The 252,632-nt window shown below is 42.1% G+C and overlaps 5 protein-coding genes and 1 pseudogene across 6 annotated transcripts; 3 read left to right on the top strand and 3 right to left on the bottom strand.

Annotated features, from left to right (window-relative positions):
• Positions 1 to 55,660: 55,660 nt before the first annotated feature.
• On the top strand, positions 55,661 to 56,929 carry foxq1b (forkhead box Q1b). The gene has a single exon (XM_041039783.1). The coding sequence runs from the start codon at positions 55,832 to 55,834 to the stop codon at positions 56,717 to 56,719; it is 888 nt and encodes a 295-aa protein (XP_040895717.1). The 5' UTR covers positions 55,661 to 55,831; the 3' UTR covers positions 56,720 to 56,929.
• Positions 56,930 to 61,797: 4,868 nt separating this feature from the next.
• foxf2b (forkhead box F2b) lies at positions 61,798 to 65,809 on the top strand. Its single transcript, XM_041039781.1, has 2 exons — positions 61,798 to 63,233; positions 65,084 to 65,809. Exons 1-2 carry the CDS (start codon positions 62,258 to 62,260, stop codon positions 65,254 to 65,256), a joined length of 1,149 nt encoding a protein of 382 aa, XP_040895715.1. The 5' UTR covers positions 61,798 to 62,257; the 3' UTR covers positions 65,257 to 65,809.
• An 8,444-nt stretch (positions 65,810 to 74,253) lies between these two features.
• Positions 74,254 to 76,527, top strand: foxc1b (forkhead box C1b). Its single transcript, XM_041039780.1, has one exon. It carries the CDS (start codon positions 74,563 to 74,565, stop codon positions 75,976 to 75,978), a length of 1,416 nt encoding a protein of 471 aa, XP_040895714.1. The 5' UTR covers positions 74,254 to 74,562; the 3' UTR covers positions 75,979 to 76,527.
• Positions 76,528 to 82,239: 5,712 nt separating this feature from the next.
• gmds (GDP-mannose 4,6-dehydratase) lies at positions 82,240 to 230,254 on the bottom strand. Its single transcript, XM_041039782.1, has 11 exons — positions 230,021 to 230,254; positions 221,217 to 221,261; positions 219,755 to 219,842; positions 218,795 to 218,904; positions 182,568 to 182,760; positions 181,311 to 181,415; positions 171,644 to 171,771; positions 116,579 to 116,697; positions 115,838 to 115,934; positions 84,191 to 84,259; positions 82,240 to 82,766 (listed from the first exon to the last, which is right to left on the bottom strand). Exons 1-11 carry the CDS (start codon positions 230,117 to 230,119, stop codon positions 82,704 to 82,706), a joined length of 1,116 nt encoding a protein of 371 aa, XP_040895716.1. The 5' UTR covers positions 230,120 to 230,254; the 3' UTR covers positions 82,240 to 82,703.
• Positions 126,335 to 126,453, bottom strand: LOC121183975 (annotated as a pseudogene).
• A 3,901-nt stretch (positions 230,255 to 234,155) lies between the features above and the next one.
• mylk4b (myosin light chain kinase family, member 4b) lies at positions 234,156 to 252,343 on the bottom strand. Of its 2 annotated transcripts, none has more exons than XM_041041233.1 (13): positions 251,961 to 252,343; positions 240,368 to 240,449; positions 239,762 to 240,170; positions 239,364 to 239,590; positions 238,562 to 238,667; positions 237,942 to 238,035; positions 237,110 to 237,219; positions 236,853 to 236,994; positions 236,606 to 236,676; positions 236,363 to 236,491; positions 236,056 to 236,287; positions 235,583 to 235,631; positions 234,156 to 235,451 (listed from the first exon to the last, which is right to left on the bottom strand). In XM_041041233.1, the coding sequence occupies exons 1-13, from the start codon at positions 252,093 to 252,095 to the stop codon at positions 235,441 to 235,443; spliced, it is 1,797 nt and encodes a 598-aa protein (XP_040897167.1). In that variant the 5' UTR covers positions 252,096 to 252,343; the 3' UTR covers positions 234,156 to 235,440. The 2 variants fall into 2 exon arrangements, with proteins under 2 accessions (XP_040897167.1, XP_040897166.1); XM_041041232.1 differs by lacking the exon at positions 251,961 to 252,343 and adding an exon at positions 241,906 to 242,556.
• Between the last annotated feature and the right edge of the window lie 289 nt (positions 252,344 to 252,632).

Below are 252,632 nucleotides of genomic sequence, written 5' to 3'. Positions count from 1 at the left end.
ATTAGACAGGGTAATCTGATAATTGAGGGATCAAACTGTGACTTGGGAGTTTGCACAGATGCTGATGCAACACAGGGGCTGTTTGTCTATATAAACATCAACTTAAAGCAATGACGCTGGAAGATTTTGATCTCAGTCTCTTTGGTCCATGCTCTGCCAATGAATGAGGACATCAGTGGCATATCGCACCAACTAGTGAATCTACAAATCAGTAAGCAATTTGGTGCATTAGTGTCACGTTTTGACATGATATCGTGAAATATATGAGAACAAACTATTTACTTATTTATATAGATTTATGGGAAATTTATTTCATGTCAGTTCTGACATTTTACAATATAGAACAGCAAGAACCACATATGCAGGGTTTTTTAGTTAAATATTTCGACATTTTGAAACACACAAATTTGCTTTCTTACCAAGATTTAGATGAGAAGATTAATAGCACTCTCATATTTGTCCTTTGAATATTAATTTGGTGCCTGGAGCTGGTTAGCTGAGCTTTAAGACTGGAAACAGGGAAACAGCTTGGTTTTGTCCAGAGGCAACAAAATCAATCTACCAGCATTTCTGAAACTCACTAATTGCATTATATCTTGTTGCTTAATCTGTATAAATACTGACAAATAAAAAGGACAAGTGGTGGTTTTACAAGGGATCATGTCCTGCACAATGTTTCTGGCTTGGCGCAATTCTAGCTGTTACAGTTTCCAGTCTGTACGCCAAGCTAAGACAACTAGTTTCTGAATGTAGCCTTATATTTACCGGGCAGACATGAGAGTGGTGTTGATCTTCTCATCTAACTCTTGTCAAGAAAGCAAAAAAGCACATTTCCCAAATTGTTGATCCCCCTCTTTAAACTATTATACCCTTTGCTGACAGTATTTTCATTTAGCAAGGATCATGTGATTGCAAGTTGTGTTTTTAAATAGAACAGGCTCTCTGAGCAGGTGTCCCAGGTGTGCTCCTGAGGGGACGCTGCTGGTGCCTTGATCCTTGCTGTGACCCCCCAGCCCTCTGTAATCCACATCCCGTAATGGCACATGCTGCGCTGGCACCATTGCTCATCCCTGAACCCTATTGTTCATTGTTTGTCTTCTTCAGTTTTTTCCCATGGGCCCCTGGCCAGTGAGAGGAAAAGGTCACTGTAAATATTGCACTGAAATCCTCCCTCCCTCCCATAGAGCTCCTGAAGATGGAACAGGCGACCAGTGGGTGAGCACTTCCTTCCTGTGCAGGGCATTTCAACTGTAAGACATCAAACAAGTATGAATCCCTCAATGTCAAAGATCTCTGCAGTGAGATCCTATGTTCAGTGTTGACATTACAATAACCTGGGCAGGTCTCAGCTCTTTGTGAAGCACATCAAATAGCATAATAACTACAGTGCATATGTGGCTCCACGAGCCATCAAAATACTGCCATTCATCAAATAACCTGGACTATGCACGCAACTACATCCATCTCACAGCTGCTGTTTAGTCAGTTTCTGTAACTATGAAATAAGCAATCATTTGTTTTTAATGACTCGGCATGAATGCAGTCCCTGTCTGTACTTTACATCTCATAAAAGACACAAAATATGGATTCCAAGGGAAATTAAGTGAGGCTTAGGAACCCCTGACCCATGTGTGGCTAATCACTAGCCTGTAGCGCTGCTGTTAATACAAGGCAAGGAGATTTTAAATAAACCTCTGATATTTGGGTTTGTTTTGCTTCTGAGTGGCGCTCCGTCTCCCGCTGCTCCCCTTTCCCGGAGGAGTCCAGTTCCCTGGGCTCACATTTTGGGCTCCGGAAATCCAGGCCTGTGCCAGGCTTAGCTTGGAAAAGCATCCAGATGAACACAATGGAAGCAGGAGAGTTAAGGGGAACAGAGAGCCTTTCAGCCTGAGTGCTGACACATTGCTCGACACAGTGGCTGGATAACATACTGTAACTAATAGATGAAAGGAGAGATGGCTGTGGGGGTACAGGAATGATTTTACAACAAGGTGGCAAAAAATACATCTATGATAATATCTGTTACTTAGATATTTTGTTACTTAGCTGCAGTGGTATCTGGCCATACAGGTAGTTTTGGTTTTCATCAGGCTCAGGTTTCATGATATCTATATGTAAGATTTTTGCTGACACCCTAATACACCTGAGGTGAATGGAATTTCATTTCTGTTCACAGCATTGACAAACGAGACTGACACATTTCAACATGAACTTCTTTTTTTGAGCTCTGGATAAACCAGAGAACATACTGTCAACAGATTTCACAGGGACGTCTCTTCAGTTGCAAAACATCACAGATGTGCTCCATATTCTCACTGGGACTTTGAGGGCTTTGATGACTTGTGGAGATATTTGCAGTATATCTTTAAAGATGAATTGCCTGTCTTTACAGCTGCTCTAATCAATGTTTCTTAAATTAACAATGGATCCAAGTACTCTGAAAGGTGCTCCATGGAGCCTTTTAACTTCTTTCAGCTCATTGTTGGTTTTGTGGCCTGCAACTTTACTGTTTTGATTGAGTTGTACTGCTCTCATAGGTATTGTTTTAATTGCTCCATGTCTACTCACTGTGTAAATAAGTCACTAATTTTTCACTTTCGCTAAATCATAATCAATCAGCTTCAGCTATAAAATACATTAAAATAAAGGGATTTGTATTTCTCCACCTGATTAAATTAGGAAATTGTGTTGCAGGCTTTGGAACAACTATTAGACCATAGTGTTTGGAGACTGAATTTAGAGAAAATATAATTTAGCTGTAAAATGACTTCATAACATGAAGAAAATATATCAGTAAAATTATAAGTACGTTTGTGACTGTTAGTCAGACATTTCTTAAGGGGTGTGTTTATTTTTACAGAGCTATTGTGGACTGTAGAGTAACAGGGATGTTGTTTTTGGAAAGATATGTTGCTGTTTTTTTTTTTAATTTTTAAATGTTCTGAGCACCACAAAAATAATTCCACTCACCAGAGGTCTCAGAGATGGATACGTTAAAAGGAGGATAAATAAAGCAAAGACCTTCTGCCAGCCTAAGGGCCACTAGAAGTAATTTGAATGAAACGACCCTTTAAGTAAGGAGCCATAGGAAAGATGGGAGAATTGCTGCAGTTAAGAGTAAGAATTTGACGAAAACAAGTGGGTGTGAGAGGGTATAAAGGAGCATTTTCCCAAATATGTCCAGGCTTTAACCACCCAGGTTAACATAACATGTTCTTTGCCTTCTCATAACACCATTCCTTCGCCCGCCCCCCACCCCCCAGGCTAGACAACAGGCTACTGTGTCTCAGGAGGCACAGTCAAGATTGGCCCTGAGCACTGTGGAGAAACTCTCTGGGAAAAGTCTAAAAAGTAAAATGAAAAAACCAAGAGGGTGCTGAGGAGGAAAAGTAGAGCCAGAATGATTTCCTCAGACACATGTTATATGTTCATCCCTCCTTGAATGAGTAACATCACTTTGAGAGGAAACAGCTTTCATCCACAGGGGCCGGCTGAAGCCATCGATGCGTGCTGCAGTGTGAGCTCTGTCTTTGATGAGATGTGACAGGTTGGAGTGTGCTCATAACTGTTTGTGTTTATAAACAGGTGGACTTGGTTACAGCTGGTGGTTATTTGTGCGCTGGATGGGCCTGAGCCAATTGCAATCAGGAGGACAGCATAATAAAATCATACACTCACCCGGCTGATGTTATACACTTAGTCTCTGTTTTCTGTTGTCAGTGGTCAGATGTTTTGAGTTTTTTTGATTGGTATGATGCTGCCATATTTTTATTAGTAAGATTATATCCCTCTCTGAGACATTCCTACTGTAGCTACATCACTTAATTCAATTTAACTGTAAAGTAATGGCTGATTATACAAAAACAAACAAACTAACCTTTTTTTGCAAAGAGGAGGCAGTTTATTTTATTTTATTTTATTTTATGTTGTACTACTCAACTGATGACCTGATTGCTTCAAGCATCCAGGTTTCATTTTTATAAAATGAAATGATGAAAGAGTAAGAAAAACATGCATAAAGGATTTTACTAAATATTATAAAGCCGTGAGAAGTCAGTACAGAAGTAATTCCATGCGGTAATTGGAACCATTTAAAATATCCATTTTAAAGATATTAGTGTATTAAAGGAGTTGCTGAGGGTTACAAATACCACATGACACAGACTGAAAATAAAATTAAAATCTTACTTTGCACTGTGTGAAAGGAAGAGAGGGTTTTAACTTGTGTGAACCCTCGAATACTGCACAGGGGTGTTCTATCCCATGGATTCGCCTGTAAGGATTCAACACACTCAGGGAAAACTCAATTGGCCTTAGTGAATATTAACTGGACTTAATGTCCAGCATATTGGCTCTCAAAACTATGATTTCATAATATGTCTTCATTTCCTTTGTTAAATCAATGACAGTAAGGATTCAGGCCTTGGCTGGAAGCCTCACTGTGTCCTCAGGATTTTCTCTCCATTTCCAAGTCCAAGTATTTCCAGAAAAATAAAAATGTGGCTACAGACCAGAAGGGGGCGCCCAAGAATGTCATTTATGGACTTGGTCTCTTCAGGGTGGACTCATTTGCGGAGGAGGAGAGTAAAAGATGTAGAGGGAATGAGAGGTGAATGGAGGGAAACTTTTGTTCAAAAGTTGAAAGGTGGGGAAATATTAATGAGATATCAGTGACTGCCGGGTCAATGTACAGGAGTCACATCCCTGAATTCTAGTTCTACATTAGACTACTAAATTATAAATGTTCATCACAGAGTGGACAAAATAACAGCAACAGGTTACAACATGATGTAACAGTCCCCAAAACTACCAATAAGTATTTTTAAATAATAATCAGGACTCCGCAATGTGTGAAATATGTAAAATTTTACTGTCAATACCAGTGCATGATTTTGGCACTATACCAAAAAAAAACTACTTCTGATGAAACCCTACATTGAAACAAACAAACAACTTGATTAATGTTTAATGCTTTAATGCTTTAAAGGAAGAAGCTGTCTAAAACCTTGCTAAATGAAATAGTCTAAGTTGGCAAAATTGGGATTCAAATCAGAAACTATTCAATGCAAGAATAAGTACACAAAATTGTGACCAGAATGACACTGCCAGCTTTCAGCCATTAGAACAATACTAATAACTAATTTTATTTATAAAGCACTTTTAAAAGCTTGGAGCACAAACTGCTTTCCTGTAGAAGGGAAAATAAAATCCAATAACAAGATGTAGGGTACTGTAAGAAGAAAAACAAAAAAGTACATATAAAACAGGTAAAACAACAACAACAATAATAACCTAGACACATATGAATAAAATCAGTTAATAAGATCCCTGAAATTAGACCAAATGGTTGAGCAATTATAAAAAGTCTACAAAAGATCTTTAAGACAGATTAAATTTTAAGCTTTAAGAAAAACTGCAGCTTGCTGTAATATGTTTTTTTGTCCATCCTCACCAGTAATAGATTACAATGAGATCTATCATGAGTAATATCATGTAGGAGATACAGCATTTCATTTGAGATGGTCACTAAAGCTGGTTGGCAACATTAGATTAAGTCTGATTGTGTTTTGATTTGGGTTTCAGGGTCCGTCACCTTTAAATGACCAAAAAAATGGGATTTCTGACTAAAATTTAGGAGAATTAATATATACACTCAAGAATATGTGTACACAAATACTCTCCCTGTATACATTACAGTGTGTGTGTGTGTGTGTGTGTGTGTGTGTGTGTGTGTGTGTGTGTGTGTGTGTGTGTGTGTGTGTGTGTGTGTGTGTGTGTGGGCGGGGGGGTTGAAGCAGAGAAGCTGTTTGTAGTGAAAACAGTAAGAAAGAAGACACAGAGAGGAAGCTAAACACAGGCTGCTCTTTGAAGTGCAGAGCAGGGTAATGCTATTGTGAACAGGTTACTTAACCAACACAAACATGAGTTATATATTAGTACAGCTCATCTGATAATCATATCTGATAATGTGAAATATGGTATAGTGTTGCATGAATAGTGCAGTTTAAAGGTAATATGTCGTGGTGGTAAAGTGAAGGCTATAAATTGCACTATTAATGACTTGGAGGCGGTGAGAGATTTCCTGTGTTAAGTGGATGAGGTAGTGTGGCATACAGGAAGGGAAATAGCGTAGTGTGTAGTTCAGTGGGGGGGTTGTAAGAAGAACTATAGGATTGTGTATGTTGGAGAGGTGCGGAGTGTGCAGCAGTGCAAATTGAGGTCAGTTTCAACAGAGTAGCCTTTTAGCTTTGATCCCTCAGCTGAACTGGATGAAAGACATCCTGCTTCCCTTGCCAAGGAGGAGGAGGGGTGGGGGGGCGTCAGTTTTCTACCTGACAAATATGACTTGATACAGCACAAACTGTTTCCTCTTTAACACAGATAATCTCTTATTTTCATCTGTCTCGCCTCTCCTCTGGTGGTGTCCTCGCCCACGCTGTTCTCTAAACCATTCTCCCCTTTTTCCTGCTAATATACAGTAAATCCTGATGAGCTTTATCAATGCTTTGTCTCTCTATCTGCTCTTCCCTGACTCCCTCTATCCTGTTGTCTTCCGTAACAGTGCATTCAAAATCTGAACTTTGATCCTCCCACGACCTGTCAGACACTGGACCCGAAGCCTGGAGCAATCCGCTGTTTGCCCGTGTGTGTGTGTGGCCTCGTGTATGTTTTCACATGTGCGAACTGCATGCAAAAGCATCCGAGTTCATGTCAATCACTGTGCGTGTGATCAAAAAATAATTAATGGGATTATGTTGTTTAGACTTGACTCACCGTGTCTCACCATGTCACTAACATGTCTTCATACTGTGTCACAGTGTGGGGCGCATGGGATTTCTGGTTGATTAGAGGAAAAATCAAGTTTACTTTAACTCCAGTGTCATTTTTGTAGTTTCGACAGGTTAACTCCAGGTTAGTTAAATTTATTTGGAAAAGAAAACAAGGCAAAAAGATAAAATTATTACCAAACTCTTCATTTTACACATCCATCATGGTTTATGACTCTCTGGTTCAGATTTCACCTGCCTTATCTACCGTAGCGTGTAACAAGATTGCTGGGTTATCTCAGATATTAAAGGTGCTTTGTGGAGTTTTCTAGTAAGCAAACAAAAGTTATATTTACTATAAGTGTTACTCACTAAAACGCATTGGGATCATTCTTTAACAAAAGTGTTCTGAAAGTATTTGTTTCCTCCAAAACATCTGCCAAGCTAGTATTTAAAATCATGCATAAGCAATGCATCCATGTTTGCTGGTTTGCTGTCATCACTGCTTTGCTTGTTGGTTCATTACCTTCCCAAAGTGTTCAGTTCAGATCAGTAGAATAATGTAAAATCAACTGCAGCCTGTAAATTGTCCCTCCTACTTCCGTGCATGTGCGTCATCATGCACCTGCACAATACAAACAAAACTGGGACCCACTCATAAAAACATTGCTCCAAAGCACTACTACTGATGAAAAACTGCACAGGGTGCCTTTAAATTGGTGAATAAAGTGTTTTGTAATAATTGTGAATAAAAACGGAACAAAACCTAAGAAAAGAAGAGCCAGGTTGTGATAAACTATCCAGCTCTCACTTTATTGTGTCATTTCTGAGTTTGTCATTTCTCATCTTGCGCTCTTTCTTTGTCCTCTCTTCTCTGCTCTGAGGTGAAATACTTCAAAGTGTTTCTTCATACTGGAAAGAACAGACACACATGGAACATAAATGACAAGATGGAACAATAAGCTCAAATACAATAGAACTCAGCAACAAAGAGGATTAATAGAGGGCCACTTTCCTGTGTTTGACACTGGACCACTGGTCCCACAAATGTCCTCTATGTTCTTCATTTATTTATTCTTGTCAGAGAGGGTTTTATAAATGTGGAAACAAGGAAAGCAGTCATGTGGTAAGAGAACTGAAGTCAATTAATCAAAGGCAGAATAAGTGTAAGGCCTACAATAACATTTTAGGACAGTATGGGAGGTATGCGTGCTAGCTAGGAGGTCTATTATAGAAGTGGGAGGATGCAAATGACGTCTGTGAAATAAAGTGGAACTACAAACAAATCTTCACAGATGATCTGCCCTGATGTGACAATATGTGAATAACTGAACTGATCTGGCACCCATTCAGTCTGAATCCTTTCACACTGTGTGTGGGAACACTGAGCATCTTCGCATCAGTAAACAGTGCGTCATTAACAGAGCATTTCAGAAGAGGCTGCACTCTTATGCTAACTTTGTAAATACCATAACAGATGTTAGATTTTCAGGTTATTCAACAATACAGATCTGCAAAGTAATGATGACTCATGCACAGGAAACATGCACACAAGGAATCTGAAATCATCTTCATCACAATGCCTGATTAACTTTGGCATAAACAATCCGTTAATGTCAAATAAGATCAAATGTGATTTTTTTATTTGGCTAGTTTCAGGTTGATGTCCCGCACCCAAATGCTAATAAGCCCTGAGGAGCAACACAACATCAACTGACGAATGGCCGTATTTCATTCAGCCATCTTGCCTGTTAGAATGGGGATGGAATCACCAGCTAAATTGCATAATGAGACAAGCCCCAACAGCTGGGGATCTCTCTGGCTCTCTAAACTAATGTGCCCTGACAACTTCTCCGCAGCCAGGAAAACACCTTATTCAATGAACTGAGAAACAGGCTCTTCTATTTAATGGATTAGTTCCCAGTTGAGTCTGAAATGGCCAGGCAGCAAACAGATCGTGCACACAAGCTGCTGCTTAGTGTAGTAACTAGGGTCAAGGTCTTTAATTCAAGTAAAAGAAGAAAATACAAATTCAAAAATACTCCCTCACACATTTGCAAATACACAACTATTCTTGGAACTATTCTCATAATAGACTATTCTCAAAATGTCCTTTGTCACCAAAACTAAAAGGGCTCAATATGCAGAAATGCCGAAACTCTTTATTTTAAACTATACTCATTATTCAGTTCAGCTTTTTCCTCTCTTTTATTAAGTCATTGTATCTCTGTTTCACTTTGTCGTTTTAAAGTAAACCTTGTGCCTCTGTTTAGAAATTAGCAAAGTATTATTGTTATTATCTTATAGCTGCCAAATGAGTGTGGTGGTGCTAAAAGAACATAATAAAATGCTATAAAACAAACATCAATTATGATTGGCTGAGCTGTGTTTGAAGCTGTTGTAAAATAGCTGACTCTACACACACCTGAGACTGCATTACAATACACGGTCCTACTGTGCCAAACAAGCTGTTTTAAAAGATCGATTTTTTTCTTTCTTTTTGTGAATTTTGTGCCTCTGTCACACTACTTCAACAACTGCACAATTAATGGTGAAATCCAGTTCAATGTTAATAATCTCTTTGGTCTGTCCACTGCATTCGTGTGTTGTCGGACATCCGTTCTGCTAAATGTTGCTGAAGACGTACATTGCTTGGCAGAGGAATTATTATTTGTTATCAATAAATTATTGCATTTTTTTTTGTTGCTGAGTGTTTATTTTATGAAATCTTGCCAGGTATGTGTAGTAACTGTTTGATTAAAGCAATGAGTCACGCAAGGTCGTGGTTTTCAATGCTTTTAGAATAGCTAGGGGCGCTGTTAGGCACGATTTTCGCTATTTCCCTCTGAAATGTGATGAAATGGAAGTAAAACATGGCAAAAAGTGAAGTAAAATACAAACACCTCAGAATTATACTAAAATACAGTAGTTTTATAAATGTAAGTCTGAGAATCTGTGTCTACTGGAAAATGTACGGTAGGAAACTCCAAAATCAATCTCCCACTCTACATTTAATTACCCTCAGCACCCACACAACCCATCACCAAACCCTTTTTGCGCAGCAGGAAATGGAATATGTGACATTTGCATTGGTTAATACGTTTCATAAGCGCAACAATCTGAGTATCATTACAGATTAATGATTTCCTCAGTGCACATCCATCATGGCCCCGCAGCCAGTAGACAATGCTCCCGCTCTATATACTGTACACACACACACACATCAACACACACACACACAATGACAGGCAGAGGCAAAACATAAGTACACACACAAAGACTCACACACATTATCCAATAAGTTATGTTAGCGTGTTGAAACAGAGAACTGGCGTAGGTGTAACTGTATGTGTTTGGTTTGCACACACAAACACACACACACACACACAGTGATGAGGAGCCAGAGCAGTGTTGTGATCTCTCAACACCCTGAGGTTGCCCATCGCGTGTGATTGCTGTGCAGAAAGCGAGTGCACAGGGAGGTTTCTTGGATGTTTAACATGTCATCCAACCTGTTTCTGCTCATAATGAGGTGACAGTTGGATTGTTATCAGGGAGCCAAACAAAGGCAGGATCGAGACTGGCTGACACCTCAGTGGTCTGCTCATTGACCTGGGTTCAGCCCACCTTGAGGCACATCGTCAAACCCAAACTGTCTGCAAAATGATCAGAGTACAAGAGATTTTTATGTTCAGGCTGAAGCCGTAAAACAAAGACAGACATTACAATGCAGTAAATGTCTCAGTGTTGTTGATGGGCATGAGCCAATGTCCCCATTTCATCATATGATAATGTTATCTCTAAATTTATTTAGGCACACAAAATTACAGTGATATTATGACTGAAAGGAGTCAACCAACTAAAATCAGCATTAAAATAATGACAAAGAAAATGAAAAAGTTTGTTTTAAAACATTTTCAATAGACGAATAGTTTCACATTTAGATATTTATTCTTCAGGAATAAAATAAGGATCCAGCTGTTGATACATACATACAGCCATTGCTGTATGAGCTACAGTCTTAACATTGCAAATAGGGGTGTATTGTATGAAATAACAAGATGATGTGGACCTCCTCTGTTTGGCACAAACCTCCAAGAAACAACACCGGTCTGTGGGGTTTTTCTGGAGTAGCAGCCACCATCAGACATGGCTCAGTGGCAATCCTTACAAAAGAATCTGCTATAAAATAATGAATACTTATTTCCCCGACTCCATGAATTTGTGTGTCATAATTTGAGCCATTACTTTCCAATAAACATTGGAAAGTAAAGTATCTGTAAATTATTTTAGCGCTGTTCAACTGTGTGAGGAGCCAGCAGTAAGTCATCCAGCTCAGCCATAGAGGGACACTGATGCTCAAGCTCTATGAGCCAAAGAGGCCTGAAAAACTTTTTTTTTTTGGCATTTGATGCAGATGAGCCACTTTCATTGGAATGACTTACGTGCGACCTTGGAAAACTGTGATCAGTTCTCTAAATACACGCATAGCTATGGTTTATTTTTGCTCACACCAACCATGCCGGACAAGAAAAAGCTCTGATTTTCTCTGTAATGACCCCATGAGCGTTTTATCACCTGCTCAGGTACATCAGCATACACTGGGTCATTAGTTTGCACCAGCTAGACCAGGCAAAGCTGTGGTTGCTTATTTGAACAGAGGCTCTCAGAATAATGACAATTATTAATAATAATATTTAAAACCAGTACTCAAGGTCTCCTTCTGTAACGAAACACCAGTTAAAATACCAGTCTGTGCTTGCTCTGCCACTCTGCTGTCCACAGCAGCAGCAGCAGCACTGTGGGTTTGCAGACTGCAGTTTCACCAGAGAGGCTGTGTGGTCCTGCAGTCTCCTGCTATTAGTTTGTTTACAGAAGTTGAAGCTGTGAGCTGCTGAGTGCCCGGGGCCAGCATTCCAATACAGTGGCTCATACGAGCATGCACAGACACACTCTGCAATGCTGTTGTCTCTCAATACAATACATGTATGCAAACCTACACCACAAAGCAGCATGTCCAAACTCCCAATATGAGCGCTTCTTTTTCGGTTTCTATTCTACGTGAACCCGTCCCTCCTCTTCGGGCACACGGTTCCTGTTGGAATGGCTGTTTTCTCTTGTTTAATTATCCACATTTCAGAAATCCTTTGTCACTCACTTTGAATATGATCCACACAATCATCTCTTCATGTCACCAAACATAAACACATAACAGGCATGGATGAAAAGTAGTAGTCTGTTGCACATTGAAAGAAGCCGTTAAACGTGTATTTGAATGTACAGGTGAGATGGTTTGCACTGATAATGGGCGTGTGACATTAAAAGTGGGCTTGTGTGTATCGTATACAAATGAGTAGTTGTCTGCTCGCTGCGACCAACTGTCACATAAAAGTTCACCTCGGAATAAACAAAGCAGAGTCAAAACAGAACAAAACAACAACAACAAAAAAACAGGTGATTGATGACATGTCATGAAAGTGCAATTAGTTATGGACCTGACAGCTACTTAAAACTGTTTCAGTCTGGGGAGAGCAGACAAACATGCAGACATCACATAAAAAGTCACAGTCCTATGTACCAGCCTGTCAAGTGAAAAGGAAGGAATGCAAACAGTTTTTCAACAAACAACCACAGGAACAAAGCAATAGTAAAACTGTACAGCAGTAATTAGTCAGGGTCAAAGGTTATTTAGAGAATGTTGGTTGTATTGAAAAGGCTGTATCAACTGCCTCTGGAAGCAAATGGCTATTATTTCACATGCTGATAAGAATGCCATTTTCATCTCTCTGTCTTTGTCTGAAGATTTCAGTAGGTAAACTTTTGAGCTACTTATCAGCTACAGGTGTTACACATGTTGACTCGAAGCCTCGATTTTGAATGGTTACACACCTGAGCTGGTAATGGACTCGCTTTATCTTGTTTAAACAGCTCTGATTGTCGCATGTTCACACCTAGAAACATGAAACAACATTGCTCCAGAGCTTATCTGCTATTGTTCTCTCAAACTGTGTTCGCATATAAACTATTTTCTGCATTGTGTCATGAAAGATTGGTGGAAACCTGAGTCATCACACAACAGATCCCTACCAAAATACGGTGTCTGTATCAGACTTTTGTGCAATGTTACTCTTTGTAGTGTTTCAAACTTTGTTCAGGTATTAATGGCAGCAAACACAAAAAAGTGATCTTTGGAACATCTCCTCACAACCATTTCAGCTGAGTCGCCCCATACCTGAGAGCTGTTGGCCACATTGCAGCAATAGTTTAATCTCCATTCAACAACCATAAAGCTGTCATCTCATTTAGGCTAATGTGGATGCTTAGTCATTCATGCAAAGCAGAAATTGGACAATATACAGACACACCCTGCACTAATGGCCCCAAACGCTGTTGGCCACAGGTATTGCTGAATTCCCCACTACTTGGCAAAAGCCCAGGTCCTTGAACACAGGGGATGACCTCAGTTTACAGTCTAAGCACCTCTGTAGTCTGCAGTCACGCTATGGAGAGAAACGTTAAACAAATCCTTTCAGTAACCAATGGCCTGTCATTGTCAGTTGGCTTCTGATTTGTCTTTGCCTCTGTAAACATATTTTAAAAAAATCATTTCAGTAGAACTACTTAGCAGGATTTCATTTCATTGTAATGATCAGATGTTGACAGATGAGGAAATAGCTCCTAGGATCAAGAAATAACATTTGAGGAATATAAATGAACATAAATTAATATAAATTATACCCAGGCATTTTTTAAAAACTGATTATACTGACATTATTACTGTAATAACTTTATATAACAAAAAACAAACAAAAAAAAAAACTGTAACTGTAATGTATTTTCTGAAACTGTCATTAATTAGTTCTTACTAAATATATCTTTTATGTATTCAGAATTCTGTTTCACAGATTCTTAGACTATAGACTGACATAGTAGATGAAAACATTTAAGAAATTCCAAAAATATAGTTTTATGATTGGTATAGACACATATTCAGTATTAACATTATATTTTTATCATGGGAAAATAAACCAGTCTTGTTTAAGGTGTGTTTAAACAAAATCTAAACATGCATCATAGACCACAAACTGCATTAATCTCAAATATTTTATTTAACCATACAAACCAAATACAGTCCCTTTCTGTTTTAAATGTTGCTCTACTCTTAGTATATACACTGTTGCCCATAACACATCAGTAAACACATTGGAAGAGATTGATCAATAAAGTTTTGAGAAGATATTCACTTTACCTGTCAAGAATAAATCACATTGTCACAATCCTTTCATAAGAGGTAAAATATATTTTATTCCAATTTTATGGGCAACAGTGTACATAACTATATAACTGTATCTGAATCATCTGGTGGATAGATTTGCATGTCCTGGTACTTATCAGATAGTGACACTCACATTATAAATCATGAGTTAGGTGGGGATGGCTCTGCCTTTTTCATAAGGTTCACCGCCTAACCCTAAGGCCACACACACCCGTTATCAGATATTTCTGCTGAAGCCATGTCCCATTTTCCCACCGGTGCCAGTAATTTACACACGCTGTGTGTGGAAATTACACAGGACATGGGGGAGCCTATAAATTTAATGTAAATGCAAGCTGCATAACACGGCTCGGCTAAGATCACCCTGCAAGACATCTGATTGATTTAATGGCAGAGAGGTAACGAAACCAAGAGGATTCACTGAGTGATCTCATTTCATTTCATTCTGCCACTTTCTTCATTTACAGCAAAAAACATGAACTTGAAGCTTCAGCAAAGCTCAATGATTTATTAAAGGAACAGTGTCAATGTTTTTTTACAGGAGATAGTATGAATTACATATTCAGTTTATAGTGTATTAATGTTCTCCTGAATAATTTAATAAAACAATAAGTTTGTGCTACCACTACTGGATACACTTGGACACACACACACACACACACACACAGACACACCTCTTTTCTGGGGAATAATATTTTGTGTCATGCCAGCTAAGAGCCTTAGCAGCAAATCCTATGGAAGAGAAATCAAACCAGTGAAAGCTGCAGGTCTATGGAAGACAAATTTTGATTTCACTCCACCAAATGTGGACACTCAGAATTTTCAGCTTGGACACTGGATGTATTTTAAGATGTTGCCAGACAACATCTGATGATTTGCAAGTCTTATTGCCGCTTTGACGTTACTGCTCCCAGCCAATAATTTTTTTTACAATTTGGTTTTTGTACTGAATTAAACAAGTTGGATATAAAGTGTAGAGGTGCTGCCAGGCAGATTTTCTTACCTTTGGACAGAGTCAGCTGTTTCTACTCTTTGTGCAAAGCTCAGCCTACGGATTGTAGCCGTATACTTACTGCTTTCTAGCTAAGCTAACTATCATACTGTTCATGGTCACAAAACAGAAAATCAAACATGATGTCAATCAAGCTCACAGCTTGAAAAAAAAAAAGTTAACGTTTTACTCAAAATCTGTATAAGTATAAAAGAAACAATCCCACAGTCCGAGTGAACCATCACCAATTTAAAGAGCTTTTCAGACCAACTGATGTTACAGCAGAGACTGCAGCAATTAAGCAATGTTTGATTCTGTCGATAATGATAAGAAAAAAAAAAAAGAAGGAAAAGCTGATGCTGCAGAATAACTTTCAGATCTGCAGTTTGATGCTGGGAGATCACATCGAAAAGAACCAAACTGATTACGATTCAGCTAATCCGAAACAGACGCTGGAAGGATGAAGACACGTAATAACATTCACACGTACTTGGTTTGTTGCCTGGGGAAACATTTTCTGAAAATAGAAAACTCCTGTATTGTTCTCTTACAGTTATGGTTTATTCATCAGCTTTTGACACCTTTAGGTAAAAAAAAAAAAAAAAAGACAACAGACAGACAACAGTTTTGGAATTGAAGAATAAGAACAACTTTTTCAGGAGTAATAGACTATTGTGCAAAAGTCTTACGCACTGTTACGTCACAGTTTGAGCTGTTAACAGTCCTGTTAAAAATGAAGCAGATCTTTATGACTGACACCTAATCTATATAGTGCACTGTGTTTATGGTGGTAATGTGAACAGGATCAACACTGCACTCCCAGGGGAACGGATTCCCCTGGGAGTGCATTTGAGTTGGATGATGCTCACTTATGTAAGTCAGAGTGTTAATGATACGGCAACATGGATGACATGGTCCCATCTCAGATGTGGTTTTTTTTTTGTTGTTGTTGATGTTTTATATAATGGGGATAATTTATATAACCGTGTGCACTATATGGCACGTAACAAGCACCTCCGAAGTCACTCAGAAGCTGGATTGTGTAACTGTCATGTCCTCAGGGCCGGTCTTTGTTATTAATACCTCCTGAGAGTGAATTTTGCGTAACTGCCACATGTCCTGAGGCCTTTGACTGTGAAACAACTACTTTCTCTGCAAACCCAATGAGCATCATGTAACAAAAAAAGGAAATGTTATGTGTTTGACTGCAAATCAAGGAATTTGGTTTTGAATTTGGATTAAGGACACTGCAATGATTTCAAAACAGTTTATCAGTGGAGAACAGAAATGAAACGCTTCGGTTCCACAAGTAATATCTAATAGTAGCAGTAGTAGTAGTATTTAATGTTGTTGTCAAATCAATATTTATATTTTTGCAGCCTTTAACAGACTCCATTTCCCATGAGCCCTGGACATTCATAGCAAAACGTCATGGCTCGACAGAAGAGGTGAGGCCATGAGCGAGTCTTGATGCTGTTAATACATGTCTTAATTTTGGCAAAACTTGTATGTGAATTTATTCAATGTGTGAACTAACACAATCATTTAAATGATATGCCTCATTTTATGCCTAAATATGATGGAAAATCTGGATGAAAATCATAAATAAAGCAAAATATACAACCACAGAGTTGTGCATAAAATCCAGATAGTGGTGTGAGGTACTGTCTCCAATTCTGGTGATCCTTAAAATTAATCTTTGAGCTCCGGTGAACCTGGAGTTCTAACCAGCAGATGGTGACTGTACAAGTGACAGTGGTAAAGACTGAGGCTGTGTGCGTATGTGTGTGTAAATGTGTGTTTTTTTGGTTTCTGGTTGAGTAACCACAGGGCAGGCGAAGTAATGCATGTCAGTGAGCCCACGCAGAATCTCGTGACTGGCACAGGCAGCTGCTATAGAGGTGTCGAAAGCCTCTCTCTGCTCGTTTTTACTCCGTCCCTGCCCTCCAGCTTTTCTGCTTCTCTGTTTACCTGGTTCAGTTTTCAATCTGCATCAGAAAGAGGGGGAGAGAGACCTCGTCACTACATTACAAGTCTGATCTACTCAAGTACAGTCAAATTGAAGGTACATGTACGTACTTGAATATTTCTGTTTTGAGCCACTTTCAGCCTTTACTGCACGACATATCTGACTGTAATATGATTCTTATTGCTCCACTAGATTTATCTGTTGACTTCAGCAAAGTAGTCGACCTCAGACAACAATAGAAAAATAATAATTCAACAATAGACTGATCTAAAAACAAAATCAGATCAGAAAAAGAATAAACTTTAAAAAGATTTAAACTTTTTGTGTGGCAGTAGAACTTAAGAGTACTCCTTCACTATGACTTCTTTCATCCAAACCCTGTACTTGAGAGAATGTTTCCGCTAAAATGTGTAAAGTAAATAGTAAAAATATGAATACAGGACCACAAGCAGTACCACAATGCAAATATAAAGTACAACTTACTGAGTAAAATTCCCAATTCTCAATGTATGTATTTAAAATGTATTTAAAATATTACAAGCAGCATTTTATTGTTGTAGCTGTTGAAGATGGAGCAAATTTTATGTATCGAACCATTTTCTATATTATTCAGTAAATTAATTTATAAATATGAATTGTATTTTATAAGCTGATCATACGTTTTATACCTGAAATCTTCATCTGGAAAGTAAGTAGTTGTCAAACAGTAAAGTAAAGCTGCTGGGATACAACACTGGAGTATTTTCCTCTAACGTTGCTACTTTTACTTACAAAAAGGACTGAAGTTCTCTTGCTAACACTGATTAAGTTCACACATTAGCACAAATAAACATTTTCCTTCTGTGCATCATTCTCCACTCTCTTGACCTCCTGCTCATACTCTGGGCCTGAGGGTAAAGGGTGAACCTGCTGAACCACTGAGCTAAATAAGGGCTGGGACGTGTTCTCTCCTACTGTCTTTCTCCATCTGTCAGTCTGAGGTTTTCACACTCCAGATGCCCTCAGACACACCTAATATCTCTACATTGTAAAAACCACCCTCATACAAGAGCAGCTCTCATGGTTCACCTGCAGGACAGGGGAACTGTGAACTTCTGGTCCTGGGTCGATCAGTCGAGCGGGAGGGTGATCAGGGCACCAAAATCAACATGCACCTCCATTTAACCTGCAAGTGTTTGAGTGACTGGGCAAACAAAGACTGGAGGTAACACCCACAGCTTATATGAAGTGTATCTGCAGTCATTACTCAGGCCTATCTGCTGCTGCTAACACAACAGGGCTGACCTTAGCTGTTGTTAGTGGGAGAATGTTCATGTGTTATATCACTGAATCCAGTCACGGAAGGACTGTTTGCACAGATAAACAGCTTTCTTATTTGATATCTCACTCTCTGTGGTCCAGAAAGCACCTGAACACATGCAGCTAACTGTACAAGGTACACACAAATACCTGCTGGTTTTGGGAATGCATGACAAGCTACATGCCACTCAAAAGCCTGCCTCTCATTGTTAGAGCTAATAATGTCGTGCATATGCAGAGCAGGGGTGTCTAGCACCCCAATTGTGTTTGCATTCATGTTGCATTCAAAGCAGCGAGTCGCTGAAGAACAGGCCTGCTGTAGATTAGACACTGTTACAGCGACCCTTGCAGCTAATCCTTGCACGCACGCCACCGGGAACGTTCCACTCCCAAGACACAGACTTGGATTAAAGCTGGGAGTTATCGACATGTGCAGCACACACACAAAAAGAGCGCTATTAACATAGAGAGCGACATGAGCCGCTCTCCTTTGTGAAGGGGCAGATGAAGCCCGAGCCGACACTTCTGCATAAACAGAAGTCAGCGGTGAAGGAGCAGTGAGAGCGGAAATAGACAAGGGCCGTGACAAGGAGTGAAATTTGTTCTCACACTCCAAATCCAGACACACTGCCGAGCCACATTAAAATGACAAAGCCTGGAAACTTGCTCTTTTGTTGTTGCTGCCATCACACACCCTCATAAACGCTGAAAAACATCATTTCATACTTACAATATGATTCTCCCCAATTTCCCCACGAGGATCATTAATCTTTCATCTTTTCTTACGACTGAGGGCATTGCTAAGCCCCAACAACAAAAACAACTGTTTGCAGCTGTGTACACTCTGTTGTTGTGTACACAAAATACTAGAAGCTTCTTGTTAATACTAAGTTGTAGCATCTTTTTTTATGGTCCAAACGTTGGGTGCAAAGCTCAAAAAAAAAAAAAAAACTTGCCTGTTTCTATTTATCTCGTTGTTGGTGGCTGGAAATCAATAAAAATTTCCAAACTTGGTTTATGCACTTTAAAAAAAACTAATTTCCACAGATTTTCTTTTTTGTGCACAGTGGGGGAAAAAAAGTTGAAAATAATTATATTTTGAGACGTGCTGCACCTGTCAAACCAAAAGTGGTGACGAATAAGCAACAAACTGGGAACTGAGCTTTAAGGCACAGTCACACTGGCACCAGATTGTGCGAATATTAGCTTAACTTCCAATTTGCATTAACTGAAGCTTGTGAGTTTGAAGAACTTCAAGATACGTTTTCTTGTTCAGCTCCTTTGCTCAACTCTGTGAAGAGAAGCATTGAGCAATGTGCCAGTGTTTCAGACAGAAACGTAAAGTGCAGCATTGCTTTGACAGAGTGCTTACTGATCTGTGTGATCTGTCTGTAAACATTTATTATCCCGTTAGGACCAGGACATCACATCCTTTTAGTGTGGGGCAGTTTTGTTAGATGGAAGGTAAAGTCACCGTGTCTTTTATTTGAATAATCCACAGAACACACAGACACAGTTTTCACTGGAACTGAAAGGTAGCTGTGGAGTTTTTGAAGTGCTCTGTGGAGCGATGCTGTTACAGGTGGGTCCCTGGTTTCACAGTGTGTGTCATCCCAAACCTTGTCCTTTGACCACCGATCTCACCGTAGCCTCACCTCTGTAAGTCACAGGCACCGCCAAGCTCCAAGCCGACACATGGAGTGTACATTATGAGTGTGTGCAACCTCTAACCAATTAATCAACCACCCATGTTTGTGTCGAGCTCCCGAGGCTCAGTTTGGTGACTCATAAAGTCTGGCTGCAGCTGGATAGTAACAATGTGTTTTCTTCTTCTGCACAGATTTTCATATTCATTATCTTGCCAAGCATTGTGAAACCTGGGAGTATCCCAGCTTCATTAATCCACCTCCCAGACAAATGCATGGAGAGACACTTGTTTGAAACGCTTGTGTTAGTCAACTAACCTGAATGACTCATTGTTTTGAGCAGTATCACAACAGCTCTACAAGAGGTCAAAGAAAAACTCTAGACCCCTCATGAGCAAGCACAGCAAAAACTGAAACTGAAAAAAATATTTAGAAAACTGACTGAAGGCAATTAAGCATCACTAGTTGCAATTCAGCAGATTCAAATCATTCATATCTCAACAAACAAGCAGCCATTACTCTTTAATGTACCCAAACAGACTCATCTTTTACATCATACATCGCCACCACTGTAGGAAGCAAGCAGGGCATTTTCTGCTGAAACAACAGATGTCTCTCTTGGGAAGATAGTCTCCTTTTAATATTTACTTTTCAAAAATAAAATGAGAGAAACCAATAAGCCTCAGGAATTAAACTCAAACTGTAGCTTCCACAGCTTCCACCGCTTGACAGCAGTTTGTGTCAACAGTCAGATTTGGTTTATTTTAAAAATCTTAAGTCCACTTATTACTTCACACTTTACCAATGAGTTTAAACTTCCTGAACTTATTCATGGAGCAGATCAGAAAACAGCGGTCGTACTGAACCACTATAACCGGGGTACTCACGTTAATCAGTGGTGCTCAGCTGGCCATAAAAAAGTACTACCACTGGACAAGGGACATACTGGGAGCCAGGAAAGTTTGTCTCCACCAGGAGCTTCACCTGTACTTCACACCAGATGTACTTCAGCAGGTGCTAAGGTTACACTCCACCGAGCTCAAGTTGCTTGAATCATCCTCCAAATGTTTGACTTGATGCTAATCTTGGGAAACCGATGTTGTGAATGAATTTTGCAACCTCGCTCCATTGCTAAAGTCACGTTTATATTTTTGTGCTCTTGCATAATAACTCTATTTTCTTGAGATTTGCGAGGACAGCACACACGCCAACTATGCCAGTGTTGCAACCGTTGAAGGATACACCTGAGCTGTTGTGTCTGCCTGGCTGTTATTATACTGATACCACTGATGGATCATATATAAAAACAAACACTGCCATATTCAGTTAACAATAAATGTATAATAATCAATAATTGTATTAAAGAGTAATACAAGGAACAGCAGTTTCCAGTAGTGAATCCCATGATAGTGATCTCCACTTCGTCATTCACATTAAGTACAATTTGTATTAGACATTAACCACACCCTGATTAACCACGGTTGTTTAAGTTGCTTGGACTTAATCATTAGCTAACCCATAAATGTTACAAAACAGGTGAACAAGTCACGTTCATTTTCACCTGGTCACCTCATCACATAAACCAGTTTGTGGTTTTAGGATGTACGTTCATCCACAAAAAATCTAATCTGTGTTTACGGGTTAGTGCTGATTCCACAAACTGGAACAAGAATGTATTTTACTGAAGAGCGGTACAATTAATCTGATTTCACTGATTTTCACTCTTTTACCAGCTATGAATATTTCCATCTCCCTCCAAATGTGTTTCCCTGCGTACTGACCTTTGGTGGGACAACGGAAAGACAGTTAATACATTATATCAGTAAACAGTGAATGGTCTCAATAAATCTGCTGGCACAGACAAACTGTGTCTCTTTGAGGTTTGTCTCAGGATCACATTAAGAAGGAAAACGAAATTAAGATAAAAAAAAAAAAGAAAAACTTGCTGAATTATGAAAGAAATGATGTAACATTTCAAACCATTAAACCTGACCTGTTTTTGTGTGTGTGTGTGTGTGTTTCGTTGAACTTTTGGCTGCACAGACTCAGAACTGCTGTTGTAAAATAATATCACATATTTTGATAAAGTTGTGAACTTTGTCATGTGTGGCCACAAGCTAATTTGTTTACGGAGAGTCATTTAAACAATTTATCATTCATAATTGATAATGTTGACACATATCATAACCACTGTGATTATTTGACTGTAACACATATTTGTAGGTTATCTCTGATCTGAAACTTTGTCTATAAACAAAATAATTGTGGCATTTACAGTGGAATTAATAAACATACAAATGTTGTAAATATATGTATAATGTATATCCCACATATTAACAATGATAATTATTAAAGACAATAGGATCAAAATTACACACTGGAGAGTTTTTAATGCTGCATTATTACAACATCCCCAGCAAACCTCATCACCAGGAAATCAACACCAGCTTTTCACTGTAAGCTTATCAGACCCAGTAGCTGTGCAGTGAGTGAGTGAGTGTGTGTGTGTGTGTGTCATGGCTTTACAGAGTCAATCCTCTGCCACCTGGATCCCATTATGGATTGGTGAACAAGCAGAGGGCAGCTTTTGGCCTTGTGAAAGCCCCTATCAGAGTTGACAAAGGCACAGATGACCTGCAGGCTCAGGCCAGCACAGAAGCAGCACACACGGCGAGGCGAAGAATTGCTCAATTGGCTGATAATGCAGCTCTTGCTATCACTCGTTGATTGCTTTATAGCTGTGTAATCCAGGGACAGTTTGTTTTACAGCTGAGGTGATCAAATATGGCTGAATGTCACAGTAGTGATCAGTGTTCATTTCATAATTTCATTTCATAAAGCATGAATTCTCATTGCGTATTGATCTTGTTATCTGTGCAAATAGAAATGATGGTGGCTGTTAATGGCTTGTTTACGATGATCATGGCTGTATCTGCTCCTGAAATCACATCTTGGGTTCAGGGTTCCTGTAACACTGAATATAAGTTGATCATATTGCCACTTCACAAAAAGTCCCAGATTCACTCTGTACTATCAGAAAGGATGTTGCATTACAAACGGTGATATGGCAGTTTATGTAATAGTCCACATCCTGGTTTTGATTGTGTCGCCGTGTGAAGTGGGTCATGTCTACGCGTGTGTCACATACCCTGTAAACACGGTCCCCAGAGAGCTTTAAGCCCTTTTATCTGGAGCTGAGTATAGAAATCAAATTGGAGGTCAGAAGTAGTGAGAGTACAGTGAATTCAGTGGAATCCCTCTCTGCTCTGCAACAGCTATTTGTAAATCCATCACTAGGTTTCTCTGTGTGTGTCCTTCGTTTGTTGTAGCTACTGGTTACTTTCAGACTAGTGATTTACTAAGTCAGGTTGCACCATTAAGAACTTTATTTTGTGTCATCAGTAACTTTTAACTGAATAAAGAAGTAAATAAAACAGTAGAGAGAAACTAGAATAAAGTTGCAGGAGCCATTCTGATTGACTAAAACAATAAAATTAACATTTCTAGCCTTGAATTTTTTTGGTCATTTATACCAATAATGGCTTAATGTTTTACAATTTGAGGTGTTTTATTGTTGTAAAATGTCCTTTAAAAACATGAGCAGCATTTTGATCAAGTATAAAGTCAAATATGTTGACAGTTCTCCATATTCCATCTTTCACTCTTCACTCCGAATGGATCATTGGCAGGCCAGCACTAGTGTAAATGTTGAGTAACAGCCAGTCACTACATAAGAACTAGTTTGCGTGGTGCAACCCATTTATGTTTCCGGATGCATACATTTTCCTTTACTAAACACTACAGTTTTAACCAGGTTCAACACTTCCTGTTTTACCTCTGACAAATGCAAAAGAAATACATTGATCACTGAAGAGCTGCCTGCTCTTCACCACAATGTAGTTCTTTTGTGTGTCTCATCTGTTCGTCTGGGACCTCCAGTAATGAGCCACACAGTGTGGGACGATGTGCCAAATGGGTGGCCCGAGGCAAGGAACACCAAGAAACCATCAAGTTTGGTGGTTTGAGAGCGAGCAGGGGGAGCGATTGGTTTGGTTTACATTGAAATTAAGGCAGAGAAATGAGAAACTGCTGTTTACATTTCAGATGGACTGTTCTCTGTATTTCCATCCACACCCAGGGAAAACCTAAGTCAAGGAGTTATGAAAAATGCAGCTTGTAACTGAACATGTAAAATGTGAAACAGAGCTTCAACTCGCTTTGGTTTACAATTCAAAAAACAGGCATTAGAGATTTGCTCAGCGGTTATTATGTCGTATAGTCACCGGCACATGTGGACTCTTTTCTGGTGGTTTTCTGTAAAGTAACGTATATACACAGTAAATAAGCATAAATACAGCACTGAAACCTACTGTGTTGCTATTGTTACCATAATAACACCACAACAGTTTTTGATGGGAAACAGTTGCAGAGCACGTCTTTGTTCACAGTGTGAAAGCATGAGAAATGTTTGGAGTGAATATTAATACAACATAATACAATTGCTATTAAATGACATTACTGAATTTAAGTTTTTATTACTTAAAGGACAATACCAAGGTTTAATTTGAAGTTTCCATAAACGTAAGTCATGAATACTGTTCAGCTACATTACCATTACTGCTGCCTGTTTAAAAGGCCACCTGTGTGGCAGCATCTTTTGAATGAGTTACTATTGCTGCCACGAGTCTCATGACAATATCTAATAAACAAATAATCTGCAGTAAAAGGTCTAAAACATGCAAATCCAGTAAGCACCAATTTGTAGATCAAAATACATTTATTTGTAAAGTTAAACCTTGACAAAGTTTGAAAAGTCTCTGTTATATTAAATCACCATGTCAGTGACTAAATATCACTGTAAAATACAGTATCACTTTAATTGAAGCACAGTCATTTAGATGCTCCTGAGACAAAGGCTTCATGTAAACTACACGTCTGAGAAACTGTCACTTTTTTGTTTTTTTTTGTTTTAATCTGGACACCTTCATGTATTTTAACCTGCAAATAACTAAATCAGTACTTGACACAGAAGTGATGTGGGAGTTTGTCTGAGTCAGTGTTTATTTTTGGAAACCGTCTCAGTTTTAATGATCACCCTGAGCGTGCTCTGAGTAAAGAGTCGACACCACACATTCACACACACACCACGTGAAACAAAGACATAAATGTCCATTGTCCCGGCAGATTCCTCATAGGTGTGACTCGGTGTCTGTGACAAAATGACCACAGGGCGTTGTGGGCTCTCAAAGGGGATTATTATGCAATGACACTGTAGTTCAATGGGGGGGGCAGAACTCCCCTGCTGGAAACCCTGTCATCTAATCACCAGCAATGGAACAGGGACAAAGAGAAGTGATTGGACTCATGTAATCTGCTGCTGTATACGTTTTCTATACATACCAGTCTGGTGGTGAAACCGTCCCCTGAGGATTTCACTGTCAGTCATGGCCTCAGATTCAGAGGAAAAAGCAGGTCAAGAGAAATATGAGGGGGTACACTCAACATGTTTCTCACCATACAAGGTGTGCGACAACAGACCATGCAACGAAAGTAAGAATTTATCTTAAATGACCAAACAGCACCTACTGTACAGTCATCTATGGTGGTTTTTACATTACTTGCTCTTTTTCGCTGAGTTATTTCACAGAAACAATGGAGCTTTCAACAGTTAATCAAGAAAGGCGATGGATTATGTTCCTCGGTTTCTGCAAATAAGTTTTAATAAGGAAACCACTGGCTGTGTGGAAGCTGGGGGGGAAAAAAAGTTGTCCACAGTGCAACATGTTTAAGTGTTGATAGTTAAGCAGATCATGTAAACAGGCCTAAACATGTAAAACTCGCATCACGTTTCACATCACAGTAATTCATTATGAACTGATGTGACAAACAAGTATTGTGTGTGTAGCCTAAGCCTGAAATTTCTTATCCCTCTGAGCCACTAAGCTCCATTGTTTCCAAAAACCATTAAAAACACATCAGTGAGCCACACTGCTGCACCGGGTGACATGTTGCTTCATCACCACACACACACACACACACACACACACACACACACACACACACACACACACACACACACACACACACACACACACACACACACACACACACACACACACTGAAAATAGCCTCCAAACAAATGCATCATTTACTGCAAACATGTTGCACTGTGTCAGGAAATCATGGAGCCTTCTTAAAAACTTGAAATATTTATTTGTGAGTCTTCAGCAGGAACCACTGGGTTTGGGGCAGAGAACCACAAACAAGGTAGAGAAGTTAAAAACTATTGATAAACAAACTGTCTTTGGATTCATGTCTTAGAGATTTCTGGACAAAAAGGAAAAATGAAGGGTGATGCCAGGTTCATCCTGAAAAGCATGTTTTCCCTTCTAAAGCGGATGAGCTACTGATATTTCGGAGCACCTTCCTGCTTACAGTTGCAAATATTTGTCTTGCTCCAACAACTTCTTAATGCTTCAAAAGACCAAGTTGATGTTAATACCAACCACCATAAGGGCCGTGTTAACATTGTAATGTTGGATAAATAAAGCATAGATTATGTTGACTTGACTTTATAGGTGGTTCTGTTTAATATACAGTATCACATGGTGGCACAATAAGCAACTGTTTTTTATTTCCAAGAATACCAACACCAGAAATTAGAGTGAATGAGAAGTCGTGGGGTTTTCCTAGGAAACAGTGACATCCAAGCGTGCAGCGCCGCAGGTGTGCATACATATGCTCTTCAGATGACAGTGTCAAACTCTATCAAGGTGTTGAGTGTACACTGAAGGATGGCACGCAAGTTTATTTACATATATCATTTGTCTACCTCTGTAATTTTTTTGTGTTGTACGTGGTTGCGTACATGTGCGTACGTGTGTGTTTATGTGTGTGTGAAAACCCAGGTATGCTCTGCCACCTCTAATTAACTTGGTGGAGATGTGTATGACTCAGCAGCAGTTGACAGCATAATCACCCTGTGGCTCACCTGTTTATACGTGTACACACACACTCACACACACATACGCAGTGGGTGCTAAACACGCTCACACACACACAGGCATGCTTACACACACATAGTGGTAGGCTGGCGAACCCTTTGTGAACCCCTGGGAGAATTCTCACTCTGCATCAGGGTGAAACTCTGAGTCTTCCGTGGCAAATAAACGCATCCATAAAACACAGGCATGCCTTAACCCATCACTGAATGCCAGCCGAGGTGCATTCTTGCCAGTGTGAGTGTGTGTGTGTGTGTGTGTGTGTGTGTGTGTGTGTGTGTGTGTGTGTGTGTGTGTGTGTGTGTGTTTGTCTGACTGTCTGATGTAACCTGGCAGCTCAGGTGCAAACAGAGGGCAACATGCTGTTTAGTGGTGGTAACCTGCAGCCACGGGGAAGCAAGGAAATTAACGCCCAGGGAAATTAATCAGCAGCTATTTAAATGAAATAAAACATAAACAGACACAAGAAATCCCTTTGTTTCACAACGCAGGAAGGGTCCTTTCAATTTCCGTGTTTTTTCAATTAATCTGGCTCTCTGTGTGTTAGTGCCCATTAATGACTTTCCACAGCAGCACCAGGTGAGTTAGGGCTGAAAGGAAAATTCTGCTTTTTCCCGAACACTGCTCCTTCAGTCACGATCAGCTGTGATATGTGGCTGGCACCACTACAAACAGCTTATGTGGCTGATTAGAAGAAGAAACAAAAGTGACCACACAAGGACACAACATGCATTTTAAAGAGAAACCGAAGCTGAATCTATCCGAAGTAAACGTCCTGGCAGGTAAGCTTGGTTCAGGGTGTGTGTATATGCCTTTTGGGTTCTGGTGGGTTTTCCACAAATCCAGAATTTGGCCTGTGTGTGTTCACTGCTACGTTAATGAACTGAAAGTAGCTCTGCAACATCTAATTGATGTTTACAAAGTGTAGCTTCTCTTTTGTAAATTCAGTTTTGTTTTCATTTCCAAATAAGCGGTTTAATAATAACGATATAATAAACTGGGAACTTGTTATGAACCTGTTTGACCACTTGTATTGTTTGTCCTAATGGACTCTTTTGTTGTCAACATTCACAGAGCACTTCATCAGGAACACTATACTAATACTGGGTAGTTCCTCCCTTTGCTCTCATGGGTTCCATGAGATGCTGGAAACATTCCTTTGAGATTCTGCTCCATGTCGACATGACTGATCACATCATGTCTGCAGATTTGTCAGCTGCACATTCAAGTTGGCAGTCTCCTGTTCAGCCACATCCCAAAGGTGTGCTACTGGATTCAGGTCTTGTGACTGGGGAGGACGCTGACGTTCACTGAACCCAGTGTCATGTTCATGAATCCAGTTTGAGACGACTTTAACTTTGTGACATGGAGCATTATCCTGCTGGAAGGAGCCATTAGAAGATGGTGAGCTGTGGCATGAAGGGATGAACATAGTCAGCAACTATACTCAGACTGTGACATTCAGAACATGACTGATTGGTATTAAGGTCCAAAGTGAACCAAGAAAACATCCCCCACACCATCACCCCACCACCACCACCAGCATGGACTGCTGATGCAAGGCAGGTTGGGTCCATGGATTCATGCTGCTGATGGACTGGAACCTGACTTGATCTTCTGCTGTTAAATTTTCAGAAATACTCAAAAGAGGCACCAACAATAATCACAGTCGGAGTCACTGAGATCACTTTTTTTTTTTTACCCATTTCTGATGTTTGATGTGAACATAAACTGAAGCTCCTGACCTGTATCTGCAGGATTTGAAGCCTTTCACTGCTGCACATGATTGGCTGATTGGATAACTACATGAATAAGCAGGGGTACGGGTGTTCCTGATAAAGTGTTTGGTGAGTGTAAATGCACCCATATCCCTACAGAAAACTGTTTTCATAATCAGTATTAAAAACATAACAAAAATGTTAGTTGTAATAAAATGGCAGTTTCGTTTAATCATGCAATAGGTCTGTAAAGAAAAGTTTGTTTTTCTGTCTGGCACCTTCTTCCATCACATCTCCACCAGCTGCATCCTGGTACAAACAATCCTTTTTGACCAACAGGTCCTGAAACTGTAAACCCCAGGAATGAATAATCAGTAACACTGGGATTTAAATACACTTGTGTTGTTGTGTTTGTGCCTCCTCTGAATCTCTCTAAATGTGAAACTGGGCATATCACTGCTTAAGTGGAGCTTTCAGAGAAAAAGAAACTTTTTCCCATGAACTCAAATTTGACCCAGGTTTCTCTGGTCAAAGTGCAGGTAAAGTACCTGAATATGTCAAACAGGTTTTTTGGGGAAAGTTCAAAAGGTCTTTTAGTTTCTGTTGAACTGAAAGTCTGTTGTTTGACAAGCAGTAATAACACACAGTTACACTGACATAACAACAGACAGGTGAAGCAGACTAAAATATTCCAAATGCAGTTCATGACCTCCACTGGCATGCTGCAACAGTCACAGCCTCATCATACTTTACCTTGCATCCTTTAGCCTGACCTCTGAAAAGTAGCACATCATCATGTGCCAGAAAGCACCATCAGGTCTGCCAAGCTCTGGTGAAAGGTGTGAACATAAAGAGATGCAGGTGGTGGCACAAAAGATTTTAAAAGCTGAGCGTGGAGATGTAGGAGGAGTGGCATCTGAAAAGTTAGCCACTCTCGTTTATTAAACTCCTCCACTAATCCCATCAAAAGACGAAAGAAAAGGCTTCTGGTGTAATCTTTAACTTTATGATCAGGACTTGTTTACCAAAAAGTTGATTAGTGTATGAAGTGCTGCCAGGAAAATTAAAAAGAAGGAACATTAACAAAGACAGAGGCAACTTCTAAAGAGACAAGCAGGAGGAGTTTCCCGTCACAATTTCACTTTTCATTTTGTTTGACATGTTTCTTTAATGCCTGGGTTACATATATATTTATAGAGAATTCAAATGCCAATATGTAGCAGGTCTTAACTAATCTATATTTTTCTTTTTGTCAGCAAACATTGTCTCTCATTAGATCTTTAAAAACAGGTCACCAATGTAATATTTTATTCAGTAATTTTCTAAAGCAGCAGGACACTGTATGTTTTTTTTTCAAACATTACTTAAACAGGAGGAAATTGCACATTTGTCTGGGACTATTTTCATCTGCGGACAAATACACATTCAGTGCACTGGTGAGCATTTACAGCAGCTGGAAGATGTATCTGGCATTAAGTCAAAATAAACTCTGTGTGAGTTCATGCTAATGAAGGAACATGTCACCCAATACAGAGGTGTGGATCACTGATGTTTTTTTATTAGTTTTGGACAACAATGGCTGAGAGGAATAAGATGCATCAGGCAGCTCAGGCTCTGAATATGTGTGTAGAATCAAATATTTGTTGGAATCTGTCTTTTTGTTTTGACAAGACAAATATTGCCAAACTTATCAATTAAAATACAGTACTTGGCATGTTATAACAACCCATCTAAGCTTTTTGAAATAATTTAGCACACATTTTCCTAATTTGATCAAATTTACCAAACCAAAACAAAGTTACTGATGAACTTATGCACAATGTGCATTAAGATAAAACCTGCTCTGTTATATGTTTTTACTGTAATCACACACACAACGCATTCTGAGGGTTTTGGCCACACCAGAAATGATAAAAGTGAAATTTTGGACCAGAAACACATCAGATGCCATCAGTGTTTCTGCTGTCACAGGAAATTTACTATAAATCTACAAAGCGCTTTAGTGACACATGAATTTGTTGTTGCTGACCAGGTGCAATTCACCTTGACAGTGCTGATGTTTGATGGAATAGAAACAACTGGAGGAAGATATCAAACACGGTCAGCACAAACTCACACTGGTAATGCGTAACCTGCTTTGCACAGGTGTGCTGTACAAACATCACATTGGTTTAATCCTCCCACACGCTGTGATGGCGAGATGGAGGGAGAGATTTCTGAAGATAAATGAACGGACAATCTACAGTGCAGGTGCTTATCAGATACGATCAGATGGAAGCCGTGTGTAATAGTCTCTAATGAATCAAACTAAATCGAATTAACCGCAGGGCTCGAACACATTGGCCCTCGCAACAATGAAACCTGTTTGTTTAAGTGTAATGTGGGAGGCGATAACTCCGGGGCTGCTACCTTGGAAACAAAATAATTTAAACTCAGCGTTGTGCAATGCCTTCACTCTGCATCGGGATCTATGATGACAAACTGAGGGATCTCCTATGCCAAAATCATCAAACAGTTTTATGACTAAAAATGGAGCTGGGATGAGGAGAGAACCTGCTTATGCACACAGAAACTCAGCATCTTGTACAAATACACCTGGAGCACGCCCAGTATACATGGCAACTGGGCCCAGCAACCACTTAAAACACAACCACAGAAAAGAGGTGTTTGCAAGCCACTGAGATTCACTGCACCCCGGTCAGGTCTGTCGACAATAATAACTGAACAGCAAAACATGAACCCACAATGTTAGTCTGTTTGATGTTCTCCGGCTCTTTATTTCTTCCTTTTTTTTAATCTCTCCTTCAATAGAGGGGAGTCTGAAAGGCAGAGTAGAGATGTTTAAGAACATGGTTTGTGGCAGTAAAACCCACGGATAACAATAAGCGTTTTACACTGAGCAGGAATTCAAAGAACTTGAGGAGAGAAACACAGAGACAATACTTGGCTGTGAAAGAGTGACGATCACTCTAACATGCTAAATCTCTGCCTTTGTGCCCTGAAGCTTTGATCCCAAACTTCCAGTGAGCCCTCTTGTTGAGTCTGTTTGCTCTTATTCAGAAATATTAAGACTTTCCATTATGTGCAGACTTCAGAAACAGCCTGTGGTATTTGCTCAAAGATTAGTTTACTTAAAAGCCCCAAAAAAGGTCCCGAAATCAGAGGGGAAAACCTTCCATTGACAGAGATGAGAGGTAATCTGTGCACGGTTCAGTCATTTCGAGGCTCTCCTCATGTGTGTACACAGACTGTGTGTGTGCATGTGGCTGTTTTTGTGTATTTCTCAGTGTCTTTTGCTGTTAGATAAATATGTATTGAGAGTGTTGGTCTTAAAAGAACAAGCGACTGGAGCATAAACTTCATCTTTCATCCCCTGAGTTCAAAACACTGTTTACTGAGACACACAGAGGTTAAAGCCAAACAACCTCTGAGGATCTGATGCAGACCTGTCATGCTTGTGTGTGTGTGTATGTGTGTGTGTGTGTCTGCAGTGGGTGTGTGTACTTTTAAGGGCATGTATCTGAGGGCTTGTTTTGGTGATTTGTGTGTTTGAACGTTGCTTACCCCTGATACGGTTCAACCAGTGAGTAGTCAAGGTTCATTTGAGTCATTGTGGTTCCCTGAGGACACTGACTGTGCCGGCTACTGGTGGGGTCAACGAACATCACTGACCTTTGACCTTTACTCTTGTCACATGACTGAGCCTGTCAGATAATTGAATACAACCTGGGAGGTACCTGAGGCGCCTGCAAGCTTCAATAATGTCAAAAGAAGACCTGAAAACACAGATTGATGCTGAGCTTTAAGCATGGTGACACACCAGGAATTGTGTTCATGCCGCAGCATGATTCACATCTATTGGCAGTGTGAAGTGGCAAGGCAGCAAGCAGAGTGCCATTTATGTAGTGTGATAAAAGGTACAAGTGTGGAGGTCTGGGTAACGGATGAAATAACGTGTTTCAGATTGACACTTCAGTCTGAACACAATAATTTGGACATTTTTTAAACCATGATCTCAGTGTTTCCATAGCCTTAATCAAGTGCTTTAGCTGATTAACCTTGTAGCACCACTCATCAGTAGTTTTTACTTGTACTCACTCACCAATCCTCACCAGCTCTGCAGACGACTGAACCGACTGACAAAGTTAAGCAACAGCTGGTGAAGAAAGTAAAACATTTAGCAGCTAAAGGTTCAGATAATTCCCTCGAGAGCTGGTGGAGACCAAAGCAGAGTAAATATTATAGTGAGGTGGTTACAACATCCTCCTCTAAGTCAGCTGTAATCTGTTTAATCACAACAGTCACTCCAAAAAAAAAGTCTATTCAAACCAGAGCTGTATTACACAGAGAGCATTAGTTACTATCTCAACACAAAATGTACACAACTCCAAGAAAATTTAGAGTGTAATTTCAGCACTTCAACAAATAAAAGACATGACCTTACTTGTAGAGCTACCTCCATGATACCTCAAGTGACCCCACTCTGATGCTCTGCCACTGTTGTTATTTGAATATTATTGCAGATACTCATGGATTCAAGCTTTAGTCATAACATACTATGGTTGCTGTGCTCAATTCCTGTACAATTTAAGCTGTTTACAGTTGAACTTTCAAATTGTTGCCATTGAAACTATCAAGGTTTGTCTGAATCTTCTGATATTAACACAAGGTTTTGGTAAGTTGCAACACAGACACACACACACACACACAAGCACACTCAAATTAGAAGAGGCATGAAGTGTCTAAATGGTATGAAAATAATTATGAAAGCAAAGGCAGGTGATGGGAGTGTGTGAAGTGTGTGTTAAAAGTTCATTTCATCCCAGGGTGTCTGTGCGCAGCTGATTGAGCAACATAGTAGGTGTATGTGTGTGAGTGTTTATGTGTGATGGTTTGCATATGGACAGGCACATGCACACATACCATGGCCAGGGATCAGCTCTCCTGCTACATCTAAATAAAAAGGCAGATCACAAGGCTACTGAAGGGGAGCAAAAGTGTATTTATCACCTACTATTATATATGTTCCACCTGCATTTTGGACACTAACTTTAGCATGTTAGTCTGATATTTTAGCAATAGTACCCTCTGGGATGATGGTGAACCAGTATCAATTATCTTTTTGGAGATTTGTGGGCAGCAGAAGAAGCTGTAAACTCGACCGTGACACATCCCCTAAAATAGTAAATAAAGCAAAGTGGTAATGTGACCGACAGCTGCTTGTTTACACGTCCAACAGACACAGATCAACATTATTATTCATATAGAATCAGGTTTCCGTATCCCAGTTTCAATCTTCTTTTTTAGTCCTCATTTGAAAGGGTTTCAGTTTATGTCTACAATTTAAATAAAAAAGTAAAATTCATAATCCAAATACCTACAAACAAAACAGATTTGAACCTATTATCACTTCCAAATTCCAAATGTTCCAAATGTTGGATATGAATGTAAACTTGTTGTTAAAGGTTTGTCCAATGCCTGTATTTAGTGCTGTAAAACAGGATAGTATTTTGAAGTGATCAAATGTGAAACAGGAAAAAATATTTGCTGAGAGATTTTCAGGTTACAGGGCATGGAGTGGTTACTCTCCAGCTCAGTGCTGACAGCAGTCGCTGTACAAACTCTAGCAGCAATTATAGTCAGGTTTAAAGGTCACACTGATGCTAATCTTCTGCCATAATTTCCATGACAGTAACATGGCTCTTCTAGTAGTCTCTCAGACTGGCTGCTGACCTCTGACCTGGTCTTAAGTGTTGGAAAGTTGGAAGGAGGGCAGGAGAAGAGAAGAAGAAGAAGAGTGGCAGACAGTTATAAGATGAGAAAAAAAACTGCACAAAATATTTGCTTGGGCCTTGAGCAAAGAAGGGTCTAAGCTTTGCAGCACTTATATCTTCAAGTAAAGTCCACTTTCATTTTTGTGAACATTTTAATTCCTGGTACATTTGCTTTGTAACTGTCAACATGGGAAATAACAAAAAGAATGTTAGAGCTAATAGCTAGCCTACAAAAATGCCAAGACACTTCATGTCTCTGATCTTGTTTTTTTTTTACTCATATTTATTGCTCTCCAGATGAATGTTTTTACTCTCATGGACGGTAAAACATTTCAGTAAAACGTTCAAACGATGGGTCCCTCAGGAGGCTCATCAGGGTCGCCAGGAAGGCACTATGTACTAAAATGTTGATTTACAGAAAAACAAACAAAAAAAACCCTTCTGTAGTAGAGTTGTGAGTGTGCGGCTCTCTCCTTGTTTTCCTGATGTGTTTGTTTCCATTCAGCTCTTGTAAATGTAAAATGCAGTATCATGTGATAAGTGGAACATGGGGGAATTTGTAAAGAACTCCGTCTCATGTAACTACATTGTGTGTTTGATGTTGACACAACCTGAGAGTCAGAGCGTTGACCTTGTCAATCGCATGTGACACCAGTTTCAGTACATGTTTGTCTGAAATATAAGCCACACTTAAAACAGGTTAACCTAAATATGTATAGAATGGGTCCTCTTTGGTCCAGAGTATCACTTTTTTCCCATTAAAGGTAAGTTTCTGATAAGATGTGATACTAATTTGTACTTGAACCAAAGGTACAGTTATTAAAATAGTTTGAGGAAACTGGATGAATCTGAGGAAAACCACTCACTTCCTTGTAGTCTAATCTTAAATTACATTATGATCTACTGACTGTACATGTGTTGCCTCTGCTGCCTCACAAGCTGACAAATGACCCCGCAGTTGTCGTGGTAACATTACTGTGTGGCAGTTACTGGCATAAAGTTACAGCCTGAACTTTATGCATACATTTTATGCCACGGTGCCAACTTGCCTGAACAATAAGGTCACAGTGCATTTTATAAATGTTCACTGCCGCAGTGCAAGACAAAGTTATTATCTTCTGCTGCAGTTTACCAAAGACTGTGGAGTTGGATCAAACACTTACAGTAACCGTTTTCCATGTTTGAACAATTGTTTGAACTTTAAATATAGAGTGACAGCACTGGCCTACACTGTTTTCTTCTAACTACACACCCCTCCCCCCCTCAACGCCTAAACTGGAAATGAGCTGCATGAAAGGCAACGCTGCAAAGTGGAGAGCAAAAGAAAAAAAATGTAAAATTTTCAAACTATTGCATAATATAAAATGTTCTGTCTGACGGTACATTTTGGTCACTCGGTGTATATAACAAAACACACGAAATAAAACATGAGTGTGACGGGCAGGGGTCCAAAAATGCAAGAAAGAAGACGTTGGTGTAGCTGTTGGTGTAGCTATTGAATGTTTGATTTACTCTTTTCAAATGTAAATTCACTGGCTGAACACACTCTGACATTTTCTGGGTATGTGTGCATGTGCGCGGGCAGGTGTGTCCGTGTGTGCAAAGTGCAAATGAGAAGATAAGCGATCCAGCTCGTAGCCGGGCCGGGGCTCCATCCTGTGATGTAACAGTTAATGACAGTAAATGAGTTGAGCTCTTTGCTCAGACAGATCAGTGGCTCCCAGAGGAAAAGAGCCCGCGGTTCACTAAGTGCTGTGTTGTTATTTCTGAAGTGAACGGAGTTTGTTATCACAGCTTGGCCCCCCGCTCGCTCCCCCCTCCCTCCCCTTCCCTCACTCTGCAGAGCGACAGAGCAAAACCCCTGCTGCGTTTCTCATGCTAGACACCACATGCCTACACACACACATACACACTTATGTGAAGGATGCATACAAGCGGCCTCATTTCTGCTGCAGTGTGTGGATGCATGTAGAAAAATAAGTGAAGGTAAAGGAGATGTTTGAGGTTAGAGGAGCTCATGGCGTGCGACTCGCCCGCTACCGCCATGACTCTGCTTACATGTTACTTATCTTATCTGCTTATCAGGTTGGCAGCCAACAAAACACACACATGTACACACACTCTTTCTGGTGTGTACCAAAGTAACCAGTATTTTGGCAGGTGTTCCCCAGTTTCCTTTATCGGGATACAAAAATCTTCCTTTGGAGTACACACACACACACACACACACACACACACACACACACACACACGTACTTATATATTTGTGAGGACACCCATTCACATAATACATTCCCTAGTCATCTGACCCTAACCCTAACTAAAACCCAATTCTAACCCTAAAGTCTCAACCCTCAAACAACTCTAAAGTTGTGAGGACCAACCAAAACGTCTTCACTCTGTAAGGTCTATGCTCAAATTGGTTTCTACAAAGATAGATCTACAAGTACACACAAACACACACAAGCAACAAAAGTACATTTACTAAAGTACCGTCTTAAAATTAAACCTTGAACTTGCAAACAAGTACAAATACTTTACTTGAATATCTCAACAGATGGACGCTTTATATTCAAAACTGATGTAAGGACCGTATATGGAGCAGTTAGAGCCATCCTGTTTTTATGTTAACATCACAATAATTTAACACTGACACTTCAAGAGTACTTTTACTTTTGATATTGGACGTGGCACATGCAGGCAGAGGTGTGTCCAACTCTCAATACCTGGCTGGCTGTGAAATATACTCTGCCCTAAAAGAAAACAATAACATCAGCCAGCAGAGGAGGTGAGTCTCTGCGTCATGCGTCAGCATCAGACGTGGGCCGTCAGTTGAAAGCGCTAAGAAATGTCTGGCTCTGCATACCAGTCTGAGCCTGCATACGTCAGGAGGAGACGGCAGGAGGAACTGCTGGAACTGTTAATAGTGATGTGCATGTGTGTGTGGGTGGGTGTTTGTGCGTGAACATGACAACCATAGGGGGTTGTCAGGTCTGTTGTCTAATCAGTGGCCTTAACTGATTAGACTGTCAGAGGGAACAGGAGGCCTGTCTCTCTGTTAGTGCTGAGAGACGTCGGCTCAGAGCTGTTACAGGAACATGGTCGGTGAGATCGATCGATCAATCACCTGCTGAGCTGCGTGAGACGTATCTTGTCTACACAATCGCTTAAACAATCACCATTAAATGTGTGACCTTTGTGGTGACATGTAGCATCACTGGTATAACAAGGCTCATATTATATTTCATAAAAACTATTCCTCCGTTGTAAGAGTCACTCTTTCTTTCAGGCAAAGCTGGCACCTCAACTATAAAACACTGTGTGAAACCCTGTGACGGTCTTCATATGATTCAAATTAAACAGAACTGATCAATTAATGCTGATGTCTCCATGCAATTACAATTGGACGCACGCTGAAAAGTCAGGGGTGAACAGGGATAAAGGTCAGATGATTTAAAAGAAATAATGGAAAATAACACACTACCCCTCAAGATCACTGAGCATTGTCTCTGTGGATCTGCACTAAGGAGGGTGTTATGGGAAACTGTCGGCCACCCTTTCAAAAACTCGCCAACGTGTTGTGCCGCCATGCGTGTCAAACAAGCTGGTCGGTTGATTCAACTTCCTGTTGGGAGGCGGGTTTGAAGTGGAGCTGAACTGGGCATGTTAACATTACATAACACTCAAAATCTGTACAAGTATGAAATAATAGAGACACAAATATCTCCAAATGACGCACATTCACGTGTTCAGACAAAGAAGCATTTTCTGACCTTAAGATGTGTCACACATACACTGCAAGTGCTGTGTTCTCACACTCAGCCTTCAAGACTTATTTTTGTTAAAAACAGATTAATTCTCATGGGAGATGAATCCTGTTTTTCCAAGTGCAGTTTCCATGTTTTTCAAGACATTACAGAAATGAGAATCAGCAAGTCAGAAATCTCACAGATTTTTCTCAAATATCAAAAGAAGTCAAAATCTTTTTTTCACTAGTTTAAGCAAAAGAAGATTCTAGCAAATGAAGTTATGACTCAAGGGTTTTGTTCTTTAATGTAGAGATTTAGGATGCTGAAATATCTAACATCCCACATTCAGCCTGAATATTCTGCTGCATTGCTCCTCAGCAGAGGTTTTGACAGAAAAGCTCAACAATATTTGCCCTTTAGGTAAAATTTAGTGCAAATACCTGCAGGATTAGCACATGCTTTGTGAGCTCTGATGCAAAAACACAGGGTATACAGCTATGTGGAGTATGCACCTTGCCTAGACTGTGTGGATCACACCTGGGAGACAGGCTCAGGTGAGTTTGGAGAGCCTGTCAGTCACAGTCACTGGCTGCCCCCCGGCAGTCTGCCAGTTCATATTTACTGCCCTGTTTGGGTTTAAACCTGAGCTCCTGTTCTGAGACCTGTCCTATGTAAACATGCAACCACATATTCCACAGACTTGTATGAGTGTGTGTGTGTGCACACGCAGACACACTGGCGCGCGCGCACACACACACACACACAGATTGTCTTGGATGTTTATACAGAATGACTCGAGCACAGATCTGATAAGGCTTATCTGATCCGAGAGCAAAGCTCATTAGATGAAGTGTAAGAAATTCTCACGCACCTGTGTGCTGCGTGGAGAATGTTAGTGTTTTTTTTGTTTTTTTTTACTAAACCCATAACATGTGTATAAACGTCTTGTTTTCCAAATGATGTCGTAAGTCTGTTTTTTGTGCACTTTCTACAGCACATTCCTTCACCTGGCTTCTTGTACTTCACAGGATTCCAGTAGTTCTTAAAAGTCTGTCTGTGCCAAGTGAACTAATACAAACAGTAACAGATTACGTGGCAATATTAGGCAACACACAAAGAAAGTTAAGCTGTTTCATAGTGACAAGTGGTGATAAGTATAAGGGCAAGCTTTGAGGTCCCACTCCATCCGGTAGCACCAGTTAGCTAATCTCATGTCTTTATTTCCTGGATAGGACTGTAGATATTAACAGTTTGCAAAGCTGTCTGACAGCAAACACCAAAAGAAACACCAGTAAGAAGAAGATCCCAGCCACAATTTCGTCAGACTTTAGAAAGTAAATTTACTGCACAAAGCTGTCTGATTCGTGTCTGTGTCTAAAATCACCACCTTCTATTCTTTATTGCCTACAGAATAAGCAACCTAACCTAATAAACTCTCCATGGTAAACAGTAAATTGGGATTTTACTTTTGAATCTTTATCATCCCCATGACTGATTAGCATAGTGTCACATAACAGTGATGAAAAATGCAGGATTTTTGTCAAACAGTAGAGTACATGTTGTGCACACCAAATTTTTAGTCCTAGTGTTTTGGACGAACTTTTAGCCTAAAAACTAGATTTATTTTTCTGAAACTAATTTACAGTAGTACAGAGCCAGAACAAATGTCAAGAGTATTGTTTTTTTTTTTTAAACTCTTCCTTTATAAAGTTGTGTGCACAAACTGGTGATATGTGGATATGTCTGCTTCAGATTTTGTCCACTAAACAACTTGTGTCATCTTCAAAATTCTGCAAATTATTAATATTGTTATATGTTATTTTGTTTGCACAAATTACACACTAAGAAGTTTTTCTCCCCCTGAGGCTTACAGGCCACCGTACACTGGACTAGACATTAGACTAAAACTAAACATGGACGTCTAGAAAAGAAAAAGAAAGAAAAATAAATTCAGATATTTAAAGTCCACACTGTGCTGTTGGGGTCTGTGGGTACATCCTCATGTTTACAGGGATGCAGACAATGACGTGTTAAGATTAGCTGTGTCTAGCGTGTGTGTAGACTATTTGTTCATTTCAGAAATACACACCACATGAACAGCTAAAGAGTAGTAGCTCTGTTGTTTCAGTTGTTATCCTCAGTTCAAAAGGTAAAAAACATAAAAAGGCGAACAAAGTGCAGAATCTTCATTTGATGTTTTTCTAATGCAAAACTTCATTTGAAGATCAAAAGAAGAAAAATCTAGTTTTGTGTTGTCTTTGAAGTGTACATCACACTTTCAGGGAGTCTGATGTACTGTTAAAAAGACACAAGCGCATTTTTGTTTTGGTAGAAAACAGCCACTTTAAAGCTCAGATACATGGCTTAGTATCTGATTGATTGGTTCCTGAACTCTGTTGTCATGCAATGCTACACAGTGTGCTGTGGCTGCTCCACGCAGTCAGATCAGATCTACAGCCACGCCCTCTGTGACGTCACACACCTCGCTGAGCGTGCCAGCACTCTGAACTGACAGAAAAAACCCGCATACACTGGCACGTTATTGTCGCATGCGTGATAATCTGGCTACAGCAGAAACAGAGCAGCGATGAGGGGCCTGATAGTGCAGCAGCCAGCCACTGGTGGTGCTGCTCTACTGAGTGTACAGAGGAGGAAAGAAGGAGAAGTGTGATAAGACTGTTGTTACATCTCCAGTGCTGACTGCCGGTGAAGCACATGGCTCTGCGGAACACACTTGAGCCACAGGACCATGCAAACTGCTTTTTTCTTTTCAAGTTAAACGCAACTTGGTATCACATTCAACAATCTCTGATCAAAGGGGGACATTGTGTAAATCTCATGGGAGTCTGGAACAGCAGAAGCACGTCACTAATGATAAATTTGAAAACGTTTTGTACTTCTTAGGCTTCCATCCAAACTAGGGTTGAATACTGAGACATCTCACCAAAATCTCTATATCTCCCCTTCTCCAGGGAGATTACTGCAGGAACCCAGGATTTTCAACACGTGTGTCCTTGTGCATTTGCATACTCCACATCAAGGGTGCCCTGCATCTCAGCTCACTCTGGCCATTTCAATGCATTTACCATAGAGGTTAGAATACGGGTGCACTCCAAATGTAGGGGCAGGTGGGCAGCTGGCCTGACAACAGTGCTGCGGGGAGAGAGCTGGGTCTGTTGCACTGGTTCTCTGTGCTCTTCACACTTATCTCATGCACGAGAATGAATCAAAGCTGGAGAAAGAATTGCATCTTGTGAGCATGCAACAGCATTTTAGTGATCTTCAGTCTTTTTCTCTAGTGCATGAGCTTTTTGACATTTTTGGTTCTGAGTGACATTTCTACTGCCTTCAAAACGTTGGTGATACTCTGACTTTTTTCGAGTGTAATCATCAGGTCAAAATTCAACTTTGCCCAACACTGTTCAGCTGTGTGTTTCGTACAAATTAGCAAATATTAGCATGCTAACAGGCTAAACTAAGATGGTAAACAGTAAATATTACCTGCTGGACATTAACATGTTAACGCTGTCACCATCGGCATGTTAGGAAGCTGATGATTGCATTTAGCTCAAAGCTGCACTGTGCCCAGGTGCAGCTTCTGCTAACATTACTGCACACTCTTTGTTCTGTGCACACTCTGGAGCTCAGTTTTGTTGTCTAATTTACTGTCAACATGGCCCGAGGCCCTTGGGAGAGGAATTCTGAGAGGTGACAATTTATCCTTAGTGCCGCACCTTGCATGCCAGCACAACAGTAGCACTATAAATAAACTCATCATTGTTATTGAGGGCCAGTGCTTTTTGCCATCTGTCAAAATTTCTATACAATTATGAGGCTGTCAGATCGATTATTTCTGACATCACAGGCTGCATTCCCGCACAAAGTCTGAGAGACTGACTGCAGCCATGCAGTAAATCACCTGATAAACACACACACACACTCCATAAATCAGCACAGGTGCTAAGCAGGAGAATAGGAGTGAGTGGCGCAGGAGTGGGGCTTTAGGTTAAAACCATAATTATGGACTTCATGTTATTTTTAGAGCTACAGTCAGAGATCTATCATGTCGAACAAAAACAATAACAGAAACTTCTGCAGCTCTTAAGCCACATACAAACATATGCTCCTTACCCTCTATCCAAACCCACATGAGTAATGTCAGACCTGATTCATCAGCCTGGCATTACAGCCTAAGACCACATACCAGACCCAAGACTAAATAAAAGCCAGGAAATTAAAATTAGCTTTGTTTGTGACCGTGGAGGGAACCCCCAGTCTCTGGTGATCCCTGCGCTATTGATATCTGTCAAAACAACATTTCAGCAAAACCAGTTTTTTAATAGTACCTACACACTCACAGGCCTAACCTAAACTGCTCAGCACACACGCGATGGCAAACTCTCAACAATGACTCACATCTGTTACCTGACACTATTAAACATTGTGAAACAATAGCTGGGTTACCCTCAGAGTCACATACTGTCAGTCACTGTTTCCTCATATTTCATGCTAATCCTTTTCTCAGACAAACACGGGCGAGCAGCTAATGGCAAGTATGTTTGGACATGTTGAGTAAATGACCAAGCTGCATGTGAGAGGTAATCTGTCACGCTCACTGTACATAAACCATCGGCGAGCACACAAACCCCACACAATAACTCAGGTTAAAATGATAAGATGCCAGATAGGGGCTGTGTTACACCAGCTGATGGGACAGTGGACAACGGGTCAATGTCATTCACAAAACATGCTTGACCCTGGATAAGAAAGGCCACAAAAACACGTTAGTTATGTAAAATGCTATCTAAACATTGCATAAAACAGAGAGGCGCCTAGTATTGTGAGTGTGATCCCTCACCCGTCTTAAAGACAAGTAATATACACGTCACGTGACATGTGTGTGTAGGTGTAAGGAATGTATTTTTCCATCTAGTAAATCTTGAGCCGTTGTGGCGTGGCCCTGCACTCAAAGGCCTGTGTGTCTCTGCAGCAGCTCACAGTATCAACTGTAAAGTATAAACAAGCACAGTCCTACAATCACAGTCTGCTCCAGGGGTGACACTTGAGAGGGACAAAACTGCCACTTGAGACCAAAAATTTTAGACCTGTGATTTTCTTCTTCTTTTTTTTAAATTGTGTTTTTAAAGAAAAGTGAAGAACGAGATAAATAAAATCAGTGAGTTCAGTTAGGTAAAATCAGTAATACAGCACTGTAAAAATACTCTATTACAAGTCGAAGTCCTGCATTGAAATTATTACTTAAGTAAAGGAAAGTATCACCAGCAAAATGTACTAACTAAGTATTAACTGCTGAAAAATGGTTCCTTAGATGATCACAGATATATAAGTTGCATTTTACTGCTTTAGTTGAGGTGAAGCCAATTTGAACTATTTTTATGTGCTGTTTTGTCTTTGTGTGTAACATCTTAATATGTAAAGTAATGAGAGAGTTTAATGGATTAGAGGAGCAAAGTGGTGTGAAATGAAAATACTCAAGTACTTACTTTCCACCACTGGTTAAAATGAAAATAATAAACAAAATGGTTTTAACATTGCAAAAGATATTTTACTGTGGAAACTCGATGAACAGTAAGGACAGAACATAATATACTCACAATGACATTAGTGGAGAAACACATTAGTGAAAAGGCGGAGACAATTCGATGTTCGATGTTTGAGATAAAAGCCTGTACTTTGATGCCAAATCCCTCAATAAAAGGAAAGATTTGAATTTTTCATTTGACAACAGGGTGCAAAAAATGTGGGTTAGAACACAACAGGAATCTGTGGCACTAAAGATGAAAACCTTTGTTGGTACTGAGCAATTTCAGAAACATTTCTAACTGCACATTTTCTCACCAAAACTGCAAATGTGATTTAAAGTATGGCTGTTTTCTATTAATTCAACTCCAGGCCTGTATTTGTGACCAATATAGTTTCAAAGCACATTCGTACTTTGTCTCTGTGTAATGTGAATCAGATAAAATGATGCAGTTGCTTGTTGTTGAGTTTCTTCCAGGGTTCAGACCAGTCAGCCCGAGAACAGTCAACTTCTAAGTAAACTTAGCAGGTTTTCTGTTGAATAAGACTAGGTCAAAACGTGGTATATGGCTGGACCGCATATGATTCATTTGTAAAATTGAGGACATAGCTTTTAACTGAACCCAGCTAAAGCTTTCTCCAAGAGTCACTAAATTTTGCTAGATAATGTAAGATGCTGATTAGCATAATCATGATGTTGAGTCGTATTTATGTTCTGCTTAGTTTCGGACAGTTTCGGCCCTTTATCTGTTTGCTTCTCTGCTCCTACTTATAAAATGATCACTTAGAGATTTGTGTTTAATTATAGCATCTTTTTAGTAGTTATGGTAGCATTATAATAATGATAATGATATAATAATTCTCTTCTAATTAAAACAGATTACATTTTTTCAGAGCACACACAGAGAAGGTAGGACAGTTTCTGAATAGCTCCCCCACAACATGAGGGCAGGGCAGCTTGTACACAGTCTAAGAGGAGAAAGTGGGGACAAAAGGTCTACTGGTTGGACACTGAGGACACTGTTTATGTGTAATTGGACATTTAAATAAATCTCTGGTCTCTAGAAGTGGTTTTAACACAGAGCAAGCTCCAATTCTGCTAAAGCTGCTGAGATATTCATTGTTCTATAATCACCTTTAATAGTGACAACAGTTTTTACTGCAAATCCAATTCATGTCATCCATTTGAAGCATCTCTATGTGCTCTGTATGTGTCTCCTGGCTTTGAGAAAAATCCACATTGCCAAATTTAAATTTGAAAATCTCCCAGCTGCATACTGTGTGCAGCTAAAGTCACGTGCCCCATGAAGTAAAGCTGGCCTTCTTTAATTTCTTTGTGCATCAAGAATCCTTTTGTGCGAGTCATCTCTAAATAATAGTCTGATCCTCATGGCTTCATCAGAAGTTCAGACTTTTGCTTAGAGACACAAAGGGAGCTCCTGAAATAAAAAGATCTAGGGTTGTGATTGCAGGAGCAGGCCTCTCAACCAGCGCTCCATTCCCTCTCTCACACATGGACCACCTGGGTGATCTGTTTATGGAAGCTATCCCAGCTTCTGGCCCTGAGCACATTCGAGCTATTCATGCCTCTTTTGTTTAGAGAAAGTCCATTTATAAAGTCTACTGCACAAGCACTATGCAGATTAGAAACAGAGTGACTTTTCCAATCAGTCCAATGCTTTCAATGTGGACACAAGGCAGCTCAGTTCTATAACATAACCAACAGGATATTAAAGGCTCATTTCGCTGTTTTGGATTAGCATGACTGCTATGGTGGATTACATATGAGAGAAATGTCCTGATCTCTACAAGTCTCATAAAAGTATTCCATGCTCCCAGAGGGAACATCATGTAAACTTTGATTTAAAAAAAGGACAAAAAAAAAAAAAGGTGGAGCAGGTATTACGTGTGTGTTTCGTGCGAGACCAAAGTGTTTCCACAGGTTAATTTGTAGGGAGCAGCTCCCGCTGTTATCACGCACTGCGAAGCACTTTGTTTTGCTCCTGCCGTGAAAAGTGTTTTCAAGCTAACCCAAACACAGTCTATAGTAACAGTGATATTATCTATCTGAGCACGCGGGGCCCACCTGCGGGGCTCTGACACAGCGAGGGAGATGTTTTACCTTGTCTGCACGAATGGGCCCGGAGCACAGGAGGGAGGCAGGAGGGTTGGGGGGCGTGTGGGAGGAAAAGACACGGAGAGGGGGCGGGGGGGATGGAGGATTTTACAGGCCAACACGCATGATGCTGTTTGGGCAGGTTGAGCCTGCAGACTCACTGACTTTTCATCAGCTAGTTTTTCTTTGCCTTAACGGCCACACTATAATTAATCAGATGTCTGGGTTGGATAGGCACGCAAGGGCTGGGTTCAAGACCTTTTGTTTGGATAGATGCCTGGTCAGGTGTGTAGCTGTATAAATAGTTACCGCCTGTTTTCTCACAACGCCTCGCAGAGAAAGTTCAATTAGAGTGGTGTGGCAGCGACACATCTCCTGACATGAACGAGCTTCAAACTGCAGCAATTATGGTTTCTATCTTTTTTAGCATAATTGGAGATCACTGTGCTCCAGTGTAGCAGAGGCGCACACGATTCAATGGCACATGAATCTATTTATACCTCCTCTAACCCCTCAGTGAACTGTAATGCTCTCATCTCGGAACTAAAAACTGTAACCAAGAGTTTCTCCCAGTGAGATACCAACTGTGGCGATCATCTGACAGAAAAGCTTTGGGATATGATCACACTGCTGCATTAGCTAATCCTGTACTTCCACCGTTACCATGCCGCCTACCTCTGACCGCCCATCCCAGTTAAAGAGCAGGTGCTGCATTTTCAGCCTGTAAACGTTTGTAACCCCCCTCCATCCACCTGGCCATCCCAATGGCCAAACCTGTTTCTCTGGCATGCGGGAGGAGTTAACAAATCTTAAGAGTACGGACAATCCATGGCCAGATCTATTTCCATATCCAACAGGAAAGCTGGGGATTGTGCCAAAAATCACCCAGAAAACTTGGGTTCAAACAGCTAAAGATTGGCATCTGGCATGTGGGCGGCAACATCAGCCCGGCTGCTGATGGGGTTTTATTGTATAGATAAAGCTGCAGTCGAAGTATGGCTTGTGTATCTGAGACAAATCTGTGACTGCCTTTTTGATTTCTAAAGAGCAGCTGTATGACGTCCGCTCCTCAAGCAGCTACTGAGCATGTTTGACAGTGTGTCTCAATATTGACACAGCTTTGCTTGGTTTTGACAAGCTCAGAGTAAAATGCTACAGTGTCCATCTTCATTGTAAAACGGGAATATGTCACCCAAATGCAGCAAAATGGGGTTTTAATTGTTCTTGTATGACAGAGGAGTTTAATGGTACACAGGCTATATGTTGTTACAAGTTGCTATATGTTGTTAGCAGAATAAAGTCATTGTTGGTTTTAGCATTGTAATTCATTGTAATTCTAGTAAAAAAAAAAAAAAGATAAAACAGGACCAGCGTGATACTTTAATATGTAATAAAATCTTTATGATGGACAGTACACCATCAGTACTGTCTGTGCTTAACTTTTACTGCTTATTTTAAGAAATGTTAAACTCTGTCCATGATGTAACACTGTCAGACACTGTCTACAATTTTATATGATTTGTACATTTTATACCAGATGGGTGCCGTGGTCTGTTGTGGAGCCTGGCAGCTGCTGTTTGCTCTGGTGGATCAATGCCGGAGCGGAGGCAGGACACATTACAGTCCCTCGACCAGCTGGAGGAGATTAGGGTTTTTTTTCCCCCCCAATCAAACTTCCGATCCTTAATGATATTCATTTACGAATTATCACCAAATCAATATCTAATAGGACATACTACAAACAGTAGCATCTGCCCAGGAGCCCAGGTTTCTAATTGTGCTTGCAGTGAGCCATGTAAAGTCTACAGAGATTAGAAAAAAATCTTTCAAATTAAACAAGAGCATTTAACTCTACAGTTGATATTTGAGTTTGGAAAAAAAAACTTCTAGAGTTTGTCTGCTTTGGCGTCAGGACCCATCGGGGGGAGCCTGATTCGCAGAGAGAGATGTGGTTAATATGTTTGTAGTTATGATTAGTGTGTAATTTAGCATTTCTTTATGGTCCATTTGGAGCTTCCTCTCTGTACTTGGAAGTAAAATACTAAACTACTTCATCAAATTTACATGACAGTTTGACAGATGACTAACTGGCAGATAACGTGACACTTTGTTGACCCCCAAAATGGGGTGGTGGACCAGAAAGGTTGGAGAGAAGTGGACATACACACTCTTACATGCAGCATATTTGCAGTCTAAGCAAACACTTGAGCCACACTAAGGGAGAGCAGCAATGATCCAGTGACTTCAGTGTTGAAATGACTGATGTGCCTGCTTTACAAATTACTGGCTTTAAACCCATCTTTGTCTCTTTCTGTGTGTGAGCTTCCTAAAGGCTAAGACAGACACTGATCTCCAGCTCACAGCTGGAGAGTTGCTAAATAGTGACCTGGTCATCTTGGTCACCCAAAACATTGAATCCTACATTTCCCATAATACAATTCAATGCCATTAGCTATTTTGTTAGTAGCCCCCATCCCCAGCCTTGTAAATGCTCACATCTTTTTGAACTCCTTGCTGCATACTACATTCAGAGTTATGTGTTCTAGTCTGTGCTGTATGACAAAAAAATATCATATATTAAAAGAATCTAAGCATGGGCCTGAGGTAGTTCTTTTAAAACTGTTAATTGTGGTAAAACACATTGGTGAAAGAAAGGGGATCTAAATATAACCCACACACTAATGTTATCAATCAGTGAGCTGTTTGTTGGGGTTGTCTGTGGGATGATTCCTTGGTAACACTTTAAATTTGGTGCCATGTTTGCAGTTAAAGCCCCCGAGCTAGATGTTCCACCTCTCAATCACAGAAATAAGAGGGGCGGTTAAGGTTCAGACGGTGCAAAAATAGTGCTGCGGAGCCCCGCGGTAGGTTGAGAGGCAGACGAAGCATCTCGTGCAAACCACTATGCGTGAGTAGAGTGTTTGGATCCTATTTCAAGTTTAGACAGAAAAGGGCTGAACGGCTGCCAGGTAAACAGTGCAGCGCAGGTACTGATTTGGCCCTGTGTTTATGCTTACACAAAAACAGCCTACAGCACTGCTGAATGGAGGTAGGTCCTATCAGCTGCAGCGATAAAGCGAGGTGTCTCTGGCTGAGATCAATCATTGCTCCTTTTTCTTCTTTATCCCCCCTCCTCCCCACCCAAACTCCCTCAACGCCTCTCAGCTCGGCATGCGAGGGGAACCTAGCGTGTGAAGAGTTGAAATGGACAATAGCAACAGGTAGGACAGGAATCAGGCCCGTGTTGCCTGCATGGCAGAGCTTCATTGACAGACATGCACTTACAGTAACATTTTACAGACAGGATTAAGGGGTGAGCTAAGGTCTGCTTCTGCCTTTGTTGAGGTTATGTTTAAGTCCTTGTAGACCGCAGACCCCCACCTGATCTCAAGGTTTGGAAAACCTGTTTAAAAAGCACTAGAGGGGTTCAGATGATGGCGCAGGCTTTGGGCAGTGCAACATCAAGAATGAAAGCAGGCAGAGCATGTGAGACATCTGCTCATACACATTCACAAAAAAACTGTACAAGCAGAGTTTGACAATTGCTTTGAAGCAATGGTGTGAGTGTCCATGGAACACCTCTTCATTTAGGGTTGCCCTAAGGTGAGGTAACAGTGTGATAATTGAGCCCCACCAGCCTGAGGGGAACTTTGGTTTGGCACTTTGGTCTAGAGGGTCACTTGAGGACTAAAGAGATGCATGGATAAACCTAATAGGCACTGGAGGACCAGAGAGCACTTGGTTGAGAGCAGTGGCGTTTGGGCAGAGCAGAGGGGGCACTTGGTTTGATCTGAGCCACACTTAAGATGACCAGAGGGGGTTTAGGGTTGAACGCAGGGACCTGTGAGCTCAAAGCTGACCTTTGGGTCATTTGGATTGATCAGAAAGAAAACTTGTGCTCAAAGGGGGTCCTTTGGGGATTAGAGGAGCTCTTTCACAGACAAGAGGAAGAGAGTAGCACTTGAACTGACCAGATGAGCACCTGGGGACTGGAGGAGCAAAGACTTGTATAACAAGGCCATACTTTAACTGGCCCAGTCAAATAGCGCAAATAAGACTGGGGAAGTCAGCACCTTTCTTTGCACGCCACTTGCTAGAAATGTAAAAAACATTGCATGTATCAGGGCAATAAGATACAGGGGGACCCGGAATTACATCACTGCCTTTGCATGTGATTTGGGTCCTAGCGGTGCCAGGCTGCCTTTCACCTGCACTTCACCTGTACTTCACCTCTTTCCTTAATTACTTTAATTATACCCTTGTTGGCTCCGTTTATTTATATGTATCTATTTTTTTTCTCTCTGTTGGTCTGGCAGGGTGTGAGCACCTCAGGTAAGAATGCAGGAGAACCCAAAATAGCAACGAGCGGCTGCCAACTGACTGCAGGATATGCTGCTTCATTTTATCAGATTTCATTTATTAATCGCTGACACAGAAGCAGGAGAGATTTACGCTCATCAAACCACACTTATGAAACCTGTGTGAGTCACCGCATGTACTTTGTTTGTGTCTGTGTGTGTGTATCGGGTATCTCACCATACTTTTTTGATGCAGCAGTTGCCTATGAGTGCATTCAATACAAAAAGTTCTCACGTTATGTGTCAAAACTATTTTGTGGGAACTTTTTGTTTGTCACTGTTCAGGTGTGTCTCTGATTATATGGACTGGAGGCCCCCCACCATTTATCTTCCAAAACACAGAGGTATGATTCCACTGAAGCGACAACAAAGCAGGCAGCGAACGTTTAGAGGGCCGCATTGTTGGGTAATTACAGTAATCACAGCTCGAAGAATAAACTAGATGGAATGTATGTTTCTTACTCTTCCATTCTGCTGAAGCACATGTGCAATCTCACACACTTTCACACCCACACAGTGTGTGAGCAGACACACTACAGCCACAGACAAACATACTCTCCCATACACAAATCCTAATACTGGTGCCTACTGCGCTGAGAGCAGGAATGAGAGGAATTGATGTGGAATGTCTGACTTTTTTCGTGAAACACATCGCAGCACCTACTAGCACACCCAAATGAAGCATGTTTACTATCGGCGGCCTCTGTCAGAGACTAAATCTGGGAATTCTGGGAATCTCAGCCACGCAGCGCCTCTTGTTGCTGTTCCTCCCTGTCACACACAGCCTGCACTTTGTTTATACAAAGACATGAGGGCTGGACACCCTTCACTCACAGAGAAGAAAGAAAACAAAGATGAGATACAGGTAAGAAGTCATCCAGAGACATGCAGACAAGGGTTAGCGTGTGAGCGCAGACCGCCACAGAGGTGGGGCTATTTTTGGAGCTGTGAAGGATTCACCCGATGAATTTACATTACTGGAATTCCAGTCATGTCAGCACTTAAAAGAGATTTCTCCTGCTGCTCATAGGAGACACTTTAAATCTCAATAGGTGAGCTAAAACAACAACGCACCAATTTTAGACATGTTAACAGGTTATATAAGCACAATGTCTTTCTTTAGTCTTAGTGTCTTCACCTTGTTGACCTTGCAATCCAAGCAATTTCATCACATTACATATATCATCTTCCACTAGAACCTAAAGGTAAAAGATGATCCCCACCCTCTCAAGTGATGTGATGATCTGAAATGAGCCTTAATTCAAAGATCCAGAGAGAAATGGTGCCTGTGGGGAAATTGTCTTTCCACTTGTGATTTCAAATTGCCATGTTGGGGATAAAAAAGGAAAACAGGTGCGCTGCCTTTCACACCAAATCACTTCAGCACAGGTGTGTGTAGCCATCTTGGCAGAGTACCTGAAATCAAATACAACCTCATCACACGCCTGCAAAGAAAAAAAAAAATACACACAGGCACACCTACCACCAGCTAAGCGGTGCAGAATTCTCTTTGTGTCTTGTCAGAGTTTTGTACAGTGGCGGTGATAATGATAGCACACATGCCGCTGCTTTCCTCAGCTCTGGTTTTAGGCTCACAGCAGTCGGCCTCCTGAGTTTCAACAAAAACATTTTGGTTTCAACTCTTCAGCTGCTGTAGCAACATCCCAGTGAGAGAAGGAAGCGGTTTCCAGAATCTAAATTTGATAAGGGGATTGTCTGACGACCTCTGGTTTCTCTGACATCCTTTCTCCCATCACCACTGGCACTACAGAGTTTCAGATATCAACACTGACTCCAGACTTAGAGACAAAGGGACTGAGGTGGTGGATGACTGGACAAAGTGCCTTACTTTCATACACAAGACTAGCGTTAAGATTCCCTCACCTCCTAAAAGCAGGAAAGTCAGTCTCTCCCTATGGCCACACTTTGGCTGCCTTAAACTGAAAGGAAAAAAAAGTTGTTTCCCTAAATGAAGCACTAGATCAGGGCTGTATCTGCTGTTGAGGACACTTATGTCATCTTGTTTGACTTTGGGGGTTTTAGTGACCTTGGAAAAGTTTTCATTCTAGAGTTAAAACCTCAACATGGTGACTGTTATGAAGACCCAGTAAATGTAGGATAAATTTGACAACTTCAGGATGAAATAAATAAATATAAAGGTAAAAGATTGGGCTTTGGCTTAGAAAGATATGACTTTGAAGCACCATTCACACATTCGTGTTTCCTAACAATATTTTCTAATATTTTCCTTGGGAGTTTCCGGTGGAAAAAAAAATGATGTTTGTAATTTACTAATGACAGGGAAAATCAGCAGTTATTGAGTTCCATAGTTCTTCCTCCAGATTCAAGTTTAGGGTAGGTCCTACTCTAGATCAGCAAAACACTCAGGCTGCTTTGGAATGCACTGGTATCCTATTTGACATTTAAGAATGAGGACATTGAAAATTTTGGACTGAAAAGTGAATTTTTTGTCAATACATTTTTGTGAGGATTACAAGAATGTTTGGGTCCTTGACAACAGCACATTAAAACCTCTGCCACATCGAATATCTACACCACGGTCCCTGGAGTGCTCCAAGGCCCTACAGTTTTAAAGTTGCCACATGAAATTTAGCATTTTTGACAACACAGTCCCAGCTCAGGGCCAAACTACTAGCGTTTTAAAAAGACTTCAGCCACATCAGGTGGCCGTCATCAGTGGGTGGAGTGTGTTTTTTGGAGATGGATCTGTTGCTAATTAAAAATTTCATCACAGCAACTACTTTAAAAAGCTGATGTCAACTAGATCCATCTCCATGACAGTTGAGCGAACTCCAAATGCTAACGAAGACTGTGTGATGTGGTTGAAATTCCTGGGAAAAGCTAGTGAGTGGACCTTGAGATTTGTGAAATCACCATTTCCAAGTTCAAGAATGAACTCATGGCCTCAGATCGAATGCTTCACACATGCACCCTTGGGTGATCATGCTAACAGAGGGACAAAGTACTAATTGTGCCCACTCAATAGTCAGAATGTACATTTACTAAAGGTCCACAGTAAACTGACTGATTGAGACGGCATAACTCATTACAATCAAGCTTACAGATTTGTTCCAGTTGTACTCTCCAGCAATTGAAATGAACAGCGACAAAACTGACAGATGAACTGTGCTTCAAAAAAAAGGAGCCGTCATCAGGCCTTTCATTAAAATGACTGGAAAAACAGACACACACTTCAGGTTCACGTACACATAATTAACCTGCTTATCCTCCGAATTTTGTCGCTTTCACACTCTCTCTCCCACACGCACACACGCACACACACACACACACACAGTTCGGGGTACTATGACATCTTTAACCGTGCCTCAGTACACCCAAGGTGATAATAAGGTGATAAACTTTAAACATGTAGACACACAAACCACTGAGGATACCAAACAGATTCATATCTCAGTGCTATCAGGAACAGGCTGGTAGCAGCAGTTAGTTTATAGTGACCTTATCTTATATCCTATGGTATCATTATGAACTTCTAATGCTTTTGCTCCTACAGGGGCCTTTCATGTGGTTTTTGTCTGGTATCACTGCCTGAATTTATTACAGTATGCCCATAAATCTTTTCGTGAGCACTGTTAGGTTTCAATACATGAATATGGGAATGTACGGAGCTGAACCAGCACTCACTCAGGTCCCAGTGAAGTCCGAGCAGCTGAGAGAGGAGGAGTGCCGGAGAAGAGGGTTTAATGATTATTACTGGCCCCAGGCCAAGCTCATAACTCATGTTAAGTCTCCAGTCCCTCTCTCTCTCTCTCTCCCTCTCCCTCTCCCTCTCTCTGTGTCTTCACTGAACTGAAAGGCGTTGACAGGAGAAGAGTTAGTGGGACAAACAGATATTTGGTTTTCAGGTGTCAGAGACAAAAGTTTACTTAAAACCTGTCAGGGTAGCTACAAGGTTTCTTACTTGTTCACTTCTCTTTGAGCAGGCAATGTGTAACTAAACTAGGCTGCCAGCAGGGTGCACTCCACAGAGGCATGAAGTCTTATCTGTATTTTTGTCAATTTACAAGTTTGACTAATTGTTTTTAAATTTGCCCATAAGACTAAAACTTAGTTATTTTTGTTTTGAAACTTGTGTGAGACACTTAACCAGCTTCAATAACTTTTCAGCTAATTTGTTGTACAGTATCTCATTCCTAATGCCACGCATATACAGTATTACTTTTTTTTTTTAGGTCATTTTTAAGTGATGGCCAACCAGAAGACATTGCACAAACTTCATCCTACAAGCTAGTGAGTCTTATTCAGTCAGAATGTTTACTACTTTAAAGCCACAGTGTGTAGAACTTGAAGAAGCTCAGTCCTCAGTGTCAGCAGACCTGCAGACTCCCCTGGAAAATAACCAGCAGCCTCCACTTCATAGAAAAGAAGACGAGGACTTCAACTTAGCACCACAAAATCTCTTGCTCCGGCCCTGGCTTTCATTAAACAGTGTGAGATATTGACTGACCGGAGTTAAACAAATGGATGCGCTATGGTATGGCCCTGGTGTAAGTGTGTGTACAAAAGTAAAATCCACAGTTTCCTCGTTCAGCAGTAAAACGCTGAAATGTTTTGAGAGACAGAAGCAGCTTCATTCTCCACTCATTTGCATCACTGGCTCAAGCACAGAGTGAAATGCTTGTTTTCTGCCCAGGCTCCTGTCACTGCGTGCGGTTTGCATGCAGGTGCAATGGTCCTTACCTCTGAACTTTACATGACCTCTCAGGCAATCTTTGTGTTTTTAATTTTCTTAATTATTATTCCCTCAACCCTCTTGCTCAACCTGAGAGTTTACATATCATTCATTGTACGTTTTACGTGGAACTCTTCCAAACTCATCTCTTTTATTTCAGTTTTGCGCCGGCATTACTTCCCCATTCCACCGGGGCGCCGGTGAAGGGAGTAACAGGTTGAAGTGAAAAGCAGTGACTATCTACTCTGTCTTTCTGTCTGCGCAGTGTTTCTCTGTCTGATTGACCAGAGGACAGAGCCTTGGGAAGCACTTCAGAAAGGGGTTTGCTGCTGTGCGTAAAAATGTGGATTTTACGCACAGCAGCAAACCTGGAATCCAGAAGGAGGAAACTAATACAAACTGTTTTTATCGATTACTCTTGTAGCACATAGACACACACACACACATACACACACACACACACACACAAATAAATACATAAAAAAATTAAAATGAGCATAAGGTGAAAAACTAACTGTTTAGGATGATAGATAGATAGATAGATAGATAGACAGACAGACAGACAGATAGATAGATAGACAGTTTTTTTCATAACTGCCCTCTGTCACCTCACTGTTACATACACTAAATCACTCAATCGTTTCAATGGATTTGGGCTGCAAACCCCGCCTTTGGGCCGTCCCTCGCCGGGGCATTATATTATAGCAAGACAAGCCTGTCTCCGGAGACAGATCTGTATTCTGCTACTCCAGACTGAGGCTCAGGGTGCCTCCAGCGCTCCACACGAGCCTTTACAACACACAGAGATATTTCTGCTGTCGGGACTGCTACACCTGCTCTGCTGCTCAGCTGAGACAAGACTCTAACAGAGGAGACACTTAAAGGAGAAGATCGTTCTTCTTTTCTGGGAAAATGAAACTTGAAGTTTTCTCTGCGCACCACTTCGCGCAGAAGCCGCTGGAGTTGTGTATGGACGCGGAGGAGGGAGTCCCGTCTCCTCTGTCCGGAGACGAGCTGGGGTCGGACGGGGACTGCGTAGCCAACAGCCCGGCACCTGTCACCCAGGGCGTCGACGGCAGCAAAGGGAAGCCATACACCCGCAGACCCAAGCCCCCTTACTCCTACATTGCCCTCATCGCCATGGCCATTCGGGAGTCAAGCAGCGGCCGCCTCACTCTGGCAGAGATCAACGACTACCTGATGAAGAAGTTCCCGTTTTTCCGCGGTAGCTACACCGGCTGGAGGAACTCGGTGCGCCACAACCTATCACTCAATGACTGCTTCCTCAAAGTGCTGCGGGACCCGTCCAGGCCCTGGGGCAAGGACAACTACTGGATGCTCAACCCGCACAGCGAGTACACCTTCGCCGACGGGGTGTTCCGGCGCAGGAGGAAGCGCATCGCCAAGAGAAGCAGCAAGGAGCCGGAGAGCCCGGACATCCTCAGCGAGGACACCCGCCTCCCCGCCACGGAGGAGAGGGTGGGGGCCAAGTTCTCCAGCCCCTTCGCCATTGACAGCATCCTGAGCACACCTTTCAAACGGAGGGAGGACAGCCACGTTGAGGCAGACACCCACGCCCCCCGGCTCTACTGGCCCCCAGGGGCCCATGTACTGCCGTATCCTCTGAACTATCCGGCACAACACTTGTACCTGTCAGACGCGGCGTACAGCAGCACAGAGCCCAGCAGGGAAGCACTGACATACCTCCAGCAGACAGCACCGGGCATGACCGGACCCGAGCCCGCGTTCAAGATGCCCAACAAGGCACGAGGTTTCCATATAGACTCTCTGCTGTCATGAAACGTCTGGACTGGTGTCAGACTTGTATGTTTTGACCCATGATGTGCACTTTTGTGGGCGCTCTTAGCTTTCAGTGCTTTAGCTGTTTAACTGTGTGGGAGTCTGTGTGTCTGTCTCATCTTGACTACTGTAAGTCATTTTGCAGTAAAAAAAAAAAAACAAAACAAAACAAACAAAAACAAAAAACAAACAAACAAACAAACAAACAAATATGGCGTGTTGTCTATATAGATCTAACTGTGTGGTGACCAAGCAAATAGTTGCTGTCATCGCAGGACATTCCACTGTGTGTGTGTGTGTGTGTGTGTGTGTGTGTGTGTGTGTGTGTGTGTGTGTGTGTGTGTGTGTGTGTGTGTGCGTGTTAGAGGAGATGTTCATGCATCCATGGTTCATTGGTCATTTCTACTGTTCTACTGACGGCAACCAAGCGCCATGTTGAAACATAAAACTATTCATCTATTTATATTTTCATGTTTGTATGACCTGCTGTATAAAATATTGTTGTAAATATAAAAATATTGACTGAGCTGCGATGAAAATCACGTGGCTGCACTAGAAACGCATGGGGGGAAAATGGAAAAACTGTTTCCCTGAGATTGATTCATGCATGCCTGGTATTTTTATGAATAAAAGAAAAAACGTGAAACAATGGGACCGTGCTATTCATTGAGTAATTCACTGCACACATAAAGAGAAGGGGTGTTTGTCGGATCAGAGGCAGGTGTACAGAGGTGTGGTGGGGGCGGGAGTGAATGGACCTCGCACCTGCTCACCAGCAGACACTCAAAAGGTAGATTTTACTGCAGACAGAGAAAAAAAAGAAGGAAAGTGTTTGACTCATTATCTTTTAAAAAATCCTAAATCCTAATCATCACAGTGAATATAAAAGAGTTCAACTTTCTATATGGCTTATTGCCTTAGGAATCATCTTCAGTACTGTTATGAACATGTATCTTTCAATAAAGATGAAAGAAGATATTTTTTTTCTCTGTGTTATAATCATTATGTTGGGGATTTATGAGACCAAACATGCAGCTGCAGCGGTGAAAGATTAGTCAGAGAAGAACATAACTTCTTACATAACAATACGTCTCAGATGTGATGGAAATGTAATAAAATCTGGCACATAAAAAAGGTTCAGTTTTTCTTTGTTTTTTTTTGTTTTTTTTTTATATTTGAGAGCTCATCAGAAATGAAGGACGCGTTTGCTAAATTATTGTTATATTTTGATCAAATTTTATATGAACAGCAAATTGATATTAATATATTTTTTTATATTTTTACGCTTTATGTTCACAAATAAATATATATATTTAAATGATTTGATGATAGAGTCGGTTCTGTGTCTTGATCACTGCGAACCCATTACTAAAAAATTAAAAATAAATTAGAGACAATAAAAGAGGATTAAAATGTGAAATGTGTCCACTCTCATCTGACATCAGAAAGGCTGTGATAATCAGTAATTTGTTCCGTCAACAAAACGCAGCCATCACTTTTGCTTATTTATGCCGGAACATGTTCAGATTTACATGCACACACAATATTATCTTGTATATTACCTTAATCTGCGCACACAGTCCTGCAGGATGTTTACTGTTCGTGTCCGGTGGTCGCTTCAGTTGCTCTCCGCGGTCCTGAAACACAGACCCGCAGACCCCAGCCTCGATGCCTGCCTGTCCAGTGACCAGGTCTTCACTTCAAGCTCAAACGCTGTGGGTTTAATCAGTTTTCTGTAACGACAAGAAATCACTTTTTGATCCCGACCTACATTTGAAATAATGAAATTAAAATGTAAAATGGTGATTCGGTTAATTTCGGTTTAATTGTCTTCATTGAGTCGGATTTCAAATGTACCGATTAGTCCTGTATATCAGTGTGTTTTGTAATGTTTAGTGTGACATAGTTCGGCCTCAGGCACTTTCAGGATCTGGAGCTTTCCTAGAATTAGGCCTGTTATAAATAGTCTGCTTTTTACACGGAATTGTAAGAGTGAATGTATAATTTACAATCAAGAGAATCCTGAGATGAAAAGGTGAAAGTTGCCCAGAAAACAAAAATGGCCGAAGCCGATTAATTACTGAATATATTGTTCAATTTTAAGGAAAGCGAGTGAATTGTCTTGAGAAAACCGAGCGGAGCCTTTACATTTCAAACTGTTGAATAGATCAGGAAAGGCTTTTTTTCACCTGCTTGTATGTTACAGTTTTGAATTCCTCTGATGAAAGTTGTTTTGACTGTAAAGCACAATGAGGCGTTATATTACATTCACCTTAAGATTCAAGAACTAACCTCAGGATATAAATAAGCTTTGAACATTTGATTTGATAATACACACATAAAAATCAGCTTATGTGTTCATACTTTCCCTAATGCAGATAGAATCTCTTTGCATTTAAGCAGCAGCAGACTGGCTGAGATGAGTGTTTCCAGGGCGCACGGAGCAGTCTGACAGGTGACAGGTGAGACTCGCTCCTGTTTTCAGGGACAATGCTGCGACCTGCAGGTGAAACGCCAGAACAGCACACCTGTCTGTGGGGCCGTCACGTGTCTCTTCTCCTCTCAGCACCCTTACACTGTCAGCATCCTTACTGTCGTGACGCGTATCCTTCATATTTGTAAACTTCCTCTGTATTTACATTTCAGCCGGCGTCTCTTTCGACCCCAGTCCACATCACGCAGCCTGAGGAGGAACTCAGGCCTGTTCCAAGGCTGACCGTCTCGACGAATAAGGCCCACAGTGTTATGAAACCAAACTTTAAGGCAGGCACAATGTTAGGAAGTCCAAACAGTCTGTCACTCCGGCAGACTGAACCGCGCCTGACCTCCCAGAGTCCCGGAGAGGCAGCTCCAAAGCTCCCGGCACCGCCACAGGAAACACAGGCGGAGCGGCCAGGAGAAAACCAGAGCAGCCAAAAGAATATTAGATTACCGTTAAAAGGAGCCGAGCTCAATGTGTGTTACTGTTCTAGTTGTTGTATTTTGTTTATTCCAGGCCTTGTTAAAACATAAGGACGATAAATACAAAAATATGAAACAATTAGACGACGATAGACTTTACTATTTTTTATAAACATTGTTTTTAAATTATTTGGGAACAGGCTTGCGTCTTAATATTTGTTGCTGATCGTTTTTGAAATACATAATGTAAATAAAGAATTTAAAAAATATTTTCTCTATTTAATATGCCACATGGATATACGGTATAATGTAGGCCAAGACCATTTTATTTCAAAAAGGCCTGGAATAGGTTACCTGAGGTCAGACAGGCCGACAAACGTTTTCCCAAAATCTAATCTATGCAATATTTTATGGGGATAAACAATAATCTCAGCCTAAATATGAAAACAAACAGAAGGGTTTATTATATAGGCTCATACGGGCCTCCAGCCGTGACTTGATTCCAAAGACAAACTCCACTATCACAAACACCTCTGAATAGCTTTCGTGGTGGCCGCTGATCACTTGATATTTCCAAAAGGCTAAATTAGGAGCTCGTATAATCTCGGTGCGTAAAAGCAGCCGGAGCGCCGTCTTCAAAGCGCTTCCAGAACAAAGATTCCCTCTGCAAGCCAAGGCATCCTGATCTCGGCGGGGGTCATAAGTTTTGATGTCGCAGGAAATTTCTGGGGCCGTTAAGGTCCTCCAAAGTGCTCTGTGTGTCATGGTGGAAAATGATTTTATCCGCACATCCTTTGTTGTGTGCAAAGTGCAAAGGTTATTGTTGCTGGTTATTGTCTGGAAAATCCTCCAGGCTATATCTAAACTTAAAAAGGCTCTGACGGCAAACACGTGCACAGACAGTAATTACGTGAAATGAAATGTAAAAACGTGTTTTATGTTTAAGTTGATTGTGTTGTGGTCTATTTTCTTTCCCAAAACCCGCTTAGTGGAAGGCCTGTGGGGAAAAAAAGAAGACAATGAAATCAAATTTTAAAAAATTACACGGAAATATTAAATATGCATGACTGAAAAATAATTAAAAGGAAATGCTGACAAACATGCACAGCACAACCAAAGAGCTCACAGTTTATCGATGACCAGAAAACTTTATGCTTTTTGTTGTTCTTCAGATCCCAATGATCTCCGCTCCATCGCACCACGGATGTTGATATTATCTTTATAGGATATATAACTCCATCATGTTGGACAAATCTGTGTGTGATGTCTCCATAGGGGAGGAAACTGTCGACGCCCGCTCGCCTAATTTCGCTTTTCTCTCTCTAATGAACGTGGGGCCCATGGGACCGGCTCTGGCCCGGGGCGGTAAGCTGACACTGGCGCGCTGTGTGTGGTATCCAGGGCCGGGCTTGATGGAAAAAGCCTGCTTCCACTCATGTCAAAGTCATTTACTCAGCGCAACCCCCCGCTTACACACGCACGGTAAAGACCACCACCTCTCCATCTCTCACACTCCTCGCCCCAGTCCGGCACCGCGACAGTTTGTTTTTGTTATCCTCTGGACCAGTTTGGGAGGAAATTATGAGCAAAATCATACAAATAACACAAGATGATGCATTTTTCATTGCTCAACCACGATGCGTTTTGGTATTATCTGTAGCAGATATCATGTAGGCCCGTGAGAATGTTTTGAACATCAGGGTTTCGATTGCACGCTGGATCTTTTACACACATTGTAGTGGTTTATTCGTGTCAGGAAAATGTATGATCTGTGGCACATCGGGCTGAAATCACAGCTTCGTACATATAGGACCAGAGGGGGAAAGAGCTCGTTTTTTAACTTGTGCGGCTGGCGTGTGGCGCTGTTGATTGGGATGTCTGGGGGAGGTTTGATAGATGGCTTAATTGCGTGTAGTCCGAACTTGGAGAGAGGGGGTGGGAGGGGAAGACAGAAGACAAGGAGGGTAGAGAATAGTGGGCTTTAACGCTGCTGAGAACGGTAAGTGGACTTGGGCCAGATTTGGCAAGAGGGTGGGGGGGGGGGGGGGGGGTGGGTGGCTCTATTCGTCACTGATTTCAGGGAGATTTGCAGGCGCAGTGTGCGGATGAGGAGAAGGGGTGGGGGGCTCTCGAAGAGGGAAGAAAGATTTATGAAATGATAGGTGGTCGAGCTTTGTTTGGCTGGACTGTGGAGCGCAATAAGTCGTGGGGTTTTCGTGTTTCCTCCACTTGAGAGATTATCAAGGCGGTCGATGGCCACCCCGCGCGCCACACAGCACCACTTTGCGCCGCTGTGATACCCAGTGGAGCCCCTGAGACGAGCTAAAGCCCTGGACACTCAGTCTCCTGTGGACAACCAGCTCCCCCCACTCTCTCTTCCTCTTCCTCTCTCTGTCAGTGCGTACCCGCCGTGCGTTCTTCATGCGTCAAGGGAGCACCGTGCGTAACGGGAAAGTCGTGCGTAACTGGAGACAGATTTCACTCCATTTTGCGCTGGGATACTGAGGACCACTGGCGGTGTAACGCTCACTTGCAAGGACACTGATCCGCTGGATCGACATATTTCTCTTCTGAAACATCTCCCAGCTCGTCTTTTCTCCCTCCCTCTCTTCTCTCTACGCCAGTCGTACGTCAGACATGACGACCGAGACCCCTCAGCAGCAGCTGGACCCTCCGCCTCCTCTGAGATCCAGCCCGGCGTCCGGCGTCCTGCACCCCGCCATGCTGAGCCCACAAGCCGCCACAGAAAGCTCGTCCACCGCTGTCAAAGGGAAAAAGACGAGCTCTGGTTTGAGGCGACCGGAAAAGCCGCCGTATTCCTACATCGCTCTCATCGTTATGGCAATTCAGAGCTCCCCCACCAAACGACTGACACTCAGTGAGATCTATCAGTTTCTCCAGGCTCGCTTCCCATTCTTCAGAGGCTCATATCAGGGCTGGAAGAATTCAGTCCGGCATAATCTTTCACTCAACGAATGCTTCATCAAGCTGCCCAAAGGGCTGGGCAGGCCTGGGAAAGGCCACTACTGGACCATCGATCCGGGCAGTGAGTTCATGTTCGAGGAGGGCTCGTTTCGTCGCAGACCCAGAGGCTTCAGAAGAAAATGTCAAGCGCTGAAACCCATGTATCGGATGATGAACGGCATAGGATTCGGCACCTCCATTCTTCCACAGAGCTTTGATTTCCAGGCTCCATCCGCGACCCTCGCCTGTCACAGCAACAGCTACAATTTGGACATGATGAGCAATTCGATGGCCGGGGGGTACGACGGGCTCAGCGGCGGCCACCACGTGCCCCATATGTCCCCGAGCCCCGGCTCCACATACATGGCGAGCTGTCCCGTGCCACCTAACGGGGAGTATGGACCGGACAGCAGCAGCAGCCCCGTTCCGTCCTCTCCAGCCATGGCCAGCGCGCTGGACGGCCACTCCCCGTACGCCAGTACATCCGCACACTGGGCGTCCTCCGGCGCGTCCCCTTACATCAAGCAGCAGCCTCTAGCCTCCAGCAGCCCCGCATCCTCCGGTTTACACTCCGGCATGTCGCCTTACTCCCTGGAGCAGAGTTATCTACACCAGAACGGCAGGGACAGCCACTCCACCGACATCTCAGGTACCACAAACTCACGTTGGCGACGATGAACCACATCTAATGCCTCTGGGAGTTCAAATAAAAAAAGGAATGAATAAATAAAAACACACGACAATAACCCTCACAGGATGTCCACCTTATATGTAAGATAGGCCCAAGCTGCAAGATGCAAACCAATGATTTCTGTCTGCAGCAGAGGCCTGTGACAATTTAAAGATGTTTTTTAAAGACTGAAAAAAAACAACTACGAATCTTATATTTCATTAACATAACTAATATTTAAAATCAGGATTTATTTGAAAGACTAAACAATGCCAAAGGAGAGTTTACGCATTTCTTGTATAGCGTCTTACAAAAAATACATTCCAAATTTGATACGAACAGTTTAAATTATATAGTTTAATTATATTTTCTCCTCTTTGTTTCAGTCTAATGGTTTACTCACCTAAACGTGCGAGTTACAAAACTATTTAACAACAGTTGAATTCATTATACTGAATAATAAAGTTGCATTGAATGTTTATTGGACCGTAAAGCCCACCCAAGACCATGCACTGCCAAGCTTGTTAGTTTTCCAAATGATTTTAAAGTCAATAAATTAATAACATTCTGACTCTAAAGGCTGATATTAGTCATTTATGTCCATTTAATGCGCGCTTTGCAGAAAACGTCCTAAATCACTTTGCTTTCACTCTTTTCTATTTTTCCGAATTAACAGATTAAGAAAAAAACTGCCGTTTTGTGATCGCGGTCTTAATGCACCTCCCCAGTTCACGGTCATTTACTTTAACATAACACACTGAGGCTTTACTAAAGTCTGGGGATTTCACCGAGCCGAGTAACCCATGCTGGAGCCCGAAAGGGTCCCAGAGGTTAACTAAACAAAGACTGTGCAGGTCGGACCACACCGGCGGAGGATTTCAACCACGGTGTATCCACAAGAGACGGAAGGCCCTGTTAAACTTTACGCAGCGTCTTAATTGAGCCTGTACGGAGGGTAAAGGCGAGGGGCTGTACGGTGCGGGGTCGGCAACAGTACTGTCAGTCAGAGCCGGCTGTGTGTTGTGTGTGAGAACGGGCGCAGGGCAGCGAGCTGTGGCCCGGAGGATAAAGCCTGCTGTCTTCCCCAGAAAAAACACGGTCACATCTGGAGTCCTTATGACCTTGACGAAGCCGCAGCCTCCCCATTTATTTTTCTGTTTCTGGAAAGAGAGGCTCACTCACAGACACAAAATGACGGTCACAGAATCGGATTTAAATACTCACTCAAGTCTGAGCTTCTCCGTGGAAAATAACCCCCACAGATGATTGATAGAGGGAACAAATCTGTGAAAAATAACGTTTTAAATTGCCTGCCAATTAAAATACAGATTAACCGGGAAATGATTGCGCTATCACCTGGTGGGAGGTGCATATAAGGCAAATATCCAACAATTATTATTAAAACAATACGTTCTTTCTGCTCTTATATAAAGAAATACTTAATTTCAGCTGTAAATGAATCCTTAAAGATGTGAGGCAAGTTTCCTGGATCTTTACAGTTCTGTAGATAATTATTAATTCACCAAAACAAGGCCTCATCCGTTCTCCTCTGTCAGCTTTGTTAATTTTACAGCCTGTGACAGGTTCAGGGCGACTTTTGTGTTCTGAAACAAACAGGGCTATTTTATACTTTATTTTGAAGGTATTTTACGTGTAAAAACATTCATTTCTGGCCAAAACAAATTATCTTTACCTCCCACGCACTGTTTTGTGCAGAAGAATTTCACACAAACCTTATTTTAAGAAGCTCAAAAAAATATTGGACTAATGTTGATGTCTGCCTCTAGTTATTTGCATGTATTTAATTTCTCCTCTCTTTCCCTCCACAGTGGGGATTCCTCGTTATCAGAGCCATTCCTCGGTGTGCGACAGGAAAGATTTTGTGTTGAACTTTAACGGCATCTCATCCTTCCACCCCTCGGCTGGCGGATCCTACTATCACCATCACCACCATCACCACCCCCAGAGCGTGTGTCAGGACATCAAACCCTGCGTCATGTGAGCTCTAATGTCACTGCGGACTTCAGACTAGAGAGGCACCGACGGCCACAGTCAAACTGCAGGTCCGTCACATCAGAACAAAAAAAGAAAAAAAACAAAAACAAAAAAACGGACATTTTTTAATTTTCTCTCGCATTTTTTTTTTTAATTTCGGAGGATTCATACCAGGATGTGTGTCACATGTTTGCCTCCTCCATGCAGCCAAAGTAGCTTTTTTTTTTTTTTTGACTTTCGGTTGGACTTCAGAAAACTATGCATTGAAGGAAATGAATGAAGAAAACCCAGAGGCCTTTAAAGAAACCACTTTGCCTATATGAACCCAGACAAGCGTTTTCTTTTTCCAAATAAGTTTCAGAAACACGACTTTTTAATGTGTTTGCTCTTGTAACACGTGCAAACCAATTGTATTCTTTGTACCTATGTTCTATCGTATTAGAGTAACTACACACACGACGCTTTAGGCTAACGTGAACTGCAACAAACCTTGCACTTATTGTATAATCCTTTGCCAACTTTTTGTCTTGTAAAAGGTTTCAATAAAGCTGAAATATATTTTAGGCTACATTCAGACTTCTGTCCTTCCATGCAAATTCACTTCTGTCATGTGGAAAACGCATTAAATTCGCATTAAAAGCGGGAGATACTGAGCCTGAATATGGCAGAAACACGTTACAGATACATTTTGTATATTGCCATCAGGCTGCTTACAAATTTCCAGTATGGTCAGCAGTGGTGGAGAGCAACTAAGTAGATTTACTCAGTTGGAGACACTGAGCAAATGTGCTCACTTGAACTCCACTGCATGTATCTGACAGCTGGAGTTACTTTGCAGATTAAGATTTAACAAACAAAGGCTATCATCAGTTCGTATTTTCTTAAACATGGTTATAGATTTAACTACCTCACAGTAGAATCCTTAAACCTGTCTCACTTGAAAACAGTTATATTAAAATACTGCAAAAAAATGCATCAGTAATTATAATAAAATAAAATATGGATATATACACAATAGTGTAATGTTGACCAGGCATAATGGTTGTTGCATAATTAATACTTTAAGTACATTTTGCTGTTAATACTTATGTAATTTTATTTCTGTACTTGAAATCAAGACTTTGACTCAATATGGAGTATCTTTAAACTGCAGTGTTGCTACTTCTACTTGAGTAAAGGATCTGAACAAGTCTTCCACCACTAATGGTCACATTTTGAATCAGTATCATTCTCTCAAATTAATGACATTCAACAACAAAGGCACAGGTGTGACGACCTTGTGTGCAACATGTGGCTGTCTCCAAAATTGAATCTTAGTTTTCAGTTTGTTTGTTTGTTTTTTTATTTTTTTTTTAAGTCATCCCAGCCATGATTTTCATTTTTACGAAGGTTTAAGAGTTAAAGTTGTGTAACTTCATCAGTTTTTGTTTTGGTGTGTTGCTGTGAATCTAATGGAGGTGTTGCAGTGGTGCAAGAAGTATTTAGATCCTTTACTTAAAGTAAAAGTAGACACACAACTACATATAAATACTCCACTGCAAGTCAAAGTCCCACATTTTAAAAATACACACGTATCATCAAGAAATTGAACTTAAAGGATCAAATGTAAAAGTCCCTGCCACTGTTATATTACGATTGTCATTACTGACTGATTAACATGTAAACAGCATTTTTAATGTTTCATTTGGTTGAAGTGGAGTTTAATCTGAGGACTAAGATTTTTATTTTATAAAATCGATTTGTTTTGTATGTGAAATCTATATCTGCAAATTCACTGCTGTTGTCAGATTAACGGAGTGAAAAATATAATATTTCACACTGAAATGTGGTGGAGTGGAAGCATAAAGTCGCGTATCAAGGAAATACTCAAGTGAAGTACCAGCACTTGTGCAAATGTTCTTAGTTATTTGCCATGATTGGGGTGTTGATAGGTTGGGGAATGAAGAAACAGGATTCCTTCTGCACACTTCTTTTGTCCGTGGCACAAACAAAACAATATACAAATCTGAGAACCACACAGGCTGATCATTAAAGCACTTCCTTTGAATGTCTTTTGAGAGTCTGATGACAGTGTAAAAGGATTCTGTTATAAGGAGGCCACTTAATATATCTGATTGTTCTCAGTTTGAACATTTCCACGTTTTGCATGTTTTACAGCCGCCTCAGGCCTTTCTAACGCAGCTGAAAGTCTTTTGCATCCCGAGGCTGCTCCTTTCCATGTGGACATCTAGGACTGCCAACATTTGAAGACGCCATATAAACAAATGAAACGACAGGGCCCGCGTCTCTGGAAATGCAACAACGAGGTATTTTTAGAGTGTGGTAAACAGATCAGCCTCAGAGAGAGCTGCCTCATCACACAAACAGAAAGCAGACTTGGGCGGCTGCACCGGTTTTCGTCTGCATGGCTTTTGGTGGTGAATCAAACGCAGCATCCCTCATGACTAGCACACGTATGCACATTGGATTTGGCAGTAGCAGCTCCTTATCAGGCCACTTACATCATTATAGTTTCTTTAAATGCTCTGTGGAGTTACTGTTTTTGTCTTAACCACAACGCCTGAGAAAATGTTTTCACTGACGTGGAATATCTCAGTGTTACCTCAGTGTTTATTTGTACATCAAACTACACAATGGATTTTAAACCTTTCCTCTGGGGCTTGAAAGTGATTGTGCAGGAAGACAGAGCAAAGTTCAACCAGTTTTAAGAGTTTAAGTGTTTAGGAACACAGCAAACAACATGTTAGAGCTCACACTTGAACTACACAAAAAGCCATGTGTGAAACAGCGTTTCACATGTGATAAATTCTCATGTGATCCTTTGTTATGATGCAGAGAAGAGGAAAATATTTGGCAGCAAATCGCACCGCAGATCTTCACAAAACACCACTGTTGTATATTGGTTGTAAGCAAGCCTCAGATCCAGAATCAGTGTCAGGAAAACACAGTGGGTGAGGGATTGACTGAATCGTGTTGGTCTTACTGAAGTGGCCTCCCTCTGCTGCTTTGAACACTTTGGGATACAACAACTCTCATATGGGACGGGTAACGGAGACGTAAGAAGAGCACCAGCCAGTCGCATATCAAACAGAAGAGCTTCTCCGGCTAGACAACACAGTCCTTTTTAATTTAGTGCATGCAACCCTCCATGATGAGAAGCCACACAAGCTGGCCCTGCAGCAGCTGGATTTTCCATGACAGGATTTTTGAGAGGGAATGAACTTTTACAGTTCATCCACTTATACAGTGGAGTACTGCGCCATCTAGTGGCTGACACTGTTACACAGAGCTCTTTTCTGCAGCAGCACAATGTAGAGGGGTTCACCTGAGCCAGAAAGTCAGATTACCCCTGTTTATTGTTGCAGGACCTAGAAACAGAAACTAAAATGGATAATATTGTACAGTAACAGTAAAACTGTGCCCTTAGTTTCAGCCATAATGACCTGATTTGACCTACTCTCTTCATTTACTGTGATCAGCCTCAGCTGTACTTTGTGCTTCATGCTAATTATCAAATGTTAGAAAGGTACAATACTAAACTAAGAAAGTGACCATAGTAGATGTTACTTGCCGAACACTAGCACGTTTCCATAGTTACTGTAATAAAGTTAGCATGCTGATATTAGCATTTAGTTCAAAGCCTCACAGTACGCTTATTGCTAGTATTGTCATAGACCAATGTTTAGGACAAACATAAATAAATGGACTGACTGACTTAAACTGGCTTTTCATTCTCAGTTTTTCTCATTTTTAAACCCAATATTTCCTCCAGTCTTTGTGCTAAAGTCACAGAACTTGCCCTGTGCTGGATGCACACGTGGTGATGCTGTTAATACCAATCTTCTCAAATCCAAAAATATCAACTTGGTCTGAGAGGACCACCTGGGTCCAAAGTCCACATGGTCCACTGCCTTTTGTACATAGCAGTGCATAAGTAACTATATGTGAATATTCAGTCACCACTGCATTTCCTAAACCAAAGGGTTCATCCTCTGTATATTTTAAAGCATCTCAGGCTCAGCTCTGTCAGACTCAGTTTAACTTCCATCAGTTTAAGTGGCATTTAGGCTTTGCTGCACTTCAAGCTGAACGCTAATGTTGGTATATAACAGAGCTAGAGCAAAAATAATTTAGCCCATAACAATAAGCATGTTAGCTTGCTCAGAGTGAGACCCCGTCAACATATTAACAGCCATGCAAGTAACAGGTAGAAGAAGTGACTGATAGGCTCTGTGATATTTACTGTGGGTTATGATCCTCACGGGTCAGATGTCAGTCATAACCTGATCATGCTGCAGCATGTCTGAGAAAAGGAACAGTGCTAGTCCAGGTATTGCTCTTATCCTTTGTTTCGGTTGAAGAACTGCTGGAAATTGGGCTCCATCTGCTCGACCTCCCTCAGAGGTGGGTCAGACTCTTAAAGACTCCTCGCAAGCAGGATATGAAGCTGTTTTCATTCTTCAGCATCTGTCAGAGCTCGGCTCTTTGATCAGATAGTTTGGACACCACTCTGCTGCAACCGGCTGTACACCTTTTCCTACAGCACGGGCACTGAGATGGATAGCCTGCATCATATGAATATGTAACCTACAAACTATTTAGTGTTTAAATAGGTTTAAAATACAGAAAATGGGCAGTGGATTCTGAAATGCTGGATGGAGAGTTTGTGATAACAAACCACGACAAACTATGGAGCATCAGCTTCTTCTGCTCTTCCATTTGTCTGCTTATCTTGATTTCATTTGAAATGGCATGTAAAGGATGGATTAGCCTGTTTGTTAGTCATTGTGTGAAAGAATTGTGTCATTTATCAAGGCGACTAAGTCAGAAACAGCTCAATCCTGAGGAAAAGTTTTTTTTAGTCATTTCCCATGGTCTTATTTGGGATTCCAGAGAAGGGTTTTATCACCCAGTCGTCTGGTCTTAAACGTCCAGTTTTGGGGTAAAAAAGGGAAAAACTGCCATACTGTGAGGCGCTTTGTGGCCTTGAGAACAGCTTTACCCTCCTCAAACCAGACACAGCCGGAGCAGCAAACAGCGGCTTCATGTTTTGCACACAGATGATTGGCAGCTATTTATTTGAAAACCAGTTCCAATGTGCTCTTTGGGTGCATGACTTTGAGGTCCTGGGATATTTTGGAAATCTGTCTGTGTTTAATTAGGCACTTACTATAAACACTGTCGATGACACAGTGAAGTGCCTGCAAAGAATTTCATACTCAAACCCACAGGAGTGAGATTTCATAAGAAAAGAGAAAAGACCGTAAACTGAGATCACCAGTATAAAAAGAAAAAAACTGAATTCAAATACAATTTATTATTATGTGAGGCACGTTCATTAGGTCGAGGTTTCCCTCCTTTCCTGTCCTGTTGGTACTAATGATGGTGCATGTGCATCGCTGTAGCAAAAGATGGCGCCATGTTACTATTTACCAGCCAGTTTGTGCTTAATAAATTTACTTACAGTTGAAGGGATGGTGGCAACACCTGTATTCATTGATGATGATGATGATGATGATGATGATGCCTAGAAATGAAAACCAGATTTTAGTTAGTTTATAAAACAGAAGTTTTATTTCACTGACCTACAGTAACTGATTTTTTTTTTTAATGAGCATCTTATGTAATTAAACCTGTCACAGCCTTTGACTCCATGACATACTGTATGTATGTAATAAAATACAGTGTTTATCCTCTATAGTGTTGTGGATTATTTTTTTAACATGTACCATATATCTTTAAATGAGATCATATGTCTAATTCTTCTTATTTTCTAATATTTTTAATTTCATAGATTGAATACCCATATCCATTTTAATTGTGGTCAGTGGATTTTGTAAACAACAGGGACAATGATGAAAATAATCTATATTACAATGTGGTAAAGAAACCAGACTAAACAAACAAAAACTTTTTAAAAGCTTACGTGTTGCAGTTGGAAAACATCACTAAACGTGTTCAGTGTGACATTTAACTTCACAGTGTGAAGATAAATGTACATAATTTGGAGATGAATACATAAAAATCACTGTTTTCACTGTGATGGCAAGAGGACTGAGATGCTGACATGCAACCCATCGTGCATTTCTACGTACTGACCACTGGGGGGCAGGAGTGTGTCGTGAATTAAGGGAAGACGTTGCCTTTAATTTCTCAGCAGCGATTTCTGTTAAAAACTCGTCCAGTAGAAATAGAATGAAATCTTCACAATTAGTTCATAGCATCCAAACATCGCTGTAATATTTCTAATAAAATTTACTTATAAGGACCTTTAGATTCAGGGTTCTTTTAGTATTTGGTCCAAAGTATTATCACAGGATGCGGTTGTTTCTCTGAAATGTCTGCTGAGACAGACAGAGGGATGAGGGCTGCAGATGCGAGAGGTTTATCCTGTAAAAAAAAAAACAATTCTCCGAACTCCTGTTGTAAATGTCTTTACTGATCAGCAGAATAAAATCTAAAGGCTTTTTAGAATAGTTATACAAGTATTTAATAAACCGTTACTCCACAGCAGGGAGACGCTTGTGAAGCTACCTCTTGGATGCTGTTTCCGTTCCCTGCAGGTCGGTGGTCTGGCACCGACACACGAAGCGGAGGGCAGCGGAGCCTCGGTGTGTCCTGTTATCGGCAGGGGTCACTGGTCAGTCACGGGCGGACCGGAGGACTCACCGCCCGGACCTCACAGGTGACAGTCCGCTCTGCATTTGCCTCCTCCTCCTCCTCCTCTGAGGCTGCAGCGGCAACACATGCAAATCACAGAACAAAGAGCGGAATGGAAACACACAAGTGAGACAGTGACTCCTCTCATAGATTATCACTTTCTTATCAGTTTGTCCACCTTTTTAATTTCTCCTTTATCTTCTGTTGTAACTTTAATGAAAATCCTGAAACTGAAAAGGAAGGAACTGTTTTTTGTTTTTGTTTTTGTCTAAAATGTTCGATTAAATGTGTCCCTCACGTCACTTTAGGAGATAATAATAATAATAATAATAATAATAATAGTAATAATAAGTTAAAGAAGCTGGAATGTACATAAGGCCTGTATTAATTGTATTATTTCCATGGGTTCTTAAATGTAGCTTAACACCAATAAACTGGATTTTTTTCCCTCTACATTGGATGTAAAGTTAGAAGACAAACTTTGTTCTCAAAGTGTCTCCAAAACCGCAAACAGTTCTTTTTGTTAACTTCTGTATTTTCCAGGATCTGGACTCAGTTTGGCTCAGTTCTACAAATAAAAAGGTTCATATTTTCGTTTTGGGTGCATTTGTGGAATATTCAGAAGATTTTGATCAACGTGTTCACATCTTGTTGAACCCACAAACCTAAATTAGAGAAGGACTTAAAGTAATTTTTATAAAGTTTTCTAAAGTCTATAAAAATCTCGTGTGGATGCTGTAACCCTTACTTGGCAAATTATTTGCATTGAACAAACATTTAATAAATGACATGTCCGAGCTGATTTGGCACAAGATGTGCGAAGCAGACCAGCTCGTGCTTTGGTTGCCTAAATGTGGATAATAAAACCACTTCATGCCACATGCTGGGCTGCTTCATACTTTTAAAATCATTTTGCTGACACGTTTCTTACTGTGAGTAAACGAGCAGTTAAATCAGACATGTTCCTTTTCTGGCACATTTTTAGACACAACATTGCACTGGATGTTTAAACTAAATATGAAGACAGGTTTCTAAACAAATAAATAAAATAAAACAAAAATAATTGATGAACAAAATGTAAAATATCTTCAGGTTTGTATCTAAAAAAAAAATAGAGCGAGAAAACGTTCACTTGATGACAAATCACCAACAAAAACAGGTGGACAAATGTTAACATTAAGAAATGGTTGTTACTGCATCCTGTTATTTTATTGGACTCTTCTACGTCTGATAATAAACTTTTAACACACTTCCGATATGTTATAGAAAAGCCATTTATATTCTCCGTCGGCCTAAAGATGAGGATTAACTACATCCTCTCCTTAATCGTCTCCATCTTTGCATCATGTTTTCACACGATTATTTCATGGAGCTGAAAATACACAACGCTGTTTGTTGTTTTTTAGGCTTCGCAATCAACACAACGAAACATAACTTTGCGGAGGTCGTGGGGAATCTTGATGGCTCTGTTAACACCCGTTCAGTGCGAATGGCATTTGGAGGATCTTCACATTTAAAAACGCCACCTCAGTCTCAGCAGCCGCTCGCACCCAGGGAAGCTTTTTCTCACCCAGCTCGACCAAATGATCTTCATTTAACCTTTAATTAGTTTCCACACACCGCCCACCGGCGCTGTCGGGGAGCGAGAGGGAGACATCCACACTCTTTCATGTGCCTCTGTTTATTCAGAGGCTGAACCGCAGCTGATGAGAGTTTCTCACAGACTGCGGCCTGGTCCGTGTTTGCTCATTTTGCATTCCTAATCTGTAACACCTTGGCTCTAATTGGAGGTTTAGTTATGCGACGATATTTTAATAATATCAATGTGAATTTTTAATTTCGGCAAAGTAAAAAAATATATATATATATGACAGGTATCACAGGATGTGCTTGAGAATTCCCTTTCTGGTGATTTTTGGTTGCTCTGTTTTTTGTTTCTTTGGGTCATTTACACCTTTACGCAGAGCTTTGATATTTGAGAGGTGGAGAGGAGGGAACATCAGTTTGGGCAAACATATTTGGATGCTCTGAGGCTCACCACCCCACAATATACTCACTCCCTCGTTTTCAAAATAGATACATTTTAGTTATTTTACTGCTCTCAATATGATAAATTATAAATCATTAGGGGGAAAAACTCAATGTCTCGCAATTTGGGTCATTAAGTACAATTTTTTTAGGAATATGGGCACACCCTGAACAGCATTTTAGTAACTCCATGTTTGAGCTGAGGAGAGTGAGGGAGAGGCGGAGAGGAGGAGGGGGAGGAAGGGGAGGTGGGGTGTAGTAACTTTTATCGCCATGCAGCTTTTCCACAGGTTCATTTCGTCCTCCAATTGGATGATGGAGCACATATTCGGGGAGGAGCAGCCCGACCAGCCAAAAGGGAAGAAAAAATGTGAAGGGTAAAAAATAGTTCCTTGCTGTGTAGACTCATGCTCCTCCAACTTTTCTTTTAGCCTCCTCAGTTTCCCAAATGTTCACTGCAGCAGCGTGTGCTCTCTCCGGCTCACCGTGGCGAGCTGTGGCTTAAAAACAGGACTTCCACACCATAACGAAACACGAGAGAACTTTAAAAGAATCGGAGCACAAGCAAAAGCTGTGAGAGTTTCTGGGGGGACGCAGTTTCGGGAGGTTTTACGCATTGCGCAGGATGCAGGCGCGCTACTCCGTCTCCAGCCCCAACTCTTTGGGAGTTGTACCGTACATCAGCAGCGACCAGAGCTACTACCGGGCCGGCGGTGGATACACCGGGATGCCTGCGCCTATGAGCATGTACTCCCATGCGGCCCACGACCAGTACCCGGCCAGCATGGCCCGGGCGTACGGACCGTACACCCCTCAGCACCAGCCTAAGGACATGGTCAAACCTCCGTACAGCTACATCGCTCTCATCACCATGGCGATCCAGAATTCACCGGAGAAAAAGATCACCCTGAACGGGATTTATCAGTTTATCATGGAGCGGTTCCCCTTCTACCGGGACAACAAGCAGGGTTGGCAGAACAGCATACGGCACAACCTGTCCCTCAACGAGTGCTTTGTCAAAGTGCCCCGGGACGATAAGAAGCCCGGTAAGGGCAGCTACTGGACCCTGGACCCGGACTCCTACAACATGTTTGAGAACGGCAGCTTCCTGCGGCGCCGGAGGAGGTTCAAAAAGAAGGACGTGCAGAGGGACAAGGAAGAGCGGGACAGACAGGGCAAGGACCCGTCTTCCCGCACCCCGGGCCGGGAGCAGGACCCGCCGGTGCAGGGCTCTCAGCCAGTGCGGATCCAGGATATAAAGACTGAGAACGGGACGTCCACGCCGCCACAGGCCGCGTCTCCAACCCTGGCCGCCGTACCCAAGATAGAGAGCCCAGACAGCAGCAGCAGCATGTCGACAGGCAGCCCGCACAGTGTGCCCTCCACCCGGTCACTCAGCATGGACGGACCCGAGCACCACCACCACGGCCAGACCCCGGCGCAGGGCTTCAGCGTGGATAACATAATGACCTCCCTGCGGGGATCCCCGCAGGCCGAGCTCTCCCCGCCTCTCATCGCCTCCTCTCGGACAGGTATCACCCCTTCACTGTCGCTCAACTATTCCCCCAACCAGACATCCGCCTACAACTCGACGACCTGCAACCAGAACGTCATCTCCACAAACTCCAACGCCACCTATCACTGCAACATGCAAGCCATGAGCCTGTACGCAGGGGACAGATCATCCGGCGGCCACCTGGCGCCGTCCACCACGGTGGAGGAGGCTCTGCCCGACTATTGCATCACCACGACCACCGCGTCCCCGCTCGGGCATAGCAACCTGAGCCAGGCAGGCCAGGACGGCCACCACGCGCACCAGGGCCGGCTCGCGTCCTGGTACGGGGACCTGAGCCACTTGAGTCCGGGCTACCCGGCGCAGCAGCAGAACTTCCACTCTGTGCGGGAGATGTTTGAGTCCCAGCGGATTGGGCTGAACGGCTCCCCGGTCAACGGGAATAATAGCTGTCAGATGGCCTTCCCGTCCGGCCAGTCCATCTACCGCACCTCAGGAGCTTTTGTTTATGACTGCAGCAAGTTCTGAAAGCCAAAATGTGTCTTTTAAATTAATAACTCTAATATATATTTTCTATATTTTTTTTTTGTACTTTTGGTCTTTTACTCACACTCCGAATGGACACACGACATTCAGAGATTTTTTTGTCGAGGCGTGTGTAACACCAAAAACACGTAAGTTTTCTTCCCTCTCACTTTGAGAATTGTTTCTAAAGTTGATTCAAATACCAGCTTTTATGACTACAGACTGTAAATTATAGCCTAATATAGTAATTTATTTTTTAGGAAAAGGGAGTGGTTGGATATTGAGGACCAAACACTTAAACGTTTTTCCACTTTTCTTATTGCTGCCTTTATTTGTCCCAGTTCTTGTATAGAAATAGAGGGGAAACTTTGTAGCCTATACTGACCTATTTTATTCATTTTGTCTTATTTGTTAAAAACTATTTTGAAGGCATTACATTTGTTTGTTTAATAAAGTGCCGTCTATTTGATTTTAATTTGAGTGATTTATTAGCACAGGTAAAGCCACAGGAAAGGGGCTGTTTTTAAACTGAGAGGTAGATCCTGAACAATAACTTGATAGAGTTCAAAATGTATTTCATATTCAAATTTAATTCTAACTGCTAAAAGTTCTGAAAATGACAGCAACTGAAAAAAAACAGCCTTTAAAAAAATACGCATGCAGTGTGTAGTTTTAAAGGCGTTAAATCTCCACATGCGTCCTTTAATCCACAGAATCTGAATTTTTCTACTTGTGGAAGAAAAGAACGTATATAACACAATAATGAAAGGCTCTTAGGTCTATCTAGTTCAATAGGAAACACTTTATTTGAAGTTATCTGGGATTTTGCACCCGGCTTTGCGCTGCAGAGGCCCAGCCTGGCTGTGCAGCCGAGGTTACCCAAAAGAGCAAAAGTGAAAAAGACGAATGTTCATTTTTTCACTTTCACTGTGAAAGCTTTGGACTAACCCACAGGTTGTATATTTTCAGTCCTCGGGTGTAAATGCAGGCGGTAAATAAATACACGTGTGGCAGCAGCTCAGCGGTGCGGTTTGAACTCACTAAAGGCCTTGTCAGCAAAACAAATCAGTCACTACAAACTGAGCAGGCTGCCGTCTGACTGCTGTTTGTGAATGATGGGAGGTTTTGGATGCAAAAAAAAGGTGGAGGGGGGGGGGGGGGGGGGGGGCTGCAGCTGCATTTGTTTTGGATGTCTGCAGAGTCCACATCCTATTGATGAGGACGCTCAGATGGACATGATCTGTGATAGAGGGACACTCTGCAGCATGCTTTGCATTTTGTGTCCTGCAGGTTCAGGAATTACAGCAGCACTGACCTGCTATGGCTGATTGAAATATCGCTGCTGTCAGGTGTTTATTTATTTCAGTGCTTCCCTTATGACGTTAGGCAACCCCCACCCCCCACCCTTCCCCCGAAAAACTCCAGATTCTCCTGAAGACCAAAATCTCTCATTGGGCTTTATTTTTTCTCCTTTGTCCTTTAATATGTACAGTTAAATCCACAGGGCAGCGTGTATGTCCAGTTTTTAACCAGACATCTTTATTAAGATAATAATATTATTAAATATAATATTTTATATAAAAACATAATCAGCTATAATCAAGTTATCGCCATGTATCATTTAGTAGTCTCAATAATTTGGCAGGAGCAGGTCATAAGTGACGCGCAAAATTGTTATAAGAAATGAAAAAAAAACAACCACGAACAAGAACAACATCAATAATAATAATAATAATAATAATAATAATAATAATAATAATAATAATAATAATAATAATAATAATAATGGGACAGTAAAAGTTAGTTTTGTTTCCAGGACCGTTTGAATTTGAAACAACAAAAACCTGATTTTTGGTTTGCCTGAGCTCTTGAAGCACCTTGGCCCCGTTACCTGTGCTCTGATCCAGCAGCCTGCAGGCGCTGAGAGATCTGCTGAGACATTTTCAGTCTCTGGCAGACAGTGTAACACCTCTGGGCCCGGAGCAGTATGTGTGCATGTGTGTGTGCGCGTGCGCAGGTGTGTGTCCTCGCACGGCCGAGCAGGCAGTGAATAGGTGGCTTAAACGCGCCTGTCAGTTTCGGGCCTGTGTGGATGAGATTTTAATGAGTCAGTGAAACTAAAAATTCCAGCGCGCAGACGCTCTCCAGGGCCGCCAGTCAGATGGGTCAAGCCCATTATAGATAACGTAAACAACGTGCTGTTGGCTCGACTGCTGCACCTTCCACAGGAGGTTTAAGCACTTTAAAAGAGAAAAGACAACAGCCTGAGTACAAGCGGTAGCCTTATAATAACATGAAAAACTAGATTATTGCTCCTAAACAAACGTCTCTGAGGCTGATGCAGGACTCAAGAGTCAGGAGGGAAATTTTACTCCGGGCTGCGAATCATTTTTCATTATAGGGACAAGACAGGAAGAGGTGATGGAGGTCAATGGAGAGGATGTCAACAATGCACTTTAGGAAAAGGACGGCGAGAAGCCTGCGGTAAAGCCTGTCACTGCCTTATCTAAACCACCTTCAGAGGGCCCGCAGAGCGCGGGCCTGCGGACTGGAGTATTGTTGTGGCGGTTTGCAGGCCTGCAGCGTTAAGACTGAGGAGACTCCCAGAGGAGGAGAGGAGGGCTCGTCTGACTGGAAACGCTGCCAATAAGCTTTATGTGCTCACTAAAGCGCCTTCAACAGGCCTAATTAAGGAATTATTACTGTGCCACGAAGTGTTTGAGGTATTTTAATGTTCAGCTCGGTATCACTAATAATTAACATTAGTATGAAATATACATCGCCCTGAGGGATCACTCTTGTATAGGTTGTTTTGTTTATTTTACGGCACCAGGTGTGTGCAGACGCGAATTCACCGCGACGTGGACACTTTGTTGAGCATTAGAGAGACGAACAGGAAGGTCAGAGAGACGCACAGCTGCGTGGTTGCGAGTTTGAAAGCAACCTGATAGCTCACGCCGTGTGTGCCGGCGTGACTGGCAGATACCAGAGCGTTTAGGGGAAAACTAGCAGCTCAGAGAGCACCTGAAAACATTTGGGAGCCTCAGTGGCTTCACACAGGAGAGGTTTGTTTTGTTTTTTTTTTGTCTCACAGTGCAGTGGGTCTATTTTCTTACGCAGATGCCGTTTGAGTCTTTTAAATGCTTCAGTTGTTTCATACAAGAAATCCGCTGAACTTAATGGATTTTCCTCGAGTTAATATGGCACCAGGAGCCTATTGTCTGACCTGTTATATTTTATTTTATTATTATCATTTTTATTTATTTATTTACTTTTAAAACATATTTCTGTAGCCGAGGTAAAGCTAAATAGGCCTTTTCAAAGTTCACATTGTGGTCACGGGAATCACTTCGTCCAAATTAGGATGAAAATCCAAAACCAAATACAAGCTCTCTTCTAATATTCTATAAAGCTTTATTTAATTAGTATTAATTAGAATAATTATAATTTAATAATAATAATATTTACTAAAAGAACATTAAATTTAGATCATAATCTGACTTGCAGGGCAATCTCACTCACTCTCACATCAGATGTCTGACTGAAGGCGTTAAACTTTAAATGCAGAAAATCTGTAAAACTGAGACAAACAGACCGAGTGTCACCTTCTCACACACCCTTCACCTCTTCTCTTCTGTCTGAGGTGTGTGTGTGTGTGTTCAGCTGAGCTCGGTCTGTTGTGTCTCAGGGGAGAAGAGCTAAATCCCTTCCAGCAGAAGCGATGATTGAAATCGCATCGCTCGGTCTTTAATCCTGCAGGATCCTGGCACCGACAGAGACCTGACTCTCTGGGTTTTGTGCCTCATGTGTTGGTTTGTGAGTGTTCATGCCCTGGAAACATCCACGACGTCCCGCTGAGCTAAACTCTCCATCTAGTTTACGTATCTCAACAATTAAAGCCTTCAGACGAGTGATATCCGTCATTTAGTGGCAGTCAGGTGAAATTAAAATGTTTAACGTCTTTAATGAATTTCAGGGGATGGATTCTTTTCTGTTTTTGTTTTGGGTTTTTTTTTGTGCTGATCTGTTTTCTGTTTTTTTTTTTTTTTTTTTTTTTTTTTTTTTTTTTTAAAGAAAACTCACTTTTGTTCCTCAAATCTTCCTGACTCTGTTTCAAGTTCCACAGCCTAGATTAATTTTTCCTCTCGCGATTTTATCAATTAGCAGTGAGCTTTTATTTTTTTTCTATTTGTGAGAACAATTAATGATGTCCAAACTATTAATTGAGAACTATTTCCTGTGCGTCGCAACTGTGCCACACACATTAATCTAACAGCCTGCAGCATCATCTGAACATTCAAAAGGAAAATTAATAATCCGTTATTTTAATTAAGTACATTTAGGGATTGAGTCTAATTTATATGACTAAGGTCCTGTAGGCCAGTTGAAGGTATTTATTATATGATGAAATTCCTAATCAGCAGGTCTAACAACCTATTATTGATTACCTATAAACTCTATTTAAACTCTCTGACTCTGAATCTTTGTCTGACAATAAAAAAAGGCGCAGCTTTTCTTCCCTCTCCCGCAGACTTACTTTCAGACATGATTCACTCCTCAAATTCTCATTGTCTGTTGGATGTGACAGTAAAACTCTGTAATATCCGTCTCTTACAAGTACTCATGAAACCTGCGACCACCTCTTGAGTTTAAATTGACCGTTAGAGCCGTTTAATCCCCTTAAAATGTTTATTTAGCTGCATGAAACTTTTTTTTTTTTTTTTTTAATATTTCCTTTATATTCTAGTCCAAATCCAGATTTCTTTCTTTCAGTTTTCCTTTTCTTTGTGTGCCAGCAGTAAACCTGATCACAAGCTTGGCCTAATCGTTGTTGAGGGGAGCGCGGTGCACCTGTGTGAGGCTTCAGGCTCGGTGTGTGTGTTTCCTGCTGTCGGCGCGGTTTCAGGGGCCCAAACAACCTCAGAGCCACATCTGGTTCTGATTTAGAGTCCGCACAGACGGGGCGCTGTCCAGGACCATCACAGAGACTTGTGTCTTGTGTCGTCCTCAAAAAAAAAAAAAAAAAAAAAAAAAAAAAAACAGACAGAGGCGATCCTCTGCCTCCTCAGCTCGCACAGCGTTCACTGACACCTTCAGGGCTCAGGACGCGTTCAGAGTCAAACCTAAATAACACCGGTGGTGCAAAGAACTTTTACTCGAGTACTGCATCCTACTGAAGTACTGAACTACTGGAGGATTTCTATTTTCTGCTACTTTACACTTCACGTAGAGAAATTTTAATTTTATTTATTTGACATCTTTAGTTTGTGTGCAGATTAAACTATTAAATATAATATAAATATAAGAGAAGCTCATTATTACGATTGATTGCTTGCTCCAATAATCTAACATATAATATAAGACTGAGAGGCCCAAGAAACCTTGTTAAATATAATAAATAATATATTAAATTTATACGTTCATTATTTACATGTAATAATAAATTACGAAAGAAAATGAAACTTCAATAAATCAACTAAAAATATATATTAATATTAGGAGGCATTTAACTCAAAATCAAAATCAGAAGTCTGAGTCAGAAAAACAAACGAGAATAAAATGATTAAAGAGTCTGCTCTACATGCTGACATGCAAACAGCATTATTTGAAGGGAAGTTTTAAATGAACTTAATTCAAATACTTGAATTAAATGTGAAAACACTGCAGGCAAGTGGAGGCAAAATATGGTGCGTGTTTAAGAGAAAGGAGACACCGAGTGTGTTTAAATAACTTCAGTGAGATGAAAAGTGCCCACAGTCTACATAAACCCCGCAGCTATCATCAGGACCAGAGACGGTTCCGTGTCCAGGTCTAAGCTGTCTTTGCGCCCTCGAACTTTAGAGCCAGGCTGCTCAGACAAGAAGTGTTTGAGAGCGGGACTGTGGGAGTCCAGGCCCGGAGCAAAACGCACTTCCTGTCGAATAAAAGGGCTCAGTGTGCTCGCAAGAAAAAAAAAAAAAAAAACCTGGAAAGCCCGAGTGAGCTGAAGAGAGAGAAATGACAGGAGCTGAGCCAGCCGACCTCCACACAACCTGGACACCTCAGACACACACACCCTTTTACCTAACATACATACCTGAATTTAAAACCTGGAGGAAGGTTTGCCTGCTGCTTTCATCTGTCCCCACTTTCATTTGTTGTCCTAAGAGGATGAAACAAAAACACACAAAAGACACAAACAGAAACCAAAAATCTTAAGTTACTGTTTACAGTACACTTTTGTGTAGCATCAGAAAACAAATCAAAAACCATTAGGACAACATGTAAAAAGATCAAACTTTATTGCACCAAGTGGTTCATTTGTCAGATCGTGAATAAACCCATCAATTCCTATCTACCAATCAAAGATAAAAAATCTTAATCCATTCTCCTTCTTTACAGATTCTTCTATTTCCTCCTCTGAAAGAATGAAAGTCAAACCTGACACCCAAATCAACTCAGCCCACAATCTAAAGAAACAGAGACACATAAATAAACCGTTAAAATCTTTAAATCTATATAAATTATGACATGATCAGAGATGAAATATAAAAGACATCTTCCCTATGTGATAATAAAAAGTAAATCAGTGATGCAATGTTAGAAAAAAGACAAAGATACAAAGGCAATGAATGGTTCAATCTACTGAAGGTAAAAATAAAAAGGTGTTCCTTCCACTGCTGGTGTTCAGAGGCAGAACACTGGAGTGCTAAAACGTCCCCACCCTGGACACACGGACGGATTTGGTCTCAGGCGTTTGGGTTTTTCTTCATCAGCTCCACGTCTGCGTCCACCATCTCCTTCACCAGCTCCTGCAGAGACACCACGGGGCACGAGTCAATATTCAGTTATTCAAGGAGGGAAAGTGGATTTGGAAAGGCTGATCATTATTTATTCTTTAAGGACATGAAAAATACAAATGAATCTCTCAGTCAATCACAGTATAATATCAGAGACTACAGTGAAAGCGCTTTGTTGTTATGTGTTGACTGTGTGGATTAGAAGGCATCTGCCATTAATGAGGACACCAGGCCCTATTAACACAATGAGAGGTGTATTTTAGTATTAATTTCATTAACGCACATATAGTTCAGTTTTATTATTTTATTCTTATTATTCAATCAGAAAGTTCCTGATATAAATAAAAAATGTTCTCAATTTTAGACTCAGGTAACGTTCTCGTTTGTCCACCTGTGTTTATTCATGTATTTATTCATTAACACGGAAGAACTTTGGCTCCTAAACGAACAGAACTGGTTTATTAAAAACTCAGATGCTGAAAAGAGTCTTTGTGTTGGGACAGAAACTTGTGTATTGTATTGACACTAGTGTTGAAAAAAGTCCAATGATACACAGTCTTAGTGACTACACAACCATGTAATGTTATTGTTACACATATTTTGACACCACTGCACTTTACTATAAACAAACTGTAATTAAAAACAACAAAAATAGGGTTATTATGGTTCTTTTATGAGTTTTTTAAGGAATAACAGTGGAACAGTTTACAGCACTGAACATCACATAGATTTTTTTATTATGTGACTTTAATGCATTTCATTTGGTTTTAGTGTGATATATATTAGAAAAGATTATTCTTATTATTCCATATGGTTATTTTTTAAATTACATTTCATGCCATCTAATGTGGAGGTTGGTTCATAGTCTCTTGTTTAACTGAGGGAGCTGCTTCATAGTCTTTTCTATTTAACATATCAGACTGAGATAAAACATGATTGCACTCTTAACGAAGGCCTGTTCTCTTTATTTCTTGTTGTTACTAATTTGTCCGTCTTCTGTTGCTTCTTGTGTGAATCATATTGGCCTCTGTCGTCAATGCTTTTTTTAATGTATCCCTGTTTGTTAAGCTGAACATCATAAAATAATTACACTGCACTCACTCATGTTTTCATCCCACCCACTCTCGACATACATAGATGCATATTAACATACAGACACTGCTCTGTCCTGAATTCCCGAGCCGACTCCCCCCCCTTTCGTTTCTAGCTTCGCCTCAGATCCTTATTAACCTTCAAAAATAGGCTCCATTTGTCGCTGAACTGCTTTGTTTTGGTATTTTTTTCTTTGGACATTATCCTCCCTGTGTTTACGCTATATTTCATCATATCATTCCGTGTCTGTACTTGTGCGGAAAACTGCTCCCATTACAGTTGTGATACTGGTATTAACCGTACTCAGCCCGACCAGGTGTGTTTTAAACCAACATGACACACACCTCAAAAGTCACCTTTGGCTTCCAACCCAACTTCTGATACGCTTTGGTGCTGTCACCTTGTAGGTAGTCCTGTTAAAAAGAGAGAAAGAGAGAAGGAAAGAGAGGGAAGAAAGACAAACAAATCATCTGTCATGTCTGATCTGGTGGCTACGAGGACGAGAATCCTGCAGTCTTCCTGATATAAACACGGACTGGACTCAACTCAATGTCCAAACTTGATGTCTTCAACAGGATGCAAGAGATGGAGGGTGATGATTACTCTCTCTCTCTCTCTCTCTCTCACACACACACACACACACACACACACACACACACACACACACACACACACACACACACACACACACACACACACACACACACAGTATCTCCCCTCTCGGGGAAAAAGGGAGGTCACAGAGTCTCACTGGCCATCAATCCCCCCTCTCGGCTCCCCACCACCGATCTGTCCAGACAGCCCCTGTTGGTGCCAGAGTATGATGAATTGTGGGACTCTGGTGGTGTAACCCCCAGCCCAGGACCCCCCACTCAACCCCACCCCTCCCCTCCGACCCCCGTACTCATTTCCCCCCCTGTTGTGTTTTGCACTGGGTTCAAGATCCAGCAGGACCCTGCTTCAGACCACCAAAGAGACAGAAGAGAACGAGGAAAAAAAAACTCTTTCCTTGTACGTCCTCGATGTTTTTAAGCTTTTCTTTCTTTCGTTGACTGGCTCTCGCTTTCTCTGACTTCTGTTTCCATCTCTGTATTTCTGGGGATTTTTTTCATCTCTCAGGCACCAGTTTGAGTCAGACACACATGTGGGCCTCCAGAGGTCTAATAAAACACTGTGGTGAAACATGATACTGAAGAATCTTTTTTTAATTAACTGATACTGTATGTTCCTTAATCCTGAAGCTAATGCTAAAATTAAAGGAAATCCTTCAAAGGATGATAAAGATTTCAGTTTTTATTTTTTCCTTTTTTTTTTTTTTTTCATCTCTAACACAATCATTGCGTTGGTGCTTTCTCAGGAAGTATGTGCTGTGCTGCTCTTCCCCTTTTCTCTGCATGGAGGCTTAAATTATACACATGGCGTGGCCAAAAGTATGTGGACACATAGGCTAAGTATCTGCAAACTTTGACATTACATCCATATGTGATTGTTGAATATCTCCCTTCAAAAAAATGGGGCGCATTATTATAATCCTTAAGATTTTCTTCATATTAATTCTAACTATTCTGCTCTAGACATTTATTTATGTTTACAGCCATTAGTGTTACTGTAGTGTGCATTGTCAGTAGTCAAGCTCACCATTCCTGCACTAGATTATTTACCATTCATCACCTTTTTTATTGTTCTAGATATTTTAAAATATATTTATATATATCTAGTAATGAATTGAATTATTTATTACCAAGTCAAGATATTTTTTCAAAGCTCTTGACTGAGTTTTCTTTGTGATTAACAGTGTTTTTCTTTTTTTTCTCTCTATTGTGTATGTGTATCTGTTGATCTGCAGACAATAACCATTACTGCGATAACTCAAACAGCACTAGACTGAACTATATTGAAATTAAAATGCTTTGCACACGCACAAGAAAATCACAGGAAACAACACATGCACGTTTCGGACAGAATGTGGCAGACGAGAACCAGCGCATATGCACACTGCACGTTATTTATGCACATATACTCATGTCACCTCATGACGTGATGTGGAAGAGCAGAAGAGCTGGTTCTTGGCGTTTTGAATAGTGAACATATTTGGTGCGAGTTGGTACAAGCACAGCTGCAGCAATTCATGACGAAAAACAACAAATTTTTATGAAGGCCAAATAACTAGGGAAAATAAAACAACGCTAAGAAAGTCAGATGTTTCCTGCGCCAACCAACTGATAAACTTGTCATTTCAACAAGAACTCTGGGACAGGATGGTAACATATTCTTAGCATGATCACCAATAACCATAGGTTTTGCCAAATCAGCCTGAGCTGAAATCTTAAAGATTATGTGAACCTGCTGCTGTAACAGCCTCCTCACTTCTGCCAAACTAACACTGATGTTGGTCGATAAAGTCTGGCTCACAGTCCGCGTACTAGTTCAACCCAAAGGTGCTGAATGGGGCCGAGGTGAGGGCTCTGTGCAGGCCAGTCGAGTTCTTCCACACCATGACATGGGGAAACCGTGTCTTTACAGACCTGGCTTTGTGCAATGGGGGCACTGTCATGTTAAAACAGGAAAGGGTCTTCCCCGAGAAACACACGAGATTTCCATTAATTGGAACTAGGATGTTTAACCCCAACTATAAAAACCCACCCAGAAGAAAATTCACAGGGGGCCATGAAGTGTAAAAAGAGAACAGTGTTTTCATCTGACACTGGACCTCTTGAAAATGTCTTTTCTGGGTGATCTTATTACAGAGGAACGCTCACAGCAGCGCTGGCATAGTTCAGCCTTTTAGAGAGCAGGGACCCACATCTCAGAGAGGCTCCATGGAGCTTAATCACACTCTTCTGATTACACACAAAGCAAGAAACACTGAACACACACATAGTCAACAAGTACAGGCTGATTCAGTCTCTGACAACATTCAGTTTGATATTCCTGGGCCAGTGCTGAAAACCTGGTTCAATTCCGGGTGAGGAGTCTTTTTTTATTTTTAACTTCACATGGCTCACATACAGCCCAGCAGATGAAAGCTACAGCCCATTTTCTCCTGCGTCTGTAACGGCAGGACAAACAGCTCTTTCTCATGTGAGCAGCTCTGTACATTACTCATATCCATTTTTGGCTCTGAAGCCATAACTGGAAACATTTTCAGACTAATTACCTACAGCAATGAGACATAATTTGTCATGGCGCTGAATGTTATTACTCACAATTACATTAAATAATCCACTTGCTTCATAATTATATTGATTAGGGTTTGCAATGGAGAACAATTTCGTAGCTGGCATAAAAGAAACATCAACTGCTCTCGTCACGAACACTGAGTTCTGGTCTGAAGTTGACTGTTACAGATGAAAATTTTCAGTAGCAACTAAACCCGGTTTAAGATTCGTGAGGCACGATTTATACGTCTCACATCGACTGGTTGCTAAATGCCGACACAAGTTCGGGTCCTAACTGATGTGAGCCTGTCAGAGGCAGAGGCCAAAACAAAGGGGGGGGGGTGCAAGAAAGCTGGCGTGCTGCAGAATAGTGAAAAAATCCCTCAAGTAGCCTTTGTTTGGTTCCTGTCTGCGTGCGTATGCAAACCGAATGAATTGAAATAAACTCTGAGCTGCACTTATTCACGAAAAGGATGACGGAGCGAGTGAAGCAAAGCCACGAAAGAAGAAGGCCCCACGTTACTGAGGTTCAGGTCGGACTCTTAACTGACCCTTCATTCTTTGCCAGTGGCAACAAATTGGTCTTATAACATTCTCCAGCCTGTAAACAGCTTCTGTGAGTAGCCTCAGTCAAGGTGGCACCACACACCAAGGGCCAGTTTCCCTTGACTGAAGGTTGATGCAAATCTGTTTATACAACACTGAATTCGTGTGCATGGATATGTTTACACATTTGTCAGTATGTACAGTCTGCATGCACTCAATCCATGACAGTGCATGAGCAGCCTCACAGACATGGACAGGTGACATTTTTTTTGTGCCTACTCTCTAGGACGGTCTAAAATGACCTATGGGGTCATTTTTTTATGGGACATTTTCAGACTACGAATCCGTCTTGAAGTAAGAAGGATTGTGCCCTGTACTATCATCATCGCCATCGTCATCGTCATCCCTGGCTTCTGAAATCTCCATCTGAGCTTGTCGGGAGAACATCTGTTGAAATCAGACTCCTGTCTGCTAAGTCTGCCGTCTTAGCACAAACCACACAGTTCAGCATCCAGGAAGTTAATCCCGCGCCTGGTCTTTCTCAACCAGGATTTCTGCAGGTGACAGACAATCTCACCCTCACTGATCCGCCTGCAGCACAGCTCAGTGGAATAAAAGCTGCTTCCAAACTGCTAACAAGAGCGTTCTGCGGCCAAGTGAACTCACCCCAAACAGAGCATGTAGCGAATAATTCAACATGAACTACTAACAGATGGTGGCACAATATAATCTTCATATGGATCCGATTTGGAACCAAACCAAACGTTTTGGTACATCCTGTTTAAAGCAGCGCTCTGCCCATGTCTGAAAATATGCAGCGCTGATAATAACAACGGGTAGAAGAGAGCTGAAAATGAGCTGTGACAAAATGCGTCCCCACATCTTCTGAACGTTATTTTACAGATGAAATGAAAATATGAAGACCTGAGACCGTGTTACAGGTCTGTGAGCGAGGATCGTGTTCTCTGACCACGAGGAAAGGGGCAGAATTTTCTCACGTAGAGAAAAATGAGACGGTTTGCATAAACAGTCAATCACAGCACCACACAGAAAGATCCCAGCTGTTCCTGCTGACCATAGTCACTGTCACAATCATCATCATCCTCATCATCCTCATTTGGTGTAGTATTACTACAGTACCCATGAGCCGCACTAGTTGTTGCTGTGCCCGATCTCAAAAATCTGCTCCAGGAACATTCAGAAAGTGTTGCTGTGCTAATCAGTAACATATCACCTCATCACAGCTGCTGAACTGGTGCAAAATTTATCCACAATATTGAAAAAAAATGACTCAAATTGCACGAATGAATCCAAAGACCAGCCTCTGAGTTTATCCTGCCATTAGCTGCACGGCAACAACACACACAGGCGGTGTATGACGCACTTCAGGATACGCCACCGCACTGTTTCCCAGTGAAGATGTGAGTCAGCGAACAAGAAAAGCAGCAATTTCAACACATTTGATCTCGGGACTGACACATCTACCTATCACGTATCTACTTCTGTACTGGACAGAAAAACGTGAGATCTTTGTCGTTTTCGACTTTCTATAAAAGTGTAATTTTGCCATATCCTTGACTATACAATCTTGCACGTGGCACATCCATCCTCATCTCTCCATTCTTTCCCTTTTCTTGACACTCCAATAAAGACGAGAAGCCATAAAAAAAAAAATCTTTAGACATGTAAAAGAGACAAACCAAGTGTGATCATGGTCCATAAAGCACACAGGCAGTAAAAGGCGCTCAGAGCAGGCATTTAACGCAAAGGAATTCTGGTATCACTACAAGACCTTTCAATAAATCACACTCCACACCGGAGCAAACCCCCAAACACATAAGGGCATGCACACAAACATGTAGCGGCGTGTAAACACGCGCACACACACCTACAACAGTTGTATGTAAGAATAGGTAGGAAAAGAAGAAATCTAAATGTCCCTAAATTGCATTTATTTGTCTTTCTACTCTGGAAACCCACCCACTTACGGGAGATACATCAAACGTTCTCAAGAAAACAACTCTCTTCTCTCTCTTCTCCCTCTCTCTCTGAGGGTTGCATGCTGGGAGACTATGATGTGGTTTTGAAGGTCCAGTAGCGTCTCTGGTATTTGTACAGTAGTGGACATGAGGCCGCGACTTCAGAGACTTCAAAGAAAATCAGATAAAGCGGCCGAGAACGCCGTGAGAGTCTGGAGCCCACGGTCTCTGTGTCCCCAGCAGACCCAGATGTTCCGACCAGACCCAGATGTTCTGACCTTTGCTCTTGCTGGAGTTTTGATGATCCGGGGCTTTTTATACCCAGGATGAACCACTTTTACGACAGCGTCATGAAGAAGGGATGAAAAGGAAAAAGCAGTCCCTCTCCAAAAACTCTGACACTGCTGTCTGTGTGTGAGAACATGGAGGCTGCTGCTGCTGTGTTCACTGTGCGACCAGGTGTGTGAGCTGGTGTGTGTGTGTGTGTGCACAGGTGGGGACACACCTCCAACAAAAGAGCTTCATCATTCTTAGTTGCTCAGCCCCAGAGTCACAAATCTGTCACTGGTCAATTTCTACCACACCTCCGCCAGCATCGCCTCGACTTATCACTTCCTTTAAAGCACAAAAGGCCCCCAGTTTAAACTGGGGGGGGGGGCGGTGAGGAGGGAGGGAGGGAGATGAGGGATGAAATAAGAGACCTATGCGGTGATGTGCACGCCACTGGACGTCTTTTTTTTATTAAAAATTGTGAATTATTTCATTGTAAGCCTTGTAGGACCTGTGTGGGCAAAACGCTACAGACTGGTGTACATTTTATGAGCATAATATTAGAACAGTGTCTCTCAAGCTGATGGACATGCCCCCCCCCCCCGCCCCCAACCCAGCCCCACAAGGACACACAACATAAATATCAGGGTATGTGAGATGATTAAAAAGACAAAAAAAGAAGACAGAACACAGAAAACAAAAAAATTCTCAAAAATGTTCTGTTTTTTTTCTTTGGAAATCGCAGAGTTTTATCTGTTTTATCTCGTCAGGGCAGGAAAAAAAGAGTAAGAGTAACAGGACTTGGTTGAACTGATCACCGCTCAGCTTGCCAGGCTAAACAACATCTGGTCAGGACACATTAGTCACAAGAAACCTGTGATGAGTATTCTCTCAAACAAAGGTCACAAGACAAAAGGTTGAGAACCAGCAGAGAAGTTTATGAGCTATATTAAAATTTTGCTTCATATTTACTTTTATTACTGTTCTTTTCTTTCAGACTGTATTGTAACTCCATTTTTAAAATGTATTTATTGTTCCTTTCCCATTGATATGTCATTTTCTTTCTCTAATGCTTTGGCAACTCAAATGGATTTCACACTTGTTACGACTAAAATGAACAAAGATTGAAAAATGGAATCAGAATTGACAGAAAATTTTCATTTCACTTCGTCTTCACAAATCCTGGGAGAATTCTGGATGATTTGGGGTTAAAGGTCAAGTGTTTGTGTCCCCATGTAACACACACTGGCAACACAACTCAGGGATTTTATATTCATTTGTTCATCAAGCTAATGAAGCATCACTGAAGTAAATGTACGTTGAGTTGCGAGGTGCTGTGTCTGTAGGAATCCAAGACAGTTATTAGCCGTTTCCAGCTAGAGGTCAAAGGTCAGGTGCAGTGTGTGCGTGTCTGTCAGTGTGCAAGCGAGCGAGAGAGCTGTGTGAGTTAGTGCTCAGGTTTCCTTCCCTGACTCCCCATGCAGCTTGGCCAGCACACAATGTGTTAAGTGACCTCTAAAGGGTGGCCCTGTCACCCTGATGAGTATGTACACTACACTACACACACTACACACACACACACACACACACACACACACACAGACAGACACACGCGTATACATGTAGAGAAACACCCACGTACGGCAGCATAAAACCTTAGCAGAGCTAACATCTCAATTTGCAAAATGGTCCAAAGCAGCAGAACACACACACACACACAGAAACACACACAGAAACTCACACACACACACACACACACACACACACACCAGAAGAAAAACAACAGGAAACAATTAGCAGAAAAGCAGGAAAGTGTGAATCTCCACAGGAAAACAGTAAAAGTCACTTCTGATATTTAAAAGCCAAAACATCTCAAACTGTCACTTCACTTCATCTCCTCTCTCTCTCTCTCTCTCTCTCTCTCTCTCTCCTCAGGGCTCTGCCGTGTGTTGATTGCTCTCCATCAGTGCTCATTAAAATTCCTGGGGGAGCCATGTGATAAATATTTACGCGGCTGAGGACACACTCCACACACACTCCAAACACACTCGAGCGGCTGGATCTGACTGCCGATAGTGTTAAGTGCCCAGAGGCTCTGGCAGCGCTTTGGAGAGAGATCCGCAGCCCGCTGCGTGGTTGTGTACGCGAGGCGTTAACTGTCAAGATAACGGGATGAGGGCGTTGTTTTATGGCTTTTAATCGAGGTCAAATGTGTGTTTCTGTGTGTGTGTCCATGTCCAAGGATAATCTTTTAATGTGTGAAGTTTATGGAAATGAAGAGGAAAATATCGCACATTTGCACATCTGGATATAAATGCATTTGCAGACACACACACACACAGAGTGTAACCACAGCGGAGCTGGACTCCTCACTACTGTTCCACAGAGCTGTTGCCGACCCCCCCCCCCCCCCCCCCACCTCCTCCTCCTGTATTCTATTATTCCTGTGGACGGGAAACAGATCATAATTCCTGGAGTCAGCAGAAAGCTGCAGACTGAGAGAGTGAGAGATGGAGGGGTAGAGAGGGAGATAGAGAGAGAGAGAGAGAGAGGGGGAGAGAGGGGAGAGAGAGGGGGGAGAGAGGGGGGAGCAGCTCAGGTGACTGTTCACTTCCACTGAGGTCAAACTGAAACTGAGCAGTTAAGTCATTTCCAGTGAAAAGTGAAATGTGTGTTTAGTCTGTTTGCGCGTTTGTATAATAAAGTTTGGGTGAAGTAGCGCTTTGTACAACACAGCCTCAGTGTGTGTGAGTGTGTGTGAGTGTGTGTTGGGTGTTTAGCATTTCTATCAGCCTCTGGGCGTTTAACATTTCAGGAGACATCAAAGGCGAAAATAATTTCCCTTCTTTAAACAATCTTTAAACAACATTCTTTACAATCGTACGGCAAAAAGAAAGAAAGAAAGAGAGGGAGAGAGAGGGGGGATGAGAGAGGGAGAGAGAGGGAGGGAGAGGAAAATGTCCTCCTGTCTTATCTTAATTTTTGTGTAATCTCAGTAAAACACTGAAGGGGCCTGTCTGAGTTTTAACACTGAGCATCATCTGAGCACCTCTAAGGTAGAGGATGACTGCTGAACTGCTTCTCGGTTTTTACTCACTAAAGACAGCTCGATACAACTCTGGAAAAAGATGCATATATTTGCTCAATTCCCATTAATAACTCTTAAACAACTGTATAATAATTGGAATATAATTAGATGAAAGTTGAGCTAATTGAAATGTAGCAGAGAAATAAAGATCATGCTGTTCTTTTATAATCAAAGAGCCAATTTTACATCATGTAAAACTAATAAAGCAGAGAAAAAGCAGCTGTTTACTGTACATGTCCATCTTGTGCTTGGTTCACAGAATTTTTGTTTGCGTCCTGGACTTTGCAGATCTGTTCTTTTGGCTGCATGATCAGCAGCCTTTTCTACAATTTCACAATTTCCACTAAATAAATGCGGGAGTTATGGAAACAATGGTTTACTTGTTGTCTTGCACAACTTCACATAAATAGGCTCAACCTGACAATGACTGAGCCATTAAACTACAGCTTTGGTCTTATTTTGGTGTCAACAACGTACAAAGCAAAGTAACTGCTGAGGACACCGCAACATTGTCCAACAGAGCAAGAAACACAAGACAGGCAGGTTTTTAACAAACCAACAGTTCAGGTAGAGCATGTAAACCACTTTGTTGCAGGTACAACTGAAAGTGAGCGCACCTGACATGTTGGTGTAATCCTCGTTTTCAGAGGAAAGCTGTACATTCCCAGCTATGAACCAGGAGGTCTGTGCATTTGGCAATAATTTCACTGTTCAGCATTATTTACTCTTCCAACTGGCTGCTCGTGTTTCTTCCTGTGTCTGACTTCTTTTCACATCTCAGCAATTAACTTGGTGAGGACATTTTTATTGTTACCAAGAGAAGTGAAGACCAAAATGGAAATTATAAGACTCGACAATGGCAGGAACAGAACGGAATTATCCTTTAAGGGGCCGCCATAAAGTCTAAAACCCATCCTGCCCTGTAGCCTCGGGCTCTATCACACGAACAATCTACACTCAGTCACCCATCAGCCCCCATAATACACAAACACACATACCAATACATACATACTTCATAGGTTACATACCAGCCCCCATTTTAGGAGCTTTAGTTTTGGTTAAGCTGACATATGTTAGATGTGAAGGACAGAGATACAGAGGTGAGTTATTGCTAAAGGACAAGCAAGGGCAGCACACACACAGACACACACACAGACACACACACAGTGGATATGATATATGTGATCTAATTCAGGCCCTGGCTGAGCTCTCGGCGGTGTTGGGGTTAGGCGAGGTGGTTCCACACAAAATCTGCTGTCTGCCGCTCTCAGCTCCAAACACGCTATTTATTAGCCTCCCGCTCTTTGTTTCTCCCTCTCTCTCGTTTTTTTTTTTACCCCAGCTGCTCTCTGAACACGCTAACGTACGACCTCCTCCCTCCTCTCTGACTCTCACCAGCCATAGCTCATTCTCTGCAACTAGTCAGGTTCGCTCCACGATGAGAGGAATGCTGCGACTTAAAAATAAATGAAATTAAAATGAACTAGGAGGAGTGTGTGTGATGTGGTGACTGAGGCCATTAACACTGTCAGTAGTTCATAGTTTCTGAGCAGGGTTGGTTGGGTTCTTGTAACTGATTATATTTTGGGTTCAGTTTCTTGACAATATCTGGAATTGTTAAGCTTTGAATCTGAGAATTAGAGGAAAGTTAAAAACTTTAATTAGCTTTAATTTAATAAGCCTGCAGGGTCTGGACTCCTCAAGGGGTTGCAAAAAAGATTTAAGAAACAGAAAAATAAACATATTTGTGCTTCACAAAATTATTCATTTTGCTGACGTTTCTTAAACAATCTGATGGCAGGGTCTCGAGCCTAAAAAAGTCTGGGAGTGACTGACTTAGATAAATGTCAAATAAGTGATCTGTCTGTTCTTTAAATACTGAGATTCAGTTGTAGTTAGGTTTGTTGAGTTATATTTACAGTTGGTTAAACATGACATTTTTCAGAACTTTTAACAAAAAGCTGAAATCAAGTGAGGATTTTCAAAAGAAGTAAAAAAAAAAAAAAAAAGCACATTTAATAATAACAGATTTAATGGATTCTGGCTGTTTCTGAAACCAGCTGACATCTTTTCTATATACGTCATATATATAGCTCAAACTAAACTTCATCATTCAAAAATGCTGATGTAGTTTTCGCATGCTTTAAGAAAAAATGTTTTAAGACTCAGTAATGAATCAAATGTTTTAAATAGTTACTTCAACTAAAACATTAAAAATCCTACTTTTCCCCTCTCCTCCAGCAGTATGCAGCCAAAGGAAAGTTTTGGATTTCTTTGCCCGGCTTCTGAGATATTGGTCTGCAGGATTACTTTTTCTCCTCCCCAACACAACGTGGTGAAAAATGACAAAATTCAACGGTAACACTATTCTGGATAATCCACACGTCTCTCTGTAAACAGTATTCCTAGAGGGATATTTCTGTGCAATAAAATAGTTCCAGTGAAACCCATCAGATTTTTTTTTTTTGCAATACTATTGCCACACAGTCATAAATTTTATGTCTCATTATTGAGCAGATATGAAGTAAAAACAGCAGGAATAGACAGAGTGATGAAAGGAGTGAAAGCAGGAGAAAGAGGGAGGCTTGAATGGACATGCCCATCGGTCCTGGGTCAATGGATTTCAATCCCTACTCCCTTCCCTTCTTCCCCTTCTTGTTTCTATCCTGCCACTACAGCGTGGAGGTAGACAGAGGGAGAGGAAAAGGCCGGTGTCGGGGGGTGTTGGATGACATACAGCGAGGACGAGAGAACAGTCTTCTATAGGCTACATCTCCTCCAGAACGGTGTTTCCTCTCTGAGCAGCATTCCTGATCTTATCAGCCCCAATAATCTGCTGTTCTCATCGTGCCCAAACAGGGAGAGTCAGAAGCTGAGAGAGAGAGAGAGCGAAAATTCACTCCTTCACTCACTCACTCGCTTGCTCGCTCTCACACTAACTCTCTCTTTCTATGTCTGTTGGCTGGTGATAGAGTGATAAGGCTGGGAGAAAAACAGCGAGCTCTCTGCCGCTCAGAGGAAGTGGTCGCTCCATCCCGAGCATGCTCCAAAATCCAAAGGGCTACAAAAGGGGGGCAGAAGGCAAAGTCGAACAGTAGTGAAACTAGAGAAACTAACCACATTTAATCGCACGCTTTGCTACAGTACAGGGCCACAGAGTTCTATTTTCTCAAGCATCACTTCAGTAGTTCCATTTTATGCTACTTTCCAGCAACTACATCAACATGCTGCTTATATATTCATGCATCACTAACAATAATCCTGGAAAGCAGGTGAGCAGAGAAGCACTGCAGCATGTACGAGGGGCAACAGACCTGTGGAGACAAGTCTCATTTTCTGAGTGTTCCTGAACTGTTAATGGTGATATTAAATTCTACCCTGAGCTCGGCAATGGTTTCAGTGTCCGCACTTCACCTGTGGTCAGGCTGAGAGTCAGGTTGTATGTACGACTGCTGAGGCAAAGATTGGTTTGTTGCTGTTCTGATGACATGTGTACTGCAAACATGGAGCGGCTCTCACTGAGCCCCAGCGTGATATAATACACAGCACACTTATACCAACATAATACTTTGAGAGGAGACATTTTGCATAACAGTTGTGAAACATTTGATACTGTAAGAACATTTCATTGATAATATATCTGTACTTCACTTAAAGGAACACTATGATCTATCACAACCTGGGTTTTATTTCTGTTGCTTGTAAATGATCATTTCCAGCAACATTTCCAAAAAAATACGTCCAATCCGACTCAACTAACTCAAGCAGCCAGATGATCAGACACGTTATGGACAAACCCCTGGTAAACCCAACAAAGGTTAATGTTAAGGCACCTACATCTTTTTCTTTTCTTTGTAGAAATCAATTGCAGTTTACAGATTTATTTCCCAGTTGAACCATCATAACTGCTGCTGTGCACGCTCATGGTTTTATTGTGTAATACAGGATCATTAGTCACTTAACGGGTGTCTTACCTCTTGGGTTTTACCTTCAAATAAAGTTGTGTAGATAATCTGGCTACACTGTTTACAGCTGGTCTGATTGTCTGACTGTATGTGTTTGTTGCCCCATTAAAGGATTTTTTTGCGAAGCCACCACATTTCAAGATTTCAGCAATTACTTTGGTGAGTACAGTTTTATTGTATGTGAGAGAACTAGCATAACAAGAGTTGAAAGAAATGGTTGTTTGGGCATACATTCATTTTAATGGAGAGCTTGTACTTGGATTAGAGTATTTTAACATTTCAGTACTGCTGCTTTTAGTCAAGTAAAAGATCTGAATTCGTCTTCCACAAATCGGATCGAGCTAAGCGGTGAGGAGGGAGGTGGGAGGGCGGACAACATGACAGACGAGCACACTCAGAGGATGATTGAGTGAGAAAGAGAAATAAATTGAGCAAGAGGGAGAGAGAGAGAGAGGGGAAAACTAATGCGACAGAGCAGCATTAGGGTTACAGGAATGTGGGGGCTCCTGAGTTAAGAAGGGTTCAAAAGTGTGTGTGTGTGTGTGTGTGTGAAAGAGAGACATACTAGTGTGTGAATACTGGGGGGACTGAAAAGAACAACCCCAGAATTAATTACCCAATCAAGATAACAAGCCAGGGAAAGACATTAGAGGGGTCACACTACAATTAACCTTTTAGTCTAAACCACGCACACACACACACACACACACTCACACACACACACACAATGGAAGCCTCAGAGGTGGAGGTTTTTTTTTTTTTTTTTGCAGAAAACACTGAATGAAAGTCACAGTTGGATTTCACCTTCCTGGACCGACTTTTGCTGACTCCACGTCCCGATGTGCTTTTATTTTGAAGCATTTCCTGTGTTCTGTTATTTTTCGGGGGTATAGTGACTCTACCTGTCCCATTCCAGAAACCCTGGCAGAGCCGGGTTGTTTACAGTGGGATATTGAGTGAGTCGGGGGCTCGAGTGGAGTGGAGTCGGATGTGGTTCACACATTCCACCAGAGACTCAGATTACACTGCAGGAAACACCGGCCCTGCAAGACACACACTGCCTGACTCACTGATTTATAAACACACTGCTCTATGGGACACACACACACTCTCACAGAGACACACATTAAAACCTCAGCGACTCGCTCTGAGTCAGTACTACACCTCCATCCTTTACTCACTGTCCTCCTTTCTTTTCCTTCCTTCCTGCCTTTCCTGCCATTCTCAGACTCTCTTAGCTCTTAGCTGTGCTCCTGTTTTCTCCTCCTGTCCCCACAAAAAAAGACTCAGTAACAACAAAGAGACACAGCAGGGTGTTTGTGCAGAGCGTGACACCGTCTCAAGCAGTATGCATTTATCATTTGGTTTCTCAAACTGAAAAACATAATTTTACAATAATGCATTTGTCAAAATCAACACAGACGCATTAACATTTAGCATAATTATTCATTTATATTCCATGAGACTTTCACTACTAATCACATATCAACCTCAATCAGGATAAAAAGGGCCGTTCTGAAATACTGATTCTGTTTGAAAGATGTACTTTGTCAATAAGTTTCCAAGTTTCAAACAGAAAACAATAGGACATTGGTCGTTTGTCCAAATCTGTAAAAACTACTGCACATACATTTCAATTCTCCTGATGAGTGACATCTTGTGGTTGTGCTAATAAAGGCTATGCTCTCTCACTATGAAAAGCAGAAGTAGTGAGGCTGTGTCTATATAACCTCAAAATGTATCAGGGAGGAAGGTGAGGAGGACAGTGTGTTTCCTAAACATATCAAAGTACTTTTATTTGCATAAACATAATCAGACCTAAACCACACAGGTGACAGTCGTGCAAACACTCATTGTTCATTTTTGTGACGATCTCGGGGTTTGTTTTTCAAGGTGGCCGATTTTGTCCTGAGGACTTGTTGTGCTCAGAAGTTTTGAACCATGATGGGAGCCAACGTCAACTCCCTTTCTACAGGAGTAAAATATTCTGACAGTACAGATGCTTCAGTAAGAAGCACAGCAGTAAATAAATAATGGTTTCATGCATTCAGTGCATAAACCTTTAAACTTTACCTGTTGCCAAGCAGGACATTAATGTGCTCCTTTGTACATACAAGACACTGTATCATAACACAGTGGGTTTCAATATTGTGATATCAAATTACACATTTTATCTTTATTACCCAATCTTAGTGGAGTGATATCTGAGGGACAAGTTGTAAGGTTTTTATAGGGGTAGGAAGCTCAAGGTTCTATGGGAAATGTAGTTCAAACAATGATGCTCAAAACTGTTGCATATAAAACCTGAGATTACCTTTGGTGTCTCTTCTATATTTGGGGTTTTGTTTTTCATTCTCTTTCTCATTATGGTGAAATGCTGAAACCATAAAACAGCATGACTTAGAAAAATGTCATAGCAGTAAGAGGGAGCACAGGTCCGAGTTCACCCTCGGAGCTGTGGTCTGAAAACCTGCCCACATTCTCCACTCCTCTCCTGTGGAGGCTCTGTGCATCTGACAGTCCGGCAGCCATGTTCCCCAAAGCTGCACAGCGGAGAACACTATAATCAAGCCCAGCTGGGACTAGGGGGGCAAAGACACAGGCTGACATAACTCACCCTTCTCTCCCTCACCCTGTCAACAAGGCTCCCTCTCCCTCTCTCCCCCTTCTCGTTCTTCCTCGTCTGGCAGGTTTCTCTCGTCAGGCCCTGCGCCGAGTAAAGCTGGCTGATAGCACAGGAATCCTGGCCCACAACCTTCGGTGCTCCCTCGCTATCTCTGAGGTACACTGTGGCCAATAAATTACTGTAAGGTGCTGCAGATACACCTATCCATCACACACAAATAACGGCACAGTATGCCAATATGGCCGCCTATAGCCTTAAGCAGAAGTGAAGACATTGTCTTGGCGAGACCTTACATTCCTGCCTTATTAATAACCTGCTCCTGCTGTTTGTCACCGTCTTTATCAGTGCTTCTTTATGTTCGTACGCCTTCATATCCAGCGTAGCTCCAAACTACTGCCATGGCTTTCTGCTTCTCTCTGGGAGCAGTACCGGGTCAGTCTGTGGGTTGGACTGCTGAGGGGCCCAGGGTGGTTCCGCTCTGACGGTAGGAGGAAACTCCTTCAGGAAATACCAAACTGCCAGACACACACACACACTCACACACACACACACACACACACACACACACACACACACACACACACACTCACACAGGCACAATCCACAATCTCTCTTTTTCTTTCTCCTACAAGCAGGAATAAAGCTCCTGCACAAACTGCTTGAGTCTAAAAAGTCCAGCCGTCCTCGTCCAGTCTGTTTCAGTGCTGTAGGACTGAGCTTCTAACACACACACACACACACACAAACACACACACACAAACACACACACAAACACACACACACACACACACACACAAACACACACACAAACACACACACACACACACACACACACACACACACAAACGTGAAAAAAATCTGTTGGAAAACACACTCCTGTTTAATGTCGTCTAATTTTCTCAGGTATGGCAGTTTGCAGGCTAAACACGTTGGTGTTACACAATGCAGAGTTTGGCCGGCGGCCAGGCTTTTTACAGCACCAGTTACAGCTAACTTTAATGAGTCGGCTCAGTTAAACTATAAATCACTAGAGTCAAGTTTCTGCCCCGAGAGCCAAACCTCTCCACTCAGACTAGTAAAAGTTGATTGAGTTGTTTCCTACCTGAGGAGAGACAAAATGAGGTATATTAATTAATAATTAAGATCAGCTGCTGGGCTGCTGTCTGGTTCTACTTATTACAAAGTTTTTGTCTGCAGAGCCTGGACTCTCACTTTCTCAAACCAGGTTGTCAACCATGCCGATAGATTCTGTACTGTAATATCACTTGTTTTCACAAAAAGGTTTTCTTCAATCTTGATTTGACACTAGTAGGATGATCTGTCTTATTTCATTTTTTCTTATTATTTACAATGTATGTGAAACTGCAACATGAACATGTAAACTTACTTCAAATTCAAGATCAAGATTTTGTCACAGCTATAAATGAAAGAAAACACATTTCATGAGGATTATGGACGGTTTGCAGAGTCGGGGAAGCATCCACAAAAATAAATCATTTCCGCCTCCCCTGACATTATTCAAATACTTGTAGGTTAGTGATGACGCAACAAACCTGAGCTGTTTTGCATGTTTTTCGACCGTTGATATCTGTGACGCTTGGCTCTTCTTTACGATGTGTGTTCTTTAGATAGGTTCCCTCTCATTTTCATATTTTCTTGAAATGTTAATGGGCTAAAACAATAAGAGTCAAGAGAGAAAACAAACTATTTATATGTAGATGAAATCATGCAAGTGATGGCAGGTTACTGAACAAAGCCGCAGTGATTTCCATCATGGTATCAGATTTGACATCTCCCACTGATTTGATCTGCAAAATTCAGATTTGATGATACAACCCGCGTTTATAGTGCGACTACAAAGTAAAAAAAAAAAAAAAAGGGAGCTGTAATACCTCATCACTGTCAGATGTAGACACCTAAATTTAGCTGAACCGAAAGACAGAATTTAGTTTCAAGAGCCTCTAAGTTGAGTTTCTAAAATTTCATTGCTAATTTTATAAGGTTTTGCCAGTGTTAAGGTCAGATATTTTTGGAAGTGGTCTGATTTTTCTGCATGTTTAAAAAAAAAACAAAAAAGAAACCTTCAGAGCTTTCTGGCTTTCTTTCTTTTTTTTTGTTCAATATTTGCAAATGTCTCTGGATTACATAACAGTTGGCCTGTTTGTAGAAGGCACTCTGCAAGCCTGCCTAGTATGAGATGTGTTGTGCAGTGTGTAACCGTTTGAAAAGTGCTACGATTATCCTTGTTTTACATGTGTTTCGATGTTCTGTTTGTCTGAAATGCACCTCAGAGTGTGCATTTATGTTTGTGTGTTTTCAAGCTGCAGCACTGTGGCTGACCACAGGAAGTTCTAATCAGCAGTGTGGTGTGGCTGCTACCTTCCCTTTCCCCTGGTGACCTCCTCCCCACCCCTCTCCCTCCACAATAGAGATACCAATATCACATTACCGACTCCGAGGGTTAAGGGTCAATCCCATTTTTCAGCCCTCTCTGTCCCTTTTTCCCCTTACAGATCTTTTCCCAAGGGTTACAGCCTCCTGTCATCTAAATTCACATTAGTTCACGCGTGGCGAGGGAGTGGTATCCGTCGGAAACCCTCTGTCTCCTCTCCCACACTCATCCGCACACCCGTTTTAGTGTCCCCTTGACAGACAGTTCTCTGATCTCAGAGACCACTCACACAAAGAATTGGACATGGTTAAAAACATGTCTAAAACACGGCTGGCCTCTTCATGTCATTGTGTTGGTGTGTCTCTGTTACACCCTGGATTAAGCCTGTGTTTCAGTGCTGTGGAGGCTCAGGTTACTGGGAGGTAACACTGATCCTGTCATGACCTCCTGCAAAGAAAACCAAGCATTTTGCAATAATATTACAAAGTAGGAGAAGTTATTTCGGGAGTCCAGGGTTCCACAAGTAAAAGTCCTGTTCATATTCTGCATAGACAATCAGGTCTTTTACACTGCAGGAAACCTAACCTGTAACCTGGGGCTTCTCATAACCTGGACTTTTAAGATCCCTGGGAGCCTGTGGTACTAGGTTCTTACTTGCATTTCTACATTTCAAAAAATGGGACATTTTTAATAGACTTTATTAAAAAAAGGCAAAAGCAGGACTGACCTCATAGTCTCATGTGCTGTCAGTAAGTGAAGAAAGTGGCACTGAGTTCATTATTGATGAACATAAAACACTCGTTTTCTCACCGTGGAAGAACCCAAAGGCCCAAAAAATAAAATAAATAAAAAAGTGCTTTTGATTTTGTCCCTGCTCTGTTTGGCTTCCTGTTGGATTAAATTTCTGTCAGAGGTCAGATGCTGCTTTCGTTGTAGCTGTTCTTGTCCTGATGTGACAACACATTTGCTTGACCAGTCACTATGGACAGACCCATCAGCAACACTTGAACCTGGATTTAGTTTCACCTCCTGAACAGAACCAAAGTTTAGCTGCAGGTACTCGCCCTCACAGCAGAGAACAGTGGGGATAGAAGCAGAACCCGTCTCAACAGCTACAAGTTGCATTTTGTCAAAGCTAAACGAGCTGACTGACATCTGTCTATCTCCTGAGAAGATGTTTGATGACAAACATTTAATTATTCAACAGTTAAAATCAGTACATATTTTGATTCTGGCTAATTTGGCTGATTCGAGTCTGATTGGCTTTCACTCTGCAGCGATGATTACTGTGGCTCATGGGTATTGAAGTATTTATTCAGTTCACAGACTTTGTTGAAATTATTACAGTTCATGGTCATAACATGAATTTACAGAGGAGACTCCAGTGCTGAAAAACACTGAGGATAGAATTAAAATAAATCTTTGAATTAGGAATTAACAGTGGAGGGAAATTACTTCTGCAACAATCAGCTTCTTAATCAAAATACTCCATAGGAAGTCAAACAAGCCACTTAGTGTGATGTACACGTGGCTGAACGCAGAGCGGTGTCTTAAATCACAGCCTCTACACTACAGAAAACCGCACCCAAACCTAACATGTGCATTTGGGTGAAGTGTGCTCTCCTCCTGCATACAAATCTGCTTTTGATCATGTTGTGGTTCCTCAAGTACATAATCCCTTTTTAATTACAGTTTGACTCTCCATCAAACAAGGGAGCAAGAGCTTTATGTCACTTAAGCTGACAGGTGATCATTTTCTCGCACACAAACATAAAATCCCTACAAGTCTGGATGTTTATTTAGAACCAGACGTTAGATTTATAGCCCATGTCCTCCTGTGGGTGTGAGGTTTTGTCATCACTACTTTTTAATGTTCTATTATATGTGTTAATGTGTGGACAGTACAGTGTGTGTAATGTACTATAAGCCTTGGCACTGTGTGTGTTTTTGTTTGTTTGGCTTCATCAACAGAGGGTCATAGCTGGTGTACATGAACACAGAGGAAGTTAGGGACCCGATTGATAATCATCAGATAAGCAGGCCTATGATAATGTGAACACAGAGATGACAAACATACCGCCTGACAGGTGAGGACAGCTGATGTCCTCAGACAGAGGACATTTAAGAACTGGTGACACAAAACTTGATAATGCGTTTGAGTACCTGAGCCTGGACTCATCAAAAAGCCGAGCTGAATATCTGTGGAAATTGGCTGACAGGTTGTTCTGGACACTGACAAATTTCAGCCACGAGTGAAAATGTGTGACCACTTCTGCGACCTTGTCTTTTATCGTTCTCTATCATTTTCCATCCAAAGCAGCAGAAAGCCTGGCTGTCAGCAATCTTTCCAGACTGCAGAATTCCAGGTAAAGGAAAAGTGAATGGCTTTACTGTGAACTATCCTGGAAAAGGACACCCAATTCCTCCCTAATATACGGAAACCTTTTAAAATAATGCTAATATTTCATGCTTCTTTTGTGTGAAAGCACCGTGGGCCTCTGCCAAACATCCAAACTCTGCACTGATAGCCCGTTTCGTGTGTCAAGTGCCATAAATTCAGCCGGCGGAGCTCGACAAAGCTTGTTCGGTGGATAAATCACGCTGCTCATAAAAGCCATTTGCTTCTTTATGTCTGTCTGGTGTTCAAACATTCACCTCTATCCATCAACGAGGCAAACTGCTGTCAGAACACTAAGGCCTCTGCTTCTCTCGTATTTCCCCTTATCACTGGCTTCTACTGAGAGGAATCTGAGGAATCCTGGACCTCAGTCTGTTCGCCAACACCCACCACAACGGGGTGAAACACAGACACATGCTGCTTGACTAATTTCTGACACATAAATCGTAAATTGATCGCAGATGCCGGGGCTAACTAACTGCCACTGAGAAACAAAAGTGGAATAAAACAAAATAACTGACAATGATGCGCGAACCTGAGCTTTGGGATGATGTTTGCATGATGATAAAGTCATAAACGGGCTCACAGCCGACCGCCGCCGCTCCTTGTTTTAAAACCTATAGTACAGTATAGGAACTCCACCCAGCCAAACAGGCTGGGTTTGCTGCCTCAGCACTTCTCCATCCAAACAGCTGCGGTTCAGTTAGAGGTCTCACTGCCTCGGCCCCGAGATGAAGCACCTCAGAGAGCCAGCAGTCCTAACCGTCCCCCTGGCTTCCACCGCCGGCCTCTGACTGACACCACTACACTGCCAGAGACATAAAGCAGGATAATAATAGCTGCTCATTCCTCCCTATCCCTGCCGACCAGACAGGCCCGCATTATCCAAAACCATATTTAACTGAATGATAACTGACAAATGAAGGTGAATACCTCAGCGTACAGCCTCAGATCTGTGAATCCAGCACAACATATTTAGTGGGTCACTATCTTGGCAGGTCATTGACTCTGCCTGATGAATTTTGTGACAGTCTTGACATAAAAGTGGAAGAGTCCCTTAAAAGGAAAATTCCATTTTATTCATGAGCACTGTGTTTTGTGGTTTTGTCCATCTTTCTTTCTGGTTACGATAATACTGCACTTTATCACTTTACAGAAACAGCGAGTGCATATGTCATCGCTGAACTTCTCGTTTGGGGCTAAAAAGTTACCAAAAACATCCATTTTAATCAGGAAATTTTAAAATCAATTACCTAGAAATCATCAGTGGAAACACCTTCCAGTGAAGTGACCTTTTAACGCAAGGATGTTTCAGTCAAGTGCTCCTCTTCAGCTTGTAAACTGGAAACACCAGAGGGGAGTTTTCCAAAATGCCCCTCCATTAATGACGGATTTTCGGATTTCTGTGTTAAGGATTCAGCACAGACTCATTGACATAGACTCAACAGAACTCTAACAGTCTGCTGCATTGTAAAACTGTGCGTGTGCACCACCGAGGTAAAGTTGAACTGTGAAAAATTCCTGCAAAGCAATGGATGTTTACGAGGGACAGACTGGGATAACTTTAACTTTCACCTTTACTTTCACATCTGGTAAAAACTAGTTTAGATAATGGGGCTGAACGTTCCTTCTGGAAAACAACCTGTTGATCATAAGGGTGAAAAAAAGGGAACAGTGAAAAATTTTCATCACTCATCTCCCCGTTTGTATCACAGGGACGCGGAGATGTATTATGTGTTATTTCGAGACAGGACAGATCTGTAAAGGTTTATTGCCTGTGTTGCTCTGTTGACAAACAGTGTGTCGACTGACACCAGATTCATTTGGGGAAGCCTGGCTGCTCTTCACTGCAGAGCAGTGTTTCCATGTCACTTTATCTCTATAATCAACCTGCTGGGTTAAAATTCTGTAATAACCCAAAGGAATAACAGCCACAAGAACGAAGATGAGATGAGAATTTTCCTTTAAGCAGAAGAAAATAAAACAGCTGATGGGTTGAGGAGCCTCTTGTGCTTTGAAAAACCTCTCAAATAGACGCCTAAGGAGAAATCCAACTTCATACTGGGAAACTCTGATATAGCCACCATATTTCAGGCTTCATTAAGTAGCAGATATTACGCAGTTATGCTGTTAAAATCTTCTCTGGGGCACAGGGACAGAAATGTATGAGTTACTGCCTGCCAGGAGCCATTATGTCAGCAGCACACATGTCTGTGGGGCCATACCTGTTTTTCTCATTGTTGGGATGAAGAATTTGCTCCATAGCGGGATCTGACACCGTGGTTTCTGCAGTATTACCGCCTCTCACTGCGTCTGTGCATGAGTTCTCTATCACTACTGTTATTGTTTACTAGAAAGCGGTAATTGGTGTGGATTTAAAGAAAAGAGGTTACACAATATAGGCTGAAAAACTGAGACGCTTGACAATCACGCGAGTCACTCAAGCAGAGCTCGTCTCATCCTTTTCCAATCAGAGAAACTGCAATACTCATTCTGTGCTTGGAGACAGCACTACAAGGATCCTGGGAGTGGATTTATGAAGTCTGGACCGCCTGCATGGAGTGAAATAAAACCCAACACCAGCTTCGCTTCTTCAGCGATGCCTGAGTGCCTCATGTCTACTGCTACAAAAGATACCACAATGGTAAAGGTGTCAGTATGCTTCAGCTATGGTCCGACAGCATCTGCAAATCCCTCTGCTGACACTATATTGACACTGGCATTGGCAGAGGGCTGCATCCGACAATTACTGCCACTGTCTGGAAGTAACAGTTTCAGACAGGCAGGTGTGCGGAGGTGTGATGGTAGGCAGGCTTTGAAAACCTTTCTACTTCTGTCGTATTGCAGGTGTACAAACGAGTGCAACTCTATGAATGCCTTTGGGGAAAGGTCTGCTGGGGTTTTCAGTCCCACCTCACTCCCAGTGTAAACATTCAAAACAGTTAGAAAAATGTTTGCTTTCAGACATAGTTGGACATCACCTTGTGCAAAATAGCTCAATGAGAGGATGCCATCATCTTAAGATCCCTGGTTGTTGTTGTTTTTTTTTTTTGGTTTTTTTTTTGTTTGTTTATTTTGTTACTGCTGGTGACATATCTGGCTCATCTTGCGGTCTTTTATCTAATCAGCATTTTTTTTCCATTTGCTTTTTAATGCTGTTGGTTTTCAATGTTTGTTTTGCAAGAAGCAAAGTGTAACTAATTAACATAGATATTACTCTATATATCCCACCACTACCACGTCAGCCTGTTACTGTTCCATGTTTGCTTGCAGTAAGATTGAGATGTAACAATAAAACCAAATATTTTAGATGCATGCTGTTCCTCTGACTCTGCCGCTATTTTGTTGTTCCAGCCTCACAGAGAGATGGATTGCATAATCCTACAGCTGCAATGTAACATACACAGTTTTTTTTTAAAGTGCCTTTAAAAGAAAGTAGGTAACTAAGACAAATTAATATCCTAATAGGTTGGTAGGTTTTCTGGAATTAAGCTCTACATATAGTGTGCATACAGGGGTGTGGAAATATATCATCTAGCATTAACCTCTTGAACTTTTATTTTCTCTCGAGTCCTCAGGAAGTTGACTAGAAGTTAAAATCAAGTTTTTTTTGGTTTGAACAATGACACAAACACACAATGTGTTTGTTTGATTGTGTAAATATTATCTCTAATAATAATTTTAATGATGGTATTAAAAAGATCAATGCGATGCATGTTGCATGTTTCTTGTCATTTAACATTTTATCCCAATGTACGGATTTTCTAACTGTTTGTATGATACCAGGGCATGTGCTTGTGCATGTCCAGGCTCAGAGCCTTGCATCTACTCTACAATGGTTTTCCATGATCCGCTGCTCGCCAGCAGGTGATGTCTCTATGTCCACCTTTGTTCAGTTCAGCTTCGTCTGCGGGAGCAGTCAAAGGACGCTCTGTGAGACTCATGAGATCACTAACTGAAACAGTGGAGAGGCAGGTCACAACATTTCATCACAAAGCCGCAAGGAATGCATTCAATATCACATACTGAAGATGTCTAATTGTGTCACAGTACCCAAGAGTAGAAATGTCATTTAAATTCAATAAAACTTGACAATGCAAAACATCATTTAGAAACTAGATCAGTCAGTTGTGTCTTTGTCACGTTGATGACCTCAACAGGTGGTTTGACTCTGCTTGCCAACAGTCATAAAAGGTTACCACAACACCCTCTGCTTTTATTTCTCTGGATCACTGGAGCCATTGTCTGGGCTCCTCATCCAATGATGACAGGCCTGATGACGTATGAGAATATGCGGCCGAGTGTGTTTCAGGTGAATTCGTTACGCACATCTCACTACTGGAATGACAGCCATGCGAAGCAAGAAGGAAGTTTAGAATTAGGACTTTCGCACATGCACACGCACTCACGGACAGGCAGGTGACAGATGCCGAGGTGTGGTGTGTCGAACGGGCTATTTTTAGAGGTTGATGTGGGAGCTTTTGATTCTTACCTGAAGTCTGGGTACAAAAAAAAAAAAAACAAAAAACAAAAAGAACAGGCAGAGCAAGAGCTCTGTGAAAATCTCACAAGTGTGAAAGCAATGCACATTTTCTCACTTATCACTTCATGCCAGTTTCTGCCATGCTGTATTTGGTCTTGGCTGCGTGTACAAGTGAAAGTTAAAGCTCTATCTGCCAATAAATAATGAACAATGGCACCACTAACCAGCCAGAATGAGATCTGATGCAGTGGCAGGATGTTGCACAGGGTCAGAGCAAAGATAAGCACAGGATTTATTTGATCAGTGTCTTTCCTCTCTTTGCATGAACACAAAGATAAATCCTAACCTGGAATGACAAACAGCGTGCTCTGTGTGTTTGTTTACGCGTACGCAGCACACTCTCGACACTCACTGACACAGGCCGGTGTAGCAACAGAGGTATGAAGCACTCCTGCCTTTCGCGTTTGTTTGTGCCGCACAAGAACAAACTTGCATGCTTAAAACAAAAAGTTAATCGTCATGTATTGACAGTACGTGACTGCACCACAGGGAATGCTGGTACGTGACTCTAACAAAGCCTAATTTACATCTGTACTTCTCGATACATGGGAACCTCAGATGGTGATCCCTCTCTGTCAATCAAAACATGCCACAGAGATAAAGAGCCTCCCACTCATGCCACTGTGAACCGCAGTGATGTCAGTGTGCTGATCATGAAATTATGTTACGCTAAAATTATTAGGAGATTAATTGACTGGTGGAAAATTAAACAACAACAATTGTGACAGTTGATTTATCTTTGGAGTCATTCATCAAGCCAAAATGTCAGCACAGCCACAGCTTCTCATACTGCAGGACGTGCTAATTTTCTCTTTTTTTATACTACTTTACATTTAATATCTTTGGAGTTCTTGGACAGTTGGACAGACAAAACAATAAACTCTAAAAATTATCTGATTAATGAAAAAAAGATTATTGACCCAACGTCTGTCTGCTGCTTTTCTAACCCTTAAAGGGGGACGATCTCGCCTGAGAGGACTTTCCCGAGCTGTTGACCGATTCCTGTTGCATCACTGTGATTGAGACTGAGACGTAGGAGCAAAAGGGTGTGCTGAGAAAATGACGGTGGAAGAGTTATAGGAACACAGACGGGACCGAGACAGATAAAGACAGATTGAGAGACAACTTCCCATTTATCACCACTCCTCCTCCTCCTCTGCTTGAGAGATTGGACAAAAACCACAGCGCTGTCACTCAACCTGCAACAGTTTACACCCTACAGCGACACATGAACTTGGAAGTATGACAGGAGGGCTGCATTAGTACAGACACGCACAAGTGCGCACTTGCACGCAGACACACACTGACTCTACTACGTGCATGTATTCGTGCACTGACACACACACACACACAACTGCCATGGTCCAAAAGTAGGTCTACTTTCAGTGCTGAGATAAATTGTGATCTTCAATAAATATTTCAGGTTGAGGTTTAAATGAGGGAAAGAGAAACTGCATTTAAAAACCTGCACATCAATTATCAGTCATCTGACATGTTGTTGGGAAACTCTCCAATGCCTGAACTTGCACTTTACCTTTATTTTTATGACACTTGGGTCAAATGAAACCCCTAAACTGGACACACGTCTGAACCGAAAATCAGCTTAAAGTAGCAAAATGAGGTTATTTTTGACAACAAGAGCACTGCAGCCTGAAGCTACAGAAGCTAAACCAAAAAGAAACAAGATGAACAGCACACTGAGTTTAACTGGACTGGATCAACTGACTCATCAGTGAATGATTTGAAAAAAAAAAAAAGTGTTAGCTAGTGAAAGTGAGAGTTTCAAGGAGAGAGGAAAGTGGTGGAGGAGATTTAAGGTGAATCTGAAGGCAACCAATTACAAGTTGCACTGCACATTACAAAGGGAGGAAAGGGCCATAACACTGTGGAAACTTTACAAAGAAATATAAATATATGACGTAAGGTTTAATACATAGTAGAGATAGCAGTGAAAGTATAGCCTTCTTTTTTTTTCTTTTTTTTAATCTAAGTCGCCTCAGCCCTCCAGCTGCATGGTGCAATATTATATAACAAATAATTGCTTTTGTGGTCTGCACTTTTCGTGTTTCTGGTGAGACACTAACATGAATTACATTATTGAAAAAGTTTCAAGGCGGTTTCCATTTTTATTGTCGTTTGGATGCTCAGCACGCTTGACTTCTCGTGTCAAAAATAACAACCTCATGAGATCTCGCAAAACACCTGTGCACACTCCTAAGCACTAAGGAAACCATTGCAGATTACTCCAAATAGTTAATTGATCATACTGTAATTCACACACCTATTTTGCCTCCACCTGTGCTCCTCCCTGCCCTGCTGGTTAACATCAGCATAGCTCCCTTCTTGAATCACGAGCATTAAATAAAGGAGGATCTCACACACAGCTTGTAATCCGTTACAGCCTTGTAAATCTCTCAGCGTCTTAACAAAACGGTGAGAACCAGACAGAGGAAACCACTTGATCACACCAGAAATCTCCAAAGCCACGATCCTGTCTATCACCTGGCAACCAAAACTAATCATAACTATTAGAGCATAACACACTGAGACACACCTTTGCAAAGGCTCAGGCAGAGACCGCTCACCTGAGCCAAACCTCAGAGCTGGCAGAAACCTCAGAGCTGACAAGTGTGACTGACAGCTCTGCAAAGCCAATACAATGGAAACAAACAGCAGCCATGACAGTTGGTGCAGTTTGAAACTTACCTGCAGCTTCATTCAAAACAACCCTGACAGCTTCAAACCACATTTCTTTCTCTTTCTCATGTGACTCTCTGCAGAAAATGCAGGTAGCTTTATTTCCCTCTTTTTAACCAGCATGTTTCACATTCAGTAAACAGCTTCCATGACCGCAGACAAACTCGCCGTCAGCTCTGCTGCCTTGGGGCGTCACATCCCAAATAAACACAGACAAGTGCACAAGTCCACACAAAGACACACACACTTGCACCACATGTGGAGCACACCTGCATATTGTAAGCCCCCCCGTTTGCTCACTCCTGTCCCAAAGGGGTTGGGGGAGATAAATGAGCTCATGTCAGACACACACACTGGCAGGGATAATGATGAATTACATATATATTAGCACACAGCCTGAGGACATACTCCTCTCACATGCAACCACACACACACACACACACATTTTGCACATGGGCCCCCATGGATCCAAATTTTCTTGCACCTAAACAGCAACCATGACAATGAAAAGGTCTGAGTCAGCTGAATTCTTAATGTACACACACACACACACACACACACACACAAACACACACTTGATGACAGGTATTTCCACTTGAGGAGAGGCACAATGCTGAGCTGTGAGCTCGGTGTCAGTCACTTCCTGTCTGAAGGGGTCAGAGGTTAAACACTCTTCAGTCTCTTTAAGCCCTACCATAGAAATAAAGAGATAGTGAGACAGAGACAGAGCAGAGTTTTCCTCTCATTATCCCTGTTTCACAGAAACCAGAAGTCATTCAACTTCATTCACTCACAAATGGGACAATCAGAAATATTTCCAGTTTAGAAAGAAAAATCCAAACGCAGAGATGATAGCTGAGTGCATGAAGCTGGAACAATAAGTCAACTGATCGATCGTTGAGTCATTTGTCAGGAAGATATTCTGCAAGACTGATGATAATAGATGAATCATTTAATTAAGAAAAAAGAAAAAAAACATTTTTTGTTTTTCTGCTTTTCTCTGTTTTATATCAGTGCAAATTGAATATATTTGGATTTTGCACTATTGGTCGAACAAAACAAAACATCTAAACTCATCACAATGGGCTTTTGCAACTTGTCAAAGACCTTTAGCACTATGTTTTCACATAATAAAAAAAAGAAGAAAATAAAACACATTATGAAAATAATCATAAACAGCAAATAATTGTTAACAGACATAGAAACCTATTACAGAATTTTAGCTTTTCTCTGATTCATTGGCTTTCTGTTCACACCCACTTTTAATATTGAACCATTTCGCAATATTTCAGAAAAAATCAGAATCAGTCCTAACCTACAAACAAAGCCAGATCACCATCTGAAATTAATTATTATCATTATTATTAAGAAATAATAAGAAGCAGTGTGATCTGGAGTTTGCTTGCCTGGGTTTGAAAGTTTGGTTGGGGCCATAATTCACTGTCCACATGTAATTATGGCCCCAAACACACCTGAAAACTGATTCTGTTTTCCAGTTTACACCTTCATGATAAATATTTAGTTCTGTGCCACATGTGAACAGAAGAATTGGGTCAGACACAGTAAACCAGGCAGCTGTAAACAGAGACAACTGTGTCTACAAACCACATCTGCCAGTTCTGACTGATTCTGCAGGACGTGTCAGTCCTCTGAGATCTTTTGTCTCATCACTCACAGTGACATCTTCACGCTTATGTGACCTGACATATGTGTTCAACTTGTCATCAGTCTGCAGGAGTATGATTGTTTTGACAAAAGGGATGTATGATGGCACTGATTTGCAACGGTTTCATTAATGTGTGAAGTTCAAAAACAGCAAAGCCGGTGTTAATGATAGGATCCCTGCTTTCTGTCGCCCAACTTGTTACACATTCCTGTCAATATTTCCACACCACTCCAATCATATACAGGTGGCAGTAATGTGCCAAGATAGCAATGCAATGCCTCAGCAAAGTCAGAGAAGAAGATGACTGCTAGAAAGTAAACATGGATGTAAACAATGCTGGTTTCAAACTTTTAAAAATCAGCTCTGAAAATGTTTTATGAGGAAGAAAATACACTCAACACATCAGGGACACACACAATGGATTGTGGTCAGAAACACTGAATAGAAACATAACACACTTTGTGACATAGTGGAACACAATACAGTACATCTGCCCTGCAAATTAGTGCAACTACCACTGCTACTACTTACTTACTCCAGCTTGTGGTGTTGGGAGACATTAAAAGGTGTTTCTACTATCCTGTTTAAACTCACTTGTACATATGGAGGAAGGAAATATGATGCAATGTATTTACAAGCCCACAGAACTGAAATAATACATCAGTGAAAAAATGATCAATCAGAAATTCACTTTGTGGTTTTACTGCAGCTACTTCAGATAATCACAAAGAACGCAGTGTGAAGTGGTAACAGACTGCGTGACAGTCTACAGGGGCTTTTATTTTTCTGGTCACTCTGGGATATTTTACAATAAGTTTTGCTTTATGTTGTTGTTTTGCTTCAGTCTCAAAACTTTTCGTAGTGTCTCCATAATTTCACGTGAGTGGATGTTTACCTGCAGTCACTCAAAAGTTCACCTCGATCCATTTCATTGACAGAGTGGGCTGTCGGACGTTTTCGTGCACTGCATTCCACATTCATCACGCATCCCATCACTCATCACGTTTGTTGATGCATCGCAAAAGCGCTTGTGAAAAGATACCTAACTGTTTCTTCGCTGACAGGATGCTGTTAGCTGACGTGACAACTCCCTGGACTGGTTTTCAGTGCAGATTCGGGGTTAGGACCTTGACTGAATGAGCCAACATGCACAAAGAACACTGAGCCAGGTGTGTGACCGATGCTTCCACCACCTCAGCAGTCAGTCAGCGGGGCCTCCTTGCTAATCCTCCACCATCACTCAACTGGATCTCAGCTCTAATCTTGCCAGGCCAAAGCTCAGCAGAGGGGCACTCCTGACTTTAAACTGAGAACCTGACAGCTAATCTCGGCCACAACACCCCAGGGTAACCCTACACCCTCCACGGGGAGCAGCCACAATACCCCTCGGGCACAGCGATGAGAGAAAGACCTCCCAAATGTCAAAGACACTTCACACTTAGAGAGAAATCCCTGAGCCAGAGATAATGCACTGGCTCATTTTTTGATTTGGATGCACACACAGATATTCTTGTCCACTCTTGTCCCCGTACAAGCTGACGAAAACTGACACAGATGGTCTTTTCCTGTGCTATCAAACTGGCCTTTCACTCTGAAAATTCCCCCTGACTAACGGTGTTAGTGGATTTAACTCACGCCCTCAGTATTAAAGGAAACTTTTCAAGGTTGCTTGCCTGAATATGTGCACCCATTCAGCACCAGCAGGCAGGATGCAGCCTACATTACTCTTAAAGAGGCGAACTGGCCTGTTTCCAGCTGTTTAAAAGCATACAATAAGCAGCCTGAGAATGTCAGCTGGACCCGTTATGGCTGATAAGTGTATGGTTCCAGACACAATGACCGGCAATCAGATACATGCAGAGAAAATATGTTATATTCATTCTAAGGTCAGGTATATGGAACAGGAAATAGGTGCTGTGCTGTGTCATGAATTGTATGGAACTATATGAATTACACATTATAGTAGACCAGCTTCATTCTGGGGCAGTTACTGTTGCTTGTTTATACTGTCTGTATTCCTGTCACATACACTGCACAGAAAGGAAGAAATCGGAAATAAAATGAAGCTAAATGCTCCTGAAAGACAAAGACAGGCAACAAAAAAGTATCACCAAAGCAAAGCTACCAGTGTGGTCCGCAGCTTATATCATATCATAATGTAATAAATAAGTGATACGATGGCCTGGGCTGTAGGTATGGGGCAAAAAAACAAAAAAAAATATTTGTTTCTTATAAATATCTAGTGTGAAAAAAACACGCCGACACCAGTGATGAAGATAACTGCTGTCAACCTGGCTCAGCACTCAGAGAGTATAGGTGTTCAAGGTCAGTTGTCAGTTGTAAACCAAAATGAGAGGGGGTCGTATTTTATTCCCCGCTTCACCCGCTGAAGAGCTAAACATTTACATGTCATTTTTATCTTTAGATGGTAGTTATGACAGTACAAGGAAATAGGAAACACAGGGAGAGGAGGGGGTGATGGATATAAAGGTACCATGGCAAACTAATCTGATAACGTAAAGGTTTGAATAATATTAATTCATTCAATTCATAATTTACAGAGAGCAGTGAAACCAAATTCAGGCCAGTGTATTATTCAAGCAAAGGTATACATCATACACATACACACACAAAAACAGACACCTGACAGACACCTGACTTACCACTTCAGTGGGACGGAAGTATTTAGGGTCCACCTTCACGTGTACCACCCCTGTCTCCTGGCAGCGGCCAACCTCCTTCTCATCCTTTCCCTCCCACCTGGAAACAAACGAATCTTAACGCGGGGGAACCTTTTCCTGCAGCTGTTCAAAGACTCAGCTGTCCATTGCTCCGTCTCCCTGATTATTTCTTGTGTGGTTTGTTTCTTTAAGGTCTCAATGCAGACAAAACATGTCACCTGCCTTTTTTTTTTTTTTACCTGATTCAAACACAACAGGCATTGGGAACAGTCTCACCCACACACACACCTTCATCAACATGTCTGAGACTTCCTGGACACAACAGGGAGGTGAATGAGAGGTGAGATAGAGGACGGGGACTCAGATGTGGCACTGAATGAGTGACAGGAGTTTTCCCAATGAGTTTCCATAATATATGTGCATTTTTTTGACATTATATATTCAAAATAATATCAGTTCCCCTACAGGCTGCATCAGTGCTGGATTTTAAAACTCATTTTTAATTTGAATTAGTTGTTTTTTCTGTGGCTTTGTTATATCAGTTCTTCTCACTATAGTGAACACACAATTCATCTAATACATTTTCTGGAATTATTGGAATACAGAATTCTGCTGCCTGTCTCATACAGTCCAATAGTGCTAGAAAATTAACAGAACATTAATGGAAATGCATAACTGAAAAGAGCTTCTTGAGTGTGTGTCTGTGTGTGTCTGTGTACTCACACAATAGTTTTCCCCACATGTTTGAAGGCCTTCTCTACAAACTCCCTCACACTGTGCACCTCCCCCGTCGCTATGACGAAATCCTCTGGCTCCTCCTGTCGCAGCATCAGCCACATCGCCTGAAAGAGACGGACACAGAGACAGAGAGGTTAAACCGCTGAGAGATCATAAAGACAGCGTGGCGCTTCACACTGGACACTGCCCAACTCGATCCTGATAGACAGGAAGTGAACCTGTGACCTCGGAGCGGGGCATTCGCCTGTACCTCTGTCCTGACGTCACCGCGAAGGCTCATGGGACGCATACTGTGGGAAAGGAGGACAGAGCACTCCCACAGGCCCAGTGCGCTGCTGGCACACACAAAAGCGCACACGTGGCCGTGAATGGACATGCACATGTGCACGCAAACAGTTTTGCAGAAAACTGACGACGCAATAAGTCAGAGGAAAAGTTAACAGCAAAATCAAGGAGATGATTACCTTCAAGAAATAAAACTACGACATCCTCCAACTTCCTGACTTGTGTTCACTATTTCTAACTACACAGTGCAGGCAGCATTATTATTAGCCTATATACCCCAGTGAAAGCTGATAGTCTGGGTCCCTTAATGGACCCAGCACTATATTAAACAGCCAGCGAGGCCGTCTGTGCGTGGTCCCATAATATTTATTGTGAACCAGAGCCAGCAGGTCAGAGCTGCTGACCCCTGCCACATCCAGCCTGATTAGAGGAGACCCGCCAGGGACAGAGACAGACAGAAAGACAGACAGACAAACAGAGAAAAGTTAACACTAGCACATGAATTGACAAGTGAAATGAGCGAGGAAAACAGAGACAGAACATCCAAGAAAGGGAGAAATGGTAAAACAGGAAATAGTGACTTAATTAGATGAAGAGCTGAAATGTGACAGGTGCTTACAGAAGTTCAGGTGAACATCTGATAAACATAAACATCATTCACTACTTGCAGAATGAAGCTTCAGCCACAATGTTGGGCACTAGCTCTGTTCACTTATATTGTAAACACTATACACGCTCTCTGATACGTCCATAACCAGCCAGGTAGTACTGGCCGACCCTAGTGGCATCACAAGCGTTATCCCACACGTATGTCCAGTCACACACGGTTTAAAAACTGTGAGCTCTCTACAGCAGAGCAGAGCTGGAATCCAGACAGGACAGCAGGAAGGTGGAGAGTTGGCTTCCTCTGTGTCTCCTCAGGTGACTTTAACACTCTGCCTGTCTCGCTCTCTGAGGAACACATCAGCACACTTTATTTGCTCTACTTGGATTCGTATTGACAGGAGTGCGCCTGTGTGTGTGAGAGTTTTTTGTGTGTCCGTGTGTTCCAGCCAGCCCCATCAATATGTTTTATGTGGTAAATTTGGACAAAGCAGAAGCTGGCTGTCTCACTCTGCACATTTAGCAGATCCCGTGTTCCCTCTGCAATACTACTCACAGGATTCACAGACTCGCACAGGAAAAAGCCTGAAAACCTAAATTCCCAGTAGCAGCTCCTAGAAGATTCAAAGTTAGTAAATTACACCCCACAAAACAAAAGCACATGATGGAAAAACCCTCTTGACGATCTTTCTATTCACTTTAGAGCACAAATGGGCTCAGTAAATTTCATAGCATTCATCATTGGTGGAGGGGGGGAACTGATATCTTCTCACTGAGCTCTGGACAAAACACTGATGGATCAAGCAATTGTTTTTTTTGTTTAGCTGCAAAAAAGAAACAACAAATCAGCTGATCTCTCCTCAAAAGATGAATGTTTGTGGTGACACTGTTGTGTACAAAAGCAGTCTATGTACCAATCACCTTCTCAAACACACACTCACACACTTGCCGTCCTATCTCAGGATCGTTCAGGGTCACCTGACTGCTCAAGGCTGATGGCTCCCCTGAGGCTGACCTCTGACCTCTCACCCTCCGGCCCCTGATGAACAAACCAGATTCTCACTCTGCTACACAAGCCAATATCGGCACCTCCACGTATGACTGACAGTGGAACAGACCAGTGAAGGCCTGTTCATTTTTCCACAACCAGAGCTCCATCAGAGCCTGTGCTTCCAACGGTTTCCACATTTTGTGCTTTTTTAATTGAAAGGAAAATTAAATTATCTCACAAAACTACATTTGTCTGTCTGTCTGTCAATCTGCTGTTTAAGAAATAAGAATATAGGTCTGTAATAAACTATAAATGAATATCTATCTAAAGACATCGCCATATGCTCGGAAAAAATATAATGGCCTTTTTTTTTCTTTTACTATTTTTTAAATTAAATTAAAACTATTAATAAACTAAATAATTTCTCAATAATCTAAATGATAATTAGTTGCAGTTCACATATTGCACAATAATGTTGAAAATTAAAAAAAAAAAAAAAAAAAGATAAAAATGAAATTGAAAAACAAGATACACTCTGGATTTGGCCTGAGAATTTAATCAGAAGTGAATTCACATTCTGCCATTTCAAAATAATTCAGTCCCAGCTTCTTCAATTAATTATCACAGGACACAGAGAAATATCACCAACACTGACTGGTTGATTATTTGAACTTGTAATGAAGCAGACTCTTTTCCTTTTTCCTGCGGACCACACTGATGAATGTGTAGCCTGTAGTAAACTGGATGGCTGCGATGATGGGATTTGGGAACGTTAGCTTGGCTTCTCTTGCAGCCAGAGAAAATGTTTACAACAGGAGCTGAGTGATATGGCCTCTGCTGATTTTTGACCAGGGAATGTAATAAATAATACGATGTGTATTTTCTACTCATTGTAATGGGGATAAAACTCACTGAATCCATGGGAGACTGCGGTTTATTCTTCTGAGCTCGCTCAGCGATAACAGTTAAGGGCAGAGCACAGGCTTCAGTGTGAGTATTCCCATGTTTAACTACTCCATCTTTTTCTGAAACTCCTTTACATCACCCCACCCTCCTTTCCCTTCCTCCTTTTACCTTTTGCCCCCTTTCCCCTTCTCTCTTTTCTCTTCTACCACCCCTCCTCCCTCCCTCGGTCTCTCTGAGCATTTCTCTGCTTCATTAGCGATCTGATAAACAGCTCAGAGGTTCAGCCCTTCACACTGAACCCGCACCTTCCTGTTCACATGGCCACAGGATGACCCCCATCACACACTCCACACTCGACTCCGGCTCAAAGACAGATACCGACCCCTGCAACCACCCCGAACCCCTTCACCTGAATTATATTCTGACACACACAAGGGGAAACGTGGCGACCAAAGTTCAAATGCTGTGTTTTGGTCAGAGACTGCAGAAAAACATGGATGTACAGTGTCTGTGTCATCGCACATTTCTGATGAGAATGTTTTGAAATCTGTTTTCTGGTTCTCGACTCCACCTTTGTCAGAAATTTCTAAGACAGACAAGGGACTTATAAGCCAAATTTGCTAAACACAGAGCATTGCTCATCTTTTATATCTCAAATGGACAACAGCAAAAAAATATTTAATATATTAATTAGTGTAGAAAATGGAGAGTAAAAAAATAGAGCCTTTAACGGCAGTTTTTAAATGAATTAACTGATGACAGCACTAATTTCTAGAGAACATCATGGTGGCTGCCCCTTCTCTTTTTCCTGAAAGCGTATTATATTTAATTCTTTCCATATGCCCCTGTCAGATAGAGAACAGATAGAGCACAACCAGAGCTACTAGGCTGCGGGAAAATCCCTGATACAAACCAAAGGCAACATGCTGACTCAGAATACTCCTGTATAGGTCACCAAGTGCACTCGCAGCACTGCAAAACATATGCTTCTCAAGTCCTAACCTCTCACTAATTCTTACTAAACTGAATGAAACAAGAGCTAACTTTATCAATCCCTGTAGATCAGTGTGTCCTACATGCTGTTAGAGAACAGCATCTCCATGGCTGGTAGGGAATAAGCGCTCAAAGCAAACATTTCAGCAAGGTGGATGTTTTCTGACATAAGCAAAAAAAAAAAAAAAAAAAAGAAAGCTGAAACGTCTAAAACATTTTTTTGAGAAAAATAACAAACCAAAGTGCAAACCACAGCTTAAGTGATGACTTATCTAGACCTCCCTCCTCTGTAGCCAGCTGACCTCTCCATCCTCCCTTCTCCCCCTCTGCGTCTCACCTCCCTACCAGTATCCCAGCCCGTTGTGGCCCCACGGTCCTCCGTCTCTAGCTGCTTGACTACAGCTGACATGTGGAATGGCTCACCGTAAACACTTAATGGAGCTGCTATTATGGCTGCAGAAAACCATCAGCCCCAATCACGGCCTCCTAATGCCACTAACCCTGCAAATCTGAGAGCACACAGGTATCCACATATGGGCAAGTACGCAAGCATACATGCAAACATATGACAAAGCCACAAACCACAAATGCACCTATATGCAAGGCTTCATTCAAATTCCTGCGCAAACAAAAACAGAGCTTTAAGTTAAACACAGTGAATTTCAAACAAACTACGTACAGTATAGCATAAATGGACTGGCTGCCTTTAATTTTCTAATCGCTTAAAACCACCTGAGTCTGTGTGAATCATTGCGGCTTTGCCAACAGACAGTGCATTCCTTCAGATCTAACATCAGGCCCTGACAGAAGAGAGTTTCAGAGAAGCTGCAGCTTCCAGTCTTCCCCACTACAGAGCTCGACCAGAGCTGGCTTTTCCAGATCATTTGTAGCTTAAGAGGTTCTCAGCTCTGTTCCACAACATGCTTGCACAGCTGCCAGACAAGAATGTTAAAGCCTGAAAAATAAGAAGAGAAGTGTTCTTATTTTGGCGTGGGCCAGAGGGAAAGGCTTGAATCGGAGCAGAGGCAGCTCCAGCCTGCCTGCCGTGCCTCATTCCACTGATAATAAGATTAATGACCTGCACTTGCAGCTATGATACAAGACCTTCACGTGGATGTTCAGGGACACGTGCGTTAATGCGTACGGCGCAGAGCGACGTCACAGCTCAGCTCAAACATGGTCTCGATCACGTACGTCATAAGTTGGTGTTATCAGCTGGTCTTTTCGGACCCACATCCATCAAGCCCACTACTTCCCGGATACGCTGGCAATCATCTGCAGCCATCTTGTACGGAGATTAGGCAAATAGTATTGAAATTACGACTGCAGAATGACCTAGGCCCCCAGGGCTGATGCCAGAGGCCAGATAACCTCTTACGACTGTAGATGTTTACATATGACTATATTTAACTTCAAATTAATCTTATTTCTCATTATATACAACTTTATTTGCATCACGACGACTCAGAGAATGACAAGGACCACGGGGGACTTCCTCTCTGTTCTCCAGCACAGATCTCAACTCCCATTTCAGTTTTTAAAACTTTGCCAACGGCTGAATGCCAACCTTATCCTCACACAACTACCAACAAATACTTAGTACTTGTTATGTTACTGCCTTTTGTATAATTTTGTACTCTATGTCCAGAGCACAGTGGACAGCATAAGGCAAGGTGTCAAAAACTCAGCTTTTTAAATAAAGCACAAGTGTGAACGAGGCAAAATGCCAGAAATCCAAGAAATTAAAAAATAAATGAATAAATAAATCAACAACCTGTCTTCTGTCTACTTGTCATTAGACATCATGAAAGTAAATACAGTCGATCACACAGTGCAGATGCCATCGTTAACGTGTATATGTATTTCTGTTATGACACAACTTTATGTCATAATTGCTTTGGTTTATTCTAAAATTTGAAACTCAAAGTTTCCTGATTTATATCAGGAGATGTGAATTTTTTTTTTTTAGTGGAAATCGATGAAAAAGTGCTTCAAATGTGAAATACTTTATTTATGTAATATATCCAGAGTTTACCAGTCAGGTGCAAAGGCAGTAATAGCAACTTGTTTACTTCTGCCTACAACCCAGGTTCATCTATACTGATTGAGTCTCACAACAGTAAAATATGTCAATGACAACACTTGTACTGTGCCTGGATGCACTGAAACACTAATAAATGTTCATGCAGGGTAACTTATCCTTGGATGAACACCTTGAACTGTGAATTGTTGCTTTCAAAAATGTACTACCTAAAATCCTTAACACGTTGCAAGTGTAAGGCATAGTTTAAACTGCTGCAGTGAACAGCTCTGTAGGAGGAAACAGAGCTGAGCTGCCCTTGGCAGTGAATCGATCGTCATCAGCTCTGTTTTTTCTCTCTGCGGCATCGCCTCTTTAAGGGATATTAAAACACAAAGACAAACTATATAAACTATATATACTATAAATCTATAATTTTTTTTTCAAATTTGGCCTCTATTTGTTTGTTGAGAATATACAACTGCACTGTGTGTTTGCAGGACATTGTCATTTGTGTTTGCATACTTTGCCATTTAAGCCAACCGGCCTCTTAGAGCGTAGAGGAGGGATGAACGCTCTCTATATCACACAGACAGTTTACATTCACAGCCGTTTGACAAGTGGGTATGTTTGTCACAGGAGTGAACAGAGAGTGTATGAAGTTGCATGCATGTGAGTGACTGACAACACACTCTGTGTGTGTGTGTGTGTGTGTGTGTGTGTGTGTGTGTGTGTGTGTGTGTGTGTGTGTGTGTGTGTGTGTGTGTGTGTGTGTGTGTGTGTGTGTGTGTGTGTGTGTGTGTGTGTGTGTGTATGTGTGTGTGTGTTAAACAGCATTCCATAACAGTGCAGGATAATCCCAAACACCGGATTAGAGCAGAACAGACACGTCTGACAGCTTCCTGTGAAACTCAGCACTCAAAGGATCCTTTTGTTCTTTTAGTGTCCATGCTGTGATACACATAACACACATCTTTTCATACACACACGCGCACATACCCACACACCACACAGATCCCCTCAGGGCTCTGACAGAGTGCCTGTAACTCTATCAATATGCAAAGTGGCATCTCATAAACAAGGTAATTTGAGTCCCCTCTGCCTCTCTAAACAGTGTCTCACATAGCAATGCCACAGCGCAGTCAACACAACACTGACACACAATCCAAATCAGTATAAACATTTTGACACAGTAGAGTGGGTGGCACAGGGAGGAGGCCTTATAGTCCACAAAAATGTGATTCAAAGATTTTAGAACAAATTACACCACAGACACTGCAAATGAATCCTAAAAGCAGGGTTAGGGTTAGGTTAGGGTTATCATAAAGGCTACTGCTGAATGATAAAACCTGTGTTGAAGCACAAATACCCCAAACTACTGATACCAAGCACTACTTATTTTTGTCCAAGTCAAGACATGTACAAAAGAATCAAATACATGCCTCTAATACTTCTTGACAAAATAAATATTTGGGGCTAAACTTTTCGAGATAACAAAGAAGCTGATTTCAAAGGATGGATGACGTCCTTAAAATAACAGCAAGCTTTAAGTCTTTTGATTTTAAGACTATTTTATGTGATTATGCTGCATGAAGCAGAATTTCCTTTGACATCAGTTTGCATACTGGTCTCTGGCGATCGCCCTTAACAACATAACATCACAAAAAATATGTTTCTCAAATTGGGCCAGCAGGGACATCCAGTCTGAGGCTCAGTGACTAAGTCCTGCCACCCATTATAAACCAGTACAGATAAACCAGCTGGTAAAAAATAACATTTAAATGAATCTCAGTTTAGCACAATGAAGGCCTGCAAGCCTTTCTACAGGCAGCCAGAGGGACCAGATATCAAGTTGGAAAGCAGATTAAAACCACTGAAATGGAGACTGGTGGGCTAACATTCCACGAGTTCCTGAGTAGAAAAGTTTTCAACAAATGAGTTTTCCTTTCCAACATATTTTATGTGACTTTACTCAGTTATGTTTCACCACCATCTCTCTGCTCGTATAAGGGCTGAGCTTTTTTGTTTCTGTGTCTGCCTGCATCCCACAATCCCTTATGTTCTCGTAGTGAGTCAGTAAAGGGCAGGGGTGGATTTGGCACGACCACAAACCAGACCAGGGCAAACCAAATTGGGTTGAACCAGGACAGGCCAAGTAAGGCCAAACATATCAGTTCCAAGTCATATCAGTCCAAACACTACTTTCCAGCTCTTTTCTGCGTAAATGCAACTAAGAACCTCAATCATTCAATTTAGCTCTACATTCACATACACATACTGACACACACACACACACACAGCGCCACATGCTAGTAGGAACAGCTAACTTTCCCAGGCTCCACCTCAGGGAGCACACATCATCCAAATGGCTGCTATGGAGCTGTGATTTTTAGCAGAAGGTTTTTTTTATTTTCTTTTTACCAAACCCTCTATTTTTAGAGATGGCTGAAATTATGAAACCCCCCTCCCCTTCACCCTGCCCCCACGCACACACGCGCACACACACACACACACACACACACACACACACTCTTCATTCCCCTCTTCCTCCTCCTCCTCAATCCCCCTGACCCTCCTTTCCTCTCCTCTGTGCTGTTGTGTTTTGACCAAAAAAGTCAGAGACTGCAGCGTTTTTCCTCGTCCGACACAGACTGTCTGAATTTCGAGCTGAAGACAGACATGGCTATATTTACAGTCTGACTTCACCCCGAGCGCACACACACACACACACACATACACACACATGCACATAGACACATGCACTCGCTGCTGTAACATGGTCAGGATGACGCAGAGATGACCGCACCTCAGCGTTGGCTGTTTCACTCACTGACCATATTCTGGTGGCTGACCCACACAGAAGTGGTCAACCTCAGAGGATGCTCTGTGACAGATGACAGCCTGTTTACCCCGAAGAGGTCACAAGGTCTGAGAGATCAGGGAGATTTCATTCAATCACAGTGAGTCCAGAACATTTCACGCACACAGCGTTGCTTCTGGTGGGTTTTAAAACACAACTGTGTCCAAGGGAAAGAAAACTTAACACGCATTATACATAAACATTTTAACAACAAGTTACCCAAGGATAAACTGTACTGTATTTAAGGCTCCTTATTTTTATTCATTTATTCATTTTTTACTGATCAAACCTAGATTTTTTTTTTTTAATGGAACAGATCAATCAATTTCCACATGAATTTTATGTCTGCCTGCAAAGTTGTTATATTTCCATGCATTTCTTGCAAGCAGGTGTTGACTGCCACAATTTACAGTAAACAATGTCTGTTTGTGACAGTAACAGCCAAGAAACTTTAGGTTGATGCTGAAATGCTGAAAAAAATGTGAGAAAATGCAAATGAGTTGTTTATTATGCATGAAAAATGTGCCTATAAAGTACAGAACACAAAAAGGTCGAATGAATATTTCAACATTTTGGGAAATCCTTTGCTTTCTGTCAAAGAGTTAGTTGAGAAGGTCGATACCAGTCTCATATCTTAGTCTCTCATATAACTTCTCTGGTCTGACCAGCCAGAGTAACGGAAGATGCCTGTGTACAGAATGTGCCCAGAGGCTTTAGGAGATCATACATAATGAGAATTATACCCATCCATCCATTTTCTACACCGTTTGAGCCATCAGGGTCACAGGGGAGCTGGAGCCTATCAGCCAGCTGACTAGGGGCGAGAGGAGGGGTACACCCTGGACTGGTCGCCAATAAATCGCAGGGCTGACACACAAAGACAGACAACACGCACATACTCACACCTAGGAGCAATGTAGAGTAGCCAATTAACCTAATGTGCATGTTTTTTGGGATTGTGGGAGGAAGCCGGAGTACCCGGAGAAAACCCACTAACTCCACACAGAAGAGCCCAGACCGGGGTTCGAACCTGGAACCCTCTTGCTGTGAGGCTAACCACTGCACCACCGTGCAGCCCCTAAAGGCTTACAGCACCTGGTATTCCCAGGCAGTCTCCCATCCAAGCACTAAGCAGTCCCTACGCTGCTTAGCTTCCGAGATCAGACAAGATCAAGGGTGCTCAGGGTGGTATGGCCGTAAGCGAGAATTATACCCACAGCCAGAAACAGCCGATTTTATTGCAGCCAGAAGGAAGGTTTTTTTTTTTCATTCTGATGACACCTGTAAGCATGACAGGCTTGTTTTAGGGATTAGTAAAATATCTAGAATTACCACCCTGCGGTTGTGTGTCTCCACCAACCGGTTAAGTTGCAGGAAATATGGTCACAATCTCACCTTCTGTTCCTCAGTTATGGCGTTGAGTATTGGCCAGAGAAATGTTTTTGCAGAACATTATGACATCAAAGTGAAGTTGACCTTTGACCCTTTGGATAAATATAATGGTCTGACCTCATCATTTTATCCCAATAGACCTTTGTGTGAACTTTTGTCATAATTAGTAATTACATAATTACTTCTTGATTTATGGCCAAAAACATGTTTTGTGAGGTCACAGTGACCTTTGACCACTAGAATCTTATCAGTTCCTCCTTGATTCCAAGTGAACGTTTGTGTCAAATTTGAATGGACAACCCGAAAACATAATGCCTTCAGCCATGCCTGTCACCGGCGCGGAGGCATAAGGACAAAGGATGCTCTCTGCTATCTGTCAACAGCAGAAAATCTCTCTTCCTTTGAACATTCACAACTGTAACAACTGTTCATTGTTTACACAAAAAGTAAGCGGAGCTAGCCAAACTGCTACAGCCTTTGAACTCTTGATATGTAACAGGATTAAGTAAGAATGAAACTGTGTTTTCAGTCTGACAAGATAAATAATATAACAACAGAGTAAAAACCGGTGTTGACTTAGATACTGCTTTTTGTTTCTTTATTAGCGTGTGCAGCGGACAGAGGGAGAGCTGATTGTGGTACAAATACTTTTCTGCAATATATCGATGACATCTTTGATAAAAAGCAATCGCTGTGTCATTTCTATGGATCATTTCTTAAATTTCAGTGGGTGTTTTCATCTTGTCATCTTTGCTTTCAACACTGTTCCACTGTTCTTCTCAAAACAAACCATTGTTTGCTACGTTCATGACACCACAGCATCTTACAGACCAAAGAAACCCGCAGACATTTAAAGTCTGATGAAGCAAAAGACCGTTGTGAAGGAAAAGGAGATTCCTTCGCCCACCTCAAACTGATAGACATACCTTCAATCAGGCCTGCACCCATTCATTTGACATTATCAGTGTGTTTGTACATCTAAACATAGCCACATGCATGGGGAAGTCCACACACACACACTTGAACTTGACTGTGACCTCTGGCTGCATGAACAGTTAGTCCTCAGTAAACAATCTTTCCATGTTTTCACCAGAGGGAGGGAGGGGGTCCCACAAAGACTGTCATTCACTATTTAAGCCTAAAACGCACGCTGAAAAACTACATTGTCCGTGCATGCACACACATACATACACCCATCACCACACACACACACACAGACACACACAGGTTGGGCCCTGCTCCATATAATGTGGACAGAGCAGCTGATTCTTGGAGCTCAGGCGATAGCGTCATTTTTACACCGTGAGAACATGAGAAACACATTTCTCAAAGGAGCTCTCTCATTTGGTGTGGGTGCGTTGCCATTTTTTGGGGGGAGGAAAGGGGGAGCAGGAACACACACAAATATCCACAGACACCGCTGAAGTCATGTTAAATATAGCAGCTAAATGCTTATCTGTCATAGCTGGGGTATGAATAGACAGTGACGGGGGCTAAAGAGGATGTGAAAGGTGTTTAAAATAGTCTCTTCAGATTTTCTGGACTTTATTTAACATACTGTAACCCAGTATCATGAATACACACACCCAGGGACGCACAGTCATATGTACACGCACACACATCCTCAGCTGTCAGAGAGAGGGTATCAATAGCAGAGGAGCGAGTGATGCTCAGCCAGAAAAGCACTTTATTTATTTTGCCCTCTTTGAAAAGGCAGGAAGAAAAACAAACATCAGCAGGGGAAGGAGTGAACGCTGCCTCTCGACTTAACGGACCAACTGACTGTTTAGATTTACTTATATATCTCTCACCATACACCACAAACTGCCTGCATAATGTCATGTAACAGCACTTACTTCCTAGAGAGGGAAAACTCTGCAGAGAGATGGAGTATGTGCGGCGGTCGGAAAAAACATTTCCAAGGCGGATGGTGATCTGCTGATCTGCTGCTGTTTTCTATTCTGTCATTCTAAATGGAATAGCTTTGGGTTTTGGATTCCTGCTCAGACAAAACAAATTATCTGAAATTTTTTTGTATTATTTATTGATATTTAATAGAACAGAACAAAAATAACTGCTAATTGCTGGCCTAGTTTCTACCGATGCCGCTGTCATTACCATTTGAGATGGTTATTTTTCATTGAATGCACTCTGAGCACAAAATGTATTTGTTGTGTTGTATATGTCATTTTTGTATTTTGTATTTTTTATTTCCATCTTCCTAAAGAAGTGAGAGGGAAATTAATTTGTATTTAGGCTTGTTTTTTTGTCATTTTCCTCAACAGGGAGGACAGTATCCCCTCTCACTCCCCACTCAAGACCAGTCTCAAGTCCATAGTATGTGTGAAACGCACACAACAAGATAAACAACGCAGGAAGGATATTTTGCGTGTTATCAGTGATAGTGTAATGGGATTGGCTGCGACAACAAGTCCTGATAGCAGGAGACAGATACAGTTTGTGTGGGGGTTGTAATATTTTTAGTCTTTCCACGAAATCTGAAAACAGATAACGGCATGGGAAACTGGACTCAGACAGACCAGATGAATAGATGAGCGAGGTTTGTTTGTTTGTTTGTAGTGGAACAAAAGGGAAGAAAGCAAAGAGAGAGGAGTCAGAGATTCGATGGAAGATGTCCTCTGTCTTTAAGCGAGAAAGCAGAAGCAGGAAGAGGGTAAGGGGGCGGCGAGCAAACTGTACGGGTGTCAATCCAAGCTGTCTTTGTGAATTGAATTTCCAGACTTCCTCAACAGGTTGAGCTTGAACCCTGACTCAGACGCGCACGACCCCTGACCTCAAGGCTGAAACTAGGAGCAGCACTGCTAGAGGGAGACTCCGTTTACACAGTAAACTGGCCTGAACGCAGATCGTGCTCATAAACGCTCCACTGCCTTTCGTCTGTCACTCAGAGCACCGCCTGCTTTCTTCCTCACAGTTGTACAGTATGTGTATACGTGTGTGTATGTCTCTGCTGGGCTCAGTCTCTCTGCTCTGAATATGTTTCCAGCCACAGTGATCTCATATGAGATGCTATCAGCCTGTTTACCATTTCTCTGTTCCCCTGCGGCCACCACAGCGCTTACAAATTGGACAATCAAGAGCAGGTGTGTGTGTATGAAATACAAATGTGTGTGTGTGTGTGTGTGTGTGTGTGTGTGTGTGTGTGTGTGTGTGTGTGTGTGTGTGTGTGAATGACTTCAACAGCCCAGTTTCACTTTTTATGGAACTATATCCTCTTCCTTTCTCCTTCCTCCCCAATTCGCCACTGCAGGTGGAAGAGTAAATCCTCCCCTGGTGAAAAGCAGGGTGCAGATAGACGCTCAGCCTGTAAACTTTAATTTAACGGTATGTTAAGAAAACTTAGTGTATTTATGGAAGTGCAGGGGCCATGGCCACACCGGGGGCGGGGACCGTGGTTGAAACAAGGGCCATTGATCAGGCAGCCTAAGCCATTGTTAAGTCTGGATCACTACGTCTGTCATGGAAAAGGTCTGTTCAAGTGTCCCAGTGACACTGAAGCAACGACATTAAATTCAGCCCTTAATGATTTTTTATTTTTAAAACCTGTGTTTTTCAGCGACCGTTGCCTAAAGTTGATCACATTTTATTTTATTAATCTGGGATTTTTACAAAATCAGTGTTCTGTTTGATGAGTTGTTGGCCTTATCTTCATGAAGTGAGACAACACTGATAAAGTACTGGGTGACAGAGAGGGAGAGGCGCAGGTCGGTGGGATGTTCAGGGTCTTTGGGGAGAGCTGGGAAACTGCATGTTCATCATTTTCACAAAACATGAAATGGGCACAACATAATATTTTAAAAACAGATAAAATCCCCTTCCATCCTCTTTATCTCTCTTTAGAGTGGCTGTTGATTCATTAACGTTATCTGACCGCTGCAGCAGGAGCGAAGGGAGCCATGGAACGCACACAAACACAAATACACACTCGCTGTTTCCTGAAACACACGGGCACACACTACGTTTCCTGTGGGAATTTAGCTCCAACTCAGTTATCTGCTTTCACCTGCTGCCACAGCCTCATCCTCTAGCTTCTATCACACCATTTACACACCGTTCTCTAAAACAGAAATCCCAGAGACTGAGTTACAGAGATGGAACAATGAAAGAGGGATACAAGGCAGTGAAATGAAGTGATAGAGCATTAAGCGAAGAGAAGAAATAAGCAGGTGGGGAGAGAGAGAGAGAAAAGACAGGTTTGTGAACGATAAGATGAGTGAGCCATACCTGGAGGATGAGAAACACTTGATTTGAGGAAGTAATATCAAGTTTAACCGTAACAAAACTGACACACACAGTGGTTCAGTTATGGTCTAACTCCAGATTTAATCATGCATACAACCGTTACAGTTCTGGACAGATGATGATTGAGAGTAAACACACACCTGTTGACTTTGGCAGGGATTCTGATTTTAGTTTTAGTCATTTACATAATTCAAAGAATTTCTTTTCTTGTAAATAATATTTTAGTTCTGAAACACAACATAACCGTTTTATTGGAATTTACCTGACAAGACATTTTAAGAAAGCTTTAGCTTTGGTCTTCAAATTTAATTCAATTTATTTTCATATTTATCTAATATATCTCCATATCTATAATCTATATATCTACATAATGCTGACCTTTTGGTTCATCAAATCAAAAATGAGATTATCTTTTGTTTCTCAATCATATCAATGATTTCATATTAAAAGTAATTCTTTTTAAGGCGGTAACATTAACATTACAGTTAAAAAGGAACTTGCAGTCACAAATAAATCAGTCAGTAGATTGACAGAATTACCTCCCCTACATTACCATAGGCTGTATTTAATCTGCACGGCGACATTCCAGGCTGCATAAAGCTCTCCTTTGACTGGGCGACAGGCAAAGTGTGACCACATATTGTTTCTACTTTTTCTACCAACTGCTGTGGCTGGAAAATCGGCACTGACGCCAAACTGAAAGAGGATATTTGTGTTAAGTCAAATTTCACCCTGTGCCACGAACGTGTCTCAAACTGAGGAGTTTAATGTTGCCTGACAAGCAAGCAAACCATGCAAACATTAAACTGGAATCTTTTAATAGGGAGCTTGACTGGGTGACCCTTTGACCAGATGATCTGCATTTTAATTGGATGACAGTTAAATAACGTCTGTGTGGTTATATTTTCACCGGAGGGGTTTCTCGTTACAATAGTCGTAGAGCAGTCATTTCATTTTCCATTATGGTTTTTCATTTCATAACTTTGTCATTTTTTTCTTTCAGTAAAATAAAAGTTGTTGCATCTTTTTATTGTCTTAAAAAACTCCCTCTTCAATCTCAGATTACCATCAACTTCATATTGCTTGTCAAAAAAAAAAGTACTGTTAAAATCTGCAGTAACAAAAGGCAAAACATGCAACAAAACACACGCAAACACAGATAAGGTTAAGGCCTTCAGGCATCGCTGCACCATCAGGAGCACACAGCTTAATAAACAAAACTCCACTACCTCATACAGTTCATCATGCACACACACACACAAGTTTGCTAGTGTTATCAGCAGGGAGGCCAGATCAGATGAGAGCGGTGTCCCTGTTGACACTGAGCTGATAACATCAGGATATTAACACATAAACTCAGGGCCAAATGACACTGAAAAGGACACACACACACACACATACTCTCAGCCCATCAGAGGTGTGTGTTTTTAAAATGTTCCTGTAATGTGTCCAGTGTGTAAGATAAGACAGGACTAGTGTAAACAGTAGAGTGTGTGTGTGTGTAGGTGTGTGTGTGTGTGTATGTACTGAATGTAGTGCCTCCACATGTCGAGCATAGGAAACAGATGCCTCACCCCTGGCTATGAGAGAGGGACAGAGAGCGGGGGAGAGACAGAGAGAGAGAGAGATTTTGTGTTTGTAGTGGAGCTTTTCAGGAGTGACTCTGCAGTTCTGTGGCCGTTGTTCCACATTGTTCCACATTGTTCCACATCCAGACACCCAGAGGGGTACACAAGCAGCGGTGAAGTTTGGCCATTTTCATGCTGACCTTTGAAAATTCTTCACATATGGCAATCTGGCCGTCAAAGGTTCTCGAGAGAGGTTCTCACAGCCTGAACTTTTAGCCCTATGAAATACATAGGGAGAGTTAAAATGGTACAGTAGCTGTGCAGAGTAAACTCATAACAGCTACAGCTGACAGAGAGGACCTCCTGTGTGACCCACATGTTTGATTGTTTTAGGTCGTCTCCAGCACTGTCAGCTTCCTGCTGGTGGCACCAGGATACAAACATAACACTAAATCATGAGTGTAAGTTTTCCTAAATGAAACTGTTCTTTTTTTTCAGCTTCTGACACAGAGGTGTAAATTCAACTCCACTCCTACTACGTCAATAAAGGTGAATAAAATATGAGAAACTTCAATATGATTCATTGCAATTTATCAGAATCACATGACACAGCCCCCAAAATGACAACCACCATAACATCGCTCTGGCACGCGCTCAACCACAACTATGACTTAATTATAATTAAATATAATTTAACATAATCCCATTGAACGTATTTAGGGTGAGCTGTAGAGAAATATTCACATGAACTTGATTCATCAACAGCACGGTCCCCTTTAACACCAGGGACGCTTTAGGCCCATGTTCTCAGCCAAAGGTGGTCCAGCACAGCACTGACCAGGAATGTCTTTTTTCCTGTTCACTGGGAATGTACATAAAAATATATCCATCTGTCTTTTCTCTCCCTACCTCCTCTTTCCCTCATCCATCCACCACACTCTCTCCCTCTCTGTTTTCTTCACTCAAGTCTTCCCTCATCCTACATGTTCCTTCCCACCGTCTCTGCCCTCCTCCCGCCAAACTAAATGGATCCATCCCAACGATGGTGCCTGAGGGTGCACTAACTCTGCCCTTACACTCCTGCTCCAACCCTTCCTGTGGAGCTGCAGTGGGAGTCACTACAGGAAGTCTTCATCTCAGAGGACAGCCCTCTTCCTCCTGAGAAAGAGGGATGAAGTTGAGGGCTGAGAGTGAAAGAAGTACAGTGTTAGACTGGTAAACACTGTGATGTAAGGTTTAACTCCAAAGCTGTGCATCAGTTCTGTTTCTGAGTGCTGAAACTTTTTTCTATTATTATTTATTTCTACAATATCAGTGCTTTGTAAAGATGGCGTGGTTAAGGTTTTGCTGAGAGAGAAAATAATTGTTGGCCTATGAGAGGACATGAATGTCCATCACCTGCATGAAATCCATTGCTACGACTATTCTTTGCCTCACTACAGAAAAAGGCCACTAAGTCCAGCACTGGCGCTGAACGCTGGCAGTGGACGTACATATGCGCTGCAGAGTCTTTTAACATGACTGTAACTCACATGGATGCTGGGCTGGTGTTTTAATGAGTAAGAATAATTGTGTGGCCAGAGGATAGACCAGCTGCTAATCTCTGTTAGAAGAGAAGCTCCTGCTGGAGCGTGGTAAAGGTCAAACTTTTAAAAACAGACTCAAACTTTTAAAAAGCCTGATTTTAAATTCAGTGTAACACAGTCAAACGAAAGGTGAGCTGCCGGGCAGTGAAAAGGTGGGTGGCCATGTGTTTGATGCATGCGGGTATGTGTATACTACTAAATTTTATCCAGAAACCTCATTGTTCCCTCATCACGGTCGAGTACAACCTCTGTCAGACTCTCTGTAATGCTGCATAAATCAGTGGAACCACTTAATAGTTCATCTGCTGCTGCTGGCCGAAGGCCTTGGCATCTACAGCCATGAATTTCCAGCATTTCAGCTGTATGAGCACGCATAAACATTCTGAGTAATGAAAACGTGCACCTGCACACACACACACACACACACACACACACTGCACGTCATCGTCACCAACACACACACACACATTAAAAAGTACTGTAGACCAAACTATAAAGTCATTCCAGCAGTGCAGTAAGACAGGGTTAAATAATTCATCTCTGCAACCAGCCTCTGAACAATAGAGGCAGTGTGATCTGAGGTATGTACTATGAAAAAAAAAAAAACCTGTCATTCTCATTCACTTTCTCTTTCCCAAACATAAAACACACACACTCTTTCGGTCTCCACACCACACGTTATTCGGCAAAAAACCTCAAAACACAGAAAACTACATCCACACACAAACTGGAACACTCCTAACTATGGACGCAAACAAGCTCAGAAATTCACAAGAAACAAAAGCACTTTCTGTATGCGAGCGACAGTTGGCAGGGAGCACGATACAGAACAAACGACAGGAGTGTTTTGAATTTCCCCCAGGCACACTCACTGAGACTTACTGGGAAATATTTTCCTTCCTATCACACACACAATTGCCTGAGGGTGTTTCCCTGAATCTAAATATTCAAAGAATCCTTTGTTTTGATAAGATAACAGTTTAGACTCAGAGGGAGGCAGCAGCTTGAGTGAGGCACTAATGCAACAACAACAATAGCTCTTTATGTATCAGTAAACTGTGATAAAAGGCTCTCTCATCGTCTGTAAGTGTTGTACTGACTTTATTATATACAAAGGCAAGCAAGAAAACACCAAGCTTATTATTCCTCAGTTTGCCTTTTTTTTTTTCTACTGTAAATCTCCCTTGACAACAACTTTTTCATTGCAACCTATAACTAGCACTTGCAGCCTCCATTACCTTTGCCATCAGGATCATGCTGTCATGTAAAGTCTACTCTCACAAAACCTGACGGATGTTGGACTGATGTTGGACTGATGTCAAAGCTGCTGGTATGCTTCCGCAATAAAACCAGCAAACATTTCTTCTAATCCTCATATGATAGAAGGCAGTGGACGATATTTTTAAAACAATTTTGAGCTCGATCTGCCATTTCAAAGAGGAATGGGGGCTATAATACCAAAACTTAAGTCTTAATAGCATTTTGTGACTTTACTTGATGCTGATAAAACAATATCATTACTGTTTAAAACGGCATCTCTCATTGAAGGGGACACACACAAACTGTGGGTTTACTTTAGAAATATGAGCAACTATTAAGCCTTTATTTGGTAGTGATTTATGCAAACGCCAAGACCCAAACAGATGACGTGGTAGTTGAACTAGAGGGATATTCCCAAGGGAGGAGAGACAGAGGAAGATAAATACAGAACGGACCGGTGACATAAAGACTTTTGACAGCTCCCCCTAGAAACAGAAATTAGTTTTCCTTTCCTTATGATATACTATTTAAAATGTGCAATGTTTTTTTTTCAGTTGTTAATACTAATTCCATACCGTAATAATACTATGTCACAAATAAACTTTAGCATTTACTTCAATATAATAACTAATCAACATTTCATGCATTCAATATTATTCAATAATTCAATTTAATCAAATAACTATGTGTGACGTGAAAGTTGTTGCTCTGATAAACTCAGATGGAATTATCTATAGACTCTGCAGTTCCCCTCAGCTCTGCGGGGAATTTTAGTGTCTTTTAGTTCATTGTTTTGTTTTTCCAACAACTTTCAACAGCTGCCATAAACCCTGTTACAGGTCATAAGTAAGCAGTTGTTTTCAGGGAAAAGACTGATAATCCCACTGTACTCTCACTGACTGTCACCAAATGCCAGAGAGCTGGTTAGTGTCTTGCTGGTGAATGTGGCATCTCGCAGCTAAAGAGATATTTTTCTCAGGAGATAAAAACCGAGATAAAAGGAGAAGAATAAATACTGGACTCAAATCTGTGGCCCCGGCCAGAATCACAGCTTTGAGTGAATGTTAGTTTTGCAAAATGTTTGCCATATCAACTTTATACGGCGGTAATATGTCAGTGTTGTGTTTATAGCTGGTTGCACTGCCACCACGTGGCCAAAAAAAAAAATAATAGAAATTTAAGCAAAAGTACAGCTCAGTATTATCAGACAACCTTAGTGTAGTTTTCTCAGTGTCATATTGTCATACATAAGCCATAACTGAATGCTGTGGCTATATAAAATGTTGATCTGCAAATGTAGTACATAATATACAGTATAATAGTTCCCTAATGAAAATGCTTGAGTAACTGTACTGAAACACTGCAAATGCACTTAGTCATTTATGGTTAGGTTACAGACTTTGTACAACCTGATTTGGCAATGTATTTCACTTCCATAACACCATCTTCTAACTTTTTTTTTTTTAAATAAAGTTGAAGAAGGGGACAGATGGAGGAAGAATGGAGGAGCAAAGATGCAGATCTGAATGGGGTTAACCTTGAGTGGACCTTGCGGGTGGGTGGTATAGAACCAGACTGGCTTCTTTACATACTTGAGTTAAAACCTCGTTAAAAGCCAATTAGGCAAAATAATAATCCACGCCAAATTAAACAGAAACTCACAATCTGCAGCTCTGCCTTCTACCAAAATAAAAATGAAAGGAGATCATTTTGAACAAAGGAAATATGATCTCAAGTAACATTTTTTTTTTTTCCTCAGCATGTATGTGTCTGTGTGTCTGAGCAGAGAGGCTGGTTCCCAGGCTTGTGGACCACCGGAGTGAGCGGGTCGAGCTCAGAGGCAGTAAAAGCCCCAGGCACTGTCAACGAGAGTCCAGAACTGGATCAGGTCCTCTTTCAGTGGGACAGTTTATGTGACGAACACTAGGGGCCATGTGTGGAATTTAAGGGAGGCTAATTGTTGGAGTTCCAGCAGCTTCAACGAATAAAGCAAGTGGCCATTAAAGCACATGGTAGTGATTAGGCCACGGTGATATGCATCTACACTATGTTTCTCTGTCTTTCCCTTGCTAAAATGCACACCCACAAAGCTATTTTAAAAAACGAAAAGGAAAAAGATGCAAAACAGGCATCTAAAGATAAGCATCTGATAAGCACACACAGCCAAGAACTGAGAAACACCTGCGGTAATGACATCATACAGGTGTGGTGACAGCTAACAGCTAAATGCATGGTTGTCTTCATGCTAAAAGGTTCTGATAAACAATTTTCCGTGCCTGAATCAACACTGATGGTTGCCTTATGTACACGCAACCGCACAAAGACCCTATGGCTGGAACAATTATTCAGCATGATTGACAATGTCAGCAGCAAATTATTGAATAATATCTTGGTCGTTGATTCTACAGCTGGATTGGCAGAGAATCATCTCAACTTACTGTAAACATACACAGCGACAGCTTTAACGCTCATTGCTGGGATCACTTCAGATGCAGTATTTCTCAATGACATGTCGAAACACAACATTAATATCTGGAGCTTTCAGCATGTTCAACAGAACAGTGGCATCTGAAGCTTATGTTTACTTGAATGCAGAAGCAAAAGCCATAACAACTGCTTCAGTTTCTATCCTGATACACCGGATCAAAAGTCCAGGATTTCGTCGGATGATTCAAAACAAATAAGCTGATGATAATAATTTTAGACACAGGTTTTACACAACATGGTAGTGAAGTATTATGTTGTACTATAGAATATTGCTATATAGTAGTTTCTTTCAAATCTATAGAATGTAACCAAGAAAATGAGGAAAACAAAAAGCAGAAATGTCAATGTGTTTGTGTTTTGTATTTAAATTAGTTTGGATTATAAAACTACAACATGACAAACAAGTTCAGTGTTGCTCCTGCCATAGTTGTGACATGGGACAGTGCACAGCCAGGGCAGCTCTTTGCATTCAGAAATAGATGCTGATCATTTGTGCGTGACAGCGTCTTTGAAGTTTTAATACAAATGTGCGTCAGACTCTGAGCTGTTACAGGTTTAGCCTGATAATCTCTAAATATTCATTGCTGTTTTTGTTTGTTACAACTGTTGCTATTCAGTCAAAACACTGCAGCCAAAGAGTTCTGATCATAATCTCTTCATTTTTTTTTTTAGCAACAAAACTTTACTGAATTACCTCTCCTTATTTTTTTTTTCATGATGTATGAAGTTTGTTAGGTTCCTTTTTTGTGTAAATTCCATTCTTCTCATACACAGACATACATACATAGTTCCACACCATTTTGGCCCTCATAGCTGTTTGCTAACTTTACACTTAACGTTTACATTACACACCTGCAGCTGCTTCACAGTAAAAGCCTTCTGGCTCTAACAATAATCACTACATTGCTGCAAACCTTCAGCTTGACTTTGGAAATAGTAAAAGCTGATGTTTTATGCCATGTATTTCTTATATACACAGTCATATGCAGTAGTTGTACTTTTGAAGGTCCAAATTGTTGAGGTACAAAAGTGACAAACAAGAGAGAGAGAGTAGGCCTGATGTACTGGACATTTGTCAGTGACGGAGGATCTGTACTGTAAAAGGATCAATATATATTTATCTGTATAACTGCAGTATAAATTTAAAATAGATGCATTTGTGGTGGGATATCTACAGTGGCTTCCATATCCGCTGAACATCTCATCTCACCACTGATATATGGTGTACAATACTCTGCTGCTGCTGCTGCTGCTGCTACACAAACACACATTCCTGGCCACAATTCCTGTCCTCAAATCCAGATGTAGACCCTAAAACAACCTCAAGCAACACAACCCACCCCTGTGACACACACAAAAATACTTACACAAGTGAAAACACCACAACCTGCTTGTTCATTAAAGAAGGGATCAACACTAACAGGCTAAACCAGTACCATGTGGCGCACAGGGAGCCTCCCTGCCCTCTGCTCTTCAATATAGTGGGATGAACATCAGAAAGGATGGGCTGACGAGATACATATGTCTAGCACTACATTACCACATGTGGGTGTACAGCAGCAATCTCTTTAGGTCAAGGATCTCAGATTTTTCAGCTTGAGATCCAAATTATGTCTAAACAGTGAAACCCTGGAAGCAAGATTTATTAAAGCGTACAGGTCTTCCATCAAATATAGACATTCCGGCCTCTAAGAATAGCCTATACTTAGGAATTATTAAGTTACTTCAAATTTAATGTCTTTGTTATAGAAGTCTAAGCTAACTTAACTGATACATGTGCTGCCATAAGGCCTTAAACCCACCGAGATCCACAGGTACTGCAGTTTAGTCTACGTGGCTAGAATTTTAAGCAGACATTATTGCTGTGTAGGCACTCGAGCCGTTCCTCCTTGGAATGTCTTTGTCTGTTTCCAGAGGGAAACCGTATCCCCGGTATTCCTGCCTCTGTTAGGCCATCGCAGAACGCCAGAGAGAAAGTGAGCCCAGCCTGCCCAGCACATACCTCCGGCCTCCCTCTTATTGGAAAACTGGGATAGTGCACACGGAGGAAATGCCTGGCATATTCCCAGAACAAAAGGAGACATCGGGGGCAAAGAGGAAAATATATTAAGTTAAAATTAAAGACATTTTTGTCATATTCAATCCGCAAAGTCAGAAATCAGAATCAGATGAGGTTATCCAGGCGGCAGAAACAAGAGGAGCTGGGTGATACTTTCAGCCTGGTTTGGATACAGCTCTAAGCGGTTCAGACACATATGTGAGTGTGTGTGTGTGTAAGTTTTGAAGTGTGTTGTGACTTGTGAGTGGTGTAGACATTAAGTGGCTGACATTAGATCCAGTCTTTGCGGGCTGGTCCACTCGCGTGCCTCCTGATACAAGTGTGTGTGTGTGTGTGTGTGTGTAGTTGTGCACGCGTACACGAGTGCTTTCCAGAGCGTGCACCTGTGTCATATAAATCCGCCATGAGCTTGCTCCCGTAGCAGCGCTACATTTCCAATAACAGTCACAGAGAGAGCTGGAGGCGAGGGGTGGAGAGATGGCTACTGTACATTGCTGTAATAGAGCACAGCTGTGTGTGCATGAGTGTGTGTGCTGTATGCACGTGTGTTAAGATCATCAGAGAGGTTCCACAGACGAGCGTGTTTCTGAGGGAGGGAGAAGCTTGGCAAGCTGCTTGTAAATTTAAGAAATTGGCTTTTGATTGCATTTGGCCGCAGCTGAAACAAAGCAAATCACTTTTTGATGGGAAACAAAAAAAAAAAAAAAAAAAACTAAAGATGTTTTACTATCAGCCTGTCTTTATCTGTCATAAAGTATAGTCTACCTCTCTATCTGTCCAAGCAACCCCTCTGTATCTCCTATAAAATTTCATTACTACAAAATTTCTTTGCCAAATAATTCAATTTTAGAGAAAATAAAATTGAATCTTGGAATATTCACTGGCAGTGTTCTTTTCCAAAGGAGGAAATGTGACATTCTTATACTTTGGTGTACTGAAAAAACATTATTAAACTTATTGCCACATGTTGAGTCTGTACTGACTTTTTAAATATTTAGCCATGACCTCAGCCTTTTACTAAACACGATCAAGTGCATTGAGATGTCTACACATAACTATAAAACCAGAAATCGTTTGAGATTTTTATTGTGGGGTTCTTTTGTTTCACGTCTTTTAACACAAACTTTGAGGAGTATAAAGATGTTTTTTTCTCTAAAAAAAAAAAAAAAAAAGCAAAAGAAGCCAAACTTTGCAGTCACTAAATGCTGTCACACATGAACCCCCATTAAAATGGTCCAAAAATGGAAAATTGTGATTAAATTTGAAAACTTGCCAGCTTTCAGTCCATGACAGGTCTCAGTGTTCTGTGTAATAAATGTACTTTATTCAGTAACAAAACAAATGCTGAGCTTCATTACCTAGACCTTCTACTTACAGCCAGGCCTAGTGGATAATGTAGGAAAAGAATTAAGGTATTGACTGAATGTTTTACAGATAAGCTCAGTCTAAGCATTTTGCTTTCACATTTAATATAAATATTTCAGCAATGTGTTGATATTAATGCCAATTAGCTGTATATAAACAGAAAGACATATAAAGAAAGAAAACAAAGATAAAGAGCAAAGAAAAGAGAACAGGAACAGAGACAGAGTATGAGAGAGAGTACAGAAAATGCTCGCCATCACAACCTAGCAGCAGCCTGTGTGAGGGCCCAGGATGCCTCTCTGTGTTTTAAGTCTGTGGTTTCACTCCGGAGTTCTTCTTCTCTCCTGGGAAATAAAAACATTCTTGTTTTTCCTCCAAATGAGCGTTCTGGGGGCAGCCAGATGTGCAGGAGGGGAGGAGGAGGAGGCTGCTCTCCTCCCAGACTAAACTGAGGGGCTGGGCGAAGGGACCTCCAACACCAACTCCTCTCCTCCAGGAGAAGCAGCCCGCAACCTCGCCTTTAACCTCTGACCCCTCACCCCTGACTGCTCAGAGCTCAGAGAATGTAAACAGCCAATCACCACATAGAGAGCGGCTTTCTTGAGTAATTTTTTGGCCTTGCTGGAACAAAGCCCAACAGATGATGCAGATACGGTTCTCCTTTCAGTTTATCCGCACTTATGCATAAATATATATGTGTGCATGTACTGTAGGGGCTGCTCTCTTATCTTTTTATTTTGGCCTCACTCTCTCCCTGAGGTAATTGAGAGAATTGCGTCAGCCATCTATTCCAGCCTGTTGGACGATGAGGAGGAGAATACCATAAATCCTTCCGGGACCTCGCGAGAGACCACCGGCTAACATGGAGGACATGGGTTCGAGCCCTGAACCATGGGTGGAGAGACAAAAAGAGGGAGGGAGGGGAAGATGCAGGAAGATAAGAAGGTGAGGGAGAGTGGGGTGGAAGGGAAGGGGAGGGGGGAGGATAAGAGGTGTTAAGAAATAGAGGATGATACAAGAGTGAGGGAGTTGAGAGAGGCGTCTGAGGTAAAGAGAGCAAGGGCGGGAAAGGAGGAAAGGAAGGATGGAGGAAGTCTCAAGGGAACAAACTTGGTACAGGACGTCCTAATGAGATGGAATGCTCCTTCACATTCTTCATCCCTCCCTCTGTAACCGATTTAACCGAATGTATAAAAATTAACTCAGAGAAATTAACTGACTTACTGGAAGAGTCTGGTCATGAGTCAGTCAACGTGTTTCGGGCACAGGTCCTTTATCAGGCTGTTTTACAGGACGGCGAAAAGCAGCTTTTACTCCAATATACACAAAACGACAAAGTCTTTATCAATTCACCCATACAGACTGGAAACATAAGATGAAACCAAGTGTTCAGACTTGGCTTCTCTTTCTAACTCGTGGACCATTCTAACCATTACACATTTTTGCACACATATAGAATATACCCTATAATCTCTAGGTTTGCAAATATTGCTATTCATTCAGCTCGGAAAATAACTGTCCCTCTTACGCTTCTGTGGGTTTGAAATGAGTATGACACCTTGTCTTACCAAGTCTAAAGGCAAAAATGTTCATACCTGCTCAGAAAAAGAAAAGCCGAAAAGCCTGCCGCCATAGCCTCCTCCTCATCACATCCCACTGCCTGTCTGATCTCTCTCCAAGAATGCAGTGTCTCTTGTGTGTCTTTGTAGTCTCAACGAGATGACTCATATGAATGGGGATAACCCTGTACACTTCCAAACAGTCTCCCCTCAAAGGCATTGCACTCAGGTGTTGCACTCAGTTGTACAGCACACACCAAGTCAACGGTGTAAAGAAATCATTCAGAAAATACTCTGAGAAGAACTCGACACTGGCATTGTCCATAGTTACAACTGAGGTGAGAAGTCCCGTCTAATGGGTGCACTTCAGACACATCACAGCAGGTAAGACCAGGGACTGCGAGGATGCGCGGTGCGGGAAGTTCAGAGAGCAGCTGTTTGGATTCAGCCAAACATAGATAAAATGCGGAGAAAGGATGGTGCACAATGAAGATATATTTAAGACCTAAGAACCATGCATCAGTAAAAAACCTAAGTAATCTCAGTTACTTCCATCTGGAAAAGATTAACAGGGATTTAAGCATTAGTGAGTTACAGTTATACGACTATATGACATGACATGACATGAAATTTCTATGTTGGAAGCACAGCATCCTTTAGAAAGTGGACACATGTTTCTGGTCCTCAGTGATAAAGACTTCATACTGATCCTTCAGCTCCTTCCAGTCCAGTCAACCAGTTACTTTTTCCCTTGTTACTCAAGCTCCTAGTTCACCAGTGAAGTGGCAACAGCACACTTTTACCACTCTGTCCTGAATATATGCTCTCTCTTCTCTGGCCTGGGGTGCAGGTCGATGAGAACGCAGCTCACAGGGCAACAGTTCAAGGTTACTCTCACAACCTCTCACACTAACAGTTTTTAGATTGTTGAGAGTCCGATAGCTTAGCATGGCATTCTTCTCAACAGGAAGCAGCTCTTTTCTGTGCACTCCCAGACCTGGCATGCTAGGAAATCAATGCACTGCCCTCATAAAAGCCCTCACTTCCTGTCTATACAGGAAACAGTCAGTCACTCGCTTGCTCCTGATATCCTGCAGGTCTCAGTCTGTCTGTGAGATTGTTGTGCCAATCAAAACATGTTTATCAATGAAAACAAGCACAAGAATGTGACCTTATCAGTACGTCATTTGTTGTCTGAGTGCTGAGATTGAATCATGTTGTGTGATGAATGTAGTGTACGGCAGTAAAAGCCAGCAAGACATAAACTGTCCAATCACAGGTCTAAGGGAGCTGGCTGGTTGAAAAACATGGCTGCATCGAATGTACACAAAGTTCAAATCAGACATCTTTAACTCCTGCACACACACAGTTTCACAGTCTGTCTATACAGCTTTACTTCCTTTCTTTTTTCTGTTTTTTTTCCACAGTAAAGAGCTAAAGTTTCTTTTTCTATTGTTTCTGTTCTTTTTTTCCCCTTTTTTTTTTTTTTTTTTTTTTTTTTTTACAGGCACTCAACCTCATCTGTGCGTTTTTTCCCAGCAAGGCTGAGTCTCATGTTACCAGCTGCAACCAACATATCAGCCGGTGTAAAATGAAATGGAGCGCTAACAATAAAATCCGTTCCTACCGTCTGCAAGCAATCAGCACCTGGTGCTCGAGTTTGTCTGTGTGAAAGAGAAATGACATGTTTAAGACAGAAAGACAGAATCCCCAGGAGCATCTCTTGTGGGAATCATTTTATTCTTCCCAACATCACTAATCCCTAAAATTCTGCCATATTACCTCGTCCCACCAGCTCCCACACCAGAGGTGCTAATCCAGCGATGGTTATAAAGCAGTTGGATGGTTGTCAACTCTGTTTCCTCTTAAGGTGAAATATACGCCCTCCCTCCAAATCAATTACCCCCTCCTCCCTCCCAGCTGCTGAGCTCTTATTTACGGGCTGAACCTGGAGCCTGGGATTATGGCAACATTTGACCTCCCACCTTCGACCCTCCAAGACGACCCTGTACGCCATTAAACTGCCGCTCCTCTGCTATTACCCAACCTGATGACTCACTTAAAGGGGATCCCAGGTAATATGAGAGCAAGATGGCAGATCTACCTGCTATAATGGCAGCTGAGGAAAATGGCTGCCAATTAGAGGAGAGAGGCCTTGGCTAACTGAATCTTCTGAGATCATCCACAGCTCTTAGCTGCCAACAGAACTATCGCTTTACATCGCTGTGGTTTGCCACCTAGTGGCACCTCCTGCAACATCTCCAGCTGGAGAAACAGCAGCTAAAAGTCATTCCGGCTTAGTACAGTGAGTCATCGACTCATTTTCAGATTTAGTTTTTTCATTATACTGGGGAAACCATGGAAATTTAATTGTGTTTATTTTAAATACAAAAATGAAAAACAACCAATATTAAAAAGCAAAAATCTATGTGAAAATCCAATTTAAAAAATGTTATATAAGTACATCGTGTGAGGATCTCATCTAGTGTAAGGTGCCCTCAGTGTGTTCTTGCAGCAGAAAGTACAACAACCTTTGGGTGTGTGGGGAAACAAGATGGCTTCTTTGCTGCTTGTAAAACCTGATTGATTGGTGGTGATTGGTTCTAAGCTGATTTGCTCACTGACCACAAACAACAAATTTATGAGAGAACACTTCAGTCCCACTTGAATCTTCACGCAGTCAGTGAAACACAAAAACAAAACAGTAAAAATCAAAACCATTTAGACTTAACAAGAGTTTAATTAAACTGGATCCCTTACTGAGATATTGAATGGAGTTAAAAGAAGAGCATAGGATGAAAGCTGAGGAACAAGAAGCCAGAAGAACCTGAGAGAGCAGAGTGCGAGCTGCAGCCGGCACCCCACCTGGCCTTGCGATGTTTATTATTACCATTATTCAGTGGTAATCGGGAAAAGTTGAAACAAACACTGGTGCACCTGTTAATCCCACCCCCAGGGAAACAGGCCCACAAACTCTCCAGCTATTTCCTGTGGCCTTGGGCAGGGTGTGCCGGATGGGCAAGCAGAACCAGATGATGGGGTGTTTGGAGGTTGTGTTCAGGCCACGGGGGCAGGGGTACAGGGTGCAGGGTGTAGTGGCCATCAGGGAGGTGATTTCAGGAGGTAAAGGTCAGCTGTGGGGGTTCAGGGCCACACCCGGTAGGACAAGAGGAGGCCGGGAAGGAGGGAAGAGTAGAAGAGGACCCGAGCCCTTCATGTGAATCTGTTCCAGACTCGGAGCTAAATGACAGTATATTGGATCCAGACATGAGGAGGAGGCTATGTGTGTGTGTGTGTCTATATGTGTGTGAATGTATTGCATTCAGGGACTCATTTGGGCGCCTTGACTTATCTGCACAAGTCTGGGCTCAGTGACACTGACAGTCAGGAGATAAAATTATATGGGACTGTATGCTGTGTCTTATGTTCACAATTCCTCCAATTCTCACTAAGATGATTTCAAACATTTGACTTTTACAAATTGACTGAAGAGTGTCAGGATCACATGGAAGCACAGGAAATAATCATTGTAATAAGTGATTTGCTCACTGATGCAGTGAATAATTATTCAGTTCATCAGGTTTAAGTTAGGATCCTGCTGAATTTCAACTTTCTCTTAAAAAGTTTAGTTGCTTCCAGCTCTATTAGCAGAGCTTCTTTTCCATAAAGTCCCTCCATCCACCATCTAATTCAAATGTTCCTCAGCATATTTACCTTTTCCACACAAGTTACAATATAAATTCTAGTGTTGTAGTGTGCATGTTGGTGACGTTGTGGATTTGAAGGATTGAGAAATCTCTTTGTCTGTAATTTGTAGGTAAACGCTTGTAACAGTCCATCACTGCACAGGAAAAGACATTGTTCTGCAAACTGCACTGGAAACAAACAGCGAATGGACATAAATGGTAACCAATACTGTGTTGTAATAAACCAGAATTATCCTTTAAAGCCTGTTCCCTTTACCTTTGGGCCTTAGGGTTGGAGCAGAGATTAGACCTGCGGAGTGCACTGATGTACAGAGACTCTCCCTCAGCCCACCCGCCTGCTTCCCTTCGGTGTGAAAACATGATTCTTTTACCCTCATCATCCTCCACCCCCTTTTGCTCCTTCTCCTCTCTTTTCCCCCCTGCTGTTCTGAGCTGAGGGGAATTAGAAAGCATAACAGCCGAGAGGTCCTCTCTCATGGAACACCCAGGTCGCTCTCTTCTTCCCTCCCCTTCCTTCTGCTCCACCTCCTCTGAGCTTCCTGCTCACACAGCAGGCCCTTTCTTCTCCCAGGCCTGTGTTTCAGGAGGAGCCAGTTCACCAGCGCACCACACCGGTGAAACAGGGCCATAAAGAAGGGCTCCGCCAAGCTGTGGGGATGGACCGGCCGGTGAAATTGACCATGGCAACACTAAATCCATCACAGAGTGGAGAGGGGGATGCACATAAATATAGTTTGAAGGAGACAGGGAGAGGGTGGAAAGAAGAAAAAATAAGGGTGGTGGGAGAAGAAGAAGGTAACTGCTAGAGAAAAAAAAGGCAGAAGGACTGAGCTTTGGGTATATTGCAGAGGGTATAACACCAATGTCCACAGCTTGCCAGACTTTATATGCACTTACTCCAAACATGTAACTACATGTCAAAGCTGCAGAGTTACCCCTTGGAGACTTCAAGGACTGTGACTGGTCAGCTTGGGCTGCTTGAGCTACATGTTTCTGATGCCAGCAGAGGTAGTGAAGACAACACACAGTAAATGGAACAAAGAGATCAGTGAAAGTTGTCGGGCAAAAAAGTTGATCCTGGCTCAAGTTTTTGCTAAAGAACAATGTAAGAACAAAGCAATGACTGCCTTCCAGCATTTTAAAACCCTGTCTCATACCATTATCAACCAATAGGGTGTGTTTTTTTTTTTTTTTTGTCTGAAGAGCCTAAAAAATACTGCAACAGTGATCATTAACACACTGACTGAAAAAATGAAAACAAGAATACTACATGTAAAAAACTTCACAGTAACAAACTTCTTTTAGTTTAGTTAAAAGTAGACAAATCAGCACTTTGTGATCTGGCTCTCAAGTCTCCTTCTTGTTGTGTCTCTATTTTCCAAAGTGAAATGTATATTCAGAATTCAAGAAGCAGAGAAGTATACTGTTTTTGGAACACAGAGGATCCATACATGTTACCATTGGTGCCACGGCAATGAAACAGTTAAGTTCCGCACCTAAGGCTCTTACTGCAGGACTACTGGAGCACCTTGACAAAGATGCAAGACACCGCCTCAGCTCTTGGTTGGTTTGTGTGTAAAAAGGCTCATTAAGTCATTTATCACTTCATCAGTGTGGGAACGGGGGCCACTGTGTGCCACTGGGCCCTGTGACAGAGCCTGTCATGGTCTCTCTGTCTGTCAGTGAGTGTGGGGGCCTCGGCAGACAGACGGCTAGGGGAGGAGGGCGCACTGACAGACGGGACGGGGAAAAAAAACGACAGCCCAAATAGAGTGCAACTGAGAGAATGGAGAGACAATAAAAAGCAGAGCAGAGGTGAAGAAGAGAGGGAGGTCAGAGAGAAAGCGGAAGACAAATTGACAAAGAGAGAATGGTATGTTGTTCCATTTTAAGGAGGAGAGCTGGAGATGATTTACAAGAGCTGAGAGAACCCTTCCAAACACAATCTGACCAGACACGAGCACAAATCACCGCTCGGTGGACGGCTGCCATCGCCGCCATGAACTAAACCTCCTGTTTCAGGCCCGTGGCATGTGCTGAGGATGACACTTCAAAAGACTAGTTATAATTACATATTACCAATCCATTATGCTTCATCTCTGCTGGACCTTCCTGCTATTAATCCTCCGACTTGTTAAAAAGGAGTGGATTCAAGGAGGCCGCTATCTCTTTCCTCTCCCACCTGTGCGAGGAATTCCCTCCATGCCCCTATCTCATATAACATGTCGCATTAGATTCCATGTTCCTCCATCTGCTGTTCTGTGTGTGTCTGTGTGTGTATCTCTGTGTCTGTTTGTGTGTGTGTGTCCTTTGTGGGAATGTAGGTAGGTTAGTTAGTGGACAGTGCAGAGAAACATTACTCTTCGAAGCTGATACCAGCCTCGCGACCCTGGCACCAACTTCATCGCTACGGAGATTACCGACCCTGATTTATGACCCCGACCCCTGGTCAGAGATCTTACAAGTAACATCACTCACACACACCGACAGACACACACACACCTGTCCCTGACCAGCTGTGTGAAATCACTTTACAAATGGTGTCATTCTCTCTCTCTCTCTCTCTCTCTCTCTCTCTCTCTCTCTCTCTCTCTCTCAGTTTGGCACTGTTACAAGGAGTTGCCAAGCAGTACTCCATATGCAAAGCTAATGGAAGCAGCCAAACCATTTGATATGGGAGACTGGCCATGGGAATTTATTCTGGCAGCTGATTTCTGTTAGTGAGAGGGTAAGGTATGATCGCTGGAGGATGAATGACTCCTGTTAATTATGACCAGAATTCCTTGAACCATGTTGTGAATACTTGATGCCAGGAATGCCAGTCAATACATTATGAATACAAAGACCTTAAAACTTCACCTTTTTTCATTAAATCTCGAGCCATACAGTCACTGTAAATACCATCAAATCTGAAACCGGCCTCACATCATAAACAGAAATGAGCTACTGACTTAATGCTCATTAAAAACAGAATTGAAAATCTACTGTCCCTTTAAAAATGTGAGTGCGACCTTTGACCTCGGAGTCAGACCGGGGCGGGCTGTCACAGTAACCCTAATGCTCCTGCAGGAGCCAGGATTTCACGGAGAGGATAAAGCCAACACATGCAACAACAAATGGCAGACGTGAGGCACGCTGGTCTCTGATACGAGCGCAGACATCTTCACCTCAGACTGGAGGACAGACAGAGGACTCCGGAGCAGCAAAGAGACAGACACAGGAGGATCTGGGGGGGGGAGGGGGCCCTTATAAGAAGTAACCTCCACCAACCTTAAACCCTTTCACAGAGAGTGCTACAGGGAGATGACAGATGGTAGTTTGCGTTACACACACATGCTAACACACGTTCTCAGGCACACAGTTCAAAATCCATCCAGCAGGCATGATTCATGATCTCTGGAGCCGCAGGGGAGCAACAAACACACCGGACGCACTTCATACGTGTGTCACACGTGAGGCCTGCAACCACTGAGATCCTGTTATGCACGCCATCTTCACTGTAAATCATAATGTCCATACAGTCAATCCTTCTGCATAAATGACAGAAAAAGAGAGCCACTGCACTGATATTATACTAACCTCCCGTCAGGGATTCACTCTCTGCTCGGTAAAATATCCCCAGATGAGCAGTTTGTTTATTTATTGTGAACTAGAGAGATATAACACTCAATCTCCTCAGGAGTGTTTGTCTCCACTGTTTGTCTCCGATGGGTACTCGAGACAAAAATGTATGACAATCAGTCAATCAGATAAGAAATGTAATCTGTCAACAGTCAAGGAGGTGGACCTGTGACTCCTCTGAGGGCAGCAAAGGCAGCATAATGACAAGGGCCCTACAAGTGCATGACATCAAACGCTAAGAGAAGGACAAAGAAGGCAGACACAGTAACAAAGACAACAACAGGAGCAGCAAACAGGTCTGCAAAAAAAACACGCCAAGAGTTGTGTATGGATATATTTTACATCTGAACCAGATCATCAGGGACAAGAACCAAGTGGGAAAGGAGGAAACACCAAAACTTATGTAAGCAGCTTAAAGAAGGCGCCTGGATCTGTACACAGAATTCAGTGAGTGAGTTTCAGTTGTTTATAAAACAACATGCCACAAAAAAAGTTCACGTCCTGAAACATTACTGTTCGCTGATTGTGACAAATGACATGTGCGTATACAGTTGGACCTTTCCAGGCATCTTCTTAAGAACTGGACAGGGATGCACCTCAGCACCTGACAGGCAGGCGTCAGCATCAGCATTTGACAGATAGGACTCATTTCTTTATTTCTTCACAGAGTTGACTCTAAGAGATACACACAAAAAATCCCAAAGTACTTGTGCTGCCCTGTACCTGAGCAAATGGCAATAAAGATAAATCCTAAATCCTGATCCATGTGAACAGACTTCCTGTTTACTGCTTGTCTCAGTGATGCTCTGTATGCTCATTATATGGTCCTATGGAGTTTATGACCTTAAAGGGATCTTACTGAAATCTGTGGGTTGTTCATATCAGGTTTGATTTTAAACAATAAGAAAAATAAAATAATAAAATAAAATAAAGACAAACAATAAACATCAGAGACCATGAGGTGTACAGTGTCCTGTAGGTATTTTAAGATGCGCAACAAAGACGGCTGGAGACATTTGTGTGCTCTCAGGTAATTGTTGAATGTGTGTTGACATGCTTTGCTGCAGGGAACTTGTCATCAGTTCTGTCTGTGGTAAAGTGGAGTGTACCAGAGCAGACAGAGAGGTGCTAACACTCAGACAGACAGACACAAGGCTCTCAGTTAGAGATGAGCTGCAAACCCGTCACAATTCACTGGTCTGCTTTCAGCACTCTGGATTCTGCTGGAGGCGTCTACATGCCACTCAACACCGTACCACAACACACACGCACACATATACACTCAGTGACGAGTATCTCTACTGTCTCTGCACGAGGTCGGAGACACTGGCTCCCTCTGTCTCTCTCTTTATAAGACTTATCCACCTGTGTTCACTTAACCACCAGCATGTACACTGATAAAAGGCTATTGTAAAAGCTCAGGGTGAAGCAGCTCTTCAGTACAAAAAAAAAAGTTTCATACACAATAAAGTAAAAAAAAAAAAAAATTGTACTTCTTTGGTGGAAACTAGTTCATCACATCTACACTCACTAACAGCTGCCTTCACATGAATAAAGGAATTACATCTTACCTGATAATGGAAGAGGGGACATGGTGAAGCAGACAGGAGACCGGAAAAAGGAGGAAAAAAAAAAGGAATTAGCATTTATAAGTTAACCTGTATTGTTCATATTATCCATGAAAGGCACTATTGATAGAAGACATCAGCTGAAAAGTGGCAACTGCAGAGACAAACCAAATGACACTGAAGTTTTGAACTTTTAAGGAATGTTTCAATTACCTTTCTCACATGTTAGAGGAGAAAGCCTCATATTTTCCCACAAATATCAAGATAATTTCTGTTTTACTCACGAGGGATTCAAAATATTCAGCAAGCAAATGATCCCTTTAACTTTTGCCAGAATCCCAATATTAGTGTAAGGGGAAACAGCCTGTGGTGATAAAGGAATCACTACACTACAAAAAATTAACAGTAGTTTCTCTTTCTGTAAACTACCCTCAGTTGGCAGGAAGTTAAATTCAGCTAGCTAAAATGGATGCAGTCTTATATCGAGGTGTGTATATATCTGATATGAACAAAAAGTGAACATTATAACCTTCATGAATACAGGACCTGGAGGAATGCTGCGTTCCTGTGTTAGACAACAACAGCACAGTAATGCTGCGCTGTTGTGTTAGATTATGTTAGTTATAGCTCGGTGCACTTACTAAACTTGCAGCTGAGAGTACTGTCCATTGAATGTGCCCATTATTCAGAATAATCCACAGACCTTTGTGTGGAACGTTTTCTGTTGGATTATTTTCATAGAGAAATTCAGTTTTACACAGGTGGAACATTTTGGTTCACTACACTGAAACACCCTCACATGCTGTACTGTAGAAGGAGCGAAGCAGAGGAATGATAGTGGACAGTGGGTTTGGGATGATGTCAGTGTGGGCCACACAGTGAAATGAGATGTTCGAAATAATCAGCTCTGAGTCGACTAGATATTGTTTTGTTGTGTGGTTTGCGTGTTGTTACTATGGAGCTCAGGAGAGAGAATCACAGCAGACGCTTCGGTCAACATGATGTCAGTGGTCAAACAGCTCACATGCAGACAGAATCACACACAGTTTCAGCACTAGCGTCCACTCTCCTGCTCACACAACACATCAATAATCACCGTCAGCTCTGTCTCAAGCAGGCTGGTTCCACCTCATTGGATATGATTAATTATCAACCGTGTTTTCCCATGATTCTCAGCGAGGACAGCGGAGACCGCCATTCTGGGAGTGGACCCTGGCAGCGCTTCTCACCGGAGCCGTGACCTCTCTTTCCCTCCCTCACTGCCCACCCCTTTAACCTTTCCACTCTGCCCTCGGTGGGTTCAGGATGGACTGGCAGCGGTGGGGTGAGGCGGCCGTGGCGATGAATTATGGTCTGAGCCGGGACATGGTCAACATGCCAGGATTTCTCATGCAGACTGAGAGGCATGGCAATTACAATTATAGCCAATAATTGAAGCATAATGAAGATGGATGGGGTCAACAGCGACTGCGGCGGGGTCGCATCACGGGCTAATTCACAGCATATATTTCAGAACATAGCGAGCTAATAGCCAGGATACAGCAGGTGAACAGGGCTAACTATAGGACTCTAATTACTCCACCCAGAATAGTAAACATTCAAACAATCAGCATCTTTTTATTGGTGCATTCATGAAAATCACGGAAAAAGCATTAAAAAACTTGACTAAAATAGTAAAGAGCTCTTGACTGGGTAGATTCAGAAGTGTTATGTTAATTATGCTAAAATCTGGAGATTTTCGTAAGTTACATTTTAAGGCACAAATCAGATGTTAGATCTTTTTTGTTGTCTTAAGTCTTACTTGTGCGGAGTCAAGGTGCATATACACTAATTCACCTGTGGATTTATGTGTTGTGCTCTGAAGCAACGCCTTCATTGCTGTGGCAGCAGAGTTGAAATTAACACAGTTTCACTGCATGAAAGTAAAAAATATAATTGCCTTCCTTGCGGCAAGAAAATGGTTTTTCAGCAGGTGATTTTCATGAGGTAGAATTAGTAACTTCATGGAGAAGTAGTTTGCGGATTTAAGGATGCTGCACTACCTAAAAAAATGACACCAAAGCTTGTGGCGAACTACAAGTCAAGCTGCAAAAACAGAACCAAAACCCCCCCCTTGCTTGGAAAAAGGATCTCATAAGTAGCGGTTGTGAAAATAGGCAAGAACAAGACATGGATAACATGTTAATAAGTTCTAGCCTGTTCACAGTGAGCAGCATGAAACACAATAGGTCAGGTTTTTGTCTATAATCTGCGCTCAATCGGCCATAATCTCTTTATAACTCGGAGTAATGCCCAGTAATATGAACAAGGGACGAGTCTTGGAGCCTCTCCTCCGTGAGTAAATATACAACAACCTGGGAGCCAGAGCTCTCATATCTGACCCATCTGAACACACTAACAGTCTAACACAGGACCATCTGTGGATCTTTGGAAGGACATTGATGCCTTATTGGCTTCCTGTGAGTGTGTGTGTGTTAGCTACAGTAAGCCTCAGCCATGCCCTGCCCAGAGGAAAGGGGGGAGTGGGTGGACTGGGGATTCAACAGCAAAAAAAAAAAAGAATCTGGATCTGCCTGAAACCACTGGTGGTCTAACAATAAGCTCATTATATGAGATTACATACACTTACTGCTTCCTAATAATTGTTCTTCAATCAATTTCAGATAAAATGTCATAAAATTTGTGTAAACAAGGTGAAGCACATGCACACACTGTGCGAACTGGACCTGAACCCAGCTCAGTGTCTGTTTAAACTAAACGTTCCAAGTTAATGCGAACAAATATCCACTGAGCTGCTCAGAGGTTTCCTCATATCCTGCCCTAGCCACACACACACACACACACACACACACACACACACACACACACACACACACACACACACACACACACACACACACACACAATATTCCCCACCCCAAAATGGGCCCCCCTGGCTACTGTAACAGTGTTAAACCATTCCTGAAGAAGTCGTGAGAGCCAGTCAAACCCCTCCAACAATGCCCTTTGTTTCAGTGTCCAGGATGTATTTTTAAAAATGGCGTCTGGGCTCATTTGTCAAAATTTATATTCTTGTCGCTAAAAGCTTTCCCCCGCTCGCTAAAACTCTGGGCGTACTTCACTGTGTCTTTGCCAAAGCTTGTACAACTGTTTGGTAAAATAGTCCAAAACGCTGTCTGAATAGCTCGCCAGTGCGTTTTGGCAAAAGCTGCCAGCATGTTTCTCCGACAGTGACCCACTGTGTTTAATATGGTGCTGCCTGCCAAGGGTCACTTTCCATTTGGCCTCAGCACACTGAGACTCAAACCAAGAAAGACGTGGAGACAGTGAAAGTAAGAGAGAAGACGCAGGCAGACAGAGCAGTCAAACAGGCATCTGCTGCTGTTTAAGCAGGAAACACCCTTCCTCTGTGACAAATAGACGAACACGCCCACCTCACACTTTTCCCCTAATCAATAATTCAAAAGTGACCTCATATGAATATAAACAAGCTTTGAAAATTTAATAAGCACAACTTTGTCCAGGACAGCCAAACAGATGTTATGTCTCTGCAGTTTACACTCAAAATATTCAAATCCTATTACACATCTTGTGCTGTTAATTCAAGCTTTGTGTCTCTGAAGCTGTAGTAATGTGACACCCTGTGGTGTCAGTAGCCTGACACTGACTGTTCTAAGTGTTTACAAAAGCTAATTCTCATGTCAAACTGAGCTCTTTCTCACAGCTCCTGTCTGCTGGTCTGCCTGGAAGAGCTAATGCTTCTCTGTCGCTTTCTGTCTCAGTGTACATCTGTCTTCCACTGGCAGTGACGCCTGTTTGGAGCACAGCAGGAGGTCCACAACAACTTGTCCTCCGAGGGCCTGCTTTCGATCTGCATCGGACTGACGTCTGAAAACGGTCTGTGGTCTCAGAATGTGGGGACACAGGACGAGGACGTCACAAGAAATCGGTGGCCGGGAAACTGCTCATTTTGGGTTTCAAGGAGAGTGAGACAATACCAGCTGAAGCTGAGAGAGAGACATTTCCACAGACAGGAAGAGAGAGAGACTTACAGAGGTGGAGCGTGATAGATAGCTTTCCATACACAGCCCATCCAGTTTCCAGAGGTTATAAACTGGCATGGCAACATATTTGAAAATGATTTATGCTTTCTTTAAAATTTACCACAGCATTAAAGGATAATTCCAGTTTATTTCAACTTTTATATTATTTTCATAATTTTTTTCATTGGTTATGACAACTAATGGGGAAAATAAAAGCAGCATGAGCAGTCAGACGATCAGACGGGCTGTGAAGAGCTAAGTCAGATTGCACAAACCACCCAACATGAAGATTATAATCCTTTGCTGCACAAGAAAACTGTGCATGTACAGCACGGTAAACACAGTAGGTCAAAGTTGAAGTAGGAGGTCAGTCTGTAGTCTGAAGGATGAGACTGAGCACCCTCATCATGTACGGCCAAACTTTGAAAGAACTGTACCTAAATTTTAACGGATGGACTTATCAAAAGTGTCAAAGGGGATGTTTTTGGTTCTTCTTAACAATTCAAAATGTTCCCAGCTGCTACTTGGACAACTATGGACAAACAGAAAACCCTTCACTGCTTCACAACTTCACCTTTGTTTCTAATCTACTGAGGCTGAACGCAGGCAGACCCCCAACAGCAGCACCACCCACCCGATTTTACTTCTGTTGCCAACTGGAGACATAAACGGGCAAAAACTACAGACTCTGAGGACGACAAAGTGTGTGTTTAAGTGTGTGTGTGTGTCTGGGATATGAATAATGCATGAGTGGCAGGTCTGATTGATGTGGGGTATAGGGTTTCCAGCCAGGCAGTGGAGGGGCTGTGTGTTCGTGTCCAAACCCCAACACACTGCACTGCCGACATCAAAGGGTGTGGTCTGGACTCGCTCATATACAAACACAAAATTTCTCTCTCACACACACACAAAAACACACTCCGATGCACAAATTCGCTTACACATTCTGCTTTTACACACACACACACACACACACACACACACACACACACACTTTCAACAACTTGCATAGATGAAGAAACACATTTGCACTCTCTCTTTCCACACAAATGTACACAATTGCACATATACACACAGTCTGGACTTCCTGTGCGCCCAAACAGGAACACACAGGGTGCTGTGTGCTGGACACTGGGTCTGGGATTTGGGTGGAGGGAGGCCTGGCTTTCCACACCTGTGTTTGCAGCTGTAATTAGGGGCGCATGCTATTTTGGGGCGGTGAGCATCCGCGGGCTCACACACACTCTGAATCACACAGAGAGAGCTCTCAGTGGTGGAGGCATACAGTACACGTAGGCTGGTGTTTGCTGTGCAGCAGCTTGTGTTTTCTCTGGTTAGAGAGTGTGAATGTCAGTGGAAAGCTCTTAATGGCCTGTAAATACAAACAGTCATATTTCCAGTTCCAGGCCATTAAAGAGCTCATCATGGTTTGCCCATGCAGATGACATGACAGGCGGCAGATCTAGAGGATATTAGCTCAGCTAAGACGCGGGATCACAAACTTTGTCACTTGATCAGCCCGAGTGTCCTATCTTTAAGGTTAACACTGGCTTTATTTTATATCTCAACAAAACAAAAACGAAGGAGACCAAAAATACCAGTAAATTGATACCTATTAAAAATACTGATACCTATTATAAAATTGAAAACTACTAAAGCCCCTCCAGTCAAAACTTTTGTATTAACTATGACAGTAACAGTCCCAGTTTCTGCAGTGCTGCAGAGCTTCTAATCCTCTTTTAACTCATTGTTTTGGTTCCCGGCAGCATCAGGCATTTGGTTTCAGCAGACAGCTCTGATACACTTTGCTCCTGTGAAAAACAGCAGACAGAGAGTGGAACATCTAGCAGCTAAAGAGACAAACATTTTCCTCAGGAGTTGGTGGAGACCAAATCCAGAGTTAAAAGGGAGACTGAATATTGAACTTAAATTCATCAGGTGAACAGAAACATGATTTATGGTTGTCTGGTTACATGATACATGTAGGAGAACATGTATCAACAGGCATGCCAACACTTCAGCTATCTTTACAAGGAGAAAAAGTGTTGACAAATAACACATAAAGGAGTTGTACATTAGCAATGGATGACACAGTAAATACAAGTTTAAAAAAAAAAACCCTACAACTTCCAACTGAACTCAAAAAAGGTGCCTTGGGTTAAATGAGCACTGGTCAAACGCAGGGAAAAGCTTGGTGAAGCTAATTATCTTCACTACGCCTTTTCAGCACATAATCACACACCTTTCTTAGCATCTATTCAATTCTAAATTTGTATCTGGTGTATTTTTGAATTCTCCCAGCCACGTGGCCAGCACATGAGAGACTACACTACCCACCTCGCGGCATGTCACACCAGTCTGCAGCTCAACATCTCAAGGAATAAAACAAGCATGACAGGCTGTGACAGTCACCAATCTGCGAGGTCTATACTTTGAGGTTGCGCTGGTTTGGAGAGCAACGAGGCAAGCTATTGCACTGTGAAAAACGTAAGATTTGTAAAGACGGGGAGTAAACACAGGCGGGGTGAAACGTGCTTATTCGATCTCTTTCCTCTTCGCTCCCTCGCAATCTCGTAAACAAACGCACGGGGTAATTACGTCTCATTAGAGCGCTCGGGGCCTTTCATGTAGCTGCTGAACATGGCCACCGTCTCTCCCCTCTGGCCCACAGACATAAACAAACACTTCAGCTGGCCTGCCCCCTGGAGCCATGGAGCCTCTGCTCCACAACCAAGAGCTAGGGATTCCCCTTGTGCCATGGTGCATGTCCCCGCCTCTCACTCCACAGCACCACGCACATCCTTCTCTTTTACTTTCATTTTGTCTCATGCTTTTCTTCTGTTCTTGCCTGTGCTCTAAAAGACATAAACATCAAGTGAGAGAAAGACTTTGAAAACAGGGAAAGAAAGAAAGAAAGAAAGAAAGAGGGAGACAGAAGTCAGAGAGCTGCCTGCCTGCTGTGGGTCGGTAATGATATAATGAGAGGACTGCAGTGTTTAGTGGGCGGTTCTTTTTATAGCAACTGTCAAGACAAATGTGCAATCAGTCACTTTGATTGAGAGAGTGTGTGTGTGTGCGTGCATGTGTGTGACAGTTCAGTGCACGTGCATGCTGGGAAGCTGACTAAGGGATTGCAAGGTGGGTGAAAGAGAGAGAGACGTAGAAAGTGAGGGAAAACCAAGAGAGAAGGAAGGAGAAATATAGGGACAGGATGTGACTGAAGGAAAAAGAAAAGTGGAAAAAGACTAACAGAGAGGTGTCACTGTAAGGGGAAAAAAAAAGCTCAGCCCTGGCATTGAGAGAAGGGTCAGGGAGAGGTGACGGCCAGGTCACACTGAGGTCAAATAAGGTGCAAAACCAGTAACTCTGGGGCAAGTTTATAATGAAAACAAACCGCCACTATCACTGCAGGTCACAGACGGGGCCTCCCCTCAGGTTACACACACACACACACACTCACTTTCACACACACAAACTCTCATATTGCTGGGGCCGCTTAATTAAAAATGAGATCCTTGGCACTCCCTAAGAAAGTCCCACCTTCTAAAAGCAAATACACAGCTCTCCGTCGTGGCTGTTTTAATAAGGATAGAGTTCAATGCGAGCAGCACTGAGTGAAAGCCTCATTGTGGTTCAGAGAGAGGCTCTGAACACCATGTCAGTTCTCTCCTCATCCATCAGACCAACACCTCGGCACAGCATTTCCTCACCAATTATGCACTGGTCTCAAACGTTGTTGTACATGTGTGTTAGAGTGTTGTTGTCCTCTTGTTTCATATAAAATCCATGGCTGTGCATGTGTGTGAATATGTGTACAATGATATGAACACAAGTACAACATATCATTTTATTACCGTGACTGTGTTCCTCAAATTGCCTCCACAGCATATTGCAAACTCTGTGTATGTGTGTGTGTGTGTGTGTGTGTGTGTTGGAGTTTGTGTGCTGAACAGGGACACATGCCTGGTTTAATATCATAAGCCTGTGTGAACGTGGATCTACTATAAGTCTAATAAAAAACAGACAACATGAGGAAGCCATTTGGTGTTATGCGATGAGGGAAGACAGGCTTTCAGTGCTGTGACCCAACAAATGTTTCCATTCCATTAAAGTCATCAGGCCTGTTTGAAGTGGACTGGTTGGGATGCTGTCTCTGCCACGCTCAATAGACTACAGGCAGCTCTCAGCGGGCCTGAAGGAAAATGCTGCTTGGATCTGAATCACTCCCTGCATCTGTACCTGCAGTTGTGTTCAATGCAGAAAACAACACAATCAGGTTGTTAAGTACGGAAGTTCAACATGAGTAGGGAGCAACAAGACAAAGGCCAGATTTATGAACTGTATATGAAACCAAACTGACTTAATTACAGAGGTTTTTTTGTGTTTTTTTTTTTTAGTGTTTTAGTGGGTTTTTTGAAGCTGCAGCTACTTTCTACTGAATTCTTTTTTTTTTTTCTAAATTTACTCTCACACATCTGATACTGATCATTGTAGCAGTTCATTTGTAAGAATGATGATAATACATCACCCTTCAAAACCAGCTTTACTGAGTGCTTGACAAAAAGCAACATAAAGCCAAGACTGAGCCAAAAAACAGTAAAAAAGTGACTACAGGGGAATTTAAGGTCAAGAATTTTAAAATGCCAGAAATGACAAATATGAAAACAATAAATTCAGTGTTTTCATTATGTGTGAGGGTCACTGGTGGGGTATTACTGTACTAGTGTATTTACATAATTGTGCAAACTAAATACGTAATGATTATTCATTTAAGGGTTAGGGTTAGGGTTAGGGGGGTTAGTATTGTAATGTGTAATGTAATTTACTGTCAGCAGAACTCATTCTCCACCAAATGAAGGGTGACTTTGTATTTCACAGTTTATACAGCTCCAAATACGTGTGTCCAAACCGACACAGATTTTAATGAGGGGATCACTGACACATGATCACTGACACCACTTAGAAGCCTGTATGTCAGTGGAAAAAAAATTCAATGCCAGAAAAGGTTAATAGAGCCGGACCCCGTGAGCTATATGGGCTGTTGTAATGTTAGCTACAGGTGATACTTCTATCCAGGCTGGAGGGTTGGCTGCCTTCTTTTAACTAATGTGACGGCCTGGGGAGGCCATCTATGATGAACCCCTGCTGTACCTGCTGTAGCTTTGCACTGCCCTGTGCAAAATACTCCTCAGAACGATGAGTGTAGTTAAAGGGATAGTTTGACATTTTGGCAAAGATGCTTGCTCACTTTGCTCCAGAAAGTTAGGGGGGGACGATCTAACTTTTATATCTATTACCATAAAGGCTGGGAGGCACAGGAAAATAGCTACTGTGGCCTCATCCAAAGTTCAAAGGTCCACGTATCAATATCTCTGAAGCTCAATTTTTGGCATGTATCTTGACAGAAATGCAAAAATGACAGGTTTGGTGGTTTTACGGGCAGTTATACATCCTAACTCTTTACACTGATGTGTTACTTGCTGAGCTTTAGAGGTGTTAGCAGCTGCATTTTTTTAACTGTGTTGAAAGCCAGACTAGTTGTTTCAACCTGTTTTCAGTGTCTTTGCTAAATTAAATTCAAGCTGTAGCTCTATTATTAACGTTCAGACATGAGAGTGGTAGCGATCATCTCAGTGTATTAAGTATTAAGTACTGAGGTTGTTGCACTATTCAGGAGAGGCTTAATGTGACTTCATCAGTGGTTATTTACCAGTTAATAAATCTTCTGAAATGAAACCCTTGTTGTCTACGTGTGCACCACATGGCCCAGATTTATAAACAAATATAACATTGCATAATGAAGTTTTCATCCTCTGTGTGTCTATAATAAAACTGTGGCTCCTGTGCAGGGAAAACAGACAAATATCTAAAAGGAAATAAGCAGCATGAGCATAACACTTAAGCCCAAAGAAAAAACACTATATCAGAAACACAACCATGCCTGTATATGCAAGCTAATATTTTTTATATATCTTTCTTATAAGCTATTTATACTCATAGAGGAACTGATATTGTCGCACATAGCGCATGCGCACAGAAGGCTGAGTCTCAAAAGGGTCAGACAAAAATGTAATGGAGAAAGCGCGAGAGAGCTGTGAGAGAATGAAAAGGGCTGACACTGTGACTGAGCCCTTGTGATATTTGGCTGCGTTTCGACACTCCGCAGTCTGGACAGAGAATCTTCCCACGAGCCGCTCAACCGCCTGACAGCGAGAGACACACAGAGAGCGAGCAAGGGAGTGCGAAGGAGCGAGAGAGGAGGTCACACACATTCCAGTCCCAAAGAGTTGGCCAGACTCCTCAGACAATTAAAACAAGATGACCCAGCCCCCTACCCCCTTAAATATCCCTCTACTCCATCAGTGCTGTCTGCTGGACCAGTGAAGGCTTCGCTTCACTCCCCGATTCACACTCATACTCCCTAAAATGTCACTATATGAGGCTCAGCCTTTACTCTGCGACAAGACTCAAACACACACACATACACACACACACATCCACAAAGGAGAGGGATTACTGCATTAGGGTGCCTCTCACACTTGTGCGTTCCAATCAGGGAGTGTCTCAGCTTCATAAGGCAGCTGTGGACTCCCTACCTACTGCAGCTCTCTTTCTCTCTTCAGTGCAGTTTAATTCTGTTCAATAAAAAGTTGTTGGCGTCACTAAAGCTGGGTATAAGATCAAAACCGAAATGCGGCTGCACTGAGTATCAAAACTCTGGCACTGAATGTCTGGTCAGGTAGTCTGAGAAGAGTATGAGATTGTTTTTCTCAGGAAGACTAGTTTTTTAATATAGCAGCTTTAAACCAAAGGCAATGTTTTCACCAATCACATATACATCATAATAACCACAGCATCCAATCAGATAGTGTGGCAGTGGATGAGTTCAGGATAGGGTTTATGATCTCAGATGAATCAAACCGATCTAAAACCAATTAATAAAGTTGCCAATGCTTTGAATAATTTATAAAGATTGTGGAATGTAAGAAAAAAGTGCTTCTTGTCTCCATGTTTTCTCTGTCACACACCCCTTCTCATCATCACCCCCAGCTCACATTCTCCCTCCTTCTCCGAGGCCCGTTAAACCCCCAGCAGGTTACGGAGCCTTCCCACCACCTACCCCCAAGCCTGGAGATGTCCTCCCATCCATTTCCCCTGCTCCTTCACCCTCTCCTGCCCTCTCTCCTTCTGGTCTGCTCCCTCTGTCCAGGTGGGAGGTATGACTCTCTGCTGCCCTGTGTGTGTGTGTGTGTGTGTGTGTGTGTGTGTGTGTGTGTGTGTGTGTATATGGGATATCACCCCAGTGCATCAGATACAGCACAATGTCTCACAACCTTAGCTTTTATTTACTAAATGTTGCATTACAGAACACTATGGTGGGTTGCATGGAAATATTCTTGTTTTAGAGTTTGGATTATTTTGTTCATAACTTCAAAAAATAAGATCAATAAGAAACTATTTAAAAAACAGAGAAAAAGAGGTTTCATTAATAATCTGCATATGTACGTACATCTGTGTATATGTATGTTTGTGGAAATGCCTGTCAGTCTGTCTATGTGTATGTGTCTCCGCTTTTCTACAGGACTCCAGGGTGCAAACTATCCTGCAGGCTCCATATGAAAGCTGAGGACTCTGGTTACACAAGGCGGCGAGGAGAAAGGAGAGAAAAACAGAGCGGGAGAAGAAGGAGGAGAGCATCTGCTTTCATCCTCAACCCAGCAGGGAAGAGCTTAGGCTTGTCAGTCTGAGAGAGAGAGATGGCCAGCTGTTGCTGCAGAGCGCACACACACAGACACACAGACACACACACACACACACACAAAGTTGGGAAATAATATTGTAGAGTACCATTAATGAGCATGGGTGTAATCATTCCTCTTATTTTCACAATTATAAAAATATATTCTTAATATTTAGGCTTTAAATAATACAGGAAAATGCAAAGTAAAGATTGTAATGCGTCCAGTTCTAAGTTCTCTCCAACATGAAGGACTTTAAACTTCTCTCCTATAATAAAAAAAAAACTAAACAAAAAACAACCTACAGAGAGGCAGTCCTCATAACACAGACGTCACAGCTGTCCAGCTGGAGACAGACAGCTCTAGTGGTGTCAAACACAACCACTACTTGGACGTTTCCAGCTCCTTCTGGCAGTAAAAATCACAGGCACACTGACTGTAAATTTATTATTAATCTTTAGTTCCAGTGATTTAAAAATAATTAGCACTTACAATCAATACTGCTGTAAAACTATATTAAATCTGACATAAAATTGCATTCCAACTTCCAAAAGCTGTTGTTAAACTGGAGGAGGAAGAGGGTTATGGTAGAGCATTTCTGTAGGTTCTTGACTTCCAATGTTTTATTGAATGAAACAACCTTGAAACAAGAAAGTGAAGTTATTACTATGTCAGATTTAATCCTTCAGTGCCTACTGCTGCAAAAGAGAATAAGCAGTAGTTGCTTTTTTCTCTGAGGATGATAAGACAAAATGGCTACAGGCAGATTAAACAATGAAAACAACGCTAACAGGATTCAGTGTGTTTAACGCTGCAACTTGTGTGAAGCAAAACCCAGAAAAGAACCAGACAACAAAAACACACAACATATCAGAGAGCCAAACAGAATGAGATTTGCACACACTCTTTAGGGAATACTACAAAGTGTGTCATAATACACTTTTTCAACTTCCTAAAATTATAGTTTCAATTATCGGTTTTCAGTTTTAGTCAGAGGCAAGTTGTGATGAAGTAGATGACAACACAAATAAATTGTGTCAAGAAACCGTGTCACTATAGGTCATAATAAAGGTGGAAGAAGATATTTTCCTTCTGTTAGCAAACGATGCCTGTGGAAAGATTACGATCAAGCTACATGTCGATAGTATGATAAGAAATTTGATATTCTAACAATGGAACTAACAAAAACCCTCTTCCATGAATAAATATATTCAAAGAGCAAACCTTTCTAGTAAAAAAGAAATATAGACGCAAAAATGAACTCCGTTTGAAATGAATCTCAAACTGTGCATTTTGAGGCTGAGCGTCTCCAAACACACCCCATCACTCAGGCTCAAACATCAGTTAAAGGTGCTGTCCTCACAAACCTGATAACGATTGATGTACAAATAAGGAGAGTGAGTTTGAAATAATCAACAAGGGAATAAGAAAAACACATACAAATCACAACACATCACATGATGTTGTTCACCGATTGCAGGAGACAGCACAATATGGAGAGATGAACGAGACTGTGATAAAAAAATGACAAGTTCTGTCTGGAGGCATGCGCACACTGCAGGGCTCAAAGCCCTCAAATGTAGCAAGTTCTGCAAATCTGCCTTATTGGCAGTAGGAACACTGCAATATTGATCTTATTTGTAGAAAATTCCCAGTTGAACACAGAACTTCCAGCCTCCAGTAAGCTTTGTGTCATTCCCTGTACCAGCTGTGCTCCAGCCAGTCGAAGCTTTGATCCAACTCTCTCAGCCAATCACCCAGAGCTGTGCTGCCAAAAACAGACTGGAAAGAAACAGAGGGGTAAGAAAGGAATAAACAGAGCAGGAACAGAGCGAAAGAAACAGAAAGAAGTTCCCTGAAAAACCCCTGAACCTCACCCCAGAAACCAGGACATCTCCTGGGTCAGGTTTCTGTGAAGCTGCAGAAGTTCCAGCTGAAATGTCGGGCCCGTACACATCCACACAGAAACACACACACACACCCCACACACTCAGCATAACCCTACAGTGGCCCCTTCACAAAAGCAGTAACCCTAGAATCCCAACTATCATGGATCTGTCTGTTATCTGTTCTTCCATTGTTTCAGCAGCACGAGGGAGTGAGCTTTACACAATCTTCTTCTATTTATCTTCCTTCAGGTCTAATTTATGTGGACTGTGTGAATGTGAAAATATTCAACATTTCTCTGCCCTGCGACTCCCCCTGAACCTCCTTCTCTGTCCCTCTGGTACAATGCCACAGTAAACACTCACCCCATGTATGATGATTTAAAATTTGGACACATGGGGGCAAGATGGGGCAAGAGTGCCTCCCTGGAAATCTATTTTAAGTCTCTCACTCAATTCATTACTCTTATCATCATCTCACCTCCTACAAGTGTTTATCCAAGTGAAACTCTCTTCTGTCTACCTGTAAACAGCCCAGCAAAGCCCACATGTTGGTTCAACTGCACCCATTCAAATAAGCACAAGTCCGAGTCTTTAACACAAAAAGAAACGACTAGAAATAACAAATGAAACTTAATCGTACACTTAACGAAACTGTTAACTCTAGAAAACAGTAGTTTTCCATTAGCAGAACATATATTGTGAATCAAACAAAAAGCCAGTTGAACTATTTTGGCAAATCTCATACTGAACACAAAAATCTACCAAAGAGATAACCGAAAAGAATCACACCTTTACCTTTTTCTATGAGCAACAGAATTTCAGAAATTCAAGATAAAATTGCTTGAAACTCTTTTAATAAGATTTAATAATCCTATCTCCTTAATATATTATTATTAGATATGACTCTGAATTGCAATTTCGTGTGGGCAGTTTCTTTTTTTTTATTTCCTTATGTGGAAAATCATCAAGCTCATTTTGGATTTATTCCTATTCTTGTGTTATTCTGAACTGTGCTTGTCACAAGAAGAAAACACAACAACCTTTGGGTGCACGGTGACATAAAATCTGTGCAAAAATTGGTTTCATTTTTCTCTTAAAAACTCTCTGGGCTCTTTAAAGATTTCACCAGCAGAACACACAAAAAAAATCAGAGTGTCACAGGAAATGTGTAATTCATTCTAACCATGAACCTCTAAAATACAATCAGTTACCCCTGACAATCAGGCACTGTAAGCAAAGTCTACAGTTGAGCCCATGTTGGTAATGACAGATTTTAGAGGCTCCATGAACCAATTAAAACTCCTCAGACCTGGGATCAGATTTCCTTATCAGGCCTCTAAAAGGCATCAAGTGTTTATGTAATGTTCAGTCATCGTGCTCTGTAAATGTACATGTTGGGGAAATAAGCCCAGTGTGTGTGTGTGTGTGTGTGTGTGTGTGTTCATGCATGAGGTTTGTGGAGGTGCAGTGAGGTTTTATTACCCTGAGCAACGGGGGGGCAAACCAGTTTATTGAGCTGCTGTTAAGGCCATGGGTCAAATTTCACCTGCAATTAACGCTCGAAAACCTGCACACGAACACACACACGCAGGCGCGCGCGCGCACGCACACACACACACACACACACACACACACACACACACACATCTGAATCCATGCACACACACAGCTGTTGTCGTTTACTCATCCTGCTTGTGTGGGATGCCAAGTCAACGTGACAGTAGCTTCTGTCACAGTTGCTCTCTCACTAAGTGATCAACACTTGGCTTTACCCCCTACAGAGTGGGCGTACACACACACACACACACACACACACACACACACACACACACACACACACACACACACACACACACACACACAAATCTCAAGAGATGACATTATGATTATGCCAGGGGTGGTGTGTTGGGGCACCAGGGGTTGAGGGGTCAGGGGGTTTGGATGTAGTCAGGAGGTTTTGGTGATGAAACCTAATGCTCCCTCTCCTCTGCCCTATTAGTTCCCATTTTAGCTCTTTACCACTCCAGCTGTGTTTGTTAAAACCTTACAGAGCAGGCAAAGGTATTTATCAGCTCCCTGAATCACTGCTGTAAAGATCCGCACACGCACATAACAGACACACACAGACAGTTATGTATATCACAGAATGTAGTGACGACATGACACCATTTACGAAATGTATGAAACTACTTTAGCAGGAGTCAGAGACACAGTGCAGCTCAGGGACAACCATTAGCAGCAAAATCAAACGTTGTACGAGCTGCATCTGTACTGATAATGAGATGATATGACACAGGACGTGTTCAGAAAAGCTCAAACTATTTTTAACGTTTGAGAAAAGCTGAAAATGTGGTTTGAGAGGCAGACGGGACTGAACAGACAAACCCAAAGTGTTTTATCAGATCACAGTGTTGATAGTATATCATCATAAAGATGGAGGTTGATGTAAGAGGTGCAACAAGTCACTGCCTAGAAAGACAAACCACTTTAAATCGGCTTGTTCCCACTGCACACCAGACTCTGACCTCCCCACTCAAACCCCACGGCTGATTAATCTGCTTTATTAATCTGATAAATGACAGATCTGTTGTCTGTGTTACGTGTTGTTAATTATTACTGCGATTTTATTTTTATATTGAGTTTATCATTGAGTCAAATTTTTTTTTAAGTAAAAATGGCAAAATTAAAGACATGACTGACACTGACCTCTTATGTCTGATCTCCACGACCAAACATCCAGCGTCTGTCAAGTATAACTTCCTGTCAAACTGTGTCTCAGAAAGACAGTGAGGCTGTTTTGTGAGCTGAGTTGCACTGGATAAGCGCCTCAGCAAAAAGTTCAAAACGTAGACTAATGTCTAAGTTACTGTACCAAGTTCCTGAGCCTGCCCCCGCTGTCACCTCCCAGGCCAAAAACATGTGATGAATGGCCCAGCGCTCTCATCAATCATCTGTGATTGGCCCTGATCTGCGCTGTGATTGGCTAATTAGCCTCATCTGTAACCATTACTGCACAGGGAGGCAGCTGCGACACAAAAAAAAGGATAAGAAAAATAAAGGAGGTGAAAAATGACACCATCTGGGCTGTCCTGTCACCTCACTGCCTCCGTACAATGCCAGGAATCAGACAGCTACTGCCACACAGGGGCAACCACACACACACACACACCTGAGGGAAACACCCTCCAAAGATCTGAATTTCACACATAATTATATTTTGAAAATAAATATGTGAAAAAGACGAGGGCAGGGAGAAGGGGTTGCTGGGACTGTGTGTCAGCAGGTCAGCCACATCTCATCTGGCAACAGTTTCTGGTCCAGTACAGCAGCAAGGAACAGCAACGCCAGCTCCAGTCACGGGAAAAATATGAGCCAGTTATTAGGTGTCAAAGGGAAATATCTGGTAACTGGGTGGTAACTACTCGCCAAATGAGTGCCGGACAAGTGGGAGCAACAGTTTGGTGGAGCACTGATGTAGTGACGCAGCTCTTCAGGAGTACAAAACACTAAATAGTAAAAGGTCAAGAGGCAGGAGGGACATGAAGAATTTAAAAAAACACAAGGCGGGAGAGGAAACAGACAAAAAGACAGAGAGAAAGTGAAGCAGGATGGAGCCTGAGGGGAGAGAAAGGGCCAAAACCACCAGGCCGACTCTGCTCCTGCTCTCTCCCAGTCAGCCCTCTTCTCTACACAGGAAATGGCTCTCTGCAGCCAGAAGGGGTGGAGGTAGGGGGGCCTCCAAACAGCTGTACCCACCGTGGGCCAACTCAGGGTGGGGGCACAGACTGAGAGGAGAGGAAGGAGTAGGGAGGAGGGCAGTCCTTGGTAAAGATGGCTGACTCTTACATCTTTATCTTCTCAGATAGAGCCTTTAGTGAGTGATTGCAGTGGGTTTCCTTTTCTCCTTGGCATGCTCATTCTCAGAAATCTGTTCTGTCGCCAAATCACAGTAAACCACACTCAAAAAAAAAAAAAAAAAAAGGCCAGCCAAATGTTTTAAACACAGTCACAAAACTGAAAAAGTCCAAAGCTTAACCCCTTTGAGCAAAATGAGATCAGGAAGATTTAAATTTTATCTACTGATTTTACACTAAAGCGTTCAGCTCCTGGCTTGTAGTCTATAATACCATAATAATAATAAAAGGCTCCATTGAGAGAAGCTGGGCAGGTCTGTCTGTCTGTCTGCCGGGGACGGACACCCGATACCCGGTTGAGACGATGCCCAGCCTGCCGCACGCCTTCAGACGTTGTTAGAGCAGACACACAGCACGCCCCTCCTGCCATCCGCAATCCATCCACAGCCAATTACAAGCAATTTCCCTGTCTTGGGTGGGGTGAGGAGCGCGCGAGAGAGAGGGAGGAAAAGCAGTTGTCAGCCTAAAGCAGACACACATGGTTCTGTTTACAAATTGCCAGTTGTTTGGCTTTGCCATGGTAACACACTGCTGACGCTGGCTCTATGGATGGACATAGAGACAGAGAGAGGCAGAGAGGGGGGTGGTGGTGACAGTCGCAGCCTTTGATGGTCCTCAGGGTGGGGTGAACTTTCAAGCAGGAGAGATGGTTCATTTATGCATAATGTACAAATGTCCCACAAACACGCGTCTGTTTGCCTCCTGCCTTCATTCGCCCCCCCCCTCTTCCTCCTCCCCCACCTCAGTTCCCCTCAGCACCTCAGGCTTCTGTTTGGCTTCCCGAAATCCGCCTTTCCGAAACTGGAGACGCGCAGCAAGGAGGTGCCTGATTCACCAGAACTGGAATGTCGGCGGTTCCCACAGGAAACCTGGAGCATCTCAAGCCAGGATGCCCTGGACCGGCGAGCGCGCGCACACACACACATACACACTCACACACACACACACACTCACACACAGAAGGCTGCACATACAATGCGTAAGTACACGACTAATAAGTCAGACAAACCTAACAGAACAGGATGAAGAAACCTGCTGGATGGGACCCAACCACTAACATTTTTGTTAAGAATAAGAATCACTCTCGCTCTCTCTAATCCAGGTCTGTCTGTGTTCTCTGAGGATTTTCCATTGACTCTGTATGCACTTCTGCTGCTTCGAAAATTCACTTTGTGGTGTGGAACAGCAGATGTTATGTTGTGACAGTGGAAATGTTATTTACAGCCCACGGGCCCTTATTCCACTCCACCTACAGGTGCCACACCCACCCGTCACTGCGCATCTGTCTAAAAAAACTAAATGGGAATTTTACTTCTCAAATTGCGTCAATGAACATATACTGCATTTTCTCAGATGTGAATCTGCTTGCATGACAGTGAAATAACATCACGTATCCTTTTTCAAAACCAAACTTTTGTCAGACTTCCCACAAAAGGCAAAAATGATTCAGTGTGGTTACAGTTAGATATGACTGAGGGACAGTCTTCCCATATCAGGCAAAGAATAACGCTTCGCTGGAAAAGACTGACGCCTCCGCACCCCGCCTTAACAGCGTGAACCGCTGCTTCGCTACCTCCCTGCTCTGACGCAGTGACCCCACACTGTGATCTGCAGTTAAACTGCGCTACCCCACCATAACCTCCTCACCCCAACTCCCATCTCAAAGAGCACCCCCTGCCACCTCCGCCACCATCACCTCCTAATAATAACACGGTCCGTTGTGAGGGGTCTGCTGTCAGACATGGCAACCCGTCGAGTCTTTCATCTCGGCAAGCCCCACACACACACACACACATGTTCCAACCTTAACCTATTACACACTTTGATGCACACATAGGAATGTGTGCTTCCTAACTGGGAAAAAAAAAAAAGCACACATTCAGGAACACTGAGCTCCGTCTGCTCCTGGATGAGGCGACCCCACTGTTCGTTTCATCTCTCCACTCCTTTCTCTGCTTGCTGCTGGCACCATTACGTTAACACAAACACTGTATTTCTGTCATCGTCCCTGGGACGTGGCGTTCTCTTAATATCTCTCTTTCTTCTGCGGGTGTTCGGGGAATGGCGATGGGGGCCTGAAGGGATCTGGGACATGGGTGAGTTGTGGGAAACCAGAGTGCAGTCTGTGGCCTCACAGCATGCGGCCCTCTCTCTCTCCTCCTGCTCCCTCTCTCTTTCTCTATCTCTGTTTCTCTTTTGGCAGAGAATCATAGGAGGCTTCATGCAGATCGCATATTACGGCCTCAAATGATCTGGGAAAACATGCCATTAATGCTATGTGCACATCTGAACCCTGTTCAACTCTGAAGCAGTGCACGCACAGTTTATGTGTATTTCTCTGGGCTTGTGTGTGGTTATGGTGTGTGTTTTACCTCCACGTAGTCTTTGGCGTGGCCCCAGTCCCTCTTGGAGTCCAGGTTGCCCAGGCTGAAGCTCTCCAGTTGGCCCAGGTGAATCTTTGCCACAGAACGACTGATCTTACGCGTCACAAAGTTTGAACCTAAAACACATACATCGAAAATGCTTTGTTGGCATCTTCTGAATTCAATTACAGTTTACATGGGATATAAATATCACAGAGGCTCAGCTGGGTCCAACACACACAAACACACGATAGTCAGAAACAGAGAGACAAGGAGCAGATAAGTGAAATCGAGGCCTCCTCGTTGAAAATGCAGTTTAGAGATCCCAACCAAATTTCTACACAACACTCCATCACCCCACACACACACACAGCCTTCCAAACCTCTACAACTGCTCCAAGTCGTCTTTAGCCAAAACAAAAAAACTCAAGTAAAAAGCCACCCTCAGTAAAATCAATTGGTTACCACCTCACATTACAGCCTCTAGATTCTTTTAGATTCCTTCTCTCTCATTTTCCCCTTTAATTCAATGTTTCGGTGTCAATTCTGGGCTGGAAGCCAAGGCAAATCTCAGAGCATCGGTCTGTCAAAAAGTAACAGGGAAGTAAGTTCCACAGAAAAATGACAACCAAAAGAGACCACCCTGACTCTGCCGGTGCTACGTCCAGTCCAGAATCACCGCATCGACAGCGAGCGGTGTACATTTGCCAGGTCGCCAAGTCGTGCTCCTCATTCTAAGCAGACACATGTGGTGATATTGTCTGCGGGGGAAAAAAAATGAGCTCCTAATGACTATTTCTGTGCCACTTGCATGAAGTTAGAGAAGTTCTTGGGTGTTTTGGCGGCACACCGAGGGCCGGTGTCGTGTTCTCTACTCCTGCTGCGGGGGGAAAGATGCCGCGGTGAGCCTGCGAATAAATGCTCCAACCCTCCAACCCAAACACAGCATTATACTGATGGAAATCAACACTAAATATTAGGGTGTCATGACTAATAATGCCACCACCTTGGTTGAAGCAGCCTATTAGAGCTTGAGAGGTTTAATTCTGGCTAGGCTCTTCTGTCTTATGTTAAAGGCCAAAATGGCAGATATGTGGGGATATGTGAAAATATCATTTCAAAGCAAAAGCTTGAAGCTTGCATCAAAGAGTTAGCTATTTTTAGCTGACACAACATCTCTACTGAACATAAATCTCCCACAACCTTGCATGAACCTCTTCGAGACCTCTTAAGAGCTCCTACATGCTGCTTTTAAAACTCATCATGCTTGAGATGAATGTTGCCTTTTAGCTCCTCGCCCATCCTGGCCATAATAGCGTGGCTCTGTCTCAACACTGTATCACTGTTGCCCTGACATGGAGCAGAGCCTCCATTTAGACACAGGAAAATCCCATGAACCCAATCATGCGAATGTACCAAATTTGTAGTAATTATTTCATAGGAAAGCGACAGCCCTGGGCAGGCTGAGTAAAAACAGACCAGAGAAGGTTAGACACGCTTATTTGAGAAAATACAGCATGTTGTGTGTTGGTAGCGGGTCACATGGCCCCCATGTCAACGCGGCTTTGACGCCATGTTGAGCTGGAGCTGAGCTGAAGTTTAAATGAGGCTCTGTGCAGTCTTCAGGCTTTCCCTGGATTGCACTACAAACACTAATATCAAACTTAAAACAAAAAACCCATAAATCTTCAAAGTCATCTATTGTTCTTAGTTCTTTGAATCAATATTATTGACATGTTTATTAGGAAATAGCGTCTGTCTACAGAGCGTGGATAAACTGTCGATGGAAACCCCCTCTGATGTCAGACCTGTCCTGTCTTTGCATGATCGTCTCATCTGGCCCCAGGGCCGTTCTCTAACCTGGCAGGTCACCTGTTCTGGCAGGTACCACCACTCCTGCTAAACTGTAGTCAAATGTTAACCAGCAATTATTCATCTGCCACTGATGCATCCATGATTGTCAGCTTTGCTCTCATCCGCATCAGCTAGACAGGCTCTTATCTCATCACAGGTAATGGCATATCTACCACACACCTACACACACATGAACGTGCCAACATTCTCATGTTGGTACGTTCATGTGTGTGGGGATGGAACAATTAAGCAATTAATCAGTGGCGAAAAAAAACGTACTTCAAAGGGGAACTTTTACGTAGTCAATTTTAAGTAGTCACGGGGAGTTCTACTCAGCCAGAAACAGCTGCATAATGTCTTCTGTAGCATCGAGCCTGTGAGAAAAACAGGGAACTGGGAGTGTGAAAGGCATGGGTATTTAATCAAGCCATCAGAGTGAACTGAAAAGATGATATTGGGTTGCACTGTGTTGGATCTGATGGTTTTGGATTTTGACCCATTTGGAAACTAAAAGTACGGGTATCTTCTGCTGCTTTGATTTTGAACTTTATATCATTTAAGCTACAGTTTGCTTTGCAAGTCCCTTTTATAAAAGTACAACAGGAAATTACTTCATCTTTCTTTTTATTAGAATTTTTTGGGGCATTTTACTTTTATTTAACAGTGAGAGAGAGAGGGGCATGTTACGACATGCAGTCCCTGGCTGGAACAGAACCAGAGATGTTCTGGTTAAATGACATGAGTCTTAACGCTTGAAAAAATGGACAACTCAAGTACTCTTCAAATTATTTTGAGTGATTTATATCAATGTAAATGAAATATCTTGATCAGTTTTGAACTGTTTATCAGACAAACCAAACAAAATTTCACTTTGATCTCTGGAAACTTGTGATGGACAATTCCCAACATAAATATATATTATATTTATGTTTTAATAATTAATCAAAAAGTAACTGATAGACTACACATGAATTAAATTTTCATTAGTTGCAGCCCTCCATAGATTGTATGTGGGACGAGGCAATGTAACAAGACCCCAGATTGGTTACTACAGTAAATTGGAAGGCAGGAGTTTGATGTGATCCAAAATCCAAGGGAAACTCAAGTTTGCAGGTTAAACGCAGGTTGTCAAAACTCTGCAGAGCCGAGTTGGCTCTTAAAAAGGTGGCAGAGGGATACAGTGTAGCACAGTACCTCCAATCAGTAATAAAGTCCATTATTTCCCCCCAAGCACACCTGTAGTCTCCTTGTAAAGCTCACACCTATGTTTGGAGTGGCTCTGCTCCCTGCCTTCTCTAATTGGTGCGGTGTGGACCAGAGCGTGGGCCTAATGGACCGGCCTGCCTGGCTGCGGACAAAGCCTACTCTGTTACTGGCCCGGGTGTTAATGTGTTTCCTTTACTGGCAACGGCACCGCAGGACAACCAGAAGGAGGGGGTGGAGGCAAGGGAGAGGAGCCAGGGGGGCTAACAGAAGGTTTCGAACCCAAAAGGGCCGGCGGTGGACGTTTAACCTTGCCCGCAGCCCGGCGGAAAGTCTAATAAAACCACGGGCCGTGAAAACTGAGCAGGCAGCAAAACCCATGCCAGAAACTGACACTTACTCTCTTTCTCTCTCTCTCTCTCTCTCTCTCTCTCTCTCTCTCTCTCTCTCATTCTCACTTAACCGTCTCTTTTCTTTCTTTTTTTTTTCCATCATTCCTTTTCATTTCTTGGCCAGAGAAGCGGCAGGAAAAACGTAACACACGGGCTTCGTTGGCACAGCTGGACTAAAGTATGGGGAGAAATAGGAGGAGGAGGAGGAGGAGGGTGAGGAGAAATGTGCAGAGATGTCTCCCATCCAGAGCCAGGCCATGTGGGCCCAGACAGGATGGGGACGGGAGCTGTCGGCTGGGGGCTCGGGTCTGGGGGAGTCAGGGAGGGGACTGTGGGTTTGAGGGGATTTTGGCTTGACTGGCCCTGGTTACTCAACAGAATCTGTTGTTAGAGCCATGCTGCTAAAGAAAGGTGACTTATGAAGTCTGTCTTCAAACTGTGTGACGGCCCAGCCCTGACACAGTCAGACCTCAAGATGTCTGACTCACGCTCATATATATTACTGTCTGTGAGTGTATTTATGGGCATTTACTGATTGAGATTCAACCGCAGCGTGATTTATTCAAATCACTCTTGTGTAACATTTATTTAGAAGACATAATGTGTGGTCATGGCAAGGCCGAATGGGGCATTAGCTCTGGAAAAACTGAAAAGCAGAGTAAGTTGTAAATTATGTCAAACATCTGTGTTTTATGTCGTGAATTCAGTCGAACTATGAATTATGTCAAACATTAGTCAAGTTGATCTTCAGTGTTACATTTGCTGAGGTAGAACATCGACTTCCTTCCTAAGCCAAGTCTGCTCTTCCAACTTTAGACCTGCTCTGTTTTTCATCATCATATAACAATGTTCCCAGGTGATCTGCAAGATCTTACTGAGTTTTCTGTTTTCTTAATAAAAATATGGAATGACTTGGTAACCAAGACTATTTTAATTAAGCACATTCCAAAATTAGAGCTAATAAATTCACTGTGAAAAAGATGAACAAAAAGACTCATTCCAATTATTTTCCAATTGAATCATTTCTGTGAGCTTGTCTGAACTGGCAACATTCTGAAGGTGGCAAAGAAAAAAAAGCAGAGACATCATTTTGATTGCCACAGGGGTATCACAGGAACCCTTAAGATACCTCGATGCAGAGTTTACACACCTGTTTTGGAATTCAACCAGAACTGCAAATCCCATAATCCTGCTCTGTCTTTGAGCAATGGCCTAGGGGAGTGAAAGGCTTTGTGGCAGATTTGAAGTGAAAAATGCAACCCTTAATTTCCATCTCCACTCCCACACGTTTAAGGATTTAGGTCTTGACTCCGTGGCCCTGTTTACATCAAAATGAACACATTCTCATCTCATACCCATCTTCTTTATCTGAAAAGAGTTATGAACAAAATACCTGACTTGCAGGAGCATTGAGTGAGGAATTCTGCAGGAGGAATCTTCCCCGGGTCAGGGGTTGGCCAAATTCCACCCAGGCCAAAGACCTGTCAGTGTCTGCCATCACCGTTATTGCACAATTCACATTCTGATTGATCTCTGGAGCCTTGACGAGGGGAGAATACTTGCGTTATATCCAAGATAGGTCATGCGCTGAGCTCTGCCAACACAGCGTCTATTCACACCTGACTGCTATCCTCATTCTGGGCTGACTCAAGAGACAGAAAGAAATGTGATGCGAGGAGGGTTGGAATGGAGCGGGGGGATTGCAAAGACAAAGACAGAGAAAGCAACCTTTTTTTTTTTAATATGATGTGATGCAACCAGATGGATACACAGCACAGGGTGTGCAAAGGTGTGGGGAAAAAAGGGAGGGTGTGGAGAAAGAGATACACTAGTAGATGACACATGTTTTTCTCAAGCTTGAACACTGACAGCACCACCTCCGCAGAACTGAGAGTGAATGAGATAAAGTGTTTTACTCTAGTATCGAAAAACAAAGACGTAATTGTGTCTGGCAGAATTCTGCAGTTCGATATAATCAAAATACCATAGAGCGACATCTTGGGGTTTGGTTGTCCTCCTGCAGGGCTCTGACTGGAACTGGCAAAGGCTGAGAGACAGAGTGCCCTCAACTTGTGGTACAATTAGAGCTGCTCAAAGCAAGCACTCAGTCAACAAGATTCTTGGTTACCATGGTGATCAACAAACACAGATTTGAGGGCGGCAATGGGGATGAGTGAAGGTAGAAACCTCAGCGACCACGTGACATGTCTGACGCCAACTCAGGCTGAGACAGAGGGGAGCACCTTTGAGGCCACATGACAGAAGTTGGTGGAAGGTGTGGAGGGAGGAGAGGACGTTGTCATCAACTCTGCTCTGAGGCGTCACACTCCGCTCCATCTCAGCCCTCATCAACACCAAACTAAACAAAAAGAAGACTGAAAAACAAAAAGGGTCCGCTCCATGCTGAGTTCCATCTTACAAGATACTGCCAAATCTCCTTGACGGCCCCTAACTGAGTCATTCCCATCTGAAGATTTCCTTTGAAAATAACCTCACCAATAAATGGATAACATATCCTCTTACAAATCTACCATGCGATCTGACCTTTTGGGCTCAACCTCAACGAAAGCAGAAAGATGAAGCCAAGGCATGTAGAGGTTGAGAGGCTGTGTGTGTGTGTTTTCAGGGGTAGCATTGACTTTGGCAGTGCTATTCTAACTTCCCCAATGCTAACTGGTCTTCTCTCCTAACATAACAGTATATTATTCTATACTGCCAAGCATGAACCACAGAGCTCTCAGGGTGGAGAGATGAATGGGACTTCCCCAAATAAACCAGGGGATTAGCCTACAACTGGAGCTGGTCAGTAGTAGCAACGGTGGATACACACACAAAACATATTACTGTGCTGATTTACTGCCTAGCCTTAGATCAACACACTGCTAATAACTAGAAATTAAACTTGGTTTTGTCTTTTATTGTCAAAATTAGATTTTTGGGGACTTTGAGGTGCCGTATGCTTGTTGAATATGATGACCAAATAAACACATGAACTGGATATTTGCACAGATTTCACTGCTGATCACTCTTGCCAAGAGTCTGTGGAGTATTGCACTGTCTCATATGTCACAGCAATATGGAGTCTATTTAGCACCCCTGCTAACGCTAATCCCCCTCTTCAGAGTCAGTGTGAGGGCTGTTTGTTATGGCTAACAACTAAGCTAACCGGAAAGGAGCTAGCCGCGGTGTGAACCAGCCGGCAGATGCGGGCTTCTGTTTGCTTTGCTTCACGCTGGATTTCCACCGGGTTATTTTTCCTTCACGACTGTCCGATTCCGACCTTTCGCTGCAGAACAATGGGGATCTGCTGTTTATTGGTTGAACGGTCAGGTGTTTACGAGAACGGTAAGAGAAACCAGAAGTACATTCCTGCTGGGATTAAGTCATCCTGGGAACTGTAAGAAACAGAGCTGCTTGTTGAATCCTACAGAGGGACAGTAAGTCTGAGGTTTGTGTTAAGCTTCACTATTCCCTCTCCAGCCATTCCCAGCAGCCACCAGACCGTCCTATGTGACACACCACACCACGCCACACTGGGCTGTGGAGATGATTGGTCACTTTAGTTGGTAGGTCACTTTAGTTGACGCCATGAGCAAGTCTATGAAGCTTGTTATTAAAGGGAAAAACCTTCCTCATAAAACCAAACATCTATTTGTTTCTCAAACACAGAAACACACATCCACTGGCACCCTGGGAGAATGACATCACAGCTTTTCCTGTGTGTGTGTGTGTGCGTGTATTGGGGGGGGGGGGGGGGGGGGGGTGACATCATGGACTTCCTCCCTCATTAGTGACTAATAACCCAGGCCTACAAGTGGCGTGGCAGGTACAGGAGTGGCAGCACACAGGTAATGAATAATCCTTTATCTCTCTCCACCACATATGCGTTAACATGTTTTGGGTGTGGCTGAGAACAGAGGAGTGATGAAAATTCATCCTCCTGGTGATCTGCAATACTTCACTAGCTTCTTTGGTCATGTCATTCAAGGAACAAAAAGAGAAGCTATTAATGTGAATTTATTCATTTTTGTTTTATTCATTTTTGAGTGTTTTTAGCATCGTGCAAGTTTTTTTTCTTTTTCTTTTTTTAAACAGAACAATCTATACTGTGTCCCACACTATATGTATGTTGAAACTCTCTGTACAGTAACACGTATCAGTGGTTATGTATTGCACACTAAAAGATTTACAGTACAAGCCTACACTGTAACAATGAAAAAATGTGCCATGGTGGTGTTTTGCAGCACAAAGCACCAACTCCTCCCCTCTAAAGCCCTCCCGTGGGTGATGGAGTGCACAGCCAAACGCCCCCTCAGTGTGGCAGCGATAGGGTCACGGCAGGCCCCAGAGGCCCGGGTAAACACTGGCCGTTCCAGCCAACACAAGCGCCACACTGGGTTGTGCAAGGCAGCCGTGGGACATCTGGCCACATCACAGCGCAGCGTTCCTGCTTTATGAGCAACAACAGCCGTAACTCTGAGAATAGAAGTGGCAGGAGTAAACTCGATGGCCTGCTGGAGAAATGCTGACTGAGGAGAAAGGAGGAGGAATACGTGAAATGAAGCAAGAGAGAGGAAGAAAGGGAAAAGAGTGAGTGTGTGTGGCAAGAATGGAAGGATAGAAGCCAAGTCAGAGAGGCAGATGAGAAAGAGCTGACCAAGGACCAGAAGGCTGAGGACGTGTTATTGGGACGGCAGCAAGCTTTGCCCTTATAAGGTCACTGTGGGTACGTGTGGAAAACGACACACAAGCCTCACTGACTTCACAGTTTCACAGAGACAATCAATCAGCCCGGTGAGATGTCTTTGGTTAATTGATCAGTTAAAAAGTCAATAAAGCCTATGAAACAAACAGTCCAAAATGTAAGACATTCAGTTTACAAAGGCAGCAAATCTTAATATTTTGGAGGCTGGAACCAGTGAATGTTTGGCATTTTTGTCTGACTGATAAACCAACGAACCAATTATTATAATTGTAGATTAATTTTCTGTTGATTGACAAATTGTTTCAGTCCCACTTATCTCCATCACTCCTCCTGTCATCTAACCCATTCTTTCTACTCACTTCTCTGCATCACTCATCATTCCCAGCTCGATTATGTCAACAAATTCTCCGTTACGCGACCTCGATGGTGACCACACCGTCTGTGCTGAACTGGCTGTAAACTACGCCAGTTCCCACACCTATCTATCTGTGGTAACCCATTAGGGTTTACTGGCTGACCCCTGACCTTGGCTGGGGTCGTGGCCAGGGCCTTCATTAGGGGATAAATCATAAACACCTGAGCGGCTGACCTGAGCGCAGCTCTGGGGCTGCAGTCATGTGGTATTAATTTTGGATTGCGGTGGCGTGTAAATCGGGTTAAACCAGCGCCTGCGACCCTCGGGGCTCAGAGCACATATTAAAAATGTGACCACAACCCTTTCACTATGTGTCATAATAGGTAATAGGAGTATGTGAGTGTGTGTGTGTACAGTTATGAGAAACCTGGATCCACCGGTGGATGAATATGACTTTATATGGGGCATGTAATTGAATACTTGTACACAATCCAACAATGTTTTACCTCCTGTTTTACCGCTTTATTGTGGGTTTAGCCTGTTGACACATGACACGATATTAAATCATGACAAATTCAGTCTTACCTTTCACTCCCTGTTTGGGTTAAGCAGCTTATATGCTTATATTTGATCCTTGTCTACAGAAAATGCTCCAGGAGATTTTGTGTTGTTGCTTCAGAGTGAGATCTGATTTCATGATAGAATACACTTTTGTTTTCCTTTAACGTTTAATGTATATTCTAAATAACTAGTCATCACGTCAGTACTTTCCCTAAACACCTGATGATGATTGTTGACTTAAAGTCACCGTTTAGCTATTCTTTAATCAATAAGGCTTTTGATTGCAAAACAGGCCTCATCATAGATTAAATTTATGATTACTTTTTATTAAAATTTATTTGTTATATGTGTTTTCTTAGTGACTTTATAAACTTCACGTTATATTCTGTTTAAAAGATGTGTGTTCTAAATAAAGTAATGTGACTTTTTCCAACTCCTGATCATTATAAACCACAGACAGAAAAGGAGTAACTTAATTTTTCCTTTTTTTTTTTTAAATTCCATTTTTATCGATTCAACATCCTAATTTCCCCATAGGATAAAAAACAGATACGACTTTTGTGGTTGACATGAAATAGCGGAGCGCATGTTGTGCTGTGAGCTCACCTCTCCTCGGGCTCTCATGGTTAAAGAGGATCCCGTTGACAGCGAACATGTTGTAGGCCTCTCGAAAGTTCACCACGATCCAGTAGGCATAGAGCTTCGCAGCACCTGGGAGAAACAGAAACAGATTTGTACTCATTTTTTATTTTTTTTGTAAATTCATACCAAAAAAGTGAAGAGATCCCACATCACACAAACCCCAACAGTCTTTTCAGATTCAGAAACTGTGGATTATAACCGTTTGCAGGCAGACTTTTCTCGGTGACATGATGATTTTATTCACTCAGTCAACAAATAAAACCTTCACGCAGCCATTAACACCGTTCAGTCTTACAGAGTGACAATCTAAGCAGAGACAGAAACACTGATCCTCTCTTCTCAAAGCTGCAGACACAGAGAAACCATAAAAGAGAGAAGGATTCTGTGTTGTAACTACACTACATGTCATAGTTGAACACAGCAGTACCACAGATCATATTTCACCTTCAGGAACGAGAACCGCAGACTCCTGCTGATTGACCAAAAGCAGGCTTGTACAAAAAGTTCTCCAATTTTTTTTCCTCTCACCATCTTCCTCCTCCTCCTCCTCCTCCTCCTCCTCCTCCTCCTCCTCCTCCCGTGATGAGGGGAATACCAGAGCCAGAGCGAAAGGAGGCGCCCATTGATTAAGCCGTAGGTCAGGATGTATACTGGAGGTGAAGGAAGGTTGCCGTGGCAACCCCCGCCTCCCCCTTCCCAGGTCTAATTAATAAAGGAGCAGCCCTCCTCGTGATGGTATGTGCCTCCCATGCAGCCTCAGATTGAGTGCTGACAGATGGGGAAAGTGTCAGTGAGGAGAGCATTTAGACAACAGAGAACATGAAACCTGATCGCTCCCACACGTGTGTGCAGCCTACGTGTGTGTGTGTGTGTGTGTGTTGAAAGTGAGCGCTGAGCGCTATGGATATAAAGGTGTCTTTGTTAGAATGAGAGCCACTCCAGTCCTCAGTCAGACATTTGGCCTCGGGGTGTGTGGAGAGCTCAAACGCTGCCTGAGCACTGAAGCCCCCCTCTATTCACTCACTCACTCATACACACATATATTCACAAACACACACCCATATATTCACACACACACACTCAAAAAGTGCTGAAGAGGTATCAAACAATCTGTTTGTATCCCCTCACATGGCCGTGCGCATTTGTCTGACAAATTGTGCTCAGTAGAAAATGTTGGGTAATCTGTGAGTGCGTTTCCATGTGGACATTTGTGTGTCTTACCGTAAGGTGAGCGAGGGTAGAAGGGAGTGGTTTCCTTCTGAGGGATCTCCTGGACTTTCCCGTACAGCTCACTGGTGGAGGCCTGGTAGAATTTTACGCTGTTGGTCAGACCGCACGTCTTTATGGCGTCCAGCAGACGAAGCGTACCCACACCGTCCACGTTCGCAGTGTACTCGGCCAACTCAAAGGAGATCTACGAAAGAGGGAGAGGGAAAAGGGACGGAGAAATTATTAAGGGAAAGTCTCCTCTAGCTGTTCATACAAATTCTGTACGAGATTCATGAGAGCTGAAAATTTGAGACAAACTGTGGACTCAATTCTTATGGTGCCTAAGTCACCAAAATGGGGACTTGAGATTTGACTTGGACTTGTCTTAAGACTTCGCAAGACCAGGTTTGAACCATGGAATGTATCTGGTCTTAGTTATTTTAAAAAACAAACTTCAAACTGTTGTGTTATGTCAGTGATCAGCATTAAGTGGGCTCCAAGATGTGGAATCTTCATGTTTGCCACTTTTAGATTTAGAGGTTATGGTACAGTCACCTGATCGCAGTCCACTTTTGTTATTGTTCTGTCTGGGAGGACTGCAACTAGCAATTATTCCAATCATCAATTAATCTCTTGTAAAATGTAACTAAAATAGAAAAAAAAAACAATCTCAAAGTTAGATCAAATTGCTTGTTTTTTTGTTTTTTGTTTTTTTTTTTTTAATTAAGAGTACAAAATCCAAAAACATTCAACGTACAATGATAAAAAAACAGAAGAGCTGCAGCACCCTTTGATGATCAGCCAGTGGACTAATCAATGAATTTTTCGACACTACACTTAAGCTTTCAAATTAATTTAAGAGATGCTCTGTTGATTCATCAGCATGCAATTGTCACAGGAGACTTCCTTGACAAAAGGTCACAAACTGTCTCACATATCACATATTTCACATTTCACACAAAATCACCAAAACCTCCCCCAACAAAAAGGTGGGAGGCGACAATGGTGCAAACCTTGATTGGGGAATGTGTTGTTTCTGGAGTCAGTCAGAGCCAATCAGAGAGCTCATAACTCAAACTTAATACTCCAACTCCCAGAATGCCTGTTTCCACCGCTGAGAGCCAAAAGAGAGGAGGGAACTTAATGAACACTTGTGGTGGGGACTTAAACTTAAATTAGAAATGGATGTGCGCGTGCTTGAGCGCATGCATGTGCGACACCGTGTGCTTGGACTGTGTGTGCTTGTGTGAGTGCCAGGTTGGCCTCAGGCTCCCAATCAGGCGTGACGGTTAAAAGCCGTGCTGGTTAGTGGTCACCACACCTGGAGCAAGCAGCATGAGCCACGTCTGTGCTGAGGAAACGTTCTGGCCCTTTAGTGCTTCCACACCAGAGCTGTACACACGGCCAGATAAAGACCCCTTATTTAAAGCCAGGATCCAAGAACACTGGGCCTCTATTCCACCCATAGTGCATACACACTCATATACACACACACGCACTGACACACACACAGTGAGCAGGTTTGATCAGGGTCAATTACACCCCACAGCTCAGTGTAATTACCTGTGACGCTCTACTCATGCTTTTACTTTGTATTCTGGCATTTTCATTTACATTTACATCATTTACAGGAGAAAGTGAGGGGGCATTTTATATTCAGACGCATGCTGTACGTTACGTAATCACGTTTTTCGACAGTATTCATACAAGAAACACAAGAGTTTAGGTAAAGTCACAGCAACACCTAGTCCTGTACATAGGAGTCCAATCTAAGAATGTCACAAAGCCTCAAAATTTATCACAGAGTCAGAACAAATGTCTCTCAGACACTGAATTTCTAAGAAAACTGAACATTACGAGCGTCCCAGGTGGTTTCATGTAGAGCTGCATCTTACTGCATCAGCAGAACATGATGAAATATTTATGAAAATGACAAATCCACACACCACCTACCAAAGTCAAAAAGTAACTAATTAAAAATGCTTTGTAATATTATTGTTATTTAATAGAGAGAGCAAACAGCCCTCTGCATTTTTCAAACTGTGCTCAGCAAAGGTTTGATGTTATCACTTGATGAGTGGCTACAATGAATGCATTATTTTCAGCTGACCTAATTCACTGACTCACCGACTTATTCGAGCACTTTTCAAAAACAAGCCAAATTCCTGCTTCAACGTGTCAAGGCGAGGCACTGAACCTCAACACTGTTGTTTGACACCAAATGAAACGTCTCTGTGGCCCAGAGCACACAAGAAATGGCAAATATGGAAACGTGGATTTGATAGTCTTGTCGTTTTTGGTAGCATTATGTACTTCTTCTTTGATCAGTTCTTGATTTACATCAAAATCTTCTGGATCTTAGACTGTATTCATTACGCTCTGTTCACCTGCTTGTGTTTAGAAACCACTTAACATAAGAGATTTTCTGCTCCTTTTGCAAAAACTATTTTATATTTGTCAAAGTAACTGTTACTGAAAAAAACCCATCGTTTTTGGATCGGTACTGAAATACTGTAAATGATATCCAGCCCCGTTCACTGTGTGGTCAGTGTGACGGGGTGGTGCAGCTGGTGTTGGAGCACATTGGCTCTTGGTGAAGCCTAAACCAGAAACAGACGATGCCCGCCTTCATGATCAGTGGAGGGGAGGGGACACTCACACACACTGACACACACAAAACCAAATCCCTCCTCACCAACAGACATAAGGTAATCCCTGCTCTCTCAGGTCCACCTTCAGCTCTTCCTCCTCCATTGCTTCCTCCCTTACACATTTCTCCTCCTGCTCTGTCACTGCTCTCTCTCTGGACCCCCACTCTGTCCTGGTGTCTGTGTGGGAGTCTGTCCATTCCTCTTGTTTTTCCTCCACTGACACACACACACACACACACACACACACACACACACACACACACACACACACACACACACACAGACTCTGGGTATCAAAACCAGCTGAGAGGGGCAGGGTCCAGGACGCCTTGACAACTTAAATCAAACAAATTGCCTTAATGCCTCCATTCTCTGTCATTATGTAAGGCAGGGCCCGAGCGCTGACGGTTTAAAGGCCAGACGTTTGTGTTCGTATGTGGTGTGTGTGTCTGGGGGTGGCTGCTGGGCCCCTCGGCCGACCCAGCAGATATTGTTCTGTTCTGGGAAGCCAGCCAGGCTCTGTCAGCATTGGGGGGTCTGTCGCCGAACAGATATCCCGACCTAAAAAAAAAGCAATCCGTTTAAAAAGGTTCTAAATGTACAGGATATACGTGCCGTGTTTGGTGGTTTCATTTCTTTCCTGCTCACACAACGCCTGTTGAAATGCATGCTTGAAACTGGGGAATGTGACTGTGTACGTGTGTGTGGGTTGTGCGTGCGTTCGCACAGACCAGAGTGTTAGTGTGTGTCCTGACAGATGTATAAATATGAGCTACATTTATTCAGCCGTGGCCTCTCTCTGCATACCTGCATGGCCTTCAGCATGGAATAGTGTAGGCATTAAGTCGTATACACACAGTGGTGGAGCACTGAAGGAGTTTCAGTGTGTGTGTTCAAAAAAAAAAAAGAAAAGGAAAAAGCCAATAACTCCAGAATAACAACAAAAATTGCTGAAGTGATCTGAATGCACGTAGGAGAGTAAGGTCACTGTAAATGTAAATAAATAAATACAAAGACAGAAGAACGGGTTTTCTAGGTTTCTGGCACTCTTTGGATTAACCTTCCACTTAAATGGGATTTGAATTGATTTGACCAATTTTAATTTTTATTGTTGAATAAGAGAATAAAACACATTTCCTGGTCAGAGCTTCACAACATTATTATGTTTACAGTATATGATTCCAGTATCCTGTTATCAAGTGAATGTTTATGTTGTTTGGTAGTTTATTATTTGTCAAATTTTGTCAAAACAGACCATTTTTTGGTTTGACAGTTGTTTAATGTGATTTATTGGCCTCCATCTAATGATTTGTATATAATCACTTATATGTTACAGTCACATATTTGTATGTAAAGGTGCATGTTTAAATAGGATGTTTTCACTTTTGCTTTTTACTTTCACATTTTTTATAATGTGTAAACGTACAATATTTTAAATAAAAAGACACGTTTGGTAACAATATAATAATATGGAAACATGAATAATCTCCATCCCTAACAAAAATCACTTTCTCCTGTGTCAATTTTCAGACTTAAATAATGAATAATTACCAGAAAGCTGTAAAATGGAGACAAAAGCCTGAGATTTTTGAGCTGTTGTCTCCACAGGAACAATCTGTCTACTGTTAAAAACTGCAGTGAAATATTTGGATCATATTCTAGATAAAAATTTGCGATGTGCACACTGATATACTCTATAATAAATCATAAACCCTACGTGTCTATTTTTAATTTCCCTTTTCTTGCTGGGAGGACTTAATTTAATGAGAACATTACCAAATTGCACATTTTCATCTGGATTTTTATTCTAGTTTTTTAAATTCCATTGTATTTGCCCATTTTCTCAAACTCAAAACAAGCAAGCCCTGCACACTAACCTGCTCCCTGGTCCACTGCTGTTTGTTCAGAAGCATCACCACAGTCAAACACTGATGCAGCAGATTAATGACCTCTAAGGCAAAGCGTCATCATACCTCAGATTCCAGAGAAATTACAGGAAAAACTAGCGAAAGCAGCTGAACCATCCCTCTCTGAGCATCACTTTCTTGTTATTGTGGACGTCGCTGTCAAACACTGAAACTCCGGCACATTCCTGCTAACCACAAACACCCAAATAAAGAAAAACGCCCTGGAGGTGAAGAAGACTAAGAGAGAGAGAGGGAGAGGTAGGTATGGAGGAGAGGAAAAACGAAAAAGAGACAGAGAGAAAGTGTGTGTGTGTGTGTGTGTGTGTGTGTGTGTGTGTGTGTGTGTGTGTGTGTGTGTGTGTGTGTGTGTGTGTGCATGAGCAAGGGCGGGGGTTTGTGGAGAAAAACCACAGTCAATTACACCTTTACTCATCACATTACAGGCAAACTGAAATTAGAGCAGTCGTGTGTTAACAGGGCAAAGACAAACAGGCTGAATTCCCTCCAGGAGAGAGAGGTTTAGACCCGACCTGGCAACCCACGCACCGGCAGACAGATCAATTACTCTGCTTTCATCAACTCAACTACAGTGTCACTCATCTGCATTATGAAGCCAATACCGTATATGGACCCACTTTCCCCCTGTAGACATGAAACTTCAGTGCAGCACTGCTCCTCTCAGTGTTTGGAAAGTCATATATTTTCTTTTGTTTTTTTTCTATTTTTTTGCATCACTAGGGTGCAAGTAAAAGCCGAGCGAAGCAGATTCAAAATTGTCTTTACGGCTATTTTTAACCAGCAGCTACAAAACCAAACCCCACTTTACAGGGATGCTGGTCATCAGACATCCTCTCATATCCCTGCCACATTCAGCCAAATGATGAAACTGCTTTTTGTTAAAGAAATGCACTTAAGAACATTTCTACAAAAAATATGAATTATTATGTCAATTGCATGATGGTTAAAAGTCAACAAATGATTTTATTTCAGTGAAAAAGACTCTATGGTTGTAGCGCAACATGATTTTTAATCCCTCCGCAGTTTTCCGTGTTTTCACAAGCTTCCTGGTGTAGCCTAAGCTACTGTTGCTGTATGCAGGCCCACACTAACAGCCCACTCTCCAAACACAACCCTATCTCCATCATCAGGTGTTGCTGTGCTGTGATGAAACTTGAGGGGAATCTCTGCTCCTCCAGTTCTGTCTTGTTGGAATTGTGTCACTCAAGCTCTACTCTTCATAACACACACACACACACACACACAAACATACACACACCTGTTAGAAAAACAAAAGTGCTATTTTTTTCCTCCGTCTGTGCCAAGCTGCCTTTCCCTGAGACGCAGACAAACAGTGCAATCCAAAGATGAGTGGAAGGGTGAGAGACGTACAAAGCGAACAGCTAGTGACAGACAGAGAGAGCGAGACGGAGGCGTGGATGTACGGCGTTGCATCATTCAGCTGGAACGTGCGCCCCGCTCTTTGATTGTTTTGTAGCTGAAAACCAAGCGCTCCTAAAGCCGATCACAGTATCACTCCACGGCCTGCATGTCACAGAGTTACCACAGGTACGGCTATCTGACATTTGAGACTTCAACAGCACAACATCCAGTGCTTCCAGACATGACAAGCACGCCAGCAATTCTCAAATAACACAGTACACAGAGTACACACACACATGCCAAGAATTCCCTTGTAACCAAGCTTTCTGTTCAACAGGTGATATTCAAAGGCTTAGGACTAAATATAGAGACAAGGGGAGATAATGCTAGTCTCTGAAGAGCTTTAATTACAGGGTACACCTGAAGGAAATCTAAATAGTGAGTTTATTAATGGAGCCTAGACCAACAAGATCTCCTAGAATAGCACTGTTTACATGGTTCACATGGTTTACCTGAGTCGTTTTACCAGGTAACAGGAAACGGGCATAAAGAAAACAGACGCATGTCTTTGGATACAAAGGCCTGAGAGACTTGCAGACGTGACTTGGACCTTTTGACTGAATAGTTTTCGATGCAAAAGCTCAAATTATGCTGGCAGAGGCTGAATAACCACAAAGGTCTGCACAATATAAACTTCATCATGTGCCAGTGCCTGCAAGCCTCCATGAAGGCCCAAAATTTACGATTGTGTGGACCGTACGTACAGGCGTAACTGCACATGTGAAAACATGTCCGTCAGTGCAGACACCCACTGTGGTAAAATACTGAACCGCACGCAAGTCCGCAGTCCACCCCATGTCCATTTTGGAGTATATCAAACCCAATCACCAGACAAGAACATAAATATTGGATGATTTAGCAAAAATATGATTACGTGGTCAACAACAGGCTACAGTTAGTCCTCTGGTTCCTCCAGTCGAAAGCACGGGTAAAGCTGCTGTTAAAAAAGTTCCTGCAGTGGAAATGGGCAAAAAGAACATACCACAAAAGAGCTGTCTGTCCATAAAAATTAAAACTTGCCCAATACGAACAGTTAGTTCGGTCAGTGTGTTGTTGTTTATGAGAAAGTATTTTTCTCAGATTTCCATCTGAGAACGAAATTCTGAAAGTGACAAGATGAGCTCATGTTCATCCTGTGAGACGAAAGATTTAGACCATTAAAGCTTAACTTCACTACGGGATGAAAGTATCACTGAAAGCGGCTTTGTGTTCCTTGGCAACCGCCTTTCATGCAGAGAATGAAATGCACCAGCTTGATTTTCTCCCTCAGACTCCTCAGGTGTTTCTTTTATTGTGGCTGTTCACTGTATGCACAGTTTAAGTGCAGACACGGTTTTAGACTGTGAGGCTGAGCACTGAAATGCTGGTCTACTTGAAGAGACCTTTGAAAATAGGATTAAAAAAAAAAAAAAAAAAACATAAGTACCTTACACATAACGGCAACTTCAAGGTCGACAACATTAATTTTTCAAATCTGGGATCTGTACAAGGCATGACATGCATCAACCCACTAATCCCCCCCTCCAATGATGCTCACTCATCATTATGATCATATCTCAATCTCTGAGCTTTTGTGTCTAATTACAGGCGTCTTCTGCTCGGTTAGTGCGGAGGCTGCTGCAGCTATGGCAATGAACAAATACAAGTCAAACAGATCAGGTGGATCTGAGAGAGACAGATGAAGACGTGGGAGGAGTGGGTAGTGCATGTGTGGAGAGATGTGTGCTGCAAGAGCGTATGTCAGGACAGGTAGACTGAGAGTTGGAGATTGGCTGTCAAACTCAGAATTTATGCAACCGAGTCTGGAAAGTCCCCGTCTGCCTCGCGGCGCTCCGCTCTTCCTCTCCCGCTCCTTCTCTCTCTTTCTCTGCATTGTTCTCTCCTGATGGCATCGATGCGAACAGGTGGTGGCCAATCTCTCCATCACTGCTGTCCTGCTCCATCTCTCAGGGCATCAAAACGCAGGAAATCTGGAGGGTGTCTGCGCCAAGGCAATCAGCCTGTGGTCCAAAGCTCCATCATTTTTCTCTGATGGGTTTCCCAGTCCCACTGCCAGCCACACATCCTTACCAATGAATCGTGTTACAATGAGCTCCGATGTAAGTGACATAACTTTAATGAAATAATAATTCACCACAATGACCAAAGTTTTCAGGGCAGAAAAATGAATCAAAAGCTCCACAGAAACCTCTCAAACCACCGACGACAGTGATTGTTAGACCAAAATATGGGGAACACAGAGTTTCTATGTTCCAGTTTCGTCCTTCTTGAGGATCCAAACTAAGCTGTAAGCTGCATCTTTGACAGTATTTTGGCAAAAAGCAAAATATTTGGTATATAATGATCACGCAGTGAGGGAGTGAAGAATCTGACTAAGCTGCAGGAGAAGCTTCTGCAGACTTTCTCATACTTTTTGCTTTTTGCCTGCTACGGGGCTGAAATTAATCATTATGTTCATTTTTCATCTGTTGAAAAATAGTAAGAGATGCTCCTTATAATTCCCCACAGTCCGAGGGAACATTTTAAAATAGTTTGCCAAAAACCAGAGATATTCAATTTGCAATGATATAAAACAGAGAAAACAGCAAATCTTTAAAGCTGAAACCAGTGAAAGTTTGGATTATCGATTGATTCTGTAAATTACTTGAACAATGGATCAACTGTCAAAACTACACATTTCTAAACAGCCACCATTAAGTTCTGTAGTTTGAGACTCCAAAGAAGGGGCCAGGTATCACAGAACTTCTACTATCAACAACCAAGAAGGAAGGAATTAAAAAGGCAAAACAAAAGACAGAAAAAGGAAACCTGATCAGAAGGCGCTTTTTTTAAGGCGAGCAGACAGCAGAGCTGCAGTCGTACACCCCATTCCTTTAGCATTGGATAAGAGCGCCTGGAATAGAGCCTGCCTGGAAAAGTCAATCAACAGAAGAAGAACCCCTTCATTCCTCCCTTCCCTAAATCGCCTGATCTACCCTGCAGACATTCGCCACCAATCAATCACTCCTAAGTCAAAAATATAAACACACGTGTAAACACGGCAACAGGTCTTAGTGGAGCAGGTTGTGGTCATGCCCTGTGGCTGCGGGGAGCAATCACTTGTACACTCACACATGTGCACACACTGACACACGTGAACACACAGGTAGGAACACTTTTGTCATCAGTGACACTCCTTCTGAGTGAGAGGCCACGTCCAGACTACAGCCAGCTACAGAGAGAGGATGGATGGATGGATGGATGGTGTTGACTGTATGAGGATGAGATAGTGTTCTGATCACAGGTCATTAATGCTACCTGTTAACCAAGGAAAACAATAACCCTTATGATACTGAACTGAGGTCCTACATCCTACATAGCAGCTGTGTTCAGATCAACATCAGTGTTTCAGAAAACCCTTTGTAATTCCTGCACAAGCAACAACGAGAATCAGCATTTTACAGCGACTCCACTCTGAACAGTAACATTTGTTTTAGTGCATTTCATGAAGATTTTACACCACAATAATGCAACGATAATGCAAATTTACAGTGATCCAAAAAAAAAATGGATTGGTCAGAGAGAAGAAAAGAAGAAATAAAAATAAAATTCACAAATTAAGACAAATTAAGGAAAAAGAAAAAAGAAGAAATTATGCTGAAGGTACCTGAAATCATTGTGGCTTATATACGTGGATAGAATTTAATGCTGAAGTTGTTGAATTGAGAAGAAAATTATTTTCCATATTCATATTTGTATGTTTCTTCACTGTTATGCTCGTGTGTCTTTTCTGGGTTCCAGCTGTGACAGGCCTCTAACATCTCACCCTAAAAAACTGAAAAAAAAAAAAAAAAAACTTTCACAAAACGTTCAGCCTAAACATTGAACTCTCTTCCATGACAAACAGGATGACAACTGAACGCCGACAGCATCCTAAACATGAGATAACATCTCTCTTTCTTCTTCCTCCCTCTCTCTCTGGGTGTCTTTCCTGACACTCTTTATCAGCTGATCAGGTCCAGATGACTTCAAAGTAAGAGCTCAGAGGAGAGGTGAGGAGGGACCCCCCCCCACATCTGAGACCCCCTGCCAGGACCAAACCAATCCCCCCTTACACCTCTAACTTCCCTCTTCTCCCACTCCCCATACTCCCCCCAAGCTCCAGCTGCTGTTGGTGCTCCATTTGGCTGTAATCAGCAGCCAGCATCATCCGTGATTAGAGGAGAGGGGTGGGGGGGGGGGGGGGGGGGGGTGGAAGGAAAGACTTGACAAATTGGCACATTCTTTTAGACCCAGTCCCCCTCTTTCCCATCCCTCTCAACCCTCCCTCACCCCCCTAGCACACCCACAGACCCCACTTAAATTTGGCAGCACCTATGTCCACCCCCCTCACCCACCTACCCCACCCTGCACCACTCACTTGATGAATGCTGTCCTTGTGAGCAGAGGAAGCCACCAACCCTACACCCCCACTACTCCAACCCACCCCCACTAACACACGTGCTCACACACACACACACACACACACACACACACATAGCCCTGGCACTGCTTTCATGATCCTTAAATAGAAATGAAGTCTAAGGACCACCGCCCCTGCAGGTGCTACCTCTCTTTGGTTACACACACACATGCACACACACACACATATGGACTCGCATGCATACACACTCCCATAAATACACACACAGACCGCTGTCGGCCACAATAACGCAAACCAACACACACTCTGGCTACCCTGGTAGCTGTCACAGAGCCATGAGACCGAAACGGAGCTCGGATTCTGACCCAACATCATGCCTGACTTACACAACCGCCCCTCTCTCTTTCTCTCTTTCTCTCTTTCTCTCTCTCTCTCTCTCTCTCTGCTCTCCTGCCCCACCTCAAACCTCAGCCAGTCTATCCTGGCTCACCCAGGACCCCCTGGACAGGAGCAGCACCACAGCTGCGTTTGTGTCGTTGTCGAGAAAGGAGCGTGAGCAGGATCCAGGTTATGGCCCAGCAGTTACATGGTGCCTGTTTGGTTATAAATACCTTCTCGTCTGTCTTGCAGAGTCACTGAAAGTGTCTCTTTAGCGCTGTTTATGGGGCATGTTGCCCTGGTTGCAAGCCTATGAGGTTATTTCAACGAAAGGGAAAAAAAAAATCTGAAAATGAGCAGCAAGGCACAGTGAAGCAGGAAGACTGATTAGAGGAAGGTTGGGAACAATTAGCATTTACAGGCACCCAACTAACTGGGTTATTGAGGACTTCTAATCTGATTTCTTCAAAGTCGTTTAAACAGCAAACCCAGTTCCAGTAATCAGGGTAGGGGATTAGACAAATGATTTCTCAACGTCTCCTTGGTTTTTCTTCACTCAGCGTCAATGTATTATGTTTTTCCAGAGCTTTAAACCACATCACGTGGTCTTCCATTTGGGATTATTTTATCATACCTTCCGTTCAGCTTTTTGAACATTCCCATCTGCTTGACAAAGACGTCAGATGGGGAAAAAGAAAAAGCATGAAAAAGAAAAGGTCATTACACATCTTAACCTACCTCACTCTGAAAATCACTGGGTTAAGTTCAGCCAACATGGGGCAACATAGCACAGAACGCAATAATGAGTTAACTTCACCCAGTACCTGTGGTTTGTTGTGACCCAGTGTTGGAGTTATTTTTATGTTACTGTTGGGTCACTGGATCTTGGGTGGTTTTCTACCCTCGGCTCCTGGGTTAACCCATTACTGCACCGGTGCTGCACTGACCCCACACAGGGTCAGTTTTAACTCTTAATTTCAGCATCTTATTCATCTGAAAACACATCAGCGAGACACACTGTTGCACTGGGTGACATGTTCTTTCCTTACGATTAACGCGAGCACCGGAGTTATTTTGTTATTTTTTGTTTTTTTAAAATTCACCGTCCAAAATACTTAAATCCAAAGTAGTACCAAAACTGAAACTGACACTAAAATAAAGAGTTGTAGCTTCTCTCTACTCTCACTCTAAAGAGGTTTCCCAAGCTTAACAGTAAAATTTACACTCTAAGGAAAACCTGTGGCTCTCACTACAGAGCCTGGTCACGTGACCTGACGTAGAAATCTTAATAAAGCAGTGTTTTGTGTCCCTGTTTCCCCCGTCAGTGATGGAGATGTGGTGTGGTGATGATATAGGAACCTGTAGAGCCACCCTGTGCTGGCACACCGCTAAAACAAAGACAACAGAAGAACAAGGCGAGGGCTGGGCAAACGAAACTGCCAAAGCGCCTTTGCCCCAGTCAGATAGGTGTATGTTCGTGACAATGTATGTGTATGTTGCTCTCCCCATTTCTATGGTGATGGCTTGCCTGACAGCATGAGGAGGCCAGCTCATGGCGTGATATGGGAGTGGCCAACCTTTTCCATCCTTTCCCAACCCCGTCACACCAGCAGCTTTCATCTGGTGCGGATTAGAGACATTAGCACTTTCTTATCTCTACGCCCTCCCACACATCTTTCACCATCTCCCCCTGTTTTTGTCTCATTACTCCCACAGAACACCCACCCCCTTTATTCCTCCATCTCTGTACCTGTGAATCCTTAAAATACTCTAAAAGGAGCAGGAGAAAAGGGGATAAAAAAATTTGTTTTGCTAAATCAAGAAGTTGACAAAGGAGGAGTGAACAACCTGCATGACAAACTAGACAACTATTACGTTGTTAGCAGAGTCCGCTGTTAAACTATTATACGTGCATTAAGAAATATCTGGCTTTCATTCAAACACATAAATCAGGACAAAGGCTCATATTTTCATATGAGCTCCAGCCAAGTCCACTCTGCTCTGTTTGAACACACAAAGTATGCAGCTCAGTTAAGGGAAGAGGAGTTGATCAATCACACTCTTAACACCGGGTGTGCACACACTTACACACACACACACACACACAGATAATGTGCATTATAATCACATACGACCTTACTACAATATCCAACCCAAGCTGTGTTTGTGTGTGTCATTTGTGGAATGTGCAATAGGCTTACAGATATTACAGGAGCGCTTGCACAGAGGCTAAAATTAACCTAGCACTTATAAACAAACACACATACACACAGCCAGTAATCCACATTAATACCAGTCATCAATCTTGAGATGATGGCATGTTAGGCTGTCCTTATTGGGAAGAGATATCACGGCATGTTTAATGGGAGTACGTGTTGCAGAGCCTGAGTCCTGATGGGAATTTAATCTCTGTCATCTGTCTCTATTAAAACGGCTCCAGATAGCCGATGAGTTTGACACTGGTCTGACAGGGCCATGTGAATGTGGTTGACTCCAAAGATCACAATCCATAGACAGTGTTTTGAGGCAATGGGCATGAGCAGTTCTGTCAAACAAACAGACAAATGCACATAAAACAGTGACCACCCTGCTGGATAGTTCTCCCAAACTGTTTCCGGCACCCTGCATTACTTTTTAGCTTCACAACCTCTTTCTCAGTAAAAGATAAGGAAGGAATAAATATGTCATCCATCTGGTCTAATCAGGAACCACTATGTTCTTCTTTTTAAGCTGCCCACTAACAAGTTTCATGTCATGCGGGACAAAGGTAATAAAGGGACAGGGTTCGTTCTCTTTTACTTTCATTTTCTTAAACTCACCGTACACCACCTGCCCAGAACCAACACCTAACTGCTAAAGAGGTGGATGTTTTCCTATGAATTCAGTGGGAAAAGAAAAACAGAGATAAAAGCAGAGTGGTTACTGAAGTTAGATTCATCAGGTGAACAAAAATCAACCACAAATGAAAACAAATGTTGGCCCATGTTTGCTGAATTTGAAACAACACATCTGCTTTCTATCAATTTGATGAAGTGATAATATGTTGAGGTTGTACGTCTATCACCTTGTGGAGTTCTTGTGGAGTGCGCCCTAGTGGCCAAAAAAAAAAAAAAAAAAGTAATTGATCATTGCTTTTCAGCCATTCTGGACATGGCTGACCATATTCTGGTTCAGTCAAATGACTTTTTTTTCCATTATTAATATTTAGCTTTTTAGCTAAACAGCGTAAACCTAAAGACAGTGCAAAATGAACTGGTCAGCTTATCTCAGCCACCCACATCCAGTCTCTCAGACTGATTTTAACAGTAAGTCATATGTTCACTTCAGACTAATAATAACTGGAGAGAAGGGATAGACATTTTGTCCATTTGTCAAATGTATCCCAATTTCTTTCTGTGTACTTTAATTCTGTATCTTGTCCTTGTTTTTCTTTCTTATTCACATTATTTAATGCTCAGAAGGGTGCCTAATGTGCATGCAAGGAAACCTTAAGTCAGGAAATCTATGATCTAAAGTTATGTGTTTTTTGTTTTTTTTTTAAGCAATAGGCTGATTTTCTGGGCTTAAATTCCTGTTTTTGTTGTTGCTGTTCTGATTTTTTTTTCTTTTATAAAAAATAGCTTTAAAAACATCCAGTATTGTTGCCTACACTGCATTTTGTCTTTTCTCATCTGAGTTGAACATAAACTTTTCCAAAGCAGCTGCCCTAAACTTTACTGATGTATCATTACTTTAACAACGACTGCGTCCCTTTGTGTGGTCCTCAGTGTTTAAAGCTCTTTAGAGCTTTCACTCTGTGCCACATTTCCTTAAATACCATCAACATATCATCAGCAGAAACTCATGATTCACACTTTTACAGATCCACGTGGACCCACACACACAAACAGCAGTACACACACACGCAGAGGTTAGCAGAAGACAATTGCCTGGGTTCAAGTCCAGCCGGGGCTCCACCCGCCTCTCTCACCGGGGAGGGAACATCGGAGCAGGGGTCGGCATGCCGGGTCGGACCGTTGCGGAGTGGCCAGTCTTTGAAGGAGGCCTGTGGCAGGGAAGGGTTTTCGGGAAGGGGAAATGCTCTGCTGGAAGTTTTAAATATCAATGGAAAGGCTTTCTCTCTGCCACGCAGGGCAGCAGAGAGGCTTTCCTTTATCTTCCACTATTTACCACAACGGAAAGACAATGTCAAAGAAACATGTAACAGGAATATTTCCAGGAAGGGACAGCCTAAACAACTGCAATCCAATCCCTGAAGAGGAAGATGCTTGTGGATTATTCTGTTTGAAACTAAGCAGTGAAACATTGTGTATCAAGTTAAAAATGTAGTAAAATAAGTTACAAGACCAAAATCTGATAGCTCTGATGTAGAAAGAAGGCACATAAAGTCAGCGGCTGATAGACAGATCATGATCAGCCCACAGGAGAACATGTAGGAAGAAAGTCCGCTGACCCGAACTATCCCACGATCCAGCAGCAACCTGGCTAAACCACAAGCGCAACCTCTGGCTATCCAGCTGCTTGCTGCAGAAAACATCATTACATTCACACACACTCCAGCAGGGAGTAGTTTGAGACTTATTCTCAAGTTACAGATAAGGCCGAGATGTACTCTCAGTTTAAGGTCTGAGGATGCCTCATCCAGCATGTCAAAAAAGTCAAATTGTACAGAAACAGGCTGTGGGAAGTAAAATATTTCATTTACAGATAGAACACAGGTCCTGGTGTGTGTCAATCTGAGACAAATTCCACACATGGGGGCTTTAAAAATAATCACTGGAGTTGTACAAACCCTCTATCCTTCTACCAGTGCTGTGAAATTTGTTACCAGCTCTTGTGTAGAACGTCCAACTACAGCTACACCACCTAAAATGAGTTCAGACTCAACTTGGATTCCAGATCAGTCAAACAACACTCATTACATCTGACTATGTAGGGTCTCCTACATCTTATTATAGTGGGGACTCTCCACCACCATCAGAAGAAATCATCACACTTTTATGAAATATATAGAATGAGTAGAAAACCCAAATCACACAACAAAGGTTACATATTTAAGAAGTGAGCAGACTGTTTAGGCCGACATCTACCAGCTAAACTGATGACAAGATGAGATCAGGATGAGGAACTGTCTGATTCAGGTCAGTACGTGACACTGATTGATGGATCACCGTACGTTTGCTCTGTGGTAATTACATGAAGTAGCATGTCATGGGCTGGCAGCACTGACAGACTCCGCTCACCAGTTCCTGCTGTGACATATTTAAAAGTCACACTGACGCACAACAGTCTTTTGGTTGCAAACAACATTAACTAACCTGAAGGCCCTGTTCAGACCTGGCATTAACATGCATCTCGCGTTGGCCAATCAAAAGTCGACAGGACAGGTGTGAAAACACCCAAGACGCATTGAGGATGTTTGTTAATGCCAAGTCTAAAGAGAGCCAAAACAAATCAGGTAAAAAATCTTCCAAATGCTGCCTTACATCAGGGAGTGTTTTTCTTTATGTGGTACTGTTGCAGTGTCATGGTTCTCAGTGACACCGCGGCTCAGTGTTGGGCCAATCGCTGCGCCCATCAACATGAGCGGTCCATACCAGATTTCCTACAAATCACTGTGTGCACACCTATCGGTTCATGCAGGCACGAGTCCCCACTCGTATCTGGTGTCCCCCTTGTTTATCTTCTCACAGAGTTCTCTGTCCTCACCTCCACTCTACTCCTCCATTACAGCAGCCGGAGCAACAAAACTCTCTCCGCCCGGATCTCCGCCTTCCCGTCGAGGCTGACCACAACCCGTCCTGCCCGGGTCGCCTTACCCATTTACCGTGTGGGAGCGGATACCGATGCTGGCTCACAGAGACCCATATGAAAGCCTTGCATACGAAATGTCTTCCTCTGCAGTGATACCTTACACTTCATCTGCATATTCACATATTCAGAACCCCGTGTTCACTTCCTGTCTACGCGAGATAGAGGGAAAACTGGGCACAGACGAAGCTGGTGTGTTTTCATTCATTTTCAAAGGCTTTTTTGTCACTGCATCCTGAAAACCAACCCAAGGCCTTGCACTAGACAGGCATCAATACTGAGACTTAAATATCTTGGTAGGAATCAGAATGATATGAATAGTTATGACAGGAACCCAATAAAAAAAATGAGATTCATATTTCTAAGCCAAGATATTAAGCCAAATAATTCATGTCTATTCCTCTCCGACAGATTTGTTGTGGAAAGTGACAGAAAAAAAAAAATCCATTGCAACCGTAACTGCCACTCGAGGAATTCTGCTGAGACCTGCCCATCACGTCGCCATCATGGATCATCTCAATCTGACAGCAAGTGTCAACAGAAGCACACATGAGAGCTGCTATTGTGTCTGTGACAATCTCCCAGCGCAGTTACACTTGTAAGCAAACAACAACATACCACAATGACACTCCTGGTGCTCTGCCAAATCAGCCCTGGCAGCTGCTCCTCTCAGCTAATCACCAGCTCATTGAAGCTGATGGTTGTTATAGCATTTCCTGCTGCTGCGTGTGGAAAATGTCTGCAAAAGCTAGAATACAGATCGAAGCATTCATTCGCAGCATTCCGATCATGTTCAAACAGTATACATGTACCGTTGCTGATGCCATCAGTGCTTTCGTTCATGTTCTTTCCCAGGGGGTCACCGTCTGAAGTACGACTACGTGCTGGATTCTTTAAATGTCTTGGCAGATAAAACAATTACATTTTATGAGGGAGGCTTTACACAAGTCAACTTGAAAGGATGTGTGAGTGTGATGTGTGTGAGTTAGAGTGCATTAAGTTGTATATATAGAACAGCAATTAGATCAGCGGGTCCGATAAGAAATTCAGATGTGTTAGGACGTGTTTCCTGGACAGAAGCTAAGCGTAGATCATGAGTGAAAAAAGGCCCTCTGAACCAAATGAACCCGCATTGTCCTGGTCAAAGCTCATTTCAAATAGTCCTGGCTTGAGCCTACAGTCTTCAACTAGGTGATTTGATTAAAGCTCCTCTGAGACTAAATAAAGGTTTAAAATTGTTACATGGCCAGATGGCAAATTTCACTTCATACTATCTTTGTTCTGATTCAGTGATAAAGACCAACAAGCATCACCAGCCAGATAGAATCAGAATCAAGAATCAAGGCATTATAATAATAATCAAAGACAGGCGTTTCTTGACAGGAGCTACCTGCCCAATCATTTTGATTAAATCAGTTTCAGAGATTGTTCGCATACAAGGGAAATACGGTGGCAACTGTTTCACTATTGGAGCCCAGGCTTGCATTATTCTCAGATATTACTTGAATCCTCTTCTTTCCAAGCAGTGATTACTTTGGTTTTATGTTTGAGACTTTTTTCTGCTTCTGTTGTTTTGTCTGTTTTTATTTCTTCAGTTCCACTAACTTTGGGGCTTTTTCAGGTCCGTTGTTTTTTTTTTTTTTTATTAGAAAACCTCAAACAAGTGTTGCATGCAAAAGGTCTTACTGAGGAGATCTACATCTAAATTAGTAATAAAAAAGAAATCTATAAAATCTTTGGTACGCTTAACGTTGCCTGTCAGTAAGTTTCCTCTTTTGTCCTTAGATTTTGTTTTAAAGACAAAAGTCTAAAAATTGCAACTTAAGGTTCTTAAATATTTGGCTCCTCATTATATTATTTTACACACTTACATGCATCGTGTGACTTTGCACATAAAATAAAACTCTTCCCAGAAATCCCAGCCCACATTAACAATAGCGAGATACTTTCAAAAACCAAAATCCCCAAAACTGTGTTCCAAACACAGTCTATTTTTTTTTTTTTTTTTTTTAAACTCTGCTGTTTGTCAGTGGTCAACTGACGTTCCTGCACGTTGCTGATATTCATGTCAAGTATAAAGAGGCCTCAACACAGAGCACACTGCCCCAACATCCAGAGTGAGTGTGATCCATAAATCTGCAAAAATATGGAACAGTAGCTTTTAGATTTCACATGTGGTTATGATGGACCATATTTTCTTACTTAACCCACAAGTCAAGTTCAATACATGAGAAAAGAACCAAGTCCAACCATAAAACAGGCCTGCAACAATACAGTTACCCACAGCTAACACACGGGTAACTGTGTGTGTGTGTGTGCGTGTGAGCGTGTGTGTTGCTGCGTCCCTCCCCGGGGCACTGAGGTGCTGACTGACACCCTGGTAATGCCTTTGTATCTCTTAAACCTGAGTAGGGTCCAGACACACTGAATGAGGACATGTCACTGAGAGCAGGGAGAGAGAGAGAGAAACATCTGGCTGTGAGACGTTCCCTCGCTCGCTCTCCGAGGCCTCGGCTGCCAAAACGATGCAAGTTTAGACACAATCCAGAGCAACAACAAGACACTGCAACAGACTCCAAAACTCTTCTGCAACGGCAGGCGTCACCAGCTGTGGGAGCTCACATCATACATCAAGAATATCAGTATGTTCAGCAGGTTATAAAGTTACTTATTTTAATAATTGCATATTAGTTCCCTCGATAGTTGTATCCCATTGTTAATTTTCTTGGAAAAAACAGGAACACAAGAGAAAAATTAAATATTGTTAACTTTGTTTTGTTTTTGTTTTTTTGTCTTTTAAAATTTTAAAAACAAAAAAATCTAAATGAAACAAGAATCCTTTGGTTCTGACCACCTCTGTAATTAATAAAGCATTTTTCTGAAGTAAGTGTGGAACAGTCCTCAAATAAGATAAGACATTTTAAAACTCAAAATTTCAATTGGGCATTAAACAAACGGAACCAAATAATTTCATTAAGGAGAAAAGGCAGTAATATTTTGAAAATAATAAATATTTGCTTTTACCAGGTTCTCTAACATAATAAAAATATGAGCTTTGAGCTGTAAGCTATTTTAAGGTTTTCACAAATGTGATGAGCTTTTTTCAGAATTCTCTATGGACTAAACGATTAAACAGATTAATTAAGGAATAATGAAAATAATTCTTAGGTTCAAACCTAGATTTGATGGTAATCTGGTTATTCCACATTTCCAGTGGCAGAAATTGAAGATCCTTTTTGTTTGTAATGTTTGTACCAGAATTATTATAAATTGAAATAAATATAAAACTAGGAAAATTTAATCATATCTTTAAATTATAATCAACTCACATCATGAGGCCAGGTCATGAAACTCAACACTTTTTGGTACCAGCAAAAAAATATGACTCCTCAAAATATGCATCTAGTCTCAGACATTTTCAGGAACCAGATGCTGGCAACAGCTGTCAGGCCTAATCTATAATCTTTCCTTGTTAAGGAGAAAAAACAGCATGTTTAAATTTGTAAAAGTAAGGTAGCATATCAGAAACAGAATCAAAACAAGCCCAACCCCATACATCACCAAACACATCTATTACACACAACTGGTGTTAACACACAAGAAGAGTCATATACTTGAAACGACTTCAGTATATTCCCCCTAACAGAGCCTCCACATGCTGAGCACCTAACACACAGACAGTATCACACCTGTGTACAGTGGTGGTGGTAGTGGTGGTGGAGGTGGTGGTGGAGGTTCTGGTGAGCAGGAGTGTGTTTTTATTCCAGTTCCACAGTTTACAGCCTCGCCGCCCGAGGCACGACAGTTTAATTTGACTATAATAAGATCAGCACGACAGATTGGTTTCACTGCACCGGGTGAGACGCTTGACTTTTATTACAACAGGCATCACTTGGAGACTATTATTGTAAACGTTTAGCTGTGGTGGTGGCCTGCACCGGCCACACATGTGTAAACACTCCCAGCTTAGATTACTGAGTCTGCTCGGTGCCAGAGCAGATATTACCATACCAGTGGCACGGGGACGTAGGAAAGATTTAGCATGGGAAGATCCTAGGTGTATGTCTGTGTGTGTCTGTACGTGTGTGTAACGGTCGTCACTGTCAGAATGAGTGGCTGGTCAGGGGAAAGTGTGAATACTGCTCTGGCCAGTGTTTGTGTGTCTATGGCCTTTTTCCCGTCATTATGTTCATAATTGGGGGAAGGAATGCTTGGGGGAACCGTTGGGAACGTCAGAGGGCCCTCAAGCTTTGCCGCTCAGCGACGGCTACACCCTGACACCCCGAATATGAAGAGTTCACCTACAGCAGAGAGAAGAAGAGAAAAAGCCGCACGCAGTGGAGAAACGCATTTGTACGCAGACGTGCGTGTAGTGCGCGCTCACCAGAAAAAAAAACAAAAAAAAACACAAACACCCACTCTTCCCTGTGTCATTTCTTGCTTAACTCTCGGTAATCGTTTTGTGTGTGTGTGTGTGTGCGACTGTGTGTGGAGAAACGAAAACAGTAGAGTGTTTTCTTTGGAGTTTGCCCACACTGAGCACACAGACAGAGGAGAGCAGAGATTATCTTCTGACTAATCGTGCTCTGTTCTCTGTGAGAAGGCACTTATCATCACCCACTCACCCTACCCCCCCCGCCCCCCCAGTTCCCCTCTGTCTTCATCATCATCATCATCGCCGTCACACATGTACGTCTAATCACACGGGCACACAAAAGCAAACCGATGCTCAAGGCATCCTGAAGGTCTGCACACAAACACACACACACAAACAGATGTACGCACACACTCACTGAAACATTTAGCAAAACACACACACGTACAAATATCACTCATACCTCAGGGTCACTTACTGCAGTTTAAGCATGTCTACGGCGTGCTATCCGCTAAGAGCGATTTACACGCCTGAGAAGGGGCCTGCCACGGTTTCATCCTAAAGAAAACAACTCGGATGATTTTGACTTCAAAATGGTTTTCTGCGCATCCCTGACTCAGCTCCACGGTTTATTGAATAAACAGATCTCTGGGGCTGAAACGACTGGTGGAATAATCAATTAGTCAACTGGCGTGTAACTAATTGACAACAACTGGTCGATGGTAATAATAATTCATCACGCAACAATGCCTAAACTTCTTTGATTCCAGTCTCTTGTAGATGAGGATTTACCACTTTTCTGAGTTTTTGGGGCTTAGCGTCACACAAAACACGACATAAGAAGACATGATGTTCATAATATAATGGTCACTATTATAGAATAATCAAATTCCAAAGATCCCGATTAAAAACGTTTAATTTAAAACTCAAATATCAATCAGTACTGCCCGCAAAAATCCAGTGTCGTGCAAACCCTGCTGCAATTTTTGAAAAATAATTGAGAGGTAAAATCAGCTAAAAAAAAAAAAAAAACAATTACTCACAGCAGAGTGTAACTGCTCTTTATGTTAAACGATTACACCACCTTTGGCTGATTTATGTGATAATGATGATGAAACCAGGTTGGATTCAAACAAAAACAAATATAGAAATCTGTCTACAGGATGAGCTCAGAGAGGCCGAGAGGTTACAAGATTTAAGTCAACAGTTGGAAACTGGCGTCATCCTGACAGTTCAGCTCTCATCTACCTCACATGTCCATCAGCCTCACCCCATCTGTCCCCAGCAGACGCCAGCGCCGATGATTGATGGTACCGTGGAAAACCGAAAACCATTCTTCTCAGTGTCAGAATCAACGTTCACAAATAGCAGGGCAAGGGCCATTTATCACACACACTGCTACCAGCTTCTCACACTGCCAGAGACGTTTCTCATCACGGCTGTTGATACCCACGCTAATGATGATAATAAGGAGGAGTAATCATGACCTTAACCACAATCCTACAGCAGCCCGAGGGCGAGGAGCGGGGAGGAATCAGGTTTTTAGACACACAGCGAGACAAAGAATGTGGTGATAAAAACTAACTTCTCACCTGTCTTCCCTTTGTGAGGACAAGTAACTCTCTGAATAGGCCCTCAGTGTGTGTGACCATGATCCACCTAAGTCAACGGCTTAAAAAAGACAGAGACTAAAAAGCAGGTGCAGGTGCAATTTCAATCTCAATTACCTTTACATGATGTCTGAAAACAACATTTTGAAGTGTTTGCCAACTAAATAACTGCCATCATACGCTTTTATAGACCTCTGAAAGAACCAAAGGTCCATCAAAATTCTCCACTGCATCCAACATGGGAAGAAAAAAAAGGGAAGCAAGACAACAAGACATGAAGATGGCGCGAGAAACAATGAGCAAGTGCTGATAGTTTGATTAATGAGCAGCTTTTCTATTTGCCATTCACACATCTGGCAGCACCAAACAGCTGGACAGAAGGTACTGGTGTCATGGCCATGTGTGCGACCACATGATTAGAGTCATGCACACAGAAAGTTTACAAACTCAGGTCAACAGTCCTGTTATAAAGAAGGGCATGATGTCTCTTTTTTTTTTTAATACACATCTTAAATCACTATTTGTATTTCATTCTGGCAACCTATAAGCACTATATGGCCAGATGTATGTGGACATCCTTGGCTACATAGTCTGCTTTTGAGCACTTTTGGTCTGGGGTGGTTTCTCATGGTTTGGCCAGGGCCCTGTCAGTTCCAAGTAAGGAAAATCTTAATGCTACAGCATGCAATGATATTTTAGACAATAGTGAGCCTCCAACTTTGTGGCAAACAGTTGGGGGGAAGGTCCTTTACTGTTTCAAAATGACAGTGCCCCCATGCACAAAGCCAAGTCCACAAAGAAATGGTTTTCCCCACTGGCCTCCATAAAGCCTCAACCCGATCCAACACCTTTGGGATGAACTGGAATGCCGAGTGCGAGCCAGAGTTATTGTAATTGTGAGTTTCCAACTTGTAAATAGCATTCACATCAAAATCAAAGCCATAATTACCACAGGAAAAGTCCAAATTTTATATGAAGTTTTATATGAATATGAAAGTGGATGAAAACCAAGCATACGTGGACGCCTCACCTCAGCCAAAGTCTGCCATTCAACATAATTAAATCCCAGATTTAATCAATATAGTGTTATACTGTCAATGTGCAGTATTTTTAACCCTCACTCTGTAATCCTGCAACTCTCTCGAGTTGTTCACAACTTGTTACCACCTCTTCTGTTTATCCCGTGTGAAGTGAGTGCGGCGCTGTCATGTCAGTACTGTCATGGTTGAATGGCAGAAAATCTCTGCTTCCAGGTTCCTGTGTGGAGGAAAGCCTGACACCACAAGACTGGCAGCCATTATAGCAGCAGATTAATGCCCGTGGTTTTGGAATGACATGTTCATCAATCAATTTTGGGTGTGCACATACTTTTTGTGGGTGTCCACATTCTTTCGTAGCATTTATCATGCAGTTTATGTATTCTTATAATGAGCGTTTTCTCATGGTCTCAAAGCATGTTTAATAGTTGTTTTAGAAAGATGCCACACGTACAATGGTTAATAATTATCAATCGAGAGTTGTAGTAATTCAATGCAGTTGAAAGCACAGATATTCTGGTGCCATAAATGTGATACAAATGTGACAAAATATGAGCAGGCAAAATGTGCAATTGATAATTATCATTATGCTTTCATGGTTTCTATGATTTATGTTCCATTGAGCAACAAAATATTCCAGTGTGGATGTGAATACTGTGCTCTGTGCACCACTGTTGGTGATTCATGGGAGCATTTGATCTGCAAATACTGCAAAAAAAAAAAAAAAAACCTGACATGTTGGTGATCAGACATCCAAACACACACCCAGCCTCAGTAGGAAATATATGTGATGACTCTTCAGTTAAGGTGATGTTCTTCTGTGATATGATTTAAAAGGTTTGAGTTGTCTAAACTGCCAAAAAAGCCACCACATGCCATTTACTGTATCAGATCTTGGAGGCAAAACAAGGTGATCTAAAAAAGAAAAGAGGACATCTCTTCTGTTGTTCACTGTTGATGAATAGTTCACTGAGCAGCTGTGCTCGCTGTTTATTGTACCTGAATATCCCGCTCTGTCTCTGAGAATAAAGGCCTGTTTGTTTGGTTGACAGGAGACAAGCTAAGAGTGGCCCAACCCTTCATACAGGTATGACAGCCTGATTTAAAGCTTCAATTAAAATACACAGGCAAAGGCAACAGTCGACACACACACACACACACACACACACACACACACACAAAGCAGCTGCAGATTAAAAAAAAAAAAAAATTCACTCTGTGTACAATAACACCTTTATTAAGTCAACAAAAGACAAAAACAATTACACTCATCTAGATTAGTATCTACAGTCGTAACTCATCCACTTCTCACCTCCACCATGCGCGTGATTCAAACTCTGCCTCTCCTCTTCTTGTTTTTGTTCCCTGATCATCATTCCATGATGTGATCCAAACAAGTGAGATCATAGCTCATTACAGCAGACCTTTGTAAATAGATTGCAATCCTTAAATTACCCAACAGACACAGCGTACGGAGAACACAGAGTACACCCAAACACACACACACACGCTCTTAACATGCATAATAAAGAGAACAGTGCCTTTTGAGACGATTACGGATTGTGACACTCTTAAAAGGGAATTTACAGACTGTGAAATAACAGCTTTTCGGGGCCCTGCCTTTCATCCCCAATTGGAGTTTAACATCACCATTTTCTTTTTGAAACAGCTGAAACAGAACAAACTGCGGAATTACACAAACAGGCCATTAGCAGGGGAAGTATTGTGTGTGTTTTATTTATGAGGGTGTGAACACACAGCACAGAGTGGGCAGCAGCAGTCAGGACTTGTGTTCACAGATTAGCAATAATGTTTACTGTGAGTAATGAGCTTATGTCACTTATGGAAGGACTGAGTGAGGCTGCATCTTTTCACTGTGTCACAGCCAGTGTGGGTGTTTGAGGATACACTGTAATTAAAAGGTTGCGTTGATGACAGAAAGAGGAGATATTTTGACTGATAGTCTTCTTGATATAGTAATAATAAAGTCTGGGCGCCGTCCGACAGCCACCTCTCGAAGCAAACAAGTGAAAACAGACTAAATAAATCCACAGCTCTTTTCATACATCTTTGCTAAGCCTTTCTGCTTGTGGGTATGTGTATTCAGTGAGTCTACTCGCAAAAATCCCTTTGTACACATGATATGATATCTGTGTAAACACCACTACGTATGCCCACCAAAGAAAAATACCAATACTGCCAAATCTGAGTCAACTGAGCTGTGTGTCACTATGCTCTTTGTGTAAACCCATTTTGATTGAATAGTATCTTGGATTCACACAGGTATTTTTGTCACAGGTGTGATTTGAAGACTCCACCTTTCCTACAAACACTATGGTAACAGACAGTTGAAATTAATGTCTATTTGCATAGCACACAGCTGCATGTACATTAAGCGTACCTTAAAGGCAACATAAACTGTGGATATGTTACTTCTGGGTGCAGTTGCTGGGATATTACAGCTGAAGCGAAGGCATGAGAAGATGAGTGAAGCCACAATGTCAATACCAAAACCCAAACCCTACAGCGACTGACTATAAAAAGCACAGCAGAGAATATCTAAATCATGCAAACTACACTATTTAACTATGACAAGCGTTCTCATTTCCTCATGTTCTCATCTTTGTACACAAAAGGAAAGGGCATAGTAGAAATAATACAGGATCCAAATATAAATAGAACAATGGGACAAAGCAAAACAGAAAAAAAGATCATTGACCTTAATGATAAATTCAAGATTAAGTCAAAAAAACATGAACTTTTTTCAGTGTGAAGTATTGGTGATCAGTCTGAACTGTTTCTGAATAATCTGTTCAATTTGTTCTTTAGTTGTTTAAAAGTAATTAAACAACTAACCTGCGTTTAACTATAATAGCAACAGTTGCTAGTAGCTGTGTTTATTTTTCATGTTTGATCCGTCATGCACATCCCTGCCTAATCATTATAGCGTTTGCTATTTATAACAGCCATATTTAAACTATGCTCAGTGGCGGTTCATAATAAAACCAGCTATCTTTATCATGTTTTGCATTTTTTTTTTATATTAAGTTTAAAGTGAGAGAGGACCACGTGACTTATCTGAAACATGCTTTGGAGAGACAGATAAAACACTGTGATGAAACTGAGACTTTCTGGAGGATAGATGTTAAAAAGCAAACAGTCAGGGCTGTCTGTCTCATGTAAGAGGCTGGGTTAGAGAATGTTTAACATTTTTACACTATTTTTGTATGAAAAATAAGTGTATGAGTAATAAATGAGCAAAACAGAAGCCAAATATTTTCTTGTCATTTGATTAACCAGTTAATTGACTAATGGTCGCAGCGCTGCAAGAAACAACTCAATGCGACGAGGTGCTGTAAGTGAAGGGTTTGTTGAACTCGTGATTTTTCTTCTTCAGGCCTGAACTTATTATTATTATAAGCAGATCATTACATGGAGTTCATGATAAAAGATGAGATCTAATCAAACTGATTTGACAGAGTAAACGCTTGTTTTTATTTTGTTGTTGGTTACATCTTTTCAACAAAGTGGCTGGTTCTGTCAGTCGGAAAAAAGTTTCCAATTCAGGAAAATCAGTTGCAGTTTGCGGTTTTCTATTATACCTCGCTTTTGGCAAACTTCTACAGAAGTATTTCTTTAGATATAGATACAGACATTTATTGATATAACAGTGAGATAAGTAGCAGAAAAATGTAAGACTTTAATTGTAGGTTTGGTCTACTTATTAGGAAAAAAACTTTCATGCAGCAATACATCAAATGGAGACAGATTACTGGGAATTAGCTGATGAAGAATCTCTTAAGCCATGACATGCCTTGTTCACTGATCACAAAACCAGCAGAGCCCCAGATAAATCATTACAGAACATCCAGTATGAAGCTGATTATTATTGCCAAATGTCTTCCTGGAGGACATAGCAACAGGAAGATTGATGAGTTTGCTAAATATTTAGTGTAATCCCTGGTTACCGTCTTCTCACCTCAGTTCTCCCTCCTTACTAACTACAGCAGACTAATTAAACACACGGTTCCAGCTTTGTGTGTTTATTGTGATAAGTCTCGTACCAACAAACACGCTACGGGCTACTGTCAATCACTCAACGCTGAGTTGCAGATGGAATAAATGACATGCAGTAAGAGGGAGGAAGAACGCTGGAGAGGGAGAGAAAGATGAAAAGATTGAAGGATGATGCAGCAGATGAGGAAAACAGTGATACAGCTGAAATCCAACTATTTCTTAAAAGAGTTTCCTGAGAGGCAACATTTTGACATTTGGCAGTTTTGGTCTCCTTCCTGTGTAACTTTCCAATCTTGTCTTCCACTTGTTTCCTATATTTATTTCTCTTTTTTTTACTAATTTGACTGAAAAAGCTGCAGAGCAGACACCAGTTAAATGGCAGGAAGCCTTAACTGTGTTGCCCTCTGATCTCTTTACCCACAGAAGACCTGCAGTGTCTCACACTGCAGGTCTTCTGCCTGACCTGCAGAGGGCACCGTCCTGAGCTGGCTGATGAAACAAAAGCTCCTCTCATCAAAACAAATTAAAACCACAGAGACACTGAATGTAGTGCAGATGCAATACTTAACAGACGTTAAACTAGGTCCTTGTTTGTGTTTGATTTGCTGCGTTAGGAAGATTATGCCGCACTGTTCTAAGGCTGCAACAGTTATTTTTATTCAATCAGCTAATCTGCTGATTATTTCCTTGATTAATCAATCAATCAATCATTTTGCCTACAAAATGTCAAACAAAAAATGTGCATTACAGTTTCATAGAGCCCAAGGTGGCATTTTCAAATTCCTGGTTTTATCTGAGCATCAGTGCAAAACAGCCCCAAGATATTAAGAAGCTGGGAACAAAATAAGTTTATTAGTTTGAAAAATGAACAATAAAACAAATAATATTAATAAATGACTATCAGAATTGTTGCATAACAGCTTTCTGTCATGTAATCAACCAAAAACTTTAAAAAAAAAAGGTCTGTTACAAATTGACAGACCCTAAATTAATGTCTTAAATTATTCGTTTAGTCAGATCAACTGTTCAGAATCCAACAAATCCTAATTTGAGAAGCTGAAACCAGCAGGTTTGATATTTTGTGCTTAGTTAATGATTTAAGCAACCAATAACCCAGTTATCATAACTGCATTTACTTTATTTACTGTATTGACTTTTTGTTTCTTTAATCATTTAATGAATATAACTTTTAAAAAATACTCTTCACTACTACTGATCACTTACTGATTACCTTGATAAAGATGCATCCTTTAGATTTTAAATTTACAAGATATAAAAAACAGAGAAAAGAAGCAAGTCACCACACTTGAGAAGATGGAACCAGTGAATATTTATGACCATTGACCTGTTGTCAATTAATGTTCTGTTATTTGACTAATCGATTAATCCACACTGAGCACTCAGAATTAAATCGGTGAATTACATATTTTCATTTTTCTTCTGATTATGTTGTTCTCTCTTTTGTGCTTTGCTTTTATTTTTTTAAAGAGACATAAAAACTTTTTTTTTTTTTACTTTTTTAAAAAATCATCCCGTTCGATAAAGCTGGATGCTGCAGAAATCCCTCTGAGTACATTTTATTTCCCAGGCTTGACTGGGATCCATTGCTGTTTAACACCTGACTGAGTCCTGAGTGAAACTGCTCAGGGGGAGTCATCCACAGTGGCTCACTGCTGCCATCTAGAAATTACAGGTGAAACTACATCTGCACCGTTTATTTTGGCTTCTGAGCGTCACATGAACAAGACAGTTGATGTGGAATATTTGGGGTTTGATTTAAGATACAGACTTAGATGCAATCATATTTAGCTTTGTGATACTATTTATTGACTCAGTGTATTTATTTAACAAACCTCAAAAAGCGGCCCCCCCACCCTCCTTCCCTCCTTTGCTCCCCTCCCTCCTCTCCCTTCTCCTTTCCCAAACTGCATGTTTCCATGTGTTACAACCTTGCTGGAAAACAGAAAAAAAAGAACTGACTCATGAGTGGAGCAACAAATCTGACCCACAAAGCACAACCACAAAACATTCCCTGACTCTGAACAAGGAAAGTGCAGACTTGTTTCTCTTGGCACATAAAAGTCTATTCTTAAGCTAAAGTTCACTTTCGACTCATGCATTCACGGCAGGCTGACTTGTACGAAGGCCTAACCTTTCAAAACAGGGATCGGTCTGGTCAGGGAGCTATTCTGACCGCTGACTACCAGGCCACCAACACAACACAGTCCTGTTTCTGCTCATTCAACAGGCGGGACGCATGAGCAAATGAGGGCCCAGAGATTATGCTGCATCTCTTTTCAGCCAAAATCACCAGGACTCTGATCGTGAAAGGCAGTTTTAAAACAATGGAAAACAAGGCACCTTAAATATACATAATATGTATATTTAAGGTGCCTTGTTTTCCAAGCTGTGTGTGTGTGCGGTTTATGATAAACCGCACACACACACACAGCTAATGAGCCCTCAGAGGCAGAAAACACACACTTCAGTGGGGAATGCGCTAATTTGGTTCCAGGCAAGTCTTTATCCCAGTGAGATACACACTCCCGCTGCAAGCGTGCCACTGACGGCTGATTGGACGGCGGTAATGTAAACACCAAATCAGCGAGTGAGTAAACCTGGCCAATGGGCTGTTACGGAGACGAGACCGCTCATCACTCACAGAGGGGTTTACAAAACCATCATCGCTGTCTTGTGAGAACCAGGTTTCTCCAACACGTCTCATGAGCTAAGGAAAAACTGTGTTTGTATTAATCAACCTTTGAGATAATGTTCTTCTTCGTTTTAGGCCTAATAAGCAGGAGGATGAATGATCATTATTTTCCTATGAAAACTGTTCTTTTCAAACATTTCAGTGTCTCATGAAGGAGGGAAAAACTGTTTCTTTGTGACGATGTGTTTTTGAAAAAAAAAAAAAAATCGAATGGGTCTTTAAAGTTTTTACCCTAAGACGCTGGACAATTGGTGTTTACAAAATTATTAACACTGTAATGTTAAAGACACGCTTCTCTAAAATGTCACCTCTTTACGAACAAAGGAAAAATTGTATTTCAAGCAACAGTGCATTATGACTTACTGCTACATAATTATAAATCTGACAACTAATGAGGTTTTAAAGGGTTATTTTGGCCTAAAAACTACAAGAATTGGCATTTTCTTCATATCTCATGGCCTTCATCACTTTAATCTTCAACAACAGTCATGTTTTAAGCTTTGTGAGAATAATATTTTTTTGCATAATCCAGTGAGGTTTTATTGGCCCGAGAAGCAGCAGAGTCTTGGGATTCATTGCTTTAGTCCTCTCAAAAACTTGTTTCTCAAAAATATCCACTTTTTCTTTTAATGAATTCTAAGCCTCATGTCGATGCACTTTGACGTAATCCAATAGATATTTCGAGGGTTTTATCAGCCTCACATGAATAATCTTGACTCTAAAAGAAGCATTTAATGCCTCGGTTTATCTGAAAATAAAAATCCCCAAATTTGGAAACACGTGGTTTTCACTGGAAAAGCAACGTTATGCTTTTTTTGGAGCAGAGCTGGCAAGTGTTGTGGATAAGAGTGTATCTTCAACAGCGAGCTGAGGTAGGAAATTGTGGGTCCAAACAAACTGCGCTACCCACAGATCACACGCTACTGGATGACACACAGGGAGTCAAAACAACTGCATCATGTTACTAACGAGTTTCGAGGAATGCATAACATGCCCACAAAACTGTAGTAAGAAGTGGTATCGCAGCCTGTGTATGAGAGTAAACTGCTGACAGGCTGCACAATAGCTGCTTTAGGCCTATAAACGCATCAACACGTCCAACAAACAGTGTGGAGCTTTGTGGGGAAACAGGCGTGTTAAATCCTGTGTGTATCTCTGGCGTGGGAGCTTCTGCAAACCCGGATGGGGGAGAGACCAAAGGGTAGAGAGAGAGAGAGCGAGCAGCAAGACGATAATGGCATGATGATAAGTCTTTCTGGGGAGGAATTCGGATATGGATAATGAAGGATATAGCTGAAGGAAATCTGTCTCCTGAGCGCAATCTGCACTTTTGTCTTCAAAAGCCGTTAAAAACAATGAAGCGAGAACTTACGGCTGCTTCATTAAATATACCATCTCTCCTCCCGGAACTCTTTCCACCTTCTCTGTCTCCCCCCACCCCCCCCCTCCTCCTCCTCCTCACCCCACGCTCCTCGTCATGTCATTTTCCCTGTCATCAGCGAGGTGTGTTAATAATTCAGCCGGTCTCCCTGTGTGTCTGACGTGACAGCTGCAGGTGGGAGACCTGGGACAGAGAGAGCGACACTGAGGGGGGTTTTGTTCATGGTTTTCCCATGAAGCATTTCAGTTGGAGGACACAATGGGATCGTGTTTGTGCTGAACCCTCAGATGACGAGCAGATCACTATGAGCAGGCTTAAGGCACTTCCCCATTCAGGCTCGTTGTTCATACATATTTCACGAGTGTTTCCAAAATATTCAGGTCTTACTATTGTCAAAAGATAAATAATTCATGAATAATTGCAACTACCTTTTTTAGTGCTTTGGTTTCTTTTGGTCAGGCTATTGTTTAATAAGAACAAAGACATTAAAATCATCCAGGCGCCCTTGGTATTTGACATGTTTAGTACTTACTGCAAAACCTACAAAACAATACATTATGTAAAACAAGGGACACACTAACCTGCTTTGACCAGTGTCTGCAGCAGGTGTTGTACAGTATTTACACCTGTTGTTTGCTGTTTGTCCAAAATGTTTGATAAAAATCAAGGAACTCTCCAACTAAATTAGCGATGTCAGAATTAAAGCTTCGGGAAGATTATCCTTTTCTTATCCTCCTCATGTTGAAGGGACTGAATTTGAATGAATTCTTCCTACCACGGTGTCTGCCACCACCTTCACTTTCCAACAACAGCAACAACGTTTCTGACGCTGTGAACAGTCTACAAACCACCGCCTTCTCTAGGTTATACTTAAGTTAGTGGGGAGCACCATAATAAGCTATCCACCACAAACTCATAAAGAAAATACTGTTTTATCTCTTTGATAAAGTTGTTGATCATCTTTCCTGTGGGTTATAATAACATTTTTGGAATATTGCTTTAGGGAAAGACGCCTGAGAACAAAGATCAAGCTGATCGGCTCTTCTACTGTTCCGGTCACAAAGAAAATACAAAAAGTCCCTTCTGTTTTGTTTGTATGCTGGTCTTTTGATACTGCAGCTGGCTGCCTCACTGGCCCTCCAGGATCCACATCCACTATTCCCTGTCCACCTCCGCCCCTGCAGCAACAGAAAATAACTTTCACTCTGTTCCTAGTGATGATGACACACTACAGCGGAAACCAGCTCTCCCACACACACACACACACACACACACACACGCACACACACACACACACACACACACAGAGCGAGAGAGAGACCCAAACTCAAACCAATACTGCAACTCAAACTCCCTGGGTGAGTTACGATGAGCAGGCCAGCCTCCGATGGGATTCCCTGTAAGACAGCAGCAGGGAGAGGGCTGCTTTCAAGGAGGAGAGAGAAGCTGAGTAGCTGGTGTGAGTGATCTTTTCCTCTGTGGTGGGACAGACTGGAAATTGCTTCACACCACTGCTGCCAGTAATCCAGCAGGCTCAGCTGTTCAGAGCAGGCGGCATATGTTAAGGAGCTACCAGAACCAGGTTTATTGGTGTAGAAACAAATAAACACAGGAGGGCCTTGTACAGGTATGGGGATTTTCTGTCACTCTGAGTGTGTGTGGCCTGTGGATGATCTTCCATGTGGGAGGTGGGAGCAGAGTCACGGCCTCTGACCACAAAGGATGTGGAGAGAGGAGTCATCACGCTCCCTCCTCACACATTATCCCACTCTTTTCTTTTTATCACTGTCTGTCTTTCTTCCTTTGCTGATTATTACTATTTGGCCATGCTACGGGCTCGGCTCTGGGGATGGCCCAGGCTGAAATATCTCAACAACTACTGGACATATTGAGTTTAAATTTTTGGATTTCATGGCCCTCAGAGGAAGAATTCTACTAACTCTGGTGATCCCCTGACCTTTCCTCTAGCGCCACCATGAAATTGACATTTGTGGTTTTGCATGAAACGTGTCCACAACCGTTGGATGGACTGCCATGAAATGTGGTACCCATATTCACATTCTTGTGGATAGGATATGTAATAACTTTGACAGTCCACGATTGCAGCATCTTACAAACACCAGTGTCAGCAAATGGTTGTGTCACATACTGAATCAAGAGACTATTTTTCGATAAAGCAACTGTATTCATCCTTCAGCCTAAAAGCACAATGACAAATGCCAGTCTGACATTCCCACACCCAGAAGATTTAACTGTAAAACTCCATCAAATCAAATCAACAAATAAAATATAATAAAGTGGTTGCTGGTAAAAGTGACAAACCCACCAAGCATTCACCCAATATTGGAGATTTTTAGCCTCTTTCAGCTCATTCTTTTGGTTTTACAGTACATCTACTGTACCACCACATGTTTGGTATTTTTACTTTATAAAAGAAAGATTAACACAATTCTAACTGACCAACTTCCTGTTGGTTTAGTAATCTCTTAATCAATTTTTCATTTCATCATAAACTAATACGATATCCCAGTGATGTGTAAGCTGGCCTGTTTTATTCAGGGCCTCTAAGACTGAAAAAAAAAAATTTGAGCTGAACAAAACTAATCTCATCCAAAAATGGGTTGGGTGGGTTTTGTTAAGAAACTACTACCACTGAAAAGCAGTGTCTCACGTTCACATTACAAATGGCCTTATTATCTATGATCTGACTAAGCTCTTGGCTCCATATTACACCCAAACCACCATGGCGAAGGAGGATGAGTGCTGCCTGGAGACTGTGTGTCAGATCCCAGTTTGAAGGGGCTGGAAGAAGGGGGGGCGGGTGGCGCCGAGGGATCTCCTGGGATCACAGCAGAGCTCCGAGACAAAGGGGACATTGTGGCACAGACTGACCCCATCCATCCAAGAAAACATGACTTCCTGTCCCATCAGCTCCAGCATCCTCCACACATGAGCTGCTCACTTCCCAGAACTGAAAGTCCCTTTTCAACATCATCTGCTGTGAACCATTTACAGCAGGAGTCAGTACTGACCATCCACTGAGTTTCAAACTGACTAAACAAATAAAGATGGAGATCATGATGGAAGCTAAGTAAATGAGGAGTCTTACATGTTACTCATTTTACTGGACATCTGGATGCAGTAGTAGTGAAAAACCCAAGTAAGACGAAAGAAAAATACGTAGTAGAGAGTCATTAAAACCTCAAATTACTGCTTACGATATTAAATTAGAGCGTGAGTTTATTTATAATGTGTGAATGTGTCCCTTGAAGACTGCCTGTCTACAGGTTACACAATTACAGTAGGTAAATATTACAAGGAACGTTTCATGAGCCAGAATTACAAAAAGTTATTGAGGATGAAAATTTCAGTAAAAAACAACTGATTCACCTGTTGAAGGGGTTTTCAAGCGTACTGCATACTCACACAGTTTGCCCTGACAACACATTTTAGAACAAAGGTGGCCACACCCTTAAGCTTTAAAAGGGTTAGGGTTAGAAAGAACAAGACAAGAAAACCAAAAAAGAAGGCACATCGAACAGCAACTTTCGGATCAACACAACCATGAATCGCATCATGACAGAGATAAACACGTCTATCAGCGAACAGGACAGATGGATTGTTTTGCCAACAGGTGACACCAGCTTGACATTTTGTGGGAAACTTGCTCAAATGTTAGGACACATCATCCAAAATATATCAGGCACCTGGCGGGTTTCATTGCAGGCATTTACAATGTGTTTGCCTATACTGGCATTATAGCTTATCAAACTGTGATTGACAGCTATGAACCTCCTTAAAATTCTGTACATAATACAGGTCAATCACACAGTCACAGGGATGTAAAACAAGGCCACGCTACCTTAGTCTCAGCATAACACACATCGGCAGCATGGAGATATCTCTCCAGTCGGATCAGAATCAACACATTCTTTTTACACACACAAAAGTAATAACAAAACTGCACTTCCAACAAACAGCATATCACTTTTAGAGAAGGATTGTCAAAACAGCCAACTGCTCAATGTCATCTGATGATGACAGAGTGCCTCTGAATAAAACCAACATAAAAATGAAAAAGTGTTTCCTATGATTTGTTAGTCAAACCAGATCATCACCTAAAAATGTTAGCAGCCTCTGCCACCACCTCCTTTTAATTCTCAGATATCAGGTCAGATTTCACTAGAAATCGGAGTATTGTTGGGGCAAATGAAACCTGTTTTACTTTGGAATTAAGACACAACCTTATTTCTACTCCTCAGGTCTGGTTTCAAATTCGCTAAGATTACAGTATGTTGTTGGAATGCACATTCACGGTTATCAACACTGTTATCAGCTCTTTTCCTTTGTCTCGCTCTTCAAAACAAACCCATGTGCAATGATTCCAGGGAAAGGGAAGAAAGTTAACAATGTTTATGGGAAAAGTTGTAACACAAAGGTGGTCTTAATTTGAAGGAGCACAGTGTGTTGCACAGACTCTGACCAAAGGGCCATGAGAGCGCGTGGGATCACACTACCTTGACATGACTCTGGGCGCCCAGGTTGTAGATCTCTGTAGGCTTCACCTGGTTGATGATCTTCACCAGACACGTGCTGTCAGTCAGGTCGCCGTAATGCAGCTTCATGTCTGACAGAGAGCGGGCACAAACACACACTGATTAATTCACACGGAAAACAGGACTCACTCACACAAACATAGCAACAAACCCGCATTTCTGCAGTAATTCACACCTACTGGCCCTTCACATGTTCACTGACCATGACTTTGTTATGAGAGGTTTGTTTATTTTCTGTTACAGGTGTCTAATATCCGACTTAAGAGCAAAGCTCAACTGTTCAGTTGTTGTTTTTGACACCTCATTGAAAGACAACATACAGTGAAATTTGTAATCCTATGATCTGCACTCTCTGCATGTGCATGAAGTAGTGAATGCATTGTCCTTACCAAGGATTTAACATGCCGAAGCTCTCAATATAAACTGTCCAACAGCTTGGATATAAATAGAGGGTTATAAAAACAGAGGTTACTGGTTGGTTACTGGTGAGCAGGTGCTGTCATATCTGAAGAATGAACTGTTTTATTGTGTTCTTAGTTGGAACGAAGACAGAAGGACATGACCAAACAATTCCTTCAAGAAACTGAGAATTTCAAAGACAATGTCTTCTGTTGAAATTCCAACCAACAGAAGAGGTTAGTAATCATCTTTAAACGCCTCCTGGTGTCCTAGGAGTCTCACATGTCGACTGTACAATCACAACAACCCCATTCAAATTCAGCCTGTGTTGTCATCCCTCCTCATTTCCTGTCACCTGTGTCTATTACCAAAACTAAGTCAAAAAGAATAAAGACCTAAAGAAAGAATAAAAGAGAAATTTGATTTAATATTCATTGACATGCATGACAGTAAACATCTAAAAGAGTTTATAACCCTTTCTGTGAAGGAAACTGGCACTGGCAGGGGAAACAGGACACTTACTGCCCTCGGTGTGTGTCTGGGGATTCTGGTAAAGATGCTCGATGCGACCAGTGTTGAAGGAGCTGGAACGACGCAAAATACCGTGAACCTGGGAGAAAAGAAGAGATGGACACAAAGAGGTTTATTCTCCTCACCTTTCCAGTGCTCTGTGTCTTGAGTACAACAGCACCTTATCATCTTAAATCAGACGACTGAGGTTTGAGCAGCCACACTTCCTGCAGCTGCTTCAGTCTTGAACTATGGCCATTTAAGACACAAAATACAGTCATATTTCATCTTGCCATTACAGTACTGGCTTTAATATAAAACAATGTCCTTCATAGGCTCATTTTACATTTAAGGGTTAGATGTAAATGTTGTGAGACATTAAACAGTCTCTGAATTTAGACATAGTAATTGGCAAAGTTTGCTATGTTTACTGTATTCCAACATATTGACCTATTTCTCTTTATTCAAAGTGTTTCTTATCTTAAAAAGATCTGTGGACACATAATACATTTTGTACTGCAAAGGTTGATCCAACAGTATTGTGTCTCATGGCTCCAGCTCACTGTTTTTAATGCTGCCTGTGATCTGTGATCTGTACTCCATGTTCTGAGCAGGGAGGTGTGAGGAAGCTCTGCTCAGGGAAGATAACAGGACCTGATCCAAGGGGAGTCCATTAGTGGGAGGACACTGTGCCCTGACCTCACTTCCTTTATTCACTGGGCACTTCCTGCCTGCATGTGCGCTCCTCTTTAATGCCTCCACCCCCACCCCTACCCGCTCCACATCAGCATCCCCAACCTGGATCCCGTCCACTTCCTCTCTGCTGTCTGTGAATCTGACCAGGCTGCGATGGAGGTGTGTGTGTCTGTGTGTGTTTCTGCTACACATCTGAAGGGAAATGAAACCATGCAGCTACTGGCAGGAAAACACAGCGAGCTTTGGTGCAACATGCATGTTTATGCAAGTGTGCTGAATGTACAGGCTTTTCAGGGGTGTGAGACCACCGCACGCAGCCTCAGTCAGTCAGAAAAAGCTTGTTAACCACTGCAACCATCGACAGGCTGCTGACTTTCTGTGCTCCTGAAAACACACGGAGCAGCAGGTGATGGTTAATGACCTCTCTCATATGGCCATATAATAACAACTATTTCCCTGTTAATGGTCTGAGCTAGGGGTAAAAGGTGAGGGGTTAATAGGCTCGAAGAAACACAAAGGGTCTTATCAAGGTGACACATGAGTCAGTCCATGTATGAAGCTGACTGTCACGTTACGTCACGATCCCTCCGCAGCTCCCACACACTGCTGTGACTGGATGCTGCTTATCAGGGGAATGTCACTCTGTGTGTGCGTCTGTGTATGTTGGCATTCACGAGTGTCTGGATTCATTTGTGTGTATGTGTGTGTCTACGCTCCCAAAGAAGAGAATCGTTGTCGTCGCACTCGGTTAAGTCTGCAGTCTGGGCTTCTCTCTCACCTCATAGCCTTTTGCGAGCAGGAACTCAGCGAGATAGGAACCATCCTGAGGAGACAGAAGACAACACCACTTAAAACCTGTAAAATGGCATAACAAAAATACACAAGTGTGTGGCTCTGACACTGATCCCATTTTCTTGTCCCGACAGAATCAGTGCAACATAACCAAAACAAAATAAAACATTCACCACCCAAATCTGAGCTCAGGGAATTCAGGAGGAAAGCAAATATTGATTTGATTTGGTGTGCAGTGAGTAGATAAATAAAAACTATTAATTACATTATTTTTGAAAGGATCCTCACTGTATATTTAGTGCCTAAGGTTTCTGAACAGTACTGTAGTGTCAGACAGTATCAGAGCGGAAATCCTCGAAATCTTCTTTAAATATTGTTCAGGGTGTAACTCACTGGAGGTGACCTGTATATTGTTAAACCCGTGACACATTAATGGACATGAGCAGTCCCCAAAAAAAAAAAAAAAAAAAAAACCTGCACACTGTAGCTGAATACCGAGGCCTGGGATCATTAGGTGTAACATCCACATGAATCAGAAGCTTTGGTCAGGCGTTGGGCCAATGTGTGCGTGACTGTGTGTGTCTGTGAGTGAGTGAGTGAGTGAGTGTGTGTGTGTGTGTGTGTGTGTGTGTGTGTGTGTGTGTGTGTGTGTGTGTGTGTGTGTGTGTGTGTGTGTGTGTGTGAGCGAGCCCTGTCAATAAGGTCTTGTTCCCCTCACCCATGTTACTCCTCGTCTTTTTTCCCTGCTCAGACTTTCCGACCGCACATTCTGGAACACTCTGGAAAATTCCAAACTAGTCATGGCATTCATCGCTCAATCCCCCTCACATATGTGCACACACAGTTATTACACTCACACACACACACACACACACACACACACACACACACACACACACACACACACACACACACACACACACACACACACACACACACACACACACACACACACACACACACACACACACACACACACACACACACACGCACGTACGCTCCCAATGCCAGCATGCCAGCCTCATGCTTCCTCTCCAGGTCTGGGGGTAACAGTGGAGGTGGAGGCCAGGGCGCAGAGGAGAAAGGGTTTTGGGAGGGGGGGTGGCTAGAGGCTGGGGGACACCCAGGAACCGGCATTCAGAGCCAGGCAGGAATAGTCATGTTTTAGGGCCTTGCCATCAGACAGACCATACAGGTAGGCCAAGTCTGTAGCAAAGTGAGCGGAACTGCCCACAAAAGGTTTACACTCCAAAACAGAGAAATACAAGCCTGAAAAAAGCAGATACAGCTGCATTAAAGCAATATTAGCTGATTTATGGCCACTGGGGGGCAGAAGAAAACAAGCTGACAGACACAGAGCACTGACACCCTGCTGGTAGTATACAGTGGGTTCATCAGAACTTGTTTTCTGAAGACAGGGTTACAGGAGACAGGGTTAATAAAAACGGTGAGCTAGAGCCATACAGAAAATCTGTCTTAAAATCAAATCAATATATTCCATCTCAAGTAGATGCTCATAAATGTGGGGCATGCATCCACGAAGCCATGTTTGTCCTTTGGCTGCTATCACTGTCACTGTCACTTGCTCAGCAGGCTTTTTTTCACAACAGACATCTTGACTAGTCATTAACTAGTCAGTAGTCAGAAAGAAAATCACAGTTATTCCTAAGATTAGCAAAATGTAAGCTGTGACAGTGAACCTAAAACTACAGAAGCTAAATGGAATTCAGCTATCACTGATTCTATAATTTACACCTGTGCTTTTCCTACTATGACACGTCAAAATGTCTGTTCATCCCCTGATGAAGACCATGTGATGCAGCTGAAAGCAACAGAAAATCTAGAAAGAAGGGATGTTTATGAATATATGTGTATTTTTGCGAAGGTTAATGTGGTCACCGTCTGTTGAGGGGCTGGTATACAGCGTCATTAACTGAAACCTAAACTGTGTGTCTTCTTGATTATATTGCTCTCTTATATGGCTGCTTGTTATCTGATGTCATTCTTGTTTGAACACCCTGAAGAAGGTGTAAGGCAACCGTGTCTGTTTTTTAATTGTTTTTCTTAATTAATTTAGATTTACACGCTCGTCACTTCCATCACTGATTCTGCCCTGAAACAAAGCTGAACAGGCTTTAAAATGCTAAACAGCTAGTACTGACCTCCAGAGGCACATCAATAGTAAACGGTTTATTAGTATAAATTTATGTCTTAGTATCAGATCATTTTCAGCATCTGCAGGTTGAGCACTCACTCAGCTGGCACTGATGCCCAACCTGTTGAGACTGGCCCGTCCCCATGGTGTTCAAAGCTCCAGTCGGTGTCATGTTTTCCTGCCCCTGTGCCAGGGTCAAAGCGTTCCACGCCAGACCAATATGGAAAACAAGCCTGAAGAGCTACAGCTCTGTTTCAAAACAAGAGACTCCTTTGAGGCCGCATTAGCCCATAAACCCTGGCCTCACCTCGCCGTTTCCTGTTATGGGGAGTTGGGCGCTTGGTAGGAGCAAGGGACACACACACACACACACACATATATACACGCAACTACACGTTCACCTGCCAGGTCAATGCCATACCACAAACTCCCCAAAGAGTCATTTTGGCCTTTGACACGACATGATCTCTCTACTCTGTAGCTTCACTGAATATAAGCCAAAGGGCCTGGTCCAGGAACAGGAGGGTGAAACTGAATCTGCATACAGGACAATGATGGTTTCATATTTGCATACTGGTGTTATGAAGTTTTAACTGAATCTCGCCTCCTAATCTCAAGAAGTGTTTGTAGTAGTCAGGATCACCTGCAGGGGGAGCAAGGCCGTAAAAAACCTCACGTCCTGCAAACAGGTACAGGTGTGAACATTTTTTATACCACTGAGCAGAGTGGTGTAAACTCAGTATTGTTTGTTTTCCTAAAGCTGATATTAAACAGATGGTCTGATCCTTTGAAACACAGTATAAATGCATTAAACTATGACATTTAATGTGATTAAAAACTGTGTGTTTAAGTGCATACATATGCATATATAGTGACAGGTGTACTACAGAATTATTTCAAAATTTCATTATTAAAAAAAAAAAAACTCTTTATGAACAACACAATATAAAATCACAGAAAACAAGTGCAGAATAAAGGAAAGAGAGGAGGAGAAGGCGAAGGGACGGAGGAAAAACTAAAGCTGATGTTGATGTTACACTAAATTGCTCCATGTGTCTGAAAAATGTTAATAATGTTCGCTCATCAGAGCAGCCGTTGGAGTGCTGTCATTAGCTCCAATCAACATTCCCATCGTCATCATCATCATTATCACATCATCATCGTGTGAGTTCATTAAGAAGATGTATACACATCTATATCAGAAGGTGGCACTGCTCTGTGAGCGAGTGTTTGTTCCTCACAGGAAAGAAATTCAGTTTCTGCGCTTAACATCATCATATCACTCTGACACACTCAGGTTCATCGCTACAAAAACTTTAGACACTAGCTGTGTGTAGAGAGGAGTATCTGTCATTATTAGTGCTGATACAATATCTGAGGTTCAGGTATTTCACTTCATTTTCTAACCAACAGCAGCCAAAAGTAGGAACTTTAAGAACATAAAATTATAAAAAATTATCAAAATTATGATTTACATCAGGTACTCTGGCCAAAGTAAACAAGATTAGAAATCTGACCACACACTAAATGCCAAATTGTATTACCTGACAGGTCTTTATAGTATGTGCAACTAACACTTCGGCTAGTATCAAAAGGCCTGAAAGTTTTGATAACTCTTACCAGGACTGACACTTTCAGCATAGTGAACAGTGTCTGCAACACTGACACACACAACACAGTGCAGTTAACAGTCATAACCTCTTTAACCATCAAGAATATCAACACAGCTACTGTCGTCTCTCCAGCCAGGAGAGTGGAGAAGAAGTGCTATGAGTTTGGTACCCCCTGCTGGTGAAACACCGGACATGTGAGTTATTGAGGCCTTTCCTAACAGTATCACTGGGTCAGCACCGTGACCTTTGATCCCTAATTGGGGTTCGATCACCTGCACAACATTAAGGAGGAAAAGACCTAATGGAAAACATTTCTGAGCCAGTCCAAAATTTCAAGAGCTCAGCCTGTGTGCCTGCAGGCATTATGCATGTATTTCTGTAAACACAGAGTTCATGGCCGCATGTGCGTTTATTTGTCATTGTGTATAAGCTACAAATGAATCACTTTAATGTGCTTTCTTTAGACCGCAGGCAGGAGGCTGCCAAGCGCGCCGCTGCTCTGCAATTAGGCCTGATACGGTTTAATGAAGCTGTAATCTCAGACCGCAACACACACACACGCAAGCACACACGCACACACTCAGACACACACACGGCATTAAGTCGGAATATTTGTGAGGAGCAGCCTGAATCTATCCCCTCTGCTTTAGGTCCACTCAGGCGTGTCAGTGAAATAAATGAGTGAACACAGCTTCCTGGTATCAATATGGCTCAGCAAGCTGAAGAGGCTCCTTCTGCATACAGGAAGTACACTCATTCACAACTCAGAGAGGAAACTCCACATACAACAGATCCTGCACATACACATCTTGTAGATACATCTACTGCCTCAGCAAAAATATCTAAGGTTCATAACAACAGCACACTGGGAGTCATTTCTGGGTCTGAGATCCAGTTGAGTATTCTGGAAAAGCCGCTTCGAGAGCCGCTCTTGACAGTTTGACCTGACAAGTAATTTAGAAACTAGCAGATCAATGAATGTGTGGCCTCATACAGCCGAGCAGCAGTGACGCATGTGACTGGAAAGTTGCTGGGTCCCCAAACCAGCAGGATGGGTGGGTAAAGAGAAAGGGGCAGTGCCTGCTCTATCCCAGACTATGGGTGTACTGGTAGTAGCTATCATCAGTTTAATTAGACTCAGAGCAGACATATAGCTAATTAACCTGCATTTAGGCCAGTAACAGAGTCACATGGTCTGTCATTTGATAAATTTGGTTTGTATACAGCTCTCGCACTATTGTGGCAACATGTTAACCCTTTTTAACTGGTCTCTTTCTGGTACAAGTTGTCCAGAAAATACAGCGAAACTGAAAACACATCGTGCAGGAAACATGCCTCAAACATGATCCCACATCATTTGGAACATACTTTGTCTCCTGAACTACACAGACATCATGAACTACCACAGAGGACTGGTTTATCATCGCACCATCACATCATGAGTTAATGTGCAAACTCTACTGCCAGTGCTGAGCACATGCAGTTCACCTGCGAAACCTCTTTGTTAGCATCGACTGCAGCTGAACTTACATCTCTCCCTGTCTTTCTACAAGTTAGCAGACTTCATTCAGAGGAGGACCGAGCCTTAAAGGAGCCATCAGCAGCCATTATGAGCGACAGAGGAGATGTACGCACGCATTCTTAGCTTTATGGTTATTATTGTTGGCCCTCGTTCAGACTCTATCCTGTGCTGCTGACGGTGGAGTCAGTGGAACGAGGCGAGGAAGGAATGAGAGAAGTGAATCAAACGCCAACAAAGGATGAAGAAAAGCGGCTCGTAGGACGAACATCAAACAGCTCGAGGGGTCGTATCGCAGCGCAGCATTGTTTTCCCAACTGAGCCGAAGAGAGAAGTGTGAACCTCAAAGCCAAAGTAAAGTTTTACTGTCAAACACTGAGGTTGAACCTGTCCTCTTCATAACCCCGGATCGTAAAACAGCGGTAACAGCCAGAGCCCCTGCCCGGCTCTGCAGCTCTGCCTTGGCACTCAGGTGGTCTCCCATAACTCACACCCTCTCACCCCAATACTTCACACTGAGACAGCAGTCAAAGATATTCAGACTGAGCAGCATGCTGCCCCGAAATTTATGAACAGTAGTTAGCCAGGCGATTTATGGCATCACTGTGACCCCCATGGCCCTGGCTAGTGACTTCTGTGATGGTCTATCCAGATGCCTGCCTGCTTGCCTTCTACATGGGCTCTCAGTATTGAACAGTTACGCCATGACCGGCAGAATAAAAATGAATTAACACTGTTATTCTTCTTCTTTTTTTTTCCTGTTAAAGAGGGCAAAGGGAGAAGGAGCTTCGGAAAGTGCAGCTTGACGAAGGAATGCGAGATGCTGAAAATGACTTTCCAAGACCACCGATGGTTGGTCTCTCCAAGGGCTGCAAGTCTGGGAACGGTCAACTGACAACTTTCACCTCAAGCCATCAAACATTCCCAGAGTCTCCGCTTATTCCCCGTCGTTGATTTGCTCTGATGCAAATCATAAACTCGCAATGCTCCTCTGCATGTGCATGCTACCACAAAGGACACACACTCACACAGAAAAAAACACACACAAGAGCTACACACACTCTATTGATTTATGTGCATCTGTCCACAGATCAAGATAAAACTTGTGAATAATAAAACAACAGGCTGAACATTGCTCAACTTTTAAAGGCTGATACCAATATCGGTATATGAGAGTAAAAAGAAAAATCTAATTTGGGACATCGTCGGTCAACCTCAGTTGACTTTGAGGTCTGAGTTTTTCATGACAGAATTAATTATGGGTCCTTGTGCTTTCACACTGTGACCACGATGATGACACAATTCTCTGTCCTCCAGGCGAAGAAACTACAAGAAGCAAAGCCATGAGAGCAACACAACAGCAAAGGCTGATAATACTATCACTATCACTCTGTACAGAAATACAAGTAGAGCCAGTTCTGCCGAGCTGACACGCCTCGCTGCCCATTGTTCAGGTGTTTTGCTCAGGTTATGATCCTTTAGGCAAACAGTGTGCCGTGGGTAACATGTCAGAGTGAGGTCAGCCTGCTACCTGCCCTCTCTAAGATCCTATTCAGACTCAGATGCTGAACCATCTGGGTTTCGGTGGATGTGGTCTGTGCTGTTGAATTGTATTGCATTACACAGGTTTCTTCTGTTATTATGCCTGCCCTCACTGATATACATGGATTGTCAGTAAAACACATTTAAAGTATTTGTATTTTACTTGAGTTCTCCATAACCTGCTGGTTCCACTCCATCAGCCTCCAGAACAGAAACTGGCTGCAGAGCACTGTCTCAGTGTGCCCCCAGATCATTAGCCTGCCTGTCCGAACTCACATGTACACATACATGACCAACAGGCACCTGGGCTGGCAGGCAAGATCACCAAAGACCCCTCACACATCTTCCACTCAGCATTTGAGTGGCTCCCCTCCGGACGGCGGCTCCACTGCCCCGCCTGCAAAACCCAGAGGAGGAGGGCCACCTTTCCCCAAAGCTATCCTGTATCTTCACACCTCCTCACCTCCATCAAAGCACTGACAGGTTCTTTACTGAGGGAGCATTAAGCCAGAATTCCTATCCTCTAAAAACTGCTGCTTGCCCAACTGTCTGGAGTTAGGCGGCTAATGAGTAACAGCAGTAATAAACTTCCTTGTAGGTTCAGTGGAAGCAGTTGTTTTCAGATTACAGGACGAGGAAATAATCTGATATCAAGGGGAAAGAAAGTTCATTCAAGGTGACGACAGCTTCAGGCACTTCAGTGTGAGTCAAGCAGCTTTAGTCATTAAAAGGGTTTAATTCACCTCAAACATCGAGGACAAAAGGAAAGAAAGATAAAGTTTTAGGGCAAATGAAGATTTAACAGGACACAAAGCTGGTTTCTGATTAGGAATTCAAAATTAAATCCCAGTACTGGGCAACCAATGCTTCATTATTTAATCCATTTATTGTTGTGGAAGGTTGTTAGACATCTAAGTTAAAGCCTCAGCATACTTTCAAACCCAAATTCAGATATGTGAAACTTTTATTTTATTCAAAATAATGTTGATTTCTCTGCATTTGCAAGAACAACAGACGAGCTCCGTGCTCAAAAACCCACACATTTACAGCACACCTGTCAGACCTGGACATGATTAACAGGTGGGCTCCAGTAACAATTCAATCACAGTTTCAGATTTCAGTGAAAATAAAAAACAAGGGCAATTTCCCTGCTTCTTTTCCCCACCGAGACCACATCAGACCAGGTCTAGGTCTAGATCAAATACCAGAAAAGCTAGCATTGATAAATCTGGATTAGATCACCACTGAGAAGCCAAACACTGTTTAAAAAACAGTTGTCCTTTTTTGACAAGTCTAAGTATGTGGTCTGAAGTGTTTTTGCCCATCACCTGGTCCATTATGGTCTAGATGGGTAAAAAGCAGCAAAAGGTTTGGCAAATGTGATACTGTGTTTTAAACAGTCTTTACAGTCTGCCTGTTAATCTAGTCCAGATTTGACAAGTCTGGGGATAGTGGTGTTTGAGCAAGGCCTGGTCTGATGTGGCCTGGCTGTGGGGAATAATCAGTGAAACTGCACTTTTTTGTTTTGTTTCTTATAGAGACAGAATAAAGCTTTCAAAAATCAGAAACTGTGTTTTAAAGAGGATTTAACTTCTCAGGGTTGTTGTAGTGCAGATTTGACAAGCCTAGTGAGCTGATTTGTGACATTGACCTGGTCTGATGTTAATCTAGTCCAGATTTGTCATCTCTAAGTATGTTGTTTTTTTTTTTATCTAGACCTGACAGGGCTGACGGGCTGGGTGTGTGGGAGGGGGGGGGGGACTTCCTCATTATTTAAATGCCGAATCAGAGACTAACTTATGTGCCGTGGATTTAACAGACCGGGTTTTTAATGAAACCACGACCACGGAGACACTAAGATGTTTTTAAAAGCTGCAGCGGTAAACGTGAGTCTTCGTGACTGTGAACAAGTCGGTCACACAGTTACAGATACTGGATCGGGTCTGACTGAGTACGGTTACCTGTCCGGTGATGCCGGTGATAACGGCCACCTTCCTCTCCTTCCTCAGCTCTCCGTTCACCTCGGAGCTAACGTTAGCAGGCTCGGAGCACTGGGCCATCTCTGACCGGCTGGATGTCGACAGTTTGGTGCCACAGCGACCGACAGAACCGACACAAACCGTCTGTGCGTTCACAGTGTGCGGCCACCGACGAGCCTCCTCAGCATCCAAACCGAATACACACCTCCGTTAAGAGCAAGACGTAGCAGGAAGCGGCCCTGAAATCAGCCAATGGGAGAAGAGCAAGTAGAAGCAGCTGAGGAGATTTAACCAAAGAGAGCAGAGAGTCTGAGAGGTCGGGTCAGTTTATATCACAGCGACACCTGCAGGAGGGAGGGACAAGTGCACCACCATCCACTCTGAAACTAATTTGAAAGCCCACTGAGGCTGCATCCCTGACTGTGTACACTTAAATGTGCGTGTTGATGCAAATAAAGTCAGCCAATGAAGAATAAATTGCATCACTGACAGAGGGATCATTTTTGCTTTGTTTGAGTACTTTATGATCATTCATGATAGCAATGTTAGTATGTAATCTGATGGGAAGAGGCCTTAACACTTAACACCTTAACTATAAGTGTTAAAGAAGTTAACAGTTATTGTTGGCATTCAGTACTACTAACAGTGTGTGAATCAAAATAAAGGAGAGAAGGAGTAAGAGAGGCCACGGATGCTTGAGTAACAACTGAAGAGTTCTGCATCTTTCATCAGTTACTTTGTTCATGGAGATCATTATTACATCTGCATAATATCTGTGAGGCGTCCATGAAGAAGTGTCATTCAAGAAGCAAAATCTGTTTCATTTACCCCCAGGAACATTTTTGGGAGAAACCCATGACATTAATGCATTAAATCAGAATCACAAATGATTGTATCAGAGAATCCAACTCTACAACACTCACATAGCCACGTTCTGGGTTTTAAATGAAAGTTTGGGAAGCCTACACACAGGAACAAGCACAAAGCACAAGTGTTCAACCTTCAGCATATCAGTTTTACAGCAGCGCTGTCAAAGTCCAAATACAAAACACACCATAAAATATGAAAAGTAATTTCCCTGCCAAATTTTGGTGTGAGTGTGGTCCGTTGAACATCCTGATCAAACAATACAGAGAGGGAAGTTTCGCTGACACATCTGGTGGTTTCATGTTTCAGGAAGTATGTTGAATCAGCACTTTGTGAATATTATTTTTTGTTTAGTGAGAAAAGTTTGCTTCAAATATTCAATCTGGAGAAAGCTCTGCCTCACAGACGCAAGCTGGGCCAGACAAGCATGGTTCAAACCTACAGAAACCTTTTTTCTAATTTGAATAAAATTCCCTAATTTTTCCAAGAACACCACACGAATCAGCCTGAGACATGGGAAAATGTGTGTACAATGAAAAGAGGGATGAACATTTTATTTGCTGCAGTGCTGTGGCAGGGATCTTAGTTTGAGTTTGCCAGTCAAGCAAATTATAAATATCCTCAATGAAGCATGGAAAGAACCAAATACAGAATATACTGTACATGATAAAAGTGTGGAAAAAGGTGTGTTTTTATAGAACTAGTTTGTGAGTCGGCCAAAATAATCACAACTTTAAGAGCAGAACTTGATGAAACAGACGCGGCAGAGGAATTCATTCTTAACGGGAGCGATCAAACACTCCATGCAGCTCCTAATCTCTTATTATTCTTGTACATTTGACCATGTATGACAACATCTGCTCCAGCTGAGAGCGTCAGTAGCCTTGTGAAAGCCCTCTCTCACTGCCTGACTTCCCAGAGAGCACAGAATGATGGGGGGTGGGATTTCATTACAGTCTAAAATAAATATCATCATATAAGGGGAAAAAAAAAAAAAAAAAACAAGTGCCTGGGGTCCTGAGAAGCACAGCAGTCTGCTCATCCACCCTGCCTGATCAAAAGAGAACAACATGCAGCTCTGTTACAGCTCGGGGCTCTTCTTCTTCTCTTCTCTTGTTTGGGCAGCAGGTGTCTCGCTGTGTGTTACGAGGTATTTGACTCTGACTGTGTGTCTAATGCTGAGCAGAGAGCTTCACACGTGTTGTGTGTGTGGGAACAGGAAAGGGTGCAGGGTTCAGAGTTCAACTGAAAGAAACGGAGATGGATAGTCACTCTCACTGAGCAGGCAGCAATTCACCTGGTAGTTGCACTTTTGTCCTTCTGAAGGATCCCAGTTCGTGTCCCCTTTGGCATGCACCCGTCCCTCCTGAACTGTTTATGAGCCAGTAAGCTTCCCAAATGGGTCAGTAGTAACAAAAAGGAAAAATGGCTCCACTCCCTCTTTTCTTTGTGCAGAACTGAGACCCATAACTCTGCCGTTCTGTAGATGTAAAGCTGACACACCCTGAGAAAAACCATCAGCAGTCTGTTTACCATCATTTCAAGTTCTGGTACAACCTGCTGGTTTTCATTGCACCTTAATGACAGTGATGTAAAAGAAACATGAACACAGATTAGAGACAAATTACAGAAAAAGAAAACCTCAGTAACTGAATGGAGAACCAACAAATGCAGGTGCAATGCTGTACAGTCCTTGGATCGAGATGATGAGAGGAAGACGCCCCTGTGGCCTAATGGTTGGGAATCATGCTGCCTGGCCACAGCATCCATGGTTCAATTCGGGGCCAGACTGGAACAATAATTCAGGACAGGAATCTTCACTGTTTCACAACAGACCACGTACTCTATCTGTTTTATTGAAATAATTCCTGTCATATCTTTTAGTTTATTACAACAAAAACTACTTCAAAAATATCCAAACTATTTAAAAATCAGCCAAATGTCTAAAGGTCTTGTTTTCAGTGTCATTTCCATGCTCACGTCTCCTGCTTTGCTGCACAGCAAGAGTAAGTGTCGATGATATTTAGTTGTTTTTTTTAAATGGCCGACGGTTCGTGACCATAGCTGCTCTGTGTTATTTTCGCTTTGATTTACACATTTCATTTAGCATTTTTACCTTGGCCCTGAAACTCCAGGCCAATCAGCTGGCTATTCCACATGAATGCACCTGATAGATGAAACTGATAGATGGTGATTGTTTTGAACCCTAACCCTACTGAAAATCACAAAAGTGAAGGAGGAAGATTTATTACAGTACATCTATCTGCCTTCAATCAGTGACACCTGTAAGCTCTCGGATGGTGAATATCCTCATGTCCCATTATCTATACGCCTTATCCCATGACTGCCGAACAGAAAGCATGTCTCTGTATATTTTACTGGACCTTGAGGCAGAAATAAACAGATCTTGGAGATTTAATCGAGATGAGGTTGTGAAATTATTTATGTTAACTAAATGAATTTTGGCTGGAGCTGGATTTCTTCTTCTGTTTCCTCCATCACTCGCTTCAGAATTTTGATTCACACGGATAAATGAAACTCATTTTCGCATGGCAATCCGATAGTTTGACGGATGTGTGGATAGCAACGTTTCCCTTGTAGATGGCAACACAAATTTCAATACATGTGTCATAAAGAGGTTTCATGTGACAGCATAAAACCCAGAACTATAGTTCATTGTCTGGTATGTTTGTGGGAAAAAGTTCTATTTCTCAGCAAAGAAACCATCTGTTGCCTCAGAACATCCAGTGATGAGAGAAATACCCTTTTTTGTGTCCAGATCAGTTATCTTCTCGCTCTCACTCTCCTCTTGTCTTTCCCAACAGCCAAAAATCCCTCAGCGTGCACAGAGAGGTGTTTATTTTTTCAGGTGAATGATACTGAGGGGACTACAGTTGGTTCTCAGTTGTTAAATGAAGTTTGGATTCTCAGCAGCTTACTGTGTGAAGTGACTTCACTAATGTTGCAATAATCAACTGAGTGGGGCAATCCATAATCATTGGACAGCCATCCATTACTACAAAGATTCAAACAGAACATTGACAGAAATGAAATCATTTCTGTTTTAATTTTTGTACTGTTCCCTGTTTTTAGTTAGATATGCTGCTCTCTAGTGGCTATAGCATAATATAGCATTATCTACTTGATATACTCTGTAAAAAGGCCTTTACAATCTCTATGTATGTACGTACACGTTTTCATTGTATTTATTTCAGTATAACTTCCAAATGGTCACACAAATTTTATATTCAAGTTCTGTTATTTATTTCAATAGAAATACATTATTAAGAAACACTCTATTATTTTCTAGTGTGCTTTATTGTTTCCTTATTTATATTCTACATTTTATTTATGTCTCCTTACACAAGAAAACTTGAAAAAAAAAAGTATCATAAATTCAAATAAACAAGTATTCAAAATCACAAAGCTTTTTCAAATGGAACAGCCAAGAACTGAGTGGGACAATCCATCAAGCTGAACTGTGACTTTACACACGACGGATAAGTGAAATCCTGTTTGTCTCCCCTGAAAAACATCCCATCTTGAATAAAAGCTTTGCACTTCAAGTACAGACTGGTGTTGAACCAGTAAATAAATGAACATAAGAATCCACTTCAGTCATAAACATGAATCATTCATAGGTAGTATTCTGTTGTTCGTTATGCCTTCATGGAAGGTGACAGGGCTACTCCAAACTGCCGAAGCAAAGGCGAGCTAGCGGCATGACTGCATACAGAAGGCAATCCAGTCTACTGTGAAAATGAACCAGAAATGTGGGTTGAACATGACACAGACCAGGACGTATTCAGTCATTGAGATATTCTCACTTTTCAGGGGAACGGTAGATACGAAGTGTTACTGTGTTATATACAAAATAAATTAACATTAGTGGAACTTCAGCCAAGTTCTAAATGTGTTTTTAGCTTATGTTTGAGAACAAATACAATTTTATTTAATAAGACTTCAAAAGAAAGATAAACTCAGTATCCTCAAAAATATATTATTTAAATAATAGAATTCAGTCTATGTTTTGTTTCGCTGAATCTCGGAGAAACAGGCCAAAAAGTGCAAAGCATGCAACAAACCAGGACAACATGACAAGCTGATCACTGTCAGTGAGAGAACAGCAGTGCTGGATTTTCTTTACGGTGGCTGTGATACGTGTCGTAGTTGTAGAAGTGACAAGTTACACAACAAATGTTTTTGATTCACCGTTGGGGATACAATGCGTTCTTTTTACATTGGCAGCTACGCTAGCTACACACCTTAGAGCTAGAGAGTCCTCTGTGGTTCAGCCTGAGTTTTGCGCTCCACAGGACAGCAACCACGCTAACAGACCGTTTATGCCTTGATGGCACCGACAAATGAAAGTGTGTGCCTCACACTGTTCAGGTCAGAGCTACAAGCTGCGGGGCTAAGCTTACATGAAGATGCGAGGCAGAGAGTAGTTTTCCAGTAGCCATACAGGTATACAGCAGCATTGGTCCAGTGTTGGGCTCCAGGGCCCTACATTGTCAGAAGGCATGCTGAGGGCCTCACAGTGTTTCTGGGAGGGAAACAGACAAAAGGAAGGTTTGGTTAAGTTAGTAAGCAGCCAGGTGGCATGAGGAGAGAGATGCTTTAGACTGACTAACGGATCACCGGGTTTGTTTGCTTGCAAGAAAACACTGGTCTTACCTGCTTGGCTCTCTGGAGGAGGAGCATGTGTGGAGTGGCACTTGTTTTTCTGCAATGAGAGAAGATGACTAACTGAACCCTGGTTTGCGTGGCACACAAATTTATGTCAACATTTAATTGTAACCAATGGATGTATTTAAAAATAGAAATTATAAATTGATAAATTAAATTAAATCTAAGTTAAAAAAAACTTAAAGTAAAAAAGACTTGAAGATCTTGAAATTTCCTTATTTCTTCTTGGAAATAATCACTGAATTTTAAAACTGAATATCTGGTGTCTGTCACACTTCATCTCATCACTCAGTTTCCCTTTTGGGATTTCTTTAATTCAGAAGTATCTCTCTTCAGTTTAAATATGTTTGTGCCTTCTGCTGTACACAGGAACAGCTGTCAGGACCACGACAGCTGAAATGAGTCTCTGCTCAGGTGGATGTGGTCATTAATGAACCATGAATGCTGGATTATAGTTTTACCTTCTGATTTAGTCGATAGTGCAGATTCCTGTCTGACAGCCAGGGGTGTCTGAGGGACTCTGTAGCGCTCATCCTCCAGCTTTTGCTCTTCACCAGCAGTCGGGTGATGAAGTCTTTGGCCTCGTCAGAGATGTCCGTGAACTCCTCCTCCTCAAAGTTCCACTGACAGGCCAGGATGTTGTTCAGCGTCTCGTTGTCGTCGTCTCCCAGAAACGGAGACAAACCACTGAGGCTGAACAGAAAGGAAACAGAAGTCAGGGAAACCGCTGACTGGGTCTTTATACTGTCTATACCATCGACGACTTACAGCATGTACGTGATGACTCCGAGACTCCACATGTCTGTGGGGAATGAAACAAACTCGTAGTTGATGACTTCAGGAGCTAAAAATTCAGGTGTTCCAAAGTTGACCCTCAGCTTCTCCCGAGGTTTATACCTGTCAGAGACACAACACAGCAGAACCATGTGAGATGTGCCCGGGACTGAGAGAGTCATGTTATGAAAGCTGAGGTGGCAAAGATGTTTACTGTTAACAGATGTTAGATTTTACCTCCTGGCCAGGCCAAAGTCGATGATTTTAATCTTGTTAGTGGCTCTGCTCACACAAAGAATATTCTCAGGCTGAAAAAGAACAAAAAAAAAAAAGGAATCACACAGTTGTGTTTCTGAAACACGGGGAACTGAAAGCATGGCAATGAGAAAACTGGCATTTGAAAGAACATGACCGTGAAAGGAGGAAAATGAGAGATGCATTGCTAACTTTGAGAATGTGAGCGCCAAAGCTGAACCAGGTTTACCTTGAGGTCGAGGTGTAGGATGTACATTTTATGCATGTACTGCAGCCCCTCACAGATCTGGCGTATAAACAGCACCGTGTCCAGCTCTGTCAGGTTGTAGTTCTCATCAATGATGCGGTCAAACAGCTCCCCTCCCTCCACGCTACACCACAAAGTGGAGCAAACACACATTTACAGCCTGTTAGAGCCTGTAACTCTGTTGTATTAACATGTTAGAGCACATACACACATAGGCAGGTGCTGTTAGGTAGACTTACTACTCCATGACTAGGATGATATCGTGGCGTGACTCGAAGGCGGCGTAAAGCTGGATGAGGTTTGCATGGTTCAGCTGGTTCATCACCTGGATCTCATTCCTCACCACCTCCTGAGGAGACAAAAACAGGCAAGGCAGAAAATACTTAAACATACACAATACAAGTCAATTAACACATGAACTGCACAAGTTCACTGCAGAGGCAGACAGCATGCAGCTGCGTGGATAGGTGGTAGATGAAAAATCCTTTAAGCTACTGAAGTCAGCTCCGCCGACTGCTGCTTCATAAACACATCAACGAAAGTATCAGAGTAAGATCTAAGCGGTCATGCTTCATCACAGGCTTTGATTATGGATATTCAGTGCACTGTACAGTGTCCAATCATATGTGGACAGTAAATTTAACAGAGCAGACAGTCAGACAGACTGGACGTGCCAACAACGTCAGCTTTGTCACAGACGATCCGTAACGGCAACTTGAGCCAGCCGAGGATTTGGCTGTGTGTTTGGTGGGCTTTTGGTCGGCTCTGAGCTTTCTGAATATCTCAGAACATAATGCAACCACAGAGCTATGCTCGGACACCTGACCTCGGCCTCATCGCTTTCAGATGACCCAGAGCAAGAAAGACACAATGAGGTTGACAGATTGACACAGGCCCACGACCCTGAGGCTGTCGAGCTGAGTCTATTTTTAAAATGCAATCCTTTATGGTGCTTAGCAACGATAAAAGTAACCGTCCATTAGATTGTCTGGGGAAAGTGGCATCACAGTGCCATCGCTGAACATGTATTCTGCTTCATACTCAGCATTCACTGGCCGATCATTACTGCACCTTCTCTTTCTGGCTCCTGGCTTTGATGATCTTGGCAGCCAACGTCAGACCAGATGAGTTCTCTATGCACTTGTGTACTTGGCCAAAACGTCCCCTGATGAAAGAAAAGCAAACACATTCATGAGCCAAACACATGCACAGACACCAGAGGCAGAGAAGAGAAAGAATTTGAATTTTCATGATCAACACTTACTGATAATGAAAATAATCATTAGTTGCAACCCTTACATAAATACACACACAGCAATATAATGGGCTCCTGCAGTCATACAGTAATTAGGGGTATGTACTGTGCCATTATGTCAGTACTTTTAGAAATGTGCTTGCGTGCTGAGGGTAATCTCCAGTTGGAGAGGCAGGATTTAGCACCGGTCTATTACATCAGAGAGGCCCGCAATTTCACAAGTGCCCCCCGAGGCTCACAATCATCTGCCCTTTCGGGGGCAATAAAAAGGTCTTGGAAAAAACTATTAGGCGTCCGTTCACGGGGTGTGAGATCCTCTGTTATTTCATTAGAGAAAGCTGATGTGTTGAAGTGTCTGTGGCTGCAACTGAAAAGGAAACAAACTCCTGAAAGCTGTTCTAAGAGCCAGGAGTTCTGTGGTTTTCTTCTCACTCACCCTCCCAGGACCTCATCTCTGTTGATAGTGTAATAGGTGGCTATCTGATGGGGTTTGGGGGTCACGATGCGGTGGTCGAAAGGTGCCAGGGGTGGAGGGCTCAAGTCTGAAGAAACAACAGAGGAAACAAAAAAGAAATAAAAACAAAACAAAGAGACAGAGGAAATTACTTTTGCTGAAAATAGAAAGGGAAACAGAGACTGATGGTGGGCCTCGTTCCCCCAGTAACAAAGTGGATGAAAATAGCAGCATGCCAGCGTCTCATTATCTGGTCCGCCAGCTGTGCCGACTGACACATTAGTGACGCCTGAACAGGCACGGTGTTATGACACTGGATCTGAGTCTGAGGAACAAAAAGTCAAATGTCACCAGCTAACAGCTAAGTCGAGTCTACACGTTGAGGCTGCTGCACATGAATTTGGCACAAATGTTCATCACAAGTTCATGACAAACAGAACCATGGCCAGGATTCTGGAAATACTGGGGTCACGAGTCCTACGTGCTTCAAAAATCTCTTTGTGCCTAAACTTACCATTTTCTTTCAACCACAAAAAAATAAAAGTGCACAACAGGATTTGACAAACTTGAGCCAAGGCCTCAATTTCAAAATAAAAGTTGATGTAGTCATTTAATCATTATCCTGGAAAAATACCTCCTCAGCTGATTTCCACCAAAACTGAGTATCACATCCTTATAGTAACAAGTTGTAAAAACCTATAGATGCCCAACAGGCTGTATGTATGGTACCACATATTTGATTGCTTCTTATGTATTCATTGATTCTAAAAATCTCACATCTTACCAATAGTAAATTCTTTCACCACTGACTCTCCCTCTTGCCCTTCCTGCTCCACTTCCGCCTTTGCTTCTTCAGATTTAAAGGCCTGTGGCTCCCCTCCTTCCACCACCTGTCCATCAGCACTTTCCGCTTTACTGTCCACTCTGCTTTTTTTGAGGTCGTCCTTCACCAGGTCTTCCTCCGTGACGCGGCGTTTGCTGCAGGTGGCCACATCACTGACCTCCTCAGAGCTGCACACACATTCATAAAGGAGGGAAGTAAATTCCACCACTTTAATTTAATTCCACCTTATGTTAATTTTCACCTAATGTACTTCTCAGAGAACATGAAAATAAATTAAACAATAAACAAAAAAATGTATAATAATTCAGTGTCAGCAAAATGATTCTGTGGAAAAATACCTTTCCTGTGGGAGGACAGAGGTCTTGCAAATGTCTGTTTCTGATTTTGACAACTCCTCCGTCTCCCCTTTATGCCTTTTCTTCCCATCATCCTCCACTTTTCCAGCTGGTCCTGCACTAACATCTTCTCCCTCTTCCTCTCCTTCCTCATGCTCAGAGTCCTCAAAGAGATCCCCCTCCTCTTCCTCCTCTCTCTCCTTGGTTGTCTTCTTCCTCTCCTCTGACTGGATGGCGGAGGTGTGTGGTCCATCCAGAATTAGCTCTGCCGGCTCCTGTCTTCTCCCTCCACTTCCTCTGTCCTCCCCCCTCTGGGCTTCAGCCTCTGCACTGACATGGGAATGCTCAGTGTTCTGCCTGTTGAGCTTCTCCACCTGTTCCTGCAGCACAGGCTCGTTCAGGGAGGACGAATCTGAAGTGGGAAACAAAATGTTTATTGGCATTCAGTATTACTATCACGTGAAAACAGAAGCTTTGACCGTCAAAATATGTCAAGAACAACAGCCTTTCCTCCAACAACACTCTCAGGACAAGGTTTACATTGTCCAAATACAGCAGACTTGTCTCTCCATGTTTCTTCTATCTATGTAATTTCCTGTTTAAGCTTACCTGATGTGTCCGGGGGCTTCCTCTTCTTCTGGGCCTTCAAGCCCTTCAGGCTCAGTTTGGCTTTATCCTTGTCATCCTTTGCCTTGTTGTAGAGAAAGGAAACAAGGATCAGATTTAGACATTACACTGTGTGCTACATCACAATACAAAGTGGGAGTCCAGTGTGAAATACTACTCTGAGTCCACAAAGCTGCTGACATGGACAAAACTTGAACCAGGTATGAAAGTCTCATATTTACTGCAATTCTTTCTCAGTTGTGAAAACGGTCTGGAGAAGTCATTTCTACTGTTATGGAGTCAGGAGTCTTATTTATATACATATTGGATATGCCCATTTGTACAGTAGTCAGACAGCAAGCCGGAGTGTTTGTTGTTGTTGCTATGGCTGTAAGTCAAGTATGATGTTCTGGGGGACGGATACATCCTCCACGAGAAAGAGGAAAGGTCACATATCATCTGTAGCGGACGACATGCTACACAACACAGGAAACGTTTGTTCACACTTTCCCACCTGCAATGCTCTGTGATTAAAGAACATAATACGAGGACAATGTCAATAAAAGGCATCATTTTTACTGATACTGGTGTTTTTACATCCATGACAAAGAACAAGTTCAGATGATCCCTGCCACAGGTTCCTCTGCCATGACAGAAGCTGTCAGGTGTAACAAATCTGTTTACTTAACCACATTTCCATTCCCAAAAACAGCCTCTGAATCAGCAAAATTCAAGTATGTGAGGATATTCCATCGCACGCAGAAACACACACACACGCGCATATCCTCCAAACACAGGGCAGTGAAAACTACGAGACAGTCCTCTGTGCATTCTTCGTACTGTTCCACGAATAAAAAACATGCACAATGTGATGCAGACTATGTGTGGTTACATACAAGGACACCAGCCCATCTAATCAATCACTGCAGTAATGTCACCTATTCAGAACAGGCCACGCTAAGTGCTACACTGACTCTGTGCAGCTGCAGTCAAACCCTCTGCTGATAAAGACTTGGCAAAGATAAGATAACCAGTCTGACTCTAATCATTTACACCTCAGAGGCAAAAGACAATCACTGCATGAAGGAAAACTACTTAACATTACAGAGAACGACTGGTTGAAGTACAACAGAACTAATAATAGCTTTACAAGGAGCCGTATCAGGACTGAGAGGAGACGTACACACACAGAAGAAATTCAAAAACCACAAAATCCTTTGGTTTTAGAGCCAGCTGTTTATGATACCATAGAAAATAGGTCAGGTGATCCATAAAGAGGTTGCTATTGGCAGCCTCTCAGACAGCACTTAATGCATCTGTTGCACTTATCGCACTGCAATTACACCCCTCACCATGCTGCCATTAATGACACAGAACACAGTTATAGAACCGCTAAGGAAATACTGTGTTACACTTCTTCCTCTTCACCGACTTCTTCAAGCACTGTAGATGAAAACTGAAAAAAAAACTAAACAGACTCTAAGGTGGAAAAACATGAGGTTCCTTTGGGCCACTCCTTTCACCTTCGTCAAACCTCTCACCTTCTTGTTAGCCTTGTTTCCAGGCTGTCTGAACAGCAGCTCCACCAGCCTGGAGCTCTTCACCACCTCCCCGATGAAGCTGATCACCTGCTGGGTGCCCTCCACCAGCTTCTCAACCCCTTCCAGCCTGCGTCCCTGACTCTCCATCCACTCGCTGGTCTTCTCTACTGCCCCACGCAGCTCCCTGCACGCCGCCTCCACCCCTGACCCACGTCTTCCCCTCTGGCCCTCTTCAGAGAAAGAGGCCAGATCCCGTCCCATACCCCTCACGTCCTGAGACAGACCATCCAGCCGGGTCAAGACCGTTTGCTGCATGCTGAGCAAACGCTCCATCTGAGAGCTCAGGGAGTCCATTCGGCTCTCCACGCAGCGCAGGGCAGCATCTTGGGAAGAGGAGGTAGATGTTGACGAAGGGGAAGAAGCTTGGAACTTGTCTGATCCGTTAAGAGACAGCTTCCTTCCACCAGGTTTCTGACCATGAAGAGGGTTTGGGTCATAAACCTTGGCTAAAGAGTTGACAAGGCTGGAGCTCATGACTGATTCACAGAAGACAAACAACAAAAACTTAGAAGACAAAACTACTAAGAAAAGAAGAAAAGAAGTGGATGGAGAACAGAGATCTCTCCCTCAGTGCAGCACCACAGAGTTGAGTTGTAAGAATAGCAAGCGGCTATCCTGCAAATTAAAGTGCAGCCCCCTCTGGACGTCAGGGACTGAGTGGCCAGTGATAAGAGCTGAGGGCTCGTGTGTGCAGTTGGGGATTGATGGGGGTTAGGGAGAGATGCTGGAGAGGATCGCTATGTGACATTTGAGACACTTCAAAAGCCCTTCAGTCAGGTGTCAGAATCCCAAGAATCTGGGACTGAAATATGACGCCGTAAAAAACAGGACAAATAAAATGTACAGCCAATAAAAAAGAACAGAAGATCTCCAAATCGGATGCTCAAGATCTGAAGAAAAGTCTCTCCGTGTGCAGTAATAAGTACACAGTGTAGTTAGCAAAACGTGAATCTTGTTTTCAGATTCTATGTGGAAGTTTATGGTTTTCACATTGCTCCACAAAAGGAAGTGGGGTGACAGGTGGGAGCATGCGCAAGGCCGCAAAAGCTTTATAACCCACTTGGACCTCAGTTAAAGACACAAGCATTGTGGGTATTTCTGAACCTTGTAAAATGCCACTCGGTTCTCATCACTGACTTGTTTTGACCCAGAAGATGTGTCAGCAGAACATTGCATAACTGCCACTAATTTTCCAGGGTCGAAATTTTCTCACTGAAAACATTTCTTCACCAGTCACCATGAGTCGTGTTTTAAGTTAGAGAAAGTGGATATTTTATCAGTCTACCTGGGATGTTGACTTTATAATTAAGTAGAAATTAAATCAATGCATATAATGACTATTTTTAAAAGTGTGTTTTTCTATCTAATTATGATTTATCATAACCTTTTTACACATTCATTCTATCCTGCTTATGCATGTTTTTTAAATCATATTTATAGTATTAATTGCAATACATTTTTTGTTTATTTTGACAATAATTTATATTGTGCTGATGTACGATTCTAATTCACTCATTTACATTTTCTCAAGTAAATATTTCGCAAAGATAAAAAAGTTTAGGTTCCATAGGGAATTTTAAAAAAGGTTTGGTTTCATTTGGAGTCCATTGTTCAGAGAGAACCTACATGTTTCCTAATATAGGCTCTCTGTCCATGCAACGTGGGACAAGAAGACAAGGGAAGAAAACAGGAAACAGGTGATGCCACTGACACCTAAAAACTGTTCATGCAAGAGGAGAAGGGGATTATGGGAGAGGAAACTCACTGCACATGTGTTGTTGTGAAGAATTAAAGGACAAACTGACACAGATTTACATGTAGATACTGACACACGAGTCCACAGTCATGAACAGACACAGACTATTGACACGTATTGGGACGTGTCTGGCTTTGCCCACTGACCTCAAACTTTTCCACGTCTCAGTACAACAGTATCTGGAGTGGGCAGGGTGACAAAGCGCCAGCGCCTATATACTGGCACCCAACTGTCAGCACCGGAAAAACCTGACCTATACTCTGTTTGCCCCTCGCACAGTTCCCAATACAGACAGCTTGTCAGCTGTCAGGTCTAACACTCGTATCCCCAGTGGCTGTTTACCAGCTAAGGTGATAATGAAAGAAGACACTGGGCAAGTGCAGACAGAGTACAGTGTGTACGATGGAAATACATGTTTCCTCAGTGAACAGACAAAGGAGATCACCGATCAGGAAATTAGTTACACTATTATGAGGCCTTTGTTTTCCACTGTGCCATATGACAAAATATGGCACTGCAACATCACTATTCTTAATCAGTGACTACTGTCTTAAACTCCCATTAAGTTAACCATAGCAACAATACTAATATTTCCTTATACCAGGACTCATTGTTCATTATTGTACATTCCACAATCTCTGGCAAAGTACTTGCTACAAAGAGCAACAAGGGTATTAGCAGGGTGATGGATGATTGGGTCTGGGTCTGGTGTTGAGGGCAGTGGGAGGTTTAACTGTACCCTGTTGGACAATCTCTGAAATCCCTCGTCAGAAAAGGTTGCGTTGTAAGATGAGAGCCGGTGCGGTACAGGAGCGCTGTTTAGGAATGAGGCTGACGCAGCCCGGCTGCTCTCACCACGTATAGAGTTACTCCGCAGGAAGACACGGACAATACATAATGCTTATGCTTGTGCCGCAGTCTGTCCAGTAACCCAGCATCACTGCAGTGCAGTGAGTTGAACAACATGGATGAGACCAGCTTTAGCCCAGAGACACAATAATAGACTGTGTGACATGCAACAAATGTGTGGCTGAGGCCAGAGGCTGCTGTGATGATCGGAGGTTTGACCTTAATAGTGGGCAAGTAAAAGCTGAAATGAAGGCAGAAGTGGAAAGTAAATAACTACAAATTTCTGTATTGTGAGACTTTTTGCCCATTCAGAAAAAGACTGTGTTTCTGTTACACTTCTTTGTTTTAATTAAACAGCGTGTTGGGTACGTTTTCATTTTCGCTTTATTTTCAAACAGCAAAATATTAAGAAAACTTTTTAGGAGGCCGTATATTCATAAATATTCATGAGCTGAACCTGCACCTGCTCCTCAAACCAGACAGACTAAGAGGGGCGCTTGGTAATAGACTAGAAATTTTGGCTCCTCTGACAACGGCTCAGTGACAACTCTCTGATCTCTGGCATGTTCCAGGGCCCTGCTCCAACTCTGGGGCCCCTGAATCATCCAGGGTTCCCTACCCCAACCCCCCCGCCCCACATTTGGCATCCCTGCCCACAAAGGATTCACCATACCATCATCGTGACATCGTGTCCCCCACACTGCCTGATCGAGACCGAAAATAATTTCATTCAAATAACTGTGTTCATCTGGTCCTCATCAGCTTGTAAATCCTGTCCATCTGACTTAAAATACTGACTGACCAAATTCAGCATCCAGCGGGTTTTGTAATGGTAAAGACTGCAGTTATACACTGCACAATCTATTTGTGCACATTTCCCCTTCACCTGTTTTGGTATCCTTGGACATGTCCTGGCTAAAATTCAGAATAATGTTCCGTAAGTTTGAACAGTGCTTGATGTTGCAGCGTGTGTTGCTGTTGATGGAATCAATTGTTATTTAGGGACCCTTTTTTTTTTCCATTGCTGGTGGAGAACGCCTGTCTGGCGAGTACATGTTAGTGGAAAGAAGGCCACACATTATCTCTGCAGCTCCACCTGCTGCTTTTCTATCTGACAAACCTACTTGTGTCACCACTGGCCGATGACAGTCTGTGCTTTCACAGTTCAGCTGCAGCGATAATGTTCGTTCAGACAGACACTAAAAAATTCCTTTCATGGAATAAAGGTGCTGAATGACGTCAGCAAAGTGTGTGTGTGTATATATATTTATATTTGTGTTTGTGCTGGGGAGGGCTATTAGCCCCCAGCCCCTAAATACGTTACATAAGCTACACAAGTATGTGTGCAGACTCCTAAACAGACGCACACAAACCAGCTTCCCTCGGTTATCGAGAGTTTGCTGCTCGCTGTCAGCCTTACGTAACATGTAGACAACTGGGCTTGACAGTGTTAGAAAGAGGGCTCAGGATAAATGGTGACCTCTGACCCCACCGAATGACTGTCAATCCCACCGCCCCAAAAAACACACAAACACATTCACACAAAAACCAGCAGAGCTTAGTGGAGAATTTAAGCAGAGGGTCTCGTCTGTCTCTCATTTTCCGCTCTGTGTCAGCACAAACTCCTGGTGTAAACTTGCAGCTTGATGAAAATAATTTCATCTGAAATTTGTGTTACTTTAATAAGCAAACAGGTCCAAAATCTCAGAGCTATTGAAATGACTTTAATCATTTTGTGGTTACGTATTACTGTGATTTACAATCAGTGTATTTCTGTAATCATCATTTACTTTGTCTTTAATTGACATGTTAACAGATCAACAATTGTTAACTAGTAGTATCATGTACATCATTCAGCAGGATGAGTACTTTTACTTTTGGTGCTTTAAGTATATCTTGATGTTTGAAAATTCAGTCATATAACTTTGTTAATATTAAAGCCAAAATTACGAAATCAGAAGTAATTAAGCTAAAACCTGAAATCATGACCAGGCTTTGTGGGGTTTTAAAAACCACAATGATGCACTTCTATCATGCTACCACTAGATGGCAGCAGATGACCACAGGTCCTGAACCCTACCACAGAAACTGCTGATGACCACCTGGAAATTTGGAAGTAATATCTTTGTCAGCATTTTGGTGGAAGATCACACTCAGCTGTTCTCTGGTTACCCTGACCCCCGACCTACTACCCCCCACCCCCTCACACACACACACACACACACACACACACACACACACACACACACACACACACACACACACACACACACACACACACACTTAATCACACAATGTTTGCCATGTAAGATCTGCTGTATAACCTGCAATCAAATATGAGTTTAACTTCCAGATGAAACAAGACCACAAACCTCACACATAACACTTTTGCATTTTCATGTTTCAGCTAATTTTTCTACAAATAACACTTCGCCATCACTGCATTTTTTTTTACTATTCTGTACCACTGTGTTTTAGACATTTGAATTTAGGGTTTCATTTAAACCAGGCAGCTATTACTCATTAATTTCTGTATTTGCTTGAGCTGGATAACACACTGCATCACAAAGAACAGTGTATCCAAGTCTAAATACATTTATACATTGGTGTTTGGTTTTAGTGCTCTTCAGGTTGCCAGCCATGTCGTGCTGAGAATCTGCAGGTAAAAGCAGTGATTTAAGGCACTTTAAAGGTATTGTTCCAGAATTCTGATTTTATGTATAATTCACATTAATTAATTGGTTAATCTTGGTTAAGATTAATAAATTACGTCATCAAATATCTTTGGGACTTGAACTGTGGGTCAGAAAAGAACAAGCAAAAAGACGTCTCCTTAGGCTTCAGGACATTGTTTTGCTTTGTTTTTTCACTTTTTTCTGATATTTTATGGACCATTTTATTTATAAATGAATCAAGGACGTAATCTACAGATGAACTAATAATGAAAATAATCATAAGTTGCAGCTCTTTACTGGCAAACAGCCACACGGAGTCAGGAGCTCAGCCCACACAGACAATAAATTTAACTTCCCAATCTAAACATAACTCTCTCTATCTCTCTGTACCTGTCAGTTTGCTGCTGACAGGTTTTGGATTGAGGGAAGACCAGGAGAGGAACTTCCGTATTCTTAGCCTCGACAACAAGATGATAAATCATTTTAACCGTTCCTTTCAAAACACAAGTTGTACATGAACATCTGCACAGGCCACGGTTTGTGCTCGTGCGTACTGAGTGTGTGTGTGTATGTTTTTGTTTGTGTGTTTGTTACAGGCCCCACCACTATGCATCAGCACTGTGCTTGTAATGAGTTATGCAAACGTGTGAAAGTGGACACCAGCCGAGAGGCCAGAGGAGTCCAGGCGAAAACAGCACATTCCCCCGGAGTCTTCATACCAGAGAGAGACAGAGGGAGAAACTTGGAGCTGGTAGAGGGCCAAGGATTAAAGAGTCTGAGTGTGAAATGTAGGAAACACTTCAGTTCTTTTTTTTTTTTTTTTTGAACAGCCTAATTCTAGCTTTGCTTTCCTTCCAGAATTCAGCCAAACTAACAAATAAAGCAGGTAGTCTATGAGACACTGTAACTGGGCAGTGTCATATACAGTAGTAAACTATAAAGCTGTAAAGCTCTGTAAAGCCAAGGGGAGCTGGAGTTTCATCATTATGAAAAACTCCCTTCACACCGTCACATTGTTCAGCTACATCCCAAAGGTGTTCTACTGGATTCAGGTCTGGAGACTGAGGAAGGTACTGAAGGTCACTGAACTCACTGTCATGTTCATGAATCCAGTTTGAGACGACTTTAACTTTGTGACATGGAGCATTATCCTGCTGGAAGGAGCCATGAGAAGATGGTGAACTGTGGCCATGAAGGGATGAACATGGTCAGCAACTATACTCAGACTGTGACATTCAGAACATGACTGATTGGTATTAAGGTCCAAAGTGAACCAAGAAAACATCCCCCACACCATCACCCCACCACCACCACCAGCATGGACTGCTTACACAAGGCAGGTTGGGTCCATGCAGAAAATAATTTTCGTAAAAATGATGACCCAAAATAGTTTCAAAATATAGTGTAATTTAGTTTAGAAGAATTATGAATACGTTTAGAAATCATTGTCATACATAGCTGGGAAGGAGTGACAGAAATGCAATATATATACATGAGTCAATGAAATCCAGTAAATTCAGGCACTTAAATAATTGTGGACCATTTCATCCCTGTTGATATCTTTCAAACTCAGACTCAGACGATGAAACAGGTATTACATTGCATCAAATGTGATCTTAAAAGGGTCTTAAAAGTTTTATTTAACTTAGTGAGCCCTGCAGAACACCCGTATAAAACAAACATAAAACAAACAAAAAAACAGGCTTATGTCTTTCTTTGTGTACCGTACATAAAATCTTTAATCCATCACGTGGAGCTATCACTGGCTCGGTTCCTCTATCCCTCCTCTATTTGTTTGTGTGCTAATTTCGTCTGAGCTATGTGAGCGTGAGAATGTGCGACAGGAGAAGCCCTTCTCACATTAGTCATGCTCACACACATTAGCACAAGCTACAGTTTACTCTGAACAAGCTTCATACTAAACCTTTTGTATGATCACAGTGTGTCTCTGGTCTCAGAGACAGATAGAGTTCAACTTCCTTTTCTGGATCTTGATGATAAACTTGTGATGCTGTATTTAGATTTTTCTAGGATTTTTTGTTTATTAACTTGTCACAGTTGAAATCGATGCATCATGTAAATACTAACACACATTTTTTTCTCTCTCAAAAAAAGAACAAAACTCTTCTAAACATATTTGTGTGTCAGAGAATGAGCTCTCTGATAGGAACAGTCAGGCTGCGGTTCGTTAAGACTTTAACAGTTGAATGTATGTGAAGCTTATGACTGATCCATGATTACAGATGCATTCTTAAATCCATACACTGGGTTTAACCCACAACAGTTAAACACATTTTATCCCGATAATAAACTATTTTGGTGCATTAAGTAGTTTTTAAAGCAGTTACACCAATAAAGTACAAACTAGCTAATGACAGTTACACTGTTCTCTACATGTGTTTAAGTTTAACTTCATAAATTATAATAAATAATAACTGTAATAATAATATCTTTTTACTCTTTATATTTTCTTGTATTATCCAACTTGGAGCAAAAGATGTAAACCATGACATTCAAAGTCTTTCTGGAATTTATCTGTATTTATATCTGAAATCTGTTTGACCATTTAATCCTGGATGAATGAATCAATGTTCAAATACTGCGACTGATTCCGAGATGACTTGTTGGTGTGAGAGCACTGAAGCTGTAGCAGTAAAAACACCACTTTCATTTCATTTCACTGAAATAAGAGGAGCTCACTCTGATCTCTGTCTCACAAAGTCCCTAAAAAGTCCCAGAAAAGTAAACTTTTTTCCATCTGGTTCACTTTTTACTGACTAAACCGTCCATTTCTTTTTTCTTTTCACACATTGTCTAATGTCCGTGATGCTACAGGCCGGCTTGTTCTGCAAACCTGAAGCTGAAGCAGAAAATGTTCCCAGTTCAGCTGAGGATACTCCCACGTGTGTTCAGGACAGTGGGCTTTGGCCTGAACGACACATGGTGACGCACACAGAGTTTAAAGTAATGAGATGTTTCAGAACCTTGGACAGATCTCACTTTAACAGGATTAACCTGTTCTGCATCCAGATATCAAACAGCTCTGACTGATTCAGTCTGATCTGTTATTTTAATCACAGTTTTATTCATCTTAAAACCTGTGCTGACAACATGTTGGCATGCTTGGACTAAAGAGTCCAGGGTAATAGAAATGATAAACAGAGTTATCATTATAAATCTTGTTGTAATAAGCCTTCTGTCAGCAGAGACAAGGAGACTGAGACCAATAAAACCTCTGAGCCGACACTGACAGGCTTTAACGGCTGAAAAGCACCACAGCTCTCACACTTTATGAGGAGGCAATTACATTTGCTTCCTGCTGGATTATGTTAACATAATAAACTGGTTTATACCAGACACGGTATGCGTGGCACAGAGGGCACTGGCTCATCTGGATGGAGTGGTGGAGTTAAGTACTGTTGGACACTGCTGCTGACAAATGTGCGACTCGTGTAAGATGACGTTATCTTTTCCACTGATCGCTCTGCGCTCACACGCTCGACAGAGATGGATGAAACATGGCTTCACTTGCCAGAGAGTGTGGTAGTTACGCTGTTTTCTCATACCAACATGATTAGTGCACGTCAGCATTTAAATCTAGCTGTAGAGATAAATCAGTTGAGTGGTTTTATAGACAGTATACATTTAGTTTCTGTAAAAACAGCTGCACTGTGCACACAGACCAGACTAAACTAATCCTTTACTTTATCCAGGTGAAGACCAGTTGTGGACCATGTCAGTCTGTTCACATCACCTCTTCTCAAAGCAAAAGCTGAACTGAAATCGGCCACCCACAGATAATACCAGCACAACCAAGCTCAAATATTCCAGGGTCTTCTTTCCAAACTCAGAGGTGTGATACTTAAACCACCTACGTGCAGTGTCTCCAGCTTTCACTCTGCTCCACTGGTCAAAGCTTTGCCACGAACGCAGCAAAAAAATGAAAATTTAACTGTATTATGATTTAGAAAGATAATGCCTACATCATCTAACGCTGCACAGTCTCCTGAGTCTGTTCATTTATTATTAATTTAACATGATTCTGCTCCTTCTCTCAGTAAAAGTCCAGAAAATTTGTCTTTGCCGGGTAAAAAGTTGACAAAGCCTGTAAGACCAGGACGTTCCTGACTCAGATCTAGATTGAGTATAATAGTGTACAGTGTAAATAAGAGTAATGTTTCCACCGTTGTAATGTTCAGAAATCCTTTAAACTCCTGGATCCAGATCCAAAACCAAAACCTGGTCACTTGTTCCTTGTTCTGTGACCTAACTTTCCACTGAACTTCATTCTATTTCACTGACAGGTTTTTCATATATCCTGTTACCAGCAGACAAACAAACAAACAAACAAACAAACAAACAAACAAACAAAAAAACACTTTTTGCTTGGTGCAGGCAACAAACACCATCAAATCAGTCAAAACGACAAGTAAGGGGAGCTTTGTAGGTTATATCACTGTGACTCTGAGGCAGCATTGGTGAAGAGGTGCAAACATCCATTACTTCATTTCTGGCTCATGCAGACCTGCAGCTGATCGCTCTGTTTCACCATCCACAAGATGATAACTAAGTGTAATATACACCAGCGTGTTGATTCTTTACATTATGTACTCTGCTGTTCATTCTGATTGAAAGAGGCTCTGACAAGTTCCCAGATTCACTGCTTCCCATTCAGCACAGGTGCACTGACCCAGTCTCTCCTCTCCTCCCATTACCTGTAGGTCTGATGCTGTGGTCCTTCCCCTCCTCTTGACGGAAAAAAAGTTCCACAGCCGTCGCCACAGGAAAGTGGCCACCAGGCACACACTCCCTAATATCCAAACATCTTTATCCCTTAGGAAGTTCTCCATGTTGGAAACCTCCCTCTTCCTGTCCCTCTTGTCCACCTGCACAGGCTGTGTCTCTTATCTCAGCCTCTCTGCCACCTGTGGCGAAGGAGTCTCAGGCGGCGGGCAGCAGGTCGTTGACATGGGGCGAGACAGCGGGCGCTGGTTATCACACAGTCGGGCCCCCGTAGCTCTGCACTGAACGCTCAGTCTCTTGCTCACTACGGACTCAAACAAGAACAGGAGCTCACTGCTGCCAAAGCCACCCGCCCACCCTGCCACCCATTCACCCGCGACCCGGCTTCCTCCCTGCCTCCCACCCCGGGACCTAAAAGGAGAGAACATGCCGTCTCTGAGACGAGAGCGGGACAGGTGGTGTTGGGTTCAGGGTGTCGTTGCTGTACGCAGAATCAGATGCCTACTACTGCTGCTGCTGGCATGTTAGTGAGACCCCTGCGGTATCCTTTAACTTCAGACACAGCACTTCATGCATGCATACGCCTAAGTTTAACTGTCAGGCAGTCGCTTTGCCCCACTATACCTCAGAAACTGGCACATTTG

This window comes from Toxotes jaculatrix, chromosome 6, assembly GCF_017976425.1.
Source record: "Toxotes jaculatrix isolate fToxJac2 chromosome 6, fToxJac2.pri, whole genome shotgun sequence".
Lineage (NCBI taxonomy): Eukaryota > Metazoa > Chordata > Actinopteri > Toxotidae > Toxotes > Toxotes jaculatrix.
Note: the sequence above shows the minus strand (reverse complement) of the source record. Positions and strands in the feature narration are given on the sequence as shown.

Bases quoted from the DNA above. Each gene is read 5' to 3' on its own strand.
- foxf2b (XM_041039781.1), top strand. From the start codon at position 62,258: ATGACGACCGAGACCCCTCAGCAGCAGCTGGACCCTCCGCCTCCTCTG. The intron at 63,234-65,083 runs GTACCACAAACT...TTCCCTCCACAG, and splicing joins CCACTCCACCGACATCTCAG to TGGGGATTCCTCGTTATCAG.
- foxq1b (XM_041039783.1), top strand. From the start codon at position 55,832: ATGAAACTTGAAGTTTTCTCTGCGCACCACTTCGCGCAGAAGCCGCTG.
- foxc1b (XM_041039780.1), top strand. From the start codon at position 74,563: ATGCAGGCGCGCTACTCCGTCTCCAGCCCCAACTCTTTGGGAGTTGTA.
- mylk4b (XM_041041232.1), bottom strand. From the start codon at position 242,439: ATGAGCTCCAGCCTTGTCAACTCTTTAGCCAAGGTTTATGACCCAAAC. The intron at 238,668-239,363 runs GTAAGATGTGAG...TTGTTTCTTCAG, and splicing joins GGTGAAAGAATTTACTATTG to ACTTGAGCCCTCCACCCCTG. The intron at 235,632-236,055 runs GTAAAACTATAA...CTCTCATTGCAG, and splicing joins ACTATCGACTAAATCAGAAG to AAAAACAAGTGCCACTCCAC.
- gmds (XM_041039782.1), bottom strand. From the start codon at position 230,119: ATGGCCCAGTGCTCCGAGCCTGCTAACGTTAGCTCCGAGGTGAACGGA. The intron at 221,262-230,020 runs GTAACCGTACTC...CTGTCTCCTCAG, and splicing joins TCACCGGCATCACCGGACAG to GATGGTTCCTATCTCGCTGA. The intron at 218,905-219,754 runs GTAAGTGTCCTG...GCTCTCTGTCAG, and splicing joins CCAGACACACACCGAGGGCA to ACATGAAGCTGCATTACGGC.